Genomic DNA, 232,684 nt, shown 5'->3' with positions numbered 1-232,684 from the left:
GGTGGGGGGTGGGGCTGAGTGGGGAGGGGCTGGTCACCCCGTGGTGCCCTTATAAAACGCAACGTTTAACCTACTCACGCCGGCTTGTGCCCGCCCTCACAGTCAGGCATATTTGCAGAATACACCACGCCGCCATTGACCCTGGCCATTGACCGAGCAACCCAACGTTCCTACCAGCTCCCTCCGCAGGAATGTGTTTTAACAGAAAAAGTAATTGATTCAATATGTTAAGGAATGGGTGACGATGGAATGTATTGGTGACAACAAAATGTCATCAAACTGGTATTATTAAATAATAACTAGGGGGGGGGGACTAAATAGACGTAGTTTATTCCATCACCGACTTTGTTTCAGAATGTGTGTCATGTTGGTCAAAGACAAAAATCGCTCTCTTCGTTTTCTTTTAAATGTTGTCGACCCCTGTAATAGTAGTCCGTGTTGTGGCTGGTGGGATGTGAAAACAAAACCCCGTTGTGTTTTTTAAAGGGACAGATATGGGAAGGAGGAGTTAGTGGGAGTGTCTTGATAATTGACTCTTACTCGCAACGCTCCACACTAGCACCAATGATTTGCGTGGCGTCTTCACGTGACCCCGGCTCCACCGAGTCACAGCTGCGCCTACAAAGGGGTCGTGCGCGCCTCCAACCAGCGGGTGGCGGCGTGGCCGAGTGGTTACTTCTCAAGAATTATGGAACTCTTTCAGACTCGGGTTCGCGCCCGTGTCGTTACCACTAGCGATATCCGCTACCTTTTTCTTACTTCGGCGTGAGGCGGCGGCGGCGGCGGCGTGAGACTTCCCCCTCCCTCCCGAGAGGAGCTGCAGGGAATCCCACAGGAGCTCGGGACACACCGCGGATTGTTGGAGTCTCAATGCGGACATTCGCCATGCCACGCTCCGCGCAGCGTGTCGCGAGCCCCCGTGGCCACCAGAGGGCGCAAGAGAGACGGCAACTATCGCCCGTGGATTCTGAAACGTGGATTCTGAAACGTAACTAAAACGTGTTTTGATTTCACCAGCAAAGGCCCACTGAGCTATATTTTGAGCTCTTTTTTTCAGAAGCCACCTGGCCATCACGAATGATTTCTCAATGAAGTGGCTGATCACGCGGAAATAATTTTTAGCAGCCAAATACTCTAACCGCGTGTTGATTCTGAACGTGGAGGGGAAATTCCGAAGGGACCCAGAGGCATACAAACTCCAAATATCCAGCAGGCGTCAGGGTCAGGATTGAACCCACGACCTCCTGCCAGGCGAGGTAGTTCACATCTCGCCACCGCGCTGCCCCTACACCGGTCCTGAGGCCCAGGCTGATTGAGACATTTAATTCCTGCCAGTCCACATGCCAGCTCCCTCGTGTCAACTGTGAAGCGTAAAGGCAGTTAAGGGAGTTGAAGGGCAGTTCATGGAGTTGAAGGGCAGTAAAGAGGCAGTTAAGCCTGGAGAAAAGGAGAAAGTTGATAGGTTGTGAGAGCTCTGCATCAAGTTGTACAACAATAATAAAAGTGTACAAAGACAATGTACGTACTCTTAGGTTATTTCAGTAAATTCACGTAGTTAGAAACAAAAAATAAATAAAAACAAATCACGACGTTTCGATGGCAACACAAGCGGTCGTCATCAGGCAAAGGAGTCAGCCTTTAAAGGCAAACTGTTTATAAAGGTTTGGGGATGGGTGTCGCCCAAGTGTATCAACAGCACCAGGAGCATGGGCGGTGCACCAGGAGCATGGGCGGTGCACAAGTGCTAATGCAGTAACAATGCCAATCAATGCAGAAACAATGCCAATGCAGCAACAATGCCAATGCAGCAACAATGCCAATGCAGCAGCAATGCCAATGTAGCAGCAATGCCAATGTAGCAGCAATACCAATGCAGTGGGCGAGAGAGCTGCCGTGGCAAGAGGTTATATAGGTAAAGAAAGGGGGGGAGGAGCAAAGGTGGGGGAGAGAGAGGGGGGATGTACGTATCAGACATTCATAGCAACTATATCATGGGACCTTTTTGGCGTTCTCTGGTCTGACACTGGTGAGACTAGGCCAAACAAAAGGCTGTCTCTGGTATACGCCAATCAGTGTCAAAGACTGCGTTATACTATCAGAGCATGTTTGGTTGCATGTTCACCACAAGTACGTTTGGTTAATGCAGACTTGATGCCTTGCAAAATGTATCTATTTGGTGTTTAAACATTTTAACACCTGCTTTATTGCCAGAAAGGGTCAACCCTATTCTTATTTTGATATTGGCAAAAGGTTCCACGATGTTGAGTGTAGTTGTGTACAATATATGTATAATATTGTCATCGTATCAACATCAGCAGCTTAACTTTTACGTTTTTTCCCCAACAATAGTCTTCAATAATAACAAGACAGTCATCCCATCTCGCGCTTTCAAACACGCTTCTACGGCCATCTGGAACGCTCTCTTTCCGATTTTAGGAAGCCACTGGAGCTGTGCACGTTTAAATACTCTAGATTGAAAACGCATTTCTTTAGAACTGCTTTTTGTATTTAGTTTTTTGTCCTTTCCTCGCACCTCTAATTTGCACGGTTGGCTACGTACGGTGTAAAAGTTCAACAAACGAACTCAGAAAACATGATTAACTCAACAACAAGCAAACAAAGTCCTTCCATCTCTCAAAAAGTGCTCTCTGAAAAACACATTCTGCAGTGCCCCACCCTCCATTCATACAACTCCACGATAATAATAATTGGACGTTTGCATTGTGTGTGCTGCAGCACTGCGTGTACAAAGGTTGTGTTGCACTTAGAGAAACCAAGCGCCTACTTCGAGCATTTCCCTTCACGGGAACTTTAGCACCTGTGACCCAATTCTGGCAAACACTTACCTCGTCGTGACTCAGTACAAACTGGGCTGGACAAAAAAAATACAAAGAGGGGGGGAAATGCACATTGAATTGTGTTGAACACAGCTAATTAACGTGTTTTGTTAACTTCAACAATCATGCAGGCCTGCTTCGTGTGTTGGAGAAATGACTGGATGACATGAGTGGGGTGTTCTATGGCAAATCATGACTATTCTTCTTACAAAGTTACCATTCAATTAATCACGCAGAGTGTTCTGTCAAAATACTGAGCTAGAACCGCTGAGGCCCTGGTTTTGAATCTGGGTAGAAGCCGTGATCCCAGCATTGTCTCAGCCTAGTCACCAGTGAAATAGGTTTCCAAATAAATTGGCAAATTGCATTTCTGAAGCAATTTTTTATTCTAAAAGTGTGATTGCCATGCAGCAAACTCTACAGCAAAGCATGTGAGAAAGTATAGATGAGAGGCCACGTAGAAGAGATATCGGATGTTTGCATCACAACCAATGACTCCATGATTGTACAGTGAGGGAAAAAAGTATTTGATCCCCTGCTGATTTTGTACGTTTGCCCACTGACGAAGAAATGATCAGTCTATAATTTTAATGGTAGGTTTATTTGAACAGTGAGAGACAGAATAACAACAAAAAAATCCAGAAGAACGCATGTCAAAAATGTTATAAATTGATTGGCATTTTAATGAGGGAAATAAGTATTTGACCCCTCTGCAAAACATGACTAAGTACTTGGTGGCAAAACTCTTGTTGGCAATCACAGAGGTCTGACGTTTCTTGTAGTTGGCCACCAGGTTTGCACACATCTCAGGAGGGATTTTGTCCCACTCCTCTTTGCAGATCTTCTCCAAGTCATTAAGGTTTCGAGGCTGACGTTTGGCAACTCGAACCTTCAGCTCCCTCCACAGATTTTCTCTGGGATTAAGGTCTGGAGACTAGCTAGGCCACTCCAGGACCTTAATATGCTTCTTCTTGAGCGGCTCCTTTGTTGCCTTGGCCGTGTGTTTTGGGTCATTGTCATGCTGGAATACCCATCCACGACCCATTTTCGATACCCTGGCTGAGGGAAGGAGGTTCTCACCCAAGATTTGACGGTACATGGCCCGTCCATCGTCCCTTTGATGCGGTGAAGTTGTCCTGTCCCCTTAGCAGAAAAACACCCTCAAAGCATAATGTTTCCACCTCCATGTTTGACGGTGGGGATGGTGTTCTTGGGGTCATAGACAGCATTTCTCCTCCTCCAAACACGGCGAGTTGAGTTGATGCCAAAGGGCTCCATTTTGGTCTCATCTGACCACAACACTTTTGTAGTGTTGTACAGACGGACTCTTCAACGTCTTTTGTAGCACACACTTTTATTCGTCTTATGAACACAGTCCCTATGCACTGAGGGGTATACGGTCCCCTCACCCGTTACACTCAGAACGTACAAGCCTCCGCACCCTACAGGATACTTAATATCGCACTCTTTCAATGTCCTCTGACTGGACCTAGGGGATGTCTCCCCGACCACTGGTTACACTGAACCCTAGCCCTTATAAGGGCTGGAGGGCTTGGTCCAGGGTCCTAGGCTTCTTCCGCCGTCTTGGGTCTTCGTGTAGTCGAACTCCCTCAGAGCTCTGAGCGCTCTGGCTTTATACTTGTTCGTGGCCGGGTTATCCAATCCCCGGCCACCTTGTGGAACCCTGTGATTGGTCGTTCCCAATCTGCTTTTGGATCCCAATTCACCCTATCTGACCCTGACCGTTTGGTCGTGCGGGAAAACCTTGTTTACGGTCAGCTCTCACAGCTTGTGAGACCCTGACCGTTAGTTTGAGCGGGAAAACCTTGTTAACGATTTGCTCTCCCAGTTTGTGAACATCGAGTAGTTAACTCTACTACACTTTCACCCAGTTGTCCTCGGAATCATTCAGATGTTCATTGGCAAACTTCAGACGGGTATGTATATGTGCTTTCTTGAGCAGGGGGACCTTGCGGGCGCTGCAGGATTTCAGTCCTTCACGGCGTAGTGTGTTGCCAACTGTTTTCTTGGTGACTATGGTCCCAGCTGCCTTGAGATCATTGACAAGATCCTCCCGTGTAGTTCTGGGCTGATTCCTCACCGTTCTCGGCTGATTCCTCACCGTTCTCATGATCATTGCAACTCCACGAGGTGAGATCTTGCATGGAGCCCCAGGCCGAGGGAGATTGACAGTTCTTTTGTGTTTCTTCAAATTTGCGAATAATCGCACCAACTATTGTCACCTTCTCACCAAGCTGCTTGGCGATGGTCTTGTAGCCCATTCCAGGCTTGTGTCGGTCTACAATCTTGTCCCTGACATCCTTGGAGAGCTCTTTGGTCTTGGCCATGGTGGAGAGTTTGGAATCTGATTGATTGATTTCTTCTGTGAACAGGTGTCTTTTATACAGGTAACAAGCTGAGATTAGGAGCACTCCCTATAAGAGTGTGCTCCTAATCTCAGCTCGTTACCTGTATAAAAGTGTAGTGACATAAGAGGGGAGGGGCTGCTCCCTTGGTGCCAGGCGCTGGGTTCCCAGGCAACCCAGACGCTGAAGCCCCTTGGCGCCAGGCGCTAGGTTCCCAGGCGACCCAGACGCTTAAGCCCCTTGGCGCCACCAACGGGGGAGACTGTGTGTGCTCTGTGGGATATCTGTGGGCGCACACAACCCCACCCCTCGTTGGGGACGAGGCATAAAAGGGCAGCTCCCTGGACGATCGAGGCCAGTTGTAGCTCAAGACCCAAGACCCAAGACCAGGCATTTGAGGACCCTGGGACGATGTGAGGGCCAGTGGTGGGACTCTGGAACTCCCGGCTCTACGTCCATGTGAGGGCGAGTTCCAGAGCGTAGCCAGAGTAGTGTATCTAGGTTGTGTACATAGGCTGTGTACCTAGGCTGTAACAGAGTATCAGGACTGTTGGAGTGTTGGATTATAATAAAGAAGTTACCTCTACAAGTGTCTCCGGAACCCATTACATTTGGCATCAGAAGTGGCCATGGAGACAAGAAGTAAGCCACGTACCTTCAGTCCTGACGGCGATGTCGAGGAGCAAGGAGCGATGGGGCGGCCAACACCGGCCGACGACGCCGCACCGCCGGCCGACAACGATGCCGCACCGCCGGCCGACAATGACGCCGCACCGCCGGCCGACAGCGACGCCGCACCGCCGGCCGACAGCGATGCCACACCGCCGGCCGACAATGACGCCGCACCGCCGGCCGACAACGACGCCGCGCCGCCGGACGACAGCGACGCAGCGCCGCCGGCTGAGCAGCTGTCTGCTCCGCCGACCGTCCCCTCTCCAGCGTCGGGAGCAGGGATGGAGGAGGCGTTGCTTCGCCTCACAGAGCTGCTCGGCGCCACCGCCTCCCTCCTGGGCGAGATGCGGCACTCACATGCGATGGCGGGAGGGAGAGAAGAGGCGCAGCGCTCGCCCGAGCCCGCCACCACCGTTCCCGCCACCGGCATTCCTGCCACAAATGTGGGGGATACTTCTGGGTGTGTCGTCACTTCCGCCGGGGGAGAAATGACCGCTGGGAGCAACGTCACTTCCGGGCCCAGCGTGGTCCAACCAAACAACGCCGCATCATCAGCGCTGCGACCTTCACCGCCGGAAGACAGTTGGCTTCATCCTAGCATATCGCGTCATCAGCGCTGCGACCGGACAGTGAGGGCGCCATTCTTACTGTAACCGGCGCCGGGGCCGGCACATCGATCGACACGCTGGTCGTCGCCTTTGCTCTGGCCAAAGGTTGGAGGTCGGGAGACCAGGCCCCTGACAATTCGTCCATTTACGCGCTCCGGGTTAATTATTTTTGTTGACATTTTCTTCGTTGTCGTCGGGGAGTCGTGATTGTTGTTGAGTAAACTGTGTGGAGCTTCGCTCATGAGTGTTGTCAATGTGTGTGCGAAACTTTGCTTGTGATTGTTAACAATGTATGGTTTGTATGGAGCTTTGTTCGTGATTGTTAATGTATAGCTTGTGCTGTCATTGTTAACGATGTATAGACTGTACGGGGCATTTATCTTGAGATGGTGACATGCTGCCAAGGATTTGGAATTGTCGTGCTGGCTCTCAAATATCTTGGGGTGCAGATCCTGACCAGGATGGCCCAGTGGGTGTTGCGTGTCTAACACGAGAGTTGAGGTCCCGTCGTGCTATGGCTGACGGCTTGACCTGACAGCCCGGAGATAGAGACACTCCGTGGCATGTCTAGCCTAGTGGGCTGTGCACTCACATGGCTCGGAGAGTGTGGTCCCGTCATGCAATGGCTGATGGCTTGACCTGATGGCCCGGAGGTTGAGACCCTCTGTGGTACATCTGGAGCTGTAGGCTCGCCCTGACGGCCCGGAGATTGCGACACTCCGAGGCGCGTTGAAACAGTGGGCTGGAGATTCGTAGTGTTCAGGTGTAGTTGTCCCGTTACGTTGGGACTGTATCCCTCAGTTGTTAGGGTGCATGTTGTGCAGTGAGTGAACGATGGGTCGTCTCAGCTCGGTCGGTACAGCTATATGCTGCGATGCGAGTCTTGGAGAGAGACTGGGTTAAAATTCCCCCGATATGGCCGACGCGTGCTACTGGTTGTGACGCCGCGTCGGAAAGGCGGTGTGGTGGTAACATGGAAATTCCCCCCCCCCCCCCCCCCCGATATGGCCGACGTGCGCGGTTTTAGGATGGAGACGCCACATCGGAAAGGCGGGGGGTGCTAGGGGGTGACATGTAATGTCGGTGGTGGTCCTCAGTGAGGGCTGCTGGGACGCAAGCATGGGATGCCTTGGAGATGCGGTTCGCGCGTGCGTCCGCCATTTCTGGGCAGGAGCGGGCAGATTTATTTTGTTTGTGTCATGTCAATTTTATATATATATTTTAAAATGTAGATACTGGAGCAGCCCTGAAGTGCGACTTCTTTGCCCAGTACATGGGCCGGCCCTGAAGTACGACTTCTCGACCCGGGACGTAGACAGACGTCCGGATAAGTGTGTGTAGAGGGGTGCTAGACATGTTGGTCTTCGCCTTCTCACCACCTGACGGATGGCAGGGTGGCAGGGTGGCAGGGTGGCAGGGTGGCAGGGTGGCAGGGTGGCAGGGTGGCAGGGTGGCAGGGTGGCAGGGTGGCAGGGTGGCAGGGTGGCAGGGTGGCAGGGTGGCAGGGTGGCAGGGTGGCAGGGTGGCAGGGTGGCAGGGTGGCAGGGTGGCAGGGTGGCAGGGTGGCAGGGTGGCAGGGTGGCAGGGTGGCAGGGTGGCAGGGTGGCAGGGTGGCAGGGTGGCAGGGTGGCAGGGTGGCAGGGTGGCAGGGTGGCAGGGTGGCAGGGTGGCAGGGTGGCAGGGTGGCAGGGTGGCAGGGTGGCAGGGTGGCAGGGTGGCAGGGTGGCAGGGTGGCAGGGTGGCAGGGTGGCAGGGTGGCAGGGTGGCAGGGTGGCAGGGTGGCAGGGTGGCAGGGTGGCAGGGTGGCAGGGTGGCAGGGTGGCAGGGTGGCAGGGTGGCAGGGTGGCAGGGTGGCAGGGTGGCAGGGTGGCAGGGTGGCAGGGTGGCAGGGTGGCAGGGTGGCAGGGTGGCAGGGTGGCAGGGTGGCAGGGTGGCAGGGTGGCAGGGTGGCAGGGTGGCAGGGTGGCAGGGTGGCAGGGTGGCAGGGTGGCAGGGTGGCAGGGTGGCAGGGTGGCAGGGTGGCAGGGTGGCAGGGTGGCAGGGTGGCAGGGTGGCAGGGTGGCAGGGTGGCAGGGTGGCAGGGTGGCAGGGTGGCAGGGTGGCAGGGTGGCAGGGTGGCAGGGTGGCAGGGTGGCAGGGTGGCAGGGTGGCAGGGTGGCAGGGTGGCAGGGTGGCAGGGTGGCAGGGTGGCAGGGTGGCAGGGTGGCAGGGTGGCAGGGTGGCAGGGTGGCAGGGTGGCAGGGTGGCAGGGTGGCAGGGTGGCAGGGTGGCAGGGTGGCAGGGTGGCAGGGTGGCAGGGTGGCAGGGTGGCAGGGTGGCAGGGTGGCAGGGTGGCAGGGTGGCAGGGTGGCAGGGTGGCAGGGTGGCAGGGTGGCAGGGTGGCAGGGTGGCAGGGTGGCAGGGTGGCAGGGTGGCAGGGTGGCAGGGTGGCAGGGTGGCAGGGTGGCAGGGTGGCAGGGTGGCAGGGTGGCAGGGTGGCAGGGTGGCAGGGTGGCAGGGTGGCAGGGTGGCAGGGTGGCAGGGTGGCAGGGTGGCAGGGTGGCAGGGTGGCAGGGTGGCAGGGTGGCAGGGTGGCAGGGTGGCAGGGTGGCAGGGTGGCAGGGTGGCAGGGTGGCAGGGTGGCAGGGTGGCAGGGTGGCAGGGTGGCAGGGTGGCAGGGTGGCAGGGTGGCAGGGTGGCAGGGTGGCAGGGTGGCAGGGTGGCAGGGTGGCAGGGTGGCAGGGTGGCAGGGTGGCAGGGTGGCAGGGTGGCAGGGTGGCAGGGTGGCAGGGTGGCAGGGTGGCAGGGTGGCAGGGTGGCAGGGTGGCAGGGTGGCAGGGTGGCAGGGTGGCAGGGTGGCAGGGTGGCAGGGTGGCAGGGTGGCAGGGTGGCAGGGTGGCAGGGTGGCAGGGTGGCAGGGTGGCAGGGTGGCAGGGTGGCAGGGTGGCAGGGTGGCAGGGTGGCAGGGTGGCAGGGTGGCAGGGTGGCAGGGTGGCAGGGTGGCAGGGTGGCAGGGTGGCAGGGTGGCAGGGTGGCAGGGTGGCAGGGTGGCAGGGTGGCAGGGTGGCAGGGTGGCAGGGTGGCAGGGTGGCAGGGTGGCAGGGTGGCAGGGTGGCAGGGTGGCAGGGTGGCAGGGTGGCAGGGTGGCAGGGTGGCAGGGTGGCAGGGTGGCAGGGTGGCAGGGTGGCAGGGTGGCAGGGTGGCAGGGTGGCAGGGTGGCAGGGTGGCAGGGTGGCAGGGTGGCAGGGTGGCAGGGTGGCAGGGTGGCAGGGTGGCAGGGTGGCAGGGTGGCAGGGTGGCAGGGTGGCAGGGTGGCAGGGTGGCAGGGTGGCAGGGTGGCAGGGTGGCAGGGTGGCAGGGTGGCAGGGTGGCAGGGTGGCAGGGTGGCAGGGTGGCAGGGTGGCAGGGTGGCAGGGTGGCAGGGTGGCAGGGTGGCAGGGTGGCAGGGTGGCAGGGTGGCAGGGTGGCAGGGTGGCAGGGTGGCAGGGTGGCAGGGTGGCAGGGTGGCAGGGTGGCAGGGTGGCAGGGTGGCAGGGTGGCAGGGTGGCAGGGTGGCAGGGTGGCAGGGTGGCAGGGTGGCAGGGTGGCAGGGTGGCAGGGTGGCAGGGTGGCAGGGTGGCAGGGTGGCAGGGTGGCAGGGTGGCAGGGTGGCAGGGTGGCAGGGTGGCAGGGTGGCAGGGTGGCAGGGTGGCAGGGTGGCAGGGTGGCAGGGTGGCAGGGTGGCAGGGTGGCAGGGTGGCAGGGTGGCAGGGTGGCAGGGTGGCAGGGTGGCAGGGTGGCAGGGTGGCAGGGTGGCAGGGTGGCAGGGTGGCAGGGTGGCAGGGTGGCAGGGTGGCAGGGTGGCAGGGTGGCAGGGTGGCAGGGTGGCAGGGTGGCAGGGTGGCAGGGTGGCAGGGTGGCAGGGTGGCAGGGTGGCAGGGTGGCAGGGTGGCAGGGTGGCAGGGTGGCAGGGTGGCAGGGTGGCAGGGTGGCAGGGTGGCAGGGTGGCAGGGTGGCAGGGTGGCAGGGTGGCAGGGTGGCAGGGTGGCAGGGTGGCAGGGTGGCAGGGTGGCAGGGTGGCAGGGTGGCAGGGTGGCAGGGTGGCAGGGTGGCAGGGTGGCAGGGTGGCAGGGTGGCAGGGTGGCAGGGTGGCAGGGTGGCAGGGTGGCAGGGTGGCAGGGTGGCAGGGTGGCAGGGTGGCAGGGTGGCAGGGTGGCAGGGTGGCAGGGTGGCAGGGTGGCAGGGTGGCAGGGTGGCAGGGTGGCAGGGTGGCAGGGTGGCAGGGTGGCAGGGTGGCAGGGTGGCAGGGTGGCAGGGTGGCAGGGTGGCAGGGTGGCAGGGTGGCAGGGTGGCAGGGTGGCAGGGTGGCAGGGTGGCAGGGTGGCAGGGTGGCAGGGTGGCAGGGTGGCAGGGTGGCAGGGTGGCAGGGTGGCAGGGTGGCAGGGTGGCAGGGTGGCAGGGTGGCAGGGTGGCAGGGTGGCAGGGTGGCAGGGTGGCAGGGTGGCAGGGTGGCAGGGTGGCAGGGTGGCAGGGTGGCAGGGTGGCAGGGTGGCAGGGTGGCAGGGTGGCAGGGTGGCAGGGTGGCAGGGTGGCAGGGTGGCAGGGTGGCAGGGTGGCAGGGTGGCAGGGTGGCAGGGTGGCAGGGTGGCAGGGTGGCAGGGTGGCAGGGTGGCAGGGTGGCAGGGTGGCAGGGTGGCAGGGTGGCAGGGTGGCAGGGTGGCAGGGTGGCAGGGTGGCAGGGTGGCAGGGTGGCAGGGTGGCAGGGTGGCAGGGTGGCAGGGTGGCAGGGTGGCAGGGTGGCAGGGTGGCAGGGTGGCAGGGTGGCAGGGTGGCAGGGTGGCAGGGTGGCAGGGTGGCAGGGTGGCAGGGTGGCAGGGTGGCAGGGTGGCAGGGTGGCAGGGTGGCAGGGTGGCAGGGTGGCAGGGTGGCAGGGTGGCAGGGTGGCAGGGTGGCAGGGTGGCAGGGTGGCAGGGTGGCAGGGTGGCAGGGTGGCAGGGTGGCAGGGTGGCAGGGTGGCAGGGTGGCAGGGTGGCAGGGTGGCAGGGTGGCAGGGTGGCAGGGTGGCAGGGTGGCAGGGTGGCAGGGTGGCAGGGTGGCAGGGTGGCAGGGTGGCAGGGTGGCAGGGTGGCAGGGTGGCAGGGTGGCAGGGTGGCAGGGTGGCAGGGTGGCAGGGTGGCAGGGTGGCAGATCCCTGGCATCCATGCGGTGGTTGTGTGATTTCGGTTCGATTACCGGTGTTGGTTGTGCATCCAACGCGTCAGAATCTGTATATTTGTTGTTGTTAGTTCCCCGTTTTCTATGCGGATCCCGAGGAGGGCTAGGTGTGCCGCGGGTCGTTTGTTCACGTGTCATTGCTTCACCTTTTTATTGATCAACGCTTGTATATAGTGTAAAGTTGTACAGGTTGGTTAGGGTATTTATGGTTGCTTTCTTGTTCTCTTTTCTTTTCCTGTTGAGGCTCGTGTATTTTTTCTTCTCTCCCTTTCGTTAATTTAAACTTTCTAATTATTGACAGCCGGGACGGCTGGAGGCTACATAGAGGAGGGTAATGTAGTGACATAAGAGGGGAGGGGCTGTTCCCTTGGCGCCAGGCGCTGGGTTCCCAGGCAACCCAGACGCTTAAGCCCCTTGGCTCCAGGCGCTAGGTTCCCAGGCAACCCAGACGCTTAAGCCCCTTGGCGCCACCAACGGGGGGGGCTGTGTGTGCTCTGTGGGATATCTGGGGGCGCACACAACCCCACCCCTCATTGGGGACGAGGCAAAAAAGGGCAGCTCCCTGGACGATCGAGGCCAGTTGTAGCTCAAGTCCTAAGACCCAAGACCAGCCATCTGAGGACCCTAGGACGATGTGAGGGCCAGTGGTGGTACTCTGGAACTCCCAGCTCTACGTCCTTGTGAGGGCGAGTTCCAGAGCGTAGCCAGAGTAGTGGATCTAGGCTGTGTACCTAGGCTGTGTACCTATGTAATGTAGTAACTCTGCGGGAGACGACTTCACGGGTAACACACTCTTTATTTTTACCAAACTCGTTCACAGGTGACTAACACCCACTTGGTTACTCGGGTGACTAACACCCACTTAGCTACTCGGTGACTAACACCCTCTTAGCTACCCTGGCGACTAACGCCCTCTCAGCTACCCTGGCGACTAACGCCCACTGAGCTATTCTGGCGACTAACGCCCACTGAGCTACTCGGGTGACTAACACCCTCTTAGCTACCCTGGCGACTAACGCCCACTGAGCTATTCTGGCGACTAACGCCCACTGAGCTACTCGGGTGACAACCACCCACTTAGTATCTCGGGTGACAAACACCCACTTAGTATCTCGGGTGACAAACACCCACTTAGCTACCCTGGCGACTAACGCCCACTGAGCTACTCGGGACACTCCCTGCCCGGGGTGTCCGTCTTGACTGTGGGTCCCCAGCCCGACCCCCGTGGGCGTCGGACCCCGGGTCCCACAGTCTCGCCTCCGAGCCACACAGGGCCCCGGTCCCCACAAGGACGGCGGGACTAGGGGTCTCGGGGCACTAGGTCTTCAGCTCCGTCTTCTGGTCTTCAACTGGGTAACTCTCCCCGAGTGCTCTCGCGCGTCCCCCTTTATACCCCACCTGCGGACGTCGCTGCGAGCACCCATCCTATTCGACCAATCACTGGGCGCTGGCTACGATCCTGTTTTCCCACATCTCAGCGTGCCTCAGCACCCACGCCGCGCCGCCCCGTGATCTGTCACTCCCGGCGCGCGCGTCCACACCACGCCCACAACGCGTGCCCAACCCCGCACCTCGCGCCGCCCCGTGATCCATCACTGTCACAGTCGGCGCACGTCAACACCACCACTACATCTACGCTGTAACAGAGTATCAGGACTGTTGGAGTGTTGGATTGTAATAAAGAAGTTACCTCTACAAGTGTCTCCGGAACCCATTACAAAAGGCACCTGGGAGCCAGAAATCTTTCTGATTGAGAGGGGGTCAAATACTCATTTCCCTCATTAAAATGCAAATAAATTTATAACATTTTTGACATGCGTTTTTCTGGATTTTGTTGTTATTCTGTCTCTCACTGTTCAAATAAACCTACCATTAAAATTATAGACTGATCATTTCTTTGTCAGTGGGCAAACGTACATAATCAGCAGGGGATCAAATACTTTTTTTCCCTCACTGTAACTAAGATCTGTATGTGAGCAATCTCATGCTCACATGCCCTTTGGATTTAACTATCATGCTCACATGACTTTGGATTACACTCTCATGCTCACATGTCCTTTGGATTGCACTCTCATGGTGCTAATCTCTCATTAACACTACTGTTGTGCACATATGCGGGGATGATACTCTTATGCGGCAACGGAAGTTCATTCATGCTAATCTTTCTCCCTAATCTCCCCCATTAACACAACTGACGTGCTTGCATCCGTGGATGGAACTCATTTTCAGCTCAGGCTAGAAATTAGTTATATCCACGGACGCAAGCACGTCTGAACCCCACTTGCTTGCCCATTGCCACATATATAACCTTATTGTCACAGCTCTCTCGCTGATTCAGCAGTTCCACTGCTGGATTATTTTTTCCACCCGAGGACGACGGCTTTTTTGCGATCGAAACGTGATATATTATTTGTATTTTGTTTTATTTTTCTACCTACGTGACTTTACCGAAAGAACCAAAAAGTATAGATTAGCATGTTAATGGAAGATGGTAGAGCCGCAACCAAGGGGTCGGCTCGCAAAGTGACTGTGAAAGCGCAAGTTTGAAATGGGCGGAAAGCACAACTAACATCGGAAGGTGGTAGGATGGGAACTCATTGCCAATTATGACTTAAACTGGTTCATAACGTCCTTCCAATGATTGCTCAGTTTGTATCCATCTTCTCGGTTGAGATTGTGTCTGTGTCTATATATATGCATGGCTTCATGAACGAATCTTTGTTGATAGCTAGTGGGCTTGCAAAGTACCTTCGTCTAGAAGAGATATCAATTTCGTGAGCCCACCGCATTGAAACAATGATCAGCCACGACCGAGGTATTGGTCCTAGCGTGTTTCAGATCTGTCTCATGTTCACGAACACAGTTGGAGACATGTCGCTTAGTTTCCCCAATGTAACTACTGCCGCAGACACAGCTTAGTTTGTAGACGCCGAGATATTGCATGTCAGGGATCATATCCTTCACAGATGGGATCAGATCACGAATTTTATGTACGGTGTTAAATCGAACCTGGATCTTGTGTTTGTTCATGATTTTAGAAATATTTTTAGTGACCCTGCTATGTATGGCAAGGTGATGGTTTTGATTAGGTCCTCAGATGGTTCTTTCCCAACGGTTGGGGTGATAGCTTTACGGATTGTGTAGTCTGAATATCCATTCATCTTGAGAGCTTGGTGTACGTGTTCCAGTTCACTGGCTAGGTGATGACGGTCGGACATACATCGAGCTCTATAGTGTAGAGTTTTGATGAGGGAATTCTTCTCGGATGGATGGTAGTGGGAGTCAGGTTTTAGGTAAGCATCCTTATGGGTGGCTTTCCTGTAGACAGTGTCCCATTGAGCCATCTGGTCTCTTTTCGATTAAAACATCCAAGAATGGTAACTTGCAATCCTTTTCCACCTCCATGGTGAATTTGATGGCTAGGTGTATAGAATTGATGTGGTTGAGGAATTGGTAAAGCTATCACCCCAACCGTTGGGAAAGAACCATCTGAGGATCCAATAAAAACCATCACCTTGCCATACATAGCAGGGTCACTAAAATATTCCCAAAATCATGAGCAAACACAAGATCCGGGTTCGATTTAACACAGTACGTAAAATTCGTGATCTGATCCCATCTGTGAAGGATGTGATCTCTGACATGCAATACCCCGGCGTCGACAAACTAAGCTGCGTCTGCGGCAGTAGTTACATTGGAGAAACTAAGTGACATGTCTCGGACCGTGTTCGTGAACATGAGGCAGATCTGAAACACGGTAGGACCAATACCTCGGCCGTGGCTGATCAGTTTTAATGCGGTGGGCTCACACGAAATAGATTTCTCTAAGACGAAGGTACTTTGCAAGCCCACTGGCTATCAACAAAGATTCGCCATGAAGTCATCCATATATATAGACACAATTTCAACCAAGAAGATGGGTACAAACTGAGCAATCATTGGAAGGACGTTATCAACCAGTTTAAGTCATAACTGGCTGTGATGTTCCTATCCTACAACCTTCTGTTAGTTGTGCTTTATGCCCATTTCAAACTTGCGCTTCCAGTCACTTCGCGTGCCGACCCCTTGGTTGCGGCTCTGCGATCTTCCATAAACATGCTAATCTCTCGATTTAAAGCTTTCGTGACTGCAGGGATTCATCTTCTTGGTTCTTTCGGTAAAGTCACGTAGAAGGGAAGTAATACAATAATAAAAATAAAATAATTCTCACGTTTCACCTGAGGACGGCTGCTTGCGTTGTGGCCGAAACGTCGTGAGAATTATTTTATTTTTATTATTGTATTAATTCCCTTCTACGTGACTTTACCGAAAGAACCAAGAAGATGCTAATCTCTCTTTAACATGCAAATTTTCACCTGGCAGCCCTTTATTTGTGGAAAACGAACCACCGCCGGGCTCGCTGCCGAACACTCACATTATCATTGGCTGCTGACATTTGGGCTACACCCATTTCAAACCTTTTCAAAGTCTGCCTCAGCAGCAGATCATGCTTTCTCACCTGATGACGGACGCTTGTGTTGCACCCAAAACATCGTGATTTTATACCTACGTGACTTTACCGAAAGAACCAGAGTATGGATTCCTGCAGTCACGAAAGCTTTAAATCAAGATCTTCAAGTCCTTCTTCAATCACTCGTTCTTCACAACTGTTGGAGCTCATCTGCCCCTGATCTCTCAATGCGGCAAGTTATTGAAAGTGAACGTGATGAAGTGAACGTCATGAAGTGAACACCGCTCCACCAGAGGCTCATGGTGCTCGACCCCATACGTCAAGAGGCATGCAGATGACCACCGTTTCGTCGCAATTTAATACTTTGGTAAATTATTTTATATTTTATTGTTTTTTTGGTAAAAGTACACACGTCACCTTTCCTTGACATACATATCAAAAAATTTATTTTCTATGCTGCATAACCATTCATTTTAGCATTAAGTGCAACTTGAAAATATTACAGAATACACATTCTATATAGTAGCAGGAATTGAGTGCTGTTATTATATTTTAAACTCGCTTCACATAAAACACATTTGTGATGAAGGATCAGCAGGGAAAAGCAACAAGAGCGAAACGGTTTGTTTCCTTGTTTTTACGCTCTCTCAATCACAGGTGTAGTTCATGTCCAAACAATTGAACATGTCAGGAGGGAAAAGCACGTGAGAAACATTTTACCCAACATAACAAAAATGTCGATTAATTTATGGAGTTAACAAAATAAATAAAAGTGTGCTTGTAAACATCTGCATGTTACTATTCCTCATTAACTGCGGAAGATGTTAGATATTGTAAAGATTGTTGAAATAACTGTCCTGGATCAGCAAGAAAAGTAAACTCTTGACTTCTCAGTTCTCTCAGACTCAAGAAATCGATCGACAAAAAACAACTATCATTAGTTTCTGTTAACATATGTTTGGTGCTTAGGTTCTGAGATCTGGTATGAAGGCTGAATCTTTGTGTTTGTACGCACCCGCTGTATGCATTGTTGATTACAGTAACGAAGCACAGATCGAAATAACAAAACAATAAACGTAACCACTAACCAGTCTTTTAAGCTGAACGGGTTGCATCATTAGTGTACTGGCACTATTCTGGAACAGGAAAACATTGAAAAGGTAGCAAATCCTCGCTTGCGGACACAGGTTTAGGGGAAAAATATACAACAAATGAATTTTGCATATCAACTACGTATATTACCAAGCAAACTCTTTAAAACAACATTAAGTATCTTCATTCGCGACACCATATACATACACCAGCTTGTTTTTATTTCACAGTCCATGAGTCACCATATCTCTGAGCTTGATCTCACACATCAACCAGTGTAAAGAGACCCTACTCAGAACATGATAATTAGATATCCTAATTCTTTAGGCCAATGTTAAACGTGAATATTTTTGTTCCAAAATATGTCCTACGAACCAAAATTTATTACATTTTATTTGATCCATAAGCGACACCATAGGGCACTGTCAGCAGACTCGACAATGGAAATACTGTCCGTAGACGCTGTGGTTTGGTACAATTAGCGAAGGGGGGAGGGAATGAGTTCAACAGAGGTAAACCCAAATATCCGTGTCAGTAGTGGTCTGTGAGGCAGGCGGTCTTCCTGGCCTTCTGCATGAGTGCTCTCAACTGGAACTGCTTTCTGGCGAGCAGGCGCACGTGCTGAACAGGGAGTGGGGACACACAACAACGTAGCCATTCATAGCAGAATTTCAATCATAACACGCACACAGTATTCGCTCACTCTCTAAGAGATAACAACTCAGAAGTTTGAGGAACACCGACAAGCGGGAAGGCAGCGAGGCGGTGAGCCGGTGTTCAAAAATTGACCAAGCTCTGCGATCCCCTAGATATGATGTTTTCGGCCAATTAATGAGTGTTTACTTTAAGAAGGAAACCGGAGAACCCGGTGACAAAACCACGCGTGTGATGGGGCAACACTCGATCCGATACAGATTTAACAGCTGAAGTCCACATTTTGCTGTTCTACATTCTCCCAGCGAGCCAGGGTATGGGCTCAACGACGCGATGGGATAGGAGTTTTACACCATTTGTGCAATCCACCAACCCTCGCAGTGCTCGGTAACAGGAGTCCATAGTCACACTAAAGCATTATTTTGTTTATACTTTTTTCGTGAGAAAACATGAATATCCTCGTACATATAAGAGAAAATAGTAGTAAAAAGGGAGTAAAAATAACTTGGGCACAGCAGCCTCAAATTTTTACGAGCCGTTTCAACTATAATGATCACCGGGTTCGTACCATGTGCCTGTATAACCCAGTGAATTGCAAGTGCAGTTGAGCTAAATATCCACTTACTGGACAGAGCGCTATATTTTACGACATCACATGTTTCCGCGTTGAGAGGATTGTCTCAACGGTATATTTAAAATACCTGCAGTAAGCAATGTAGCCAGCATAATGTTTAAACATACTAATCTGGATATTTATTGGAACATTTCTCCCTCATGCAGATACATTTGTCCAGCAAATCCAGTCGATTCACAAAAATAAAGGGCCAACATTAAAAACATTATTTTGAAAAAGGCTCCATGATGTTTTACATCAAATAAAATAGAAACATTTTCTTCAATGAAAAACGAAACAAAACAGGAATAAAGCTTTCACGTCCACGCATTCACTGACAAGTATTAGTAAATGACCAATCTCCCTACAGCCTGAATGCATATGATGACATGACTGTTGCATGCATATTCCTATGCCGGTGTTCATAAGAAGTTGCACAGAAGGATCTATTTAATTTCCATTCAGCACGCACAGTCCTCTGAACTACCAGTGTAACGCCACTACCTGTCAATTATTGTTCCACGCCCCACAACACCCACTTCCACCATTACCTATATACAGCCCTCGTCCCTATTCTGGAGCTCCACTCCATACCTATTATGGGCTTAATCATTGTGCATCTGTACTGTGATCACAACTGGCCATTGAGTATCACCTCCATGTGTACGATTATTTAGGCAATGCTCATCTGTAATTTACATTTTTACATTGATAATGATGAAGACTTTTTTTGCAGCAAAATATCTCCTTTTGTAGACATTTTGTCATCTTAAATGAGCGAAAAGGCGACTTTCTGTCAAGGGGTGAAATTACCTTCAGGAACACGTCCAAATCAATGACTCCCTGGCGCAGCGCTTCTCCCAGATAGAATATGGTGTCTTCAATGGCGTTCTCCTCTGCGTACAGGTTCAAGATCTGCTTGTACAGCGGTGCCGTTGTCACCACAGCCTCATCAATGTTACTCGATTCTGACTGGGACTCCATCTTTTCTAGAGCTGATGTGATCTCTTCATCCTTCTTCTTCAGCAGATCAATGTTTTGATCTACATCACCCTGAAGGTCAGGAAACATCAACTATGATGAATAAATCCACATCCTAAAATAAATTAGGACAACGTTTTTCTCATATTGCATGACCAACTATTCGTTTAAAAAAGCAATGTTTTTAATCATTATAAAATGTTATATTTTCAGAGTTTTATTGTAAACAAATGTCCACACTGGGACAATCTAGTCCAGGAATTAAATTTTCTTCATTATGTGAAGGGCAGTGTTTACCTGTTTAGGAAGTCTCACACACCTGCACAATAGCAAATGTGCAACATTCATTAGAAACATGAAGAAACCCTAAATGTATGGTGGGAATTAATTCAGAAGCTTCTGTACATCTACCGATAACTCACAATCTACCTAGAGCATGGGTTGGCAACCTTTAAAAGGAGAAGAGACGTTGTTTTGTTTTGAGAGCCGCATCACACGCAGAGAGCAACTTGTGCACATGCACAGCAGGTATAAAGCAGATGACAAACACTTTGTGACTTAGGTGACGGAGAAAACTGCCATCCATTTAGTTTTTTTTCCTCATTAGTTATTCTTTAACAATACTAGTTGGACTGTTGTACATTTCATTGTCATATTTAATAAATTGTTTATTCTCTTTGCGTTAAATTACATTTAACATTTAAGTAAAAAAACGGCTGCCCCCAAAGGGGCAGACAAAGAGCCGCCGCACGCGGCTCCGGAGCCGCAGGTTGGCAACTTGGCAACCCCTTACCTCGACGTTACACAGCATACAATCCACTCTGCGCCTGGTTTCATCACTGTGCGCACGTCTACAACAACAAACAGAACGTTGCGAAGCCCGCGCTGGTGTGCGTGCGTGCGTGCTGCGAGGGGCTACGCACAATCTCGCGGGTGATGCGTCCGGCCATATCCTGCAGCGATCGCTGCCCATTGCGCAACTCCTCCTCGGTGCGCCGCAGCGCCTCCAGCTCCGCCTGAGCGCGGCTCACCTCCTCGTTCAGGCGCCAGCGCAACTTGTCAGTGATGGCCGACACCAACGACGCGCGGATGTGCTCCTCCGAGATGGTGCCGTCCCTGGACATGGCTGAGCGCAACGACATCAGGGGTGAATTAATGCTTGCGAACGGCACCTCAGCTGTTTTATGCAACGTGCATCTTCGGCCTTCTATGCGCATTGTAAAGGGTGAACATCTCCGTGCAGAAACGCTCGTCATTTCATTGGCTTATAACAAATAACAAGTTGTGTGTCTCCCGTAATTCTGAGATATTCATATGAAGTAGTTTCATTTCAGCAACGGTTGCTATGTCAACAAGTCCACTGTGGAAAACCCAAATCCTTGACAATCCTGTAAAAGTTATGGTCATCCAGCAAGCCTTAGATAGACAAAAGAGGGGAATCAGACATGGGTGCAAGAGATGTACACAACTGTATGGCAGTCTTGTTCATGTGACTACGTACACCTATTGATAATTCAGAAAGACGGAAAACAATGATTTATTGATGGAGCACATGTGGTAAACAACACTATCAATAACTCGGAACTGCTACTTCTCTGAGAAAACTTCAAGCAGGCCATCCGTAGTCAAACTCAAGAGCACGTTTAGAGACGCACTAAGAGACATCAAACTGATTTTTGTGTCTAATCCAGATTAACTTGTCTTGTGGACTTCTATCTGCAGGGATCCTATGCAGCAGACCCCATTTCTTACAAGCTGAAAATAGTCTGATGAAAGAAACACTGCTACATTTCACTTATAAGCAGATGAGCTTCATATATAGTCTACAATTGCTGTGCCAGGCCTACAAGGAGTGGCATGCTAATGGGTGAAAGCAGAAAAACTGTGAATAACTTCCGTTCTATGCTTGTAGAAAATTCCAATACATTTTAATCAGTGCAAGGCAAGATATAACATTAAATCGCCCGCATACATTATGTACACACAAGACGGGTTTAGGTTTGTGGCGTATTTTCACGTGCCTCAACGCAGTAAAGAAACACTGTGTTCTGCCGCTGCCACCATGTGACTTGGTATGCATTGCAGCTGCGACCACAATGATGTTCTGGCACCTTACCAGACGTTCCAGGAACTGGCTGACCGCCGTAATGTGGTTGGCTGGTTTGGGGTTGGACTGGTGGTGGTGCTGGATACGCAGAGCCTCCAGAGTATGGGTAAGGAGGATAGTTGGCACTGCAAACAAAAAATCACACACAGCTTCATCACAATGGTGACACAGAGAAGCTTAAAATTATCTCACATTGTTAAATAGCTTTGCAGGACACAAAGGTCCCGATTCACATTTGGTGGGTTGTAGATGTTTTGACAACCGCATTCTTTGAAATAGCAGTAACTACTTTCAAAAAAGAAAAAATGTGCCTCTGGGGACATTGTTTTTCCCATTGTATAAGACAATAATATAGATATAGAAGCCAAATGTGGAGTTTTTTCAAGAAAATTAAGATACTACCAACACAAATCCTACTGCATATACCACCAGCACATTTGCCCTGAATCCCTATACAAACTATGTAACATATGCAGTCATACCTCGATAAGCTAATATATATAATCCACTTGTGGCTTCTCCATGTTTGCCATGTGGATCCTGAGGGTTGTCGGACCGTACTTAATGCTGGTCGGTTTGGATTGGTGGACGGGGGTTGGGAACCAGGTTAAGTTTAGATAGCACAGATGTTAGCTGTTGTTGGGAATTGAACTTGGATCACGGTGCATTGTATATTTTTTATAGAGCTGGAATATTTGATAATTTAAGTGATGACACCACTGATTATCTGTTAAATTAGTCAACCACTTGGCAGTTGTATTTATTAAAAATATCCCCTGGGTAAATTTGTTTAAATAATCTTAGCTTCAAGATTGATGACACAAGGATTGTTTACGGATTTATTTAGTATACACAACTATTATCAATGATAGAATAGAAATATACAGCGATTGGCAGACTTACTTGGCTGTCGGCTGGTATGGGTAGGCGCCTGCTCCTGGCACATAGGGTCCTACAGTAAATAAACAGAAGGGCAATGTTGGATTATAATGCAATGAAATTTATCTTACATAACAATAAGAATAAAGTGATGACATCTCCAACAGGTTGTCAACATTTACACTTGTTATGATCAAGAACTCTTGTTAATAAAGCTCCTTCTCTGGACCATGGTTTTAAATAGATTATTTTTGTTTGCTTTTTCACATATTCCCTTCTCTTCAGTGCCACGTTGATTGTAACATGCTTTTTTAAAGCGATTATGATCCATATTATCGTTGTTCTTCTAATATATCCTGCACTGATATTTGTTTTTTCCTCTCTCCTGCACTGATATGTTTTTTTTTGTTCCCTATCATGCATTTTTTTAATGCATTTGGAAATACTGGCATTGAATTGACACAGGCACCAGGGTGAGGACAGATATATCCCTGGCATTCTGAGGATTGCCCTCGAGAATCATTCCACTTCATTTCTTTTATTTCTCGACATCAGCTCCTCTGTGGACCATTTGCAAAAGGTGATCAATATCTTCACGTTGCTGCTGCTAGCTGAAAACCATAACAGATCCATACTCTTTGGTTTTTTTCGGTAAAGTCACGTAGGTAAAACAATTAATAAAATAAAATAAATGAAAACTAAATTAAATCACGACGTTTCGGAGGCAACACAAGCCTCCCTCATCAGGTGTAAAAAGGCACAGCAAAATAACTGTAGCGAGAGTTATTTGTAATGAGATATTTTTATATAGGGTAAGAGGAGGGGGAGGAGCCAAGCAGGACGGGCGTAGGATGGGGGGGGGGGGCCAGGAAGGTGATAGAGAAGGAGGACGGAGCCCCGGATGGGGGAGGGGGGACGCAGAGCGGGGGAGAGTCACGGTTGATGGCGGGGGGGTCCACTCATCACAAATAACTCTCGCTACAGTTATTTTGCTGTGCCTTTTTACACCTGATGAGGGAGGCTTGTGTTGCCTCCGAAACGTCGTGATTTAATTTAGTTGTTTTCATTTATTTTATTTTATTGTTTTACCTACGTGACTTTGCCGAAAAAAAACAAAGAGTATGAATCATTGCAGTCACGAAAGCTTCAAATCCATAACAGATCTCCTTTCATTCCTCTCTCCAATGCCAAATTTGCCAATAATCCTCTCATTTCTAGCCCTCTTACCTACCTTTTCATTGAAGTATCCCATTATAACCCTAACCAATTGGGTGCCGTGGTGGCGAGATGTTAACTACCTCGCCTGGTATACTGGAGGTTGTCGGTTCAATCCCCACCCCGACGCCTGTACACTTGGAGTTGGCGTGTTCTCCCCGTGGCCGCGAGGATTTTTCGTCGGGTCCTCCGGTTTTTACCTTCACATTTAGAAACATGCGTGTACAGTATTTGGCTGCTATACATTTCCACATGATAAGCCACTTCGTTGAGCTATCATTTGTGGCCAGGTCGCTTCTGAGAAAGAAAAAGCGCTTTATAGCTCTGTGGGTCTTTCCTGGTAAAATAAAAAAATATTGTGTACAAATATTAACACTCATTAATTGACTAATAACATTCTAATATATAAAGAGTATTGCAGATCTTGGGCAAATATTGGTTCCGGTTCACTGCGCCTGGCTGTCTTCCAGCTTTGTCTGTAATTCCTCAGTGTTTGTGACATGCAATTTACATGAACATAGACGCAATATACATCAAAATATTATTACGTAGTGTGATTTGTCCTCGTTTACAAATTGGTGCATTGCTTCAAACACGTGGTATACTTCTACATTGCCATGGTGTATGTTTGAATTACCTTGTGAAATCAAGAAGTTAAGAAAGCTGCTAAGTGGGGCTCAAAATATGAGCAAAACAATATATCTGAACCGAAAGAAGATGGTAGATGACGTCCAAATAGTCCTCACAAACTATCTGTTGTATTCACAAGTGAGAGTTAGGTGGTTAGTTCTCCTATGAACTGATCATACACAACCTCCGTTAAGGATATTTGTAAATTGTATTATCATTATATATCTACACTTTAGCAACACATTTCCAAAACTATTTTAGATATGTGCATTTTGCTAAACTTTATATTTCATTTGAAATCTAGAGCCTAGCACATATATCTCTGGCATCTGCAAGTTGCTGGTTCCATGTGAAGTGTAGGAACGAGCAGGAGGAATAAAAAACGGTGTTCCAACCACCACCCATTTACCCATGGGCGGTCCGGCTGCTGGGTACGAAGGGTAGCCCTGGTTGAAAGGGCCCATGGGGGCCACGGCCTGGCCAGCGGAGGGGCGAGAGAACACAGGCGGCTCTTCCCCAAACACCACCAGCATCACCTGGATCAGGCCCACCAAGTCCGACGCATTCTGGAAACATAGATTACATTTAAATACAACATATCCAGAGTACAAATACGAGCATATCGCTTTACACCAAAATCGTGCCTTTGAAGGCATAATTTAAATAGATATACATCATATTAAGAAAGATGTGTGCATGTTCACAAAATACACAAATACAGCATAAACGTAGAGTCACTGACAAAATAATTAAACCTGGACAAAAGTGAGGACATCTACAAGAAAATAATAGAAGAGGATATATATTATTGGGTCTTTTTTTTTTAAAAAACGCCACTTTTTTCAAAAAAATTCTTGCTGTGGTTTTCACACCTGATGATGATTGCTTGTGTTGCAGTCGAAACGTCGTGAGAATTTTGTTTTATTTTTATTATTTTACTAGCGGAAGTACCCGGCTTTGCACGGGTGAAAAATGTATTTCTTAAAAACCTTACATATATATACACAGATACTAAGGTATTGTCAAAGCCCGGTTGGCTGTTTGTACATTTCTCCACCAACAAATATGTAAGAGGCTTTCACAAGTCCAAAAAGTTGTAGAAAGTGTGGGGTAAATAGTTGATGTCAAAAGGTTTCCGAAAATTGTGGTCTCCCCCCCCCCCCCTCAAAAAATATCTTTACCCCTCGTAGGTATATATACTAACAACACCTTACATACAACAGAGGAAGTGGTATATATTAACTCTGTAGTAGTATCTACTGACTGTACCGTAGTATCTACTGAGCCAGTAGTAGCTACTGACTGTATAGTAGTATTTAGTGACTGTAATAACTACTGACCATACTAGTATTTACTGGGCCTACAGTAGTATCTACTGACTATATACTCGTAACGACTAACTGTATAGTATCTGCTGACTCTATAGTTGTATCCACTGACTATAGTAGTAACTACAAAATCTATAGCAGTATCTACTCACTCTATAATAGTATCTACTGACTCTAGTAGCTACTCACCGTGGTAGTATGTACTGACTGTATAGTAGTATATACTGACTGTAGCAGTATTGACTGACTGTAGTGGTATATACTGACTGTTTTAGTATTTACTATAGCGGTATCTACCAACTCGATAGCAGTATCTACTATCACTACAGCAGTGTATACCGACTGAGGTCGTACCTGCTATCACTACAGCAGTGCATACTGCTGTGTTGGTACCTGTTATGATTACAGCAGTGCATATTGTGGTGGAACCTGCTATGACTACAGCAGTGCATACTGCTGTGGTGGTATCTGCTATGATGAGAGGAGTACATATTGTGGTGGTGGTACCTGGTATGATAACAGAAGTACATACCGAGTGTGGTGGCACCTGCTATGACGACAGCAGTACATAGTGTGGTGGTACCTGCTATGATGACAGCAGTGCATATTGACTGTACTCATCATTCACCCCCACCATTCACCACTCACAACTCACCCTTACCACTCATCCTCACCACTCACCACTCCCACTCACTATTCACCATTCACCATTCACCCTCACAACTCACCACTCGCCAATCTCCCTCACCAATCTCCCTCACCACTCTCCCTCACCACTCTCCCTCACCACGCACTCTCACCATTCACCTTCACCATTCAGCCTCACCACTCACCCTCACCACTCACCCTCACCACTCACCGTCACAACCACCACTCACCCTCACCACTCAACCTCACCCTCACTACTCACCATTCATCCTCACCAATCACCACTGACCAATCACCACTCACCACTCTCCACTAACCCTCACCACTCAACCTCACCACTCACCATCAAAACTAACCACTCTCTCACCCTCACCACTCAGCACTCACCCTCACCACTCACCCTCACCACTCACCCTCACCACTCACCACTCACCGCTCACCACTCACCCATCACCACTTACAACTGCCACTCACCCTCACCCTCACCACTCACCCTCACAACAACCACTCACCCTCACCGCTCACCACTCATCCTCACCAATCACACCCTCACCAATCACCAATCACCACTCACCCGCACTGCTCACCCTCACCACTCACGCTCACCCTCACCACTCACCCCTCACTAATCACCACTCATAACCGCCACTCACCCTCACCACTCACCCTCAACACTCACCCTCACCCTCACTACTCACCACTCATCCTCACCAATCACACCCTCAACAATCACCACTCACCCCTCACCACCCTCACAACAACCACTCACCCTCACCACTCACCCTCACCAATCACCCTCACTACTCACCCTCACCACTCACCACTCATCCTCACCAATCACACCCTCACCACTCACCACTCACGCTCACCCTCACCACTCACCCCTCACTAATCACCACTCATAACCGCCACTCACCCTCACCCTCAACACTCACCCTCACCACTCACCCTCACCACTCACCCTCACTACTCACCACTCATCCTCACCAATCACACCCTCACCAATCACCACTCACCACTTGCCACTCACCCTCACCATTCACCCTCACCACTCTCCCTCACCACTCACCAGTCACGCTCACCACTCACCCTCACTACTCACCCTCACAACTCACCAATCTCCCTCACCAATCTCCCTCACCACTCTCCCTCACCACTCTCCCTCACCACGCACTCTCACCATTCACCTTCACCATTCAGCCTCACCACTCACCCTCACCACTCACCCTCACCACTCACCGTCACAACCACCACTCACCCTCACCACTCAACCTCACCCTCACTACTCACCATTCATCCTCACCAATCACCACTGACCAATCACCACTCACCACTCTCCACTAACCCTCACCACTCAACCTCACCACTCACCATCAAAACTAACCACTCTCTCACCCTCACCACTCAGCACTCACCGCTCACCACTCACCCATCACCACTCACAACTGCCACTCACCCTCACCACTCACCCTCACCACTCACCCTCACAACAACCACTCACCCTCACCGCTCACCACTCATCCTCACCAATCACACCCTCACCAATCACCACTCACCCGCACTGCTCACCCTCACCACTCACGCTCACCCTCACCACTCACCCCTCACTAATCACCACTCATAACCGCCACTCACCCTCACCACTCACCCTCAACATTCACCACTCACCCTCACCCTCACTACTCACCACTCATCCTCACCAATCACACCCTCAACAATCACCACTCACCCTCACCACTCACCACCCTCACAACAACCACTCACCCTCACCACTCACCCTCACCACTCACCCTCACCACTCACCCTCACTACTCACCCTCACCACTCACCACTCATCTTCACCAATCACACCCTCACCACTCACCACTCACGCTCACCCTCACCACTCACCCCTCACTAATCACCACTCATAACCGCCACTCACCCTCACCACTCACCCTCAACACTCACCCTCACCACTCACCCTCACCACTCACCCTCACTACTCACCACTCATCCTCACCAATCACACCCTCACCAATCACCACTCACCCTCACCACTCACCCTCACCATTCACCCTCACCACTCTCCCTCATCACTCACCAGTCACGCTCACCACTCACCCTCACTACTCACCACTCACCCTGACCACTCACCCTCACCACTCACCCTGACCACTCACCACTCATCCTCACCAATCGCACCCTCACCAATCACCACTCACCCTCACTGCTCACCCTCACTGCTCACCCTCACCACTCACCCTCACCACTCACCACTCACCCTCACTGCTCACCCTCACCGCTCACCACTCAACCTCACCCTCACCACTCACGCTCACCACTCACCCCTCACTAATCACCACTCACAATCGCCACTCACCCTCCCCACTCACCCTCCCCACTCACCCTCACCAATCACCACTCACCACTCACCCTCACCAATCACCACTCACCACTCACCCTCACCCTCCCCACTCACCCTCACCATTCACCCTCACCACTCACCTCACCATTCACCCTCACCATTCACCCTCACCACTCTCCCTCACCACTCTCCCTCACCACTCTCCCTCACCACTCTCCCGTCACGCTCACCACTCACCACTCACCCTCAACACTCACCCTCACCGCTCACCACTCACCCTCACCACTCACCCTGACCACTCACCACTCATCCTCACCAATCACACCCTCACCAATCATCACTCACCCTCACTGCTCACCCTCACCACTCTCCCTCACCACTCACCAGTAACGCTCACCACTCACCCTCACTACTCACCACTCACCCTCAACACTCACCCTCACCGCTCACCACTCACCCTCACCACTCACGCTCACCCTCACCACTCACCCCTCACTAATCACCACTCACAACCGCCACTCACCCTCACCACTCACCCTCACCACTCACCCTCACTACTCACCACTCATCCTCACCAATCACACCCTCAACAATCACCACTCACGCTAAACACTCACCCTCACCACTAACCCTCACCACTCACCCTCACCACTCACTAAACACCTCTCACAACCGTCACTCACCCTCACAACAACAACTCACCTTCACTACTCACCCTGACCACTCATCCTCACCAATCACACCCTCACCAATCACCACTCACCCTCACTGCTCACCCTCACTGCTCACCCTCAACACTCACCCTCACCACTCACCCTCACCGCTCACCCTCACCACTCACCCCTCACTAATCACCACTCACAACCGCCACTCACTCTCACCACTCACCCTCACTACTCACCACTCATCCTCACCAATCACACCCTCAACAATCACCACACACCCTCACCGCTCAACACTCACCCTCACCACTCATGCTCACCACTAACCCTCACCACTTACCCTCACCACTCACTAATCACCTCTCACAACCATCACTCTCCCTCACCACTCACCCTCAACACTCACCCTCACCGCTCACCACTCACCCTCACCACTCACGCTCACCCTCACCACTCACCCCTCACTAATCACCACTCACAACCGCCACTCACCCTCACCACTCACCCTCACCACTCACCCTCACTACTCACCACTCATCCTCACCAATCACACCCTCAACAATCACCACTCACGCTAAACACTCACCCTCACCACTAACCCTCACCACTCACCCTCACCACTCACTAAACACCTCTCACAACCGTCACTCACCCTCACAACAACAACTCACCTTCACTACTCACCCTGACCACTCATCCTCACCAATCACACCCTCACCAATCACCACTCACCCTCACTGCTCACCCTCACTGCTCACCCTCAACACTCACCCTCACCACTCACCCTCACCGCTCACCCTCACCACTCACCCCTCACTAATCACCACTCACAACCGCCACTCACTCTCACCACTCACCCTCACTACTCACCACTCATCCTCACCAATCACACCCTCAACAATCACCACACACCCTCACCGCTCAACACTCACCCTCACCACTCATGCTCACCACTAACCCTCACCACTTACCCTCACCACTCACTAATCACCTCTCACAACCATCACTCTCCCTCACCACTCACCCTCACCACTCACCACTCACCAGTCACGCTCACAACTCACCCTCACTATTCACCACTCACCCTCAACACTCACCCTCACCGCTCACGCTCACCACTCACCCTGACCACTCACCACTCATCCTCACCAATCACACCCTCACCAATCACCAATCACCACTCACCCTCACTGCTCACCCTCACTGCTCACCCTCACCACTCACCCTCACCACTCACGCTCACCACTCACCCCTCACTAATCACCACTCACAACCGCCACTCACCCTCACCACTCACCCTCACCACTCACCCTCACCACTCACCCTCACTACTCACCACTCATCCTCACCAATCACACCCTCAACAATCACCACTCACCCTCACCACTCACGCTCAACACTCACCCTCACCACTAACCCTCACCACTCACCCTCACCTCTCACAACCGTCACTCACCCTCACAACAACCACTCACCCTCACTACTCACCCTCACCACTCATCCTCACCAATCACACCCTCACCAATCACCACTCACCCTCACTGCTCACCCTCACTGCTCACCCTCACCACTCACCACTCACGCTCACCCTCACCACTCACCCCTCACTAATAACCACTCACAACCGCCACTCACCCTCACCACTCACGCTCACCCTCACCACTCACCCCTCACTAATCACCACTCACAACCGCCACTCACCCTCACCACTCACCCTCACCACTCACCACTCATCCTCACCAATCACACCCTCAACAATCACCACTCACCCTCACCACCCATGCTCACCACTAACCCTCACCACTCACCCTCACCACTCACTAATCACCTCTCACAACCGTCACTCACCACTCACTCTTACCACTCACCCTCATCACTCACCCTCACCACTCACCCTCACAACAACCACTCACCCTCACTACTCACCCTCACCACTCATCTTCACCAATCACACCCTCACCAATCACCACTCACCCTCACTGCTCACCCTCACCGCTCACCACTCAACCTCACCACTCACGCTCATCACTCACCCCTCACTAATCACCACTCACAACCGCCACTCACCCGCCCCACTCACCCTCACCACTCACCCTCACCAATCACCACTCACCACTCACCCTCACCACTCACCCTCACCACTCACTACTCACCACTCACCCTCACCATTCACCCTCACGACTCACCCTCACCATTCACCCTCACCATTCACCCTCACCACTCTCCCTCACCACTCTCCCTCACCACTCTCCCTCACCACTCTCCCTCACCACTCACCCTCACCACTCACCAGTCACGCTCACCACTCACTCTCACTACTCACCACTCACCCTCAACACTCACCCTGACCGCTCACCACTCACCCTCACCACTCACCCTGACCACTCACCACTCATCCTCACCAATCACACCCTCACTGCTCACCCTCACTGCTCACCCTCACTGCTCACCCTCACCACTCAGCCTCACCACTCACCACTCACGCTCACCCTCACCACTCACCCCTCACTAATCACCACTCACAACCGCCACTCACCCTCACCACTCACCCCTCATCCTCACCAATCACACCCTCAACAATCACCACTCACCCTCACCACTCACGCTCAACACTCACCCTCACCACTAACCCTCACCACTCACCCTCACCACTCACTAATCACCTCTCACAACCGTCACTCACCCTCACAACAACCACTCACTCTCACTACTCACCCTCACCACTCATCCTCACCAATCACACCCTCACCCTCACGGCTCACCCTCACTGCTCACCCTCACCACTCACCCTTACCCTCACCACTCACCACTCACGCTCACCCTCACCACTCACCCCTCACTAATCACCACTCACAACCGCCACTCACCCTCACCACTCACCCTCACCACTCACCCCTCATCCTCACCAATCACACCCTCACCAATCACCACTCACCACTCACCCTCACCACTCACCCTCACCACTCACTACTCACCCTCACCACTCACCCTCACCATTCACCCTCACCACTCACCCTCACCATTCACCCTCACCACTCTTCCTCACCACTCTCCCTCACCACTCTCCCTCACCACTCACCCTCACCACTCACCAGTCACGCTCACCACTCACTCTCACTACTCACCACTCACCCTCAACACTCACCCTGACCGCTCACCACTCACCCTCACCACTCACCCTGACCACTCACCACTCATCCTCACCAATCACACCCTCACCAATCACCATTTACCCTCACTGCTCACCCTCACTGCTCACCCTCACCACTCACCCTCACCACTCACGCTCACCCTCACCACTCACCCCTCACTAATCACCACTCACAACCGCCACTTACCCTCACCACTCACCCTCACCACTCACCCTCACGCTCACCCTCACCACTCACCCCTCACTAATCACCACTCACAACCGCCACTCACCCTCACCACTCACCCCTCATCCTCACCAATCACACCCTCAACAATCACCACTCACCCTCACCACTCACGCTCAACACTCACCCTCACCACTAACCCTCACCACTCACCCTCACCACTCACTAATCACCTCTCACAACCGTCACTCACCCTCACAACAACCACTCACTCTCACTACTCACCCTCACCCCTCATCCTCACCAATCACACCCTCACCAATCACCACTCACCCTCACGGCTCACCCTCACTGCTCACCCTCACCACTCACCCTCACCCTCACCACTCACCACTCACGCTCACCCTCACCACTCACCCCTCACTAATCACCACTCACAACCGCCACTCACCCTCACCACTCACCCTCACCACTCACCCCTCATCCTCACCAATCACACCCTCACCAATCACCACTCACCACTCACCCTCACCACTCACCCTCACCACTCACTACTCACCCTCACCACTCACCCTCACCATTCACCCTCACCACTCACCCTCACCATTCACCCTCACCACTCTCCCTCACCACTCTCCCTCACCACTCTCCCTCACCACTCACCCTCACCACTCACCAGTCACGCTCACCACTCACTCTCACTACTCACCACTCACCCTCAACACTCACCCTGACCGCTCACCACTCACCCTCACCACTCACCCTGACCACTCACCACTCATCCTCACCAATCACACCCTCACCAATCACCATTCACCCTCACTGCTCACCCTCACTGCTCACCCTCACCACTCACCCTCACCACTCACGCTCACCCTCACCACTCACCCCTCACTAATCACCACTCACAACCGCCACTTACCCTCACCACTCACCCTCACCACTCACCCTCACCACTCTCCCTCACCACTCACCCTCACCACTCACGCTCACCCTCACCACTCACCCCTCACTAATCACCACTCACAACCGCCACTTACCCTCACCACTCACCCTCACCACTCACCCTCACCACTCTCCCTCACCACTCACCCTCACCACTCACCAGTCACGCTCACCACTCACTACTCACCACTCACCCTCAACACTCACCGCTCACCACTCACCCTCACCACTCACCCTGACCACTCACCCTCACCAATCACACCCTCACCAATCACCACTGACCCTCACTGCTCACCCTCACTGCTCACCCTCACCACTCACCACTCACGCTCACCCTCACCACTCACCCCTCACTAATCACCACTCACAACCGCCACTCACCCTCACCACTAACCCTCACCACTCACCCTCACCACTCACCCTCACTACTCACCACTCATCCTCACCAATCACACCCTCAACAATCACCACTCACCCTCACCACTAACCCTCACCACTCACCCTCACCACTCACTAATCACCTCTCACAACCGTCACTCACCCTCACAACAACCACTCACTCTCACTACTCACCCTCACCACTCATCCTCACCAATCACACCCTCACCAATCACCACTCACCCTCACGGCTCACCCTCACTGCTCACCCTCACCACTCACCCTCACCACTCACCCTCACCACTCACCACTCACGCTCACCCTCAACACTCACCCCTCACTAATCACCACTCACAACCGCCACTCACCCTCACTACTCACCACTCATCCTCACCAATCACACCCTCAACAATCACCACTCACCCTCACCACTCACGCTCAACACTCACCCTCACCACTAACCCTCACCACTCACCCTCACCACTCACTAATCACCTCCCACAACCGTCACTCACCCTCACAACAACCACTCACTCTCACTACTCACCCTCACCACTCATCCTCACCAATCACACCCTCACCAATCACCACTCACCCTCACGGCTCACCCTCACTGCTCACCCTCACCACTCACCCTCACTGCTCACCCTCACCACTCACGCTCACCACTCACCCCTCACTAATCACCACTCACAACCGCCACTCACCCTCACCACTCACCCTCACCACTCACCCCTCATCCTCACCAATCACACCCTCAACAATCACCACTCACCCTCACCACTCACGCTCAACACTCACCCTCACCACTAACCCTCACCACTCACCCTCACCACTCACGAATCACCTCTCACAACCGTCACTCACCCTCACAACAACCACTCACTGTCACTACTCACCCTCACCACTCATCCTCACCAATCACACCCTCACCAATCACCACTCACCCTCACGGCTCACCCTCACTGCTCACCCTCACCACTCACCCTCACCACTCACCACTCACCACTCACGCTCACCCTCACCAATCACCCCTCACTAATCACCACTCAACCGCCACTCACCCTCACCACTCACCCTCACCACTCACCCCTCATCCTCACCAATCACACCCTCAACAATCACCACTCACCCTCACCACCCATGCTCACCATTAACCCTCACCACTCACCCTCACCACTCACTAATCACCTCTCACAACCGTCACTCACCACTCACTCTTACCACTCACCCTCAACACTCACCCTGACCGCTCACCACTCACCCTCACCACTCACCCTGACCACTCACCACTCATCCTCACCAATCACACCCTCACTGCTCACCCTCACTGCTCACCCTCACTGCTCACCCTCACTGCTCACCCTCACCACTCAGCCTCACCACTCACCACTCACGCTCACCCTCACCACTCACCCCTCACTAATCACCACTCACAACCGCCACTCACCCTCACCACTCACCCCTCATCCTCACCAATCACACCCTCAACAATCACCACTCACCCTCACCACTCACGCTCAACACTCACCCTCACCACTAACCCTCACCACTCACCCTCACCACTCACTAATCACCTCTCACAACCGTCACTCACCCTCACAACAACCACTCACTCTCACTACTCACCCTCACCACTCATCCGCACCAATCACACCCTCACCAATCACCACTCACCCTCACGGCTCACCCTCACTGCTCACCCTCACCACTCACCCTCACCCTCACCACTCACCACTCACGCTCACCCTCACCACTCACCCCTCACTAATCACCACTCACAACCGCCACTCACCCTCACCACTCACCCTCACCACTCACCCCTCATCCTCACCAATCACACCCTCACCAATCACCACTCACCACTCACCCTCACCACTCACCCTCACCACTCACTACTCACCACTCACCCTCACCATTCACCCTCACGACTCACCCTCACCATTCACCCTCACCATTCACCCTCACCACTCTCCCTCACCACTCTCCCTCACCACTCTCCCTCACCACTCTCCCTCACCACTCACCCTCACCACTCACCAGTCACGCTCACCACTCACTCTCACTACTCACCACTCACCCTCAACACTCACCCTGACCGCTCACCACTCACCCTCACCACTCACCCTGACCACTCACCACTCATCCTCACCAATCACACCCTCACTGCTCACCCTCACTGCTCACCCTCACTGCTCACCCTCACCACTCAGCCTCACCACTCACCACTCACGCTCACCCTCACCACTCACCCCTCACTAATCACCACTCACAACCGCCACTCACCCTCACCACTCACCCCTCATCCTCACCAATCACACCATCAACAATCACCACTCACCCTCACCACTCACGCTCAACACTCACCCTCACCACTAACCCTCACCACTCACCCTCACCACTCACTAATCACCTCTCACAACCGTCACTCACCCTCACAACAACCACTCACTCTCACTACTCACCCTCACCACTCATCCTCACCAATCACACCCTCACCAATCACCACTCACCCTCACGGCTCACCCTCACTGCTCACCCTCACCACTCACCCTCACCCTCACCACTCACCACTCACGCTCACCCTCACCACTCACCCCTCACTAATCACCACTCACAACCGCCACTCACCCTCACCACTCACCCTCACCACTCACCCCTCATCCTCACCAATCACACCCTCACCAATCACCACTCACCACTCACCCTCACCACTCACCCTCACCACTCACTACTCACCCTCACCACTCACCCTCACCATTCACCCTCACCACTCACCCTCACCATTCACCCTCACCACTCTCCCTCACCACTCTCCCTCACCACTCTCCCTCACCACTCACCCTCACCACTCACCAGTCACGCTCACCACTCACTCTCACTACTCACCACTCACCCTCAACACTCACCCTGACCGCTCACCACTCACCCTCACCACTCACCCTGACCACTCACCACTCATCCTCACCAATCACACCCTCACCAATCACCATTCACCCTCACTGCTCACCCTCACTGCTCACCCTCACCACTCACCCTCACCACTCACGCTCACCCTCACCACTCACCCCTCACTAATCACCACTCACAACCGCCACTTACCCTCACCACTCACCCTCACCACTCACCCTCACGCTCACCCTCACCACTCACCCCTCACTAATCACCACTCACAACCGCCACTCACCCTCACCACTCACCCCTCATCCTCACCAATCACACCCTCAACAATCACCACTCACCCTCACCACTCACGCTCAACACTCACCCTCACCACTAACCCTCACCACTCACCCTCACCACTCACTAATCACCTCTCACAACCGTCACTCACCCTCACAACAACCACTCACTCTCACTACTCACCCTCACCACTCATCCTCACCAATCACACCCTCACCAATCACCACTCACCCTCACGGCTCACCCTCACTGCTCACCCTCACCACTCACCCTCACCACTCACGCTCACCCTCACCACTCACCCCTCACTAATCACCACTCACAACCGCCACTCACCCTCACCACTCACCCTCACCACTCACCCCTCATCCTCACCAATCACACCCTCACCAATCACCACTCACCACTCACCCTCACCACTCACCCTCACCACTCACTACTCACCCTCACCACTCACCCTCACCATTCACCCTCACCACTCACCCTCACCATTCACCCTCACCACTCTCCCTCACCACTCTCCCTCACCACTCTCCCTCACCACTCACCCTCACCACTCACCAGTCACGCTCACCACTCACTCCTCACCACTCACCCTCAACACTCACCCTGACCGCTCACCACTCACCCTCACCACTCACCCTGACCACTCACCACTCATCCTCACCAATCACACCCTCACTAATCACCATTCACCCTCACTGCTCACCCTCACTGCTCACCCTCACCACTCACCCTCACCACTCACGCTCACCCTCACCACTCACCCCTCACTAATCACCACTCACAACCGCCACTTACCCTCACCACTCACCCTCACCACTCACCCTCACCACTCTCCCTCACCACTCACCCTCACCACTCACGCTCACCCTCACCACTCACCCCTCACTAATCACCACTCACAACCGCCACTTACCCTCACCACTCACCCTCACCACTCACCCTCACCACTCTCCCTCACCACTCACCCTCACCACTCACCAGTCACGCTCACCACTCACTACTCACCACTCACCCTCAACACTCACCGCTCACCACTCACCCTCACCACTCACCCTGACCACTCACCCTCACCAATCACACCCTCACCAATCACCACTGACCCTCACTGCTCACCCTCACTGCTCACCCTCACCACTCACCACTCACGCTCACCCTCACCACTCACCCCTCACTAATCACCACTCACAACCGCCACTCACCCTCACCACTAACCCTCACCACTCACCCTCACCACTCACCCTCACTACTCACCACTCATCCTCACCAATCACACCCTCAACAATCACCACTCACCCTCACCACTCACGCTCAACACTCACCCTCACCACTAACCCTCACCACTCACCCTCACCACTCACTAATCACCTCTCACAACCGTCACTCACCCTCACAACAACCACTCACTCTCACTACTCACCCTCACCACTCATCCTCACCAATCACACCCTCACCAATCACCACTCACCCTCACGGCTCACCCTCACTGCTCACCCTCACCACTCACCCTCACCACTCACCCTCACCACTCACCACTCACGCTCACCCTCAACACTCACCCCTCACTAATCACCACTCACAACCGCCACTCACCCTCACCACTCACCCCTCATCCTCACCAATCACACCCTCAACAATCACCACTCACCCTCACCACTCACGCTCAACACTCACCCTCACCACTAACCCTCACCACTCACCCTCACCACTCACTAATCACCTCCCACAACCGTCACTCACCCTCACAACAACCACTCACTCTCACTACTCACCCTCACCACTCATCCTCACCAATCACACCCTCACCAATCACCACTCACCCTCACGGCTCACCCTCACTGCTCACCCTCACCACTCACCCTCACTGCTCACCCTCACCACTCACGCTCACCACTCACCCCTCACTAATCACCACTCACAACCGCCACTCACCCTCACCACTCACCCTCACCACTCACCCCTCATCCTCACCAATCACACCCTCAACAATCACCACTCACCCTCACCACTCACGCTCAACACTCACCCTCACCACTAACCCTCACCACTCACCCTCACCACTCACGAATCACCTCTCACAACCGTCACTCACCCTCACAACAACCACTCACTGTCACTACTCACCCTCACCACTCATCCTCACCAATCACACCCTCACCAATCACCACTCACCCTCACGGCTCACCCTCACTGCTCACCCTCACCACTCACCCTCACCACTCACCACTCACGCTCACCCTCACCAATCACCCCTCACTAATCACCACTCAACCGCCACTCACCCTCACCACTCACCCTCACCACTCACCCCTCATCCTCACCAATCACACCCTAAACAATCACCACTCACCCTCACCACCCATGCTCACCATTAACCCTCACCACTCACCCTCACCACTCACTAATCACCTCTCACAACCGTCACTCACCACTCACTCTTACCACTCACCCTCATCACTCACCCTCACCACTCACCCTCACAACAACCACTCACCCTCACTACTCACCCTCACCACTCATCTTCACCAATCACACCCTCACCAATCACCACTCACCCTCACTGCTCACCCTCACCGCTCACCACTCAACCTCACCACTCACGCTCACCACTCACCCCTCACTAATCACCACTCACAACCGCCACTCACCCGCCCCACTCACCCTCACCACTCACCCTCACCAATCACCACTCACCACTAACCCTCACCACTCACCCTCACCACTCACTACTCACCCTCACCACTCACCCTCACCATTCACCCTCACGACTCTCCCTCACCACTCTCCCTCACCACTCTCCCTCACCACTCACCCTCACCACTCACCCTCACCACTCACCAGTCACGCTCACCACTCACTCTCACTACTCACCACTCACCCTCAACACTCACCCTGACCGCTCACCACCCACCCTCACCACTCACCCTGACCACTCACCACTCATCCTCACCAATCACACCCTCACCAATCACCACTCACCCTCACTGCTCACCCTCACTGCTCACCCTCACCACTCAGCCTCACCACTCACCACTCACGCTCACCCTCACCACTCACCCCTCACTAATCACCACTCACAACCGCCACTCACCCTCACCACTCACCCCTCATCCTCACCAATCACACCCTCAACAATCACCACTCACCCTCACCACTCACGCTCAACACTCACCCTCACCACTAACCCTCACCACTCACCCTCACCACTCACTAATCACCTCTCACAACCGTCACTCACCCTCACAACAACCACTCACTCTCACTACTCACCCTCACCACTCATCCTCACCAATCACACCCTCACCAATCACCACTCACCCTCACGGCTCACCCTCACTGCTCACCCTCACCACTCACCCTCACCACTCACCCTCACCACTCACCACTCACGCTCACCCTCACCACTCACCCCTCACTAATCACCACTCACAACCGCCACTCACCCTCACCACTCACCACTCACCCCTCATCCTCACCAATCACACCCTCAACAATCACCACTCACCCTCACCGCTCAACACTCACCCTCACCACCCATGCTCACCACTAACCCTCACCACTCACCCTCACCACTCACTAATCACCTCTCACAACCGTCACTCACCACTCACTCTTACCACTCACCCTCATCACTCACCCTCACCACTCACCCTCACAACAACCACTCACCCTCACTACTCACCCTCACCACTCATCTTCACCAATCACACCCTCACCAATCACCACTCACCCTCACTGCTCACCCTCACCGCTCACCACTCAACCTCACCACTCACGCTCACCACTCACCCCTCACTAATCACCACTCACAACCGCCACTCACCCGCCCCACTCACCCTCACCACTCACCCTCACCAATCACCACTCACCCTCACCACTCACCCTCACCACTCACTACTCACCATTCACCCTCACCATTCACCCTCACCACTCACCCTCACCATTCACCCTCACCACTCTCCCTCACCACTCTCCCTCACCACTCTCCCTCACCACTCTCCCTCACCACTCTCCCTCACCACTCACCCTCACCACTCACCAGTCACGCTCACCACTCACTCTCACTACTCACCACTCACCCTCAACACTCACCCTGACCGCTCACCACTCATCCTCACCAATCACACCCTCACCAATCACCACTCACCACTTGCCACTCACCCTCACCACTCACCCTCACCACTCACGCTCACCCTCACCACTCACCCCTCACTAATCACAACTCACAACCGCCACTCACCCTCACCAATCACCCTCACCACTCACCCTCACCATTCACCCTCACCACTCTCCCTCACCACTCACCCTCACCACTCACCAGTCACGCTCACCACTCACTACTCACCACTCACCCTCAACACTCACCGCTCACCACTCACCATCACCACTCACCCTGACCACTCACCACTCATCCTCACCAATCACACCCTCACCAATCACCAATCACCACTGACCCTCACTGCTCACCCTCACTGCTCACCCTCACCACTCACCACTCACGCTCACCCTCACCACTCACCCCTCACTAATCACCACTCACAACCGCCACTCACCCTCACCACTAACCCTCACCACTCACCCTCACTACTCACCACTCATCCTCACCAATCACACCCTCAACAATCACCACTCACCCTCACCACTCACGCTCAACACTCACCCTCACCACTAACCCTCACCACTCACCCTCACCACTCACTAATCACCTCTCACAACCGTCACTCACCCTCACAACAACCACTCACTCTCACTACTCACCCTCACCACTCATCCTCACCAATCACACCCTCACCAATCACCACTCACCCTCACGGCTCACCCTCACTGCTCACCCTCACCACTCACCCTCACCACTCACCCTCACCACTCACCACTCACGCTCACCCTCACCACTCACCCCTCACTAATCACCACTCACAACCGCCACTCACCCTCACCACTCACCCCTCATCCTCACCAATCACACCCTCAACAATCACCACTCACGCTCAACACTCACCCTCACCACTAACCCTCACCACTCACCCTCACCACTCACTAATCACCTCCCACAACCGTCACTCACCCTCACAACAACCACTCACTCTCACTACTCACCCTCACCACTCATCCTCACCAATCACACCCTCACCAATCACCACTCACCCTCACGGCTCACCCTCACTGCTCACCCTCACCACTCACCCTCACCACTCACCCTCACCACTCACGCTCACCCTCACCACTCACCCCTCACTAATCACCACTCACAACCGCCACTCACCCTCACCACTCACCCCTCATCCTCACCAATCACACCCTCAACAATCACCACTCACCCTCACCACTCACTAATCACCTCTCACAACCGTCACTCACCACTCACTCTTACCACTCACCCTCATCACTCACCCTCACCACTCACCCTCACAACAACCACTCACCCTCACTACTCACCCTCACCACTCATCTTCACCAATCACACCCTCACCAATCACCCTCACTGCTCACACTCACCGCTCACCACTCAACCTCACCACTCACGCTCGCCACTCACCACTCACCCTCACCACTCACTACTCACCCTCACCACTCACCCTCACCACTCACCCTCACCATTCACCCTCACCACTCTCCCTCACCACTCTCCCTCACCACTCTCCCTCACCAGTCACGCTCACCACTCACTCTCACTACTCACCACTCACCCTCAACACTCACCCTGACCGCTCACCACTCACCCTCACCACTCACCCTGACCACTCACCACTCATCCTCACCAATCACACCCTCACCAATCACCACTCACCCTCACTGCTCACCCTCACTGCTCACCCTCACCACTCACCCTCACCACTCACGCTCACCCTCACCACTCACCCCTCACTAATCACCACTCACAACCGCCACTCACCCTCACCACTCACCCTCACCACTCACCCTCACCACTCACCCTCACCACTCACCCTCACTACTCACCCTCACTACTCACCACTCATCCTCACCAATCACACCCTCAACAATCACCACTCACCCTCACCACTCACACTCAACACTCACCCTCACCACTCATGCTCACCACTAACCCTCACCACTCACCCTCACAACTCACTAATCACCTCTCACAACCGTCACTCACCCTCACCACTCACTCTTACCACTCACCCTCACCACTCACCCTCACAACAACCACTCACCCTCACTACTCACCCTCACCACTCATCCTCACCAATCACACCCTCACCAATCACCACTCACTGCTCACCCTCACCGCTCACCACTCAACCTCACCCTCACCACTCACCCTCACCAATCACCACTCACCCTCACCACTTACCACTCACTCTCACCACTCACCCTCACCACTCACCCTCACCACTCACCCCTCACCCTCACCACTTACCACTCACCCTCACCACTCACTACTCACCCTCACCACTCACCCTCACCATTCACCCTCACCACTCTCCCTCACCACTCTCCCTCACCACTCTTCCTCACCACTCTCCCTCACCAGTCATGCTCACCACTCACCCTCACCACTCACCCTCACTACTCACCCTAACCACTCACCACTCACCCTCAACACTCACCACCACCACTCACCCTATTCCCGTTTTAAAAACTTACTTACGTGTCGCCAAGTATGCTTGAGGGTGATTGGTGATTGGTGAGGGAGAGTGGTGAGGGTAAGTAGTGAGGAATAGTGGTGAGGGTGAGTTGTGAGGGTAAGTGGTGAGGGTGAGTGTGAGTGGTGAGTGGTCAGTGATAGTGAGTGGTGAGGGAGAGTGGCGAGGGAGAGTGTTGAGGGTGTATACATTTTTTTCCTATGATGACAGCAGTACATGCTAACGTTTTGTATGTTAAATGTAAAAGCTAAATGTGTGAATGTGTGTGTCGGAAATGTTAAGCAAACGTGGCGACACGTATGTATATTAAACAGGAATAGGGCGATTCTAAAGGAATCTACAAACTTCGATGATTCCTTTGCGCGATTCAAAGAATCGATTCCTGGCACGTAGGAGGTTTCCATGTATAATTACAGAGTTTTATTTTCATTGGTATGTTATGTTTTAAAGTTTTCAGGAGTTTTTAATTATATTTTTGCCCCGGTCAACGCCGGATATTTCCCATTCGTAGCAGTTTATATCGACTCCATAACAAACTTATATTAAACGGGAACAGGGCGATTCTAAATGAATCTACAACCTTCGATTCCTTTGCGCGATTCAGAGAATCGATTCTTGGCGCGTCGGTTTTACATTTTAAATTACACAGTTGTATTTTCATTGGTATGTTATGTTTAAAAGTTTTCAGAAAATTTTAAATGTATTTTCCCCCCGGGCAACGCTGGGTATATCGAGTTTATACCACAAAGTCGTCGCCTGACACGTGTGGGGTGTCGAGGCCTAGTACTGTGCAGAGCCTCCGGCCTAGCCTAGATTGCCCACCCGGCCGAGGCTGGGTACTGTGGCCGTTACCCCCCCCCCCGCGCTACAATAATACTGTCTAATCGCTATAATTTTATTATCTACCGACCCTGATAGTAATTGCACACATTGGGGTGGGGGGGGAGTGAAGAGGACGTTAAACTTTGATGAATTTACCTCAGCGTCGCGTGTTAATGCTTGTGCATATTTTTAACGGGAATTAAAAATGGCGTCCACCCCGCAGCGACGGCGTTTGTGCCCGTTGCCAGGGGCCAACCGCCCGTTGCCAGGGGCAACCGCCTTCCCGTATGCCAGTCGGCAATAGTAAATAAATAAAGAGAAATCGCACTAAATCGATAATCGGTCCGATTTAAAGTTTAGAGACGAAAAATCGGAAATGTCCAAGTTTACCGCGGGGCCGGTGCGTGCCCACCGGCAAAATTTAATCTCGGCGAACCCCACGGTCGAAGAGCTAAATCCCCCGGAAGCGAGCGTAAGCAGACGGACGGACAGACAGACAAAAAATGAATTATATAGGTTAGATTATTTCCCTTCAACGTGACTTTACCGAAAGAACCAAGAATATGAATACCTGCAGTCACGAAAGCTTTAAATCGAAAAGAGGATATAGTATAAGAATCATGTGTAATGGAAATAAATTACCAAAGGTGGCTCGGGATAGGCCCGATTAGTGGCTAAAGCAGGCAGAGGAAATAGAAAATGCAAACAGGGAATCCAGCAGACATTTAAAATTACACACATGATGCGATTCTTTATAGAATTTGAGGAGCAGCAACACTTTTTTGCCTGAGGCTAAAAATGACGATAGACACTCACATTTCTTTTTTTACACAAAGCTTTGTTAAAAAATGTGACATGCAATGCTACCACAAATAGGAATGGCTTTGTGTTGGGGTGGTTGCATGCCTCAGGGAGCTCATGTCAGAATACAATCAGCACATCTGATTAGCCACCTGTAGCCAATTAGTTTGATCTGGTAACCAATAAACGCACAGGAAATATATCGATTACATTCAGCTGAAACCTGCTGAATCATTTTGGGGGAAAAAGGCGCAAAGAGCCCTATATATTAATGTACACATCATCTAAACAACCTGTTGGGGGTACATTGACAACTGAAAGATATTTGCTAAAGGTATTTGCTGTCATGTCCAGGTCATTCCAGGATGAGAGATGGGGAGTGTCAGATTTCTTTTTTACTGTTTGCTTTTACTCATAATACGATTAGGACAGTATTGGTGAAATATACAAAGAATACACCTTAAAGAAATAACTCCCATGGAAATCTCAATTGTAATACAACCACATTTAACAACACACAGACTGCAGCAGACACAAGACACCACTTACAGCTTTCCACTCGTGTAGATAGGGCAGGTACACACGGCCATTGGTATCCACGTGTTTTCCCTGCTTAATCAACATCGTGCTTGTGGGCTTCACAAAGCAGATGGGAGGGTTGTATGGATGTGTGTCAAACAGCCAGAGTTGCACAGGAATGTTGTAGATGCTTCCTGCAAGAAAGAAACTCGTATCAACGTTTTACACCAACTGTGCATCCCACCACCGAAAACTAAACAAGACTATATATTTGTATTGTAAAAACACAAGTACAATGATTGCCATAGTTAGCAAAATGTGTTTACATGGCCATTGGAGGATAATAGCACGATACTTAACATAGCTATACTCTATGCTTCCGACTAGGTGGAACAGGGAAAAAATTAATCTGGCATATGGATGTGTATTTGAAGTGAGACATATGTATGCTTTTGCACCGAACGTTGAGTCTCATCATAGACAAAACGCCACAGCTGAAAGCACCAAGTGTGGGAGAAGCAAATGAGTTGACATGTTGGCGTTAAGCCACCTTCATATTTTCCAATAAATAAGTAGCAGAATTACTATTGATGACAATTAAACTTACATTTTCCCTTGCAGGTTACTGAAAAGTAAATTGCCCTGTAGTTATTGATGTCGCCTAGCAAAGGCACCTTGAGTCTATTAAGCCACTATTTGTGTTGGCTATAGGCATGGGATTTGAGTATGATTTATTAAGAACGAGCCAGCATATTTGAAGTTGTAACAGTTACGAATTCCAAGAGCATGAGACAGGGCTGTTTGAATTTGGCCACACATTCCAAGTATGCGTGTTCACTTCTTCTCCAATAGCATTGTTGGTGTTGGTTATGAAGGACAATGTCAGAATGTAGGCCTCACCCATGGGTGTCCACTGCAGGACGATCGTGTACAAGAGAACTCGCTAAATTGTGGCATGTTCCCCATTATTAACATGCATCTCCATTCGAATCAAGTATTTATTCTGCCCGTTTGTCTCTGTTCTTTTAATATATCTTAGATGGGGAGGTCTGGTTTCTTTTTGCTGAAAACCTTCCTCAAATGCTTGGGGGATGTAGAAGTTAAGATTGACTTCGACCTGCACCAACAAGCGGGGTGCCAGCCACACGACGGGAGTTGGAGAGGTTTCTACTTTGCAAGGAACCACGTTTTTAACTGCATAGGGAAGTGCTACGCTGCTTACACAAGCAAGCATACCTTTACCAAAATTATAAACCTGTTTTACTTGATGTCATAAAGGGTGTGGGACTGCATCAGTGAAATGCCTTTGCTTGGTGATATAGGATGAAACTTGAATAAACTGTAATTGAAAACATCCTAAATAAAAAAAATGCAGTGCATTGATTGAACACGTAAAATAACGGGAGTGTAAAATGTTACCTCTGTAGTTTACAGGTATGGTTCCATTGAGACTTACAAGTTCCCTTGCTGTGCCATCATTGAACACTAAAAAAAAACAATAAGATGAACTCAAGCCACACACAACAATAAAAAATAACCCATTCACACATTAGCAAGCAATATTCAAGTTGTTACAAAATGTACTGTGATAAACAGCCAGTTACTAACTGGCTAGTCTAGTTGTATTTAAATGCGTGTATTTAAACAAAACATAAATAACAACAATAGCATTCTGGATTGTTTTTAATGCCAATTACATTGCATTTCTGTTTTAACCACTCTAAAATTATAGATGTTATTTGGTGCAGCTGTAAATAATGCGACAATTACAATTCATAACTATCACAGATTATTCCTCGCACTACATTCCACTATGTTAAAAAATACTCCCCACCAACTTTTAATCCATGAATACATAAACCTCTTCGGATTTCAGAACGAAAATAAACTTAGATGTTAACCCAAAATGTATACAACTATGATTAATGATTCAAATAGTGTGTGGAATGCATCACCTATATTATCATGCATGCCAATCACAGCAACAGGTTGAAAAAAGACATTTGGAAAATCTAAGTACTGTATCCATATTGCTCAATCTCTGAGTATGCGCGTGGTGCATTGGTGAGTCACTCTGCTACACAGGTATACAAAGTGAATTACACCACACAAAGCATGTGATAACTTGTGATTAGCTTTATCTTCGGGCCTTAATAGATTGGTTAGGAGTGGCAGGAGATATCAATATAGAGACAGAGGAGCAGTGATGAGAGGAGGAGGGTGGCGGGCGAGTCAGTGGGACATTTGCCTACAACGCTCTAAACACAGCGAAGCAGTATGGCCACGACACCTGAGAGGGGCAGGCAGGCAGATGGCACAGCACTAAGCTAAAACAAACGCAGAAACCCATAGGCAAACAGGTTACAGGGCACCGCGTTGCCTGGCGACTAAGGCCCTATGACAGAAAATAACCGCAGGTCACAGGTGAAGGAGAGGCGTTGAATTACAGGCCACAAAAGAGCTCTATTTAGCGAGAGCAATAAGGGGCTTTTATATAAAAACAGAAGAGAGAAATGGGAAGAGCAGGGCAGTAAGATGTGGCTGGGGGAGGAGGGGGGTTACTATGTGGCAGGAAGCATAGGCAGTTGGATAACGATGGCAGGATGCTGCTGGGCTCATGGGACCTAGAAAAGGTGTCTTGGAGCACATTCACATTTGCGATTGCACATAAACAAGTGCAATATATTGTAGTTTTGAAAAAGGTGATGAAAATTAACCAACCAGATTAAAAAATATATACTTAAAAATTGTTTTTATCCAACTGAAAGTCACACGTTAATATGTGTTCATATATTCTCTGGATGTAAAGAATAAGCTATTTATAAACATTTCCAAGGTACCTTTCTGGGTTTTACTAAACTTTGGACCTTGTTAATGCTAAGGCAGTGGTCCCTAGGCTTGAAGTGCATGACACTGCACGGCATGCGTACATCTGTATGTAGTACATAGAGAATAGGATATACCCATGCAAAAAATGCTTTAAAAACGACATGTGACATACAGTGAGGGAAACAAGTATTTGATCCCCTGCTGATTGTGTACGTTTGCCCACTGACAAATAAATGATCAGTCTATAATTTTAATGGTAGGTTTATTTGAACAGTGAGAGACAGAATAACAACAACAAAATTCAGAAAAACGCATGTCAAAAATTGTATTAATTGATTTGCATTTTAATGAGGGAAATGAGTATTTGACCCCTCTGCAAAACATGACTTAGTACTTGGTGGCAAAACCCTTGTTGGCAATCACAGAGGTCAGACATTTCTTGTAGTTGGCTACCAGGTTTGCACACATCTCAGGAGGGATTTTGTCCCACTCCTCTTTGCAGATCTTCTCCAAGTCATTAAGGGTTCGAGGCTGACATTTGGCAACTCGAACCATCAGCTCCCTCCACAGATGTTCTATGGGATTAAGGTCTGGAGACTTGCTAGGCCACTCCAGAACCTTAATGTGCTTCTTCTTGAGCCACTCCTTTGTTGCCTTGAACGTGTGTTTTGGGTCATTGTCATGCTGGAATACCGATCCACGACCCATTTTCAATGCCCTGGCTAAGGGAAGGAGGTTCTCACCTAAGATGTGACGGTACATGGCCCCGTCCATCGTCCCTTTGATGCGGTGAAGTTGTCCTGTCCCCTTAGCAGACAAACACCCCCAAAGCATAATGTTTCCACCTCCATGTTTGACGGTGGGGATGGTGTTCTTGGGGTCATGGGCAGCATTCCTCCTCCTCCAAACACGGCGAGTTGAGTTGATGCCAAAGAGCTCCATTTTGGTCTTATCTGACCACAACACTTTCACCCAGTTGTCCTCTGAATCATTCAGATGTTCATTGGCAAACTTCAGACGGGCATGTATGTGCTTTCTTGAGCAGGGGGACCTTGCGGGCGCTGCAGAATTTCAGTCCTTCACGGCGTAGTGTGTTACCAACTGTTTTCTTGGTTACTATGGTCCCAGCTGCCTTGAGATCATTGACAAGATCCTCCCGTGTAGTTCTGGGCTGATTCCTCACCGTTCTCATGATCATTGCAACTCCACGAGGTGAGATCTTGCATGGAGCCCCAGGCCGAGGGAGATTGACAGTTCTTTTGTGTTTCTTCAAATTTGCGAATTATCGCACCAACTGTTGTCATCTTCTCACCAAGCTGCTTGGCGATGGTCTTGTAGCCCATTCCAGCCTTGTGAAGGTCTACAATCTTGTCCCTGACATCCTTGGAGCTCTTTGGTCTTGGCCATGGTGGAAAGTTTGGAATCTGATTGATTGATTGCTTCTGTGAACAGGTGTCTTTTATACAGGTAACAATCTGAGATTAGGAGCACTCCCTTTAAGAGTGTGCTCCTAATCTAAGCTCGTTAACTGTACAAAATACACCTGGGAGCCAGAAATCTTTCTGATTGAGAGGGGGTCAACTACTTATTTCCCTTATTAAAATGCTAATCAATTTATAACATTTTTGACATGCGTTTTTTCTGGATTTTTTGTTGTCATTCTGTCTCTCACTGTTCAAATAAACCTACCATTACAATTATAGAATGATAATTTCTTTGTCAGTGGGCAAACGTACAAAATCAGCAGGGGATCAAATATTTTTTTCCCTCACTGTAGCTCTATTGCGAGTGAGACACCTGTACTTGTTTCAGTAATCTGTAGCATTGATAACCCTCAAGCCATGAAATCACGTGAAAGTGTATCATGTCCTGGAAGCAAGGCAAATTCCTACAATGTTTTAAATTTAAAACTCCACTCGAACCACAACGTATATTTTTGCACTGGGTACCACAATGCTCGACTTGACATGTCTGTTTCCATCACTTACAATGATTGTACATTTAAGAAAAATCACCAGTTTCAGAAAATGTGCGCATTGAACAGCATTTTAAATGCCGTGTATGATGGGTTTATACATACCATGCATGTCAACAACTGGCTTCAAATCCTTATAAACTGCAATTACGTTCATGACATCTTTGGTTGTCATGTCCTTGTACTTGTACTGCAACACACAAAACACTACAATTAATAGTCATCTGTACCAGAATAAGAATAATGATTGACAGCGCTTTGTCAATCCACTGTTGGACAAAGATGTCTACACAACATATGACGATCATCGTTGTTTGACCATACTTCACCATGCTGGTTAGTGTGGGTTGAAGGGGAGCAGACAGCGGTGCAGGACCGATTCAGATATTATCCACTACCTATCCTCCATTTGTCAGGCTCATCGCAAAGTGTTCTGATCACTTTTCCACATTGTTCCAACCCGTATAGAAAGTAAATAAAGATTCTTATTCTTCTGATATAGTAATACATGTTATTACTATATGCTAATTCAAGAGTATTCCATTCTTGCGTATGGCAATATAATTTTGGAGCTAAGTACCACTGTCGTGCTCTGCTAGTTTCAGGATACAGTTCGTGTAGTTACGCGATTGCTCTATTGAAGGAGCGCAGACTAGTGGTTTACGATATGGTCCACAGTTTTGATTGCATTGCCAAAGTTGCACTGTGGCTTGTCTCTAGTTTTCCATTTATGAAGATGTGCGCATCAAGCTGTGGATGTTCTGATGCGCTTGATCGTGACACCACTACGCCGGTGTCTTCGAGGAATGTCAAAGCCAGGACGTGCAATGTTTGGGTATTGAATGCGGTGTTTATTCTGAACGTGCGTATGGTTCCACTCTGTTCACCAGCGTTCTTCCAGATCTGAATGAGACTATAGGGTGGCGACAGCACGATTCCAGAAGGGGGATCGAGACTTGAGTTCGTGGCGAGGTACAATCTTAAAGTCTTGGTTGATGGGGTAGGTTGTTGTTGTCAATACAACATGTACACCCAACACTTAAGCTCAAAGATACTTGAGCCGTTTTAATTATTTATTAAAATACATTTAAAGGTTTTTTATTAAATTGCTCCGTTAATGCTGTCTGCAGCAACCAGAATGTGTGTGTGTAAGCATATACAGGCAAGCATGCCAATGTATGCATGCTATAGAACCAGAAAATGTGCACTCATTCAGAAACATGCATTCTTAATGCTCATCATAAAAACAAAACCTGTGCGTGTTAAGTTTATTTTAGTTGAAAACGACTCAACAGTCACTTGAACTAATCGGCCAATAATGATGTAGTTTTGCTGGCAAGATGTCCCTTAAATGTTGACGGTGAAGAGGTGTGTGACATTACTTTAGGTAAATGTTATCCAATAATAGGAGCACAGAGGTAATAACGCGCCACTCAAGCCTGATAACTTTAAGATAGACCGCAGCACACATTGAACATTACAAACTATGACCTCGTTCCTACTTGACAGAATTGTTTAAAATGACCACCCTCACAGCAGGCTCGGTTATGCTGCAGCAATTGTTATTATGTTATTCTAAAGCCATGTAATTCTGAGTTTTTAATTGTTGAAATATACTGGATGATTACCCGAGTTGCTGCCATGTCATTTTTCAAGATACGATATTAAATTTCACAAGAAGACGTTTATTCCACGATCGGTTTCCATTAACTTTGCAATTTTGTGCTTTGATGAGTCAAATACGAATATAGATTTCTTAAAAGTTATTCAGCTGCAGTTCGCTCAACATAAGCCATGTAATTGTTACAATGATACAATCTACAACGCTGAAAGCGCACACGCTTTTAATAAAACTATGTTACATAACCACTTTGCCATTTTTTTCATTTGGAAAAGTTTTTTAAAGCACTCATTTAACGACTAAGAGCTATTGTTTTAGAATGTTGCTATTTTCAACGTTAATTATTATTATTTCGTACTGTTAGAGAAAAATACAATCTATTTCATAAAATGTTAAAAGCAAAGATAACCACGATGTTACAATATTGCGCAAAATGGACTAAACAATTATCAACGATCTTATATCGTACAAAAAATATCGTATGAATGCAATGTCACGATAACCCTCAAGAATACTACGCAACGAATACTGCCTTCTGCGCTCAAAACGAACTTTAGGAAATGGTGTAGAAGGACACACACATATGGTTAGGTTAAGCTAAATGTTTCATCATGGACTTATTGTAAATCAGTCACATAGCAACAACTACTGTAGATCAATTTGTGCCTCAAAAAATATGCTTCCCTAACAACACTGGTATTAATAGGATTACTGCTGCAATGAACTTACATAATAGCTGGTAAACAGTTCAATATTTTGGCAGAGTGGCTTCAGTTAGTCTACACGGGGTTTATAATGAGTGTCCACAATTATGACAGAGTTATGTTTATAGTCCTATGACCAATTCAGCTGGAATGTGCCCAATCTGGTCAAATCTCAGAAGCTAAGTAGGGGTGAGCCAGTCCTTGGATTGGGCGACCATGTTGCGAAACATTTAATAGGCCGCACAACCACATGGAGGGCAGTTTTGGGCACTGCAGACAAATCCATAGTACTGTACACCTATGTTCTCCCCACCTTAACCAACCTGCACTGACCAATGCGGTGAAATGTGGTCAAAGTACCCCATAACCCGTACGCCATGGTGAGGCCCTGATCCAATAGTGGATTGACAAAAGGGAAGAGATGGTGGGAGTAAAATGAGTTACGTGAAATACAATCCGGTATTTAAAATGCTCTAATCCTAGAGAACACCACAAAAAAAGATTGAAGAAATAAGAAGCAATGGGAGCTTGAAAACCACAAAAGTGATGTTGATTGACAATTCACAAATGGTAGTGCTTAGGGAGAATGAGTAAGAACATATATATTTTTATATATGCATGTACGTATGTTGAACTTCTTTTGCATCGTACGTAGCCAACCATGTTAATCGGATGTACGGAAAAAAGACAAACTAAACACAAGTGTTAAAATTGTAAGCATATCGCGATATACAAAATATCATATGAAGAGGAGGACATCACGATGACACACTTTGGAAATACCACCCTTCGCAGAATTAATAAATGGGCCACATGGCATAACTAAGGACATCATCCAAAAAACTGGACCAGTTGTTGGAGCAAGATGAGTGGAACTTCAATAAACATCTACACTGAAATTAATAAACACCTAAATAAATGATGCCTGAATATTCTATTTCAAGGGCACAAACCTTAAGGAGTTACAGACCACTTAGCCACTTACCATACATCAATTTTTCACTAATATTTCTGGAATATTTAAGAGGCCAACCAACCAAGAAAGTGAGCAAGCAAAGCTTGTTATATCACACACCATTTGTTCACACAACATTTCTTTATTAAGGACCATTTGTTATATCTATCATTTGCAGCCTATGAAATAGCACTGAGTCTGCAGAAACTGATGCAGTAATTCGAGCTCACAGAAATCTATACCTATAAAAAATAAAAATGTCAAGAATGAAACTGAGAGCTGAACTGAGATTGCATGACATAACAAAGGTAGCCATCAGAAGTCGTGTGGGACACACTTTGGTGAAAGTTATTCATGGCAGCACTAGGTGCTTTTCTGAAAACGGGGCCAGAGAAATAAAGGCACGAACATAAATGAAGAAAATGGTAAGCATTTCAGATCAGCCAATGACGTGTTATTATAACACAACGTGAAAATTTGATTGGAAATTATTGAATAGTTTGATCAAAAATACTGCATATTTGAGCTCAATAATTATACAAGCAAAACGAGTCTAGTGCAATAAGTCTGCTAAACAAAATTGATCTATTGGAGGGATGCAAGTGGAAAACACATCACAACATGGATACCAGTTAAAATGGACTGGGATTAAACGATTAAATAGAGGCAAGTGAGAACAGGTTTCAGAGCTTTTGGAAAACTGAAGTTAATAATGAACATCAGAAAATAATGAAAATCAACATATACATGTGCTCAAAGGACGTGTCTATTAGCTTCTAGGACCTAAATCATGTCATTTTATTTTTGGTAAGGCCCATCGAGCTCAGAAGCTCTTATTCAATGGCAACCCAAAGCAGCAAACAAGTTACATGGGGAAGAGAAGGTTTCGAGGGGTTGCATAGAACAGCTGATAAGACAATAGGAGATATGCTACATGGGAATGGAGGGTTTACAGGGGTTCCGTAGAAAAAAGGAAGGGAAATGTTATAAACACGAGTATCAAATTATATTAATAAATAATAAGGCTGCTGAGCCCAGCGCGAAAATGGGAAGTTGAGACCCAACACGGGTGGCGTGGTGCTGTAGTCACGAGCTAGAATAATGCTTTACATCTATCTCAATCCAGTGTCTCGAGATTCAACCACACTTCACCATGCTAGTCAGCGAAGGTTAGTGAAGGGGTACCCTGGACTGGTTCAGAGATCATTCGCCACTGATGCTAGCCGTAGTTGGGAATCAAACTCGGGTTTCCAGACGCATAGTGCAGTGTGCTAACCACTTGTTTCAAGCTGTTTATCCTTAAAGAGCTGGTACTGTGGGTCCAAGTGGCTAATATAAAGCCAGTTTTTTTTTACTTAAGCACCAATCTCAACATTAAGAGGCTTCTCATATTAAGGTATCTTTTTGGCACGTCGTTTGAATTCCTCATTTCGTGCAAAACAAAAATCCGAGGGCGTGGTTCAAAGTTTGGAAGTTTTTTTATGCCTGGCGGATTCCCGTCTCGGTGGAGGCAAGCTCGCCAACTTATAAATGTCATTCCTTATAATGCAGGTTTTTTGGGTTAGATCGCGTTAATGTGTCATTAAACCCGCCACCACCTGACACAGTAAAGTTTGTCACGTTAGCAGAACATGCCAATTAATTACTAGTAGTACAGCACACCGGTGATTTGTTCAGCCTGTGGGTAGCATCTCGAAGCATCCAGCAGCATCCCCACCTTGTGCGATGCTACGCCAAGGCAGCCGTACAACCGCTTATTCCTACTCGCGCGACGTAGTTCCGTTCACTCAATCGCGTTATATCAAAATTCGCATCCGCGTTATAGAAAATGTGTTCCCTAATACATTCATCGCGTTATATTCGTAATGAAAACACGCGTTATAGGAGAACAGACTGTACTTCATTATTAACACTGCACTTGAATGCTGCCGAGTTTGTTCAGCTTGGGTTGCTTGGTGCTGTCATCGGTGTCAGCTGGCGAGCGGGTCACGAGTTGGGGAAAGGGGTTGTGGAGGTGCATGGACCGGGGTGAGAGGTGCCAATGTGGTATAACGCGCCACTTGGGCATCTGCGAAAAATGAATTTATAGCCCATCGGATTCTTCAAATATAAATAAATATTCTGATTCTGAGCTATGTACAGTGCGAAAGAAGTTCAACATACAGTACAGACACGATATACGCGTCTGCTCGAGCCCTGCAACCAGCAATGACGCCTGGTTAGCGGACCTTGGTCAAACACCATCTAAAGGCCAGATAACATCTCAAGGCGAGTGTCGCTACAGCCAGAAGAGAATCCTCCCGACTCCTCCACGTACGGGAAGGAGGAGCAGGGGGGTGACACGGGTGGGGAGTGACCCCTGTGGAGGGGGGGGGGTGACACGGATGGGGGGTTGACACGAGTGGGGGGGTTGACACGAGTGGGTGGGGGGGGGTTGACACGGGTGGGTGGGTGGGGGGGGGTTGACACGGGTGGGTGGGTGGGGGGGTTGACATGGGTGGGTGGGTGGGGGGGGGTTGACATGGGTGGGTGGGGGGGGGGGTTGACATGGGTGGGTGGGGGGGGGGGTTGACATGGGTGGGTGGGTGGGGGTTGACATGGGTGGGTGGGTGGGGGGTTGACATGGGTGGGTGGGTGGGGGGGGGGTTGACATGGGTGGGTGGGGAGGGGTTGACATGGGTGGGTGGGGAGGGGTTGACATGGGTGGGTGGGGGTTGACACGGGTGGGGGGGGGTGACCCGGCTGTGGGTGGGGGGTGACACGGTTGAGGGGTCACCCGGGTGTGGGGGGTGACCCGAGTCATATCGCGACTCGCAGGTGCCTGATGCTTCCCGCCCCGTGCTCCACCAACACAACCAGCAGTGACAGTGGTCCCCATGCTCACACAAAGATCCCCCGTGTCGCCTTTACCAGACTGTTACAAGTGCCGTTAGCGAGCAACCAACAAGGCCGGCACTGCACACGAGGGGGTGGGTGGCCAGCACCACGCCCAACCACCTTTGTCTCCCTAGTGGCGATGTTTACTACACACCGCACCAGGTACTCATTTGAGGCTTAGTCGACCTAGGGGAGGCCCGGGACCGGGTCAGATATTCATCGCCGGTGTTGGCCGTGAGCAGGAATTGAACTCGGATAGCGCAGCGCGCTAACCGCACCAATACCGCCCCCGACACACACGAGGGAGGGACACAAACACGGCGCCTCACGCGCAATCTGAGGCTCGGTGACCTCTTTGAAGGCCGCACAACCACCACGAGTCGAGCGACCTCCGGGGTTTCACGACTCCTCAACGCCACTGAGCCCCAGCCCCCCCCGCCCGGTTCTCATTCCCCGTCGCCCGCTCAAGGCCCGGGTCGCGTGACCCCCTCGCACCTTGCTCAGCAGCTTCTTGACGCTCGCCTCGGTGGGAAGCGCCATGGCTCCGCTGCGCTGAGCGGGAAGGAGCACGGGAGATGGGCGACTTCTCTCTCTCCTCTCTCTCTCGCTGGGTCGCGACGACGACGCGGGGGGGGGGCGGGGGGGACCCGCGGTGCAGTCACCGCCTCGGCTCCCGCGCGACTCCAGGCGGCGTCTAGTGGTGACGTCACGCGCGTGACCCCTCGCCGCTCCCCGCGCGGTGACGTCACGCACCCGACCCCTCCCACCCCCCGGCGTAGTGACATCACGTGCCTGACCCCCCACTTCCCCGGTACGGTGACGTCGCGTGCGTGATACCTTCCACCCACCCCGCGTAGTGGCGTCACGTGCTTGACCCCCACTCCCCCGGTACGGTGACGTCGTGCGCGTGACCCCTCCCACCGACCCCGTGTAGTGACGTCACGTGCCTGACCCCCCACTCCCACGGTACGGTGACGTCGCGCGCGTGACCCCTCCCACCCCCGCGTAGGGACGTCACGTGCCTGACCCCCCACTCCCCGGTACGGTGACGTCACGCGCGTGACCCCTCCGTCTTCGCCAGGGTGGTCACGTGGTGCCGCGCGTGTTTACACAAGGAGTTGATCTGGTGACGTCATCAGGCCCGGGATGAATGTATTTCATAATAGTACATTATACGTCACATTTTTTATTATTTAGGGGTCTGTTGCTCAGTGTATACTAACTATTCATATGCCAATAAAAACACACTTAATTGGAACACTTTATTTTTGTACCGGCCCCATAGTGTAACTACTTCTTATCTCCTTCTGACTCGCGACCAATGTGCTTAGCGTCATTTTCCATAGATTACCATTTTTCGCAATGTGACGATTATATCAAATTCTCAAAACGTGTTTTGTGTTCCCCATTTGTTTTGTGTTTTTTTTGTGTGATTCGCTGTAACTTCCACTGGAAATAAAGATAACTCAACGTTCATTAAACTGTAGTTCAACTCAACAAATGCCTGCCCATAAAGTCTTAATAATTACAATCTGTGATGCATAATAATAGTAGAGTATGTTCGATAGCATAGGATTCGCTTGCTTTCATTGAGGACTCAGAAGCCCGAGATGGAACCACAGACGAGGCAGCGGCCACGTCGTGAGCTACAAATCCCCAAGCTCTGTGGTCCTCTACATATGAAGTTGTTTGAGCAAATTAATGAGTGTTCATACGCCCTGTGTGGAAACCGGAGTACCTGGAGAAACCCCACCAGTGCAAGATGGAACAGATGGAGTCCGCATTTGCTGTACCGCCGTCTGGCGAGCCAGGGTTTCTGGCACCTCGACGCCCATGGAAAGGGAGTTTCACAAGATGTTGTGCCATCTACCAAGCCTCGTCTCCATGGTGGTGGGTGCGACCACAACCCAGAAGAAGAAAAACACGTCAATCAATATAAAAGTGTGAAAAAACTGAGCCATGATGGTAATAGAACAATATCGTATCATGGTGTCGCCATATCGTGGCAACCTAAGTCAGTGGCAGTAGTGGCAACCTAAGTCGCTCGGAAGTTCGTAATGCGTTGAGAGTATTTGGCTGTTATAAATGTCCACGTGATAAGCCACTTCATTGAGCTATCTCTTGTGACCAGGCCGCGTTTGAGAAAGATCTATATTAGCTCAGTGGGCCTTACCTGGTAAAATAAAATAAAAATTGTTGAGTTTATAATGACCGCGTAAGATGCTAAGCCGGCACCGCTCGAGAGCCTGGGTTCAATTCCATGTTTCAGTGGCTGGGCTGAAGTGGAGCGAGTTGATGGTCGTATCCTGGTCGATTGGACACAAGGCTAGAGGAGATGTTTAATTCAGTGCGCATATTAATGTACTTGCTATGACATGGATCGATAACACACACTTTAACAAAGAAAATGGAAGCATAGCTGAAACAAATGCAGATAAAATCGCGGAGATGTCGATGTTTGGAGCTACACCGAGATAGAGAAAGAGGAACACTGGGGTCAGAGAACGAACACAAATGAGAGACTTTGGCAGGGCACGCTCGGACAGGAGTCGTCAACCCGCGGCTCCGGAGCCGCATGCGGCTTTTTTAGGACTTGCTTCGTGATGTTATTTATTAAGGACCCACCATCTCGTATTCGTCACAGTGCATTGCGGCTGTTGACATTGAGATGTTTTAGTTTTACCGAATTAAACAAAAATGTCTCTTGTTATTTTGGTTGACAACCCCGGTGCGCTTTAAGAAAGTATGGCACATGAGCCTGCTAATGGAGCGGCAGCTGAAGGAGGGTACACACCCCAGAGTACAACCACGGTGGAGATGGCAGATCGATGACATCAGCTCATGCGCAGGCGCGAGATGGATTGTTGTATCTTGACATTGAGGGATGGTGGTGTCTTGAAATCTTCATCCAGCAGTGGATATTTATGCCTGATGATGCCAGTTGAAAATGTGTTTCCCAACAATGTAGTTTAATCATAGTAATTTTATTGCAAACATCACAACGTACAATACTGCAAACAAGTGTTAATTTTCTTTTCCTACATGACGTCACAATGTTTCCATCTGTCGTGGTATTGATGGTGAATGTTACCTGGCAATAAAGCCACTGTTTACTAGGACGTCACACCTGTCACAATTTTGCCATGCGAGCTTTGATATAGAAGCACATAGATAAGCGGACAATTTCCCAGAAGACTCATTTCGTATGACCTCTCTGCTCATGTTGCCAGTAATAGGTTACTGTCGCTTCGTAAAAATAATCAATAATTTGCTTAAATTCATTAAATCCAATTCTCTCTTCCCAAAACGTAACCCAAACGAATTCCAGTTGTAGGTGGAGCCTTTCTTTTCGTCGGCGTCACTGGCAGGCAGGCTGCGCATCCGGGCTCTTAGCATGGGATAGAAATGAAGAGGCGACATGAAGGCCTTGTCAACGGGACCCCCCTCCAGCAGGGATGTAATCTCTCTCAAAATGTCAGTCACATCGCCAGGCGGCTGTCCTCCTGAGGAAAAGAACGGGGTTAGCTGAAACTCATCACCGAACACAAATATGTAAATGTGAAATAAAGTACCGGTGATACGATACAGAAATAAATTTACCTCCACCCCATATCACCAGATAAAGAAGAATTACACGTTGTCATTTATCAGCCAATGGACTTGCCAGATCAATATTATCCAGTTGAGTGATAAGGTTTCAATCCGTTTGGCATCATCGACAGTAAGCCACGTTAAACAAATACTACTGAGACACCAGATGTTATTGGCAAGAGCACTCCCTCGAAACAATCTGCTTCTGGTTCATACAATCAGCAATACTATACAGGGTGTCCGAAAATGAATATACCAAAAATAACGTTGAATAGTTATTAAGTTATTGGAGATGCTGACATAGATTTCATATTAAAAAAACAATAGTTTTTTTTCATTTGTTATGGTATCTCGAATAACAAGAAAACTATTCAACTTATGAAGCATTTTAGGTGATGAAATGAATAAATAACCCCAAAAAATATGGCAGCATAGTTTCACAAAAAACATGTATACAGTATTTTTTATAAGAATAGGTACTTTTGCATACAACAGTGAATAGTGCAATGCCATTATTTTGACATATACATTGTTTCATCATCATCATCATCCATGTTCCATCCGCTGCTGGATGAAGGCCATATCTGTTTAACACAACCGACCTTAATACGTTAAACACATATAAATTGCTACTCTTAGGTTTTTTCGGTAAAGTCACGTAGGTAAAAAAAAATTTAATTAATAAAAATTAAATAAAACAAATAAAAAAATTACGACGTTTCGGAAGCAACACAAGCCTCCGTCTTCAGGTGGAACCGTCACAGCCACGACAGCTGTATCAAGTAAATGAGAGATCACAAGAAATACTACCCCGTATATATAATGGTTGAGGGGGGAAGGGCCAGGAACGGCACACTTTTTTTATTTTACCTGAAGACGGAGGCTTGTGTTGCTTGCGAAACGTCGTTAATTTTTTAATTTGTTTTATTTTACTTTTATTAATTTAAAATTGTTTTACCTACGTGACTTTACCGAAAAAACCTAAGAGTATGAATACTTGCAGTCACGAAAGCTTCAAATCTACATATAAATTGCCTTTGTTACAACAGTGTAATATATAAATATATATATATATCCGGTCCTGTATACATGATGCATGAACAAAGTTACACTTTGCACCATTTGCCATTGTGATGTCTGTCGCATGTGGCAAGAAATAACACACATTTTGTTACATTCATTTTTTTGGGGCAAAAATTACTAGATTAGTGCATAAGTCAATCAAATTAAACGTCCAGTTTAAAAATATATATGTGCTAGTTTAAGCCCGGTTAATATGACCTACACCAGATTCAAAGCATGGACTGGTATGCTTTTGCAGCTTGCATGACGACGGTCACTGTGAGTTTATCATCATTCACCTCCGCTTTTGGTGGATTCTTTGAAGCCATAAAACGAGACGACTTTCCCAAAAGAATCGCAGCACAAGACGAGGAACAGGAATGCCACGACTGTCAGTCCCCGCATGGCAGCGCAGCAGAGACTGGAAAAACAGGGGCTTTCAACAAACAACCACCTTAATTCTCAAAATTAGAACTTTGGAAACTTTGAAGAATCCATTTTAAAGTATTTAATTTGAAAACAAAATACTTTACGATACTTCTGAACATGATTGTTTTCTAAAGCTTCATCATCATCAGCCATAGTCTTCATGTAATCTTAGTGTGGCTGTTCCATTTTTCTTAACGGTTTTTATTACTTGTATTTCTTGCTCTTCGAATGACTACATAAATTTCTACCAAGTCGAATGCTTTCCATATTCTGGAAATGAGAGACACGATGGAAATAGAAACGCATTGGTCTTTTCCAAATTCTGATTAATAGCATGGATGTGGTCGATGGTAGCTACACCTTGATTAAACCCTGCTTGCTCACGTGGTTGCTTGGCCTCTATTGTTTTTGTTATTCTGTTCCCAGTGATCTCCATAAACAATTTAAGCGAAACTGAAGATTAGAACATCGAATTGCCCTCCATTGGAGATAAAGCTCCGTGATTACACACTCACTTTACACATTCCAGCGTGTAAATGTAATTTTACACCTAGTTTTTAAACCGCACCAGCACTACCCGCGCATTTGCACGGGCTGCACGGAGGGTGTTTGTGGGTGGAGGTGTAATGTCAGCACGCACGAACCCGGTTCAACGCTGTGTAACGTGGGTGACTCACCACTAAACAATCCCGTATCGCCTTAACATACTGTTGGGACAAGTGCTGTTAGCGAGCACCTATGAAGACCGGAACGGCACACGAAGGGGTGGGTGTCCACCACTACGCAGTGGCGATGTTTACACATCGCACCAGGTGGTCATTTGAGGCTGAGTCGACCTAGAGAAGCCCCAGGGCCGGTTCAGATAATCATCATTAGTGGAATCGAACTCAGGTCGCCGGGTTCGTAGCGCAGAGCGCTAACCGCTACACCACCACTCCCCACTGACTTCACCACCGCACACTTGCCAGCAAAACTTTGTTTCTAATACAGTTTGAGAAGTAATATAGTATGACAAGTACAACATGCATTAATCTACAATCCCAACCTTACATACTCATTTATGGAATTAACACATTTCACTAAAACAAACTGATAATCCAATCGCTAAGTGAAACCTCTAAATCAATCCAATAAAATATAATTGAGCATGAAAAAAGACAACGACATCAACAAAAACTTACTATTTTGGCGTGTTGAGCAGTCTTCAAGGCAAAGGCTCGTTTTGGTATTGAGCGATTTTTCAGAAGAAGGAGGTTTGCTATTCACATGCGTGTGTCTGCCTCTGTAGATAACAAAGCCAAGATGCGTTCCGTTCCTGAACGACTTACTGCAAATATGTGAACCCAGTCGGGTTCTGTAAGGCACAGCGACTGACTGAAAACCCGTATACCCCACTTACTGCCTTGCAGTGGCTTTTATGTATCACGGCTATGGTGACATTGCCATGGAAGCACTCCACGTGTTGTATGGATGACTTCATTCACCAATAGCCTTTGCCTGTGAAGCATTCGCCCTTTCACTTAAAGTCTCAATGAGCCTTGCATTGGGGTCTACCTTCATCCATTCACAATTAAATTCACCACCATCTTCTTTAGCTAAACATTATTGATTAAAGTCTGACTTAACCATAAAACCAATGACATTTATTTTTGAAACTAATATACTTGAATTGCATTTACCATATTTTGAAATGTATTGTTGCTTCACTGCCAGCAACAAAAATAATATTAAATATTATGTTTTAAATAACAAAGAATGCAGACGAGCTTTAACGTGAAGCAGATAAAGTAGGTCAGAAAGTTCGTTCAGGAAGCTGATGATGCTGCCCTCAGGAGGGCGGTGAATTCAGATGAGGGTTAACGCTGGTAGTTTTATTCGTGAGAGACACTCACTGGACGTCGAGGTTTGAAGCAGGGGTGGAAAAAACATTTTTTTTCAGATCTGAATTTGAGGTTTAAAGTTCAAATCTTAATAAACCTAACAAACCTCATGGTTTTATTCGCAATACTCCCAGATCAGTACTAGTGTAGTGAGTTCAAGGAGACGTAGACGACGTAGTCGGAGGCACACTTATTTATTCAACCAAAGGGCAGGACACCATACTTGAAGGGGCAAACGGCCCCTTCACCCGTCTAACAGGGAGACACCACTAGTGCTAGCCTGGCTAGTCTGCTCCCAGGTCCTCCACTAGAGAGCTAGGGGAGGCTAGCTGATCCAGCTCTGGCCAAGCTAGGATCTCGGCACCCTTAGCCAACCAGACCGGCTCTTACAAGAGCATCGGCTCTGGGCTCTCAGGGCCGCGCCACTGGCTTGCCCTGGTCGGTCCTTAGAAGGACAGCGAGCCAGGGGAGTTCCAGGGCCTATCCTGCTGGTCTTCACTCTTCACTGGTTTAAGCTGTAATACTGGACCCCGAGCCCACCGGCTCCCCGCCCGAGGGGTGGGGCCGTGGGGGATCACTGCGCCATCACAGCCCCCCAGTGCTAATCGTTGCGGACGTGGATGTAGGCACCCTTACTTGTGCGGGCGCAACCACCCCTTGTGTGTTTGTTTGCTCTCCCGTAACACCCCTACATCACCCACCCCCCCCCCCCCCTGTACAGCCCGCAGCCATCCCGGCTGCAACAAAATTTTACAATAAAAGATGAAAACCCCCCAAAACCGTGTGTGCCTCGCATTAATAACAGCAACAACAACAACACTGAAAAAAACGACGTACCCCCAATAAATACCCCATCCCATAAAGAAACCAACATATATACAATACAAGTCTCCCCACCCCAAACGGATTTCCCCCGTGACCGCAGCGAGGGCTGCACAAGAGGCCGGCCTCACAAAAGTCGGCGCGTATTGGCGACTTTTGTCACAAGCGGCAACCCCGGTCTGCCCAGCGGTTGGTGTCAGCAGTTCCGGTGCGAGAGGGTCTGGCTTCGCGGATGAGCGACCCCCGACCCCCCCGGGAGGGGTTGGCGGTTGCGAGCGCGTCAGTCCCGGTGCACCTGGAAGTGGAAGAGTCAGTGGCAAATCAGGCGCATGCAGCGAAGTCGGACTCTGGGAGTCAGTGGAAACCTCACATGTTCGGCCATGTGTGTGTGGAGTAGGAACATGGGGCGCAACGAACGGTTTCAACCGCGAGGGGTGGACGAACCAACGACGCTTCCCCCACTGAATACGGACACATTGTGGCCGCAAGACCTTTACCACTTCCACGGGCCCCCTCCATGGCCGCAACAGTTTCGACGAGGTTACCAGCGGAACTTGGGGACAGTGCAACCACGCTTTGTCACCCGGCTTCCACCGGTGCACATGTACCCGGCCCAGCTTGAGCCTTTCATTCGCCTTTTGGCGGAGGTCTGAATTTTGGATGGCCGCCTCCCGCGCCTCTGCCAATTTAGAGATGTTGAACTTGACATGGTCGGCCAATTTGGATTTAGCATGCGGCGTGGAGACCCGCAGCTGGGTCGCGACAGGCGATTCAGCCTCACAACCATACATTAAGAAAAAGGGCGAAAATCCGGTCGCCGCATGAGGAGCCATCCTGTAGGCTGCCAAAACCCCCGGGATATGAAGGTCCCAATCGGTCTGGGATTCAGACACCTGGTGAGACAGCATGGACGTGATAATCCGATGTAGACGCTCCACCATCCCATCAGTTTGCGGGTGATATGGCGAGGTACGAATCTTTTTCGTACCCAAGAGCTCGCACACCTCGTGGAGACGTTTACCAGAGAAATGTTTCCCTTGGTCGGTCAGCAGCCGCTCCGGAGTGCCCTTGTCGAGGACGTAGCCCTGGACAAAGGCCTCAGCGATGGCTTCTGCCGACTGGTTGACGAGGGGCCAGGCCATAGGCCATCGCGTAAAATATTCAACGCCAACCAATAGGTACTTATTACCCCTTGGTGTAGTAGGGAATGGACCCAAAATATCAAGTGCGACGAGTTCGTAAACCGGGTAACCTTAATAGACTGCAGCGGTGGGTTGGACCCCTTTTCTGGTGGCTTCCATTGCGCGCACTGAGTACAGGACCCTAGGAGATCATACACGTCCTTTGCCATGCCTGGCCAAGAAAAATCCAGCTGGAGCATGGCAAGAGTTTTGTGAGTCCCCAGGTGCAGGAACCGCTCGTGAGCAGCCCACACCACCCTACCCCTCAGTGTGGAAGGCACCACGAGCCTGTGGCGGCGGGATCTCCCATCCCAATGCATCAGGAGACCCTGGTACAACCCCCATGAGTCGATATTCGCTGCACCCAGAACAGATCCCCCTATGCGACGGCGCAACGAGGAGGGAAGTGTCCTCCATTTGGAGGCGCCCCCACTCCGCAACGGACAACCCCAGCAAGGAATCCCTCCCCTCTTGCTCAATAGGACCCGCAATCGAAGGTGCATTGGCGGCGGCCGCAAGGACCAAATTAGAGATCTCATTTGGAGGTCTGCAACGCCCCGAACCCAGGAGGCAAGCGCAATCGGAAGTGGGCGGCAAACGCGACAGAGCATCTGCGTTCGTGTGGCGAACACCCTTACGATATGTAGTCTCGAAATGGAAATCTTGAAGAATCTCCAACCATCGAGACAATTGTTCTGAAGGCTGTTGAACCCGCAAGGCATACTGTAATGCCGCATGATCTGTGCGGACGGTGAAGTGGCGACCGTACAGATATGGGCGATATTGCTGAATGAAGAAAACGATTGCCAATAGTTCCCGACGGGTGACACAGTTCCTTTGCTCCGCCGGAGACAAAACTCTACTGCCATATGCCACAACATGCTCTACGCCCCCAACAACCTGGGAAAGCACACCACCAATGCCCGTGTTGCTTGCGTCCGTATCGAGCAAGAAGGATTTCGAAAAGTCGGGATAACTTAATGGCGGGGCCCCCACTGGTGCGTGTCGGAGGGAGTGAAAAGCAGCCTCCTCCTCCTGGCCCCAGTGGCATGTAAGGGCTTAGCGATCGTCGCGAAATCGGCGACAAACCGCCGGTAATACGACGCGAATCCAATGAAACTCCTGACCTCCCCCACCGAGGTGGGAGTCGGCCAGAAGCTGACACATTGTGTTTTGGCGGGATCTGTGGAAATACCTGACCATCCGACAATGTGACCCAAATACCGCACCGATTCGCGGAGCAAGTGACATTTTTGCGGCTTGAATTTCAAATTAGCAGCACGCATCTTGAGAAAAACAGCCCGCAACCTTTGGAGGTGTTCCTCGAATGTTTTACTAAAGACGATGATATCGTCTAGGTAAATCAGACAAGTATCCCATTGCAAGCCAGCAATAATTCCATTAAGCGCTGACAGCAAATTCAACGTGGAGAAGAACCATGCCCCAGCCAGGGCGTCAAGAGATTCATCCATCCGAGGGAGCGGGAATGCATCGGCCACCGAGATTTTGTTTAGGCGACGAAAATCGACACAGAATCGCAAAGAGCCATCGTGTGTTTTAACTAACACGATGGGTGCACCCCAAGGGCTGGTAGAAGAGGATATAATGTCTGCAGCTAGCATGTCATCTACAGCCAGCGGGACTCAACCGAAAAGGATTTTGGCGGATTGGCACGCTGTCACCATTGTCAATATGGTGTCGGAGCAGTTTAGTACAGCCAATATCATATTTGTGTTGACTAAAAACATCGGAAAAATCGCGCAAAAGGGTTCGTAATTTGGCACGCTGTGAGTTGGACAGGTCCGATGATCCCGCACAAAGCGCATCCAGCCACCCCTCATCACGGTCCAAATGCGGCTGCGATGGAGGAGCAGTGCTCACCTGCCCAATGACCGGTTCCTCACAAGGTACCGGCGTTACGTGTGCAAGCACGGTCCCTTGAGGAACCACAGCCGTTCGCAACCCAACATTGAGGACCGCGATGAAGGGGTCCTCGTTCCCTTTAACAATCGTCTGGGCCGCTATCAAATCGGGTCCATTGACCCCGGCCCTAGATGGTCCCAACAAAACACCTTGATCCCCAATCCCCTTAGCGAAGGGTCGACACAGCCGAAGAGGCACGAACATTTGAGCTCCCGGCGGTAAGCGTACCGTTCGCGTAACGAGCGCCTGTACCGTCGCAAATGCATTACGCACAGTAGCGGGGGAGGACAGGAACATCATACGTCAGCCCGAAGGGAGTTCGATGCATCCCTGGTCGATCAGTATTCTAATTGCCATTTTGGCCAAAAAGTCTGTCCCCAACAGGCACGGGACTGCCAGAGAGAAGGAGACTAACACCGGCCCGGATAATTTGATGTCCCACAATACAAATTTGTGCGCGGATCTGGCCAATAATGCCCAACGAGCCCCCGTTGGCAGCATAACACGGAACATCGACCGGGAGCAGAGGGCGGCTTTGAACGGGAAGAATGTTGTAAATTAAATCGGACACAATTGTTGCCGATGCTCCCGTATCAACCAAGACCCGCACCTCCACCCCATCGATATGTCCCACAATGACCGACGACCCCGCCGACGCGGCAACAACGCGGTCGGCCAACTCAGACCACTGGCCCGGTTGGAATGCCATCCCCATCGCGGCACAGTTTGACACAACGACAGCCGATTTTCGAAACCCGTTCGTTGCAGCGCGTGAGTGAGTAACAGGTGTGTGCGTAGGCCAAACATGTGGGGTGCCACGACTTGCCGGAGTTCACTGCGGAGCCTTGGGAAGAGGAGCGTCGTCCAGCCGAGGTGTTGCACCGTGCTGCCGAGGAGCCCGGCATCCAGAACCCAGATGGCCCCAGAGGCCACAGTTGTAGCACCGTGTGAGCGCCCCAGTCGGCTTGGGCTGATCCTGGTGGCTCGGCCCATCCCGAGCTGGTCGGTCACCAGATCTTCACTCCGTCGGGCGACCCACAGCGCAGACCTCTTCCGATGAGAGGGTGGTTGCAGCCACGGTGTGCCCGGCCGCCGCCTTGCTAGCTTTACGACATTGGGACAGCAGGTTAGCATGGATGTGCCGTGCGGCCTGCAGGGAACACATCTCCTTGTCGTCCTGCACCAAGACGACGATGTTCAAATCGTCAGCCAGCAACAAGATTTTCTCCGCCACCATAGCTTCCACTCCCTCTTCATCCATCCATGGGAAGGCCGTCTTTGCCAGGGCCAGGAGAGCCATGCGGTACGCCAGGGGCGATTCCTTCGCGCCCCGCTGTCGGTCGTAAAATAGTTGTCTGCAGTCGGAAGGTGGTCCGTAGACTTCAGACAGGAGTTGAAGCGCTGGCTGCAGCGTAGCGCGCGCCGATCTTGGCGCCGTAGTGAGGGTGGTGAGAGCGTCGCTGTCCAGCGTCGCCGGGAGCGCGCGTAGCGCCTCTTCGTCCGTCCATCGTGACATTTCTTGGTGGGCGAGGAACCGTCTTTGGAACGCTCCCCAGTCGCCGTCGTCCGCCACAAACTCATTTAGGACCGGCAACCGCTGCTGGAACGTGGACTCCGCCGCCGAAGATCGCCAGCCGCCGTTCCCGCCATCCTGTACAGTATTTGAGGGAATGGCGGACGCCATCGGCGGTCGCACTGCTGGTGATGCGCTGGCCGTTGATTGGCGCTCGCCACAGTCGGCCGTTTTTGATGACGCGGCGGCCGTTGAACGGAGGCAGTAGTGATCGGCCCTCGTTGATGACGTGGCGGCCACTGGTTGGTGACCATCGGCCATCTGATGTGCCCGGGCCCCACCCTCAGCACCCACTGTACTGATGGCGGAAAATTCAACTTCCAGTCCCGTCGATACGGCGGGAACTGGCGTTGAGTGTCGCCCGTCGTCGCACCATGTTGCTCCTCCAACCCCCAGGCGAGTAATTTCCTCTAGCGTGGCAGCTGCTGCGTATAGTAGCTCCGCCAGGCGGGAGTGAGCCACCCGCAGCCCGTCAGCCGACGGCCCCCACCCGTCCGGCTGCTGTGGTGGCGGGGGACTCGGCAGCAATTGCACGGGCTCGCCCTCGGCGAATTCAACCTCCGAGTTAGCCGAGGTGTCTTCCTCTCCAGGTCCCCCGGTACGAGTCGTCCGTCTTGTATCCATTGGTAACTCTTAGAAAACCACTTCTGACTCCAGTTGTAGTGAGTTCAAAAAGACGTAGATGACGTAGTTGGAGGCACACTTATTTATTCAACCAAAGGGCAGGACACAATACTTGAAGGGGTAACGGCCCCTTCACCCGTCTAACAGGGAGACACCACTAGCGCTAGCCCGGCTAGTCTGCTTCTAGGTCCTCCACTAGAGAGCTAGGGGAGGCTAGCTGATCCAGCTCTGGCCAAACTAGGATCTCGGCACCCTTAGCCAACCAGACCGGCTCTTACAAGAGCATTGGCTCTGGGCTCTCAGGGCCGCGCCGCTGGCTTGCCCTGGTCGGTCCTTAGAAGGACAGCGAGCCAGGGGAGTCCCAGGGCCTATCCTGCTGGTCTTCACTCTTCACTGGTTTAAGCTGTAATACTGGACCCCGAGCCCACCGGCTCCCCACCTTATATAGCAACTCCCCCCCCCCCCCCCCCGAGGGGTGGGGCCATGGGGGATCACAGCGCCGTCACAGCCCCCCAGGGCTAACCGTTGCAGATGTGGATGTAGGCACCCTTACGTGTGCGGGCGCAACCACCCTTTGTGTCTTTGTTTGCCCTCCCGTAACACCCCTACACTAGTGTAGAGTCGTGCTTCATGTTGCCCTGTGGGATTGTAGACTCAGACGGAGACCAGGGTTGAATATTCAGGGCTGCTTGCCGTTTATTCACGCCAACATCCGCACTCTTAGTTCCATCGTGGGTACTCACTACTCCCTGTCCCTCGACCTGTGTCCAGGCTATCTCGTACTCTTCCACACGTAACCTCCTTTGTCTCTCCGGCCCAGGAGCCTTTCTACTTGCTACCTGGCTACTCTCTCTCTCCCAGGCTCTCCTTTGTCTCTGACCCATCTCCCGTTCCGTCCAGGTTCCCTTTAATCCCCTTAGCCCGGGCTCCTCCATTTTACCTGGCTCTCCTCCTTCTACCTGGCTCCTCCACTAGCAGACATCTCACTTTGTCTACTTACCCTCCTCTCTCGCCCTTCTGGCACTCCCCTTTTTGCTTGGCCCCCTTCCCGCGGTTGCCCCTCATTGGGTCCCCACAGTACTCCTCTACATCAGTCCTCCTCCGACGAGTCCATGTCGTCGCGCTCGGACATATAACTGCATTCGGCGAACGCCGCATAGTTGCTCTTGAGGTAGACCAACTTCTCCACCGAACTGGGCGCCAAGCTGTTCCTGAGCTTGCTGTGTATGAAGCCCATAGTTGAGAAGTTGTGCTCCGAGGCTGCAGAGGATGTCGCCATTGTGAACAGCTTGACGCCGATCTTCTGAAAATCAGGCCATGCCACACCGTCAGACTGCCAATACTGCAAAGGTGTCTTACGTCCCTTGAGCAGCGTAATGAATCTAAACCCGCCGGCATCCTTCTTCTGCTGCGCCGAAATGACGTACTCGGTGAGCTGCATAAAGAGCGCCTCTCGTCATCAACTGCCGTCTCATCGTCGATCGGTGTCTCCAGTAAGATGTTCTCCAGCTCTTTTCGATTAACCAGGCTCAAACCCTCTCCAATTAATCGAGCATCTAACAGATACGCCAGTCCATGGGCCTTTACATACATGAACTGAAAGCGACTTGCTGCCAACTTGATCAGGTAGTTGATCTCTTCAGTTCTCGCATGACCGTCTTCGTGCAGCTTTGCAAACTCAGCAGGGAGGGTGTGAAAATCCGGCAAGACTTCAGAGACTGGTACGGAATCGGATTGATATTTGACAATCAATGCGTCAATGGGCGTTAGAATGGCAAGGGACTTATGCAACAGAGAGAAGAAGTCGTCGCTCATAATGATGGTCTTTATTGGCATCCGCTCGGATTTCTGAGCTGCCATCCCCTTGATGAAGTCACGAGTTGTGACAATGGAATGCAGAATCATCTCCGACTACAACAGCGTCTTGCAACAGCCATTGATCGTTCCCCAACGTGTAGGAGCCGGCCGGCCCAACGCTCGAACGCCAGCAATCTTCTGTTCAGCCTGCAACTGTGCCTTGAGAACGTGACTGTTGTGAAACAATTTGACCGTGTCCTTGCACCCCATGATGAACTCAAGCAGGTACTCAACAGATAGTCGTTTGGGTATCTGTGTTATGATTGGCCTGCTTTCCTCGTCTTCATGGCAGAGAATATGTTCTTGAATAGCAAATACAGACCATGCGACGTACAGCCTTTGAAATAGGATGGGTGAGCCTTCGAGAGCTGTTCCCACGCATTCTTGTTGGTGGATGTGTTGTTGGTGACCGGGCCAGTGAATGTAGTCTTCGGAAGGGCCGCCATCACACGAGGCGATCCAGTCAGCGTTGTGGCCCTGCTCTCCAGTCGACACTGACTCGAGAAACAATGTTGTGGACGGCGATGTGACCATGTACTTCACAATCGGATCATTCTTGATGTTTGACCATGCATCAGATGTCAGGCAAACGGTCTTATTGTCCAGGACGGTGTCAACCTTCTTCTTCATGTCGATGTACGCCCTGTCGAGCAATGGTCCGGCCAGCCTCTTCCTGTTTGGCAGCACTGCATCTGGGCGAAGGGTCTTCACAGTGATCACCAGGTTCTTCTCCTCGACCCGCTGGAACGACGTGCCCGAGACAAAGTAATGCATTGCTATGGCCTGCTCGAACTTCTCCTTCATTCGCTTTTCGAGCTTGGATATTCGGTGATCTTTGATCGATCCTTGCTTCATCGACAAAGCATTCGATGTAGATGGAGTTGAGCTGCCGCTTGCCTTCGATGGCTTCGCCCACTTTTTGTTCGACGCATGCCACTCGGGACGATCATCTATCTCGGTGCCATTCATTGCCCTCCGAAAAGTGGCGCATGCATTCAGGTGCCTCATCGCCTGCTCACTCTTCTTGTGATGGTTGAATCTGGTGTGACAGTGTTTGCAGACGGCACTCTTCAACTTGTGCGGTTCCGGATCATCGGTGAGGTAGTGCCAAAACTGGCCCATCGAGCGTCCTCTGGCCTTCCCTGCGTTCGCTGACGCCGCGTCGGCCACTCTATCTTTCTCCGCGTTGGCCACTCCATTCTTCTCCATCACAATTACGACATCACTATCACATTCTTCTGAATCAAGTAAATGCTCATCCAGATCCTGATCCATGATCTTGCTCGCGGTGGAAATTGGATTCGTTTGATGACACTAGTATCTCAGGTAATGCCAAGATTTCTAATTTCCGGGCTCCGGCCTTCCGCAGTTTGTTACTTCAGTCAGGCTTCCTGCAAAAACCAAAATGGCGTATTTTTATAATTCTCAAAACCTCACCCTAACTGGACCTTTGGGATATTGAGGTTTTTAATTTAAACCTTATCAAACCTAATTGTTTTAAACCTCACCTTGCCACCCATGGTTTGAAGGCGCTCTTAAGAGTTGGAGATGTTTATGGTGAAATTGGCATTGTGAATAATGTTTAGTCCACTGCCCAATGTACTCAGTTGCACAGGGAGCGTGAAGGACCTTGTGACGGCTAGTGGAAATTCAGACCTGGTGAAGATGAGAAGAATGTGTCAATATGGTCAGAGATGGTATTGTGGATGAGGAAATATTTTTTGCCAATGGAGCAGCAGTTCAGGAGGCCGAGATGAATTATAGGTGGTGCTAACGATGGTCTGGGTGGAGGGAGGCGGGCAAGTGGGCGCTGGTAGGTGGAAGGGAGACTGACAAAGTATGGCCCCCTGCCACCTTTGTAGGCGTGGAGCCACCTTCGCAAGCACCGATCAACAAGTGGGGTCAAAAGCATGTGGTTAGGTTGACAGGCACGGTGGGATGTTGCGATGTAAAGACCGACCAGGTCGGACCAATCCGAGATGTGGGTTGTGATGGCAACAGGGGCCTGGACTTGGGTGGACAAACATTAGCTAGAAGTGGGAGGACGTAGGACATATCAATCAAGACAGGGAAACACATTGAATTCATACTGGATGACAATACGAGGACATAGAATGTCAAAACAGCGGCTTTATGCTGGGGTTTATTACAGCTTCAGTACGTGTCGTTTTCAAGTAATCTTCTGCTTGTAAATGCATATTTCTGTAAATGCGTTTATGATCATCTCTGCAAAAGTAAATAATCAAAAATACATTCCACGACATTCGGTGTGTGTTTCTAAAACAAAATATGAACAAAACATTTGTTTATTGTCAGATTGTTTATGTTTTTATTTTGCACAAGAGGCTCCATTATAAGACAAGAAGAGCAGCACTTGGCTTTGCACATTCACAATGTCTGCAAATACAAAAACGTGAATGCAAATTCAGGGCGCACCTTCAGTGCTCCGTCAAAGCGCACACGCCTCTCCCCCGCTTAGAAGACCGAGTACACGTTTACGTTCCTTCACAAGCACGTGAAGTTCACTCTCTTGCACAAAATACAATTCGCAGGTAGTCTACGTTAGATGCACACAACCCTCCAAGACCAAAGCAATAACACCGCAAAGGCACATTTACTGATTCGAGTCTCGTACGCTACACATAGCAGCACCACAATAGGCTACTTTATCTCATCCTTCCTGTGACAGTTACTACCATCAACAGCCAATTTCAATCGACTGCTGGACGAATGTTTCACCGAGCCCCCACCTCTCACGATTCCGCGATGTGATAATGCACCCAGCATCTGCGCACAAGCCGTTTGCCGCTGCTTTATCTCCTCAGTGTACACCATCTCAGATGCGTTCCGCAGTTTTCATACATTACATCATGCACCTTATAATAACTATGCAATTACAGAACATAGTACAACACAATTCCACTTGGGACGGAACATTGAGCCTTATCTAGCATTATGAAATGTCATCTGTTTGTTCAGATTTGTCTGGGAGAAAATGTTGATATTTATCTCTGATAGGAATATTTCCAAATTTGCTTTGAAAACCTACGATGTCTCGTGGACATAAATGTGTAGCAGGTGACTGGCCACCAGGAGTTTGACGCACAGTTGGCTCAACGCAAGGGAATATAAGCCGGTGTGAGAAGAGGCAGAGGAGTGTTGTCCAATTGCGGTCTTCTCCGTAGGGTTCGCGGTTACTGAAACACAATAAATGACGGTCAATTTGATTCATTCGTTCTTAATGTAAAACACATATTAGACTTTATAAATCGCTCAGGATGTCCGTGGTGTATGTACAATATCACAATTATAATCCATAATTAACATCCCAGAACATTGTACACGTTGAGGTTCTGAAATCTCTGTCCACAGTAGACATTTAAATGTTCGACTTTAATCATGGATACCACCCCATCTCTTTTAATCAAATATCCACTCTAACCACAAAGCTGACTGGCAGCATTGCTATTCTCCCAGTGGTGGGAAATTTGGCGTGGTGATGCATCAAGAGCTATTCGCACAAATTATGTGAAGCTCCCTTACCGTGGGCATCAAGGAGGAGCCATACTCTCGCTCGGCAGGCGAAAGTAACACAGCAAAGTATGGAGTAATATCATTCTAGATTTGAAGCTTTCGTGACTGCAAGGATTCATACTCTTAGTTCTTTCGGTAAAGTCACGTAGGTAAAAAATGAAATTAAAATTAATAAAAATAAAACAATAAAAATAAAAAAATCACGACGTTTCGGAGGCAACACAAGTCTCCGTCATCAGGTGGGACCGTCACAGCCAGATTTGCTGCATCAAGTGAGGCAAGGATTCAAGATGTAAGCCCTTAAATGCAAGTTGAGGGGGGAGGAAAGGGGGGGGGGCTTATCAGAATGTGGTAGCCAATGAATGGAACGTATCGGGAGGGAGGGGGGCGGAGCTAAAAGAAGGCACGAAGTGGTGCGCAAGAGCCGGCGACGTGGACGTGGTTGTGTGCAAGTAACTATTGTTGCACATGCTAACGTATTGGACGGGGAGGGGGAGAGATGTTACTGCATGAACTACGCGGTATAAAACTAAATAAATATTACCACACAGAGTTCAAATTACAGCTGCAGTGAAATGCCACAAATTGCCTTAGCCGATGTAAGCAATCGATTAAATGCCTTCTCCATCCTCAAGCCCCGGGGCCCTTCTGGCCTGTGGTTTTCCTGGTGCAGTTGCACCCCCTGGCACACGTGATAGCTACACCACTGAATGTCAAATTGGTGTGTGTGGTAACACGACCCGCACAGGCTCTGTTGCCAGCATCGCTGTCACCCGCAGTGAACCATTCTGTCATGTAGAATGGTCCACTGTGGAATAGGTTTATATATTCAGTACTTGGTAGATTGCTTTTGGGATGAATCATGGTGCATGCTCCTGCTGATATTTTCCATAGGCACGAGCGTAGTGCCACAAGGAGGGGAGAATAAAAATTTCAACACGAATAGCAATCCGGACGTTGATATCAGAAGACTCGTTATTGCCACATTGTGAATCACACAAATGCATTTATATTCAAGCCATGAATGCATGAATATGAACATCTCTCACTTTTGATTTCAAGCTTTCGTGATTGCAGGAATCCATACTCTTTGGTTCTTTCGGTAAAGTCGCGTAGGTATAAAAAAAAATGAATCACGACGTTTCGGGGGCAACACAAGCGTCCATACCTATGTGACTTTACCGAAAGAACCAAAGAGTATTTCTCACTTTGTATAAACATGTTATTATAATTATGTATCAACTGAAATAAGTGCATGATTTTGACACAAGTTACATTGTTGCTTTGCAGTATTCGGCTTATTATTATTTTTTATCACTATTTCCCAACTTGCATCACCACGAGACGACCAATCGATGATCGCCACTTTTAAAACAGCCACGACATCTATTTCGTTGGCAAATCAGTTTGACGCGAACATCACACGGGGCTCCAGACCTAAGGGTTTGGTCTTGATCTGGAAAAATGCCACCATGCCAGCCTCGATGTGGTCATGAACGTGGCAGTGCAGAAGCCACGTGCCAGGGTTGTCCGTCGTCATCTCCACCGTGACGAAGGTCCCCGCAAACACGTCGTACACGTCAGACACCGTGTCCTTACCCGCCACCTGCAAACAAAGACAAAGATCCCCCGTATAGCCTTAACATACTGTTGGGGCAAGTGCTATTAGCGAGCATCTATGAAGGGGGACACGGCACATGAGGGGGTGGGATGCCAGCACTACGCCCGGCCGCCTTTGTCTCCCCAGTGGTGATGTTTACGCACCAAGTACTCATTTGAGGCTGAATCGACCTGGTGGAGGCCCAGGACCGTTTCAGACAATCGTCACTGGTGGTGGCCGTGAACTCGGTTTGTAGTGCAAAGTGCTAATCGCTACACTACCACTCTCCACAAACACGTCGTACACGTCAGAGACCTCGTCCTTACCTACCACCTGCCACCTGCACACACACACGAGGACGACTTTAATTACAAGGGTATTTATGTTTTGAGTATTTTATGCACAAATGGTAATTTTTCAAACATAATGGAGAGTATACCAGAATAAGAATATTTACCGTATACTGGAGGAATACGATGATATATAAAGCTCTTTTACACAGATTAGGGGCGGGTTAAGAACGTCACAACAACAAACAGTACAAAACACGATACGAGTGCAAAGTACAAGAAAGGTAAACAAATCACCCAAACACAAATAAATAAAACTAAACCATCCCCACCCTACCAGACAAAGCCCACCGAGGCATTTAACTTATTTTTCAGAAGCGACCTGGCCACAAATAATAGCTCAACAAAGTGGCTTATCATTTGGATATTCATAGCAGCAACATAATCTAAATAATCTCAATGCATGTTGCTAAACGTGGAGGGAAAAATCGGAGAAAATATCCACGCGACTACGGGGACAACATGCAAACTCCAAATATATAGGCTTCAGGCTCGGGATCGAACTTGAGACTTCCTGCATACCAGGCAATGAAGATAATTACATCACACCTGTAGTTCCACGACTGCAGAGCAACTCCGCAATCGCCGCGATCCCCTCCCGGCCCCCGCACTAAACACACACCCACACGCAGCGCACCCACGTAGTGTCCTGACAGGGGGGGGGGGGGGGTTGCCTGGCACATCGGGTTTTAATCCGAAGGGCCCCTCGAGGGAGAGTCCCAGGGTTTCCTGGTGCCAGGAGATTGGCCGACCCTCACAGGACAGGTTACATTGTGGTGCCCCTAAATTGGCTAAATATTGTTTGGACGCACAGAAACTCACCGGGCTAACCGCAATAAGAACGCTCACAGCACGGGGGGGGGGGGAGGAGCCAGGGGGGAAATAGCCTGTGGGCGGCGCAGATGGGGAGGGGGGGAGGGAAAGCCCTGGACCCCCCGCGGAGGTGTATTCCGCGGGATCGAGAGCGGGTGCGTAGACAATAGGTCGAGGCGTAATGGAAAATAACGCTCCAGGTAAGGGCGGGGCATCAGTTTAAAATCAAAAGGTATGCGCATCATTGTCTGTGCGGCACGACGTTCCCCTGGGCCTTTGACGTTTATAGAATAAAGGTGGGAGCCCCGGGACGATTAGCTCAGTTGTCTCCAACTTCCGGGCCGACAAGACCCACTCCCTGCCGTCCTGCCTCCTCGAGCCGCTCGCAGCATCTGTGTGATGCCAGCGAGTGCTGCTACGAGGCAGTGATAGGTGAAGTTTTCGCTCGACCTTCTCTCTCCGACTCTCGCAGCGTCCGTGCGACGCCCTGAGTACAGCTACGACGTACGTGGTAGAACACTTGAGTGACTGAGTTCGTAGGCAGTCAGGCTACGCCCTTCCTGCAAAATATTCCCCTTCCAAGTATGGTGTATTTGCGCCATTAATAAACTTTAATTCAGAGTATTGGTGCAGTGTGATTTCTATGTGTGTGGGTAGATTGCAGTTTTTAAAATTATCTGAATAAAAGTTTTTCCCGTGGCTACACACCACGGTAAGGGGAGTCAAGCATGTAATGTATTGGAGGAAAAAAAAGGGAATTGGAAAGGGAAGAGAGAAGAGAAAAAATTGGTAGTTAGAGGAGGCAAGATTGAGGATGGCTTTTGTTACTGTTCCTAGAAGGAAAGTTGTGCAAAAGGGCAGACAGGGAAAGCTGACTGGGAAAGGCAATGGATGCCGGGATAGAAGTCCCCAAGACAGACACAAATGGCAAGGCTCAAGATGAGCAGGAAGAAAGAAGGAGCGCCGTGCAGGAAGGGGAGAAGGGAAATAAGGGGAGAGGTTGGTGGCGAGAGGGCAGAGAAGAGAGGGATAAAGAAGGAAGAAGAAACCAGAGCAGAGTTTGTTTTCACATGAGGCGAGGAAAGGGGAGGGATTCAGAGTGGGAGTGTCCACAAAAACATTCACGTGATTTACTGTAGGCTTGAGCCAATTAAAATGTATATATATGTGAGGATAGGAGAACTGATATTAACACAGTGCTGTATTATAAAACAGAAGCCCACCGCCAACCAACCTTGTATCGGAATGTCTGGCCATGGAAGTGAATGGTGTGCATGTCGAGTTCTCCACCCAGACCCATCAAGTACCAGTCCACGCGTTCCTTGAGCCCCATGTTGAGCCCATTCAGATTACCGAAAGTCATGCCGTTGATGCCTAAAACGATACCAAGTAACTTCGTATTATTTACACACACGTTACTGTAATCACATTGGTCTGTGTATAAAATAAACTGTAAGTCATACAAGTGCGTAAAAAAATTGCAGAGGTAAACCGTAAACATAGTTCTTGTTGAAGGCGTTGATAAATTGAATTCCTTTAAGTTTTGAGGTCTTTTTTCTCAACCACATCAGCACCACAATGGCTGCCACCATTCCCCACAAGAGAATGCGTTCAACTTGTGTAAAACAACGTTCTAAGGCAGTGTCAGATCCCACGTCATTTATTCGACTTTCTCTGAAGCCAAGGTTCAACAGTGAAATGTTGCTTGCGAATGATATCACAAGCAACATATTATTTGCATTGCTTTGTATAACATAAGTTGCAACACTGGAAAAATAATGTTGCATTCGAATCTGGAGCATCTATCCATTGTGGCTGAGTTAGTATCCTATAATAATACTAACAAAAACCAGGATTGATATGGACATATTGGCGGTACACCGGTGCAACATAACACACCGGTCCTCATAAAACAGTCTGACGATGTTGCTGTTGGCTTGAGTGAGCTGGAGATGCTCCATCAGTAATTGCCTTTGATTCAGCAGCTGCTTTGCATTCGAACGTGTGGTGACACCACAAGTCATAATATTTTGATGCCACCGTCTGCCAAGAAATGATTTAGGAACCGTCCGATCAAGTTAAGGGCACGAAGTCAAATCTATCTTTGGAACACGGAGCAAATCATCAGGTTGGGTGATATACAGCAACAGACTGTGAAACTTCGTGTTGAGCTGCTCATAACATTAGTCTACTGACTGCTTCAACATAACGATAACTGATTGTAATGCACCCCACAAGATTTTCTGAACTGGGGTTGCGAATCGCGGGCAAATAAATAATAATTACTGCGTTTTTTAAATATACATACTGCTGATCACCGGTGTACCGCCAACATTATCTTAGTTTTGACATTATTTGGGTCTTTCAATAAAGTCACGTGGATAGGTTCAAAACAATAACAAAAATAGCAAAAACTACGACGTTTCGATCACAACACAAGCGATCGTTATCAGGAGGAAAAACGAGGGTGAAAGCTGCTGAGGCAGAATGTTTTAAAGGTTTAAAATGGGTGTAGCTCAAGGGTCATAAACTAGTTGGCGAGGCTAGTGATGTTAATGTGAGAAATTAGCATGTTAATGAAAGATCGCAGAGCAGCAACATCGAGCTCGGTGAGCGAGGTGGCTGTGATCGTGTGGGAATTTTAACCTGTTAATGTAAAATCAGAGAGCCTAAAATAACAACTAATATCGGAAGGTGGTAGGATGGGAACATCACAGCCAGTTATGACTTAAACTGGCTGATAACGTCCTTCCAATGATTGCTCAGTTTATACCCATCTTCTCGTTTGAAGTTGTGTCTGTATATGTTGATGGCTTCCTGAACGAATCTTTGTTGATAGCCAGTGGGTTTGCAAAGTACCTTCGTCTTCGAGAAATCAATTTCATGTGTGCCCACAGCGTTAAAACAATGATCAGCCACGGCCGAGGTATTGGTCCTACCGTGTTTCAGATCTGCCTTGTGTTCACGAACACGGTCCGAGACATGTCGCTTAGTTTCCCCAATGTAACTAATGCCGCAGACACAGCTTAGTTTGTAGACGCCGGGGTATTGCATGTCAGGGATCACATCCTTCACAGATGGGATCAGATCATGAATTTAATGGACTGTGTTAAATCGAACCAGGATCTTGTGTTTGCTCATGATTTTGGAGATCTTTTTGGTGACCCCTGCTATGTATGGCAAGGTGATGGTTTTGATTGGGTCCTCAGATGGTTATTTCTCAACGGTTGGGGTGATAGCTTTACGGATTGTGTAGTCTGAATATCCATGCATCTTGAGAGCTTGGTGTACGTGTTTCAGTTCACTGGCTAGGTGATGATGGTCGGAAATACATCGAGCTCTATGGTGTAGCGTTTTTATGTGGGAATTCTTCTGGGAAGGATGGTGGTGGGAGTCAGGTTTTAGATATGCATCCGTATGGGTGGCTTTCCTGTAAACAGTGTCCCATTGAGCCATCTGGTCTCCTTTCGATTAAAACATCCAAGAATGGTAACTTGCCATCCTTTTCCACCTCCATGGTGATGGCTGGGTGTATGAAATTGATGTGGTTGAGGAATTGGTTCAGAGCTGGTCGACCATGTGGCCAGATGACGAACGTGTCATCTAGTTAGTTGTTATTTTCGGCTCTCTGATTTTACATTAACAGGTAAAATTTCTCACACTAACACAGCCACCTCGCTCGCCAAGCTCGACGTTGCTGCTTTGCGATTTACCATTAACATGCTAATCTCTCACATTAACATAGCCACCTCCACACCCTTCGTCGTGGAGACCGCTCTCCGATTTTACATTGACATACTAATTTCTCACATGAACATCACTAGCCCCGCCCACTTCGTTTATGACCCTTGGGCTACACCCATTTTAAACCTTTAAAACAGTCTACCTCAGCAGCTTTCCCCCTCTTTTTTTCCTCCTGATGCCGATCGCTTGTGTTGTGATCGAAACGTCATGGTTCTTTCTTATTTTATTTGTTATTGTTTGTTATTTCTTTGAACATATCTAAGTGACTTTACCGAAAGACCCCAAGAATATGAATTCCTGCTGTCACGAAAGCTTTAAGTCGAGATTTATCATCTTAGTTATTCATCTCTTATTTTATGTTCACCTTACCGCTCTGAAATTCCCCGGAGAGTTTCTTTTTTTTAATTCGTGGAGTGAACAAAACTGAACAAATGCAACAGAGAATTGAGGACAAAGCCTTATTATTTATTTACCTTGAAAGTTTCTGTATAATTTCTGGACAAATTGGGAAAGAACCCCCTCTGCATAAATTTGGATCCACAATTGTTTCACGAACTCTGGCACTGTCTCTTGATTGTTTCAGGAATCTCACTAAAAATCCCTCGAAATTATTGTCTCATTTCAACTTTATACTGAATTTCCAAATGCAAACAATTGTCTGAGCAAGGTTGGCCCTGAGTGTGCAGTAAAATGCGACATTCCTACAGCGGAGAACAGTCCATACGACAACGACTGTTTACTTTCCAACGACGAGCTCCTTTATTTATTATAAACCTGAGAAGGTATTTGAGAACAGCTCCCTGAGATTTTGACGAGATGGGATTTTTGTGAGTCAATTGCCATGCCACGTTAGCACCAGGATTTCCTTTAATTACGTTATTTATTTCCCATTGTTACTTTTGATCTCTGAGGTCTCAAGGGGATATTTAATAATGTTTGGGTTTAATGGATAATTAATACAAAAAAGTCCACATTACACAGTCTATTTGCTCTTTTTATCTTTACAGACCCTTGCAATTCTACTTGTTATAAATGTTGGGTGCCATGTTATTTCTCTTGTTTTATATGCAACAGTGCCGCCTCCTTACTGTGCATGAGATTGCTCTCACGAAAGTCCTCGTCGGTAACGTCCACAGCGCCGGGATTCCCCGTGAAGTTGTCGATGTTGTCCCGCAGGTACCAGGACAGGTTCTCATTGTAGACCATAAAGAGGAGAGCAAACTCGTGGGCCACATCGTTACGGTGGCCTGAGTCGTCAAGCAGCCCAGAGCGGCACACCACCAGTGGCCCCACCAACCCCGAGTTGGGGTCCTGCATACATACATACAACCAAACAAACTCTTTCACTCATTGTTAAATTTGTAACATGCCGCACAGTATTCACCCGCTCTTGATAAGAAATTGGCACCTCGAGGCCCACAGCAAAGGTGTTCGACAAGATTTTTGCAATCGCCCAATCCTAGCCTCCACAGTGCTGGACTAGAGGCATGTGACACCACCACCCGGCTACATACACAAACAGACACACACAAGCAGTCACGTGGTTATGGACAATGACATTCTCGATTGATTTTCAGATATTCATGAAAACATGAAGTCTCCAGGGCTAATTTGGTCGATGTCTGTCTATGGGGTGGAGTGACGGCATTGCGGTTCGCGTGTTGCACTACGCAACCGTCGACCTAAGTTTGATTCCTGGCCACAACTGCTATCAGTGGTGAGCGATATTTTGACCAGTTCTGATCTTCTTCTTTCGTATGGGTTAAAATCAGCAGATTTAAGATGTAATTTTAGATTTGTTATCCACTAAATTGTCTGTTCAGACGCAGAGTGGATCTCGTCCGTTCCTACTTTGAAGGAGTGAAGACAGCAGCTGTTTACGATGTGGTCGAAGGTTTGGGATTCGTGGCCGCACTCACAGGCCACCAAATCTTTGACGCGCCCATTTGTGCATCAGGTGGCCGCATCGGCCATGCCCGGTCCTGATTCGGTCGATAGTCGACCATCGGCGGTATGGAAGGTTGATGTTGCTGCTGCATAATTAAAAGTATGCCTGCAGCACTTCAACCACTGGTGATTTGGCACATTGTAAGTGATTTGCTAAATTGTTCACTCCATTAACCTAAAGGTAACAGATAATGTGTTACTAAAGGCATATAATTTGAATAAAATGTCGATAAATCGTGAATAAAAGTATTGATTCTCGGAAAAATTTCCTGATAAATGTAAAAGGGAGTCTACGCGCGTTGTCTTGGTGAGGGAATTTTTATTGTTCCATTCAACACCAATGGCAACACTTGGAGGCCAGGGCACTGACGCGGCTGTCGACGCTCCACCATTTTCTTCCCCAGAGCTTCCCACCTTTGTCTCACACCTCTCTATAAACCCGTTCTCTTCCTCTCCTCCTCATTCCCGCCAATCTGTGTCTCTTGGGGGTTTGTTTTTACCCCCAATCCGCCAATCCCCTATTTCGCTCCTTGCTTGCCAGCGCCTTTCTTTAATTATTCCTCCAGGCGTGGTCCCCTTGCCCCTTGCGTGACCCCTACACCTAAGCCTGGCCGTGTCCTCGCACGAACTCTACACCAGGCATCGATTCAAATCGTCGGCTTTTCTGCACATTCGGCTTCTCTGCACATTCGTAGTTTTTTGTCCTTCCCCTGCACCTCCGATGGCTATGTACGGTGCGAAAGAAGTTCAACATACATATATCAGGATGTTATTATTTACAGCTCGTTGTAAATCGACTTCTGGATGAAGTTCCCCACACAAACCATGAAGGTCAAGTGGGCTGTTTGACCATACTTCACCGTACTGGTCAGTACGGGTTGGCGAGCTGTGGCCGGAAATCAAACTTAGACTGCCAGGTTCGTTCTGCAGTGCACCGACCACCACGCCACCACTCCACCCTGCGCACTTTAAAAGTGAGACTCCAAACGTACAATCCCGAGTGGTGAAAATATGTAATAAATGTAGTCACATGATGTGACCTCCTGATGTATAGCGCTCACCCTGACGAAGTCCACCGCAGAATAGTATATCCAGGTGATGCAGTTTGTGTCAACTTGTGAAGGGCCGGAGCGCTCTGGGATTTGCCACCTGTACGCTTTCCTCGCTCCTGCATTGGGTAGATAAGATGGACAACAGTCCGTTAATTTATTTACCCATTACAGTACCTCACAGCGTTTCGCAGAAGCACGGCAATATATAGTACGCAGGCAACAAGACCACAGTTTCCATGTTTAAAACGTCATAGGTTATGTTGCACAATGCTCTGTCTCTTAGAATGACATGTTGGATTTAAAAAAAAAATTGTATAAATATACTGCATTTATATTTCAATGACCTAAACACATGGGGAAAGTGAAGCGGAGTAAGAGTTAGGAGCAGGGAGATGAGAAGAGTATTTTCGGCTGCATTTCATACTCTTGAGGGAACACGGTATCCAAATTTACATTGGAAAGCAACAAGTTGACGAATCCGAAGGTAACCACAGCACAACGTAAATCGAGGCTCCATTTTAACACAAGGAAGGAGTCGGTTGCAACTCGGTAAAATGAGTTTGAGGCTGTAATGCACGAGTCGGGGCAGAATGCACCAGGGTGGAAACTGAGATGATGGAAATTTCCCACGTAGCCTTTTTGTAGGAGTTCGCGGTTTACAGAACGCTCCCACTGAGCAGCACGATCCCACCAGAGCATATCGCCACAGAGGGATGCGCCTGCACAAACAGAGTCGACTCAACGCCGCTCTTCTCTTCCAGTACGTGTTTGAGACTTGGCATACAACGCAGAACATTTCCCACGGAAAGTCAATCAATCAAAACGCAAAAGATTTCCCCGACCCCGAGGTGGCTGGGTGGCTCATGGATCAAGATGGCACTGAGCCACTGCTCCTGATGTGGTTGTCTTGGATTGACCGCCTGAATGTGACATTGTGAGTTATTGCTCTGCATCTACATCATCCGCACGAAAGAAGAAGAGGGAGCAGGAGGAGGAAGAGAAGGAGAAGAGGAAGAAGAGATCCTCGGTGCGAATTCCAGTAGCCGGCTGTGATTTAACCAGATTGTCGAGGCAGCGAGTTTATGATCGCAGCCTGGGCACCAATGACGACAACAACAAATGCCATGTTACATTCGTTTTTACTTCATTTGCAAAATACCAGTCCCTAAAATTAAATACAAATGTTTGACTTCCACGTGACAGAAAATCTCCACGGCAGGGCATGTGGGAAAGGGTACCATCCCGAGTGTGAGTACGAGGTCACGTGAAGGAACCTCAGGAGTGATTGTCATAGCTCCTTCCGTGGGCCTTTGTTGGATAGATACTGTAAAGGGGTGCCGCACTGCCCTGTGACAGTACAGAATGGTTTCATGACACGGTTGCCGATAGCATAATTAAAATAAAATGTGTACATATGAAAAACACTATTATATTATTAATGATAAATAAAACTATCTCTCTCTCAATGATGGCAAAAAAACATCTTGTAAAATATTAGCTGTTACAGCTTATAAGAAGAGGCGATCCATCAGGTTTATCAATACTATTTTACCTGACTCTTCCAGGTTGACTTTCATTGCATATAGTCACATGTGACGATATAATTTCAACTTCAAACGCGCACATTCTTCGCTCAATCTCACAGAGAGAGAATGACTTAGAGGCGCAAGGAACCACAGGTGAGCAGGAAGGCAGCCACGCGATGAGCTGATGCAAGCATTTGCCCAAGCTCTGTGGTCCTCGATATATCAAGGTGTTATCAGCCAATAAATGAGCGTTTACACGTGTGAGGAAAGCACCCACAAAAAAAAGGATGTACTCATGGGAAAGCTACTTGCTGCAAAAACTCCTCATTGAGTAATCTCGTGTTGTCTAGTTTGCTCAACTGCGTCACGTACATACACATGCATACGGAAAGGGTAGTGACCTGGCTTGAGTGGGAGGCCCCCGGGAACGTCGCTGATGACTCCGTGTGAGTGGATGGAGTAGGGACGAGAAGCCGTGTTCCACAGCACCACCACCAAGAGCTCTCCGACCTGCCCCTTCAGCAGCGGGCCTGCGCACAGCTCGACGACGAGGCACGGGACGTTACCATAACGTTCTTATAATATTATAACTCCTCTCCATTCACCTTGATACGTTTTATAATCAACCGTTCAGAGGATCTGACGATGGTCCAGCTGACACCTTCCTTATATGAGTAATGCGAAAGTGTTACAGGAAATGATGACGGTATTCCCTCGTTATTCACGAACTTACTATCTGCGATTGTGGCTGTCTGCGAATTGCATCTGGAACTCTACACGATTACTGCTTCGAGGGAGAGAGAGAAAGAAAGTGATGAGATAAAGTGATAAGATAAGTGATGAGAGAAAAAGTCATGATATAAAGTGACGAGATGTATTATTATGATAATTTTCATGTATAGCTACTTTAAATACTTATTTACGTTAATTCGTTAAAAAGATAGGTTTTTACATAGGCCAATATCATTATCCGTGAAACTAGCTCTTCACGAGCATGTCCGGAACATGTTCGAAAGGGAATGGGTAGCTTGATGATGTGCAAGAGCTCTCTTTATGTTACCAGGTAAGGCCCACTGAGCTATGTAGCTCTTTTTCAGAAGCGACCTGGCTATCACAAATGATAGCTCAACAAAGTGGCTTATCGTGTGGAAATATATAGCAGCGAAATACTCTAAACGTGTGATGTTGATTCCAAAAGTGGAGGGAATAACGCGACCATGGGGAGAACGTGCAACTCCAAATATGCAGGTGTCAGGGTCAGGATCTAACCCACGACCACCTGCATATCAGGCGAGGTAGTGAACATCTTGCCATGTGGCAACAATATATATTGTGCTTGGTGTTTTGCACTTTCGCGCTGGCACTAACGGGCCGTGCTGTACGATGAAAGTGACTCAAGCAAGTGACTGACAGACATATCGAGTCTCTTACATGTGAAGTACCGTTGATGACTCTTGGACACCGTTGGTGAGGCACACGTATTTATTCCGTACAAGTAGTCACAACTGTGGACATACAATACTAGAGGGGGTATCGGCCCCCTCACCCGGCTAGCTGGGAATACACTGCTAGCTATCTCTGACCTACCTCCTAGTCCTCCACTAACGGGCTAGGGGAGGCTGTCTGGCCCGACACTGGTAAGTCGGGCTACGGTACCCGGAGTCCCAGAGCACTAGCTCTGGTTCTCGGGACCACGCCGCTGGCTCGGTCCTGCACGGCCCTGACAAGGGCGGCGTCCCAGGGGAGTCCAGGGCTCTAGCTAGACGATCTTCGGTCTTCACTGGTTTAGCTTTAACATTCTGCCCCGAGCCCTCTGACACATCCCCCTTTATACTCCACCCCCGCTGAGGGGTGGGGCCCCGGGCTGCCTGGTGCGGACGTCGTTGAGAGCACCCCCCCCCCCCGTGCACTCACGTAGCCCCGCCCACTGTGTTTGTTTCCCATAAGCTGCCATGCATAACGGCTCTCTCTCTAACACCCCTACATCACCCCCCCCCCCCCGCATAGCTTGCAGCCGTCCCGGCTGCCAACATACAAAAAAAACGACAATAAAAGCGCATTTACCCCCTGACCGCGCGTGTGCCTCACTATTTTTCAACATAACGCGAAGAGAACAACAACAAGAACCAGAAAACCCCGAAGGGAAAACAACCCGACGCACCCCCCCCGAATAAATACGAATTCCGTAAAAGCAACGTATATACAAATCGCAAGGAACCCCCAACACACACACAACACAACACAATGTGCCAGGAGCACACCACCGACGCAGCGCACAGTAACCATACACGTGAAAATAAAAAATAAAAATAAATTTCTTCTTTTTGTGCATCACAAGAGTCTGCGCATTCTTGCGCGCGTCCTTGCCGCAGGCCCGTCACACGGGGCAACCCCGGATGGCGGACCATCTGGTGGCAGCAGTCCATTTCGAAGTGAGTCTGCGCTTGATGTCGCGAGACCCTCGGCATCCCCCGTAGGGGTTGTTGGGCGGGAGCCCGTCATTCCTGGTGCACCTGGGGGCGGGACAGCCGGCAACACGTCAGGCGAGAGCAGCAGAGACGGACCCTTTGAGTCGGCCGACCCCCCACATGTTTGGCCACGCGTGTGTGGAGTGGGGCCTCGCACCGCAACGAAGGGTTTCAGCCTAGAGGGGTGCACAAACCACCGGCGCTTCCCCCATTTGATGCGAACGCATTGAGGCCGCAAAACCTCGACCACCTCGACGGGGCCCCGCCACGGCCGCACCAGTTTTGAGGAGGTCGCGAGTGGTACCTGGGGACAGTGCAGCCATGTGCACGCGACCCAGTCTGAGGCGCTCATTCGCTTTCTGACGCCTGTCAGAATTTAGCATGGCAGCATCCCGTGCCTCAGTCAATTTCGCAAGGTTAAATTTAACATGGTCGGCCAATTTAGTTTTTCCCAGCGGCGCGGGGATCTGCAGCTGTGCCCGAACAGGTGGGTCAGGTTCGCGGCCATACATGAGGAAGAAGGGTGAAAATCCCGTCGCAGCATGGGGGGCCAATCTGTATGCTGCCAGGACCCCTTGAATTTGCAAGTCCCAATCGGTCTGTGAGTCCGAAACCTGCTGCGACAACATAGACGTGATGGTTCGATGCAGACGCTCGACCATCCCGTCAGTTTGCGGGTGATAGGGAGAGGTACGAATTTTTTTCGTTCCCAGGAGCTCACAGACCTGTTGGAGGAGTTTGCCGGAAAAAAATTTTCCCTGGTCGGTCAGCAGCCGCTCCGGAGCACCTTTGTCCATGACGTAACCTTGGACAAAGGCCTCCACGATGGCTGCTGCCGACTGGTTGGCCAGGGGCCAGGCCATAGGCCAGCGCGTAAAGTATTCCACCCCGGTCAACAAATATCTATTGCCCCTAGGGGTGGCGGGAAATGGCCCCAGAATATCCAGCGCGACAAGTTCGTTCACTCTGGAGACTCTGATAGACTGCAAAGGCGGGTTTGACTCCCGTGCTGGTGGTTTTCGCTGCGCACACCGAGGGCATGATGCCAACAGATCTGCGACATCCCTCGTCATGCCTGGCCAAAAAAAATCAAGCTGGAGCAAGGCGAGGGTCTTTTGGGTACCCAGGTGGAGGAGGCGCTCATGAGCAGCCCACACCACCCTACCCCGTAACCCAGAAGGGACCACCAGCCGGTGTCGATGGGATTTCCCGTCCCAATGCATCAGCAACCCCGCGTGCATTTCCCATGCGTCGGCATCACCCGTCCCCCGCCCCGCCTCCCCGGCGCGACGACGCGACGCGAGGAGGGAGGTATCCTCCATCTGGAGGCGCCCCCATTCATTAACAGGCAAACCCAGCAGGGAATCTTTTCCCTGTTGTGCGATAGAATTTGGAAGCAATGTTTCGTCGGCGGCGGCGGCCGCCAGGACCGGAACCGGCATGTCCCCTGCTGGCTTGCAACGTCCCGACCCCAGGAGGCATGCACATTCGGAGGTGGTTGGCATGCGCGACAGAGCGTCCGCGTTGGTGTGGCGAACGCCCTTACGGTAGGTGGTTTCGAAATCAAAATCCTGGAGGATCTCCAACCATCGGGACAATTGTCCCGATGGCTGTTGAACTCGCAGGGCGTACTGCAGTGCCGCATGATCTGTGCGGACGGTGAAATGCCGACCGTACAGATATGGGCGATACTGTTGGATGAAATAGACAATTGCCAACAGTTCCCTATGGGTGACACAATATCTTTGCTCCGCTGGAGACAACACCCGACTGCCGTACGCAACCACCCGTTCCACGCCGTCAACCACCTGGGAAAGCATGCCCCCAATAGCCGTGTTGCTCGCATCGGTGTCGAGCAAAAATGGTTCCGAAAAATCGGGGTAAATCAAGGGAGGAGCTTTTACCAGGGCGTCCCGAAGGGAGCAGAAAGCAGCCTCCTCCTCCTGACCCCAGTGGAACCGAACCCCTTTTGATGTTAAAGCGTGTAGGGGTTTGGCAATCGTCGCAAAATCAGCGACGAACCGTCGGTAATACGACGCGAAGCCAATGAAACTCCTGACCTCTCCCACCGAGGTGGGAGTCGGCCAGGAGCTGACACACTGCGTTTTGGCGGGATCGGTAGCAATACCTGAGCGCCCCACGATGTGCCCCAAATAACGCACCAAATCGCGTAACAAATGACATTTTTGGGGTTTGAATTTCAAATTAGCAGCCCGCATCTTTAGGAAAACCGCCCGCAACCTCTGGAGATGTTCGTCAAAAGTTTTACTAAAGACGATAACGTCATCCAAATAAATCAGGCACGACTCCCATTGCAATCCAGCCAAAACCAATTCCATCAAACGCTGGAAAGTTGCCGGCGCTGAGTGTAAGCCCATCGGCAACCGGTTGAATTGGAACAGGCCGTGCGGTGTACGGAAAGCAGTTTTAGGCTTTGAATCATCGTCCAGAGGAAGCTGCCAGAATCCCGAAAGTAAATCCAGTGTGGAGAAGAATCGCGCTCCCGCCAAGGCGTCCAGCGATTCGTCCATCCGTGGGAGCGGGTATGCGTCGGCAACCGAAATTTTGTTAAGGCGCCGAAAATCAACGCAAAACCGCAACGAGCCGTCCTGCTTTTTAACCAGGACGATCGGCGCTCCCCAAGGGCTGGTGGAAGGAGAAATGATGTCGGCGGCTAACATGTCATCAATAGCCGATTTGACATGGTCCTTTTCGGCGGGACTTAACCGAAACGGATTCTGGCGTATTGGCGCGCTGTCACCCATGTCAATATGGTGACGCAGCAGATGAGTGCAACCCAAATCGTATTTGTCCCGACTGAAAACGTCGGAAAATTCCCGCAGTAGCGTTCTAAGCTGTTGGCGCTCTGAATTAGACAGGTCCGTCGATCCCGCATAAAGCGCATCGAGCCACCCTCCATCGCTGTCTGAATGTGGGTGCGGCCGGGGAGCAGTGCCGACGTGATTCGCAACAGGTTCCTCGCAGGGCACCGGCGTCGCGTGAGCAAGCACCGTCCCTTGAGGAACTACCACTGTCTGCGACCCCACATTGAGGACCGCGATGAAAGGGTCCCCGTCCCCTCTTACGACGGTCTGGGCCGGAATCAAATAAGGTCCACTAACCCTCCCTCCGCTGGCGGTGACGCGGCAGCCCCAGCGAGAGTGATGTTGGACCCGAGGTTCAGGCCGGCCACGCCCTCAGCAGCTGCTGCGGCGATGGCGGGAGATTCAAAGTTTGAATCCGTTGAGATGGTGGGAAGGCGCATCGGACGTCGGTTCTCCTTACCCCGTGGTGGTCCACCAGCCCCCAGCCGCGTGATGTGTTCGAGTGTGGCGGCAGCGGCGTAAAGCAGCTCCGCCAGCCTCGCGTGAGCCAGCCTCAGCCCTTCTGATGGCGGCTCCTCTTCATCCTGATGCCCCGGTAAGAATGCGTCCGGCCCCGGCTGTACGATGTCTTGTTGAGCCGTCTCGGGCTCGACAATTTCAGCGGTGTCCTCCACCTGCGGTACTCCGGCTCGAGCTGTCCGGCGCGTGTCCATGTTCGTAGTTGTTCTGACACCAGATGAAGTACCGTTGATGACTCTTGGACACCGTTGGTGAGGCACACGTATTTATTCCGTACAAGTAGTCACAACTGTGGACATACAATACTAGAGGGGGTATCGGCCCCCTCACCCGGCTAGCTGGGAATACACTGCTAGCTATCTCTGACCTACCTCCTAGTCTTCCACTAACGGGCTAGGGGAGGCTGTCTGGCCCGACACTGGTAAGTCGGGCTACGGTACCCGGAGTCCCAGAGCACTAGCTCTGGTTCTCGGGACCACGCCGCTGGCTCGGTCCTGCGCGGCCCTGACAAGGGCGGCGTCCCAGGGGAGTCCAGGGCTCTAGCTAGACGATCTTCGGTCTTCACTGGTTTAGCTTTAACATTCTGCCCCGAGCCCTCTGACACATCCCCCTTTATACTCCACCCCCGCTGAGGGGTGGGGCCCCGGGCTGCCTGGTGCGGACGTCGTTGAGAGCACCCCCCCCCCGTGCACTCACGTAGCCCCGCCCACTGTGTTTGTTTCCCATAAGCTGCCATGCATAACGGCTCTCTCTCTAACACCCCTACACATGTACGGTGAGGATCAGAGAAGAATGATCGCCCTGGCTGAGGTGGCGATGCTGTGTGAAATGCATTGCTGTATGTAATGAATGCCATTTAGGAGGTTTTCGGAACGCGGTTTCACCAGCCAAGTATTTCTGATCGTAAATGTGTTTGGTCGTGTAGTCAGATGGCGAATGATTGAGTGACTTTACGGATGCAAGTGAATGCTGTATGGGTCTAAGTGAGGATGTGATCATGGGACGTTACAATGCTGAGGTCGACATTTGGGATGAGGTTAGCTTGCTTTGGTGCCTATTGCTTTTCAATTAAAATAAATGATGATACTGGGTAAAGAGGCTTGTGGGTGTCTTCACGTTTATACATCTTCCAGTGTTGTGCTTATTTACCCAGAGGACAACTTTACCTAGTGCGGCCAGGTGCTCTTCCTCAGCCGAACGCACTTTCGGATTTTTGAAGCTGTCATCGGTGTATTCCACGAATCTGACCTTCTTGTATCTACTTCCGATTCTGGTCTCTCCACTTCCGAGGAATTTATTTGCTGGGCTGAAACAGATTCATCAGTGAGCACAGGATTTACTTAACCTGAGTTCTCGCACAACGGATGCATGAAGTGTCCATGTGTTACCATGGACACCTCATGCAATTGATCCAATATTGTGAATAAAGCAAATGCAAGCAAACTAAGCAATTTTTTTATTTTACCAGGTAAGGCCTACTGATTTATGTAGCTCTTTATCAGACGCGACCTGGCCACAAATTATAGCTCTACGAAGTGGCTAATCATGTGTAATTTTATAGCAGCCAAATATCCTAAACTAATGCTTCTAAATGTGGAGGGAAAATCCGGACAGACCCAGATAAAAATCAACGTCACCACAGGGAGAGAGACATGCAAAACACACAGGCGTCAAGGTCGGGATCGAACCCACGACCTCCTGCATACCAGGCAAGGACGTTAACGTCTCGCCACCACGGCGCCCTCCCATGCACAGCAGACATTGCCTCACCACAGGCAGTGTCACCTAATCGGAGGTGCATTCACCACAATGTGAAAAAATTAACCCGTAAAAACAAAGTTTTTAACTATAAATCCTTTATATGCGTGGCGGCTAGAGTCCTCTCGTCCTCTGGCTTGAGATGGCTGCCACCTATGGGTCAGATGATTGCCTGGCAGCATTAAGCAATTGGTAATTAAATATTTTAAAAAAATTCCTAAAAAGTGTAAAATTTTGCAAACATTTTTTCACGAAAATTAATTGTCACGCACAACGAGTCTGTGTGGAAAATGTCAGCTCGATTGGATCACGGGAAGTGGGTTAAAAAACGACCGAAAGATTTGCACGGTCGTAAGCGCGCAAGCAAGCAAGCGAACTTAATATAAAGGATTTAAATAAAAAATTAACCCGTAAAAAATTAACCCATAAAAACAAAGTTTTTCACTATAAATCCTTTATATGCGTGGCGGCTAGAGTCCTCTCGTCCTCTGGCTTGAGATGGCTGCCACCTATGGGTCAGATGATTGCCTGGCAGCATTAAGCAATTGGTAATTAAATATAAAAAATAATTTCCTAAAAAGTGTAATATTTTTCAAAAAAAATTTCACGAAAATTAATTGTCACGCACAACGAGTCTGTGTGGAAAATGTCAGCTCGATTGGATCACGGGAAGTGGGTTAAAAAACGACCGAAAGATTTGCACGGTCGTAAGTGCACAAGCAAGCAAGCAAGCAAACTTAATATAAAGGATTTAAAAAACTAAGTTTTTCACTAAAAATCCTTTATATGCGTGGCGGCTAGAGTCCTCTCGTCCTCTGGCTTGAGATGGCTGCCACCTATGGGTCAGATAATTGCCTGGCAGCATTAAGCAATTGGTAATAAAATATAAAAAAAAAAATCCTAAAAAGTGTAAAATTTAGCACATTTTTTTTCACGGAAATTAATTGTCACACACAACGAGTCTGTGTGGAAAATGTCAGCTCGATTGGATCACGGGAAGTGGGTTAAAAAACGACCGTAAGATTTGCACGGTCGTAAGCGCGCAAGCAAGCAAGCAAGCGAACTTAATATAAAGGATTTAAATAAAAAACGACCGAGAGATTTGCACGGTCGTAAGCGCGCAAGCAAGCAAGCAAGCGAACTTAATATAAAGGATTTAAAAACGACCGAAAGATTTGCACGGTCGTAAGCGCGCAAGCAAGCAAGCGAACTTAATATAAAAGATTAAAAAAGACGACATACTGAATTCCTGAATCGAATTGCGATCCTGGAACCCCGACAAGTAATCTAATTGGTAGGGGGTTGGAATTGTCAATGCGCTTGTGATATATACACGGGTTCTTACCTGAGTGCTGGATTAGTGGTGTTGTGCACTTTCATTTCCCAGCTGCGGTTGGGAGCGTAGTCCCAGACCTCCTCACGGATTGCCAGATAATATGTCCGCTCCTTTTGCGGAACAAACACCGGTCCAGGTGGCATCCCGCATTCTGACACTCTAAACTTGGCTCTCATGCCTTCGTTAAAGTGCTCATTTGTCCGGCACATTAATTCAAATCCACCTGCGAGAAAGCAAACCGTGCCTTTTAACAGGAATCCAGAAATAAACTAAAAGCTAAACTATTTTTTATTTTAACAGGTAAGGCACACTGATCTAGATAGCAACCTGACCACAAATGATAGCTCAAAGAAGTGGCTTATCATGTGGAAATTTCTAGCAGCCAAATACTCTAAAAGCATGTTTATAAATACGGAGGAAAAAACCAGAGGAACCGGAGAAAAACCCATGTGACCACGAGGAGAACATGCAAACTCCAAATATACAACAGGCGTCAGGGTCGGGATAAAACCCACGACCTCCTGTATACCAGGTGATGTAGTTAACATTTCGCCACCATGGCGAGACATGCCATATCAAACAATGTTTTAGATTTTATGAACAATGTAAAACCATATACACCGAAAATACAAAATGGCCTGGAATCGGATATAATGATATAACTAAATATCAACCGTCACAAGCCCACTGCTAGCTGTTACTCTACAGCAGGGGTCCTCAAACTTTTTAAACAGGGGGCCAGTTCACTGTCCCTCAGACCGTTGGAGGGCCGGACTATAGTTAAAAAAAAACTATGAACAAATTCCTATGCACACTGCATATATCTTATTTTGAAGTGAAGAAACAAAACGGGAACAAATACAATATTTAAAATGAAGAACAAGTAAAGTTAAATCAACAAACTTGCCAGTATTTCAATGGGAACTATGGGCCTGCTTTTGGCTAATGAGATGGTCAATGTCCGGTTACATATTTGTCACTGCTAGTCGTAACAAGTGATGCAAGTGTGCATCCGTTAGTCTAGATCTGGTTGAAGATTTCAAATGTTTCATTCTGAAAAAAGTCTGTTCACAGACATAAGTGCTGCCAAAGATGGTTGCCATTTTGAGTGCATGGTTCCTGAGATGAGGATATGTCTCAGAGGGGAGAGATGCATATAAATTATGAAGGCTGCTTGACTTGAATGCGTCTTTCAGAGAGTCACAATTCTGCAGTTCAGCCAGTTCCATTTGGTAAATTGTATCCACATTTTCAATGTCAATAGAAAATGGGTTACGGAAAAGCTGTATGTCCTGTTCATGGAGATGAAGCTCTTTAAATCTAAATTGGAACTCCTTTTGCAATTTTTCCAGTGAATCCACACATGTTTTGTTTGGGAATGCAACCAATGGTTTTTCCGCTAACAGATTTTTAGTTGTGGGGAGATGGCAGAAGTTTTCTTCCATCACTTGTTTGATGAGGAGGCTTAATTTTACTTCAAATGCTTTGACATGTGATTGCATATCACAGATGAACTTCCCCTTTCCTTGAAGTTGCACATTGAAACTGTTGAGTAGCTCTGTTACATCTGTCAGAAAGGCAAGGTGCCATTTCCATTCTGCATCATTGAGCTCTGGTACTTCTTTGTTTTTGGAAAGCAGAAAAGCTGTAATCTGTGGAAGTAAGTCATAGAAACGTTTCAAAACTCTCCCTGGACTCAGCCAACGGACTTCTGTGTGGTACAGAACATCTTCATAGTCAACATTTAGCTCAGACAGAAATTCCTGAAATTGTCTGTGGTTTAGTACATGAGCTCTAATGAAGTTAACACAAGATACCACAATTTTCATAACAGAGTCCCACTTCAGTGATTTACTACACAGCGCTTGTTGGTGGATGAGGCAGTGTATGGCTATTGGATGAAAATGGTTATGTTTGTCCATCTCTTGGTTAATGCGAGCAATTACTCCTTTCTTAGACCCCACCATGCTAGGAGCACCATCAGTTGTCACACTGGCTAGTTTAGCTCAGTTCAGCTCCAAACCATTCACAGTTTGGCAAACCTTTTCATAGATATCCTCTCCTGTAGTTGTTCCTTTGATGCTTTTCAGTGCAGCAAGCTCTTCTGTGACTTCGAAATAGTCATTCGTCCCACGAATAAAAATTAGAAGTTGTGCCGAATCACGAACATTATTGCTTTCGTCGAGTACCAAGGAAAAATAGGAAAGTTTTTTTTGTGGAGTTTTGCAAATGCTGATGCAAATTGTCTCCCATTTCTTCAATCCTCCGTGTAATTGTAGGTCCTGAAAGACTCACTGTACTAAATAAATCGGTCTTCTCTGGACACATCTCTTTGGCAACAGAAAGAAGGCATTCTTTAACAAATTCTCCCTCCACGAATGGTCTGCCAGTGCACGCTATTAGCTTGGCAACTTGAAAACTTGCTCGCAGTGATGAAATATTTAGCTGCTTCTGCTTCACAAAAGTATTTTGCTGAGTTGTTAATGTATTTTTCAGTTTTAATATTTTATCTTTTCTCACTTCTCCGACCAAACAATCATATGTATCTTTATGTTGAGTTTCATAGTGTCGACGTAAATTGTATTCTTTGAACACAGACACTATATTCTGGCATATCAGACACACAGCTCTTTCCTTGTACTGCATGAAAAAGTAATCATAAGCCCACTGTTCTTTGAATATTCTACACTCCGAGTCAATTTTTCTATTTCTTGACATCATTGTTTCCTAGGGAGTCAAAATTGATATTAGTAAAATACCAATATATATATACAGCGCTACAAAAACAATATACCAGCAATAACTTTGCCCACACAGAGACATACAGACTGCACTGCCCATCAATGCAGTCTGATTGGGGGAACTCCGCTTTTACCCCAGGCTCACACTGGTGCGGGTGCCATTAAAAAGTTAATTACACCTGCAGTTTTGTTCACAGATCGCAGTGCGATCTGCGAACTCGCATAGGAATCTGATCGCATGGGGGAAAAGACCCATGCGATCCGATTCCACTGCAGGAAAAAAGAAGGCACATGTGCATTTTTTCTTCCGAATCTAATGCAAGTTCAGCCATACAAGCATATGGCTGAACTCGCACTGCTCAGAGATCGCAACAGTATGAACCGGGGCTTACACAACATACAACATATAACCTCATACAACTGAATAGCAATCAGAATATAAATACACTTACTGTCATTTAAATTGGGTTTCCTACTCCTCGGCTGTCTGTCACTGACCAGCACGGGAAAACAGCAGGCAGCTCCTCCAGAGATCAGAGATCACTCTGTTATTACCCCTCTATCATTTACTCAGTGGTGCGTGTGCTGGGGATAAACATCCCCAGCACACAGGAATATCACTGGGAGTGGAGCCGAGGGGCAAGTGAGGGAGCTGAGGGAGGGACAGCCAGTCAAGCGCAGCCAGGGGAGGGCTGGCAGCCTTAGGCCTGGGGGGCAAGTCCAGTCAATTGGCCCATTGAACCATTCACCAGCGCAGCCCAATGAGTGCCCACCGCCGCAGCTCAATCAGTGCCCACCGCCGCAGCTCAATCAGTGCTCACCAGCGCAGCCAAATCAGTGCTCGCCACCGCAGCCCAATCAGTGCCCACCACCGCAGTCCAATTAGTGCTCACAAGCGCAGCCCAATTAGTGACCATGGGCCGGATAAATGTCCTCGGCGGGCCGCATGTGGCCCGCGGGCCGTAGTTTGAGGACCCCTGCTCTACAGGCTGGGCTTGCTGCAGATGTGGGCAATCGCCATTGTGGAAACATCTAAGGCAGAATAACAAGGCAAATGAAACAATACTTGCATTTTAGATTATAATGTTCATACTTTACCTCCTGTCACATAAAAATACTGTAAGTAGCAATTTGTCATGAGTCAAAAGTGTTGTAAATTACAGCATGCTGACCCTATATAACTTCATCACTTTATAAAGGTACATCTGTGGTGAAGTGTCTGGCTCAGAAGGGGTCGATTCTGTCAATCCTTCTGGAGTTAATAAAGTAAGTACCAATTTGTAGTAAGTCAACAGTGGCTGCCTTATGAATACACTGGTCTCTTGTTGTTGTGGCGAGATGTTAACTTCCTCCCTTGGTATACAGGAAGTTGTGGGTTCGATCCCGACCCTGACGCTTGTATATTTGAATTTGCATGTTCTCTCTCCCTGTGGTCGCTTGAATTTATCTCCAGGTCCTATGGTGTCTCCTTCCACATTTAGAAACATTCGTTTAGAGTATTTGGCTGCTTTACATTTCCAATGGATAAGCCACTTCTTTGAGCAATCATTTGTGGCCAGGTCACTTCTGAAAAAGAGCTACATAGCTCAGTGGCCCCTACCTGTTAAAATAAAAAAAACACTTTTAATTTAGTTACAGAAATGTGGAATTTCCAATACTTGTTGAGAAATACTAATGAAGATATGCAACCGCTCCAATGCTCGTTTTATTGTGAACACACAGAGTAAATCATTTTATCCCGGTATCTGAATCAGTCGGAAGGATGGAAAGAAAGAGAGAGTGGGGGAGGGGACAACGTAAATGAAAACAATCCTGAAAAGCCGAAAGACAAAGTGAAAACTCGACGTAGGCGGTTGCGGGAGGATGGATGTTGGTAAAGAGGCCAAGGGGCAGAAAATGAAAGATGCTGCTTCGTGACTTGAATAGGGGTGGCAGTGGAAAGGGACCAACTGCAGGGAAATGACGAAGAAGATCACGACTGGCCACTGGGTAGAGAGAGCGACTACAGGAGACCTCACCTGTGGTGTCGGTGAGCATGAGGGCAGTGTAGGAGAGGTGAGGGAAGAGGGCGATGGTGTCCACACGGCGGAGGTCAAAGAGCAGCGTCTGTCCCGTGAAGTAGGCCGTGTGCAGGTCGGCCTGAGAGCCCACGGCCAGCACGTGCCACGACACGCGCTTGCCCACGCACACCTCGAGGCCAGGCAGGTTCCCAAACATAAACCCGTTGATGGCTTCCAGGGAGGCACGCGTCACGCACAATGGGTCAGGGCCTAAACCGAGGAACGGTTTCCGCAATCGAAGGTTATTTGTTCATTGGGCAGAGGCGAAAGGACTTTAACATGTACCGTAATTTCTGAAATAATAATGATAATAATGATGAACACCCTGTGGTCGATATATTGGCATCCCTATGCTGTGTTGGTCATACCTACGCTTGTCACGTAAATAATATAACTTTATCATTTCATGTAGTTGGAGATGGGAAGGTAATGGGCTAAGGTGATATTATTGGCACGGATTTTTTTCTCAAGAAAAATGAAAATGGAATCATTACAGAATATAATGTGCATTTTTTTTGTATTCCTTACAAGTGCGACAAATGAGATATTCCACTCATGCCACATTTATGTCACTTTAAGAGGATATTAACTCAACGACAATAATCGCCATTCGCCTCTAAGTGGCGGTGACATGACCACGGCACTTGTGCCAGGCTATGTGCACTCAGCATGGTGGATGACCGATGCAACACGGGTGAAGCAATGACCAAAATATATCAAACGAACCAAATAACGTCTATTTTCAGTACAGGGCAGAATTTCTGCTGCACAGAAATAACAGGCATGACTCTGAAAAGTGACATTGAATGCTGGTGAACGGTGGACATTGTTGATGAAGAAGAATATAATAATGCTATGTACTTGTGTCATACACATAGGGAGAGTAGAATGTATTTGCTACGTGACTAAAATACCCTAATTATTACCAATGGACTAAACACAATGGCAGTGATTTATGTTTGCGAAATATAAATACTGCCTTCCTTTTATGAGAGACACTGGCACCACATGTGCATGGGATAGGTGGATTATTAAATCACAGGACTGTGATAGGCATTTCCAGCGGGGGGAGGCCTTCAGCCAGCAGTGTATTGAGCATGGTTGATTACGATGACATACAAATCCAGCCATTCTTTTAACAGACAACTGTGGTTGCGACAAAGTCATTTATCCCAACAGCCACGGTGGTCATTTACATCGATTCAATACAATTCAAATTGATAAAGTGTCCAAATGCAACAGCAGGCAACTCTGTTTAACACGTAGGATTTTGCGACCAATATCATCCATAAATTTACGTAAATTTACGCGATATAACCCAAAAACCTCTATTATGGAGCAGACAACTCTGCATGCTGTACAAAGTGGGGAGGTGCTCACACAAGGGGAAGGGGGAGGGATGGGAGCGGGAGGGCAGAGAGGTGGGAACTGTGAGGCTGCAATTGGCGAGATAATTCGTCCAAGCTAGAGGAAAGAATGAGGGCCTTAATATTTAAAGTTTAGCCCAATAACCTCACGACCCGCACGGCACATGGAGGGCTTCGTTCAACGGCCGGCTGACAAAATTGGCCGTACATGCACGCCCACGCATCTATCTCTCGTTCCCGAATGTTACGTCGCCCTGCTTACTGTGTCGGAGGTTTGCCTCCCGGAAGCTGGGGTCATCGTCGGGTGCAGTCACATTGTTCTGCTGCTTATTCCATGGCAGGTACCAGCTCAGGCCCTCGTCCACGACGTCGAAGAGCAGGAACACCTCCTCGTCCGTGCCGCTCTGTAGAGACATGACCTATCATTATCGGGCGATGATCGCCAGGGACATGTGAAGCAGTGGTCGTCTGTCGCTGAAGCATCAATTTTGTCGCATGTGTCCAAGCATTAGACACTACGATTACAACTTATATTTTTATTCTACCAGGGAAGGCCCACTGAACTACATAGCTCTTTTTCAGAAGCGACCTGGCCTCAAACGATAGCTCAACGAAGTGGCTTATCATGTGGAAATTTACAGCATCCAAATACTCTAAATGCACGTTTCTAAATGTAGAGGGAAAAACCGCAAAACTCATAGAAAAATCTATGCGACCATGGAGAGAGAGATACACAAACTCCAAATATACAGGCGTCAGGGTGTGGATTGAACCCTCAACCTCCTGCAAAACAGGCGAGAGAGTTAACATCTCGCCACCGTGGCACCCTATATTTTCAGGTGTAAAATAACCTCAGGGATGAGAATAATGGATTCATGTGAATTATGATGATGCGTTCATGATATCCTGCTTTGTGGTATGTGATTTGATGTGACGTTTGATTCAAGGATCACATTTTTAAATGTGTTAATTGTAAGTGGAAATACCACCACTGAATGACTCCACAAAATATTCAAGTCCAATTCTGGGTTGCTATGCATATTTATTAAATATAAGAGAAATCGGAGGTGCGGGAAAGGACAACAAACTAAACACAAAAAACACTTCTAAAGACATACACAGCTCCCAGTGGCTTCCTGATATCGGAAGGAAGAAATGAAGTTGTACGTAACAGTTTACCGTAGCTTTGTAATTGTATTTCCCAACGTTAATGTGTTTTGTGTGCTTGTCTGTAGATGCGGTATACAGTCTGTTCTCCTATAATGCAGAAGTTGCGTTCCTGAAGAACACCACACTATGGAAAAATCTCGTTATTATAAATAATATATAATATAGAGTAAAGCACAGTCCGCGATAACACGCGAGATATGTACGAAGACTGAACAAAGACTGAGGGGCATGGGTAGCATCCAGAAGTATCCAGCAGCATCCCGCCTCATGTAATGCTACACCGAGACAGCCGTACAACCGCTTATTCTTACTCGTGTGACGTAGTTCTGTTCTCTCAATCGCGTTATATCCAATTCGCATCCACGTCATACAAAATGTGTTCCCCAATACATTCATCGTGTTATATCCGATCCTCGTTTCTGAAAACAAGACGCAGCATTATAGGTGAACAGACTGTCCCTGCCATGCTGATGAACATGTTACAAGGTACTTTCATGAATTGATAATAGCTATCGATCTGCAACTTAAATTTCCGAGCTTGTTATTTCGTAAATACCTAGTCGGGAAGTAAAACATTTCGAAGCAATAGTGTGAACAACAGTAATGAAGCCGGTCACTGGTGGCTATGCGCATGGCCTGTAACCCAGCACTGTGGAGGCAGCCAGGGTTGGTGGATTAGACAAACGTCGTGAAACTCCCAAAAACCGATGGGCTGCGAGGTCACCCTCTCCTGGCGTGCCAGAGTTTGGAACTACAGAAAGTGAGTTCATTTTCATCTGCAGGGGCACTGAGCGTTACCCCCCTCGCACGCGTGGCTTTTCTCGGGGTACTCCGGTGTCTTTGGCCAAACATCTCAATGTAGGACCACAGAGCTTGGACAAAATATAGGTAGGGCTGTTTTTTTTCTGATATACCCGCTGGTATGAGGTTTCTCATATCTCTGAATCTATCAAAAACTGCAACCCATTACAAATGTGCTTATTTCTATTTAGGTATTTTATTTATTCATTGCGATTTGATGACATTTAGAAAATGGATGATACGAGTATCTTGGATCTTAGAGGGCGCCATGCTGGTGAGATGTTAACTACTTTGCCTGCTACACAGGAGGTAGTGGGTTCGATCTCGACTCTAACACTTTTATATTTGGAGTTTACATGTTCTCCCCGTGGTCGCGTGGATTTTTCTTGGGGTCATCTGGTTTTCCCCTCCACATTAAGAATCACCATGCGTTTCAAGCCTTTGGCTGCCATAAATTTCCACGTGATAAGCCACTTCGATGAGCTATAATTTGTGGCCAGGTAGCTTCTGAAGAGAGCTAGATAGCTCAGTGGGCCTTACCTGGTCTAATAAAAAAAATAGCTTCGTTTATAGTATATCGTAAGGCAATGTATCCTAAAGGTATCGCCGAGTCACAAAGAACCCTAGATAAGGACCTGGTCGCCGTGCTGGTCCAGGGAGCCGTTGCGGCAGATGAGCAGCGGTCCGACCAGGCCCGAGTGGCCATCCCGTACGTGGTTGACCGAGCTGGTGTACAGGTAGGTGATGCAAGGCTCATCCGCCTGGGTGGGGCCGGCCCCTTGGGGTACCGCCCAGCGGTACGTGTGCATGCCTCCCGCGGGCACTGCTGCCACCTTGTGGAGCTCTGTCAAATAAAACATAAACTACAGGTAGGCGTGGGGAAACCACAGACAAGAGGGGAAGGCAGCAAGCAGCAAGCAGAAAACCCAGCGCTAACAGATTGCCCAAGCTCTGTGGCCCTACAATGGGGTATTCGGTCGACTCCAGTAGTGATTGGTCTGTACACGTGGGTGGAAAGTATAATCCTGGGAGAAACCCCATGCGTGCGAGGGGGCAACGCTCAATGCCCGGTGCATATGTAATAATGAAAATGTTCCACTTGCTGTACTATCATCACACCCTGGCAAGCCATGATACCTTGTATCCTAGCGGGTTTGGGAGTTTCACGGATGTGTGTGTGTGTGTGATCCACTAACCCTCACTGCCTCCACAGTGCTAGATTAAAGCCACGAGCCACCAGCAACCCAGTGAAGAGATCCATATTTTCAGACCATAATGTGCACTGTCATTATATCCACGGGTGAGGACTCACTATCGAACGAAGCCCTCCCCATGCCATGCGGTTTGTGGGGGGTTACTAGGCCATAATTAAAATATTAAAACTCTCATTCTCTCCTCTAGCTTAGACGAATTATCTTGCAAATTGCAGCCTCAAATTTCCCACCTTTCTGCCTTCCCTGCCCTTTTGAGCGCTCTGATGGTCGTAATTGGTTCTGCTCTTCTTGCCAGGTTACATTAGCACGGCTGGCTGCGTACGGTGTGAAAGAAGTTCAACATACATACACACATACACACATAGATCCTGCAGCAGGTCGTCATGTCATTTTAAGTCTACAAATAGGAAGTCCAGCCCGGTGCCAGGGGTGTGCGGAACCGGAAATTAATTCTCATTTTGCAAGATTGCAGCATGTGCACTCTGGGTTGGGTTTTCCGGCCATGTACACACAGCAGTGGTAATTGGCATTTGAATTTAAATCTGGCCTCCTTTATGTTCACCGAGTCCAAGATTTGTACTTGATTTAGAAACAGCATGATGCTGGTTCCTTCATCCCACACAGTGGCGTAACTACACGATCAACTCTGGGGGGTGCGGCAATCTGTCAGATGGGGCCCCAATATTTGATTTGTCTCGCACGATCTCACCTAGAGGCTATCATATATCGCGGCTCCTCTTGCCTCATCACATCGTTAGCGCTCATGGTCTCGAACATTTAATGCCGTAGCGGAGCTCCGTCGACGCAAAATTCAGCCACTACAGCTCCGCAGTACCTCTTTGCAATATCACGTCACTGCTCTCATTGAATTAACATAAAACGTGAGACTTAAATGAAATAATTTGAATAAAAATACATTCGAACCGCGTTTTAAATGTCTTGTTGTTGTTTTTTTACACTGTTTTGAAAACATATCTCATGGTGGTTGTCAAGAGGGGCCTCAACTCGTAGATGCGGCCACCAGGGGGGGGGGGGCAAGGCACCCCCTTGCGTGCCCCACGCTCGTGACGCTACTGACCTCACACCGACAGCCATTTCGTTATGGGACCTCTTTTGCCAGTACCAAAATATGATAATAGGGTTTTCCCCTTTTTTCTGGCAACAAAACAGTTGTGTTAAGATGTTGAAACACCAAACTGAAACCGAGATTCGAAGCTTTCGTGACTGCAGGAATTACTATTTGGTTATTTCGGTAAAGTCACGCAGAAATAAACTTAATTAAATAATAATGACAAAACAAACATAGCAAACTTGGAAATATAATGCTAACCGACTCTCTGTGTTGCATTGCATTAGACTTCCTAATTTTAGTAAATTTGCTTTCTACCGTGCTTGTTCCGTGCTTGTTTATAAGTCCATTCTCTCCTCCGACCGCTATGGGCAGGAATTCCACACAACGCTCCGTACTTGTTTGTCCAGTGTCCAGCTCGTCCATCCGCTATGGGCAGGAATTCCACACAACTCCCCCTCTGCCCCAACCCTCCCTTCTCTTATTCTCTCCCCCCCCCCCCACTCTCTCTATTTAAGGCCTCGACACAGAGACGTTGTCTATCTGTGTGCCTATGTGTGTGTCTCTCTCTCTGTTGATCTCTGTGTGAGTCTCTCTCTGCTTGTGTGTCTGTCTGTGTCTCCAGCAAAACAACCCCCTACCTCCTCGTGATGCCAGAAGGGGCAACGCTGTCGTGGGCAGTGCTGTGGGGGGAGGGCCAATTCCGATTGGCCTTTCCCCTGATGGCGTTTGTGACCACCACAGCGGCCAAAAGAGGGCTTTGGATGGGTACGAGAGGCTGGTAACCCCTCCACCTTCAATTAATTACCGCTAAACCACGACGGAATTTTTTTATTAATAAGCTTGTGCCAGAGGCCCCGGGGGGACAGGCGTCTATGACGTATCCTGGCCAAACCCCATTTGGCAGAGCCAGGAGACTGAATCCTTACCCTCGGGGCTCCTCCAGAAAAAACAAAAAACCACTACGTGTGGCCACGTGGATTGTTCGAACGCTCACTGCGGAGGAGAGGCTGCCACTCCTCTGTCGGGAGCTGGACCGGTACCCGCCTGGATCTCTGTAGTATTCAAGAGGTCCGGTGGACCGGATTTGGCTCCTGCCACCATGAGGGGTGGACAGTCCTCTTCTCGGGGCAGGAGACTGCCAACAACAGGGAGTGGCTCTTCTTCTGAAACAAAGAATGAAGGGGGTGTGGGAGCATGGCGGTAAGGTGTGGGAAGCTGTGAGCTCCGGGTTACTTTGAGCTCGCCTTCCCATCAACCAGAGGTGAGGAGTGGTGGTCGTGGTTACTTATACCCCCACTGAAGACGAACGGGTTGGAATCGTCCCCCACTCCTCCTGATGTCGAGGGGAAATGGGCGAGGTTTAGGACTGTGGCTCATGCAGCTGCAATGGCTGCTTTGGGTACACGGTTCAGACCTCCCCAGAGACCCTGGCTGATGGAGACAGTGTTCGAGCTGGCTGAGAAAAAGCGACAGGCCCACTCTCATCGGCTACAGCATCCCACGTCGGAGAATGAGGAGGCTAACCGCAGCCTTCGCTCGGAGGTTCGGAGAGCCATGAGGCGCTGCAAGGATGGGTGGTGGTTGCGAGTTGCTGAGGAGATGGAGTCTGCCTCAATAGCCCGCGATCACAAATCGCTCATTAATTCCATCAAAAAAGTAACTTGCAGCGCCACACCAATTACCATCATTAGGGGAAAGAAGGGTGATCCTATCTCCGACCTCCAGGAACAGGTTTGCAGATTTGCTGAGCATTTCTGTGAGGTCCTGGGGGAGGGGACATCCCTCAGCCTGGATAACAACGTGGGACAAAGTGAGGATGACCTGCCGAGGCTGCGGTGCCTCAAAGATTGGAAGAAGTCACCGCCTATGAGTGGCTGGCTGAGGTGCCATCTGTTGAGGAAGTACTGAAAGCGATCCAGAGTCTGAGACCAGGAAAGGCACCGGGCAGAGATGATCTCCCAAGCGAAATGCTGAGGGAGGATGGCGCTTGTGCACAGACTGCCCGACATGACATCATGACAACAGTCTGGACCACTGGACAGGTACCGCAGGACTGGAAGGATGCCCTGGTGGTCCCTCTCTTTGAGAAGGGGGACCGCACAGACTGTAATAACTACAGGGGCATCTCACTCCTCAGTGTGCCGGGAAAAATCCTGGCAAGGATTATTCAACATCGCCTTGCTAGGCACGCTGAGGAGAGGCTTGTGGAGTCCTAATGCGGTTTCAGGAAAGGGCGGTCCTGCTACAGCAGAGGTGTAGGGAACTCCAAGGAGACCTATATCCCTGCTTTATTGACCTGGTCAAGGCCTATGATACCATCAGTAGGCCTGGGCTCTGGGTAGTTGTTCGTGCTTTCGGAGTCCCTGACCCTCTGCTCATTATCATTAAGGACTTTCATGATGGTGAGCGGGCCCGGGTAAAACTACGTGGCCGGGAGTCGGAACTATTCCCTGTACACCTTGGGGTTTGACAGGGATGTCCTCTGGCTCCCACGTTATTTAACATCTATTTCGACCACGTAGTTCGTGAAGCCTTCAGTAGTTGTACCGGAGGATCTTAATTTTAGAACTTTCGTGACTGCAGGAATTATTATTTGTTTCTTTCGGTTAAGTCACGTCTAAAGATAAAATAATAAATTGAACTAAATCATAGAATACGACGTTTCGATTGCAACACAAGCAATCATCATCAGGTATAATGAAATAGCGACATAAAATCTAACCAGAAAACTATAGACAGACATATTAGCAGACAGATATCACCAAGATACATAGCGAGAGCAACACAGGTAACAGAGAGGGGTGATCGTCTCTGTGGGGTGGCCTTAAATAGACAGAGGGGGGGGGGGGCGGAGGCAGAGAGAGGGAGGAGGGTTAGATAAAAAAATTAGCATATCAATGAGTGGTCAACAGACGTGGTGCTGCGAATGCGATGGCACGGCAAGCAAGCCTGAAAATCAGGAGAAGGACACACTAAAATTAAATAACCTAGTAAAATATCGAAATGTAATGTAATACAACACAGAGGGTCGGTCAACACACAATTAACGCATAGCCTGGTTGATTACGTATTTCAAAGATTGCTAAGTTAGAATTTAAGTGTGAACAATCTAAAGAGAGGACACAGGCAGAGTAAACAAGTCGCCAGAGAGAGAGAAAAAAGATAAGCTTAAAACTTCCCCGTAGAAGTGGTTCAATCTTAATTTTAGAACTTTCGTGACTGCAGGAATTATTATTTGTTTCTTTCGGTTAAGTCACGTCTAAAGATAAAATAATAAATTGAACTAAATAATAGAATACGACGTTTCGATTGCAACACAAGCAATCATCATCATGTATAATGAAATAGCGACATAAAATCTAACCAGAAAACTATAGACAGACATATTAGCAGACAGATATCACCAAGATACATAGCGAGAGCAACACAGGTAACAGAGAGGGGTGATCGTCTCTGTGGGGTGGCCTTAAATAGACAGAGGGGGGGGGCGGAGGCAGAGAGAGGGAGGAGGGTTAGATAAAAAAATTAGCATATCAATGAGTGGTCAACAGACGTGGTGCTGCGAATGCGATGGCACGGCAAGCAAGCCTGAAAATCAGGAGAAGGACACACTAAAATTAAATAACCTAGTAAAATATCGAAATGTAATGTAATACAACACAGAGGGTCGGTCAACACACAATTAACGCATAGCCTGGTTGATTACGTATTTCAAAGATTGCTAAGTTCGAATTTAAGTGTGAACAATCTAAAGAGAGGACACAGGCAGAGAAAACAAGTCGCCAGAGAGAGAGAAAATAATTCCTGCAGTCACGACTTGTTTTCTCTGCCTGTGTCCTCTCTTTAGATTGTTCACACTTAAATTCTAACTTAGCAATCTTTGAAATACGTAATCAACCAGGCTATGCGTTAATTGTGTGTTGACCGACCCTCTGTGTTGTATTACATTACATTTCGATATTTTACTAGGTTATTTAATTTTAGTGTGTCCTTCTCCTGATTTTCAGGCTTGCTTGCCGTGCCATCGCATTCGCAGCACCACGTCTGTTGACCACTCATTGATATGCTAATTTTTTATCTAACCCTCCTCCCTCTCTCTGCCTCCGCCCCCCCCTCTGTCTATTTAAGGCCACCCCACAGAGACGATCACCCCTCTCTGTTACCTGTGTTGCTCTCGCTATGTATCTTGGTGATATCTGTCTGCTAATATGTCTGTCTATAGTTTTCTGGTTAGATTTTATGTCGCTATTTCATTATACCTGATGATGATTGCTTGTGTTGCAATCGAAACGTCGTATTCTATTATTTAGTTCAATTTATTATTTTATCTTTAGACGTGACTTAACCGAAAGAAACAAATAATAATTCCTGCAGTCACGAAAGTTCTAAAATTAAGATTGAACCACTTCTACGGGGAAGTTTTAAGCTTATCTTTTTTCTCTCTCTCTGGCGACTTGTTTTCTCTGCCTGTGTCCTCTCTTTAGATTGTTCACACTTAAATTCTAACTTAGCAATCTTTGAAATACGTAATCAACCAGGCTATGCGTTAATTGTGTGTTGACCGACCCTCTGTGTTGTATTACATTACATTTCGATATTTTACTAGGTTATTTAATTTTAGTGTGTCCTTCTCCTGATTTTCAGGCTTGCTTGCCGTGCCATCGCATTCGCAGCACCACGTCTGTTGACCACTCATTGATATGCTAATTTTTTATCTAACCCTCCTCCCTCTCTCTGCCTCCGCCTCCCCCCCTCTGTCTATTTAAGGCCACCCCACAGAGACGATCACCCCTCTCTGTTACCTGTGTTGCTCTCGCTATGTATCTTGGTGATATCTGTCTGCTAATATGTCTGTCTATAGTTTTCTGGTTAGATTTTATGTCGCTATTTCATTATACCTGATGATGATTGCTTGTGTTGCAATCGAAACGTCGTATTCTATTATTTAGTTCAATTTATTATTTTATCTTTAGACGTGACTTAACCGAAAGAAACAAATAATAATTCCTGCAGTCACGAAAGTTCTAAAATTAAGATTGAACCACTTCTACGGGGAAGTTTTAAGCTTATCTTTTTTCTCTCTCTCTGGCGACTTGTTTTCTCTGCCTGTGTCCTCTCTTTAGATTGTTCACACTTAAATTCTAACTTAGCAATCTTTGAAATACGTAATCAACCAGGCTATGCGTTAATTGTGTGTTGACCGACCCTCTGTGTTGTATTACATTACATTTCGATATTTTACTAGGTTATTTAATTTTAGTGTGTCCTTCTCCTGATTTTCAGGCTTGCTTGCCGTGCCATCGCATTCGCAGCACCACGTCTGTTGACCACTCATTGATATGCTAATTTTTTATCTAACCCTCCTCCCTCTCTCTGCCTCCGCCCCCCCCCCCTCTGTCTATTTAAGGCCACCCCACAGAGACGATCACCCCTCTCTGTTACCTGTGTTGCTCTCGCTATGTATCTTGGTGATATCTGTCTGCTAATATGTCTGTCTATAGTTTTCTGGTTAGATTTTATGTCGCTATTTCATTATACCTGATGATGATTGCTTGTGTTGCAATCGAAACGTCGTATTCTATTATTTAGTTCAATTTATTATTTTATCTTTAGACGTGACTTAACCGAAAGAAACAAATAATAATTCCTGCAGTCACGAAAGTTCTAAAATTAAGATTGAACCACTTCTACGGGGAAGTTTTAAGCTTATCTTTTTTCTCTCTCTCTGGCGACTTGTTTTCTCTGCCTGTGTCCTCTCTTTAGATTGTTCACACTTAAATTCTAACTTAGCAATCTTTGAAATACGTAATCAACCAGGCTATGCGTTAATTGTGTGTTGACCGACCCTCTGTGTTGTATTACATTACATTTCGATATTTTACTAGGTTATTTAATTTTAGTGTGTCCTTCTCCTGATTTTCAGGCTTGCTTGCCGTGCCATCGCATTCGCAGCACCACGTCTGTTGACCACTCATTGATATGCTAATTTTTTATCTAACCCTCCTCCCTCTCTCTGCCTCCGCCCCCCCTCTGTCTATTTAAGGCCACCCCACAGAGACGATCACCCCTCTCTGTTACCTGTGTTGCTCTCGCTATGTATCTTGGTGATATCTGTCTGCTAATATGTCTGTCTATAGTTTTCTGGTTAGATTTTATGTCGCTATTTCATTATACCTGATGATGATTGCTTGTGTTGCAATCGAAACGTCGTATTCTATTATTTAGTTCAATTTATTATTTTATCTTTAGACGTGACTTAACCGAAAGAAACAAATAATAATGTACCGGAGGAATTTCCATCTGGTACAGATACAATGGGAGGCAGATCGATGCCGGGTGATGTCAAGGGATGGTTCCCTATTGCTCAACCATGTTATGCATGCCGATGATCTGCTAATTGCAGCTCACTCAGAGGAGGAGTTGGAGGCGCTACTGCTGAACGTGGAGCTTGCCACTAAGAGGTTGGGCCTTACCATCAGCCCCACCAAAACTAAGCACCTGCCTGGGTATTTTGTACCATCGGACACTCCACCCCCACAAATCCCAATTAGTGATAGGGCAATTGTGGAGAGAGTGGAGAGTTTCCCATACCTGGGCAGTGTGCTGATGACCGGCTCCGGTTTCACAGCAGAATCAGTCGAGCGCCATTATATTTTCATTAGTTGGGTAATGCTGTGTGGAAGCTACCTGGTCTGTCACTCCGCACGAAGCTTCAGGTCTTCTCGGCCATGGTCATTCCCTCCCTTCTCTACGCTTGCGAAACGTGGACCCCACTAATGGAACAACTTCACCGGTTAGAAACATTTAGGCTGGCCTGCCTACGATCCATCATGGGTTTAACCAGGCTGGATTGTGTGAGGAGCTCACAAATCCTTGAAAGACCTGGGCAAAGTCCCATCAGTGAACTCCTCCGGCAGGCAAGGCTGCCTTGGCTGGGCCATGCAGCCTACATGCCCAGCCACCGCATGCCTAAACAGCTTTTGTTCGGCCGGATCGAGGAGGCAAAATGGGCATGGCATGTGCTAGTGAAAAGATGGAGTGATGTGGTACAGGAGGGTGTGGAGCTGAGTGGACTTGCCGATGACTGGTACCAGCGGTGTCAAGATCGGCCTCTGTGGAGGAGGCTCGTGAAGGACGCTACTGGGCAGTTGGAGGCAGTTGCCCTCTAACAACAACGGAGGGCGGAGGAGTAACGCTCATAACAACGAGCGGAGCGCCGGGTGGCTAAAGCACAGCAAGTTGGCACAGAAGGGGGCACAGGTGGTGCATCAGCCAGTCGTCTCAGTCAATCGACCTGTGGCACCTGCTGGGTCTGCCCCGTGACCTCCTGCCAGCGGGCGTTCGACACTTCACGTGGCCTCAAGGTGCACATAGCCTGGCACAAGCGTCGTGGTGACATCACCGCCACTTAGTGGCGAATGGCGGTTGTTGTTGTGTCTCCGTGTCTATGTTTTGTCTCTCTCTCAAATTTAGCAATCTTTGGAAGAACGTAATCAACCGGGTGGGATGTTGACTGTTGTGTTGGCCGACTCTCTGTGTTGTATTGCATTATATTTCCAAGTTTGCTATGTTTGTTTTCTCATTCATTTGTACCTGATGATGGTTGCTTGTGTTGCAATCGAAACGTCGTATTCTATTATTATTATTTTAAAAAAATTCTACGTGACTTTACCGAAATAACCAAAGAGTAAACTGAAACCTTTTACAAGGAATCATGTCTGCATTAACCACAATGCGTGTGGTCAGAATGCAAACAAAAAACATACTCTGATAATATATGCATTGTCCTTGAAACTGATTGGTCCACACCAGAGACAGCTTTATTTGAGCCTCGTCTCAAACGGTGTTAGACCAGAAAAAAGGGGAAAAACCTATTATCAGCCATTTCGTTCTTAAAAGTAAATCCTGAATTAATAATCCACACTTTGGTCTTTGAGGCTCATGCACAATGAAGCCATCAGTCATTGCCACTGATGGTGATGTCTCCTCGCTGCTGGTCAGCCAGCGTGCACCATGAGGTCGTGGAGTGGTGAGTGGGATTTTATTGGTCACAGAGTCGACTCAAAAGGTTTAAACCACAACCTAAATAACTGTTGATATGGGAAATTCATGTTACGACAATGGAATTGGGAATATTTTCATTTGAAAAAAAATCCTTCTTATACTGAGTTAGCAAATGGATGAAACTACGTCAATACAAAGCATTTCATAATGATGTTTTGCAGACAGATATAGTTTCATTATAAAAGTAGGGGAATGCCAAACAAAAATCACGTTTAATTTATCCATAATCATTTTGAAACTACCTAATCTCATCTGTTACCTTAAAGGATCCATCTTACCATAACTCCCCTTGGCGACATGCTCGTTGCTCGTGAACACACCGTGTGGATGGATGTTGTAGCCCCGGCTGCCCAAGTTCTTGAACGTGACGACGATCTCATCCCCGACCTCTGCTCGCAGCACGGGCCCTGTGGAGGAGACATAAATCAAAATCGGAATATGTATTTATGCTGGGAGAGATCTGATGAGCGATGAAGCTAGTTTTCATCACTGCGGTGCCTTCCAACAAGGCATGGATCCAATCGGACTTTAGATGTGTGTATATATGCGCTGGCTGGGTTAGGATAATATCCAATAAGCAATTGACCTATACGTATACATATCAGCGATGGAGATTGGAAGAAAAAGAGGATTGTTGCACAATGATAACAAAACAGTCTCTAAGCAAAAAGAAAAGTGATCAAAAAAGGATTTTTATATTTGTTTTCATGTCAGTTGTATTCATTTTGGAAAGTTTCTATGACAACTAGCAGTGTACCATTTATTGTAAAACCGATGAAAAATTAGGTTTGTGATTTGGAATATCCTACCAGCCGTATGCACAAACGATATGTTTTAAAATGCTGAGCTGTAATGCGCAAGCTTGCAATGTCCAGCCACTTATCGTATCTTAACGTCTTAATCAAGGCGCTTTCCAAACAATTAACAACAGTATAATATGTAATGGTGTGGCGGTTATGGTAGAGATGAGGTGAATTAAATAGATGAGAGGAAGCAATGGGGGTGAATCTGTGTTGCGTGAATTCGTTGAAAGCGAAATTGATGATGAATGCAAATGATGATGAATGGATTGAATGAACGGGCGAATGAGTGATAGCCAAATAATGAGAATATGAAGAGGGAAGAGTGACGGTGGTGGTTATGAGGAGGAGATTAAGGGGTCGTGGGGTGAGCGAGGGTAAATAGGTGAGTTTTTAGTGAGGAGCGGAAACTCGTGAGTGAATGTGACTGCTCAATGTGGAAGGGGAAGTTTGTTCCAGTGAAGGAGGCAGGAAGAGAAAAAGAGCGAAAGCGTGGATTGAGCACTTGAAGCAAAATAAACTCGATTTAATCCGTTCAGCTGCACTTCCATCCCTCATACTCTTAGGAGCCTTCATCCCTTCTGATTGGCAGACAGTGGGTTCTCAATTGCCACAAACTTTAAAGGCGCCAACATAATCTAACATACCAAATAAACTTGACTTAAAGCTTTCGTGACTGCAGGAATTCATATTCTTTGGGTATTTCGGTAAATTCACGTAGATAGAAAAAATAATAACAATAAAATAATAAAAATAAACAAATGAAAATAAAGTTAATAAAAAATTATAAAAATATCAGATGACGATTGCTTGTGCTGCGATCGAAACGTCGTGATATTTTTATTCACTTTATTTTCATTTTTAAAATGTTGTTATTCTTTTTCTATCAACGTGACTTTACCGAAAGACCCAAAGAATATACGAAATCATGTCAAATGAGTCAATTGTAGAAATTTTCCATTCCCACGGCAGGTGCCAGTCTGTCCATAGGATAACTGCTGATGACTTCTCACAAAGTGGTATTTAGGGGCCATCCACTTAGTACATACGCAAAAATCTGTCAAAACTTGACCCCTCCCCCCTCCCTGTACGCACGCGTACTTTTTACACCCCCCCCCCACCTGCGTACGTTCGCTTGACGCCCCCCCCCTCCTAATCCTATAGAACAGCCGATATTTAATCCACGCAGAAACGATCAAGGATTAATAATATTAACGTGTTTAAGCAAACAGTCCACTGCGGACTATCTAACTCATTTGAAGACCAATGTAGACAAATTATTATTGAGGCTTCACCCCCCCCCCCCCCGTTTCCTATACGTACATTTTAAGTAGACCCCCCCATACGCAAGCGAACGCATTTGGGTTAACCCCCCCTCCCCCCTCCATGCGTACGTACTAAATGGATGGCCCCTTACTTCATAACATCCAAAGGGATGACGGGTAGAGTTGACCCCCAGTCAGGATTTGAAATCACAACTTTCCAATTGTGAGTCGATGCCTTATTCGCAGTACCATTACAAAAGCAGATGCGTCCATTGGTGACGTAAACGTTATTTTAAACGGTTAAACAAAAGAGTAGCTGAAGAGTACACACAGCTCACGGCATACCGTACCTAAAATCCCCATGTGGCTTTGTTTGGGCGTTCGCTGCTTCCTGGTGGTGAAGTTGGCGTCGGTGTACTCCGTGTAGAGGATTTTCCTGTACACACCTCCAATGCGGCTGGGCCCTTTCGTGAAGTACTTCTCGGAATCACTAGATCAGTCACGGGCAAAGTTCCCACACGACGAATGACAATGACGTGCATGCATACAAGAGCGGGGAGATGGTTGGGGTGGCTCAGAGGTCAGAGTGCTGAGTTGGCACGGCTGAGTTCAGTGACGAGTGACTGCATAAATAACGTAACACACACTTTCAATTTGGGTTTGAACTTATTTCTTAGCAAGCATAGGGTCGACTGTCGCATGACGAGCATTCCTCTCTGTAGCAGGGTGGATAAATGTTCCTCTCCGGTGTGGATATGAGGTGGCTCGAGATTCTAAAAGGCATTTCTCTTGTAGCTCCTTCCTCCATATGGGCCGTTCTGCTCTGCTCCGACACCGCAGCTTTGCCCTTCACCAACGCGCACTGTTTGATCCTCTCGTGCCCCCCACTGCATGGGGAGGCCCTTCATCCAGCAGTCGATTGACATAAAGGGGCAGTGCATCTACACGAGTACACGTACTCAGGTATGAATCTGAAAATAGTTATTCGACTCATAGCGAAAATATTCCCCATGGTCCAAATTTGGCAAATTTGATAAATGACCCGCAAATTATTCACTTGGGCTTTTTTTTACCAATCATCGCCCCCTAATGTATATCCTGTATTTTTGACTTCTTTGGCATCGTACGTAGCCAACCGTGCTAATCGAAAAAGAGTCATGAGACCGAGTCGGGCTTTGTTGGGTAAATAAGCGTAATAAAAAAACATTTTTAAAGCGTGGCGACTTTGACAGACACTCCACGTGGCTTGTGGTGAGTTCACCTTCCAGGCTGGGTCAGATCCTCGCCCGTCGCGTTGTTGACGCCTGATGGGCCATAGTCCCAGTCCACTTCCTCAGCGGCGATGAAGAAAGTCCTCTCCTCCCCCTCTGAGTGCCACACGCTTTGGTTTGTGCCCTCGCACTCCAGGACGTTGAACGCGGCCTGCATGCCACCTGTCACGCAGCGCGAGGCTCTCCAAGCGATGCTCTGCGTCACGCTTCATAATCCTGATCCTGCCACGATTCTTATTAAATGTCTGAATGCATTTTGAAACGCTTCAAATGCATCCCTCTCTCTGGTATATTTGGAGTTTGTGTGTCTCTCCCTCTCTCTCCACGGTTGCGTAGATTTTTCTACGGGTCCTCCGGTTTTCCCCCTCCACATTCAGAAACGTGCGTTTATAATATTTGACTGCTATATATTTCCACACAATAAGCCACTTCGTCGAGCTATCATTTGTGGCCAGGTTGCTTTGAAAAAGAACTACATAACTCAATGGGCCTTACCTGGTAATATAAAAAAAATTGTTTAGTGTATAGTTCTGTGTTTCTGAGGTGAAGAGAGACAAGCGGAGATGCAGATTTGTTTAATTTTATGTCGTACAAACTGTGCCAACATGGTCTATCGACCGGTAGACCTAATCCACTTTGGATGTTAAGTCTGAAAAATTATATAATCCTTAACTGTGGATGCTGATGGCCGATTGGGTTTAAATAACTAATGAAAGGTAAAACTCCTATAATCCGTCGTGTTTCGCAGATCATTGGAGACGCATGGCAAAACAACTCCTTAAATGCACAAAAAAAACACAATTTTTTTTTCATCGCGGATTACAGACTTCGAGATGCACAACCTTCCCCCACATCAGCGTGGACCGTTGGGGTTCTAACGCACCTTTCTAAAAATTATTATTAATGAAATTCAATGCAATCATAAAGTTCGCAAATTTACGAATTTTTATTGCGGCAATGCTTACTTCGGTAACCGGTAACGTTGGAACACTACAGCATGGAGTGATGTGCAACTCCCCCCATTTCCTCTTGCACAGCGCTGTGTCAGCTGGGCCGTTTCCCGCTGGAGTTCACCATTTGTTGAGCCTGCAGCTTCAATACGGGAAGCTGCCATCAAATGAATCCCTAACTGTGAGTATTACGATGACGGTTGCCACCGCCTCGCAGTGAGTGGTGCTGGCGGTGGGAAGTGGCGTAGTAACGACATTGTGAATCGGTCAGGAGGGGCCCCAACATTTGATTTGTCTCGCAGGGTCACACCGAGGCCATTATATAGCATGGCTCCTCTTGCCCTAATCACATTGAACACCGTTGGTGACACTCCGTCTTCGCGGAATACAGCCACGACAGCTCCGTAGTGCCTCTTCGCAAGATCACGTTGCTGCTCTTATTAAATTTACATAAAGCGTGGAAGGTAAATTACAGTTTAACACGTAGGAGGCTTTCGCGACCAATATTATCCACATTAGAGGTTTTTGTTGGGTTAGATCGTATAAATATAAATGTGTTGTTAAACCAGCTACCACACGACACAGCCAATTAGTAAGGTTTGTCACGTAAATAGAACATGCTAATTCGTTACTAGTACAGCACGCCGGTGTAATAAAATGTGAGTACGACGTTTCGCCAGTAATTACAACCAGCATCATCAGGCGACAGCCACACTTGTGGAGAAATCCTTCTCCTGTTTCGTTCTTAAATACAGGGATAAATGTTATGTCGTCACTTGTGAGACAATCAGGTACGATGGCCAGACGGGGGGTGGAGTTAATGAATGCATATAAATTACAATCGGTATCCAAAAAAAACCGTAACATGGTAAATGAAAGCATTTTCATAAAAATAAATGTAAACCGCGTTTTTTATAACTCTGTTGTTATTTTTACTTTGTTGTTGAAAACATATCTCATGGTGGCTGTCAAGGCGGCCCCAACTCGTAGCTTTGGCCACCAGGAGCAGGGGGGGGTACCCCCTGCCTGCCCACATGCTGGTTACGCTATTGACTCTGGGTCACCATCTGGCAGTGAGTGGTGAGGGTGAGTAAAGCTCTCTCACCTTCAAAGTGCTCATTGACATCGCAGGCGAGGAGCCAGCGGCCTGGGTTGGTGGGCACCATCAGGGCGGTGACAAAGGTGGCGGGGAAGAGGCCCACGGTGTCCACGCGGTGGTGCTTGCTCGTGAGCGCCTGCCCTCGGAAGTGAGCCGTGTGAATGTCCACCTCGGAGCCAAGCCCAAAGAGGTGCCACGACACGTTGACCTCGCTGCATATGTTCAGGCCCGGCAGGTTCCCGTACATGTAGCCGTTGATGTCTGAAACAACGCGCAGTGAGTTGTTAGGACGCCGAGGTGGCGACATGTTAACTACCTCCCCTGGTATACAGCAGGTCGTGGGTTCAATCCGGACCCTGACACTTGTATATTTGGAGTTTGCATGCCTCTCTCCCCGTGGTCGCGTCGATTTTTTTCCTTGTCCCTCCGATTTTTCCATCCACTTTTAGAATGGACGTGTTTAGAGTATTTGGCTGCGATACATTTCCACGTGATAAGCCCCTTCTTTGAGCTGTCATTTGTGGCCAGGTCGCTTCTGAAAAAGAGCTACATAGCTCAGTAGTGGGTTTTATTTGGTAAAATAAAAATAGTTATAATTTAATAGTTATAGATGCCACAAGTTTTATAGCCGCTTGATGTCGTCCATCATCGTGTATTTAGATCCGCTGATCAGTCCTGTCTGACCGGCTGTCTGTGCTGCTGTGCGTTTTCCTTTTCAAATTGTTTCACCGCTATACATTCGGTTTTCAATGTCTTAATTTTTCAGTATCATCCTTTTACCCCTCGTCCTGTGTGGCACCTGTAATATATCCATCACCACAGTACTTTTACCACATCCCATGCAAAGCGTTTTAACCTGCACCATGATATTTTTGAGTAAGCACAAGCAGTTGGAAATCGCCAACATTTCAATAGCGGAATATTTATGTATGTTTGATCATTGAACCTGTGACTTTTATCATTTACAATTCCGATTATCATGGTTGGCTATATATGGTGCGAATGAGTGCATACATACACGTGTCCTCGATTATAATTATCAAACGTATGCATTGTTTTATATTGTCAACAATCAAACATAAGATGTATCATTTAATTTAATATCCGCAACACACGTAATACTGAAATTCGTTGAAATTATTTAATATGTCGTTGCTAATGAAGGAAATTATATAATTTATTTTAAATGTTGTCGATAATTGACAACATAGTAAATCAGTTTATTAAATATGTTGTCAAAAATAAAACATAGCAACACATTTCGTACCATATTAGCCAACATCACCACGGTACTTTCATAGCCGTTTAGCTCCATGGGCCATGCCCCAGATAAGTAAAAGTGAACTCGTAAAGCACCGATGAACTCAGCAGACAACTTGAAGACTGCGCTTCTCATGGTAGCCATGAAACCCTTGCATGCTCTGCGACAGAAGTGCTGTCGTGAATGTTACATGACAGGCACAACACTATCTACGACATGGTTAACACACATTGATGTGTATTGCTGTTGTTGTCAATTTGAAATATGCATGATGCAGTCGGTCATTCCCAACCGTCATCAACATTTAACAAAATACGAGTTTAGTTATGATATGAAAATGAAGTTTAACCTAAAGTTGCTTCTCGTGGGTACGCGCAACAGGGCAATGGTTAGCTTCGTTGGCAGTCTTCAGTCTTCAGACAATGGAAGCCGTACTGCAAGACTATACATTTTTTCTAATAATAATGTAATCATATAATAATTATTAGTTTTGTATATAGCATCATGATTCATGAAAATTACATCTCACAATCGCCCAGGGAACCACAGGCACGAGCTAGAAGGCAACCAGGTGGTGAGCCCGGCTGCCTAAGCTCTGCAGTCATCTTTTATTAAGATGTTTTCCACCAATGAACACTCGATCTTACACAGATGGGATACTGGCAATCCAGTGTATGGCTCCTCCTTGACGCCCACAGGAAGGGAGTTTCGTGTGTTGCCCCAACCCTCACTGGCTCCACAGTGCTGGATTAGAGGCCACGTGCATATCTACCACCGCCAGATTTTATATCCTGTTCCTCCTCCTGCATTTATCCCTGAATGTTGTCCTGATCTTGCCAAAAAGACACCCTGTCTCAATAGTTTCCCTCGAGAAGAACAATAATTTATCTCCGGACTGAATGTATGGTTCTAATTTATATACAGTAAAGGCACATGCGTTTGCAGATGTGCAGCGGACGCGACACGCACGCATGGTGATGGAAACGACACATTCGTCACATTTATCCCTCGATTTCAGAATCAAAACAGGAGAAGGATTTCTCCACAACTCTGGCTGTCGCCTGATGAGGCTGGTTGTAATTACCGGCCAAACGTCACGGTATTAGAATCAAATTGTAAATGTTGTGGGTTTACTCTCCAACACACCGGCGTGCTGAAATAGTCACTAATTGGCACCTCTAGTTTACGTGACAAGCCTTACTGATTGGCTGTGTCGGGTGGTGGCAGGTTTAACGACACATTTATACTTACGCGATCTAACCCAAAAAACCCTCTATTATGGATAACATTATTGGTCACGGAAGCCTACTACTACGTGTTAAACTGACACGTTCAACGCCAGCGAAAAAATATAAAACCTCACGATGCCGTTAGCCGTGCGATACAACATTGTAAACGTGTACGCGGTGTCGAGGTGTGGATCCGGAGCGAGAAATGTCCATTACTCGACTTGAAGTTGCTCCTCTGAAAGTGCGGGTCGCTCCGGTCCAGACTGCGCGGGTCGGCAATGGTTTCTCGGATGTTGTCCTCGAGGTACCAGCTGTTGTTCTCGTCAACGATGGTGAACATCAAGATGAAGTCCTCACCCACGTCTTGACGTTCGGCGGTTCCCAAAAGTAGGATTCCTGAAAAAGTTCACAGCAGCCAAGAATTGTTGGCTATTTTTTTACCAAGGACGCAAAATAGAATTTCCTGCTCACATTTATTTTTACATTTTACTAACAAAGAGCGTGACTTTATTGGAAGTGGGACAATGGATGCTGCCTTTGCGGCCAGGTCGCTTTTGAAAAATAATTTTATACCTCAGTGGGCTTTGTCTGGTAGGATGGGGGTGGTTTAGTGTTGTATTTGTATGCGTTTGGGTGATTTGTTTACCTTTCTTGTACTTTGCACGCCTATCGTGTTTTTGTATCGTTTGTTGTAACGTTCTGACCCACCCCTACTGGCCATCTGTGAAAAGAGCTTCATAGCTCATCGGATTCCTCCTGCAGTATAAATACATATTCTGATTCTTTGCCTCCCCCTCTGCAGATTGAACGTTAGAGGACTGGCAGCACAATTGCCAACCCCTACCAACGTGAGCGGCAGGCTGCCAACTTTTATGAACCCCTTTTGACCGCATACACATTCGAAGAGCAAACATGTCTTCAAAATAAGCACAATTACGAAGCGGTACAATAGATTTGTTTCAAAAATTGTTACGCGGTACAAGGTGTTGAAAAATCCACAGCCTGCCGCTTAAATCGGCAAGATTGGTGACAACGTTAAGTTTATGTTGTTTAACCAGCTGAGAACTCAGGAGACCAGGATAGTCGAGCTTAGCTGCCCTATGCTCTGCACTCCTATCGGTTTTTGTTTTGCTTGTTGTTGTAACTTTCTGACCCTCCCCTACTGGAGATCTGTGAAAAAGAGCTTCAGAGCTCATCGGATTCTTCCGGTCGAGATAAATTATTCTGATTGTGTCTCATTTGCAAAAGTGACTCGGATCATCAAAATGGAAAAAGCAAAGCAAGTAAAAAAAATGCAGCAGCAACAACGTAAAGTGATCAGAACAAAAAAACAATAAAACCAAAAACCCTCTCACATTATGGAATCAAAGCGATTGTAAACACATAACTCGATATCGGTACACAGCATCTGGCATCAAACTGGCATCGAGGGTCCACGGTGGTGGGATGCTGACCTCCTCGCCTGGTATACAGGCTTTGTGGGTTCGATCTCGACCCTGACGCCTGCTGAATATTTGGAGTTTGCGTGTTCTCCCTGTGGTCACGTGGATTTTTCTCCGGGTCCTCCGATTTGTCCCTCCACATTTAGAATCAATGTGCATTTAGAGTATTTGGCTGCTATAAATTTCCACACGATAAGCCACTTCGTTGAGCTATCATTTGTGATAGCCAGGCCGCTTCTGAAAAAGAGCTACATAGCTCAGTAGGCCTTGCCTGGTAAAAAAAGAGTTTAGTTTATAGTTCTGTGTCTCTGAGGTAAAGAGACTAGCGGAGATGCAGATGTATTTTATGTCGCACAGACTGTTTTAGAGTTTAGATCAAGCGGCTAAGCGGGGGGGGGGGGGCGGCACTTGCTACCTTTGCGACAGGTGAGCAGGGCCCCGATGAGGCCCGAGTTGACATCCTTGGGCTCGTTGACGTGCGAGTGGTAGATCCACGTGAAGCAGTTGGGGTCGTCGCTGCCGGGCGAGGTGTCGTCCCTCACCATCCAGTGGTAGGTGTGCGTCTGGCCGGGCAGCACGAACTCGCCCTTCGAGCCGAACTCCTGCCCGTCTGGATAGTTGGCGCCTGTCAGAGAGGCACACACGGGCGAGCTGAATTGTGGCCACCGGCCATGATTGTGGTCGGTTTTATGTCCGCGAAAACGTGGCAGGGGTAGTTTAACACGTCGGAGGCTTTCGCCACCAATAGTATCCATAATGGAGGGGTTTTTTTTCTGGGTTAGATCCCGTAAATATAAATGTAAGCATTGCAATTACCGGCAAAACGTAATACTCGAATTGTAAATGTTTTGAGTATGCTCTCCAACACACCGGTTCTGAACTCGTCATTAATTGGCATGTTTTGTTTACCTGACAAGCCTTACTAGTTGGCTGTGTCGGGTGGTGGGTTTAACAACACATTTATATTTACGCCATCTAACCCAAAAAACCTATGTTATGGATTGCAGTGGTAGTTTCAGTTCCCATGCGGTCAAATTATTTGAAAATTCACATTACAAATTTTTTTTTACAATTACATGAGCAAAATTAAATACGCTCATAATAACTGGAGGATATTAATCTGATTGCAGTTAGTTTCTTGAGGTAATTTAGATGGGTCATTTAAATGTAAAATTAAAAACTCTGCAAATGCGGTGACCCAGACCAGACCGTGGAACATACAACGACGCAATGCCCAATTCTTAAACATGAAGGAGACATCCTGACGCAATTCTCTGGTTCAGCCACCTCAATGGAAAATTCTAGTTCTTGCTCTACATCTGGGGTCGGCAACCAAAATAACAATAAATGTCGTTTTTTTCCATTCGGTAAAAAAACCCTCCATATTTCAAGAGTTGCAATGCACGTGGTGAATACGAGACGGTGATGGTCCTTGATAAATAACCTCACAAAGCAGTCCTTCAAGAACCGCACGGAACCGCAATTTGCCGACCCCTGCTCGAAACCAACATCAGTCAGATGGGGAGAAGAAGAAGAGGAGGAAGACCTTCACCACCAACCGACCTTCTGACGCTTTGCTGTAGAAGACGCCGTGGGGGTGCATGCTGTACGGGCGCGACGCGAGGTTCTTGAAGTAGACTGCGATGACGTCGTGCACCTCCGCCTTGATGGTGGGGCCCAGGTATCCGAGCCACGGATCCTTGGGAATCTCCTGCGTGAAGCTGCCGTCCGTGTACTGGATGTACACCGCCTTCTTGTAAATCCGGCCAATGCGCTCCGGCCCCCTTTGCAGAGTCAATCTGGCTTGTCTGTAAAAGTAATCAGCAGTGGAAGGCGATTTGTAAACGTATCAAAACCTATGCCTCGTGTAGACAAGGGGCTCTTAGGTGCCCGTATAGATTTGGGTAACGTGTATTAATGGTTTTACAATTTTCGCTTTGGCTGCAATCTGATTGTGAGAAATGTATCATTAAGAAAAGTACCCAGCTTGAGCTAAACTAGACCAGGGGATCATCAACCTTTCAAAGAAGAGGAAGAGACATTTTTTCTGTTTTTTTCTTTGACCAAAATAGTTCCAGAGCCGCATCACGCGCAGAGTTACACAAATACAGACACAGCCGGTATACAGCTGATGACAAATTCTGACTTAAATAAACAAATAGGTGATTGAATAAACGGCGTCTATTTAGTTTTTTTTTCCCTAGTTATATTTTAGCAATACAGTTTGATTGTTGTACATTTTATTGTCACTAAGATATTCCAAAATAACCCATTCCCTGCCATATTTAATCATATATCTTTATGTAAAATTACGTTTAAAATTAACGTGTCTTTTTTTTAAGAGCTGCCCGCAAGGGGGCAGCCAAAGAGCCATCGCATGCGTCTCCGGAGCCACGGGTTGCCGACCTCTGCACTAACCCATATTCATGATGCATGCATTTTCTTTTCATTGCAACAAAGAGTATCTTTTGCATGAGTTATCCACAAAGCTGGTTACGCCATTCATCGTAGGTTCATTGAGGGTAATGCACAAACACAACGCGTCTCGTGCGTTCTCTACGAGTATTACGAGACCACACTTTCCTAACCTGGTCAGTGCCAGTTGGTAAAGGTAGGGGGCACAGATGTAGGAGCGAAAAAGTGGATTTTGCTGCACATATATAGTGGGGTTTGCGGCACATATATTCCAGGGAATTAGAACGTTATTTTCAAGTAGCTAAAATAAATACAGGCCACAAAGTTACTGTACAGCACAATGACAAAGGGTCCAAAGTGGTGACAATGAAATCGCTGGGTTGGTGGGTTTTCTCTGGGTGCTCCAGTTTCCTCCCACTTGTATATAAACACGCATCATTAATTGGCTGTACAAATCTAAAGGTAAAACACCAAATGGACTCCGTGTGGCTTTCTTGGGTGAGTGAGCGTTATGAAAATATATACATCTAAGTGTCATTACAATGAAGTTACTACTTATGACACATAACACATAGCACACTACTGGAAAAAAAATCCACGGAGCCTGGGCGATTTTTGGTGGCATCGGCTCAACGCTTGGCTACCACCATCCAGCTCGTCTGCAGATTCTCAGCGATCGTGAGATGTAATTTCAGCGAACTACGACACTGTATAAAACTAAACGTTATTGTTATTATTACAACAACAAAATCACGTGGAAACATACTCATCGTCGGAAATGCTGATGTTCTTGATAAGATTCCTCCCCGATGGTGCGTAGTCCCAGTATATTTCCTTGGCTGCGATGTAGTACTCTCGCATCATCGCGCAGGTGAAGGCCACGTTCAGGTAGAACACGCACCACCACATCCCTGTCAAATGCATCGTCTCTAGGCAAACGGAACAAAGCAACATCACGGTTTAATCTTCCTGAAGAAGCAAAACATTTTTGGAAATTCACAGTATATTGGGTGAAATTCTGTTGTACTCACTAACTGAATCATAGATCATGTAACCATTCAAAATTGAGACAATATCCACGATACACACTTGCAAATGTAGGATAAAACATACAAGTACTCAACAGTACTCATGAACTTAGAAGATCTACCACAGTTTGAGTTTTGCAAAAATTGCAAAATCATCTCGAGGCAATCCCGCGTTAAAAATATCGCGCTGTGTGTGCACAGTGGACCTGGGTGGAAACGCTAGGGACACGTTGTCATCTCGTCAAAACAGTTGGAACGCAATCGTTGTCCGAGATTGTTGGTCCTGGTGACATTGGCACATTTTTTCCAAAAATCTGACCTGATGGATACGTCTTGTCAAAAGGACCCGGATTGTTCATTAAAAAAAAATATAATGGGGCTGCTTTCGTGCGAATATAACCGTTTCCCCCCATATAGTTTATTTATAAACATTTTTTTAAATAAAACAATAACGCAAATACAGTTCTTGCAATTTGTCAAAAAAATACGTAAAATGCTAGTTGCATTTATCTTGTAACTATGCCTAAACAGCTCAGTGTTTTTATTATAAACAGGTCTTCACCAATAATTTTAGTCGACAATGTCTGGTAAACGTTTGAAAAGACAACATTCCATAATAACCGAGAGAAAACTATTTTCGTGTAAAATCAACCTGCAACACAGCGATCGCTTTCGAAGCTCGCCACGCAGAATAGCCCACGTGACGCTTACCTCTGCTCTCGCTCGGATGAGTGACACTGATCAGTGAGCCCCACACCTCCTGCGTGGTGAGCGATGTGCGCACGCCTTCGGTGAGCAGGAAAGGGGTCGGCCTTTTATGACACGTCATAACACCTACCTGCTATTGTTATGAGCGTTATGTGGATATTTAAACTAAACTAGACAAAATATATATTTCACCAGGTAAGGCACATTGGGTTGTATGGCTCTTTTTCAGAAGCGACCTGTCTAGCACAAATGTCCACGCGATAAAGTGGTTTATCGCGTGGACATTGCTAGCAGCTACTCTAAACGCATGGTTCTAAATGTGGAGGGAAAAAAAAACCGACGTGGCCACGGAGAGAGAGACACACGCAAACTCCAAATATACAGCAGGCGTCAGGGTCGGGATCGAACCCACGACCTCCTGTATACCAGGCGAAGTAGTTAACATCTCTCCACCGTGTATATTACTGCAGCCCGCATTGAGGTCAGTCATCGTTGATCTACTGCTGGATAAAGGTCGCCCCGAGCAGTCGCCAACCAGGTTATTAGCAGATTTAAAAAAATGTGCCAATTGTCTCAGCATTGGATACTGCACATGTTCTTTGTACCTCTTGTGTTGCTACGAATGACTCGGTTTGGAAGCGTTGTCAAAACCAGATTTCAAACATTTTAACGTTGATTGCGTACGCACAACACCTGGGACACAATCAGCGATGGATTAAGAAACGAGTGACGGAAAACATCCAGCCTCATCAGTTGCGGATTATAGAGCTCCTGATGAAGACGCGGGGCCTAATTGGTGGATCAAGCTTTTGGGCGTTGTGTGAACGAGGGTGGAATTGGAAATGCAGCTTACCCGTCACCGTGGGAGTCTTGTCAGACAAACAGCTCATATTGTTTTGCCCCCTCCTCCCACGTTCTCTTATTCGTTTGTTCAAGAAACTCACCGTTGTGTTTACACGGGCCTGTCAGACACGTCGTGCTCCCATCCAGTTAGGTCCCACGACAGTCATTTTGGTTAATGGCATCAAATCCATCTACAGGCCCGTATTCATGTATTTAGCAAAAACTGGTAGTGGATATGAAAATATTGTGGCAATTTTCCACCGATTAAAAATCTACTTCATTTAGGCTGCAGTTTACGCGCCTTTGCAGACAAGCAAAATAGGTGAAACAGACGTCACCATGGAAGGAGGTGAATCGGAGAGTGGTGGGAGTGGAGCCCATGAATTTCACCTGGGCCTGCTGGTAACCTTAGCCCCAAACAGGGAGGTAGCGCAATGTAACAGACGTTGTAGATAAATTAGTGCATTATATATAGCGTAGTTCATGCAAAACTACATCTGACAACGCTGTATAAGACAACAGCGAAATAAAAAGCAAAAACACGCAGTGCACCCAAACCAAGGACAGCTCAATGCAAGGCCGTAGTAAACAAAAATATGTTTTTAAATGGGACTTAAATCGAGGAAGGGACGTAAGTTCACTTTGCCGTGAACCAGAAACTCAAAGCTGGTGGATATGCCGTACTGTAGTCTGCCATGGGGAAATTTGTTCCACCTGGTACGTAAAATTATGGTTCAAAACACCTTTTTGATGCAATTACTTCTCATTGTAGCAGGCCAAATCTATTCCCGCCAGCGTGAATGTATTTTCTGCCAGGCAAAAGATGCTGCTGCTGCTGCTTTGGGTAACACTTTTGGTGGAAAGGCAACGTCGCAAGCCATATTTTGCCCTTACCTTGCTTTGTGAATCGAATAAGAATCATTAATCGGGTAAATGGATTGTCCCCTTCACAAGCTCTCGCCAAAGCTGTCATGTAATCCTGCCCACTTTTGCAGTTTGATTGAAAGTGACCAAGGAAGAAGCTGATTTCCACACGGGAGGGCCACAATTTGCATGGAAACCTTCAAAATTGATGGCCCACTTAGGCTTCTGAGATTTTTGCAATATTTAAACCACACATTATTCAGAAAGTCTATCTTTTTTTTCTCCAAAAGCAATATTTTACTAAACGTGCAAATGCACAGCAGCACTCTGCAAGGGCACAACTGGAGAAAAACACAAGCAAATACAAAAACAGGACATATCTGCGACTCTTCCAACAAAAATCGATATGTCGAGAAATACTAAATAATAATGAAAAAACTATTTTGAGAACGAAACTGAGTTAAAACAATAATCAGGAAATACTGAAGAGACTGATAAGAAGACAGTATAGTTGTTTTAAGCATATAGGATGTAGTGGAGGAGACACAAGGGAAGATAAAGATGACAATGAAACAATGGAAGGAACTGGTTTAAAGTCAAAACTTTAACGGCAGTAAATGATGCGTCAATATACAACTCCATTAAGGTGCATATTCATGATCACGAACCATTATAATGATTAAATGAGGAAAATGTAAAGAGATTGCTTTATCCGATGCAGTGTGACTCCACTGACGATGTGCACGATATACGCATGAGTCGTAGGGGTGCAGCCACTATGGAAGTGTGTATGTGTAACTTCTTTCACACCGTACGTAGCCAACCGTGCTAATCGGAGGTGGATGTCATTTGTGTCCAGACACTCCCCAACATTCTTAGACAAGCCTCGGAGACACACAAACATATGTACACACAAGATGTTATACAATTCGTGGTATTTTGGAGTACAGCCTGTTCTCCTTTAACGTGTCGTCGTTGCGTTCCTGAAAAAACCGCGTTGTGAAAAAATCCCGTTATAATAAATAACATACAATATATGGGGAAAGCACGGTCCACAATAACACGTGAGATGTGTACGCCGGCTGAACAAAGACCGTGGCACGTGGGTAGCATATAGATTCTAGAAGCATCCAGCAGCATCCCACCTTGTGCGATGCTACGCCGAGGCAGCCATGCAACCGCCTATTCCTACTCGGCGGACATCGTTCTGTTCACTCAATCGCGTTATATCCAATACGCAACCGCGTTATAAAAAAAAATAATGTTCCCGAATACATTCATCGCGCTATATCCAATTCGCGTTATAAAAAAACGCGGCACTAGAGGAGAACAGACTTTATTCATGAATTCAGTCATTCATTCGCAACATGCATTGAGAAATCCGTGCATGAGTGTAGTTCAACCGCAGCTTGTGCAATGCCTGCATGCATGCGTGGTGCTGCAGCCCACTGGCCGTGCAGACGAAGTGGCGTGCAGCCGCACTTCACCCCGCGTGACAGGAATAACAACGCAGCGCTCCAGCGTCCTCCGATTTATCCGCAAATCTTCCGCGGATGAGAGGGGTTTGTTGGAAACTATACATCTATTATGTGCTGGGAAAAGCTTTACGAATGCTATTCGGGAATGTGTCACAGGGCAAATGCTATTCGGGAATTTGTGAGCAGAAAATGATCAGTTTCGCTTTATTCTCATGGATACGTGGAGTATAATGGTGCACTCATGAGGAACTGTAGCATCCGCAATATTGAAGTAATCGAATCGGGACGGATAAGGGGAGTTATATGCAGGGGCACAACGACCGATTTCACCGGGGGGCGATGCAAGATGCGACTGTGGGCCTCCCTCCTTTCTCCCGACTGACGTTTACTGAAATAGCATCCCTGTCAATCCCTTATCGGTGACATTACTGGTCATCCCGTGGTGCCCTCATGAATCTCAACGTTCATCCTATACACTGCACTATACACTGCACTATACACTACACTATACACTACACATACACTACACAATACACTACACATACCTGTCAATCCCTTATCAGTGCCATACCTTATTACAGACCAATTCAGACTTTATTGGTCAGCCCGTTCCCTTATAAATGTCAACTTTCATCCTACAAAGTCCCATCACAAGGCAGAAACACAAACAAATAGACAATTATTTGTTTGCCCGTATTGAAACGGCTGTACGCCGTGTGGACCTGGAAACTCAATTCGCCTGTACAAGAACACGGGTTAACCGTATGGGTTGACATGTATGAAATAATTACGAATGTTTTGAACCCGTATACAATAACATGTAGGTGATAACTATGCTATATATATTATTTTAGTTGCACTCTGTATTGGGTTTAGAGGAAGACAGTCTAGCAGTGACAGTATTAATGAAAATATTTAAAGGTACGAGACTCAATTAAGTTATCGTGCGTCTTGCTTTCATGGCGTCCTCTGGTCTAACACCGTTTGAGACGAGGCTCAAAAGAAAGCTGTCTCTGGTGGGGACCAATCAGTTTCAAAGACAATGCATATATTATCAGAGTATGTTTTTTGTTTGCATTCTGACCACAAGTATTGTGGTTAATGCAGAAATGATTCCTTGTAAAAGGTTTCAGTTTGGTGTTTTAACATCTTAACACAACTGTTTTGTTGCCAGAAAAAATGAGAAAACCTAATCTCAGATCAGTGGTTCTTAACCTGCACTGCAGCCTTGCGTCCCTTTGGTTCTCAATCATGAAAGAATGTATAATGTTAATTAATAGACAGATTTTATTAAACAAAGTCGTTGTAGTTACATTCCCGTGCTTAATTTGTGATTTTCCTTCAAAAAAAATGTGCCCATGTCTCGCACACCCCAGGTGGTGCGTGTTATTTCAGGTGAAGAACCACTGCTCGAGAATGTTCTCGAAGGGGGTGGATCGCGCAACTTCATGCTGCTATGATAGCCAGACGCGTTAATCGGGCTCAGTCAATGGTAGACCGCAGGTAATTTTTTATAAATTACAAAAAAGGATATTTTTTCTTCACATGTTTCGCTTGTTTACCTGTTCACTCGGGGCCCCCTTGTGGCCGACTGGGCGTCGCATAACGCTGCCACATATACCCCATAGTTGCGCGCCTCTGCTTCTATGGCATGCTGCTTGTATACGTGATGTGTTCTTTGGTATGCTGCTTGTATACGGTATGGGGTTGTAAGTTTGTGATAACATCTTCTATCAGACTTTCCAAGACATGTCTGTCATGAGTGGACATGAAAAAGGTTGGGATTTTGTAATTGGATAATCTTGAGCAAGTAGTTTCACAGCATTTAAGTTACTCGTATGTTAAACGGGGTTTGTCGGTTCTTCATGTAGCGTGGCAGCAGTCATGATTGATATAATTGGCAAATAACGTGTCGCGTGCGGTTGAACCCAAATCAAGAGCCGAATGGCTCACAGGGTAAATTCTAATAAATGAAACTGAAACGGTGCCTGCGATGTCACCAATAACCAGCAGGAACCGTTCGCTATGAGGTCACCACCCGCAGTGTCCCAAGTGTGGCTGCCCACCTCTGTGTGAGCATGAGTTTGCAACAATTACCAATGGGTGGTGCCGTCGTTTGTTCTGCATGTGCTTGTTTTAACCGTGTGTCAAACACATAAAACATAAACAGGGCTGACTGCAGCACAAGCGGCTGTGGTCTAAATGGGAATGTTCAAAGGTCACATTTGGCGAGCATTGATGACACTTTGCACACCTGGTAGCCGATTTTAAAACGCCGTGTTTGTGCACTTTCCAGACAAAAGAGAATAGTCCGAAACAGGTTTTGTTGTTGTTGTCCTCACATTACCCTGCATGCCTTGCGTTAATGGACACTGAGTGTCTTTCCGTTTGTTGTAAAGGGGTGATCACAGATGTTGGGCTACAGGAGCTGCCATGTCACTCACCGTAAACAAAAAAGACGTGTGTTTAGTGTTTCAGGTTTAATGCAAATCAATGTATTTAAAGCAATAATTGTATCCGTGTGTAGCTGCGCTGTAGTGTTTGCGTGCTGCTTGAAGGTATATAATATCTACATGAATGGATCTTAAGTTTTCGTGACTGCAATGTTCCATACTTTTTGGTACTTTCGGTAAAGTCACGTAGGTATAAAATAAAATAAAAACTTTTTTATAAAAAAATTAAAAAATTAAACATTTATTTATTTTCTGGTTAACAAAAAATATTTGACAAAAAAAGATTTTATTTTATTTTCTAACTACGTGACTATACCGAAAGAACCAAGGAATATCTACATGAATGAAAATATATTTCGCTGTCCAGGATGTGTCGCGTTGCTGTCACGCTTTTGCGTGTGAGCGCACGACGTGTCGGCAAATAAGAGCTGACTTTTTATTTAAACATCCCCAATGTGCACAGTGCAGCTCGTACAATCATTTGGTAGGTGTTATATACGCACAACGATGCAATTATGAACTGGCCATGTGACCTCAGAAGCGAGCTCCAGCAAGAAGCAGGCTCGGGGTCATCCCATGCCTCCTGGGTTGAGGGGAACATAGCAACGCTGTTAGCAAATCACCTGGTGGAGCCAGTGGCGTGGTAACGACACGATCAGCTCACGGCAATCGGTCAGGTGGGGCCCCAATGTTTGATTTGTCACGCACGGTCGCACCTGGAGGCGATCATTTATCGCGGCTCCCCTTGCCTCATCACATCGTCGTTACGCTCATGGTCTCGAACATTGGACGCTGTAGGGGGCACTCAGTCTTCGCACAATGTAGCCACGACCTCTTTGCAATATCACGTCACGGCTCTCGTTAAATTAACATAAAACGTGGGACTAAAATAAAGCTTTTCCATGAAAATGCATTCAAACCGCATTTCAAATAAGTCTTGTTGTTCTTTAACACTGTTGTTGAACCTCGTGGTGGCTGTCAAGCCCCCCCCCCCCAACTCGTAGCTTTGGCTACCAGGGGGAGCCAAGGCACCCGCTGCCTTGGCCCCCCCTGTTGGGGCTCCACCGTTCGTCCGGCGACCGATGGAGCGGCTCCAATTGGTGGCCCGCACTCGAAGCTGGGAGCTTGGACCCTGGAGAGATGGAAACTCAACAACGACAACGACGTGTTTTGAGAGTGGTTCTGAGCACGTAAATCACTCGAACTTGCGAAGCTTTTCACGATTGTTCTCTACAGCAGCTCTGTTTTCAGGTGACGCTGTTTGACATGATGTCTGATGTGTGTACGAGTAGAGAATTCCGATTATCTGTGGCCCGATTGTTACCCACGACCCCTATTCGCTGTAGTCCGCGAAAACTCCTAATAGCTGCGACCCTATTTCTTCCTATTATCCATGGTGTTGTTCGCGATTTTACCCCTAATTCATAGCAAATCGGCGTCCTTTTACCCGCGATATATTCATGAATAAAACCAGCTACGCCGTTACTATTCGCGACGTATTACTTCTCATTGTTGCTCTCCATCAACATCTGCCGTACGTAGATCCGCAATTTTGAATGCGGGGTTGCACAGCAAATTCATTACCAGCGGGGTTATCTGAGAAAAATGTACCCAGTGGATAAGTAAAATTGTGGATATTCCCCAATGATGCTTCATGTCACCACGGATAACAGTTTTGTATGTGCGTGATATGCGTACGAGTGTGACTGACATGTTACATTTATATCTGGTAGATACAATAGATTTATCAATTTCCTGGGTGCAGTCAAGAGATTGCTCCCTCCAGGTCAACCATGCTACGATGTATGCCGATCTGTTACCCGCTTCCTCACTCAGAGTTGGAAATTGCTGCAAACCCTGGAGTGTGCCATGCAGAGGTGGGGCTTCACCATCAGCTAAAACAAAACACTGGGTATTGTCATCACTCTGCCTCTTCAACTTTCCAATGGGGACAGTCGTAGATGGGGGCAGTGTGCTCATGACCAGCTCCAGTTTGACAGTGGAGCTCTCTCCAAATCAAACGAGAGGTATTATCTTTTCATCAGTCTCAGCGGTGTCAATATTCCCCTGTGGAGTCGGCACGTGAAGAATCACATTGCGAGTGGAACATAATTTTCGGTAAAAAAATATATGAGAAAAAATTCGCATTCATGACAGCAAATGTTGACGAGTCAAGTACCAAAAACACTCAAAAAGCGATTTAGATTCAAAAAATAAAATTTATTGCTGCTGGAAGGATGCAGTGGACAAGCAGAGAAATGCAATCAAATCACCTCCGTGGGTCTATTATTCACAGTACCTATTTGACAAGCAGTGGATGCAGATCAATGCAACTGCAACATTAAATTCCAGTAAACAAGACTCAACACGAGGACTGCGTACATGTGATAAATATTGTTGGCATAAAGGCCAAGCTTTTAAGCACTGAGTGTTGTTTTAATGCAGCGATACAAAGCATATCATGCTTAATTTTTTTTTCCAGTGTCCGGACACATCCATGGAATTTCATTATGTAATTAGGTCTAAGCAAAAAATGAGAATTATAATTACGTATTTCATGCAAGGTTTGTCATGCGACCGTTATTTCCAGTAGACGGAATCCCTTTCAACTGCAAGTGATGCTTTGTGGCCACGACAAAACAAGTACTATTATGATTAACATATGCCACGGTGAAAAATACGCAGTTCACCTCGAATACGATGTAGGTGTAGCCTATTGAATTATTATGATTTTGCATCTTAGCATGCGCTATGTATTTGCACCTTGTCTTATCACGATTGTCCAACCAAATAGATATTTTCAAAACAAAATTGTAGTCGAGGAAGAAAACATGCAGTGTTTCATGAAATGACATTCTGCCGACTACAAAATAACTGTGCCCTTGATTTTAATCCATCAAAGTGTTACTTGTGTGAACGTAAGTTATGTTCCAGTGAACCACCTCCTTTGTAATCAACCAGAATTTTGTTTGTGGCACAAAACTCTGGACCAACACCAAAGTGCCTCCCCTTTGAGGGCAACCAACAGCCAATTCAATATAGTATAAATTCCAAAAATCAAGGGGAAAGGGAAAATTGTTAATGTCTAATTATAAAAACGGTAATTATTAAATGATTACAACCACAATGAATTTAACACTAACGTAAAACTTCATAAAGCCTCCACAAAGACCACTTCTTGCCACATAACTAGAGAACGTGCATTTATTTTCCAGCTAAGCGGGCTGTGGCACAAAGACGTACGTTTACACCCACCCATATTTCCCTAGATAGTGATGGCGGAGGAAAGAATTCAATATTTTTTTTGCTTTGCACTCAGACTGGCAAGAAAAGGATAGAAAAATGTTTACACCTTTATAATGCATTACATTTGCATACAAGTCATGGCGATTGCAGAACGTGGTGATTTTGCAATATAAGCACCTCGAACAAAAGGTTAAGAAATGGCATCGGTGATACGCGTGGCAAATACTTGCATTCATGCTTAACTTATTGTGAAAAAAAACACGCTTTAAATTAGGAATGTTGCTGTGCATTCAGTATCCCATGTATTGTGGAATGCATGGCTGTGCGACCAGCAGAGGAATGACGCTAGTGATTTTAATGTGCGCAAGAGGAATGACGCAAGTGATTTTAATATGCAAACGATCAAACAATAAGCGATAAATACTGTAACAAGATGTTCCAAGAGATGTTTGAGGAATGGCATTGAGTGTAGAGATAGCAATTAATGTTGCATAATCAAAAAATCATGGTGGTTCACCCCGAGCAGGCCAAGTCATCAAGATTTAGTATAAAACAAAAAGATTGACCAGTGCCGTAGAGCGTAATGTGAAGAGAGTTAAGCACAGCAAAAGGGTTAACAGATGCAGGTCGAGGCCTGTGCAGAGGATGTCTTCACTTGAGCTTCAGGAAGGTGTCAATGCTGTCCAGCTCGACTGCTTCAGCAAATTTCTCATAGTCCTATACAATCGCGAAAAAGAAGACAATAGTTGCTTGACAAGAAAGAATCATTTTAATAATAATAATAATTAAATTTAAACTGTCATCCCGGCACAATTCAGAATAATCAAACTACAAAGTAAATACATCTAAAACGCACCTTGTATCACACCTCGAAATGGCAATCGATTGTGGTTGGCAGGTCCAGTGAATTTTGGAATGTTATCTGATGGAAATTTGAACCTCGACAGAGCCACCCACTGGGTTACACAATTAATAAATCTACTTCAAATTTGCTGTGCCTCTCAAACCTGTTGGGTGAAGCCCATAATTTCTGCTTTACACTTAAACAACTCAATCTTTACAGAGGTGTGAAGAACCTGATGTAGTTAATTGTAATGCTGTATTACTCATAATGGTGTAATGCGGGCGTAAACGACCTCCCGGAAGTGACGTCATGGGGGGAGGAGTTACGTCACGTGGGGGAGAGGGTAAGGGTCTATAAGGGGGGTAACCGGAAGCAGTCGGGAGTGATCGGAGACTGGGAAAGTGGGAGGCCACGCAGGGCGAAGGGTGAGGAAAGAGTGGCGAGATCGCCACACACCCGAGCCACGAGGATCGGCACCGTCGGCCAACGGTGACCGACCCCCGGGCAGCAGGAGCAGCGAGGAGGCTGCAGAGAGCAGCGGGTCTGCAAGGGAGGAGTCGGGCAGCAGGGGTCTGCACGACGTGACAGCAGCGGGTCTGCTAGGAGGGAGTTGGGCTACGTGAGCGACAGCAGCCTGGGGCTGCAGAGCAGAGAGTATGTAGGGGAGTACCGTGAGGGAAAAGAGATCGAACCCAAATAAAGGACACAGGACAGAGAGAAGCGTCCGAGTCTTTTATTACAATAATATGAAAAGAAATTGAGCAAGGCAGACTGTTATGGTGTGGTCATGTCAGAAGAATGCCATCACCAAATATGAATCCAGAAGCAAAAAGGCAATGCTCACAGGATACAAAGGCAAAGTAAGACGCCAGAAAAATATGGATTGATGCAGTATAAAAGACACACAAATGTAGAGGAATGATGTGGAAACATCAGTAACAGATGGGACATGATAATCGCCAAAAATGGACTGCTGCCGAATAATGTGGACCCAGCGGCCTTCATAATGGGGCTAATGAACCGCAAGACCGAAATCTACTTATAGTAAATATATATTGTATTCCGAATATCAGCAACTAGAAAATATTTTGTGAGAAATGTATTTGGAGAAATAAGGACATACACATACATTGAGAAACATTACCATCTTATTTTTGCTGACATGATCATGATAATAGTCAATGAAGTTGAATGTCAGGAAATTATTGTATAACTTCAAAGGGGAGGCTGAAAAGCTGGACTCGAGTTTAATATAAGCAAACTAAAGATCATGGAAACAAATGTGCTGAATAAAATAAACACATTATTTGGTGATGCTTCCTTGCCAGTGATGCAGACACTGTAAACAAAACACTTACACTTGTGAATAGCTGCCATAAAAGAAAACATATATAATCAACGGCGTTTCAAGCAATGGCCATTCTTCATGTGCTCTGAAGAATGGCAATCACCCTGATAAAGTTGTATTTTAAGTCAGTGTTCTTGAATGTGTTGAGTTTTTAGTGAAACAACATTTTATTTGAGTGAATATTCAAACCTATCACAATGAACAAACGTGGATTGGAGTCGAAATTTAGGAAATAAAGATGCGAACAAGGACAGGATGGTGTGTTTCTGGAAAACTTAATTTGAAAATGAACATCGGTCTACCAATGTGGCTGAAGAGAATCTTTTTCAATCGGTGCATATTGCCCTCTACGACAATAATTACAAACACAGACAATGACAAATACAATAAAACCAAAGGTGAAAAGTGTGCAAAGGAAGCTTGGTCAGATGCATGCTGGGACTTACAAAGAGACAGAAAAATAAGGAAAAAGTCATGAAACAAAACACAAATGGAAAGATGTGATAACATGCAGGCTTTCGCGACCAATATTATCCATAAGAGGTTTTTTGGGTTACTTTCCAACACACCGGTGTGCTGTACTACTCACGAATTGACATTTTTTGTTGACGTGACAAACCTTACTATTTGGCTGTGTCGGGTGGTGGCGGGTTTAACGGCACATTTATATTAACGCGATCTCACCTAAAAAAACTCTATTATGGAAAGACGTGGTAATGACTGTCAAGTAAAGTAGGTGGACATTGGCAGAACTCATCGCTCAAAGGGTTAATGGTTGATGGACAAGACCGAGACAAGGCAATGGACCAGACACCGTTCAGGACGAGACACTGTGGTGACTGAACGATGAACGCAGTTCATGTGCACAAATGAGACAGACTGTGACATTGCAGGACTGTGAGGGTTATTAACATCACGAGAAGGCTCTCATCCTCCAGTGGATTGACAATGGGTAATGACGATGTTTAACAGTATTGGTCAGACTGTGGATTAAGTGAAAAATCAAAGCCACTTACTCCACAGTAGGCGTTTTCATTGAAGAGTTGTGGTGGCATGGCGGTGGGGTTCCCACTTAGCTTCCTCATATTCTGCCGATGCTCATCATTTGCGGCAATGTCCACCATCTCGAACTTCAACCCCTTAGCCTCCAGCACTCTTTGTACCTCGCTCTGATTGGACTTGACCTGCGCAAAGACACGGCCGGCACAAATGCTCTGGTTAGGATGTTTACGGCAACACGTTAAACATTGCCACCATAAAACGAGAAGTGGGGATGAGAACCCAGGTAGAACTTTCTGGAAGGTCTCGTGCCTGGTACAGGCATACGAGTCACTTCATGTGACCCTGCAAAACCCTGAGTGTAATATTTTTACGAAAATATCGGAGGTGCTGCACACACAGCGTATTAGGGTTTCCGTGGTATGGCGATATTATTACTATAATGCTAATTTACCCAGGAAAGCTCCACCATAATTTTTCAGGAGGGTTCTGCCAAGTTTTCGCAAAAGGGGGCGATACTTGCTATGTTATTTTCCAATTCAGATTAACACGTAGGCTTTCGCGACCAATATTACCCATAATAAAGTTTTTTTTAGGTTAGATAGTGTAAATATAAATGCGTCGTTGAACCCGCCACCACACGACACAGCCAATTAGTAAGGTTTCTCACGTTAACAAAATGTGCCAATTAGTTACTACTTCAGCACACCAGCTTTATTAGGTGGTTGTAATGATCAGTGAAACGTCATACTCGAATTGTAATTGTTGTGGGTTTACTGTGTGCTGAAGTATTAACTAATTTATTGGCACTTTTTCTTTACGTGGCACACTAACTGGTGGTGACGGACTGGACGCATAAGAATGCGCAATAACAAATGTTTACACTTACTTAGGCATAATAATTAAACCCATAAATAAATAGCTATTCCCCATTAGTCTTTTAATATATGGTTTTCTGGAGTAATTGACAAGCGCACGAGTTGTATGGCATCATAATTTCCAGAGTATTTAACGACCAAACTATTTTTAAATATTTTATTTACCAGGGAAAGCCCAATGGGCTATTAGCTCTTTTCAGAAGCGATCTGGTCACAAATGATAGCTCAACGAAGTGGCTTATTGCGTGAAAATTTAAAGCAGAAAAATAATCTCAAGGCATGTTTTGAAACGTGGAGGGGACAACTCGGCGGACACAGAAAAAAATCCACACGACCACGGGGCGAACGTGCAAACTCCAAATATACAGCAGGCGTCGGGGTTATAATCGAACCCACGACCTCCTGCATACCAGGCAGTGGAGAAAACACCTCGCCACTAAGGCACCGTGTAATCGACAGCTTGTGCATTACAAGTGGTGTAGGTTGTAAAGTGGCAATGATTAAAATATTTATGGCCAGCAAATCTTGAGTGGACTGCAGTTTAAAAGCTTTAGGTAATTGTTATCTGTTCATAAAGACCCAACGCAGAAGATCCCTGGGTTTGATCTTCCACGAAGCTCATGGTCCACCCTAAACCACATCCGCACAAACCATGGCAGATGCGGATACCGGATGCACAAATGGAAATTTAAAAACTCTCGTGTGCGATTGTGGTCCTCCAGAACAGACCGTACAACATATAACGACGCAATGGCCGATCCACAAACAAAAAGATATTACAGCGATACACTCAACTGCTCCTGACACAGTTATCTGGCTTGACCACCTGCATGTGAAATTGTAGTAGTTGCTCTGCATCTACATCAGCCATACGAAAGAAGAAGATCTGTTCACAGACAACTTATATATATAGGTGCATTGCTATTAGAGCTGTTAAACGAGAACCAGTAATCATTTTCAGAATTGATTAACGGTGCTAAAAGTTAAGAATCGCTCATCGTTTCCAGTGGAATTTTAGTAATGAATGAATGCACCGATTGGCTTGCGTGCATGGACAAACCTTAGTATTTGTGCCCTCGTTTATTAATTAAAGCTGCAGCCCTGATATTGCTGGCTCACGCCACTGCTGGCGGAAGAGACTCCACTACAGGGAGCTTTAGAGGGTATTTGGTCTACTCTTCTACGCTGACCAGACGCCTTGAAATAAATAGGTTTGTGTACCCACACTTTACCCCACCACACACGACCTGCCGATCGACTGTGGTGGATAGAGGCAGGAAGATTTTTATGTTGATTTTTTTCCATCGTTTCAACTGCCGTGCTGGGAGGTGGAATCGAACCGGTGACCTCTCGATTGCATGTCAAGCGCGCTAACCATTACAACAGAGGTCTTATTCAAACCCGGTTTGCAAAGTGTTGCACAACCAACACGCATCGTGATGGGCTGAGGTGACATGCTCCCAGGTGAGAGCAGGGAGGGTGTGGTTTGGGCCTACCTCAACTTTTGCACACTCACATTTAGCCTCGTTAGCCTTCACTGGCTCAGTAAAAAGTGTACAGTGGTGAGGCAACAGTACCGTTTGGTTTAACATGGGGATGTTGTGCAACATTAAAAATAAAGTCTTGACTATTAAAAATAAAGCTTTGCGTACAAGGAAAAAGAGCACCTCTTTAACTTAAGCTTCATGAATGACACATCCGTTGCTTGTTTTCTTCAGTTTATTGAGTCACTAATGCCACGGCATAAAGCTTTCATTGTTATAACAAGGCACAAGCGAAGATAGTCTGCGACTCACTCTTGCCACATGTCTAGATAGTCCAGCCCAAAGAGCTCTCAAGAAATAGGCAGCGGCCCATGAAATGAAAGATGGGATGCTACTAGTATTGAAAAAAATCTAAAGTTTGCAGTAAAAAAAGTTTATTTTAAATCTTTAGCATAACGAAGGGGGCTTTATAATCTGTATGATACGGTAAAACACTATTAAAATGTTTATGCTTAAAAATCTGCAATTGTTTGTTTACGTAAATAAGATGTTTACAGTAAATAAGGAGTTTGATAAGAACAAGGAAGAAAAATCCTGCATACGTGCGGATTATGCAATGCTTTCCAAATCAACCCATTTAGAAAAGTGTAAAAAATTCAGTTTTACGTTAATCTTTTTGCATTTATGCATTTGCTGCATTTTAATGTCTGGTGTGTCATGATGACAACCCTAGTGATCTCCATGTGACCTCATCCAGCCAATTGCACCACTCTTGCATCATGACAATGACAATATATATTTTCATAAAGTTGCATATTCACTTTAGATCCAAATGTATTTTATTTCCCTAGTATTCCAATCATCATTAAACTGAGAAATGAAGGAATAAGCAGTGCCATAAGCAACAATACTGCAGAAAAGCTGCACCGTATAGCTCAAGTAAAACAGGCTACATTTGTTATTCAAGCCTCTCGAGACATTTTCATCCTTGAGGAAACTGCTCCTAGATATTTAAACATGTGCAGCAAATCCAATATTTTTGGAACATATGGGATTGTGCGGGAAATACTGGGTGATGAGGAAGGACACTCAAGAACACAGGAAGATAGGAAGGGAAATATGTTTAGACAAACAGGTGCATGAGGAGACATGGAGAGACATGGTGGACATAGTAATATAAGGCGGGGCAGAGAGAGATGTGAAGACATACAGAGATATTCAGGGACACAACGAGGCGGAGAGGTACAGGGACATGCGTGGAGACATGGAGAGATGTGCAGGGATACTCTACTGTGAAACATGGGGCTAGAGGGACAGAGACACACAAGTGCATGAAGGCAAGGGTGGTCACAAAGCCACCGATTGTCTGCAGTTTCATACATAGCAGGGTGGTGTCGTTGCTAAGGCAGCGCACGTGATTATCATTTTTAAAAAATATTTTAACACGTCTTATTGGTTCTTTCGGTAAAGTCACGTAGAATGGAAATAATAAAATAATAAGCAGCCGGCTGCTTGCGTTGTGGCCGAAACGTCGTGAGAATTATTTTATTATGTTTCATTTTTATTATTTTATTATTCCCATTCTACGTGACTTTACCGAAAGAACCAAGAAGATGAATCCCTGCAGTCACGAAAGCTTTAAATCGAAATTTATTTTAACACGATTTAAAAGAGGGCCAGTACCTATTTAATTCCTGAAACAAAATAATTCAGACCATGAGCGTTCTGAACCAATATGTATATACAACACGTCATCAAGCAAAGCAAACCCTCATGTGTGTTGGTCACTTATTGTACCATGTCCCATAAATGTGGTACAGTAATGTGTATTGGTAATTTTTACATGAACTGCAACAGTGAGGAAGTAAAATTAGGGAAGGAAATTGCACATTGAAAATAATGTTAAGCTCCATATTGCATCGTTCATGCAAATTGCATCAACAATCGCTGAGGAACCACAAAGCTGAAAGGCAGCCAAACTTTGAGCCGGTGCCAACAATTACCCAAACTCTGTTGGCCTCTAAATATTAAGATGTTTTCAGCCAATTAATAAGTATTTATACGTGTGGGAGGAAACCAGAGCAACCACAGAAAACATATGCCTTTGAGGAGACAATGATTTGAAGATGTGAAGTCACAGGGCGGTGGCGGTCGCAGCCTGCTGCAGAGGTTCACAGTTCGAAGTCAGCAGCTGCCATGATTTGTAGTGGGGGTGCATTAACTGTGACAGTAATGTGCTGTCTGCTTCACAGCAGACAGTTAAATATCCTCTGATATAATATGTAAGATTGGGCCATTGTCAGTGAGCATCAGGGCCCAAATTTTCCAAATTAGTAAATCACCCACAAGTTACTCAATAGAGTTCATATACATAGCAATCATCACCCCCTGCTGGTAGACTAATGCCCCATGTTACTCTTGCAAATGAGACAATATCTGGCCTCTTAAGTCCTCACAAAATACACTTCAAATCCTGGACTTCTCTTCTCAGTAAGGTGATGCTCCTCAAACAAATGCTGTTGGCTTTCCTCATGTCATAATCTAATTGGGGGGACTTGTTGGAATTTGAACATGACTTGGGACCCCACAGTTCTTAGTTCTGGTAACAGGGGTACAACAAAAACAGGTGGTTATCATCCATTCGGGTGTGACAAAACCACACAAAAGGGAGAGAAAGAAGAGAAATAGGGCCCCACTGCCTCCAACCAAGTGGGTACCTCGCGCAAAGAGGGAAGATGAAGATTTAAGGAAACGCCACAGTTCCTAAATAAATGTTTAACACGTAGGCTTTCGCGTAAATATGAGTGTCATTAAACCCGCCACCACCTGACACAGCCAATTAGTAAGGTTTGTAATGTAAACAAAACATAACGATTCGTTACTAGTTCAGCACACCGGTGTGTTGGAGAGTAAACCCACAACATTTGCAATTGGTACTCGAATTGTTAATGTTGTGGGTTTAACGATACATTTATATTTACGCGATCTAAACCAAAAAAAAATCTCTATTATGGATCTTAAATACATATTTCTTGTATATCTATTTAAATACAATGCATGCAAAAATATACGCATGACCATTTCATGTAGCGAAGAATACATCTTATTTTAATGGTTACAGAATAAAAAAAAGTGAAGCAATCGTAACCACTCCAGTAGCAACCAAGAGCCCTATAACCGTTTTTCAAGTAATGTTTAACCGAAATGTCAGGCAAACAAAGGAGGCACTGTTCCACTTTGGGCCCATTTGTACACGCACAGCCCTTTTTGTCAATCCACTGCTGGATGACGGCCTCCCCACACCGTGCGTATCGCGGGGGCTTATGTATGACCATACTTCAAGATGCCGGCCAGTGGCAGTGCAGGATTTTTTTTAACGTGGGGGGCATAGATTTGGATGTGAAGGGTCACATTACAAGAATTGATTTTGCTCCACTTCCCTCTGCTACCCACCTCGTAGCTCCACAGCCCTATCATGACACGGTTGGTCACCCATCCAAGCACGAATCAGGCTCGACCCTGTTGCGGAGCCTCTGGGTGCTTTTGGTCATAGGACAGTTATATAACACCGTGCATTAAAATGCACCTTCCCTCGCAGTTTATACACGTACGGTATATGCAACGTGATATGGCAGTGCAGTGTGTGCACTTTTAGTAAAATAGTAATACTATTTACATGTGCTACAGTAATGTGGGTCAGTTTGACATGGACTGCAACAATGATGAAGATTAATTTTGCTTGTCTATTTGGGATAAAAAATGATTTGCAATTTATCAGGTCAGTTTTTGTGATCGCCTATCATGAAGTCACAACGTTTTGATGTTGCTTTCAAATTAAATCATAGAAAATATAAATAATGGGAAAATATTTATCACTTTCATGCCCTGGCTTGAGTAGACCACAACTGAGCTGAGAGTCTGCCGAGGATCTTGGGCACAAATTGGGGCATATTATTTTAAAAACATGGCTTTAAAACTCATTAAAGTGCGAAATTTACCGTATCAATGTCAAACAACCTAATTTTGCCAGATCCGTATTTTGAATACGTGCATATTAATAACTTTCAGAGTTTGCATTCCATCACATTCAGATAACCGGCCCAGTCTTAAGCACGCCGAAGCCTGTACACGTGATTGCACTGTGCAGTACTGCAACAGCTTTATGCTTCATGCATACTGTGCGTGTGTACATTGCATTGTGCACATAAAGCCAGTATTGTGCAGAGTGCACGGTACTGTATACAATTAGCCAATGTTCAAATCACCCGGAATTTGTGCGCTTTCTCCTGGAGCTGAGCGGGTTTGAGCCTGGATAGCAATACTTAACTGTTATTGTTTTACCAGGTAAAGCCCACTGAGCTTTACAGCTCTCTTTCAGAAGCGACCTGGCCACAAATAATAGCCCAACGAAGTGGCTTACCGTGCAGAAATGTACAGCAGCCACATCCTCTAAACGCGTGTTTCTAAATGTGGAAAGATCGGAGGACCTGGAGAAAAATCCACGCGTCCACGGGCAGAGACAGGAAAACTCCAAATATACAGCAGCAGCAGCAGGCGTCAGGGTCGGGATTGAACCCACGACCTCCTGTATACCAGGCGAGGTAGTCAACATCTCCTAGCCACCACGGCGCACGTGTATGGGTGACCCCAATGCACAACAGGTATCATTGGCTGCGGTTTGCTACGTTGTGGGCAGAAAAGGGCGATGTTATACTGTACGTCTATGCTTTCAGCCTTTACCGACCCGCAATGACCAGCGTGGTGAAGTATGGTCAAATAACAACCCCGTACGGCGTCAGGGAGGCCCTCATTTAGCAGTAGACTGACAGAAGGGCCGTGCATGTACAGTACAGGGTGGTCCAGATCGTCTTGTGACCCCCATTGAATTATCTAAAACTTACAAAAAAAGTTAAGGAAGGTTTATAAAAACAGAAATTAACATGTAACGGGAAAAAATGTTGGGGGGGGGGGTCAATTAATTAGGGGTCACAATACATCTGGACCAACCCTTTGCATTGTATAGCTGCATACAATGAAAGTCATTCAAATCGTGGCCATGGGTTGGTTCTGACTGAGCAAGCCCCTTGTCTTGAAGAAGGGAGGAGACCCCCTGAGGGAGCTGCCCCCCATCGCAGTGATCCCTCAGGACACGAGAAACCTCCCGACGGAAGGTGACCCCCGTCTCGGGGAAGGAGCCCAGAGCCCCCCTTGTCTCAAAGACCCCCGTCTCAGGGAAGGGGGCCCCCCTCGCCTTAGGGAATGAAACCACGGAGATGTTAACTACCTCGCCTGATATACAGGAGGCCGTGGGTTCGATCACGACGCCTGTTCTTGCTATATATTTGGAGTTTGCGTGGATTTTTATGCGGCTCCTCCGGTTTTCCCCTCCACATTTAGGATCAACATCACCACCTCGCGTCGTTTAGAGCATTTGGCTGCTAGAAATGTCCACGCGGTAACCACCAAAACCTCGTCGCGCTGTCATTTGTGGTGGCCAGGTCGCCTCCTAAAGCATGAAAGAAAGCTACATAGCTCAGTGGGCTGTTGGCTGAGAAAATGACAAACCCCTGCCGCCTCTGTGCAGACCTCCTGTCTCGGCATGGACCTCCTGTCGGGGCGGCTGGGGTAGCAGCTCACCACCCGAGGGGTCCCCTCTAAGCCGGCGGCGATGGTGGTGATGGTGTTGATGTGTGGTGATGGTGGTGGTGTTGATGTGTGGGGGTGATGTGTGGTGATGGTGGTGGTGTTGAAGTGTGGGAGTGATGTGTGGTGATGGTGTTGATGTGTGGGGGTGATGTGTGGTGATGGTGGTGGTGTTGATGTGTGGGGGTGATGGTGGTGGTGTTGATGTGTGGGGGTCTCCCAGCTGCACGATCCGCAGTGCGCGCAGCGCCAATTCCACGGCGGAGCCTCTCACCTCGCGCGAAGCCGCCACGCTGGTGTAGTAAACCTTCACCACCATGGCTGAGATGCTGCTGCTGATGCTGCTGCTCGCCGTCGTCTGCTGCTGCTGCTGTTGATGGATGGCGCGGTCGGTGCGAGCGAGCGGTGTTGGCGGTGTTGGTGGCTTGGAGCCCGCAGCGGAAGGGCGTCGCAAGCGGCAAAGCGAACGCTCGAGGATCCGATGCTGCCACTGCCCACCCAGCACCCACGCGGTGTCAGGCCCAGAGGATTTACCTCCACATCGCCGATATATCGCGATATGGCGATACCACGATGTGGGTGTGTGTGTATCGTGCGGTATAAGATCCACGATGTTGGCGCGATATGCCATTGCATCGCCGTGCCGTATATGTATAATACTGGTAGGAACCTCCTGGTTACACCAGCCCACAGGGGATTATTGTGTCCGTCGTGTAGGAAGGGGCTGGGTGGAGAGGGAGGGGCTGGGTGGGGAGGGAGGGGCTGGGTGGGGAGGGGAGTGTGGGGACCCTGGCCATTGACCGAGCAACCCAGCTCCCTCCGCAGGAATGTGTTTGTTCCTGGGTAGTAGGTGTTATTTCCTAATTGCTTATGCCTAAAAAGTATAGAAAATGGCTATTATTCCCCACAAACTTTGATTTTGTGACCAGGACAGTGATGTTTTGAAATTTACCTATTTTCAATTAGAAAACGAGCGAATTTGTGTCTTTTTGTTTACATAAAGTCAGAAAAAACAACAACATATGAATAAAAATTCACATGTATTTATACTAAAGTCATACAAAATGACGACAAAAGATTTAGAAGTGAGTAGTTTTTCAAGATTTACGATTATACTGTAAATCACTTTCACGAATCAGCCCCGAAATATAGTCTTCCATCATGTTCTCGTTATACTGTCCTTGGTAGCGGCGTTCAAAGTCCAGTATATCCTGGTGGAAGCGCTCGCCTTGCTCCTTCGAGTACGCTCTCATGTTCTCCTTGAATTTATCAAGATGAGCATCAAGGATATGGCCTTTGAGAGACATCCTACAGCCCATTGTGCCATAGTTCTTCACCAGAGTCTCAACCAGCTCCACAGTTTTCGACCTTGTGATTGCCCAGGGTGCCACGTACCACTGCGATAAAGCTGTAACAAGCTGCTTTCTTCTTACTAGTGAGCTTCTTGGGGAATTCATTGCACTCCAGGATCTTCTTTATCTGTGAGGAAGACACCGGCTTTGACCTTTGCCTCAGACAGCTTAGGGAAGAAGTCTTGAAGGCACTTGAAGTCTGCCGACTCCTTATCTTCAGCTCCGACAAATTGTTTCATGAGGCCCAATTTTACGTACAGTGGAGGCATCAGCACCTTCCGGGGGTCGACCAGTGGCTCCCACTTGACGTTGTGCATCCCCACAGAGAACTCGGTCCGCTGTGGCCAGTCCCGCCTGTGGTAGTGCGCCTTGGTGTCCCTGCAGTCCCAAAGACAAATATAGCAGGGAAACTTGGTAAAACTGACTTGGAGACCCATCAGGAATGCTACCATTTTGAAGTCTCCGATGACCTCCCAGCCGTACTCATCATACTTCAAGGCGTCCAGCAAGGTCTTGATGCTGTTGTAATCCTCTTTGAGGTGCACCGAGTGAGCCAGGGGAAGAGACGGGTACTTGTTACCATGATGGAGCAGCACGGCTTTGAGGCTCCTGGATGAGCTGTCAATGAAGAGACGCGACTCATTCTGGTTACAGGCGATACCGATTGCCTCGAACAGACTGGTCACATTGTGGCGGAAGCAAAGCCCATCTTGACGGGTGAAGAAGCTGCAAAAAGGTTGGTAACGCTTCCTCTGATCTGCGACTTGCACACTTTTATCCAATAAGTTCTACTGCTTGAGCCTAGACGTCAAAAGCTCGGCATTGGACTTGGTGAGACCAAGATCTCTGATCAAGTTGTTGAGGTTTTTTTGGTTGGGGTAGTATGGGTTTCTCTCCTCAGCTCCAACCTCTGAAATTGTCATCTGGATCTACAACGTCTTCCTCGCTCTGTGACTTGCTGCTCTCTTATAAAGACGGCGACTCTCTCTCCGGAGGAGTGGGTACGGGGAGCTCAAGGCAGTGTGGCACCGGGGCGATGGATGAAGGAAGGTCCGGATACGTGATAGCAGGTGCATTCTTGCCAGTCCGATGTTTGGAAGTAGCAGTTGCTTGAGTGGTCAGTGTGTTCCCGCCAAATTCTTGGGATAGCGAACTTGATGGCTCTCTTTTCCCCTCTCTACCATCCTACAAAAATACATTTATTTTATCCATTACTAATGTGTAAGAGATTCTCGCAACATTTTTCACGTATATATTTTTTCAATAACATTAAAAATTGTAAAACATTCTTAAATTAAAAAACCTTTACAATTAAAATGTTTTAAACAAAATTTATTATGTAAAATTCCAAAAAACAATTGTCCATCTTACCTTCCAGAGTTTTTTTTTGCATTGCTCGCAGGTGAAATGAGGTGCCCAGGGTTTGTCTTGATCCCCGACAGGCATGCCGAAATATGCCTTGTAGTTGTCACACATCTTAGCAGATGCTTCCACAGAGTACTTTTTCGCTCTTGTCTTGATACATTGGCCGCAGACATAGCAAAATGCGTCTGACGGATGCTTGCAGCCTCTTGATGCCATCTCAGAAAAATGCAGATATGTATCCACTTAGGCAGATGGAACTAAACTGAACTGGTGGGCTTAAGGTCCCTGTATTTCTACTACTATTTATATTACTGGAAAGTTCTAGAATGTTTTAGAAGTTACTCCAAGTTTACTCAGCACTGAATCTATCATGAATGTTCCGAAAAATATGTAAGTTTCTAAATATCACTGTCCTGGTCACAAAAGCAAAGTTTGTGGGGAATAATAGGCATTTTCTGTACTTTTGAGGCATAAGCAATTAGGAAATAGCACTTACTACCCAGGAACAAAAATAAATAAATTGTTACACAGTGTTATCGTTGCGATGAAGAGTCACGATACGATACAAAGGTCATGCGCAATATCGGCATGTCGTGACTGCGGTTGCTTGTTCGATGTCTTTGTAAAGGCGTGGGGGGCAGTAGCGGCTGTGGCCAGGACACCGTAACGGGCGTGCTAATGTCCCTGTGACGACCGAACGTGTTGAGTGGCTGCTGTTGTCCACTTGTGCACCGCACGATTTATTTGCTAAAAGAAGGCGAAGCTCAGGGAGACCCGGCCAGGGTGCCTACCCCTACAGCTCCCCCCCCACGAACAGCTCCCCCCACCCACCCGCAGCTCCCCCCGCCCACCCACAGCTCCCCCCACCCACAGCACCCACCACCCACGGCTCCCCCCCCCACCCGCAACCCCCCCCCACCCGCAGCTCCCCCCCACCCGCAGCTCCCCACCACATGCAGCCCCACCCACCCACAGTTCCCCCCCACCCACCCGCAGCTCCCCCCCACCCACCCACAGCTCCCCCCCCACCCAGAGCTCCCCCCCCACCCAAAGCTCCACCCACCCGCAGCTCCCCCCCACCCGCAACTCCCCCCCCCCACCCACCCGCAGCTCCCCCCCCCACCCGCAGCACCCCCCTACCGCACCTCCGCCCCCATCCACCCGCAGCTCCCCCCCACCCACCCGCAGCCCCCCCCCACCCACAGCTCCACCCACCCGCAGCTCCCCCGCCCCCGAACCTCCCCCCCCCACCCACCCGCAGCTCCCCCCCCACCCGCAGCACCCCCCACCCGCACCTCCCCCCCACCCACCCGCAGCTCCCCCCCACCCACAGCTCCCCCCCACCCAAAGCTCCCCCCCCACCCACCCGCAGCTCCCCCCCACCCACAGCTCCCCCCCCCCCCACCCACAGCTCCCCGTGGTGAAGACTTCCGCACTCTGGACTCACTTCCTTCCCCCTTTTTGGGTTTTGCTTTCGGTTCACTTCGCTCCCCTCGCAGGCGCTCCCGGTCTGTGTGGTTTGCGTGGTGTGTGTGGAGTGGTGTGAGGTTTGCGTGGTGTGTGTGGTGTGCGTGGTGTGTGTGGTGTGGTGTGCGTAGTGTGGTGTGCGTGGTGTGGGGTGTGTGGTGTGTGGTGAGGTGTGTGAGGTGTGCGTGGTCTGGTGTGGTGTGTGTGGCGTGTGTGGGTGTGAAGGCTGTAACGGCACGACACGATACTCGCCACTTAGACCATCAACGACCTGCCTCTGTATCAGTAACATCTCACGAACACCATCCCCCCCACCACCCAAACCACTACCACCACCCACGCGTCGGGTCCGAGTTTGCGATGGATGGGGACTCTCCCCGCATGTTCAGGGTGCGGGTCCCGTCAGACGCTCAGAGATTCGGCGTGGCGGCCGTCAGCCTGTACCAGCTGCTTACTAAAGCAGCGAGGAAGCTGAAGCTCGCAGAGGTGAGTTGTGTGAATGGAGGAGTATTAGTTTGTTCAGTTCATCCTGGAAAGTCCCATCACGAGAGAGAAACGGGCACGTTTTTTGTTGTTGCCCGTATTTAACCGGCTGTACGCCGTATGGAGCTGAAAACGAAATGCCCCTGTACAAGAATACGGGTGAGCCGTGTGGGTTGACAGCTCTGCTGCTGTCTAGATGGTTACTTGCTTCGAGAGCTGGGTCCCTTCCCCACGTGCTGGCACGCAGCCCCCCCCCCTCACCTGTGAACAATCTGGGGAGTGCGCCGAGTATTTTGCTCGGTTGAGATCATCCGTGCGAGTCGTCCTTCGCGTGCAGCACAGGGCTTCAATGAAGCTAGGGGAAAACTCAAACGAAACCAAAGTTAACGGTAAAAATGCTTCGCCATCACTGATGGTGAAGTATGGTGAAACAACCCCAAATCGGGACAAGTCATTGACTTGTGAAGTGGATGGTCCTTTACGAGCCGGTTATAAAAAAAATCGAATTACATTTATATAGGGCTTTTCATCAAGGATCTAATCATAAAATAATATAAATACCATTGGAACCTCATTTGCCAGTAAAAAATATGATAATTGTTTTTTTACCCTTCCATCTGGCAACAAAACTGACACCTTTTTTTACAAGGAGTCATGTTTGCATAGACCACAATACCTGCAGACAATGCAAACAAAAAACATAACTGATAATGTGCACTGTCCTTGAAGTTGATTGGTCCACACCCGAGACAGCTTTCCTTAGAGCCTAGTCTCACATGGGTTGGACCAGATGACGCCAAAAGGCGCACAACTCAAAGACAATGCACCATCAGAGTATGAGAGCTCGGGGTAAGCATTGTGTCAGTTTTATTGCCAGATGGAAGGCTAAAAAAACCAATTATATTTTTACTGGCAAATGAGGTTCCAATGGTGTAAATGCTTACCCCGAGCTTTCATACTCTGATGGTGCATTGTCTTTGAGTTGTGCGCCTTTTGGCGTCATCTGGTCCAACCCATGTGAGACTAGGCTCTAAGGAAAGCTGTCTCGGGTGTGGACCAATCAACTTCAAGGACAGTGCACATTTTCAGAGTTATGTTTTTTTTTGCATTATGTCTGCAGGTATTGTGGTCTATGCAAACATGACTCCTTGTTAAAAAGGTGTCAGTTTTGTTGCCAGATGGAAGAGAAAAAAACCAATTATAATATAAATATTTTTTTTTATTACTAAAAGAATTAAACATTTAATAAGCGGAAGCATATAAATGATAATTGGTTTTTTTTTACCCTTTATCTGGCAACAAAACTGACACCTTTTTTTACAAGGAGTCATGTTTGCATTGACCACAATACCTGCAGTCAGAATGCAAACAAAAAACACAACTCTGATAATGTATGCACTGTCCTTGAAATTGATTGGTCCACACCCGAGACAGCTTTCTTTAGAGCCTAGTCTCACATGGTGTTGGACCAGATGACGCCAAAAGGTGCACAACTCAAAGACAATGCACCATCAGAGTATGAGAGCTCGGGGTAAGCATAAAAAGGTGTCAGTTTTGTGGCCAGATAAAAGGGTCAAAAAAACAATTATCATATTTTGCTACTGGAAAAGGAGGTTCCAATGGCATATAAATGATGTGTTATAATATGCTGTGCTTAAGACATTTACTCGTCGACATATTCTGCTTGTTAAGAGACTGGTTTTACATCATATGTGCCCCTTAAATGTGCACCTTTGATTAGCACGGTTGGCTATGGAGGTGTGAAAGAAGTTCAACATGCCAACGAATACACCATAGGTGGAACTACAGTAGATATTTTCGTGCAATACTGCACACACACCATGTCCACAAAATGCTTAGCCTTTGAGCATTATGAAAACAACCATCAAAGGTTCCTGAATAACCGCACTGTGGTCCTCTGGTCTTAATGTCACCCATCATATACATTTGAGAAAAGTGACCCGACTGACATACAGCAGCAGTGATAGAGAGATGCAGCTATATACCGGTTTCAGCCTTATTAGAACTCATCAGTACAATGAAGTCACAAATTGTTATTGTAGTAATGACGCCCCCCCCCCCCGCCTTTGTTTCCAGAGAAAGGATGGGCCTCTGCGTGTCTGCTTGGAGGAGGATGGGACAGAGGTGGGGGATGAGGAGTATTTTTCTGTGCTTGACAGGAATACCTGCCTGGTTATTTTAAAACATAACGAGCGTTGGACAGGAGGTGAGTGTACCTAGCACACACCATAACATCCACACAGACATGGGCGGTTTGCAATTCATTTTTATTAGGCCTTTGGCAAACAACAGGTTCAACATACAAAGCGTCCTATGTTAGGTTGAACAACTGTTTGGTGATGCTGCTACAAGTTGGCAGTAGCTACACAAGTACAACAAAAAAAAACCGAAACACTCTTCATGAACCCTGCCTTGAAATAAAATACAGTATAGTCCCTCGGTTAGCGTTTTTAATCCGTTCCACGAAAACTACTGTTAACTCAAATAACACTTAATCGAATTCACTTGTAAGTTGAAAAATAATTTTAAAAAATAACTTGAGTCTGCAAGAGAGCTGTTTCCACTGCCAAGACAAACAACGTAATGTAAACAAAGCCAATCGAGGTATAAACGCTCATAAATGGACATCGCTGATTGGCTGAGGCATGCACAACTCCACTTACGAGCGCTCTGATTGGCCAAAATTGGTGCCCGCGTGCACAACGTCAACGTACCGTTATTCACATTTCTAACGTTAGTCAAAACTCGAAACCATGGGAGGCGAAACGTTATCCGAAAAACCGTGAACCGATGTCACTGTTAACTGTACTGTATAGACAGTCATCGACTTATGAACACCCCACTTACGAACACCCAGGAAAACGAACCAGCTTCTATAAAATGTATTTTTAACATCAACTTAAAACGTAAACTCGGACTTTCAAACTGAACCGCAGGACTATTTTGTGCAGCGGAGCGATCCTCCGCGATGTGTCATGAGTCAGCCTCGTGCTGGGAGTGTTTGTGTGCGCGCACATCAGAATCAGAAAGGGTTTTATTCGCCATGAAAGTTTGCACAAACAAGGAATTTACCAGAGGTGGGACAAAGTCATTGTTATGCAAGTCCAAGTCGAGTCGCAAGTCATCAAATTCATGACTCGAGTCTGACTCGAGTCCAAGTCACATGACTCGAGTCCACATCTCATAGGTGGGACAAAGTCATTGTTATGCAAGTCCAAGTCGAGTCGCAAGTCATCAAATTCATGACTCGAGTCTGACTCGAGTCCAAGTCACATGACTCGAGTCCACACCTCTGGAATTTACTATGGCAGGAAGGTGCATACATTCAACATGTAGGAATCTTTAAAACTTAAATAATTCGTATACAGTCTAACTATACTAAAATTACAAAGTCTAACTAATACTCAGGGGCTAAAGTATGTGACGTCGGGTGACATCATCGTTGTTGGCATGAGATGTAAATAATCAAAACATCTGAAAATCCCCCCAAAAATCTGATATAATCTATAAAAATCGTAAATGTGATTTTTCTTTTCATCCCGAACTCTTTTGTAAGGGCGACCTGGCTTGTAAAATTGAGTCTCTACAGACCTGCATCTAACAGCTATGCATTGTGTTTTTTTGTGCCTCAGTGGGTGTGCATGCCGTGTCTCATGCAATGGTTCATTTTGAAAGATGCACACACGACGTGCTTGAAATTTTTCGGAATGATCCTAATGGAAAGTTCACAAATATCTTAAAGAATTTTCTAAATTCCATTGAAGACTGCTCGGAAAGGGAATCCCGACAAGATGACCCTAAGTGGTTTGAAGGTGGGTGCCATTGTGTGCACTTGTGAATTCAAACAGAATTCCCACTATGATATCACTCTACTACTCACCCCTCATATCACAGCAACTGTGTAGACTAAAGGTCAAAGGAGCTGCGCTGTCCGAGGTGCTGTCTTCCTAGGGAGGCCCAGATAGTCGTGGTGGTTACACCGTTACTGGTCTGGCAAAGAGTGGGGGGTGAACACCGGCGGTCGAAGATGCACGAGCTCCCTTAGTGGCAGGGGGGTCACTGCGGTCAGTGAGCGTTTGATGAGAATGAGGTTGAGGGCAATATTTTCGGTGCCCCTTGTCGCTGTCTACGCTCTCCACCGAGGTCGGTGATCTTGAGGAAAAGGAAACCTATGTAGGCTCCACCCCCCCAGATGCCCGTTAGTGTGGATAATTTATACCGAGAGGACTGCCTTTGAGATGTGTATCAAACCACTGTGGGTCAGGGACCAAGGATAAGAAGGCAGCCTCACTTTTAGACTTTGCAATGTCCAGGCAGCTGAGAATTGCAGGGTTCACTGGTTCCAATGGCCTGATCTGCATCGCTGGACATTGAATCTACGATTCCGGCAGTGCAGAGAAGGACATCGATCACTTTCTCGTGGGTGCCCACCGGAAGCTCTTGCACACCTGCAGGGTCTTCAGGAGTGCGGTTTTTACTACATCGTAGGCTGCTCATAGCAAACCCCAAGGCTCCCCTAAAAGTCCCAGAGGATCGAATGTCGGATGCCACGCAGGTTTAAAGCCTGCACAGTTGTTGTGAGCCACCCTCATGCGTTAAATAAGAGTTGTATATGCTGCCGTGTGGGGCTACGTTGCCAGCAGAGGGCAGCGCAGGAAAAAAAAAGCCCAGCACCACAAAGTATGGTAAAAAACGCCATGTGGGAGGAGGCTCTCATAAAGCAGTGGATTGACAATATATCACCGTTATCTTCCTCGCCTGGTGTATGCAGGCCCGGGGTTCAATCCAGACCCTGGTGCCTGTATATTTAAAGTTTGCATGTTCTCCTCCGTGTTCGCGTGGATTTTTTCTCCGGGTCTTCTGGTTTTTCCCTCCACATTTAGAAACATGCATAAAGACTATTTTGATTATATTCTTGGTTCTTTCGGTAAAGTCACGTAGAAGGGAAATAATAAAATAATACAAATACAACAATAAAATTAAACTCTCAGGACAATTAGGACAGCTCTGTTTCTTCACCTGAGGACGGCTGCTTGCGTTGTGGCCGAAACGTCGTGAGAATTTAATTTTATTATGTTTTATTTTTATTATTTTATTATTTCCCTTCTACGTGACTTTACCAAAAGAACCAAGAATATGAATCCCTGCAGTCACGAAAGTTTTAAATCGAAACTATTTAGATTATTTTGCTGCTATAAATGTCCAAATGATGGCCCACTTTGTTGAGCTACCATTTGTAGCCAGGTCGCTTCTGAAATCAGTTAATACCTCAGTGGCTTTTTCTAATAGAGTGGGGATGGTTTAGTTTTATTTGTATGTGTTTGGGTAATTTGTTTACCTTTATTGTACTTTGCACTCATATCATGTTCTTGTATTTTTTTGTTGTTACAACGTTCATACCCGCCCATACTGGACATCTGTGAAAAAGAGCTTAATAGCTCATCGAATTCCTCCAGTATAAATAATTAATCTGATCTTGTTATGTATGCTAACAGCCACCTCTAATATGGATGTTCGTGTACATTGTGTGTGTGCCCAGGTGTGGAGAACCGCTTCAAGCATAAGCGGGAAGAGATGCGCCACCGCTGCAAAACGCGGATGCGGGGTTACTTAAGCGACGTACGTCTGTGCTGTACACGTATTTCATAATGCAGTTAAAGCCTCTCTATCCGCAAGGGTTACGTTGTTGAAAACGCTCACAAATGCAGAAACCTTGATCTGATGGGAAAATAGGGATTACGTTCATGGTACGAGTGAACGTAGGGGGGAAATTATGAATGCTTAATAACATTTACTAGAATACGTAAATAAATAATATATTATAAAGAACTACATGGGTTTGTGGTTATTACCGATGATGATTTGACGACAATGGAGGTGGTGGTGGTGAGGATGACTCCACGGGAGATGCAGGTGCTTGATAACAATGCACAGTTATCATTTGAGCACTCTGGGGAGGTAGCGTTCGCCGCAACACTTTCCCTGCTTGCATTCACATCCTTCTCAACGGAACTCACAGTCGACTCATTCATACCAAAATGTATAAACGAGTCGACTAAGTACATGTAAAGTAAAGATGCACAATAGCGAGTTCAAAACGGGATCACTGCGAGACTGAGGATGAAGTGGGCAGCCGAGAGGGCTTCCTTAATCTTTGCAGACCGTCTCAAATGTAACAACATTCTGCGCGCACCTCCCTGGTGTCGTTGGTCCGGCACTACATATACTCGCGAACACTGGAGCTCGGCCGGTCACGAATAGGGAATCAACATACATTTAGTGAATCCAGAACTCGCGCATAGCGAGGGTTTGTAGATGTAAAGGACGACTCTACCACGTGGTTAACAAATGGCTTGTTATTTGAAGCCAGTTACGTGACTCGTGTGGCATAGAGTCCCAAGTGAGCCCCGATCTGCCGTGGCCGATTCCTTATATCCCCAGCCTCCTCACGCCTGTGGTTCTCAAACTTATTTTGCCATCGGGCCACTCAGCCCCCCCCAGCCCTGGTGAGAAAATGCGTTCACTTATCACCAGTAATACAAAATCATTCATGTTACCAGAACATTTGTTTTTAAACGCAGCTATAAGTTTTTTTTTTTTATCATAGGGTTAGGGTAGTTTACGTAACCTAATTTTTTCAATGAAATATTATTCACAAAATATTAATTAGGATGTCCGAAACAAAAGGTTATAATAAACATTGAAATTATTGTCCAGATCAATCTGCGTTTGCATCACAGCCACTGCGGACCACCTGGAGGACCACTGAGGGCCACCGGTTGTCCGGGGAGGGACCACCACACTCTGAGAACCACTGCCCTAGACCAACGTAAACCCGAATTTCCCCCAACAGGTCTCCAACCAACTCTCCCTTTTGTCCCTGAATTTCTTGCGCTTTGGTTTCCTTCAAACGGTTCCACCAATCGGCGCCTCCTGCTCACGGCTACTAGTCCAGTGTCCGTGCGCAATCCTGGGCAGCCATTCGCATGAGTCGAAGCTCTCAGTCGAACGTCTCAGCCGTGGCGGCTTAACCAAGGGGGCAAAAAAACGTGACGCATTTGAACAGCAAGGCTGTCAGTTTATTGTGTATGCTACAACGGGTGTAACTGAGGTGTGCTTAAGGCATGAGGATGTTTTCCAATATTTTTGGATTAATCTGAAGAATCCAAATGTTGGGCCTTGATATTAATTAACAGATTCGATTTTTTTTTATCCTAAAGTTGATGTCGTGGCGTTTCATCACTTCCCAGGTGTCATGTCCATGCTTTCTCAATTTGCTGTGAGACATGACATCACTTTAGCTTCAATCATTCAAATTATACAATTTTGTGGATTAAAAAAATTGTTTTACCGATGAAACTGAATATTACTTCTTATATATGTGACTAGCTTGTTAGCCCATCCTAGGACGGAAGCTGTAGTATTAAAGATGTAAATTAACCTTTTATTGCGTGATTGTTAATTTGATTAGGAAACGTAGCACGTAAATAAACTTTTCTAAACTTATTAAATTAAATTAAGGACTTTGGAAGATTCCTCGGTACACGATATTTTGTGTCAATCTCTTATCACTGTTCAAAAGGTTTCCCTGCAGTTGGCTATCTTTGATGAACACTTTAATCCGTTGAGGACTTTTAGATCTAGACAGAGCCATGTACAACTGGCCATGGGGAAATATGGGTCCGTTGAGATAAATATCCAAACTTTCAAAAGTCTCACCCTGCGGCTTGTTGATCGTCACCGCATATGCAGGAATTATCGGAATTTATTGTCGTTTCAGTACGAAAGGAAGCGTGGCGTCACTTAGAGCGAGGTCGATTCTCGGGGTGAAGACGATTTCGCCTCGGTTGCAAAGGCGATCAATCTCTGTGGATGTATAATTTGAAAAAACCCTTAACTTCACTTTAGCACTGTTTTAAAATCACCTGAAACTGTTAACGGAAAATGTATCTTCACCGATGGACGCTTGATAGCGAAGAGTGAAGAAAGTAGAGTACTGATACTGTCTGAAGTAACTTAGCAAATAACGAAGACCAAAGAGAAGCATTCGAGTTACGAATAAATTGATCAGCGTATAATTGTATTTTGTCTAAATGTATTGGCAGGGAATATTGGAAAAAAGAATGTCATAAAACACTTCACTGCAGCACTGTATTAATGGCAGTGAATGTTGCACAAAAGGAAGCCATAAAACACCTCGCAGCATTTGACCGCAGCACTGCATTAATGGCAGTGGTTGTCGCACGCAACTAAGTCATGAAACACGTGACATAACGTCACAGTAGCACCGTCTTTAACGGGCGTTCAATTACTTGCAATCCACTGCTCTGATACTTGCTGATCTTCCGCTTTCGCTCGCTGGGGTTGAAAACAATTGGAGCTCGATACAATGTCTGCCAAGTAGCAGAGAAATGTTTATTGTAGCATCATTTGGAAGCGTAAAGTAGACTTGCCTTTTGTTGGACGTGCCGAAGAAATAAATGAAGGCACCAAACGCACTGCGATGCGGCATATAATTTTTTATTGCCTTCACTTTCTATTAAGATACAAAAATCAAAAGCGAATTTGCGTAATTTTTTTATAGCCGCTCGACCTTCTGCGTTAGTCACAGAATGCAGGCGCACGTGAATAATAATGAGGGGGGGGGGGGTGGCATGTGAAGTGATGTCACGCGTGGGACACACATCCTTGATTGACTCGTGATATTAGTTGCTGCTTTGATTTCCTTATTCGCTTTACTTTCCATAAATAAGATCAAAATGAAAGGTAATTTGCGTAAACAAATTTTCGTTTCCGCTCTACCTTCATGTGGAGTGACGTCACCCGTTCATGATTATTAATGAGGGGGGCTGATCGACGTGGAGTGACGTCACGCATGTTACACAGACATTCTTGGCCCATATGAGTAATTATTAATATTTTACGGTATTGCGTTATGTTTAGGACATAAAAAAATAAGAGTCATTGAAAGCTTAATCATTTAAATCCAAAAATGAATATCAAATATACCAAATTGGGCCTTCAAATCCAGAAATCCAATGTAAATTTTTTTAGGTCCAAACACTCATCCTTAATGGGTACATATATTTCATACATCCGTAGGATGCTTCGTAACATTTTGCAATTTCTGCTGACAACCCACAGTAAATCCAGTCTTGCGTTTTATCACTAACCTACAAGTTTGAGGTTCTTTCAAAGTTAACAGTGTTTATTTTTTTCATTCCTTTCCATTTTCTCAAGCGATTTCTTTCCATTTATCCTACAAGGTAAGAGACCGATGAGAAAATAATAAGTCTAAGGATAAAATCGTCAGAAATATAAAATTAACTAACAAGCATGACAAATAAGACTTCAACTTATAGTGAACATGCTTGTAACGGTTAACCGACCCGCCATGATTCAGTGCATTGTCACGATTTGGGATCAATATTAAGTTTTTTAAAGTTATGTTAGTTTCATTGGAACCATCCCATTTGATTTACAGGAAGGTCTCGGGGTACGCGTGGGTTAGGTTTCGTGTCCTCCCGTGAGTATTTTTTTCTGGGTCCTCCGGTTTTCCCTCCACATTTATAAACGTGCATCTCTAGTATTTGGCTGCTATAAATTCCCACTTGATAAGCCACTTGAGCTGTCATGTGTGGCCACTTTACTTCTGAAAAAGAGCTGTATAGCTCAGTGGGCCTTATCTGGTAAAATAAAAATATTAATATGTGTATCCTACAGTGAGTATAACCGTCAAGCCGTGTGCAGTCGGGTAGAGTGTGGGTGCTCCAACCTCACTGTCGTCTGTCTGGTCAGCATGGAAGCCAAGGATAAACGCACCCCTCTAAAGCTCCCTCTCGGAGAGGCCCTTTCATTAACAATGGGGTGTTATCAAGCAATTGCAGGGCTGCGCCTTTACCCTTTACACAAATGATGAAATATTGTATTTATGAGCGTGGGAATCAACAATATGTCAAGTAATTCTTACATGCCATAGCGCTTAAGGAAAGCAAGGCAAAGGAATATATGGCCATATCAAACAGTGTAATTATCAACAGTGGCATATAATTACAGCAAGTTCATCGATAAGGCAAGTCCTCATCTCATTGTCGGTGAAATATTGCAGTGAATTTTGGTGGGTAAGGGAAGTTATTTTGTTGCAAATCAAGCATAACTATAATTAGCATTGTGATGGTTTAATGGTGCCCTGGTGGCTTTGCTTACGAATTATTCTTACTGTAACTTGGGAAAAAGGTGAAATGTTTGCCATGGAATGTTTTTGTTTAACTTTATTTCTTTTTTGCTTCTAAGGCAGTCGCATATAAAAATAAAGTTCCAATGGAGCACCAGAAGAGATACGAGGAGCTGCTTCAGCTGATAAAGAATGAGTTGAAGACGCAATGCTTCAATCAGGATTACTTCGATAGGTCTGCTGCTGTGGAAGTGCGGTTATGTGACAACAATGGACAATTCTCTTGCCAGGTGCGTGGCAGTCTCTTTTTACTTGGCTACATGACTGGTAATTATTTGCATTATATCACCATAATAATATATCGATAACGGGATGACTAATCATGTAATTGCAGTTATTGAAAACTGTGTAATAAATGCAGTACTCGAGTTTTATGAAGCAGGAATTTCAGAAAAAGTTGCCCAGATTACATTAAGGCTTTGAAATCACTGCCATATGAAGGCATGTTTTATGCACATATACCCAACAATGATCCACAGAGATGCAGTAGTGGCCAGGTCGCTACTGAAAAATAAGTGACTACCTCACTGGGCTTTGCTTGGTAGGATGGGGATAGTTTAGTTGTATGCGTTTGGGTGATTTGTTTACCTTTCTTGTACTTTGCACTCCAATCATGTTTTTGTATCGTTTGTAAGGGCAAAGCACACTGCATAATTAAATGGGGAAAAGTCCGTGAAATGGTGGGTAAGAGGAACATGGATGAATAGATGATAGGTGAGAAAATGATAGATGGTAGATGAGAAGATTGTGGATGAGATGGTAGATGAGAAGATGGTAGATTGGAAAATAGATAAGAAGATGGGTGAGAATATGATAGGTGATTAACAATGGGAGTATGAGAGCAGCAAACACAAACGGTAGCTCCCAGGAGCCATAATGCACGATAGAGTCAAAAGCATTAAAACAAGTGTAAGTATGTTATTACACAGACCTATATAGCAAACACAATATCTTTCACCACAGGAGGAATAGAATTTCCCAGATAATGTTTTTTCAGATGTCACTAAAGAAGAAGTCAACGCCGTCTTTTGGTGGCATGAACAATGCCAAGAGGAATTACTGCTCATGGTCAAATCAAATACCGGAGGACGAGGTTACCCATATTTGATGGGAGGTGGTCTAATTTTTCTCCACATTTTCAGGGTGCATATAATAAACAAGACTGTCAATATCAGCACAAGATAAACCCATACGCCAACTGGGAGAGCAGAATACAATTCAGCGTCTGGAACCTAGACCACCGGTATGTCCCTGCACCCACCCATAACAGTAACTTTCTTGCTCGCATTCACTTCAATCAAACACAATTGCGAGTCGGAGAAGTAGTGACCATGTGTCGTAACCACGTGAGAGGAATTGTGCGTACAGATGCAGGACAGGAGCACGTCAGTGGCGCTGGTAGCCTATAAAGCAGCTTATATTCGATGGTGTCTACGACTGGAAAATAAGTAAGTCCTACGGGGAGAAAAGACAGTCATCGGAGTTAGAGAACGTGATAAAATGGTGCATGCAACCCATATTGGTTATCATTATGGGGACCATGTTGAGTGCAATTGTTTGATAGTGTAGTGCGATTGGCACTTTTCAATATTTTAAATAGTGGAGGTTTTTAAAAGTGTAAAAAGAGTTTGGAGTAAAGTATAAATGCCTTCAAACTTATGGTAATGGTGTATGGGTAGTGAGACAATACCAAGAGTTATAGAGGGGCGACTTCCAAACGGAAGTCTCGCAAGATGCAAACAGGTGAAGGCGACGCTGCAATAATGTGGAATAAATAGATGCAAGGAAGAAATTACATGCGCAGTTAATGGATGGCAGAGGGATTTGTGTTGTGGTCAAGTATTACGAGGTGTGGCACAGAGATTAAGGATAAAACAGACTTCCAGTTCACCAGCATGCCTTGTACTAAGGGTCTGTAGAGTACCGGCAAATAAGTAACTGAATCTTTAACAAGTAAATACATCTATCATCCGAAGGCAGGTTGACTGATACAGTGTATAAGGACTGAAGATTGAAATTTTCAGTTAACATTGTTAATAATTAGGAATCAAATTTGGTGTTAATAGTGGGATTTTACGTTTTAGTGAGATTCCTATATCTCATTTCAGAGGATTAGGGTATTGTCGGTGAAAGCTGAGGATAAGGGCATATTAAGCCTAATAAGATTGTGTCCATTGAAGCATGACGATTAATTAGAGAAGATTAATATGGTAATACAACGTATTAGGAGTTGATATTTTGTAGAAAATCACCAATCAGGAAGCAAACAGAAGTTCGTGATTGCTATTATGTATTTTGATGTTCGTATACAGTATGGTGCACCACGCCCCCCCCTGGCGATTTTAAGAGTCGTCACATTCCATGATCACGATGCCATCGAGATTCCATTCTTGTTGTTTACATTGCGGTGAATGTAGCCGCCACTGGTGGCTGCAGGGATAAAGTGAACCATTGACATACAAAATACATTTTTAGATACACGAGTCAATACTTCTGAGTTGAATAATAAATAATAATCGGTGCATCATTACACCCCTGCTCTGCAGTGTTGTTGTTGCCTTGCAGTGGTGAGGTCATAGCTGTGTGTGTGTTGTATATCCTATACTCAACGTGCAGTGTTGTTGTAATGCCCTGTGGAATTGTGTGGCCCACTGGATGTGCAGGATTGAGAAGTCCCGTGAGGTGCTGCCCAGCTTGAAGATTGCATTGGAACAGTCGAACGGTCGACAGATCAACTGGAGATATTTTTATGGGCTTTTATTCACTCGGGAAAACCTTAAACTAGTAGACATCGTGTGTCATGACAAGACGTGCCACAAACTCAAATGCAGAAAACTAAAATTTTACGTGCAGTAAAATTATCTCATTTTGAGTCACGTGGGAGAAGGGGAGTTTTTTGGGAAGTGTGTGAATTGAAAGGGTACAAAAGAGAAATGACGGAGATAAATTCGTGTGGACCTTATCTTATCTAGGATTTTATACAGCGCTTTTGTGAATGCGCTTTACAAAAATGGCTAATGGGGAAAAGGTTTGAGTGTTGGGGAGGGGATGGCAAGGAAGGGCGATGATAGGGAAAGGGAGGGGTGAATTTAGGAGAGAGAAGGCTGGTGAAGGTTTTCAGGACGAGGACAGGAAGTAGTAGAGGGATACGCTATTGAAAAATAAATAAATACTTTAAAAAAAACACGCTTTAATGAAATGTACCGTACTCGTAATGGCAGAACTCCACGACTCCAGGAAGTGGCCCCGCAGCTTGCCATAATGTAAGGGACCGTGGTGATTGACAGGAAACGTGAGTTGAGCGTGGACAATTAGACCCGTAAAAAATAATGTAAAAAAATATATTTGACATTTTTTATGATAAAATATAGTATTGTCATCAGTATGACTTACCTATACCAAGTTTGCAGTCGATACGACATTGGGAAGATGGTTGAAATAGAATTACAAGATTTGAGGATACGACAACAGACGGAGTGAGTTAAATAAAAGCGTGTAAAAAATTAACCCGTAAAAACAAAGTTTTTCACTATAAATCCTTTATATGCGTGGCGGCTAGAGTCCTCTCGTCCTCTGGCTTGAGATGGCTGCCACCTATGGGTCAGATGATTGCCTGCCACCATTAAGCAATTGGTAATGAAATATAAAAAAAAATTTCCTAAGTGTAAAATTTTGGGAAAAAAATTTCACAAAAATAAATTGTCACGCACAACGAGTCTGTGGGCAAAATGTCAGCTCGATTGGATCACGGGAAGTGGGTTAAAAAACGACCGAAAGATTTGCATGGTCGTAAGCGCGCAAGCAAGCAAGTGAACTTAATATAAAGGATTTAATAAAAAGATAAGTCTTAAGGGAGGAACGAAAAACGTGACTGAGCACAGGTATGAGGGGTGTAGTGAGGGACCAGAGAGATTGTGAATGCAGGTGGCTAGATGGGACCTAATAAGAAATAAGAGAAGCGAGATAGGGTGCGGCAGAACCATGAAGCAATTTTTAAACAAGTGTAATAAACGACTTCCACGACACGTTGAGACTTGCATCCTTTATGAGTTATGATTGCTCGGCTCCGCACTCTCTTCAGATGGTCACCCTCTCTCTCTCTTGCTGCATGCACGCGCTCTCTTCTCCTCCGTTTCTGCGCAGCTTCCCTCGCTCTCGCTTCCCCGCGCCCCGCTAGTCGACGGCGCGCCGGGAACCGGGAGAGCTTCACCCGCGGCTGCCACGTGGTCGATGGCTGACGAGATGGCGGAGATGCAGTCCGGACCCAGGCTTCCACACCGAACCCCGAGTCCTCCTCTTGCCTCTCCTTATATCCTCCTTGGAGGAGCGAAGCCCCGCCTCTAACCACGCCCCCTTCAGAACCTTCTCGATAGTTCCCGCATGTACCCCTGAGCTCCGCCCATGAACTTTGGCCCAGATCGAACCCGTAGCCCTGATTGGCTATGACCGATGCGGCAATGCCTATGCAGCCCTCCGTATGTCGGTGTGCTCTCTCATTACACAAGGATGAGGAATTTGAATTAACAGCGGTAGTAGACGGGAAGCCAATGGAGTGTGGCAAGGAGAGCATAGGAATGGGTGTTATGTGGAAGATTAAATATTATTTGGGCCGAGGCGTTTTGAATTTGCTGGAGAAGAGCAAGGGCGTCAGCAGTTAGACCAAGAAGAAGGGAATTAGAGTAGTCGAGACGAGAAAAGATGAGGGAATGGATAAGTATTTTGGCAACGGAAATTGAGATGAAGGGGGCGAATTTAAAGAGGTAAAAGCTGACCCCAAGGTTTCGAGATTTGCCAGGTGGGCAATCGGCAGCGCAAGCAACGATCGAGTATGATGTTGTCCAGCGCCGATGTCTTATTTGGCAGCTGTGCGATGAACATCGACACCTCTGTCACTGACGTTGGTGCCAGGGTCTCGAGTTTTGCATCGGTTCCATGTTGATCAAACTCAGATGGCAGACCGGGAGTATGCCTTGCGTTCAAGTTAGAAACTGCCGTCTTGATTGTCACTTTTATTGGCGAAGAATGTTGCAAGTACTCTGCACAGATCGGGTTGACTGGTTGATTGATGGTTGGGGTGCAGCAGCCCTTCACGAAGCGCCACAGAGCACGGGGGGTCGCGAGCCGACTCATTGACGCTCAGAGCAGGCGGCTCTGTAAGCGTGTCTGACAATCTCGAAAGCAGTTTTCTTCCAAAGGCGCTCCAGCCTCCTCTGGTTCTGCTTTGCAGCGATTGCCTCCGGTGGCAGCCAGTTGCCACGTGTTCCCCGCTCTCTTTGTGCTTGTTGATCGGATGGGCACAAGTTAATCAAAAACAGCATTGATGGCATTTTATAATTTAACTGCAAATGAAACGACGGTCGATGCAGGATTTAGACACACTGATGACCAGAACTTCTTACGGAAAGCATCGTGGTCCAGTCATTTCCATTCTTGCGTATGATATATTTGTGACAGGTTGGCGAATAATCGGTAATGCCACTTTTCACATCACGGGACTGATCTGAAATACCTATGTCATTTTTTCGGTCAGACATAAGAGATCGGAATAATGTGTTGGACTCAAGAAATTGTGTGGGGAAGCAGTGGTGGTTCACCATTGATGACTAATAAATTTTACACTGGCTTAGGAGAAAGGGGAAAAAAAACACATTAAAAACATATGTAAACAAAAGGAAGACAATTTCAACAGGTTTAAAGAGATCTATTCGAGAAGGGAAATAGTTGTGCCAGTTGGAGGTGAAGTAGAATTAAACAATATGAACAGAAGCAGCTGAGGTTTGTGGGAACTTGTGGAACGTGGCAACAAGAGCACTGATGGTGGAACACACGGTATTAATTGAGGTTAACAAGAGCAAAAGGATAGCATTCATGAAGGAGGAGTAGAGGAAAAGGAAACACATTCCTGCGGAGGGAGCTGGTAGGAACGTTGGGTTGCTCGGTCAATGGCCAGGGTCAACGGCGGCGTGGTGTATTCCGCAAATATACCCGACTGTGAGGGCGGGCACAAGCCGGCGTGAGTAGGTTAAACGTTGAGTTTTATAAGGGCACCACGGAGTGACCAGCCCCTCCCCACCCAGCCCCACCCTCGTCCACCCAGCCCCTCCCCACCCTCCCCACCCAGCCCCTCCCTGCACGACGGACGGACACAATAATCCCTTGTGGGCTGGTGGAACCAGTGGGTTCCTACCAGTATCATAGAGTGGGGATATGCCACAAACGTAGCAACAGTGAAGGAAGCATGGCAATGGGCTGGCACGCTGGGAACACTGTGTATGTAGATCTGCCTCAAGTGGCCGCCTTGACAAAAACTGTGGCCTCTGGAACTAGACATGGCGAACGTTGCTTCTCTGTTGCGGCTCTGCTCATCTGCGAATTCACTCCCCCCTCATCTTTCACTGCGCTGCACCTCAGCGTTCGGTGTCGACCTTTTGTCGGAATTTTAAGACTTTTATTTGTTCTCCCGCAACTCTGTCCATTTAAGTTCAATGTATGTGCATTACAGATTGAGTAATAATACAGGCAGACCTCGCTTAGCGCTCAAGATACGTTCCTGGAGAAGTGAGCGCGAATCGAATCGGAGCTAAAATGGGTCATTATACTATTGTATATGTGAGTATGCGTTCCCGACAGCGTTGTTTCATACGTATGAGCAATATGAGAGCTTCATTAGGGTATCGGTAACGGTGATAATACAAATGGTGAACATTTTATAATATATATTTTTATTTCGATTTAAAGCTTTCGTGACTGCAGGGATTCATCTTCTTGGTTCTTTCGGTAAAGTCACGTGGAAGGAAAATAATAAAAAAAATAAAAATAAAACATAATAAAATAATTCTCACGACGTTTCGGCCACAACGCAAGCAGCCGTCTTCAGGTATAACAAGTGAAGTATTGGAAATGACGGCAGGAAACTCCTTTGACGGGAACACACTTCTTTTATTAAATCTTGACTTGTAACGATACAACGCGTGGCCTCTCTTCTTCACAGTACGGTCACCATACAACGGTACAACTCGTGACCTCTTCTCTCCGCTCCACACTTCTCTCGACTCCCGTAGATTCTGTGCTGCTGACTCTCTGTGCTTCGTGTAGACTCCGCGCCTCTGCTACACTCTTCTCTCGTCTAGTGTAGACTCTGCGCCTCTGCTACACTCTTCCCTCGTCTCGTGTAGACTTTACGCCTCCGCTACACTCTTCACTCGTCTCGTGTAGACTTTACACATCTGGCTACACCCTCTTCAGTACCCGTCTCGTGTAGACCTTACATCTCCGGCTACACACTCTTCAGTACCTATCTCGTGTAGACCTTATCCTCTCTCTGGCTACACCGTATGCATTACTCGGCTCGTGTAGACCTTACACTCTCTCTGGCTACACCGTATGCATTACTCGGCTCGTGTAGACCTTACACTCTCTCTGGCTACACACTGTACATTACTCGGCTCGTGTAGACCTTCCTCTCTCTCTGGCTACACCTTGTACATTACTCTCCATTACTCTCCATTACTCTCCTCTCCGGGCTCTATCTCTGCACCTTCGTCTTCATTCCTAGATGGTTCCACTTCTTCCCCCTACTCCTCTGTGCATCACCTTATATATCCCTTCCTCCCGGGAGACGGAGCGGATGCGGACCTCAACGTCGGCACCGCTCCTCAGTTACCCACTCACCACGCGCTATCTCTACGATCCGTTTCCGCCCAGCGCGTGTTTCCACTCCTCGACCAATCACACCGCGCTGCCACCCGATCACTCCCTCTCAGCGCGTCACCGGCACACAGCCAATCAGCAGCACTACCCCCACCCGCGCGCTGACGCCTGCTCCTCCCCGTCAGCGCGCGTCACCACACACACACCCGTACATACGCGCTGGCACACGACGTATACCCCCAGCGCGTATCACCACTACACAAGTATTATGTAATGCAAACCATTATGTAAAGAAAACCATTTCCCATCAAGTGGGTTTCGTTCTTGAAAAGTAAATACGTAATCCGCAAACTTAAAGGCATATGGGAACACTTGGGTTTGTCTCACGGTTCTTAAGACAAAAAACCCATCCTGTTTCATGTTACCCTAGATCAGGGGTCGGCAACCAAAACAACAAGAAGAGCCATTTCTTTCCAATTCGGTACAAAATTCAGTATTTCAAGAGCCGCAATGCATCTATGTACATACGTACATATCGTCAAGAAGCAGCCCGTAAAGAGCCGCATGCGGCTCCGGAGCCGTAGGTTGCCGACCCCTGCCCTAGATCAACCCAAACATTAAACAGGAAGTATTTTGAATGAGCAAAAAATAATGGTGAACTACAGGAATACATGACCTGGGACCCGTGATGGGCCGCTTGGGAAACAATATGGGACAAGATGGCACGTGTACTCTTTTGTGGCAGCGTCGTCGCGAGTAGTACAAAAAGCTCACACAAACACGAGAATTCGGCAGAGAGATCAAGGTGGAATAAACACATCGGCGGGCGGGTGTGTTTTGTAAAAACTGCCGAGTGCCATTTGACTCAGCGTACTGAGCGTAGGTTAACGAATGTAACAAGTGAGCGCCATCTCCTGCATAATTGTGGGGTTACATTTACATACCGTCATACAGTCCACGCACTGTGAGTAGTAGGGATTCTATCTGGGGGAAAGGTGAATGGGCGGATCTAGTATGGAAGCCTCTGGAACGTTCTCGAAGGTTTCTAGAGGGGCGTGGCCAGAGGCGGGGCTTAGCCTCGGAGAAGAAAATATAAGCAGGGGGTACAGCAACGTTAGGGGTCAGTGGTTGAAGTTCGAAGAGGAGCTACCCGTCACTGCTGCCCTGCCATCTCCACCTGCCATGTGGCGTGGGGCAGCGCAGCCACGAGAGCGGGTCGGCATCCACGAGAACAAGAGGAGGTGGCTGTACCAAGATTTGAATAAATAATGCAGAAGTTACTTACCGTGTCGGAGCCACTTATTACACAAGGATGGCGGCAGGCGCTGCGTGTTCTCGTAAGTGAAAGTTTGGATTTACAGTTTTTTGGTAAAGTTTTTTCTCCAGGACAAGCACTATAACGAATTGGCATTCTATGGGGTCACGCTAAGCAAGGTCTGTCTGTAATTCAATTTATAAAGCGTCTTTCATCGAGGATCTCAAAGGGCTATCCAAAACACAGCGGCAAACGCTGAGCACAAAAATAACTTATGAAACAAATATAAATAAATGCCAATAGGCATTTTCTTAACAAATAGTTGAATCAACGGAAGTATATAAATTAGTTTTAAAAAGTTTTACAAATGTTTACGGACTCGAGAGACCCTGAGATCTCGTGAAAGAGAGTTCCAGAGTCGAGGGGCCATGTGGAAAAAAGCGCGATCGACCGAAGCCTCTGACCTGGGAACGGAAATCTGCATCCCCAGATCTTAGGGGCCTTGAAGGGACATATGGGTGCAGTGAGTCTCTAAGATAGGCTGGGACGAGGTGGTTCCGAGCTTTGTAGGTTAGCAGTATTGTAGAGAGGAGCCGACACGAGATTGCAGGGGTCTCGTCCTTTATTCCTTTCCTTCCATTCACACCTGTCGCCAGCCGTCCCAATCCCGTTCCCGCCAAAGGCCCCCCTTTCCCGCCCGTCCTCTCCTTATATCACCTCGATCACCCCTCCCCCTAACCCATCTATTGGTGGGAATCCTTCCCCTGACACCCCTACATCACCCCCCCCCCCCCCCGGAGAAAAAATAACCGTCCTCGGTTCTGCCTCCCCCATGGACCATTTAAGTCTCCCCATGCCTCCCACCACTGACAGTGACGACAGCCCTTACCCCCCCCCCACAACCATACAATGCAATATAACACAACAAATCAATTGCGCGGCCTGCCCAGGTCTCCAGCCAGCATCCCGTAACAGCCCGGACATCCACAGGCAGCAGATGACCGTGGCGGCCCCCTCCTTCGAAGGCCCTCTCGTCGCGGTCCCTGGTTCGGTGGTGCCGGTGTCGCCTTGCCTGGCGCCGCTGTCTCTCCGGCCCCCGCTCGTGCCGCCGCTCCGTCAGGCCTCACATGGGGTGCTGTAGGTGACAAGGGAACACAGGGCACCGAACCCCCTGCCGGTCGGCGCGTGGTGGTCGGCGACCTTGGCCTGGGTAGGGATGATGATGATGTTGGCAGTGATGTTGGTGGTGATGTTGGTGAAGATGACGGTGGAGAGATGTATGGCTTAAGGCGGGTGGGGTGTACAAACCATCGTCGCTTACCCAGTTGGACCTGGACGCACTGCGGTCGGAGTGCTTTGATGACCTCGACCGGCCCTTTCCAGGGTCGGTGCAGCTTTGGTGAGAGGCCAACCGGCACCTGAGGACAGTGTAGCCATGCTTGGTCCCCGACTTTAAAGGGCTTGGCTGTCACTGTCCTCTCCCGTATCCGTACATTACTCTCTTGGCTCGCGGCCGATGCGGCCTCGGCTGCTTGGCGGGCCTCTCTCAAATAAATGAGGGAGGTCTTTAGTGCCTTCGGCCATGCGTCGGCTCTTGCCGGAATGTCCGTCAGCTGCACCTCAATAGGCGGAACGGGATCCCGTCCGTACATCAGGAAAAACGGCGAGAACCCCGTCGCCGCGTGTGGGGCCACCCTGTACGCCGCTAAGACCGATGGAATGTGGAGGTCCCAGTCGGAATGGTTTTCGTCCACCACTTGGGACAGCATGGCCGCTATGGTGCGGTTAAGCCGCTCTACCATCCCATCGGTCTGGGGATGATATGGAGATGTTCGGACCTTTTTAGTGCCCAGGATAGAGCAGACGTCCTTCAATAGCTGTGAGGAGAAATTCCTGCCCTGATTCGTGAGCAACCGCTCCGGTGCCCCCTTATCAAGGACATAGCCTCCCACGAAGGCATCGGCGATGGTCTGTGCCGTTTGGTCCGGGAGGGCCCACGCCATCGGCCACCTCGTGCAGTACTCGACTCCGACCAACAGGTATTTACTTCCCCGTGGCGTGACCGGCAGCGGTCCCAAGATGTCCAACGCAACCAATTCGTTGACCCTGGTCACCGTGATGGGCTGTAGGGGCGCCCGGCTTACCCGGGGTGGCGGCTTTCGCCGCGCACATTCGACGCAGGTAGCGACCCATCGATGCACGTCAGCGGTCATACCTGGCCAAAAGTACCGACCCTGTAATGTGTGCAGTGTCTTCCGCCCTGCCAGGTGCAGCAGCTGGCGGCCGTGTACGTCCATAACCAATTGTTGACGCAGCGACTCCGGAACTACCAGGCATCGCCGGCGCCCTGTCGGGTCCCATCGCATGAGGAGATCCTCCCATACGATGTACTCCTCCCCCCCTGCCTCTGCTGAGGCGCGTAGTGTTCGCAGTGGGGCTTCCTCCAGCTGTAGCCGTCTCCAATCGTCCAAGGTCAGCCCCAGGTCGTGGTCGGTCAGCTGGACCTCACCCTGTGCGCCCTCCGCCGTGCGTACAGGAGCGATGACCGTCCCCTCCGGCCTCGCCTCCTTGCAGCGTGCCCCGCCTGTGGTGCATGCACAAGGGCCCTGGGGCACCAGTCGGGACAATGCGTCTGCGTTGGCATGTCTGGTCCCTTTGCGATGCACTACTTGGTACCTGTACTCCTGCAGGCGTTCTATCCATCTGGCCAGCTGGCCCGAAGGCTGGTCGATGCGGAGCGAATACTGCAAGGCCGCGTGGTCAGTGCGGACCGTAAATTTGCGACCATACAGGTAGGGTCGGAATTGCTGCACAAAGTGAACGACTGCCAGGAGTTCCCTACGTGTGACGCAGTAGCGCTGCTCCGCTGATGAAAGCACGCGACTACCATAGGCGATAACCACCTCCCGACCCTGCTGGACTTGCGACAAAACACTGCCGATGCCCACATCGCTGGCGTCCGTGTCCAGGATAAAGGGGAGGCCAAAATCCGGAAAGGCCAATGGTGGTGCATCTGTCAGACGTGAGCGCAGCTGCTGGAATGCCTCTTCCTCCAGAGGGCCCCAATAAAACCTCTGGTTCTTCGCCGTCAACACGTGCAAGGGCTTGGCAATGGTTGCGAAGTTGGGCACAAACCGGCGGTAGTAAGAAACGAAACCCACAAACCGGCGTACCTCCGGAACCGTTGTGGGAACAGCCCAGGCCCTCACGCAGGCCGTCTTTTCCGGGTCTGTAGCCACTCCCGACTCACTGACGACGTGGCCCAAGTAGCGTACCGACGACTGCATAAGGTGGCACTTCGACGGCTTGAGCTTCAAGTTCGCGTTCCGGAACCGCAGGAACACCTGACGCAATCGGTCAATGTGTTCCTCGAATGATCGGCTGAAAACAATGACGTCGTCCAGGTAGATGAGGCACGTTTCCCATTGGAGGCCTGCCAAGGCCAACTCCATTATGCGTTGGAACGTTGCCGGCGCCGTCTGGAGGCCCATAGGCAGGCAGTTGAACTCGAACAGGCCCTGTGGTGTCCGGAATGCTGTTTTAGGCCGGGAGTCCGCGTCTAGTGGGACCTGCCAGAACCCGGACAACAAATCCAGCGTACTGAAAAATTTTGCTCCCGCCAGTGCATCCAATGAGTCGTCGATACGTGGTAGGGGATATGCGTCGGCCAGCGTGACGGCATTGAGGCGTCGGAAGTCCACACAGAATCTCAGTGACCCATCTGACTTCTTGACTAGGACCACCGGTGCCCCCCAGGGACTCGAGGATGGAGAAATTATGTCGGCCCGCAGCATCTCCTGCACCGCTTGTTGAATGTGCCCTTTTTCCATTGGGCTCATTTTATATGTGTTTTGGCGCAGGGGTGCGGCATCTCCCGTGTTGATGTGGTGCTGTGACAGATTTGTGCGCCCTAGGTCGAACGGTCCCCGGCTGAACACGTCCGAGAACTCCTGCAATAACGAGTGCAGCTGCTGTTTCTGGTCGGGCGGCAATCCCGGCTCAGGCCCCGCCAGCTGGTCCATCCACGATTTGGCCCCTCTGTCCTCGGACTGGCTGATGCTGCCTACAAGCTCGGGCTCTGTCCCTGGGGCTCCTAGTGACAAGGGACTAACGTGGGCCAGAACTGTTCCCTCCTGCACCGTCGCTGTTCTATCGGAGGTGTTCAGCAACTGAATGAACAGATGCTGGTTCCTCTGTACAATAGTTTCGGCCCCCACCAGCGCATGACGATCCATGGCCGCTGACGCCGGAGACACCAGGATGGGTGAGTCTGGTCGGGCTGTCACGAGGGGGGACCGATATTGCAGCGGAACCAGCATCTGGGCTGCCGGGGGAATGGAGACAGACTTACTGACCAGAGCCTGCACGTAGGGTACACCCCGGCTGGCCCCCTCCGCCTTTAGGAAATGGAGATGCGTTCCCTGGACTTCCACCCGCCCATTGGCCAGATCGATTTTCATTGGCATCCGCCTCAGAAAGTCCGTCCCCAACAGGCAGGGTACGGGCAACGTTGCGGAGACAAGGATGGGTCCTGCTACCGAAAGCTGCCCAATCTGTATCGGGGCTTCAACCTGGCCCAGGAAGCCCATGCTGCCTCCATTTGCTGCAATGAACGTTGTCTTGACGGGGACTAAAGGTCGGATTTTATCCGGCAGCATCTCATGCATGGTGCTCGAGATGATCGTGGCTGATGCCCCCGTATCGACCAAGATACGTGCCGACACTCCCGCGATTTCACCGACCAGGACCGAGGTTCCTGACGTGGCCGCTACCACCCGCCTTGCCAGCTTCCTCCATTGTGTGGCTGAGTCCGGCCACTGACCAGGCGGCGTCTCGTTATCCTGTGGTGCATGGTGAAATGATGGGGGATGGGTGTGGATGGACTGAAGATGGGGTTCCTCCCTTTGGAGTGCGTCACAGCAGGGTGAACGCGCCCTTGTTACATAGTGTGGGCTTACCCCTGGGTTGCGGGCTGGGCTCTCTATGTAGTGCAAATTGCCCCCCCAGGTGACGTAGGATGGGCCCCCCTTGTGGTGTGGGGGGGCCCCCCCATTGTAGGGGGCGGTGGGGACTGGGGGGTGGGCCTTCCCGTGAGCCCCTCCCTTTCCTTTGTCACGGGGGCGTGGTCCCCCTGGTTCCGTCTCGCTCTGTCGCAAAGCGGTGGTGAGGCGGGTCGTGGAATTGCTCCAGGGCGCAATGTCAATCGTGTGGGCTGCCTCCGCCCCCGGGCCGTTGCCCCTGGCAACTCGCCGGCGTTGCAGGTAACTGGTGACGTCACGCCCGCCGGCGACGTCACGCCCGCCGGTGACGTCACGCCCGCCCGCGAACCCACGCCCGCCCGCGAACCCACGCCCGCCCGCGAAACCACGCCCACCCGCGACGTCACGCCCGCCCGCGAAACCCCGCCCGCCCGCGAAACCACGCCCACCCGCGACGTCACGCCCGCCCGCGAACCCACGCCCGCCCGCGAAACCACGCCCACCCGCGACGTCACGCCCGCCCGCGAAACCCCGCCCGCGCGCGACGTCACGCCCGGCATCGACGTCGCTGCCGGCCGCGACGTCACTTCCGCCCGCGACGTCACCTCCGTCCGCGACGTCCCTCCCGGCGTCGGCGCGATCCCCGACGCGGTCCCTGGCCCCGGCGCGATTCCAGGCGCGGTCCACGGCCCCGGCGCAATTCCCGGCGCGATCCGCGACACCACTTCCGACCGCGACGTCACTTCCGGACGCAACGTCACGTCCGTTCGCGACGCCACTCCGGGTCGCGATGCGACCACAGGCCCCGGCGCTATCCCCTTCCCCCGACCAGAACAGCGGGGACCGGGAAACGACACCACCGGCGCCCACCCCGAGGAGACTCCCGGTGAGTTCGCGGCGTCGGAATTGTAATTACCCGGCCCGCCCGAGAGGCCGGGTGGGACGGCGTCACTCGCCTGGCTCCTGTCGGCGTTCGGCCCCGGCAGGTTCCAGGTGACGTTGGCGGCCTCCGGCTCCGTGCGGCACCCCCTCGCCACATGCCCCTCGCGACCACAACGGTGGCAGACCCACGGGGCGTTGCGTCGGGGGGGCTCGGCGCGATGTTGTAGAGGCGGCTGCCAGCGACGCGGCGGCTGGTCCCTCTGCTCCGCCAGTCCCCGGATCGCCGCGTACACCTCCCGCAGCGATGGCTCCGTCTCAGACGTCGGCGGTCCGTCCCCAGATGCCCCACCGGCAGCCTGTGGTGACGGTGCAGGTTCGGCGGTTAGTGTCGCTGGACCAAGTAGCGCCGCGGCAACGGCTCGGCTGTTCCCCCCCGCCGCGCCAGCCACCGGGCCCACGGGTGGCGCCCGGCCCATGACCTGCTCGTGGGCTTGGATGGTCCGGGCAGCCCACAGCGAGGTGCGTTCTTCCGGCGTCACTACGGGCATTACAACGCCGGCGCGGCAAGCGTAGGCGATGAGGTGCTCGACCACGAGGTCCTCGAGCGCTTCTTCAGCCAGGCGAGGGAAAGCTCTCCTCGCCAACACGAGCAGCGCCCCCCTGTAGGCTAAAGGGGATTCTTTAGCCCCTCGCTGGCGATCCTGGAACCGTTTAAAGGCTCCTTCCGCCGGGCAATAGATCTCCCCCAAAGCCTCGTAGGCCGCGTGTAGCGTGGACTTGCTGTGCGAGGGAAGGGAGGTGTAAGAGGAGAGTGCTTCTTTGCCCAGAACAGATGGCAGCGCTCGTAGGGCCTCTTCGTCTGTCCACTCGAGAGCGTGGAAGGCAGCCTCGAATCGGCGGACAAACTCCTCCCAATCTTCTTCCTCAGCCACAAACTTGTCGACGGGCCCCAGCCGACGCGGCCGTCCGGCCACCTGCTCTCCGTGTTGGGTGTTTAGCCCTGGGGGTTTTGGCGGGAGTGGCGGCGGCTGGCGTGACGAGGTTGGTTGCGGCTCCTGCCCGGCCGGCTGGTCGGCGTCCGGTTCCCGTGGCCTCTCCTCCCGTAGTACGCGTGGGGGTGGGGGTCCCGGTGCCGGCGGGCCCCACATAGGGAGCCTCTGCAAGAGCTCCTGGAGCGCCCTCTCCACGCGGGCCATGCGGTCCTCCATGCGATCCTCCAGGTGATCCGGGCCCCCTTCTGCTGCTTCTGACAGCAGGCCCCCTTGTTGCCCAGGATGTGAAGGATCCCCGGCCCCTGCTTCCTCCTCCCTCGGCTCCCTCCCGCGAGGATTCTTCTTTGTAGCCATTAGGATCCCACCGCTGCCACCAAATGTAGAGAGGAGCCGACACGAGATTGCAGGGGTCTCGTCCTTTATTCCTTTCCTTCCATTCACACCTGTCGCCAGCCGTCCCAATCCCGTTCCCGCCAAAGGCCCCCCTTTCCCGCCCGTCCTCTCCTTATATCACCTCGATCACCCCTCCCCCTAACCCATCTATTGGTGGGAATCCTTCCCCTGACACCCCTACAGTATGATTGTAGACTGAATCCTATGTGAAACTGGAAGCTAATGCAGAGAGGCCAACGCAGGCGTATGTGATCTAAAGGAGGTGTTCTGATAATCACCCAAGCAGCCGCATTTTGAACATGCTGCAGATTGTTAAGCACCTTCTTAGCCATTCTAGGGAGGAGCAAGACTTTGCAAGAGTCGATGCGAGATGAAATTAAGTCATGGACCAGTTTATACAGGGAGGAACAATGTTCCACACTGCCCACCAGGGATTATTTAGCTGTCTGTCGTGCATAAATAAATATATAATACACACAGCTCTTTTATTGGTGGAGACCTTACAAACAGCTCTTTGATTGGTGGAGACCTACTGCCGGGTACGGAGAGGGGAGGTGCCTAAGGGAGGAGGGTCAGGGGAGGGGCCTAAGGAAGGGGGGAGTCAGGAGAGGGACCTGAGGGGGGGGGGTTCAGGGGAGGGGCCTGAGGGGGGGTTCAGGGGAGGGGCCTGAGGGGGGGGTCAGCGGAGGGGCCTGAGGGAGGGGGGGTCAGGGGAGGGGCCTAAGGATATGGGGGGGGGTGCTCAGGGGAGGGGCCTAAGGGAAAGGGGGTCAGGGGAGGGGCCTAAGGGGGGAGGGGCCTAAGGGAGGGGGGGGGCGATAGTTAAGGGGGCTATCTGCCTGGCTACCTAAAGTCAAGTTATCTTTTATACATACAGGTACGAACAACAGGTTCCACACTGCCCACCAGGGATTATTTGTCTGTCTGTCGTGCACGAATGCGCTGTCCAACCAAGTTCCTACCTGCCCACTCCGAAGGAACGTGTTTTGCATCTGAAGCAGAGATAAGGGACCAGATACGGAAGAGATCGATTCATGAGTAATGAATGAAAATGAAAAATGTAGAGGTATGGTGGTTATCAGGAAGAGGTGAATGAATACTTTGGAGCACTTATACTTGTGTATAGTGAAAGGCAGGTTGTAGAGGAGACTAAAACAAGGGACTAAAATGTGTTGAGAGATAACTAAAGAGGCATAATAGCCATAAGAAAACAAGAAATTGAAAAATTTCGATTTAAAGCTCTCGTGACTGCAGGGATTCATCTTCTTGGTTCTTTCGGTAAAGTCACGTAGAATGGAAATAATAAAATAATAAAAATAAAACATACGTCGTGAGAATTATTTTATTATGTTTTATTTTTATCATTTCCATTCTACGTGACTTTACCGAAAGAACCAAGAAGAAGAAGAAATTGAAAAGCCTGTGGCCCATCATAAGTATCAGTCGCAATTACAAAAGCAATGGGAGATGAAAGACTTTGTCTTACCATGGGACCTATGAAGGACATTTTCCCAAGAAGAGAATGTACGTGACGATTGGAAGAGAATTGTATAAGTGCCTTCATGTAAACAAAAAATTGATGCAAATAATAGTGGAGACTATTCAAAGCATCTCTTGAAATATATTGTAGAGACAGTAGAGCAAAGGTAAAATGGTATAAATTAGTCAAATGCATTCCGTTTGTATACCAGGGGAGGAGACCAGCGATTCCATTTGAATAATTCATTATAAGACTTGCAGGGTAGATTTTTAGGTGAGAACTGGAAATTGTATTTTTGTGAAGATAATATTTGGATGTGTACAGGGTTCATGGCCATTCAAAAGTTGGAAATATACAAAATAGGAAAATACAAACAAAACAATTGAGTTTTAAATGGGTCTCTTAAACATTCAACAATGGAAGAACTTGATAACTGTATCTGGTGAGACACTGCTTAACCAATACATACTTCACCTGGAATGGAACTTTCTACAAACAAACTGAGGGCACCCCAATGGGCTCCCCCCTATCTCCGGTTGTAACCAACGTTTTCATGGAGAAATTTGAGACTGACGCCATCCAGACTGCCACTCTACGCCCGACCTTATGGAAGAGGTACGTAGATGACACTTTTGTCATCTGGCCACATGGCCGGCCTGCTCTAGACCAATTCCTCGACCACATCAATTCCATACACCCAGCCATCAGATTCACCATGGAAGTCGAAAAAGATGGCAAGATACCCTTTTTGGATGTCCTAATTAAAAGGAGACCTGATGGTTCAATGAGCCACTCTGTCTATAGGAAAACCACCCATACGAATGCTTACCTAAAACCGGATTCCCACCACCATCCATCCCAGAAGAATTCCCTCATTAAGACTCTACACCATAGAGCCCAATGCATCTCCGACCAGGAACACATTGCCAGTGAACTCAAGCATGTACGCCAAGCTCTTAAGGCTAATGGTTACTCCGACTACACAATCCGCAAAGCCATCACTCCAACCATTAAGAAGGATCCCGTTGAGGAGCCTTTCAAAACTATCACCTTACCCTACATTGCTGGGGTCACAAAAAAGATCTCCAAAATCCTGATTAAACACAAGATCCAGGTCCGATTCAACACAGTACATAAAATCCGTCATCTGGTCCCGTCTGTAAAAGATGTGGTTCCAGACATACAGTACCCTGGCGTCTACAAACTAAGCTGCCTCTGTGGTAGCAGTTACATTGGAGAAACCAAACGACATGTCTCGGACTGCATCCGTGAACATAAAGCAGACCTGAAACACGGTAGGACAAACACCTCCGCCGTGGCAGATCACTGTTACAATTCAGTGCGCTCACATGACATTGATTTCTCCAAGACAGAGGTTCTCTGCAAGCCATCTGGCTACCATGAGAGATTCGTTCATGAGGCGATCCACATATACAAACACATAGACAATTTCAACCGAGAAAATGGATTCTGGCTCAGCAATCATTGGAAGGACATAATAAACCATTTCCGATCTTAACTGATTGTGTTCACGTTTACGGTGACTTTCAGACCGCAGTCCACTCACTGGCATTGACTATATATCTGTTATTCTCCGCAGGGAATGGATTATTTGCTCCGCTGCAAGTCTCCTACCACCACTCTCCCATTGACATATTTCGTTGCTTCCTCTTAGTACCTTTGACGCGATGGCCAATGGTATAGTGTATAGCAGATTGTATAATAATAAATAGTATAAAAGTGTAATGTTTAATATAATGTATAAGGTAATATATAGTATTGTAATTGTATAGTGAATATACAGCAGTATGGTATACAGTAGGGTGGGTAGAATAATACATAGTGTAATATTACAATGTATAATCTAAGGTGGTGTATAGTAATGCAGTATATAATTTAATGTTGGGTTTGTCTATGGCAGTATATAGTACGGGGTAGACCGATGTAATGTAAGAGAAAAAAGTTTAGCTGGAGGCATATTATATTTTTTTCGACGTAGAATTGTAATGTATGACTTACTGTTAGTAGCTCAGCTTATTGGAGAGTATATTTAGTATACTGATGATACTATGTAGTTTATACTTTAGTTTTTTACGTGGTGGTTTAGTTACTGCAGCTACATACTATTAACATTCCTTCCCTTTATTAATGCTACCCCTATCCCCTCCCTTTGATGCTGCTAATCCTGCATACTGCATAATGCACGGGCATAATATGACTTTGAACCCCCCCCCACCTCCTACGCATTCCACAAGTGGTGACTAATCCCATATCTGCATTTCCCATAAATATGCTAAATTCCTCTTGATATGCAAATTCCTTTGTCAAGGCGCCCCTTCCCCCCTCCAACCCAGCTTAAATATACGCTGCCAAGCATGGTGGTGCCCATTCAGACGCTGTCTTCCCGACAGACCTGTTCTTCACCTGAGGACGGCTGCTTGTGTTGTGGCCGAAACGTCGTGAGAATTTCATTATGTTTTAATATTTCCCTTCTACGTGACTTTACCGACAGAACCAAGAAGATGAATCCCTGCAGTCACGAAAGCTTTAAATCGAAATGTATATGAATTGTTTTAAATGTTCCGTCATCACATGGCCTGCACTGTATTCCTAGATGTCCACAGCAATATCAGTAGTTCATGTGCATATGTATAATACATATATTAGCATATCACCACCACTAATTTGCCTATTATCCCTAAACTCACGTTTAATATTTCTCTATCTGCCTGCTGTCCCCGTCACAAACGAGTACATCTCCGCCACTCCATTCGTTCTCCTATTGCCCTCGGCGAAACCTCACTCCCCCCACTGTTCCCTAATTCCTGAGTCTTCGCCACCCGACCGACCATTCACACTTTGTCTATTTGTAGTGTAACAGCGCCGGCTGGTGGACAGCAGCGGCAACTGTGGTGGACAGACAGTACACACGCCGGTGAGGGCGTGCACGGGGTGTGGGCAGAGGGGAGGAACTGGGGTAAGGGTCACGGAGGACCCCGTCTGGAGGCCCCTGGAACCTGCTATCGGGTTCAAGAAGGGAGACCGCTAGCGGGAGCTCGAGGCTGCCGGTTCTGGGAGTGGACTCGTCTCGTCGTCGCTAAATGTCTCCGCTAGATGTTGCGCTACGAAGGATAGTAGTTGGATATCTCAGTTGGCGCCGTCAGTGTTAGACGGCTAGTGTTGTGCACAGGCGAGGCTGAGCGACTGTGGAGAGTGTGCAGACGAGACCGTGAAAGTTGTTATTAAAGAAAGTGCCTCCTAGAGCCTCTGTCTCTGAATCGTTGACACTACATATTCAACGCACAATCTGTTTGTAATAAACCTCCAGCCACCCTCAATGCCTTTATTTCTTTACACCTCGAGGTCCTTGCTCTCACCGAGACCTGGATCTCGCCACTCAACGCTGCCACCACCTGCCGCCCTTTCCTCTTCTGCCACTTTATTCTTCTATACCCCCCCCCCCCCGTCCAGTTGGCATAGGTGGTGGTGTTGTCCTCCCTACCCTCCCTCGTGGATCCCTGCCCCCCACCTCTGTGACTACGTAATTTTCTTCTTTTGAATTTCAACTCACTTTTGCCTCCCCCTACAGCATCACCTTTCTCTTTATTTACCCCCCCCCCTCCCCCGACCCCCATTATTTAACCACCATAACTGCCTCTCCTCCTCTATCCTTCCCCTCTCCCATCCCTTTATTCTCCTTGGTGATTTCAACATACACCTTAGTAGCCCCCCCCCCCCCCCCCCCTATTGCATCTGCCCTACTCAAAATCAACTCGTTTGGCCTTCTGCTTTCATCCCCCCCAACCTACTCATATGGCAGTATCCTGGACCATATCTTCCTTTGAGACTGTTAATGCATTACCTATCTCTACTCAGTCCCCCCTCCCCCTCCACAGATTCCTCCTCGTAATTTTATATTGGCTTTGTTGCTACAAGTAGTCGATGTGCTTTGGCAGTTCTTTTTTGCATTTTTGTATGAGTATTGCAGAATTTTAAATTACTGCCCAAGGTGTCAGCAGCCCCTGCATCCAATTTACTTCGGGTCTTTTGTCATCTACATTTTTATATTCTTTGGGCCTTTCGGTAAAGCCACGTAGATATAAAAAAAATAATCAAAATAATAACAATATCACGACGTTTCGATAGCAACACAAGCAATCGTCTTCAGATGAAAAAAGAGGGGGAAATCTGCCGAGAGATGGGCGGGGCAGCTAATTCCAATGTGGGGGAGTTACTACGGAGCTGTGCGGGGTGGCCATTGTATTGTGATAGATTAGCATGACAATGTAAGAAATTTGAAGCTCGGCGAGAGCTCGGACAGCGCAATGGCCATATGGAGGTGGAAAAGAATGGCAAGCCGCCATTTACTAACACAGCTAACGGTGGCTGTGTTAGTGAATGTAACTCAGAGAGTCGAAAATAACTGCTAGGTAGGATGGGAACATCACAGCCAGTTATGACCTAAACTGGTTAATAACGTCCTTCCAATGATTGCTCAGTTTGTACCCATCTCGGTTGAAATTGTGTATGTGTTTATATATCTGGATGGCTTCATGAACGAATCTTTGTTGATAGCCAGTGGGTTTGCAGAGTACCTTCATCTTGGCAAAATCTATTTCGTGTGTGCCCACAGCGTTAAAATAATGATCAGCCACGGCTGAGGTATTGGTCCTGGTATATACCTTGGGAAATATTTTGGCGAAGTGCATTTACCAAGCAAATAAAGTGCATCGTGACTCGTGGCAAGATGTCGACGGGAATTTATGTTACGATATCAAATTTCCATGTCAGTGGGAAAATTTTCCAAGATGCGCAAGATAGCCACAGTGACATTAAACAATTTTTTAAAAATGTAATTTAGAATACGTTTGACCTGTGATACATATGCATTATATACATTGTTTTTTGCCACCACACAATGTCAATTATATACAGAATCAATCAAGTAAATTAGCCATCTCGCTCGTGTGTAGTGCTGAACTTTACGCGAACAACTTCTTGCTTTTCTGTCGTCCGTTTATTTTACCAACAGCACATTTCGCCACCATTCTCCAGTGCTTCCTGCGCTCGCTCGCCACGCTCCTCCGGCCTCGCTCGCCCTGATCCTCCTCTCTCTCCGTCTCTCCCGACTCCCCTCTCTGCTTCTCTGTCAACACTCCAGCTGCTCTGTCGCGGCTTCTTCGTCTCACTCCAGCCGCTCTCTCGCGGCTTTTCTGTCTCACTCCAGCCGCTCTCTCGTGGCTTCTCCGCCTCACTCCACTGCTACTCTATACTTCTTCCTTTACTCCACTGCTACTCTATGGTTCTTCCTTTACTCCACTGCTACTCTATGCTTCTTCCTTTACTCCACTGCTACTCTATACTTCTTCCTTTACTCCACTGCTACTCTATATATCTCCTACTCCACTGCTGCTCTATGCTTCTTCTAATATCTTCGTCTTCTGCTCCAACCATCTCCATCCAGCTCCCAGGCACAACTCCACTCAACTCAACTCCAACCCCCAACTCCCCGGCTCTATCTGACATCCCTGTATTTATCCCTGTCCCTATTCATTTCCAATTAATTAGTTGGCGTCCCCCCGACGCCCCTCGCCCCCCGCTGCCACCTGTCTCCATTCCCAGACTTGGAGGCGCCACCTTGTACCCAACAACAACAACCGGCCAATCACTGCCCTGCATCCATAATTGCCTAACGGGCCGTCTCCGACTCACCCGTTGGCCCCCAACAACAACAGCATGTCCCGACACGACCCCACTGTACCCCACACGCACGTGTGTGCAATTACCCCCCTTGGCGCGTGTTAAACCACTACATCACCCCCCCCCCCTCCTATGATAAATAATTAGCCGTCCCGGCTAAGCACAAGCAACGTAACGCGCGGTGAGCATCCAACAAAATCCCCCCCAACAAGGTAATCAGTCCAATAACGCCGCAATGGAATTCAACGAAAAGTCCTTCCCCGACAGCGGGTTCCCGCTGCTGGTCCATCACCCCTGCCTGGGCGGACAGGAGACAAGGGTGGGGAGCACCCCCTCGTTGGCACGGGGCAGCGTTCTGCCCTCGATGCGTGCCCGCCCTCGTAACAGCGGTCCTCCGCTGGCATGACCGCATCCCGCTCCCATGCATCCTAGGGCAGCTCACGAGTTTGCAGCCGGCCAGCCGGCACACGGCCACAGAGTCTGCCAGAAAGCCTCTCCCGAGTCAATAGCGACGGTCCTGCAGGCACACGGGGGGTAGACTGCTGAGGTGCGTTCACATGCCGCCGCACCACAGGTTCATCGGACACATCTAATACAGGCCGTTCTGGGATGGGAGATGACGCATCATACGGAGACACAAATTTCTTAAGACGCGACGGGTGAACATGCCATGAACGCCGACCGCATCGAATTCGTACACTCTGGTCCCGACGAGTCTCCACTATTTCAACGGGACCCTGCCAGGGTCGATGGAACTTTGGCGATGTGCCCACCGGCACCATAGGGCAGTGCAACCAAGCCCTATCCCCCACACGCCATGGCTCCCGCGGAGACTGTGTGCCGTGCAGGCGTTCATTGGCAGCCTGCCTTCGCTGTGTTACCCAACGAGGCCTCTCTAGCCTCCTTCAGACAGTCTAATGCCACCTGCATGGGGGCAGGCACCGCCGATGACCTCCCCTTCACTTGCACGCCCAACCTGACCAGGGCTGGGGCCTCCGGTTCCCGACCGTCCATTAAGTAGAATGGCGAATACCCCATCGAGGCGTACGGGGCCACCCTGTAAGCGGTCAGGGCCACCGGAACGTACAGGTCCCAATCAGTTTGTGCTGAAGTAACCTGCTGGCACAACATAGACATCAGCGTCCTATGCAGGCGCTCGACCATCCCGTCGGTTCGCGGGTGGTACGGGGATGTCCGAATTTTTTTTGTACCCAGTGAGTCACACACTTCTTTCAGTAGACGGGAGGAAAAAATTTAGCCCTCAAGGTGAGCAGGTGTTCTGGGGCGCCTTTATCGAGAACGTATCCCTTGCCAATTGGTCTACCAGTGGCCATGCTATGGGCCACCGGGTGAGGTACTCGACACCCACCAGCAAATATTTGTGACCCCGCTGGGTGACGGGGAACAGGCCCAAAATATCCAGGGCAACAATTTCGTTTACTCGGGAGACCCAAATCGATTGCAACGGTACCCGATATGGTTGCGCCGGCGCAACCATATCAGGTACGAACAGGTGAATGTCGTTTTGCATACCCGGCCAGTAAAAATCATTACACAAGGTCAGCGCGGTCTTCTCCCCCCCAAATGCATCAGCTTCTCGTGCGCAGCGCAGTGAACCCTCAGTACATCTGCACGAGCCTGACGGCCGAGGCAATCGCGATAAAGCGTCAGCGTTGACATGACGTGTCCCCTTCCTGTGTTGGACCGTAAAGGAGTATCCCTGCAGGATTTCGAGCTGGTCAATGCGCAAGGAGTATTGCAGCGCCGCGTGGTCAGTGTGAACCAAAAAATCCCTGCCATACAAGTACGGTCGGTACAGCTGCATGAAGTGTACAATGGCCAACAGCTCCCTGCGCGTTACACAATATTTTTGCTCTGCCGGGGACAGCACGCGGCTACCGTACGCAACAACCATTTCAACCCCGTCAATTTTCTGTGACAAGACGGCGCCTATGCCAGTATCACTAGCGTCTGTGTTGAGAATAAACATCTCTTTTGCGCAAGGAGTATCTACGGGGTAGATCCGTGTGATGTAAGGAAAAAGTTTATCTGGAGGCATATTATATTTTTTGTGACATAGAATTGTAATGTATGACTTACTGTTAGTAGCTCAGCTTATTGGAGAGTATATTTAGTATATTGATGATATTGATGTAGTTTATATTTTAGTTTTTTACGTGGTGGTTTGGCTGCTGCAGCTCCTTAGTATTACAATTCCTTCCCTTTATTACTGCTAACCCTACTTCCTCCCTTTATTACTGCTAATCCTACATAATCCACGAGCCTAATATAACTGAGACCCCCCCCCACCTCCTACACATTCCACAAGTAGTGACTAATCCCATATCTGCATTTTCCATAAATATGCTAAATTCCTCTGTTGATATTCAAAGTCCTTTGTCTAGGCGCCCTTCCTCTAACCCAGCTTAAATATACGCTGCCAAGCTTGGTGGTTTTCATTCAGACGCTGTCTTTCCGACAGACCTGTTCTTCACCTGAGGATGGCTGCTTGCGTTGTGGCCGAAACGTCGTGAGAATTGTATTTTATTATGTTTTATTTTTATTATTTTATGATTTCCCTTCTACGTGACTTTACCGAAAGAACCAAGAAGAAGAATAAACATCTCGGTAAAATCCGGATATCCGAGCGGCGTCGCGTCTGCTAAAGCGTCCCGAAGCGTCTCAAACGAACGCTGTTCCTCGTCACTCCAGAGGAACTTTTTGCCCTTGGCGGTCAGTGTATGCAGCGGCCTCACAATCGTGGCGACATCTTTGACAAATCGGCGGTAGTACGACGCAAATCCCACAAAGGTACGCACCACCGACACCATTTTCGGCACTGGCCACATGCGTACACAGCTCGTTTTGTCCGGATCAGTGGCGACTCCCGCCACGCTGACATGACCCAAATATTTGACAGATGTCCTCAACAAGTGGCACTTTTGGGGCTTAAATTTCAAATTGGCATCCCGAACCCAGCCAAACACAGCACGCAACCGCTGCAAATGCCCTTCAAAATCTTTACTGAACACAATGACGTCGTCAAGGTATATCAAACACGACTCCCACTGCAATCCAGACAATACGAGTTCTATCAGTCATTGGAAGGTGACCGGCGCGGAGTGTAGCCCCATCGGAAACACGTTGAAATGGAACAATCCCTGCGGTGTTCGGAAGGCCGTTTTCGGCTTAGACTCTTCGTCCAGGGGAAATTGCCAAAAGCCCGACAAGAGGTCGAGGGTCGAGAAAAATGTTGTGCCGGACAGGGCGTCCAATAAGTCATCAATGCGTGGAAGCGGGTACACATCTGCTACCGAAATCTTATTTAGCTTGCGATAATCGACGCAAAATCACAGGAACCCATCACGTTTCTTAACCAGTATGATGGGAGCCCCCCACGGGCTGGAAGAAGGAGAGATGATATCCTGTTCCAACATCTCGTCTACCGTTTTCCGAATACAATCCTTTTCCAGCGGACTTATACGATGGGAATTTAGGCGAATCGGAGCTGCATCTCTAGTCTCAATGTGATGCTGCAACAAGGACGTACGACCAACATCGTATTCCCGAGCTAAAAATGTCCTTAAATTCCAAAAGCAGTTTGCGGAGAAGCAACCGCTGCTCGAGTGTCAAATCATCATTTCGCTCGTACAAATCCCGTAACCAGTCCGGTTCCTCGTCACACTGTGGCAGCGCATCTCCCTCGCTCACTGCCAAGCACACCTCCACGTCTGAGTTCCGCGCCGCCGACGCATGCACTAGCGTAGTCCCCTCTTGAATAACAACGGGCTCGTGCCCCGTATTGACAATCTGTATGAATGGTTTGCAATTTGCCGGCACCATCACGTCCGTGACACAGCGTTCGACGGCGTTAACAATATACCCTGCCGCGGGTTGTCCAACGGCAAACCCTTTTTCAAGCGCAACGGCACGAGCATCTGCGTCGCAGGTGGAACGCGTACCGTGCGACTACCACCTGCACCACGGCGTTTGCAGTTGCAAATTTAGACGGAGTACCCAAAAATTTAAGACATTTCCCCGATGGCAATTTCAAACATCCCTTCTCTATGGAGATTTTGAGCGGCATTCTCTGCAAAAAACCCATGCCCAACAAACACGGTACGGCCAGGGCAGTGGAAACCAAAATGTATCCCGTCACGCACACCTCTCCAATCTGAATCGTTGCGAGCATGCGACCCAAAATTCCCAGGCTACCCCCATTTGCCGCTATACACGGGCCATCAACTGGTTCCAAGGCCTGGGGCGAGGATGGCAACGAGCGAAAAGTCTGCAAGGAGATGAGGGTCGCCGAAGCCCCCGTATCGACAATTACCATGACTTGCACCCCTTGAACAAGCACCATCACGTCCGACGAACCCGGCGCGGCACCCAAAACGCGATGTACTAACGCGCCCCATACAGCATTACCGTGCGACTCGTACGAATGAGTGGTTACAAAATACGGTGGCACGGATGGGTGATGTGGAGGAAACATCCGTGTATTAAATGTGTCGCGACTTGCCTGTTGACCCCGGAATGGGGGAAATCCGCGGTTGTAGTCGCCCGGCGCCCTTGGAAAAGTGCCTCTGCGTCGCCAGCAGTCCAGGGGGAAGTGTCCTCGTCGCCCGCACTCGTAGCACGTCCGTGGGCGACAATCCGGCCGCCGCTGCAAGCGACCCTGGCTCCTCCAACTCCATCGGGCACCCAGCCGCGCCGGCACACACCACCAAAGGCTGCGCCGCCACCGCAATTGGTTTGTCACGAAGATCCAGGTTGGTTTCAATGTTCCTGGCTATCTGCAAAGACGACATGTCATAGTCGCAGTTGCTGGGAAGCGAAAGGACAACCCGCAGCTCCTTTGCCATCAGCAGCAGCTTCTCCTGGGCCAGAGTCAAGAGCGGCATGGTCCATTGCCGGGTAAGCCGCCTGCCGAGAGCTAATAGTGCGCTGCGGTAAGCGAGGGGAGACTCCGTGTCCGCCCGCTTTCTCAACTGAAATTTCCGCTTGGCAACTGACTGCGGTTCGTAAATGTCCTGCATAGCCGCGAATACCCCCGCCAGCGATGAGCGGACTTTAGCAGGGATGCTGTAGAACGCCACCAGGGCATCGTCATCCAGGGCCGTCGGCAGGGCCCGTAGCGCGTCGCTCTCCGCGCAGCCGAGCGATTCATACGCTGCTCGGAAGCGCCGCGTAAATGCCGTCCAGTCGTCGACTTTTGCCTCGAAGCGCTCCACATGTAGCCGGCGTCATGAACCCGGCGTCTGGCTCCGTCCGCGGCGTAGCGGGAGTCGCGGCCGCGTCGTCGGCCACCACCGGTGGCGCAGGATCGTGTGGGGACTGGCCCGACACCATCGGCGCCACTCGTTCCGTCACCATAAAGCGGTCGAACGCCTCCGTGAGCATTGCCAGCTTGGCCTCCCACTGGCCCATAACGGCCCTCCATTCTTGAGCCGGGCTCGGGTTTTCTGCATCGTCAGGGTCGCCCTCCTGCCCCGAGGCAACCGATCGTCCAGGTCCGCCGGGGAAGCGGCAACCTCTAGCCCCGATGGAGGCACCATGTCTGCATCGCTGCTGTTGGCCGACGAGTCCGCCGGTACTTTCCTTTGTTTAGCCGATTTCTTCGACATATCGGCGCGGTTCAGCAATCACTTCCGACACCAGTTGTAGTGCTGAACTTTACGCAGACAACTTCTTGCTTTTCTGTCGTCCTTTTATTTTACCAACACAGCATATTTTGCCACCATTCTCCAGCGCGTTCTCCGCTCGCTCGCCACGCTCCGCCGGCCTCGCTCGCTCCGATCCTCCTTCTCTCTCCGTCTCTCCCGACTCCCCTCTTTGCTTCTCTGTCACACTCCAGCCGCTTTCTCGCGGCTTCGTCTCACTCCAGCCGCTCTCTCGTGGCTTCTCCGCCTCACTCCACTGCTACTCTATACTTTACACTGAGATCTCTTTTACCAGTGGCAAAATATAATGGTAGATTTTTACCCTTTTAACTGGTACAAAACTGACACCATTATTCAAGGCATCATGTTTGCAATGACCACAACACAAGTAGTCAATAAAGCAAACAAAAAGAAGCAACTCTGATAAGGATAATAATATGCACTGTCCTTGAAGTTGATTAGCCCACACCCGAGACGGCTTTCTTTAGAGCCTAGTCCCCATTGGTGTAGGGCCTTCTGGTGTCATCTGGCCCTACACCAATGGGGACTAGGCTCTAAAGAAAGCCGTCTCGGGTGTGGGCCAATCAACTTCAAGGACAGTGCATATTATTATCCTTATCAGAGTTGCTACTTTTTGTTTGCTTTATTGACTACTTGTGTTGTGGTCATTGCAAACATGATGCCTTGAATAAAGGTGTCATTTTTGTACCAGTTAAAAGGGTAAAAACCTACCATTATACTCTATACTTCTTCCTTTACTCCACTGCTACTCTATGCTTCTTCCTTTACTCCACTGCTTCTCTATACTTCTTCTCCTACTCCACTGCTGCCCTGCTTCTTCTAGTATCTTCGTCTTCTGCTCTGACCATCTCCATCCAGCTCCCAGGCACATCTCAACTCAACTCCAACCCCCAACTCCCCGTCTCTCTGACATCCCTGTATTTATCCATGTCAATTTAAAGCTTTCATGACTGCAGGGATTCATCTTCTTGGTTCTTTCGGTAAAGTCACGTAGAAGGGAAGTAATAAAATAATAAAAATAAAACATAATAAAAAATTCTCACGACGTTTCGGCCACAACGCAAGCAGCCGTCTTCTTCGCCTGAGGACGGCTGCTTGCGTTGTGGCCGAAACGTCGTGAGAATTGTTTTATTATGTTTTATTTTTATTATTTTATTACTTCCCTTCTACGTGACTTTACCGAAAGAACCAAGAAGATTTATCCATGTCCCTATTCATTTCCAATTAATTAGTTGGCGTCCCCCCCGACGCCCCTCGCCCCCCGCCGCCACCTGTCTCCATTCCCAGACTTGGAGGCGCCACCTTGAACCCAACAACTACAACTGGCCAATCACTGCCCTGCATCCATAATTGGCTAACGGACCGTCTCCGACTCACCCGTTGGCCCCCAACAATAGCAGCATGTCCCGACATGACCCCACTGTACCCCACACGCACGTGTGCAGTTACCCCCCTTCGCGCGTGTTAAACCACTACATCACCCCCCCCCCCCCGTGATAAACCACTACATCACCCACCCCCCCGTGTATGTAAACTGCTGTACTCTATTGTATCTACCACACATTTTCATCATATCAAATCGTTCTGGACACATTAATTCTGTTAACTATATATCGCATCTACAAATACACAGTTGTGAGTGGTGAAATCATCAAAGTTGGTGCACAGATTGGAGTATCATGGTATGATGGAACTAAACATTTTAACCAATCACAGATATTCGTAGTTTTGTTATTTGGCTCTCAGATAATCTTTAAAACTAGTTAGCACGCATTCTTAGAATTTATCACGCAACCAAAACCATCACAACCGAGACATTCAGTTTTTATTTCGTAGTGTTTAAAATATATTGTGCGAGACGTATAATTCATTAAAATGTAAAGAGAAAAAAACTGGTCACATTTCGATTATCGTCCCTTAATTCAACCGCCCTCATCGTCATCTTGGATAAAGAGAGCGTTCTATATTTAAACATAAAAACACAGAACTTTAATCCAGCGAAAAAGAGAGATCTGAATTCCTAGAGGTGCGACTGTAACATGTGGCAACTGTCAACATTTTTTTAAAAATTCTATTATAGAATGGCAAGAAATTATATACTTAATATATTGGGTGTATTAAAATATACATGTAAGAATAACATATAGCACAAGCATACAATGTTAAAGCGTGATAAATAACAGATTTTAGATTTAAAAGCTAAACATATAAAGTACATTTGTTGGCGTATACTCGGTCTATTTAATGAATTGGCATCGTGGCAGTTTTGCAATGATTGGTGACAATGTTTTTATCCTGCCAAACCTTCGTAAAAACTTCCCTTCAGCAAACACTTGAATCGGACGCTTGATGCACATCACGCACACCGCGTACTCGTGTCCGTCAATGATTGTCATGATACATGTTCTTTAGATATATATTTAAAATGCGTGAAAATGTGGCACTGGGCCCTGCTGCCTGAATCTGCTCATGAAGAGTCGCGTTAAATAGTGCCCTCATCCTTTCGTGAGATGGAACTGGCAAAATCCACCTCTGGCTTTTTTTTGTTGAGTTTAAAAATTGCAAAATGATAAGACGCGGAGACAACGTAGATTCTGATGAAACGCTGGGTGGTCATCACCAAGCCAGTTCTCAAGGGATGGACAAAAAAACCCTGACCTTCCAGGTCTCCAAACTTGGAATTTGCCACTGCCATTCAAAACACACAACCCTACAACAAGTAATGTACATAAAGCGTATCGTTTTTTTCTCGTGTCAATCTGGTCCACCATTTGGAACCTTAGGCAATGTCCTATATTTTTATTAACATCAAATAGAAACTGCATAGAAGTAGATGTCTACGTGAATTACCGATGGAACGTGTGCAATCTCACAGTGAAACTGATTAAAACTCTTGTGAAGGCAAATCGTAATTAGTATGGAACTCGCCAACTGATACCACAGTGAAGTGTAATACTGATTTTTTTTCTTTTTTTACAAATTATGGAATGGTTTTAGCAGACCGTTCAATTTAATTTTTTTTTATAATTGTTTCAGGCAATTTAGGGGATAGTCGGTATTGCTTCATTTACTCTTAATGTGTAAGGCAACATAAGTGGTAAGTGCACTGGTAAAATGTGGGTTATCATTTTATGGGTAAGATGCTCTGCCCTGAACACAAGTTGCCTTGAAATGCAATAAACTCATCCAAACCTCGAAAATTATATTAAAACTGTGGTGTGGCGATAACAGAAGGGAACTTAAGAGGCATAATCACAGTGATGCACTCTGCTACCCCTGACAATTATCTGGCTCAACCACCTCAATGTAAAAGTGGTTCCTCGACATCAACATCGGCCATACGAGGAAGAAAAATATCTTGAAATGTAACCGGTTGAAGCATTGGACGTGCATCCGTGCTTTCTTTCAATTGGCATTCTCCCTGCTTAAGCGATGTTCTTGGCTGCACGAACAGACTTGCCAAATCTTCCATCTGCGCTGGTAACCTCATGCCCAATGATGAACAGCATTCACGTGTGTCATCAAGCTATACCAAGTGTGGAGTGTAGAGAAGTAATGTCTGCACACTACAGTGTATACATGCAATCTTTACACTTTTCCAGTATAGCCTTCTATCAAATGTGCTCTATTCTTCAACAGCAGTGTTTGGATAAGAGGAGTTATTGATTAATGGCATGCATTGTGTTTTGCAATTACAGTGGCATGCATTGTGTTTTGCAATTACAGTAGCCCCTCGGATAACAGTGACATCAGTGAACGGCTTTTCGGTTCACGTTTTGCCTCCCATAGGACCCCATGGTTTCGACTAACGTAAAAATCTTGATTAATGGCACGTTTACGTTATGCACGCGGGTGCCGATTTCGGCCAATCTGAGCGCTCGTAAATGGGGCTGAGCCATGCCCTCTGCCAATCAGCGATGCCCATTTATGAGCGTTTCGACCTCCATTGGCTTTGTTTACGTTACGTTGTCTTGTCTTGGCAGTGGAAACAGCTCTCTTGCAGACTCAGTGATTTTTACTTCAGTTTCAACTCACAGGTGAATTAATAGTAAACGCAATGCCCCCTAAAGTTAATTCGCAAAAGGAAAAGAGTAGGAAAGTAATTAGCCTTATAAACTTAGTTTTTAGGATCAAAAAGGTAATCTTTTGATCATCTTGGAACGAATTAATGCTTTTAACATGTGTTTCCTATATTAAATTAACAGTTATTTCAGTTAAGAATAGTTTTTGTGGAACGGATTAAAAACGTTAACCGAGGGACTACTGTAATATGCCTGTTTATTGCAGTGTCTTTAAAAACCTGTGGTTATTGTGATGAGGTGTAAAAAAACACAGTTTAATATCGGATGCGCAGATTAACAATGCATTTTGTAACCAAAAACTAGAATCTGCTGTAACAAATACATTGTTTCTAAACGTAACCTTCTGAAGATTTGCGCACGAGTCTTGGACGTTTGCGTTGGCAGGGAAGATCTAAATGCAGGCGGTGGTGTGGATGCGTAAACTCGAAAGACCGCAGCAGCCATCAATCCAGATGCTTGTACTTTGTAAAGAGGTTGTACAATACTCGTAGGGTCGACTTCAGGTCGAGGTTCACCACATCTGCGTTGGGTTGAGAGGCAGGCTTATGTCACAATAAATTGCAAGATACAAATGTAGGAATAATCAACGAGTTTCCATAATGGCAGAGGTAATGCAAATTGAAAGCAAGAAAGCAACTGATACCATGCCCCGTTAACTGTTCGAATTCACGTGTCCGTGATATTTGGAAATATTTACTCCGGAGACAAAACAACAGTTTGCGTGACCACAGGAAGGCCCATTTGACAAACTTCCCTTTTTTACATCAACAAAAACATAATCATCTCCAAATGACTCAAGCCACGGCCTGCAGTGACAGTGGCTCCAAAGTACGATCACATTTTGGCACCTATCGTTTGTGTGCACTTGACACTGCCACATTTATAGTTTAGACCGAGAGGGGGACATCACCTGAAACTACAAACGTCCCCTCCACACTCAGCTGTTGCGTTCGCTCACGAGTTTCCGCTCCTCCCTCAAAACTCACTTTTTTCCCCCGAGCTCACCCCTCGACCCCTGAATCCCACCCCATCATAACCACCACAATCACGGTCCCCTCCTCGTATTCGCATTATATGGCCATCACTCATTTCCCGGTCATTCAATTCATTAATCATCAGTTACTGTCATACATTTCGCTTTCACCAAATTCACGCATTACAGATTCGCCCATTGCCTCCTCTCAATCTATTTCATTCACCTCATCTCCGCCATTACATGCGTATGTACCATTCTTAATTCTCTGTAAAGCACCTCAGTTAAGGCGCTAAATGAATGACATTAAGATAAGAAAAATGCAACTTATATGTGGCCTTAAAGGAATCTTTCTTAACTGTTTACAAAATCAGAAGAAAAAAAAACAGTGCTTGTAACGTCAATAACATTTTAACAAGAACACTTTTTCTCAAGCGATGCATCTTCAAGTTGGATTTGTTTCTTCTTAATGCCACCACGGACCCAGGTCAACCAACAGAAATGAGCCGCGTGCAACATTAAGATGGCGCCACTCGACAGGGCTGGTCCAGATGTCTTGTCAGCCCCAATTATAATTATTTGAACACCTTATTTTTTCCCTTTGCATATTCATTTCTGTGTTAAATAAAACCTTTAAAAATATGAAGTGTTAGATAGTTCAATGGGGGGGGGGGGGGTCACACAAGACACATGGAACATCCTGTACAGTCATCTCACCCTCACAAGTTAATGCTTGACTTGGATTTGAATGCACGAGGAGGTCATATCATTACAAGACTCTGGGAAAACTTTAGACCCAGGATGGAGTTATCCGGCTCACTACAGAACCTGCTCTTGAAGATATGGAAGATCCCATTAATGCAAGTATGTCCATGATCCCAGTACAACCATAATGAAGGTGTTTTTTTTTTATTAGATCGCGTAAATATAAATGTGTTGTTAAACCCTCCACCACCCGACACAACCAATAAGTAAGGTTTGGCACGTAAACAAAACGTGCCAATTCGTTTCAACTTCAGCACACCGGTGTGTTGGAGAGTAAACCCACAACATTTACAATTTAAGTACTCAAACTTTACTAATTGGCTGTTGGGTGGTGGCAGGTTTAAGAACACATTTATATTCACGCGATCTAACCCAAACCCTCCCCCCCCCTTTATAATGGATAATATTGGTCGTGAAAGAACGTGTCATAACCATACTCTTTGGTTCTTTCGGTAAAGTCACGTAGGTAGAAAAAATAATAGATCACGACGTTTCGATCGCAAGGCAAGCAATCGTCATCAGGCAGAAGAAAGTCTAACCCAGAGGATGCCCTGTTATAACCCAGTTTCCTACAGCGTTATCGATCACTATTTCGACATTCGCCCATTTGAGCTTCGAGCACCATCTCACAAGGGAACCCTGAATGTTGGGTGACTACAAGTGGATGTACAACAGGATCAATTAGAAATTAGGTAATTAACGTCTCATGGGACCTTTTTGCCAGTATCAAAGATACTGTGTATATTATCAGAGCATGTTTGTTTGCATGCTCACCACAAGTGCGTGTGGTTAATGCAGACGTGATTCCTTGCAAAAGGTTTTTATTTGGTGTTTGAACATCTTAACACCTGTTTTTCCATAATCTAGTTACTGTCATGCTTTGATAAATAATGCCAATGTGAGGTGCTACTGTTGCTAGTAACATACGAGAGTGACGGAGCTGTTCAACTCACGGCTTTTGATCGGGATGAGATACGGGGAATGGGATTTCTGAGCTGAGCCCACAACCTGGAAAAAGCCAGACGGGGTTCAGCCAACAACCTGGCCTCTCCAGTGTCCAAGTACCTAGGTGGGGAGTTCCAGCCCTTAAAATAATAGATGAATAAAAGGCAAAGGTCCAGCCCTGCAATTACTTGCTCGTGCCACTGCTGGCAGAAGGGCCTCCACTTGAGGCCACTCTGGAGCCTCTCTACAGGACAATGAGGCCGATTCTTTCCACGCTGGTCAGATGCCTCGAAAACAAACGTGGGAGTACCCACACTTTGCCCTACCACACACAGACACTGCTGATGAACTGTGGTGGACAGAGGTGGTGGTGGGGGGGGGATGTACGAAGCTTGCACTACTGCAGGGGTGGCCAACCTGTAACAGACCAAGAGCCAAAAAGTATCCGTGAGTTCTGCAAAGAGCCAAGTCAATATAGATGTAGTGGTGATACGCGCTGGGTGTATACGTCGTGTGCCAGCGCGTATGTACGGGTGTGTGTGTGGTGACGCGCGCTGACGGGGAGGAGCAGGCGTCAGTGCGCGGGTGGGGGTAGTGCTGCTGATTGGCTGTGTGCCGGTGACGCGCTGAGAGGGAGTGATCGGGTGGCAGCGCGGTGTGATTGGTCGGGGAGTGGAAACACGCGCTGGGCGGAAACGGATCGTAGAGATAGCGCGTGGTGATTGGGTAACTGAGGAGCGGTGCCGACGTTGAGGTCCGCATCCGCTCCGTCTCCCGGGAAGAAGAGATATATAAGGTGATGCACAGAGGAGTAGGGGGGCAGAAGTGGAACCATCTAAGAATGAAGACGAAGGTGCAGAGATAGAGCCCGGAGAGGAGAGTAATGGAGAGGAGAGGAGAGTAATGGAGAGTAGAGGAGAGTAAGGTATAAGTGTGTAGCCAGAGAGAGAGAACGGTCTACACGAGCTGAGTAATGTATAGTGTGTAGCCAGAGAGAGAGAAAGGTCTACACGAGCCGAGTATGCATACGGTGTAGCCAGAGAGAGAGAAAGGTCTACACGAGCCGAGTATGCATACGGTGTAGCCAGAGAGAGATGCAAAGTCTACACGAGGCGAGTGGAGAGTGTAGCAGAGGCGCAGAGTCTACACGAGACGAGAGAAGAGTGTAGCCGAGGCGCGGAGTCTACACGAGGCACAGAGAGCCAGCAGCACAGAATCTAAGAGAGTCAAGAGAAGTGTAGGGCGGAGAGAAGAGGTCACGAGTTGTACCGTTGTATGGTGACCGCATTGTGATGAAGAGAGGCCACGCGTTGTATCGTTACAAGTCAAGATTTAATAAAAGAAGTGTGTTCCCGTCAAGGAGTTTCCTGCCGTCATTTTCCAATACTTCATATATATAAAAGTATATTGACAGCACGAGAGATATTCATTATTGTTTTTGCGACTGTGATAGAATGGTCTACCTTATGGGGAGCGGTAGTGTCGTGGTTAGCGAGCTGCGCTATGAATCCGGCGACTCGGGATCCATTCCCGCTCACTGCCACCAACACCAGTGACGATTATCTTAACTAGTCATGGGCCTCCCCTAGGTCGACTCAGCCTCAAATGAGTATCTGGTGTGGTGTGTAGACAAAGGCGGCCAGGCATGGTGCTGGCCCCCCACCCCTTTGTGTGCCGTCCCGGCCTTCATAGGATAACAGCACTTGCCCCAACAGTCTGTTCAGCCTATACGGGGGATCTTTGTCTTTGTCTACATTACGCCCCTTCAACAGAGCCGCACGAGGTGGCTTTGGGCAAACGCCGGGTTGGCCACCGCTGCCCGACTGCTTCAGCTGTTGGGATTGGCAGGTGCAAGCTGCGACCTTTGGATGGCAAAGTCCGGTGTGCCGACCGCTAGAATCACGGCGGCATCCCCGGCAACAAAACACAGAGCTGAGAGGCAACGAGTGATCACCGAAGCCATCGGGGTCCTCACCTTCAGGACGCGCCTTGGGTTTGCCCAGCCCGCCGTCCTGCATCAGCTCGAAGGCAAAGGTGACGTTGTGGACCTGGCACACATTCGAGGTCGATTTTGGAATAGAAGCCTCGAACGCGACAGGTTTCACATCAAATGTAATGTTCACTATTTTGTTTTTACTTTTAAGTTTGACCGATGTTTAATGTGTTAATTGTTGTTACCAGTGTTGAAAGTCATAGAGTGGAGTATCTTGAATAGTCAACTGTTAAAAACGAGTCGCGACCTTCAATAGCCACCGACTGAGACGTCACGAACTCTTTACCATCTTGTCAAACATAAGCAACCGCAATGCAATATTAGCGCGGTTGGCTTCATATTGTGCAAAAGAAGTTCAACCAACTTACATTACAATATACACATGATTTAAACCAATTCTATATTTACATTTGAACTCAATATATTAATACATTCTAAGTTTGGTAAATGTACAGTAGCAAGCTGATAAAAAAAAACAACTAAAGACCATAGGCCCGTCTTGGAGTGAAGCAGAGAAAGCTGCTAACGACCGTCCAGCATTGCGTGGGCTTGTTGCGGCCTTCTGCTCCATAGGGAGCAAAGATGAGTAAGATAAAAGATAAGAAGTTGATAAAAGAACACTTTTTTTATTTTACTAGGTAAAGCCCAATGAGCTATACATAGCTGTTTTACAGAAGCGACCTGGCCACAAATGATAGCTCAACGAAGTGGCTTGTCCCATGGAAATGTACAGCAGCAGCCAAATACTGTGAACACGTGATGTTGATTCCAAATGTAGAGGGAAAAACCGGCCCTGGGCTCCAAGTGATAAGCTTATGGTAGGAGTAGAGCAATGGCGCAGTGGTCGGCGCGTAGCCCAGGAGGGCAATTGACGTCTAAACCGGCCCTGGGCTCTCCCTCTTCACCAACCCGCATTGACCATCACGGTGAAGTATGGGAAAACAAACCCCCATGACCAACACGGCATGTGGAAGCCATCGTGCAGCAGTTGATTGATAAAGAACCAATGTAACTAATTAAAGCTGCTTCAATGGTAATATTTTATTGCTGTGTACTGGTTATGCATTCCATATTGAATCCTACATAAACGATTTCAACCACATTGAGAATTGGTTGGTGTGGAGCTGTACTCTTAGGTTTTTCGGTAAAGTCACGTAGGTAAAAATAAATAATAAAATTTAAAAAATAATAGAAATAAAATAATAATAATGTGTATATACTGGTCTGCATTTCTTACACAGCCATAATTGTCAGTCCACGACTGGACGGAGGCCTCCCCCCCAAGCCATCTGGGAGTTGCTCGATCAAACGTCACCGCGCTGGTCAGGGCAGGTTGGTGAAAGGGAACGCAGGACCAGTTCAGATATACTGACCGCCAATGTTAGCAATGGCTGGGAATCGAACTCACGTCCCCAGGTGTGGAAAGCAAAGTTACAACCACTGTGCCACCTTCCAAACCCCAACATTCCTTTAGCATTGCAACATAACAGAAACCTCTCAAACTTCTTCCGTTCCGATTTAACGGTAACTATAACTTTACATTGAGGTGCTTGAACCAGATAGTTGCTGTCAGGAGTAGCTGAGTGTATCGCTGTGACGATGGCTCCTTCGTGTTCGTTTATTGGGTATTGAGCTGCGATACGTTCCCATGGTCTGTTCTGTTCTGGGTGACCAGTCGCACACTGGTGAGTTTTTAAAAATATATACTTTCCTCTTTGTATTTATTTATGATACAATGCGCCAATGGAGGGGGGGAGGGTGGGGGGGGGACTGTCGGCGTTTCAGAGCCATCCTTGGGTGGGGGGTGGTCGCCGAGATGCCCCAACCTGAGGATCTTCCGTCAGGGTGGGGGGGGAGGAAGCTTATATATGGGGGTGGGGGGGGAAGAGGGGCCGGGGAAGAGATAACCACTGGACAGTTTTTTTCGCTTTTCATTTGTGTGTCAAACATTTGCCATCAATGAACTGGCCTAAAGCATGTTTTTTTTTTATAGTTTGTTGTTGTAACATTCTTACGTTCTTACCCGCCCCGACTGGATATCTGTGAAAAAGAGCTTTATAGCTCGTCGGATTCTTCCAGTATAACTACATTTTCTGATTATGATTCCATGGGCAATGGTCAATGGCGGCAAGGAGGAAGGCCGTGGTAGGGTTACAAACGGAACCCGGGGAGAGAGCGCGAGGAGTGGGCGTGCACAGAAGCCGTGACGCGAGAGACTGCCGAGACCGATCGTGCGCGTTACCTTCTGATCGAAACTATCGGGCGTCAAGTAAAATCCGTACAGCGGCACGAAGTATCCCTCCAGTAGGCCCATGAGCAACACCAGGTACACCCCGTCCGCAAACTGTGAAGCAAAAGATCCAATCGATGAGCTCACCAGAAAAACAGACCATTACTAACAAAGCATCTATACACAGAATAACCTTTAATAACAATTTAAACTCATAATGAGCCGTCATACAGTGTTCGCTCACTGTCATAGAGAGAGAACAACTCACAGGATGCAAGGAACCACGGACAGGCAGGAAGGTCGTCATGCGATGAGCTGGTGCCAACACTTGCCCTGGCTCTGTAGTCCTCCAAATATTCACCCTTTGCCATTCCGATGACGTATGTGCACGTCATCAGTTTATTTTGGTTTTAATAAAATAAAATAAACTTTTATCAGTACCGAGGCTCCCACAAGGCCATGTGAGAAAGCGTGCGGCACAGTTGGGTCAGATTGCCACGTGAGTAAAGAGGCCAATGGGTGGCTTACGCTCTCCTCCATCCGGCACAGGCAAATACACTGAGTTATCACGTGAACAAACGTGCAAGTTGTTTTCTTTTATTGTTTCAGCACACCAGAATGTTGAAGAGCAGCCTACAAGATTTTTAACAATGTGGTATGACGTTTCGCTGGTAGTCGCAACCAGCATCATCAGGCGATTTCCAGTGCAGTAGCTTACCTACGTGTCAAATGGAGTCAGGTTCAGGTTGTTCAGATGCAAATGCTATTTTCATTAACAGGATACACGAGTATAAATTTCTGGAAATATTAAATATTAAAGAGAATAAAAGCTAGTTCATTAAGATTAATTATTTAATGAGCTGAGGATCAAGTAACCGAATGATAAAAAAAAAACATTAATTAGGTGGGTAATTAGTTAATTGTATTAACTTGCATATTAGCTTGAATAATCTGAGCTTATGAATGCCGGAATTATAGGTGTACCGATATCCTGGACATATAAAAAATGTATTCAGAGTGAAGCTCCCAGAAATGAAATCAATAATGTATGTTCTACATGGAGCAGCACTGGCGACTCTGGGTCACAGGTTACTATTTTTTCAAACTATGAACTAAAAGTATTTTTATTTTACCAGGTAAGGCTCACTGAGCTATATATAGCTCTTTTTCAGAAGTGACCTGGCTACAAAAGTTAGCTGAATTAAGTTGCTTATCGTCACGTGGAAATGTATAGCAGCCAAATACTCTAAACGCGTGTTGATTCTAAATGTGCAGGGAAAAACCAGAGGATGCAAAGAAAAATCCACACGACCATGGGGAGAACACACAAACTCCAAATATACAGGCATCGTCAGGGTGGGGATCAAACCCTAGACTTCCTGCATACCACGTAAGGTAGTTAACATCTCGCCACCATGGCGCCCCACATTCACTGTGTATTCCACCAGCAGTAGAGGAGCTTAGGGCAGAGCACGGGCGCCTACCTGCGTTTCCAGCTCGGTCACTTCCAGGTTCAGTTTGTTGAGATGTTTGTTCACGAAGGTGATCAGAGACTGAAACAAAATACATTCCAAAAGATTAAACTTTTTATATATATATAAAAATAAATATTTTTTATCAGGACAGTTTGTATGCAACATATGAAGGCTTGCTAGCTCACGTAAGTGCTAGCGGTTGGGCCTCGAAGAGAGCTCTAGAGACACCCTCTGCAGGGTACGTTAGCCGACTCTTCCACACTTGCCAGACTTCTTGGTAGAGGTGGAAGTGCCCACACTTGACCCCACCACACCTGCCAACTGACTGTGTTGTACCCATTCACACTGCTGGAGGCGACGGGGGGGGGGTTTAAGAAACTTGCCACCCCATTGTTTAAACTGCCGCGCCTGGAGATTGAACCGTCGACCTCTGCGTTCACAGGTTCAGTGTGTTGACCTTAACGACACAGCAGCACGCGACTATAAATAATGTAAAACCTTTATTATTCTCATGTCACTCGTTATAATAATGTGTATAACGTCCATGAAAAAAATTGCATCTCCGAATGCTGCGCTAGAAAGTTATTTAATAAATAAGCGCATTATAAAAAATAATAAATTGGCCTAGCTTTAGAGCAGGGAAAAAATAATAATAGTTATTGTCTAAAATATGAGTCCACTTTTTATTTTGTAAACCAGGCGGCGTTTATATTATACTCTTTGGTTTTTTCGGTAAAGTCACGTAGATTAAAAAAGAAAACAAATCAATTAAATCACGACGTTTCGGAGGCAACAAAAGCTTCCGTCTTCAGGTGAAACCGTCACAGCAAAATTGCTGTATCAAGTGAATAGAAGTCCCAAGAGGCACGACCTTATATACTGGTTAAGGGGGGAGGAGCCAGGATGGAGTTTCAGGTGGTTGTTTCTGCATGGTGGGAGAAACAGCTTGGCGGATAGTGCGGTCAGAGTATCCGTTCATCTTGAGGGCCCGATGTACATGTTTTAATTCACTGGCCAGGTGGTGTTGGTCAGAGATGCAATGAGGCCACATGGCCTCACGGCATTGAACCAATTCCTCACGGCATTCAACCAATTCCTGGACCACATCATTTCCAGACACCCATCCATCAAATTTACCATGGAAGTGGAAAAAGATGGCAAGCTACCATTCTTGGATGTTCTGTTTGAGAGGAGGCCCGATGGCTCTTTGGGTCATTCTGTTTACAGGAAGGCCACCCACACAGAATCCTACTTGAAGCCTGATTCCCACCACCACCCGGCTCAAAAGAATTCCCTCATCAAAATACTATACCATAGGGCTCATTGCATCTTTGACCAACACCACCTGGCCAGTGAATTAAAACATGTACATCGGGCCCTCAAAATGAACGAATACACTGACCGCACCATCCGCCAAGCTGTTTCTCCCACCATGCAGAAACAACCACCTGAAACTCCAATCAAAACCATCACGTTGCCATACATAGCAGGCGTTACCAAAAAGATTTCCCAAATTCTAAACAAACACAAGATCCAGGTCCGATTCAATACAGTACACAAAAATCCGTGATCTGATCTCATCCGTAAAGGATGCAATTCCTGAATTACAGTACCCCGGTGTTTACAGATTAAGTTGTACCTGTGGTGACTGCGATATCGGGGAAACGAAACGACACATTGCTGACCGCATTTGCGAGCACAAGTCGGATTTGAAACATGGCAAAACGAATTCGTCGGCCGTGGCTGACCACTGTTATAATACTGCTGGCTCGCATGACATTGTGTTCTCAGATACCAAGGTACTTTGCAAACCTCCTGGATACTACCAAATATTTGTCCATGAGGCCATCCAGATATACAAACACAGACATAACTTCAACCGAGATGATGGATTCAGATTGAGCAATCATTGGAAAGATGTAATTAACCAAGTTAAAACTTTAGTTACCGTGCAGTTTACTGATAGACAGCCAGTTGAGATTTATCTTCTTAAACATATCCATATTATCAGTCTGTTACCCCCAGCTCCACGCACCACCATCAACATCACTACATGTTGCTTATCATGTTTAGCTTCTTTTTTACACTAGTTACCTGCTTTGAATTTTACCCACCCAGCAGCATAACAAAAGGCAGCTTAATCCTAGCTTGCTTATCTACTTCTGCCATCTACATTACAAAGGCTCAGTTCCAGCAGCAGTACTGACCATCTCACAACTCCTCCTCCCCCCTTAACCAGTATATAAGGTCCGTGCCTCTTGGGATGTCTCTTCACTTGATACAGCAATTTTGCTGTGACGGTTTCACCTGAAGACGGAAGCTTGTGTTGCCTCCGAAACGTCGTGATTTAATTTATTTGTTTTCTTTTTTAACCTACGTGACTTTACTAAAAAAAACAAAGAGTATGAATCCTTGCAGTCACGAAAACTTCAAATCTGGTGTTTACATTATTTTGCTTAACTCAGTGAGAACTCAAGGGACGAGAATTGCCTCGTTCACAAGAGCGACCACGGTTACCAAAACAATCACTTAACAAGTACAACAACGAAGCGAATAGAAATCAGCCCAAAAACAACCGCATGGCAAAACACAACCACGTTACATAAGGAATCGAAAACTGGAGCGATACTTTTCCAACAGTTACTTGCAAAATATATCGATGTGAAGTGCTGCAAAATAAGTGATATTATCTGAAGGCATCCAATGAACAGTCGTGATGGCTAGGGGTTTAGGGGTAAACACTTTTTTGTCAACGATGAAACAACCAACTCATAGGCTTGTTACAACGCATCGGGGGGGGGGGGTTCATATTTTCAACACATTTTGGATGCGGGATACACCCGACGCTTTTATATTAGCCGGCATGTGGCCAGGATAGCCTGTAGGTTCTACGAGGTCTGCAAATGCCTTCCGTGGGACGTTATAAGCGGGGGGGGGGGGGGAGAAGTAAACATGTTTTTAAAAGGCCAGAATAAAAGTGAAGCAACCACAATGGGCCAAGCAACTGTAACCAAATACTTGCAAAGGAAAAAAAAATTCCCAAGAAGATGCAAGTTGAAATCGTCACGCCAGATAGCACAAACGGATGTTTTTTGCCGGTCTCCCCAGAACGAAGGTGTGCTACGCGCATGAGCTCGCAATGGCGCGCGGACGTTTCCGTACCTTTTTGACGACGTTCAGTTTGTCGGGAGCGTGGTCAAATAGCGTGTCAAATGCGTCGCGCTCTGCCAAATAGAAATGCAACACGCGGACGGTGATGACACGAAGGGCGACAAAAACAAATCGCCACGATTAGAATCTTAAAAGCGCCGGATTTTGAGGGTTCGGCAATTTGTACTCACCAAATCTTCCCGTCATTGACCTGCAAATACAAATATTAATCATTAACGGGATGCGCAAGTAATTCTGGAAATATCAATTATTCAAGAGCATAAGAGAAACTTAAGTCGGGTCACCCATTTAATGAGCCAAGGGTTATGAAATAAATGCAACATTTTGGGAATTGTTTAGGAAAAGTCGGATTGATAAAATCGTCCTTTCTTCCCCAGCACATGGCCGTGAAGGAAGACCACGGTGCTATTGACGAATGTGTTGAGTTGTTTTGTTAATTGTGCTTGTGCTCCGCTGCCAATTATTAGCAGCGGATAATAATCATAATCAAAATGAGTTTAAATGTGAAGATATGGTTGCCGTTCCACTCACTCTGTAGTGGTGGTGATTTTTTCCTGCACTTGACGCGTTTGCAAGCTTCCTCCTCGTTTCTGGAACAAAATCACACGAAGCGTGACAGTGCATGCTCACACGGTACAAATCAAACCCAGTGAATTAAAACCATCTGCTCGCCCATGACTTCATGTTTGAACAACGAGAGACAGTAGCCGCTGCATATTACTGTGTACACGAAGGCTTCACTCTAAGCCACAGAAAAGATCCTGGTATTTGTTATTTTCATAAAAGTTACCGTGGGTCTCATTATAAAATATATTAATATCTGGAAGTCCTTTGCTGAAGGAGTGGCACACTTGTAAGGCAGGCGAGTGCTTTATTTTACACGTGCAAATGGATTACCTCTAGAAATTCCAGGTGGGGGTCATTTGAGATGCAATCGGAATCTCTCATGTAGTCAATGTAAAACACGCACCTCCCGCTCCTCCGATTTGCACGGTTGGTTACGTACGGTACGAACGAAGTTCAACATGCATACGTACAAAACACAGCGTTCCTAGTTTACAATCTTTCTTTGTTTGTTGAACAGAGCATTCGTTTACAATCTCAGATTTGCGCCATATCCCACCACCACACACACGAGTGGCTCTGCAGCCACAGCTGTACGCAGGAAGCTCTGCGCACACGGAGACGCAGCAGCGCGCGGGAGCCCGGCGCCGCACCTGCACGACGAGCAGCTGGATGGTCACGTGCTCGGGCAGGCGGATGGGAGCGCGGTAGTGGATGGCGAGCGCCACCAGCAGGTGGAGGATGGCCACCAGGTTTTTGGAGTGAATCACTGCCGCAAGAAGGAAGCCACGAAAAGACAAAACCGGTGCGGTTAACTCGCAAAAAAGGCGTTGCTTTGTTGCATCAATGGCCCGAGTGACTGGCTGACTCCGATTGCTACGTTGTAATTTAAAGGTTAAAATGCTGCCAAATGCACATGCAAGTTGTGTACAATAGAGAGCAAAGTTTCAACCCACGACCATCTTGTATGTATGCATGTTGAACCCCTTTCGCACCGTACGTAGCCAACCACGCTAATCAGAGTGTATTCATTTGCCATGATTTATGTTGCTATGAAGGAGGGAAGGGCCCATAGCCCTAGCAGTGTTGTTATCAACAAAAACGTGCTGAGTGTTTTTGTCCATTGTGCACCACTGCCAAAAGCAGCAGTAGCAGCAGCATCACCACATGATTCCTACGAGATTGTGGACATTTGCTGGTGTAAGATATTCTTGGTTCTCTTGGTAAAGTCACGTAGAAGGGAAATAATACAATAATAAAAATAAAACATAATAAAATAAAATTCTCACGTTTCGGCCACAAGAAACAGAGCTGTCGGAAAGACAGCGTCTTAATGAACACTGCTAAGTTTGGCAGCGTATTTTAAGCTTGGTGGGAGGAGGACAGCGCCTTGACAAAGGAGTTTACATATCAACAGAGGAATTTAGCATATTGATGACAAATGCAGATATGGAATTAGTCACTCCTTGTGGAATGTGTAGGCGGTGGGGGGTCATATTATGCTAGTGTATTATGTAGGATTAGCAGTAATAAAGGGAGGGAAATTTGAATAATAAAGAACTGCAACAGCCCAAACCACCGCGTATCAAGCTAGTGCATTATGTGGAAAACAAAAAAGGAGTTTCTAAAGAACTCCACATGTCTTTAAATCGAAATTTGGTGTAAGATAAACATGACTCCTCTACTTACGAACGAGTTAAGTCCCAGAGCTCTGTTCGTAAGTTCAACTTTACTTCTGTCGATTCCAAACGCGTGTAGGCTAAACATGGGGAATGGCTTTAAAATATGTATATCTTGTAGATGTAGATGCCGCTGGTTCTTCATGTTCTGCAGATGTAGATGGCACCACCGGCATCTATTGCGCGGTGGTTGAACTTAAAACTTTCGGTCCGAACAGCCAACTGGACATACAAACAGCAGCTGGATGGTCACGTGCTCGGGATACAAACAGGTTTGTTCGTATCTCTAAAAGTTCGTAAGTCGAATGTTTGTGAGTAGAGGAGTCCCTGTACTCATTGAAGGCTGAGTCGACCTACGGGAGGGCCCAGAAACCGCTTCAGATCATTGTCACTGGTGTTGTCCGTGAGCGAGAATCTAACTCGGGTCGCAGGGTTAGGAGTGCAATGCAATGCTAGCCCCCTGCACCACCGCTCCCCACGTGTCACATTCACACACACACCCTGAATTTAATGTAAATATATATTTACATTAAAAAACATAGCAAATTCCATTAAGAACTTGAGGAATATCAGTTTGGTTTTAGATTGGGACATCACTAAACCAGATTAAGTGTGTGAACGGGGTGTGTAGATTTTAAATCTAGATTGAAAACTCACTTCTTTAGAACTGCTTTTTGTGCTTAGTTTGTTGTCCATCCCCCACACCTCTAATTAGCACAGTTGACTACGTATGGTGTAGAAGGAGTTCAACATACAGTACATCCGTACGTAGAAAATTTGGTTTAAACGACAAACAGAGGGCATTGCTGGCAATCGCAGCAGCTGGCGTTTTCATTCCAATCGGCAGAGTGGCCTCATTGCATTTACACAGCACTCACATAATTACTGTTGACACTGCTACACAAGGGCACTTCATCACTACCATTAGCCCCACTTTATAACGCCAGTACTGCCCAATAACATCCACTTACACGTCAACACACGGCTGTCATTGTCGTATGCATTATTTTAATGTTCTTTAATGCAGACTGAATTTGAATCTGATTTCGAACGTGTAAGAATGTAATCATCTATCATTATGATAATTAACTCTAGGGAAGCCCGTCTCTTTGTATGGGGTGACATAATAAGTCACCTGACGCTACCCACTCACCGAACACAAAACTCACCAGACACTCAAATAATACTCACCAGATAGGGTCATTGGACACCAGTCAAATGGCACTCATGCTCACCAGATACTCACGACTCATACACACAAGATACTCACCACTCATACGCACCACTCACAGACACACTCACCCACTCTCCTATGGCTGACATGGTGAAGTATCTGCTCATGGTACAGATTCCCTTTCTCGTCTTGCATGGGCAGCATCTCCACATGACGTGCTATAGCACGCTTGGTCCGGCAGGTGGCGTACCACTAACTGCAATTAGCAGGCCATCAGATTTTGTCTTTGCCAGAGATCATGGGTAGTAATAGTAAAAGGTCAAAGTCAATCGTATAGGTCCCTGGTTTCTCACGGTCAGAATTAAACATGGATCTGTTAACTCGCTGCCATACGCGTGTATTGTTACCATTCCATCCGTGTATAGTGGAGAATGAACCTGAATAATAATAAATGGCAATGATTTGTTTATGATGGAGCGGCCCTCCTCCATGCCGACGTGTCTTAAGAGTGCTTTACACGCGATAAGCGACTTGCATCCCGTCTAATCTCAAAGCATTGGGCAGCACGCACTCCCAGTACCAGCTGCCCCTGTGCGACACAAGGAGACTCGGCACCCGGCCAGCAAAAGGGGCAATGGTTCGTGAGTTTTGGAGGTCGAAGGTTGCCGCTGCTGCTGCGTGTGCCATCCCAATTTAGTTCGTAACGAGCAACTGATGCAAACGAAAACGTACGGTCAACGGACCACTTGATGCTCCACTGCTGGGGCTTGAGGATGTGATTGACGGCGAGCAACACCGTCTGAAGCTTCTGCTTTTGTCCAATCTCCGACTGCGTCACCTCCGCCACGTTCAACTTCTGCTGCCCCAGGGCCTCTGCCACCGGCCGGGGACAGGCGCAGGGGAGCACACAACACGGGATTCACGCGGCCGCAGTCATAGACGACCACCTCGTGGATGAATCAGAGACACGAGGCCTGCGTTATTTTTTACTATTACAGTTGACTCTATTATCCGCGTGAGGTTTATCCGATTTCATCATAAATTAATAACTGGTGGATTTTCCCTTAAGCCCAAATTAGTAATAAGTCACGTGGTTAAACCAAACAAATATGTTGCTCCTGTTAATCCGAAATCCACGTGATCTCCTCTACAGTACAGTAGTTGCATATCTCTACAATAATGGGCAGAGTTTGATTGATTTTGATTGGCGTGGCTCTGCCATCCACTTTGTGGGCAGACTCTTCTGTGTGGGAACAGGAAAGTATTATCACTGAGCAAGCACATTATTGATTGGTTAAGTCTTTACTACAAATTTTAGTTTTTCCATTAACGAACTCAATTTGCTTAACTTGGACAATAATGTATACCTATTGTCGTGGTTTTTGGGATAGAGATCTGTGGGAAATGTATATATTTTTTTTTATTATCCGCGATTTTGAATTATCCTTGGCCATCCTCCCCATCATTAGCGTGGATAATCGAGTCTCCTGGCTTATTATTCTTAAGTTTATCTTCCCGAACAGCGGTGGTGCACGCCTGTAATCCAGCATTGTCGTGGTGAGAGTTGGGGGATCGCAAAAATGTTGTGGCAGGAGTACCAGCAAAAATGCGGGCTGCACCTATTCCGTCTGTATAGGATAGTGTTGACCTCACATGCGTGAATTTTCTCCGGGCGCTCTGGTTTGCTCGCCCATGTAAACACTCATTAATTATCTGAAAAGATATTTAATCTATATAGGGGACAGCAGAGCTTGGACAATCGTTGGTAGTGCCAGCTCACCAGCATGGCTGCCTTCCATCTCGTCTGTGGTTACTCCTCGCACCTCCGAGTAATTTTTTGTTTGTGTGCGTTTAGTTTGTCGTCTTTCCTCTCGCACCTCGGATTAGCACGGTTGGCTACACATGGTGCGAAAGAAGTCAACAAACATACGTATATTCTCTTCGCGAGCGAGCGAACGAACACTGTGTGGTGGTGGCGGCGCAGCATTACAAGTTTGAATCATGATTGGAAAATCTCAGCGAGTCTCAAGAATCGACAGACGACGGCAAGCCACACTCACCCAAGAGTTTCTGCAGAACCTGCCCATCGTAGAGGTCCTCTTCCAAGTTCTTCACAATGATGCGTTCATCGACGAGGACATCGTTTATCCAGTCGATCAGCACCTGTCAGGACAGCGTCACTCCATTCTAATCAAGCGCACGGTTACAGTGCATCACGCAGTAGTCATAGCAAATGACATCACGAGTACCATTGCTCAGTTTAACACGTAGGCTTTCGCAACCGACATTATCCACAAGAGTTTTTTTTGGGTTAGATCGCATGAATATAAATGCGTTGTTAAACCCGCCACCACCCGACACAGCTAATTAGTAAGGCTTGTGACGTAAACAGAACACGCCAATTAATTACTAGTACAACACACCGGTGTGTGCTGTCCTAGTACCTAATTGGCATGTGTTGTTTATTTTATGCGATTTAACCCAAAATTATTCTTACGGATAATATTGGTATACACGCCATTCTTATCGGAAGGTGCTGTGTTCACAGACAAAGTCATGACAACAACTTCAACTTTTGACGTGCCGTATAGTATTCGCTCGCCTTCAGTGACAGAGAATGACTCAGAGGTGCGAGGAACCACAGACGAGCGGGAATGGCAGCAGCCAGGTTAGCCGGTCCAAACTATTTCCCAAGCTCTGGAGTCCTCTATCCATTAAGGTAATCTGCGGTAATATCACAGTAGGAGGTGACGCATGCTGTGTGTGATCCTAATTGCGCATAGCACGGCCTTAGTGGCACTGCAGGAAAAATCAGTAACGGTGTGAGCACAGTACCCGAATGAGTTCCTGCAGCTTTGGCTCATCCTTGTAGTTGGGATCGATAATACTCCTCTCTTCGTTCTCCTCTGCCAAAACGACACACAGCAGGGTTAACAGCTTCAGTGTCATGCAATTGCTTGTTGAATATTCAGTTCATGTGAAGTACCACTAATTATAGTACACAGCCTTTTGTCAGTCCACTTCGGGATGGACGACCTGCCAAGGTATATCGGTCAAGGGAACCTGCGCGTCAGTGCAAGTTGATGGAGGGGGGGGTGCAGAACCCTGTTTATATTGTGCAGCGCGCAAACCGCTAAGCCACCGCTCCACCCCATTGTGCAGGAATGTTGTACGATCGCAAATGCCACACACACTCCTCATTTACACAATCATGTGGCGGGCGCAACGCCCGCCCGTTGGCGGATGAGCACAATTCTAGTTGGGGAGAGGCATTTTCACTTCTTTTTTCCGTGGGGAAAGATATTCCTTTCTTATCCACAACATTATCCTTGGATAAACACAATGATAATTCAATGGATACATTCCCCACGCGCGCGCGTGCGACCCTTAAAAGGGAACAGCACCACGACGCCCGGTTGCAGCAAGCGTGGCCGTGCATCCGTCCATCTTCCCCAGCCACTCGCACGTTGGGTTTAGCCCCCATCGTGATCTGTCGCCAGCTCGTGAAGGGTCTCCCCCCCCACCACCCCCCACCACGTGATCAGCTCCTGGGTATTCGGCTGCAGCGCCTGATTACGGGCGGCTCGTATTCGATGCGATGTCCCAGAAGGGACCATGAAGCGTGCCCCGCACGTACGCATGAACGCACGGTGCATACAATACGCGCCAAACTAGACACCTTTATTACTTTATTTTTAGTCGCTTACAATTAAGATAACAAATAAATACATTCCTTATATGCACCCGCAATTCCTAATAAGAGGGACGAAGCGAACCCCTGCCCCTCCCCCAAATAAAGAAGTCAAACTCCGCCTATGGCAAAAATAAAAACAGGTGACGTTCCGGGCAATGGCCCTTCTCGATGTACTATGCAGAAGGGGCATTCTCTTTGAGGCGGTGTTATTGACGAACGTGTAGATTTTTTATTTATTGTGCTTGTGCACCACTGATATTGCTGCAGCAGCAGCATCACCGAATTGTCCGTAATGCAGATAGGTCTACGTCACTCTTAAACAGTGTAGCTCCAGAAAAGCTCAGGCAAACACGTACCAAGCATGGTGTCCTCTGGGTAGAGATCCAGGGGAGTTGGTGAGAGAGGGGAGTTGATCGCATTCTTCCCCTCTTCTTGAAGTTCGGACACTGAAAGAAAAAAACATCGCACAGGCGACGGGCGTTCAGCTTTTAATTGGAACAGCAAAGGAACACCCACACAACATTTGTCTGCGTGTGGTCAGCTCACTTTAACAGCAAGCGTATGTGAGAATAATTATATCCACAAGGACAGCTGCCACTGGGGGGTGCCCCTTTCAAGCACTTGATACGAGAAGTGATGCAGAGAGCCCCGAGACACCGTGGGGGTAAAGCAAGGCACTGTTTAATTAATAAATAATTGACAGACCATTTTCGTTAGTCTGATTATATCACAGAGCTGCGCAGCTTTAGTCTGCTAGTTGCAGTACAAAAATTGTATCATCATTATCATCATGACGAGCATCGTCGTCAGCAGCAGCAATGGCGCATGCCTGTAACCCAGCACTATCGAGGCGAGAGGGTTGGCGGATTACATCGGGCCGTGACGTGCTCGTTCAACTCTGTGAAGTGGCGAGGAGAGATGGCAGCACGGCGAGTTGGATCGTGATGCTCGTTGTGTACACACGATGAGTGTGTACACAACGAGCATCCACTCACATTGCATCGCGTGAACACAATTATCAGAGATTTGTAACATAAATACACCGCATGTGTTTTCTCTTCGTAACAAAAAAAAGGGACCCTTACCCACCCGCCCGCCAGTCAGTGCAATCCGTACACACAGCACCAATTAGACACACGCGCGTGACCCGAGGGCTCGTGGATCGTGCCGATTTCTGAACCCCCCCTCACACCCCACCACCAAAATCCCTCTGAGCTGGAAGAGATCGCCGGGGAAAAGGCAGTACAGAAAATCGGCTCAGCAACTCACATGCATGGATCTTTTGGGGCGGCGTTATTCCCTCGTGCATGTCGTTCATTACCAGGACGTTCCATTTACTCGAATTCAGTAAAGTGGGAACTTGCCCATTGTTGTTTCAACTGCCGCACGCACTGGGAGATAATAGCCGCTGACCTCTCGATTGTCAAGTGCGCTGATCATTCCACCGTGGCAACATAGCGCCACTGGCGAGGGTTGTTTGATTCGAAATCGTGACGTCCGCAAATAGTCGGTTTGGTTGGTTTGTGTCCTGGCATTTTTTACTCGCTTCGAGCGGCGTGCAGTTGTTTGCGGCGAGCGGGTACAGATTGCTGTGGGAGAATGGCGTGAGCGCAGAGGTGTGCCGTGAGTGGGGTGTGGTGTGCACGTGTGAAATGCGGGCTGGAATGTGCGTTCTCGTGTGCGCTGGTCGAGAGTGGGTGGGGAGGTATCGGATGTTAGGGAAAGGGGGCATAGCGCCCCCTGACACTGGGTGGGGATGGAAGTGTGTGTTTGTTTTTCTCTCTCTCTCTCAAGCCAAAAGGAGCTGGAGAGACCAAAACAAACCAGAAACGGCCTCAGGTGTCACGCGAAGGTGGGAGCCGATCGAGGAATCCTCACAAGGAGGTGGGGGAGAGGGTCTATCTGCGTTCTCTCCACGGGAACGACTGAAGAGAGAGCGGCTTTTTGGTCGGGTTTTGCAGAGGCGATTATCCAAGGGCGACTTCCACAGTCTCCCGTGGGGGAAACTGTGTCGCGAAAGCAGCGATCAGCGGCCATCCACTCTGCCGTGTCCCAGCTTGTTAGTGAAGGACCTGGAACGCGGGACCCTGTTTAATGCCCTGGCGAGGGGACCATTACGTAGTTGAAACGGGATCGTTAGGTGATTTTAACATACTCGACTGTGTATTGAGTCAATAGCCGGTCTTGGGTTAGGCCACGTAATGATCTGTGTCATCCAAACACTTGGCATAGCCTAATAAATTAAAATATTAAATGTTATAATTTCGGCTTGCCCGCAAAGTTTAGGAAGAATGCGTTAAAACCAATCTTGCAAAATGTGTCTAAAAAAGCCTACGTGTTGGGATGTATATTTATTGCTTCCACATACAACTGTGTCGCATTATCCACTATCGTCGTCATCAATCCACTGCTGGATAAAGGTCCCCCACCCCCCACCAAGCCGCCACCATCTGTCACGATCCTTGCGGTGCAATTATCCACCCAGCACCTTATTAAATGACTATAAACACATTCCTGCAGAGGGAGCTGGTAGGAACGTTGGATTGCTCGGTCAATGGCCAGGGTCAACGGTGGCGTGGTGTATTCCGCAAATATGCCCGACTGTGAGGGCGGGCACAAGCCGAAGTGAGTAGGTTAAACGTTGAGTTTTATAAGGGCACCACGGGGTGACCAGCCCTCCCCACCCAGCCCAACCCCTCCCACCCCCCACCCAGCCCCACCCTCCCCACCCAGCCCCTCCCCACCCTCCCCAACCAGCCCCTCCCCACCCACCCAGCCCCACCCTACCCTCCCCACCCAGCCCCTCCCTCCCCACCCAGTCCCTCCCTCCCCACCCAGCCCCTCCCTGCACGACGAACATAATAATCCCCTGTGGACTGGTGTAACCAGGAGGTTCCTACCAGTAGAATTATCCACTATACAACGATCTAATGGTAGCACGGTCCAGGCATATGGCAGTGTTTGCAGCTGTTTTAAAATCGACACATTTTGCTTTGGTGGTTTCACACGGCACATTAAATAACACAGCAATCCATTGATTAAAATAGATAATAACATGTGTGCAAGAATCAACTGCAAGCGTTCCCTTTTGATACATGTGTGAATGATTTGGTTCATGAGAAGCCTGTAGTTATATTGCATTTTTATATATATGCCATTGTTTTTTTTCATGTAATAGTTTTGTTTTAGTATGTATAATGTAGAATACTTTTTACTGTTCAGTGCTTTGGGCGTGGGAAAATGACTAAATTATCAAAAGCATTATTATCAGTTTACACGCAACCTAGGACCCGATTGTAAAAACTAATCAAAAGCCGAAGGGGTGGTGGGGTGTGAATTATAACATGCCTCCTATGCCAGAAGGCAAGACGAATTCAATCCACTCGAGAAAAGAACTGCTGTAATAAGGCCAAAGTCATTCAAATCCTGACATGCGAAGGCGATGCCAAAAATACTCTGAATGAAGAGCAATTACTCAAAAAGATGGATCACCAGCCCTGCACTGATCTATGAGATATTTTCTATCTGATGCTTCTGCGTATCCCTGATGCCAAAGCCTTGTGTAAGTGGAGCGGAGCAGCACGTCACAAAGGATACTCACTGTAGTACAAAAGTTCATGGCACTCCAGTGGCACTCCGGTTTGTCTTGGCCGAAACATCCAGTGTGCTACGCGAGAACTGCCATGAAACAAACAGTACAGCCCTCCATTGGCAGTTATTGTACTGCACTTCTTTGCTCCCATGACGATGCTCCCTGCCTTCACCAACCCGTACCGATCGGCAAGGTTGAAGTGCGATCAAATGACCCCCACGATCCCACATGGTGTGGGGGAGAGCCTCGTTCAACAGTGGACTGACAAACGGCCCATTTACGTGCGCCACAAGGGGAGTGATCCGTCTCTGCTGAGAAACACCGGGGGGGGCGGGCGGGGGGGCAGTTGATGACTTTAGTCCTTGGCACAGCACTGCACATTGTGTGTGACGGTGAGGCAGAGTTTCCAGGGACTTCTCAGGATACAAGGATATATTTATTTTAATACGTGGGCAGCGTTTGGAACTCATGCCAAGCATAGCAATGGTTATAACCCACTGGCACCTGCTTGCAAAATGATAAATACGTACGTTAACAGCTGTCTGCTTCACGAGTTCTAACATGTTACTTTTGGATTGGTCTATCTCTGCAGTGGTCATCCTCTGAGACAAGTCATCCTCTTTGGTAGATATTCCATGAATAGTCTCTTCCATCAGCCATCATCCCTTCTGGAGATGTGTCCTATCTAAGCCCACTTACTTTATACAAGTTAATAATGCCTCTTATATCTTTGTTCCCTGAGCCATGTGGTTGGCACTCTTTCTTTCAGTGCAATTCTAAGCATGCATTCCGCTATGCTTATTTTCACACTCCTCTTCAGCTGTTGTTAACCAGCCTGGTTAATAATTACAGAATTGATATCAGGCAGGCCAGCCTGAACGTTTCAAGCCGGCGCAAGTATCTTTGTAAATGGGGTCCATGTTGCACAAACACAGAGAAGAGAAAGCATAACTGTAACTGAGAGGACCAGGAGCTTCTTTTGGAGTGACAGGCCAGACACCTTACGCATTACTGACACAGCATTACTTACGCAGCCAATAGAAACATAATGCCTCTCGACTGATTCGATACGAGACCCCTGCTGCCAAGCCAGAGCTGTTCATTAGCACACTGCCTAAGTAGGGGAACACCTCTACTCTCTCCAACAACTGCCCCATACACAAGAACAACCGCCATTCCTCGCTAAGTGGTGGTATCATCAACGCGGCACTTGTGCCAGTCTACGATGCACCTTGTGGCTAAGTGAAGCGTCGAAGGCTCGCCAGCACGTTAAGGGACAGACTCAGGTGTTGTGGATTGACTGACTGAAAAGACTGGTAAATGCACCACCTGTGCTTCTCACTGTGCCTACTTTCTGTATTTTAGCCAATCAGCACTCCGCTCGTTGTTGTGAGCGTCGCTCCTTTCCCTCCGTTGCTGCCGGACAGCGACTGCCTCAAACTGCCCAGTAGCATCCTTCAAGAGCCTCCTCCAAAGATGCCGATCTTAACACCGCTGGTACAAGTCATCAGAAAGTCCAGTGAGCTCCACATCTCTTCTCTAGCCCATGCCATTCCCATTTAACCCCCTTTATCTGGCTAAATGTAAGCTGCTTGGGCATGCAGCGGCTGGGTATGTGGGATAGACTACATGGCCTACCCAACGCACCCTCGCCTGCCAGAGGAGCTCACTAATGGGCCTGTGTCCAGATCTTTCAAAGATCAGCGAGCTTCTCACACAATCCAGTCTGGTTAAACCCATGATGGATTGTAGGCAGGACAGACTGAATGTTTCAAACTGGTGCAGATGTTCCTTCCAAGGGGTCCACGTTTAACAACCATAGAGGAGGGAGGGCATAACTGTGCCTGAGAAGACCCGGAGCTTCACATAGAGCAATAGGAAAGGTAGCTTCCACATAGTGTTACACAGCTGACGAAAAGTCAATGCCACTCTATTAAGTCCTCTGCTCTAAATACCGAAGCTGGCAATTAGCACAGCACGAAAACATCTCCACTGTCTCAAAAACTGCCCCATCATCACACATGGGAATTGAGGGGGTTGAGTATTTGATGGCATAAAATACCCAGGTACGTGCTTTGTTTTGGTGGGGCTGATGGGTAAGGCCCCACCTTTTCGTGGCACACTCCACACTCAGCAGAATAATCTCCATCTCGTTCTTACAGCACCAATTACGAGATCATCCACGTACATAACATGGTTGACCATTAGGGAACCATCTCTTCACTGTACCTGGGCATCAATCAGCCTCCCGTTGTATATATTCCAGATACCAATTCCTCACGTACAGCCATGGAAAGTTACCTATTATGCATTCTAGCATAGTAGGTAATAATTCACACCCCACCACCCCTTCAGTATTTGACTCCCGGTCCCAGCTTTACCAGGGCCATCCACCATCATGAGGGTCCTTAATGATTTTTACCAGAGGCTTACGGACCCTGAAAGCATGAAAAATAACCCAAAGCCCTGGCTTATTTATCATATGATAGGACCTGGCTATGCCATTAAAGCAAAGAAATTCCACAGCCATATGATGTAGTAGAGGGACAGAGAATATGGCGTCTGTGCAGCACTACCCCAAGTTAAATCCCATTGGGGCTCTGCAAGCCTCTCCTCAACTTGACTGGCAAGGCGATTTTTAATAATCTTTGCCAGGAGTGTTTTCGGCATATTTAAGATAGAGATGTCCCGGTAGTTTTTGCAATCAATACAGTCCCCTTTGATAAAAAGTGGGACCACCAGAGCATACTTCAAATTATGTGGAACTCCTCACCCTCCATCAGCAATTCAGTTGGGAGGTCATCTCTGCTTTACCTGGTCTCAGGCTCCAGATTGCTCCTTGCACATCCTCAACAGATGGCACATACGCCAGCCACTCACAGGGGAAGGCTAAAACCTTCTGCTGCTAGACCACCCAGCCTATATGACTTACCAAAAATCCATAAAGAAGGTACACCCCTTCGTCCCATCGTCTCCACTAGTGGCTCACCCACCTACAAACTGGCCCGATATCTGTCTGAGACCTTGCAACCATTCACTGGTAAGACCACCTCTTCTGTTCTTAACTCAGCTCACCTGGTATCGTCAACTAAAGACATCTCACTGTCCCCAGGTGATTTGCCCGTTAGTTTCGATGTAGTTTCTCTGTTCACCAAAGTTCTTGTGCCCGATACCATTGCAATAATTGAAGATTTGGTTCAACAAGGACTGAATGCCGATGTACCAGCCCTGGTGAGACACTGCCTCACCAATACATACTTCACCTGGAAAGGAACATTCTACAAACAAACTGAAGGCACCCCAATGGGTTCTTCCTTATCTCCGGTTGGGGCCAACATTTTAATGGAAAAATTTGAGATGGATGCCATCCAGGCATCCACTCTACGCCCGTCCTTGTGGAAGAGGTACGTGGATGACACGTTTGTCATCTGGCCAAATGGCTGACCGGCTCTGGAACAATTCCTCAACCACATCAATTCCATACACCCAGCAATCAAATCCACCATGGAGGTAGAAAAGGATGGCATGCGATCCTTCTTGGATGTCTTAATCAAAAATAGACCAGATGGCTCAATGAGCCACTCTGTCTACAGGAAAGTAACCCATACTGACGCCTACCTAAAACCTGATTCCCACCACCATCCATCCCAGAAGAATTCCCTCATCAAAACGCTACACCATAGAGCTCAATGTATCTCCGACCATGAACACCTGACCAGTGAACTCAAACACGTACACCAGGCTCTCAAGGCGAATGGATATTCTGACTACACAATGCGCAAAGCCATCACCCCAACCGTGAGGAAGGAGCCATCTGAGGATCCAATCAAAAGCATCATCTTACCTTACATAGCAGGGATAACCAAAACATTTCCAAAATCTTGAACAAACACAAGATCCAGGTCCGATTAAACAGTGCATAAAATTCGTGACCTGATCTCATCTGTGAAGGACAATATTCCAGACATGCAATATCTCAGCATCTACAAACTAAGCTTATCTGCGGCAGCAGTTACATTGGGGAAACCAAACGACATGTCTCGGACCGTGTTCGTGAACATAAGGCAGAACTGAAACATGACAGGACCAATACTCCTGCCATGGCTGATCTTTACTTTAATGCGGCTGGCTCACATGAAATTGATTTCTCTAAGACGATGGTACTTTGCAAGCCGACTGGCGATCAACAAAGATTTGTTCATGAAGCCATCCATATATACAGACCCAGATACAATTTCAACCGAGACGACGGTTTTAACCTCAGCAATCATTGGAAAGATGTCATCAACCACTTTGGGTCATGACTTGATTTGTGTTTTCTTGTCCACCTCCACCATCAGCAGTGTGGGTGTGTAAAGCGAGGTGCAATGCTTTGATTGGTGTAGACCTACTGCCGGTGTCCGAGACCTTTCCTACATCAACTTTAGCTGCCCCGCCCATCTCTAATCCTTTATAAACAGCTCTTTGATTGGTGTAGAGCTACTTCCGGTGTAGGAGACCTCGCCTACATTAACATTAGCTGCCCCGCCCATCTCTAAACCTTTATAAACAGCTTGCACTCAGAGGCTAACCTTCCTGTTCCTGATGACGACCGCTAGTGTTGCGATCGAAGCGTCGTGATATTTGTATTATTTTTATTATTTTATTGTTACTATTTTTTCTATCTACGTGACTTTACCGAAAGAACCATAAAATATGAATTCCTGCAGTCACGTAAGTTTCATGTAAAAATGTAAAGGCTATTTCCTCCAATATTTGAGGTGCCGCAGGCCCAGCAGGGTCAATCCCACCTTTCCACATTTTGTTATATGAGCAGAGGGATTTGTCCTCCCCCAAGAACTCAGAAAAGCTCAGTAGACTTGTTCATGGGGGTTATAAATCAGATGACTATGATATTATTTTTTCCGAGACCAAAGTACTCTGCAAACCTTCGGGCTACTATCAAAGGTTTGTTCATGAAGCCATCCAGATGTATAAACATAGATAAAACTTCAACTGAGAAAATGGATACAAATTGAACAATCATTGCAAGGATGTTATCAACCAGGTAATGCCTTAAGTGGTTGTTGTTGTCTCCATCTTACCTACCGGTTTACTGCTAGCCCCGCCCACTTCCCCCCCCCAACCTCACGTCCTTTTCCTCCAGCGCTCACGCGGCCCTCCCCTTACCCCCCCTCTCTCTCTCCGCTTGCCTCCTCCCCCCTCTCTTAACCTCTTGCCACGGCAGCTCTCCCACCGAATTCAGCATTTTCTTGCTGTGGTTGTCCTACCTGATGAAGTTCGCTTGTGTTGCGATCGAAACGTTGTGATTTATTTTATTTTATTTCTACCTACGTGACTTTCTTGAAAGAACCCAAGAGTACCATTCTTTTCCTTAACGATGATAATATGTGTGGTGCTGAAAGTTACTTTTACATTTAATTCAATGGTGATTTGTGATTGTGCACTATTTAGGTGCGTTTTCATATCTTCAGAAAGCCTGGGACCACCACCTCCAAGCGAAGGCTGCAGTAAGCCTCCTCATTCTCGGACATGGAATATTGTAGATGGTGGGAGTGAACATGAGGTTTTCTCTCAGCTAGTCGGAACATCTCTTCCCTCAGCCAGGGTCTCTGTGGAAGTGGTGAGATGTTAACTACCTCACTTGGTATACAGGAGGTCGTAGGTCCGACCCGACCCTGACACCTGTATATTTGAAGTTTGCATGTTCTCTCCGTGGTCACGTGGATATTCTCCGAGTCCTCCGGTATTTTCCTCCACATTTAAAAACATGAGTTTAGAGTATTTGGCTGCTATAAATTTCCACGTGCAAAGCCACTTCGTTGAGCTATCGTTTGTGGCCAGGTCGCTTCTGAAAAAGAGCTGTATGGCCTCGTGGGCCTTACCTCGTAAAATAAAAATAGTTCAGTAATATATTCTATGGTTCTTTCGGTAAAGTCACATAAATAGAACGCTTGTGTTGTGATCGAAACATCGTGATATTTTAATTATTTTTTATTCACTTTATTTTTATTTTATGATTATTTTTCTTCTATCTACGTGACTTTACCGAAAGAACCATACAATATGAATTCCTGTAGTTACGAAAGTTTAGTAAAACATTTAGTTTAGTAATAGTTTAGTTTTAGGTCTAGACCACATATCCAATGCAGCCATTGCAGCTGCACGTGTTACAGGAGGAGGGGAGTATGAGGCCAACCCCAGATGCAAGCAATGATGCAATTATCACTTCATCAGCTAGCTGAGGCCAGGCTGTTGTGCGTTGAATGGGCTCCTAGGTGGATATATGGCAGGCACATTTTGCTCATTGGGCAGATCATTTTTTAGCTCCACAGTAGGTCCTGGTGTCAAGGACAGGGGCCTGTATTCGCTGTTCCATCACTATATAGTCCAGCAGATATTTTTTCTTAGACCCAATGCGCATCTATGATGTGTGGATGCGCCAATGCCACAACAGCGTGTTGGTGATTACAGGCCCACGGGCTGCACAGAAGTCGTGCAGCCTCCTGCCATTGTTCCCGAGTTGATCTGACATATGCCTTTTGATCACTCTGGTCCATGTGCCTCCATCATGACCAACTCGGGCATTAAAGTCACCCAACAAGATGACTATCCCGAGGGGCCACTTTAGTCAGAAACTAGGGCAGGCGGTCATATATGCATTTGACTCATCAGCCTTGCCTGCATTCCTCTATGTTGATGGGGAAGCAAGCCAACAACAGCTTGGGGCTCACAGCTCCCCACACCTCACGCCACACTCCCATGCCCCCTGTATTTAGTTTGTTCAACAGGCCACTGTTGTTTTGCAGTTTCCTGCCCCAAGTGGAAGACTGTCCACCCCCTCATGGTGACTGCAGCCACAGTCATTCCAACAAGACATCCTGTATACCACAGGGATTCAAGCGGTACCGGTCCAGCTCCTCCACAGTAGCATGCAAACGTTCTACATGGCCAAGGGTAGTTCGTGGTTTTTTCTGTTTTTCTGAAGGAACCCTGTCTCTGCCTAATGGGGTTTGGCCAGAAGACATCTTTCCCCTGTGGCTTCTAGTATAAGCACAAGCTTTTTTTTGGTGTTTCCTCCATGATTTTTGGTAAAGTAATGGAAATGTAGAGAGGGCTTGCCAGCCACATTAAACAGTCACTTTCACTCACCAGTTTCCGCTCCTCACTCAAAACTCACTTGTTCTCTCGCTCACCCCATGGCCCCTTAATCTCCTCCTCATAACCACCACCGTCACTCTTTCCTCTTCATATTCTCATTATTTGGCTATCACTCATTCCCCCATTCATTCAATCCATTCATCATCATTTACATTCATCGTCAATTTCGCTTTCAACGAATTCACGCAACACAGATTCGCCCCCATTGCTTCCTCTCATCTATTTACTTCACCTCATCTCCACCATTACATTAATATGTCGTACCATTCTTAATTCTCTGTAAAGCGTCTTAGTTAAGGCGCTATATATATTCCGTTAAAATATAAGCCCCTACCACAACCCGACTCTAGCTACATACGTACAGATTCACCCACCCTACTCACACTCATTTCAGCCTGAACTCAACCTCACGGAATTCACTCTCGCACTACATCTCACACACATTATGCTATACGCCACAAACACACACGATACTCACTACACGACACACTACTGTACACGATATACTACACAGAATACCGTATAACACACAAAATGGCGTATGCTACAGTAGTATACAATACTCCACACACTAAAACAATGTAAAAACACATACATATACGCACACAACCACATGTCAACGTGCACATTTACACGGGCACGCGTGTAAGCTAACAAATGCACACAAACAAACACACTAACACACACGTATACACACAGAGGGATCTATGTATTCTCGTGTGTGATAGGGAGACCCACACAGAAATCGTCCTGGTAAAGGGAATTTTAGTGTCCCATTAACACAGCACACGTAGTCTTAGGGAAGCTTCACCGCCAAAACACCCACGTGCTTTCAGTCCCCCCCTCCACCCCGTTCCTTCCTGAACCCTTTAAAATATTCTCTCTCCTCCCCATCTCCGCCAAACGCCCTCTTTCTTACTTCTCCACCCCTATGCATCCTCTACTCCCGCCTTTCACTCGATTTGAACCTCCCAGCCAATCCCACGCGCCGCTTCCCAGAAACTGTACATTTAACGATGATTTATCTTAAAGGTGCCCTTACGTGACCTGCGCATATTTACCGGATACAAAAAGCCATCCAGATTGTTGGCCTAAGGCAGTGTTCTTCAATAATTTTCAGGGGGAGGGGTCACTTTTGCCGATAAGACGTCGTCAGTGTGAGGGCCGCCACACATTTGTTAACCATTGGGGTTTGACAGCAGCACGATGATCATGATGATGATGGGGGGTGTTTGATGTTTTCATGATTTGTGTATTGTCAGGGGCGGCACGTCAGGCGCCGCACTAAAATCCACCAGGGGCCGCAAGTGGTCCGCGGGCCTTGATATGAAGAAGACTGGCGTAAGTGCTGTTTATGAGCGCCCATCAAAGCCGACATACAGCGGACGAGAGTGGGTTGTGTGGGCAGCACCAAGCCAGACCGCCTTTGTCTCCCCAATGGTGATGCTTGTACACACCGCAACAGGTACTTATTTAAGGCTGCGCCAACTTAGTAGAGGCCCACCAGGACCGGGTTTAAATATCCGCCAATGTTTTAGTTAGTCGTGAGTTGGAATATAACTCGGGTGAACAGATTCGTAGTGCAGTGCTAAGCACTGGGCCACCGAAACCCCACTCAGTAGGGTACAACAAACACACAATTTATGTTTAATATATACATAAATACAAGCTTGACTTTAGAACCTGAACGACCCCAGGTCTTGTACAATGCGATGCCAAACCCCATTCCAATAGCGGAATAGTTTTTTTTAAATAGTTTCAAGCACCAACACGAATACACCACCTAAAATAAGCACGCTCTGCGAGCCACTGGCGCTGCTGGGGTTGGAATGAGATAGGACAAGCCTCGAACAGGAGAATGCTCTCATTTGCGGTGCCACGGCAGTGAGATGTTAACTACCTCGCCTGGTATACAGGAGGTCGTGGGTTCGATCCCGACCCTGTGACGCCTGCTGTATATTTGGAGTTTGCATGGTCTCCCTGTGGTCGCCATCACGGTGGCTAGGAGATGTTGACTACCTCGCCTGGTATACAGGAGGTCGTGGGTTCGATCCCGACCCGGACGCCTGCTGTATATTTGGAGTTTGCGTGGTTTCCCTGTGGTCGCGTGGATTTTCCTCTGGTCTTTCCCTCCACTTTTAGAAACATGCGTTTAGAGTATTTGGCTGCGATAAATGTCCACGTGATGAGCCACTTCGTTGAGCTGTCATTTGTGGCCAGGTCACTTCTGAAACAGAGCTATACAGTCGCCCCTCGGTTAACAATTGACACCGATTAACAATGACATCGGTTAACGATTTTCCGGTAGGCGTTTCGCCTCCTATAGGACCCCATGGTTTCGACGAACGTTAACATTTTGATTAACGATATGTTTACGTTGTGCACGCGGGCGCCGATTTCGGCCAATCCGAGTGCTCATAAGTAGGGCTGAGCCATGCCTCTTCAGCCAATCAGCGATGTCCATTTATGATCATTTAGACCCTCAACTGGCTTTGTTTATATTATGTTTTCTGGATTGGGAGTGGAAGCAGCTCTTTTGCAGACTTTCACTTTTTTTCAACTTATAGGGGAATTAATAGTGATTGCAATGACCCCTAAAGTGAATTCGCAAAAGAAAAAGAGTAGGAAAGTAATTGGTTTTTAAATGTTATAAACTGTTTTTAGGGTCAAAAAGGTCAACTTCCGATCGTCTTGGAATGGATGAATGCTTTTAACATGTAATTCCTATATTCGATTAAGGGTTATTTTGGTTCACAGTATTTTTCGTGGAACGGATTAAACGCATTAACCAAGGGGCTATTGTATAGCTTAGTGTTCCATACCTGGTAAAATAAAATAAAGTTTAAAAAATTGTTAAGTTTACGAAGCCTGATCTTTCACCAGATGAGTGCTAAACTGAGAGGTGTCTATGTGTAAGAGCTCTTAGTCAATACACTGCCAAAGCCCCCCCACACACACGCTATATCGTCATGGGGGTTGTGTGACCATACTTCACCATGCTAGTTGGTGCCAGTTGGTGAAGACGGGAAGGTGTCATGATAAGCACTCATATATTATTATAATACCTGTTTTAAAAAAGATATTTCCATTGTATTATCGTTAATCTTGATCCTACGTCGAAAATATAGTAATATCACACTGTGCCAAAATGAAGATGTGCATTACTGTACATAGACAAACTCTAGCCATCCAGATAAATAGATTAGTATCACGACCAATGCTGATGATGTCTCCACAAATCATCATCGTAATTATTCTCATCCTTCATCATCCTCTCCCTGAGATTCTGTAACTGCTCCAAGTCAACACCTGCACGCCAAGGTTCGCTCTTACAGTATCTCAACATCTGGCTTCAAGTATTTGCTCGAGTCAGCCGCATCTGGAATACCATTCCAATGGTTTGCTGCATTCACAACTCTTTCCTACACACATGCCCCTCGGCCAGCACAACCTCCTTGCCATAAGTCCGTCCACATTGATTTCTTGCGACGTTATATTTAGCCGGGCGGTGGCATTTGCGTTTGCCTGCAAACCAACAGTGTGGAGGTGAGGGTTGGTGGATCACACAAATGTTACGAAACTCCCTTCCCGTGGGTGTCGTGAAGGTGCCCATACCCTTTGCTTGCCAGGAGAATGTGGTACAGCTAATGTGGATTTCACCTGTTCTATCTGCACGGAATAGTGTTGCCCCATCGCATGCATGAGTTTTTCTCTGGGTGCTCCGTTTTTTAATGACACGTAGACTCTCATTAATTGAGCAAAAATATCTGAATATATAGAGGCCCACAGAGCTTTGAGGGGGGATTTGGTGCTGGCCCACCGCCAGGCATGCCTTCCTGCTTATCTGTGGTTCCCCACACCTCCAAGTTGTTCTCTCTCTTCAAGGGCAAGCGAATACTGTGCTGTGTGTTTCAAGTTGAAACCATCACGATCACTCCCAAGTTGCTCACTATATCCTACCATATTCAGTCCAGATTTGTTAAATGTATGCATTTCTTTACAATTTGTTTTCATCTTAACTTGTTCTTAATATAACCCAGATTGATCTTACAATTTAGGAATGTATGTCTCATGTGTCTCAATGGGTTTATTATTTAATATCCTGGTTTAATAAAGGAGGCAACAACTACATGACATTTCTAGCATTATCCACATATACCTATGTTCCAAGGCTAGAAGAAGCTTCTTTGCCAGTTCATTAAAGTCTGGATCTTCAATGCGAATACAAAGGTAAAGATCCCCCCTATAGCATCAGACTATTGGGGCAAGTGCTGTTAGCGAGCACCTACGAAGGCCCGCACTGTGGCACATGAGGGGGTGGGTGGCCAACACTACGCCCGGCCACCTTTGTCTTCCGAGTGGCGATGTTTAAATACTGCCCCAGGTACTTATTTGAGTCCGAGTCGACCTAGGAGAGAGGTCCAGCATCCACTTAGATAATCATCACTGTTGTTGGCCGTGAGCGGGAATCGAACTCGGGTCACGGTATTCGTAGCGCAGCAGCATGCTAACCGCTGCGCTACGCACTCCTTCCATCACAGACACTATTCCAAGCACGTGGCGACTGTTTTGCAGTTGGGGAAATTTTCAACGGGGGCTCAAGTCGAGCAGCCAAGGGGGCCCATGGAGGCTACTGAAGGGTAGAGTGCATAACGTGTCCCCCTAGAGGGGTGAGGGCAGCATCAGGCTGGCCGTCGTATTTATCGTCAGTGTCACGCACGTCAAATGAGGTAATCATTATATCCAGTCAACCCCAGGGATAACATCAAACATCAGCTTCCCAACAAAAAGGAAAATATACAAATATAATACGTGATGTTTGGGGCAATGGGCCTTCTTCGTAGCAGAGAGATTAGAGGCCATAAGAGATTATAACTCTGGAGCTGTAGCCTGCTCTGTACACCACGTGGGACTTCTGATGTGATTTGAACTCAGGTTTGGTTCTGAAAGTATCTACTGAAACTGACACTTAATGCTAACTGCAGCACCTCTAGCAATAAACAATACACAAAGAGGACATACTCGTACTCGTTGGTTCTTTCGGTAAAGTCACGTAGGTAGAAAAAATAGATCACGACGTTTCGATCCCAACACAAGCAATCGTCATCAGGTGAGACAAACACAGCGGGAAAACTGCTGACGCAGGAGAAAGAGCTGCTGCGACAAGAGGTTATATGGGAGAATCTGGGTGGTCTAGCAGCAGAAGGTTTTAGAGACAGAAGTGACAGCAGCAGATGTGAGTGTAAAGGCGATCGGTATAACCATGTCTTCATACTCGGTTTCAGTTTTCACTAACATAATTTTCGTTCGAAGCCCAATTTCTTGATTATTGCTATAACTGTATTCTTTCAAAACAAAGCGTATCAGGTTGCTTGTAGCCAAACAAATAAGAGGATTTGAGATTATAGTTACTGCGATATGTATGCCATTGCTGCTGATTGCCTAGATGATCCCAAGCTGCTTGTAAATAAGAATTGTGTCTCCCTTTCGCATTTCGATTTGAGTCCAGGATGCGTAACGAGCAATCGACTGGCGCACGCCGAGTTGACGGTAGCCCTGATAGAAACTGAAATCTTGAGCAATACTTTAGTAATCTGCAGAGTATGTACCTCGCACACAAATGTGCATACCTACACGATACACGGCGCGTATCTCGTATACGTTCGCTTGTCTAAAGTACAGCAACGCATTCGTCTACGTGTACAGCAGATTGTGCTGAATATTTGTCCAGTGACCTATTTGTGCACAGCGGTGTAACTTGTCATTTTCTACAGACATTCACTTATCCGACCTTCTCACACATCTCCCCCTATGCTTCAGTTGCCCTGCAAGCAAGGCCGTAGCCATGGAGTGAACATTGGGGGGGGGGGGGGGGCAAATCTTCCAGGGGGTCTGGGGTATCCCCCCCAGAAAAAAAATCTAAATTTTAAAAGAACTTCTTGCCTAAAATATTAGAACATTCACTAACACATAGGATGGGCTTTTTATTTATTTTTTACAATAATGTCTAATAGTGTATTGTATTACATTGCTCTGTTTTTTCTTTTTTACCTTTTCTTGTTTCATTGTATGTAATAGCAGAGATTAGGGATTAATAAAGTATAACCATAGCCACAATCATATATTTATTATAATTACGGCCTTACCTACAAGCACGACGTTCAATGCAGTGCCGCCCTCTATTCACACGTACACACGTACATACTTCACCGATTAGACAGCCACCACATTGTGACGCGTTCACTTAAATCACTGCCACTCCAGGTCTAGATGTGAAACACACTCGCGTACATGAGAATCAGCGTGCAATTGACAGAATCTAACGCCCAATGCGTCAGAGTGGAGGGGCATGAGACTGGTGAGCAAACCTCCACGCACAACAGTCCAGATATGTCACATGTTGCTTCCACCTTTGGTGGTTGTCACTTCATTAGTGGTTACGATTTCTTTACGAGGCTCATAACAGTGAATTGTGATGTCTGAAGTGAGCGGGTTTTTAAGTACTGTATTTCACTCTTATCGGCACATCTAACATATTTGCTACCTTAAATGGAATCATGTTGTACTCCGGCCCATGTCTTTCACGCCTGAGACACGTGGGTGAGATAATTCACCAAATCCTGGTGATATACACCACACCGAGTGGGGCCGAATGCGTGAGAGCGTTAGACGCGTGGGTGAGAAAATTCACCAAATCCTGGTGATAGACTCCACAAAGAGTGGGGCCGAATGCGTGAGAGCGTGAGACGCGTGGGTGAAAGAATTCACCAAATCCGGGTGATATACACCACACACAGTGGGGCCGAATGCGTGAGAGCGTGAGAGCGTGAGACGCGTGGGTGAGAGAATTCACTAAATCCTGGTGACAGATTCCACAAAGAGTGGGGCCGAATGCGTGAGAGCGTGATACGCTTGGGTGAGAGAATTCACCAAATCCCGATGACAGACTACGCACAGAGACCCAACGCGTGAGACGCGGGGATGAGAAATCACCAAATCTGGTGAGAGACTCCACACACACACAGTGGGACCCCGCCCCCAGGAATGAAGCCCCCCCACCCTCTCGGCCCCGGGGGTCCCCCGTCGGGAGGGGGGAGATCGCGACGTACCACGCCCGGCGTTTTCGGGACCGGGATTTTCTGCAGTTTTGCGCCAATAAGTATTATTCATAAACATTTTATTACTTGGATAGAGCACGCTATACGTGCAAAAGTGAATAGACACAACTGTAGATGTGCACTGGTGCTTGCGCTGGACGCGTCGTATGAATGTTTTGTTTTAAATAGAGCCGCATGAAAGCCGAGTCAACTTCGTTTTAACGAAAGCGTTGGCAGTCGAGGGGAATTCCAGACGAAGAGCAACCCCCCCACAACTTACACCATGCGAGCTGCACGTCCTCTCTCGCGACACCATTAAAAATAACCACAATTCTCACCAAACCCACTCATCGTCACACTCATTAGCGCAGCCACTCCGCTCTCTAAATCTCTGCAGCTTTATGATGATAACGGTGGTGGTGGCGGTAGCCACGACGATGATGGCGGTGATGGTGCTTGATAACGATGGCGGTTGTTGACGCTCGTGATGAGGCCCCGGCGAGCCATCCTCACCTTCCTTCGACTTCTTTTTCCTCGTCAGAGTGCCGAACTTCCCAAGGAAGGAGTCGTCCTTCTTCCCCTTGAGCGATCCGGTAGGAGACTTCACCGGGGACGTGGCCATGGCCGCGGTGGTGGCGGTGATGAAGAGGCGAGGGCGTCGAGCGGACGATGCTGCGGGGTTCTGGGCGGATCCGGAGCCCCGCCCGCCCAATTCCAGACCCTGAAACCCAGCCCCAAACCCACAACCTGCACCCACTCAGCCAGCCCCAAACCCACACCCAGCACCCACTCAGCCAGCCCCAACCCACACCCAGCACCCACTCAGCCAGCCCCAACCCACACCCAGCACCCACTCAGCCAGCCCCAAACCCACACCCAGCACCCACTCAGCCAGCCCCAACC

The 232,684-nt window shown here is 47.8% G+C and overlaps 5 protein-coding genes and 1 long non-coding RNA gene across 7 annotated transcripts; 1 reads left to right on the top strand and 5 right to left on the bottom strand.

Annotated features, from left to right (window-relative positions):
- Positions 1-16,465: 16,465 nt before the first annotated feature.
- TSG101 (tumor susceptibility 101) lies at positions 16,466-57,491 on the bottom strand. Its single transcript, XM_078601302.1, has 10 exons — positions 57,294-57,491; positions 50,747-50,831; positions 47,257-47,322; positions 45,868-46,031; positions 24,686-24,842; positions 22,456-22,504; positions 21,562-21,677; positions 20,369-20,571; positions 19,278-19,517; positions 16,466-17,818 (listed from the first exon to the last, which is right to left on the bottom strand). Exons 1-10 carry the CDS (start codon positions 57,336-57,338, stop codon positions 17,729-17,731), a joined length of 1,215 nt encoding a protein of 404 aa, XP_078457428.1. The 5' UTR covers positions 57,339-57,491; the 3' UTR covers positions 16,466-17,728.
- A 2,275-nt stretch (positions 57,492-59,766) lies between these two features.
- LOC144723113 (uncharacterized) lies at positions 59,767-63,301 on the bottom strand. Its single transcript, XR_013586130.1, has 3 exons — positions 63,062-63,301; positions 61,751-61,872; positions 59,767-60,301 (listed from the first exon to the last, which is right to left on the bottom strand). It is a non-coding gene; the product is annotated as an uncharacterized LOC144723113 (long non-coding RNA).
- Positions 63,302-74,065: 10,764 nt separating this feature from the next.
- Positions 74,066-127,290, bottom strand: LOC144722930 (ceruloplasmin-like). The gene is made up of 20 exons (XM_078601356.1): positions 127,173-127,290; positions 126,200-126,362; positions 124,582-124,832; positions 123,434-123,643; positions 121,793-121,972; positions 119,093-119,347; positions 117,028-117,199; positions 116,117-116,256; positions 113,980-114,108; positions 103,987-104,195; positions 101,643-101,784; positions 99,972-100,184; positions 95,222-95,435; positions 93,285-93,424; positions 86,708-86,836; positions 84,790-84,896; positions 82,870-83,092; positions 79,272-79,411; positions 76,712-76,880; positions 74,066-74,937 (listed from the first exon to the last, which is right to left on the bottom strand). The coding sequence occupies exons 1-20, from the start codon at positions 127,288-127,290 to the stop codon at positions 74,786-74,788; spliced, it is 3,456 nt and encodes a 1,151-aa protein (XP_078457482.1). The 3' UTR covers positions 74,066-74,785.
- A 7,716-nt stretch (positions 127,291-135,006) lies between these two features.
- Positions 135,007-147,761, bottom strand: LOC144722896 (SH3 domain-binding glutamic acid-rich-like protein 3). The gene is made up of 3 exons (XM_078601301.1): positions 147,524-147,761; positions 139,262-139,429; positions 135,007-136,770 (listed from the first exon to the last, which is right to left on the bottom strand). Exons 1-3 carry the CDS (start codon positions 147,566-147,568, stop codon positions 136,705-136,707), a joined length of 279 nt encoding a protein of 92 aa, XP_078457427.1. The 5' UTR covers positions 147,569-147,761; the 3' UTR covers positions 135,007-136,704.
- A 3,650-nt stretch (positions 147,762-151,411) lies between these two features.
- LOC144722895 (DNA fragmentation factor subunit beta-like) lies at positions 151,412-166,196 on the top strand. Of its 2 annotated transcripts, XM_078601300.1 has the most exons (8): positions 151,412-151,919; positions 154,014-154,143; positions 155,570-155,749; positions 157,477-157,556; positions 162,231-162,401; positions 163,314-163,414; positions 163,540-163,619; positions 164,835-165,242. In XM_078601300.1, the coding sequence occupies exons 1-7, from the start codon at positions 151,794-151,796 to the stop codon at positions 163,571-163,573; spliced, it is 822 nt and encodes a 273-aa protein (XP_078457426.1). In that variant the 5' UTR covers positions 151,412-151,793; the 3' UTR covers positions 163,574-163,619; positions 164,835-165,242. The 2 variants fall into 2 exon arrangements, with proteins under 2 accessions (XP_078457426.1, XP_078457425.1); XM_078601299.1 differs by lacking the exon at positions 163,540-163,619 and having other exon boundaries at positions 164,835-166,196.
- A 28,763-nt stretch (positions 166,197-194,959) lies between these two features.
- On the bottom strand, positions 194,960-232,479 carry LOC144722894 (beta-parvin-like). The gene is made up of 13 exons (XM_078601298.1): positions 232,295-232,479; positions 214,288-214,377; positions 213,073-213,143; positions 212,298-212,400; positions 210,970-211,110; positions 208,038-208,153; positions 207,352-207,410; positions 206,991-207,010; positions 206,812-206,873; positions 203,659-203,727; positions 202,187-202,288; positions 199,927-199,999; positions 194,960-195,788 (listed from the first exon to the last, which is right to left on the bottom strand). The coding sequence occupies exons 1-13, from the start codon at positions 232,401-232,403 to the stop codon at positions 195,712-195,714; spliced, it is 1,092 nt and encodes a 363-aa protein (XP_078457424.1). The 5' UTR covers positions 232,404-232,479; the 3' UTR covers positions 194,960-195,711.
- Between the last annotated feature and the right edge of the window lie 205 nt (positions 232,480-232,684).

The sequence above is a fragment of the Lampetra planeri genome, chromosome 16, assembly GCF_965212315.1.
Source record: "Lampetra planeri chromosome 16, kcLamPlan1.2.h2, whole genome shotgun sequence".
Taxonomy (NCBI): Eukaryota; Metazoa; Chordata; class Hyperoartia; order Petromyzontiformes; family Petromyzontidae; genus Lampetra; species Lampetra planeri.
Note: the sequence above shows the minus strand (reverse complement) of the source record. Positions and strands in the feature narration are given on the sequence as shown.

What these genes read in the sequence shown, in the direction of transcription:
- LOC144722895 (XM_078601299.1), top strand. Translation starts at nt 151,794, where the DNA reads ATGGATGGGGACTCTCCCCGCATGTTCAGGGTGCGGGTCCCGTCAGAC. An exon ending in GGAAGCTGAAGCTCGCAGAG is followed by an intron (nt 151,920 to 154,013) that starts GTGAGTTGTGTG and finishes CTTTGTTTCCAG; the next exon opens with AGAAAGGATGGGCCTCTGCG. An exon ending in TGACCCTAAGTGGTTTGAAG is followed by an intron (nt 155,750 to 157,476) that starts GTGGGTGCCATT and finishes GTGTGTGCCCAG; the next exon opens with GTGTGGAGAACCGCTTCAAG.
- TSG101 (XM_078601302.1), bottom strand. Translation starts at nt 57,338, where the DNA reads ATGGCGCTTCCCACCGAGGCGAGCGTCAAGAAGCTGCTGAGCAAG. An exon ending in TCAAGAAGCTGCTGAGCAAG is followed by an intron (nt 50,832 to 57,293) that starts GTGCGAGGGGGT and finishes TGTGTGTTGCAG; the next exon opens with TACAAGTACAAGGACATGAC. An exon ending in GCCAGTTCCTGGAACGTCTG is followed by an intron (nt 20,572 to 21,561) that starts GTAAGGTGCCAG and finishes CGTTGCGCTCAG; the next exon opens with CCATGTCCAGGGACGGCACC.
- LOC144722930 (XM_078601356.1), bottom strand. Translation starts at nt 127,290, where the DNA reads ATGACGTGTCATAAAAGGCCGACCCCTTTCCTGCTCACCGAAGGCGTG. An exon ending in ATCAGCATTTCCGACGATGA is followed by an intron (nt 124,833 to 126,199) that starts GTATGTTTCCAC and finishes TGCTGATTACTT; the next exon opens with TTACAGACAAGCCAGATTGA. An exon ending in GCCAGACATTCCGATACAAG is followed by an intron (nt 76,881 to 79,271) that starts GTTGGTTGGCGG and finishes CTTTGTTTGCAG; the next exon opens with GTGGCGGGTAAGGACACGGT.
- LOC144722894 (XM_078601298.1), bottom strand. Translation starts at nt 232,403, where the DNA reads ATGGCCACGTCCCCGGTGAAGTCTCCTACCGGATCGCTCAAGGGGAAG. An exon ending in TGACCGAGCTGGAAACGCAG is followed by an intron (nt 202,289 to 203,658) that starts GTAGGCGCCCGT and finishes TTTGCTTCACAG; the next exon opens with TTTGCGGACGGGGTGTACCT. An exon ending in ACCCAAGGCGCGTCCTGAAG is followed by an intron (nt 195,789 to 199,926) that starts GTGAGGACCCCG and finishes AACCCAACGCAG; the next exon opens with ATGTGGTGAACCTCGACCTG.
- LOC144722896 (XM_078601301.1), bottom strand. Translation starts at nt 147,568, where the DNA reads ATGGTGGTGAAGGTTTACTACACCAGCGTGGCGGCTTCGCGCGAG. An exon ending in GCGTGGCGGCTTCGCGCGAG is followed by an intron (nt 139,430 to 147,523) that starts GTGAGAGGCTCC and finishes GTCTTTGCGCAG; the next exon opens with GTCAAGTCCAATCAGAGCGA. An exon ending in ATGAAAACGCCTACTGTGGA is followed by an intron (nt 136,771 to 139,261) that starts GTAAGTGGCTTT and finishes GCGATTGTATAG; the next exon opens with GACTATGAGAAATTTGCTGA.